Source organism: Podarcis tiliguerta (genome assembly GCF_965153285.1).
Source record: "Podarcis tiliguerta genome assembly, chromosome: 9".
NCBI classification, from domain to species: domain Eukaryota; kingdom Metazoa; phylum Chordata; class Lepidosauria; order Squamata; family Lacertidae; genus Podarcis; species Podarcis tiliguerta.
This window is the reverse complement of record NC_139542.1, coordinates 68350108-68638465: the sequence shown is the minus strand read 5'-3', so window position 1 is coordinate 68638465 and position 288358 is coordinate 68350108. Positions and strand designations below refer to the sequence as shown.

General features: G+C 44.8%; 5 protein-coding genes across 9 annotated transcripts; 3 read left to right on the top strand and 2 right to left on the bottom strand.

The window, feature by feature from the left end:
• Positions 1-140277: 140277 nt before the first annotated feature.
• QDPR (quinoid dihydropteridine reductase) lies at positions 140278-155180 on the bottom strand. Its single transcript, XM_083458492.1, has 8 exons — positions 154928-155180; positions 153944-154036; positions 152823-152919; positions 149139-149279; positions 145919-146027; positions 143888-143971; positions 141403-141960; positions 140278-140920 (listed from the first exon to the last, which is right to left on the bottom strand). The coding sequence occupies exons 1-7, from the start codon at positions 155021-155023 to the stop codon at positions 141855-141857; spliced, it is 726 nt and encodes a 241-aa protein (XP_083314618.1). The 5' UTR covers positions 155024-155180; the 3' UTR covers positions 140278-140920; positions 141403-141854.
• A 1668-nt stretch (positions 155181-156848) lies between these two features.
• CLRN2 (clarin 2) lies at positions 156849-163865 on the top strand. The gene is made up of 3 exons (XM_083458493.1): positions 156849-157796; positions 162099-162278; positions 163008-163865. Exons 1-3 carry the CDS (start codon positions 157544-157546, stop codon positions 163271-163273), a joined length of 699 nt encoding a protein of 232 aa, XP_083314619.1. The 5' UTR covers positions 156849-157543; the 3' UTR covers positions 163274-163865.
• A 3945-nt stretch (positions 163866-167810) lies between these two features.
• On the top strand, positions 167811-194401 carry LAP3 (leucine aminopeptidase 3). 3 transcript variants are annotated; one of them, XM_083458330.1, is made up of 13 exons: positions 167811-168152; positions 175657-175772; positions 176308-176362; positions 181042-181147; positions 183160-183319; positions 184726-184890; positions 185723-185881; positions 187173-187297; positions 187966-188054; positions 189179-189281; positions 190520-190599; positions 192068-192177; positions 193860-194401. In XM_083458330.1, exons 1-13 carry the CDS (start codon positions 168039-168041, stop codon positions 194059-194061), a joined length of 1584 nt encoding a protein of 527 aa, XP_083314456.1. In that variant the 5' UTR covers positions 167811-168038; the 3' UTR covers positions 194062-194401. The 3 variants fall into 3 exon arrangements, with proteins under 3 accessions (XP_083314456.1, XP_083314457.1, XP_083314458.1); XM_083458331.1 differs by lacking the exon at positions 167811-168152 and adding an exon at positions 168210-168306; XM_083458332.1 differs by lacking the exon at positions 167811-168152 and adding an exon at positions 170907-171033.
• Positions 194402-196132: 1731 nt separating this feature from the next.
• MED28 (mediator complex subunit 28) lies at positions 196133-202652 on the top strand. Its single transcript, XM_083458511.1, has 4 exons — positions 196133-196355; positions 199167-199233; positions 200197-200309; positions 201468-202652. Exons 1-4 carry the CDS (start codon positions 196173-196175, stop codon positions 201663-201665), a joined length of 561 nt encoding a protein of 186 aa, XP_083314637.1. The 5' UTR covers positions 196133-196172; the 3' UTR covers positions 201666-202652.
• FAM184B (family with sequence similarity 184 member B) lies at positions 201975-275323 on the bottom strand. 3 transcript variants are annotated; one of them, XM_083458091.1, is made up of 18 exons: positions 274614-275323; positions 247734-248489; positions 241899-242034; positions 241108-241244; positions 238008-238208; positions 230591-230701; positions 229255-229356; positions 221387-221499; positions 221137-221266; positions 219652-219864; positions 218155-218308; positions 216154-216254; positions 214446-214630; positions 211508-211654; positions 211248-211365; positions 209000-209107; positions 207032-207234; positions 201975-204934 (listed from the first exon to the last, which is right to left on the bottom strand). In XM_083458091.1, exons 1-18 carry the CDS (start codon positions 274752-274754, stop codon positions 204844-204846), a joined length of 3147 nt encoding a protein of 1048 aa, XP_083314217.1. In that variant the 5' UTR covers positions 274755-275323; the 3' UTR covers positions 201975-204843. The 3 variants fall into 3 exon arrangements, with proteins under 3 accessions (XP_083314217.1, XP_083314216.1, XP_083314218.1); XM_083458090.1 differs by having other exon boundaries at positions 207032-207237; positions 274614-275321; XM_083458092.1 differs by lacking the exons at positions 229255-229356; positions 230591-230701 and having other exon boundaries at positions 207032-207237.
• Positions 275324-288358: the final 13035 nt, after the last annotated feature.

Here is a 288358-nt window from a genome sequence, read left to right as displayed (position 1 = left end):
ATAGCATTGAAGCATTGGTTATGGAGAAAGAAACTGCACTGTGGCTCTCTCAAGAACTGGCATTTTGGCAAACGTACTAGTATTTTTTCCCCCGAAACAAGTCTAAAAGCTGGAGACACAAAGGATCTAAGTCACATAAACACTGTAAAGGAAAATAAAAGATGCTGTTCAGCTGTACTGGTGGTGGGGATATAAATTCCTGGGAGTTTACCTTAGTGAGGACCTCACTTGGAAAATCAACATAACTCAGGTGGTCAGAAAGGCCCAACAGAGACTCCATTTCCTCAGGGTTTTGCAAAAGAACAATGTTAAACAACAACTGATGAACTCCTTTTACCGGTCCACAATAGAAAGTGTCCTTTCATATTGTATCACAGTGTGGTATGCTGGCCTGACAGCCACGGACAAAAAGTCTCTGCAGAGGGTGGTGAATGCAGCACATGATATCATGGGCTGTCCCTTGAGACCGCTAGATGACATCGCAGGGAATCGTTGCCTTAGGAGAGCGAGAAAAATTCTCAGGGATGACTCACACCCTGGCCATCACCTCTTTAATCTTCTACCCTTGGGCAGGAGATATAGAAGTATAACCAGCAGTACCAACAGGCTAAAAAATAGCTTCTGTCCGTGGGCTGTTCAGCCTAACAGAACAGAAAATAACATAGCGAAATTGACTGTGAGGTGGTGTGTTGTTCGATAAGAGATTGAATGTTGGGGGGGGGGGGGAGGCTCATTGTACAGTGACAATAAAGGTATTATTATTATTATTATTTACATCTAAAGAGTGTTTAAATCCTACATTAGTTACAGCCTGGTTCTATATATGTCTATTCAGAATTAAATCTGAATTGGAGCCTCATCAGCATTTGCAAGAAATGCCACTAGAATTGTTTTTGCAAGATATTAGAGGCAAATATTCCAGTTATAAAAGAATGGCTAAATGAAGTATGGGAATATGCCACAAATATCAAAATTAATTAACAACATACATATCCAAAAACTCCCAGACAATAATTAGATACTTTATTTAAGGCACAAATGCCATTTATTAATATTTTGTTATATAAACCAGTGAAATCCAATGCTCCAGAATGTTTCAAGATGCCCTAAAGATTAATGCTCAGTGCTATAAATTACTATAAACGTCTAAAAAAATAATAATTGAAAAACTAAATAGGTGTGGAGGCAACTACGTGAAAACGTTCAAATATAGGCCTTTACCACTTTCCCCTGATGATTATTTTTTTTAATATGATAAATACGGTAAAAACTATAGAAGAATCCCTCACTGCTATGATGCAACATGTGGGATGAGGGAGACTGTGTGTTCTAGTGGTAGCACCTTGAAAGGCCACTACTGTGGTACCTCGGGTTACAGACGCTTCAGGTTACAGACTCCGCTGACCCAGAAATAGTACCTCGGGTTAAGAACTTTGCTTCAGGTTGAGAGCAGAAATCGCGTGGTGGCGGTGTGGGAGGCCCCATTAGCTAAAGTGGAGGACCCATTAGCTAAAGGGAGGCCCCATTAGCTAAAGTGGTACCTCAGGCTAAGAACAATTTCAGGTTAAGAACGGACCTCCAGAACGAATTAAGTTCTTAACCTGAAGAACCACTGTATTTAGTTAAGCAGAGCCAGCCCACTGATGAGGTGAGGCAGAGCACCCGCCTCAGGCAGCGGAACCACATGAGGGGGCACCTTCCCCACCCCGCCGGTTTTGCCACCAGAGAAATGCCCCCCTCTCACCACCAAGAAGGAGGCATTCTGGCACACAGGATAGAAAAGATTCACAGAAGCACCTTTCTGAGTTCAGTGAGTGGGGGGTCATTCTGCCAGCATCGGAAGTGGTAGGGCCAGTGCCGGATTTACGTATAAGCTAAACAATCCATAGTTTAGGGCTCCACTCTCTTGGGGGTCCCCAAAAAAATTAAAGGAAAAAAACAACACTGGATGTACATTACCAAAATACAGTGGTGCCCCGCAAGACGAATGCCTCGCAAGACGGAAAACCCGCTAGACGAAAGGGTTTTCCGTTTTGGAGGTGCTTCGCAAAACGAATTTGCTATGGGCTTGCTTCGCAAGATGAAAATGTCTTGCGATTCCTGGGGTTTTTTTTCGCTCCTCACCCCCTTTTTCTAAGGCACTAAGCTGCTAATAGCCTTTTAGCAGCTAATTCCGCTAATCCCTTAAACCTTTAATAGCCGCTAAGCCACTAATAGCGCTAATCCGCTAATCCGCTAATGGGCTTGCTTTGCAAGACGAAAAAACCGCTAGACGAAGAGACTCACAGAACGGATTCTTTTCGTCTTGCGAGGCACCACTGTATAAGATAAAAAACAAATAAAATAAAACCTACATACAGCAACAGTGTTTTGTGTTGTGTAGGCTCCTACAAAGTTATGGACTGCTTAAAGACTCCAAAGAAGGAGACTCCACCACACTCCTTGGCAGCAAATTCCACTGTCGAACAGCTCTTACTGTCAGGAAGTTCTTCCTAATGTTTAGGTGGAAACTTCTTTCTTGTAGTTTGGATCCATTGCTCCGTGTCCGCTTCTCTGGAGCAGCAGAAAACAACCTTTCTCCCTCCTCTATGTGACATCCTATTATATTATATTATATTATATTATATTATATTATATTATATTATATTATATTATATATCTACACACACACACAAGCACTGAGTCTCACACTGGTTGGTGTTTCCCACTTATTCTGAAACACTGCTATTTTTCTAGAAAAAGATGTGCCAGAACTCACCACGAACACCTCCCTTGTTCTCTTCTAATGGCTATGGCGCCTACCTGAGCAGTGCCGGAATTGAGTTCCAGCAAGCTCCAGTTGCAAAAAAAGCTCTGGTCTTAACTCTAGGCATGGCACACTCCTATCACCACTTGGGCAAAGCAGGAATCTCTTGCCGTGGCCCGCGCCCTACCCAGGGCTGGATTTAGGTTTGATGAAGCCTTAAGCTACTGAAAGTAATAGGGCCCTTTATATGTCTAGCTGTCCTTTGTCAACAATAAATTGTCGCTGTTTTTATATGTTGAATATATGCTATATGGTCATTTATGGACCCAATAGGTATCTAAATCCATTTGCACTTGTTGCCATGCTACCAGTCCATGGAGAATGTAGGCACCCTATATATAGAAATGAGCAAACCAGTGATATTTTAGGGAGCAGGCTAGCAGACCTACATCATAGGAGCCTTGTTGTTGTTGTTGTTTAGTCGTTTAGTCGTGTCCGGCTCTTCATGACCCCATGGACCAGAGCATACCAAGCACTCCTGTCTTCCACTGCCTCTTGCAGTTTGGTCAGACTCATGCTGGTAGCTTCGAGAACACTGTCCAACCATCTCGTCCTCTGTCGTCCCCTTCTCCTTGTGCCCTCCATCTTTCCCAACATCAGGGTCTTTTCCAGGGAGTCTTCTCTTCTCATGAGGTGGCCAAGATATTGGAGCCTCAGCTTCAGGATCTGTCAATCCAGTGAGCACTCAGGGCTGATTTCCTTCAGAATGGAGAGGTTTGATCTTCTTGCAGTCCATGGGACTCTCAAGAGTCTCCTCCAGCACCATAATTCAAAAGCATCAATTCTTTGGCGATCAGCCTTCTTTATGGTCCAGCTCTCACTTCCATACACAGGGAGAAAATGTCTTTAAACAGCAGAGCACAGCGAGGGAATGCAGAGGTGGCATGCCTTTTGGTATAAAGAGAGAAGCCCTCTTGTAGTGGGTACATGAGGGGAATACGTTTCTAAGCTGTTTCATAAATGCTGCAATACCCAGTAGTCCTGGACCATGTTCCAGGTCTCCTTACTAAGTATGCTGAGATGTTGGGTTGGCTGATTCTGCGGTTTAACCATCAATGTTAAATAGATTTCTTTTTCTTGCTGGCGTGAGAATGTCTATACTGGTGGACAGGACAGCTTGGCAAGAAAACTGCTTGGCTTTCATCCAAAGCAATAAAAATGAGATAAGTGAAGCAAGAGGTGTCTTCTGCATTTTTCTCCCAGAAAGTAAGAGGATGAAAGGGCCTCTCTCTCCTTCCCCCCCCCTCTCTCTCTCTCTCTCTCTCTCTCTCTCACACACACACACACACACACACAGAGAGAGAGAGAGAGAGAGAGAGTATACACACTACCAGCTAAAACAGCAGCTATGTTGTTCTTTTTTCCATTTTGGATTGAAGCTGGTTTAGGGGGGAAAACACATCAAAATGCAATATTTCACAAGGCACAGCCAGATAGATCTGGATTGTGACTAACATTGTATGTGCACTGCTTCCTAAACAAGTTGTGGGAATGAACTAGATGCAGAATAAGCAGGAGTCCGTACACAGCCAGTGAGAGAGAGAGAGAGAAAGAGATCCCAGTTCTAAATTATTAGTGCAAGGAAGGTTTCTTGCACTAGCCTCTGTACAATAAATATGAGTTTGCACAGCTGCTTTCAAAAGGGTCTTGTGCAGCACAACATCCCAGAAGATGGTTTCCTAAGTTCTTCTGAACAGACAAAAAAAAAAAAAAAAGGCACTCATTAAATGTCTTCCTAATCCTCCTGACTCTAATTGATATATTTTAAGCATGTGGATATCCCTTACTCTTCTGGTGACATTATTTTTCCCTCCCCAATTTTCCTTGCTGTCAAACTCTATTTGCTGAAAATGTGAGGCTGTGACAGGGTTTGTGTGGGTGGGTGAGCCATGTGGCATTAAGGTTGTGCAGGAACAAAGATTGCTTGAGACATCTGCAGGAGATTCTCAGCATCTCTCTCTCTCTCTTCCCCCTCTACCAACCTCAACATAAACACACATTACCTACAAGCCAGCAGATTCAGAGACAGCAGTCACTCCTGCTACTCAAATAAACAATGCGATGTCAAAAAAGACCAACATTAATAATGCATCTTTCCAGTATATCTGTATGTGTGACAATGAAACTTAAGCTGCTGATTTTCAATTACACACTTAAGAGGGATGATGAAGCATAACCTTGTTACGTAATAAATATATAGAATATATAGAATATATAGAATAACGTTAAGAATGTAAAAGGACTGTTGTGCTGGATCAAACCAAATACCGACCTGGCACAGAATTCTTTTTTCAAGCGTAGTTAGTCTGGTGCCTCTGAAAGCTTAAAAACAAGACACGGAGTGGGTACAATCCCCTGGTAGTTAGTGGTGCATTGCTCCAGACCATGGAAGTTCCACTTAGCTATCCTAGTTTTGCTGTAAATTTTTAACTGGTAGTGGAGCCTCATCACCTCATTGCAGAATATATTAAGCTGAATGTTTAATATTCTTGTTCCAGTTCGCAGTGTGGCAGGGGCGGGGAAGGCCATAGCACAGTGACATGCTTTGCACATCCTTTGCACTCAGATGGTGCTAGCTTTGGTCCCTGGCATTTCTAGTTAAAAGGATCGGGTCATAGGTGATAGGGAAAACTTCTGTTCAAGTCCTTGGGAAGCCACTGATACACTCGAGTAGAAGGTTTATATCAGGCTTCCCCATCCTCGGCCCTCCAGATGTTTTTGACCTACAACTCCCATGATCCCTAGCTAGCAGGACCAGTGGTCAGGGCTGATGGGAATTGTAGTCTCAACGCATCTGGAGGGCCGAGGTTGAGGAAACCTGCCATAGGGTATGTCCTTGAGGATCTTGCCATCTTCCATTTTATGGGCATGACCAAGCCAGTGTAGCCATTGCTGAGGCAGGAATGGAAACATGCTGGGAGCACATCTTTGTCTGAGACTCTGTCCTGCCATGTGATGCCCAAATTCTTCATGATGCAGCACATGTGTATGGCATGGAGGCATTGCTCCTGGAGGTTATAAGTTGCCAACGACTCACATCCACATAGCAGCATGCTCAACCGGCACGTTGGCCTGGTAGACCTTCATCTCGGTGTTGAACGTTGGCATCACATTCCCTCGTACCCTTTTGTAGAGGTGCGCCATTGCCATAGCTGACTTTGCCAATACATTTTCCAGCTCAGCATCAATGGACAGGTTGCTGGTTATGGTGCAACCCAGGTCGACAAAATTGTCTGCCGCTTCAAGCGTGTGATGATCACCAATGCTGATGCGTGGATTGCTGCCAATGTCCTGACCCATGATGTTGGTCTTCGTCAAGCTGAACTCCCTGAAGGCTTGGGCAAAACAGCTGTTGAGTCTCTGCAAAGCTGCCCTGTCAAGGCTGCATCAACAAGTGATATGGTCATAGCCCCCATTACTTTTTATACTTTGTATCCAAACTGTTGTTCTAATATCCTTGAATTGAATGTACATGTTATATATATATTTATATATCTCTGAATCATTGTCAGGCATTGCTGTGCACCCCCTCACTCCTATCAACTGGTAGCTTCCCCTCACTTTGGATTCAGCTCCATCCTTGACACATTGCTCTATACTTGAGCAGATGGGAAATAATGAGAAATGATTTCTCATGATAATGCCTGCCCACTTAAATAGGCAGATATGCAAGGGAGGAGAGTCACTGTAGGGCTCACTGATCTACACAGCTCGCTTTCGAGCTACAATTCCTGTTGCTGCTGACTTCAATCCTACATAAACACCAGAAAGAAAAGAAGAACAGAACTGCTATGGTGTTAATAACATCTGTCATGCTAATGTTGAAATTAAACTGGAAAGCTGCAGCCAAGGCATTACCGGTTAGTTCAAATCAATACATGAAATCCAGTCTCCGTCAACTGCTTGCTCCATGCCCCAGGTTGTCTTCTTAGGGTCACCAGTGACAATGTTGTTTTGTTTGCTTGTTTCTCAGATGTATAAACCTCCTCTTGGCACAAGTTCCCTAGGCATTTAGCAACCCATACGCTTCAGCTGATTCTACTCCCAGGCTCAGTGTCCCATGGCCACAGCTTGGTAGGTTGGGCACATGCTTCTCGAAGCAGAAAGGCCCACATTCAAGTCTTGACCTCTCTGCTTAAAAAGGCTCTCACCTGGGGAAACGTTCATCCTAGAAGAATGCTGCTTTCGGTCTGTGCAGACAACTGAGCGAGATGGACCAGTGGTTTGATTTAGTTGAAGGCAGGTCCACATGTTCAGATCAGACGCCTGTCACTCTTCTGTTTATCTGAATTGTTCTGAGAGCCTCTTCTCTAAAATGCTTTTAGCGACAGTTGCTAGTATGGACACTTTCCATGTTTTCATAGAATCTCCGGAAGTTCTCTTAGCAGCGATGCAGTAGAGCCCAGGCTCATTTCCCAGAAGTAGAAAGGATCCTCAGAGTGGGCATCTGTGATTCATTATATGGGGCACTCAGTGATAAAGGGGCCCACAGGGATCCATGTTCAGGATTGCAAGTTTTGTTCTCTCAGTGATCCCTGGCTTTTAATTTCAGGGAGAAGGAGAATCATCAACTAACACAGAAATCTTGGAGGGAAAATACTTCAGTATTCAACAACAACAACAACAACGGGCTCCACAAGCTTAGATCAGGCCCCAGGAATTCTATCTGTCCAGTGCCTGGTTTGGGTCAGGCAACCAAAGATGCAAGAGGTCCTGTCTACAGTCTGGGATTCTGGAGAGAAGAAAGTGATTGAGGAGGTGTTCATGACTCAAGAGGCGAAAGGCTGCAGAGCCTTCGGACATGCAAATGCAGAAGAGTGAGGTACAGAGAAGATGCTTTGCAGGTTCATTGACAGATCCCTCAGTGTGATCAGTTAGCACCAACAGAATTTTATTTCTAAGGTAAAGGTATGGGCCAGTCATGTCCGACTCTAGGGTTGCGTGCTCATCTCGCTCTAGAGGCCGTGAGCCGGCGCTGTCCAAAGACACTTCCGGGTCACGTGGCCAGCGTGACGAAGCTGCTCTGGCGAGCCAGCACCAGTGCCGCACACGGAAATGCAGTTTAACTTCCCGCTATAAAGCGGTACCTATTTATCTACTTGCACTTAAGAGTGCTTTCGAACTGCTAGGTGGGCAGGAGCTGGGACCGAACGACGGGAGCTCACCCCGCCGCGGGGATTCGAACCGCCGACCATACAATCGGCAAGTCCTAGGCACTGAGGTTTTACCCACCCGCCACCCGCGTCCCCTATTTGTAGCTCACACTTTAAACCCTTCTAGGCCCTGACCACAACTCCCAGGCCCCATTCTGCCCTGATGGAGGAGAAGAAGAGATCATACAAAGGGACAACCCTCCGGTATGCCTAGACTCAAGCACTCCATCACTTCATCTCCAAACTGGTATGCTCCCTTTCCTGGTTAAGAGGGAGAAAGAGGGACCTGGCATGTTCGGATATGGTGTCTTAGGGAAACTGAACTCTGGATGAACTGTCTGTCTGAATATTGCTTCAGGTATGGGGTTCCATCCCCATAGAATCAAACACTGGCTCTCCCTCTTCTTCCTTCTTCTTCTTTCATTTATTGGGTTTTATAAACAAGAATAATGTTATGCAAACAAGTATACCAAGTTTTCTCATGTCATTTGAATATCACAAAAATAGCATGATAAATGTGGAAAAATATCTACAACATATGTTTCATTATTAGCGGTCATTGTATATGTTCTTGGTTCATGAATTGGTTTAAACAAGTAGGAAGAAGAGGAATAAAAAAGGGGGGAAGAGGGGAGGTGAATGGGGTGGAGTCGGGTGTCTATGCTTTTATTATTCTACTTCTATTATTCTACTTTGTTGGGGGGTTCTCTTACTATTCACTTGTTGTATTTCCTTGGTGGTGAGAGAGGTTGGGGGGTGGCTTAGGGTGTGGTTGGTTGTCTTTGGTTGGCTGTAGTGAGAATTGTTTTTGTGAGAGAGCAGGGTATGAGTGCATTTTGGAATCAGGTTAGCCAGATTCGTATGATGTTGGGGGATTCTCATTGTTGTTGTGTTGGGCTTTGTATGTGATAAAGGGGAACCAAATCAGGGTGAAGGCATCTTCTTCTATTTGTCCTTGTGTCAGTTTCAGTTTATTGGTTAGCTTTTCTAATAAAGCCCTTCCCCATACTATTTGATACCCATCATCCCTGACCACTGGTTCTGCTAGCAAGGGATCATGAGAGTTGTAGGCCAAAAATATCTTGAGGGCTGAGGTTGAGGAAGGCTGGCCTATACCCATGTTTCTCAAACATGGGTCCCCAGCTGTTGCTGGACCACAACATCCATCACCTTGCTAACTAGGGATGATGGGAGTTGTAGTCCAACAACAGCAGGAGACCCAAGGTTGTAACAACAACAACAATAATTTATTATATTACATATTGCAATATTATTTTGCAGGACTCCAGCTCTATTAACTAGATTTTCTAGTTAGATGTATTTCTAATGCCTTTTCTTTTTTTTAGGGGGGAGCAAATTTAAAAATTGAAATAAGTTTGTGTTAAACACATATATAATAGCTTATACATTGACATGCAGGTCTTGGTTAACAGGAGGAAATGCTGATATATTGTGCTAAATAATCAAGACAAGATGTTTGAATGATTCTTTCTTAGGGAAAATAACCAAGTCAGAAAATCAAAGGCATGATTAATACACAGGGTTATGAATTGCTGATTTAAGTAATGATTAAGATTTATTGTTTAAATTCCAGTGATTTAAATCAGGCTTAATTGGCATCATGATTAGCTTACGGACGACCTGCTTCCTCAGGCTGTTTTTACAAAGATTATAAAATATTAAATACCTGCTGCGGCAGAATTCAACAACAGAAAAAGAGGCATGTAACTTACGTTTTGCTTGTTTGGGGGGACTGTGTTTTGTACATTGCTCTTCTTTATCTTAATTGTCTACAAAGGGATACAAGGTGGTTTAGAGCTCCAAAAATGTTTTTACAAGAAGACTGTAAGAGAAGTAAGTTAGCATTTTTTTATCTGCAAAGCTGAAGCTAAACAAGAGGTTACTATCATGGCTGTTGCCAAAAATAGCAGTTGCACTATCAGCCTCCAGTCTCTGCAAGTTGTATCTTAGCATTCAGCGTTTCTGTGCTCCACTCCCCACTCAATTCCACTCGACTCCACTCTTCTTTATCTTGAACATTTCACGGGGATTTTGTTGATTTTGTATTCTGTTTTTGTATGCTAAGGGATGCATAGCTTTTATTGTGAGGTCTGTGGACTGGATCAATACATTGGTTGAGTTAGATATTGCTGCATTGCACTGGAATCTCAGAGCAGGACAAGGTTCTAGGGCTTCTAGGTGCTTTCCCAGGGTCCGTGTTGAAATGAAGCACAACAGAGACAGTGGTGTCTTTGTGATAGATGGTTCATTTACACATACAACCTGGTGGTAACAGAATAAATGATGTAAGGAAGGAGCTGCAGCCCAAGATAGGAAGAGAGGTAGTTAGGGAACACCTAGTTACTTTAAATGAATTCAGATTTCCAAGGCCTAATGAGCTACATCCAGGGATATACTAAAGGATCTTGCGAATCTAATTTCAGAGCCTTTGAAAATTCTTGGAGAACGGGTGAGGTCCCTACAGACTGGAGGTGGGCAAATGTTGTCCCCATCTTCAAAAAGGAGGAAATGGAAGACCCAGGTAACTACCAACCAGTGAGCTTGACATTGATACCAGGGAAGGTCCTAGAACAGGGGTCTGCAACCTTTAAGACAAAAAGAGCCACTTGGACCCGTTTCCGAAGGAAAAAAAACTGGGAGCCGCAAAACTCGTCATTATAAAAATAATTTTTTTGTCACTTTTTTATTATTTCTTTGTTTGACCCCTCAGAATTACTCCTCCTCATAGAAATAAACGTTAAATTAACAAGTTACCTTTTTTGTGTGTGTGTTCTTCACTCCCCTTCAAAACAGTGACCAGGGTACATGCCCACTTTCAAAGCAGTGACCAGTGTACATGCCCCTTACAATGTAGCGGGCGGGCGGGAAGGTGACGTCGGGATGGTGCGTGACTAACGCACGCACCGCCCCCATGCGACATCACAGCCAGTACAGTGCCTGCCACAGTGGGGAGTGTCGGGGCACACAATGCGCCTCCTCCCCTTGCTAGTATCCGCCCCAGAGCCACGGCAAAGGTGTAAAAGAGCCACATGTGGCTCCGGAGCCGCGGGTTGCAGACCCCTGTCCTAGAACAAATAATTCAACAGTCGGTCTGTGAGCATTTAGAAAAGGATGCTGTGATTACAAAGACCCAGCATGGGTTACTCAGAAATAAGTCATGCCACACCAATCTGATTTCTTTTTTTGATGGAATTACAAACTTGGTGGATCAGGGAAATGCTGTAGACATAGTGTATCTTGATTTCATTAAGGCTTTTGACAAAGCCCCCCCATGATATTCTTGCAAGGAAGCTGGTAAAATGTGGGTTGAACGAGATCCCGGGCCACAGGGAGGTTAGGCTGGCCTCAACCAGAGCCAGGGCTTTTTCGGCTGTGGCCCCAATCTGGTGGAACGCTCTGTCACAAGAGACTAGGGCCCTGCGGGACTTGACATCTTTCCGCAGGGCCTGCAAGACAGAGCTGTTCCACCAGGCCTTTGGCCAAGGCACAGTCTGACCCCCTCCTTCAGTAATCCTCTAACCCAATGGTTGCCATTAATTTGACTCTGAATTGATTTTAGAATGAATTGATTTTAGAATGTATTTCAATTAATTGATTGTGATTTTATGTAAACTAATTTTTACTGTTGTTATACGCTCTGAGCCTGGCTTCGGCTGGGGAGGGCGGGATATAAATAAATTATTATTATTATTATTATTATTATTATTATTATTATTATTATTATTACTGTTGGGGGATTTGTAGCTGGTTGACTGACTGAACCCGAAGAGTACTCATTAATGGTTTCTCATAATCCTGGAAAAAAAGTGTCAAGTGGGGTGCCGCAGGGTTCTGTCCTGGGCCTGTTGTTTAACGTCTTTATAAATGACTTGGATGAAGGAATTGAGGGGGATGCTCATCAAATTTGCAGGTGACAGCAAACTGGGAGGGGTAGCTAATGCTGCAGAAGACAGACTCAGAATTCAAAATGACCTTAACAGATTGGAGAACTGGGCCTAAACTAACAAAACGGATTTCAATAGGGACAAATGTAAGGTTCTGCGTTGAGGCAGGAAGAACCAGTAAGAGTTGTTTGGCAGTGGAACAGACTTCCATGAGAGATGGTGGACTCTCCTTCGTTGGAGGTTATTAAACAGAGATTAGACAGCCATCTGTCATGGTTGCTTTAGCTGAGATTCCTGCATTGAAGGGTTGGACTAGCTGGCCCTTGGGGTCCCTTCCAACTTTGTGATTCTTTTATTCTTTGATATCCAACCTGAGCCTACAATGGAGGGATGCACAGCATCAACAACCCAAAAGGGTCTTGTTTCTCCCATAGCCACAGCTTCGGATTCAAAGATAAATCAAACATCATGCTCTGTTGAGAGAGGCCCTTCCCATTTGCCATCTTGCCCTGAGCTCCTTAATCCTCATTAATGGCTCATCACCCAGGCTATCGTCTCATGAGAAGCTAGCTGGGCTTGATCAACGTGTCCAGAGGAGGGTAACCAAAATGGTCAAAGGCCTGGAAACGATGCCTTATGAGGAACGGCTAAGGGAGCTGGGCATGTTTAGCCTGGAGAAGAGGAGGTTAAGGGGTGATATGATAGCCATGTTCAAATATATAAAAGGAGGGAGAATGGTTGTTTTCTGCTGCTCCAGAGAAGCGGACACGGAGCAATGGATCCAAACTACAAGAAAGAAGATTCCACCTAAACATTAGGAAGAACTTCCTGACAGTAAGAGCTGTTCGGCAGTGGAATTTGCTGCCAAGGAGTGTGGTGGAGTCTCCTTCTTTGGAGGTCTTTAAGCAGAGGCTTGACAACCATATGTCAGGAGTGCTCTGATGGTGTTTCCTGCTTGGCAGGGGGTTGGACTCGATGGCCCTTGTGGTCTCTTCCAACTCTATGATTCTATGATTCTATGAAATTCTAACACCTGCTGGACCCAGGGATTAATTAGAGAGTTCTGGCACCCACAAACTGTAGCGTTATCAACTATTATGGGGGCATCTATGAAGCACAACAGTGTCACCACATGCAACTCCTATATATAACATGCGGGTTGTAAAGAGAGAGAAACCAGACAAAAATGTTTGTGTGTGTACGAGAAGGAAACCCAGGAGGATAGACCTCACTGGCTTAAGGATTTTTGCTAATAGTGTCTCTGTATATCTGCATCCATAATGGCCATGCGGGAGCACAATGTTGTTTTCTTTCTATCAATAACTTACTGCAGAAGAACTGCAGCTTCAGGAGTGATTCAAGCATGGGCTGCTAGCTAGCATCTAATCAGTTACCAAACACCGCAGGCAACCCCAGGTTAGCTCAAGAGGAGCAACTTCTATTTCAGTAATCATCTTTAAAATATATTGGTGCTTGAGGTAAAATCGGATGGAGGCTCCCGTGCTTCTTTACTGCTGTTTTTCTAATTAGCTCCCGTCTCTTCATTTATTTAGAACCATTTCCAAATAATTTTTTATTTTTTTAACCTGAACCATCCCTCAAGCCATGCGGGCAAGGAGAAGCAACACTGAAAAATCAATGAGACTATTAAAAAGTCTAATTATTTTTTAAAAAATTGAAATTAGCCACATGAAAGAGCTCCTTGTAGGCACCAGCGGCTTGCTAAAATAACAGCAATAAAAGCTGGATCTAGACACATTAAAAAAAACGTTTCAGGAAAAGACATTGTAAAGCTCATAAGGGTCGTACTGTACACCGCCATCTGGTGTTATAAGGCATTTAAAATGATTTTTTAAAAAAACTAATGTAGCTGAGTCCAAAATCTATAATTTCTTCGCCAGACTTTACGTTTGGGGCTTTGTAGAAAAGAGGTCTAAAGATTAGGAATAGCTACCAGTAAAGTCTCAAGAAGGAATACTGGTTGCCTAAAGGTAAACGTAAAGGGACCCCTGAGCATTAGGTCCAGTCGTAGCCGACTCTGGGGTTGCAGCACTCATCTCACTTTACTGGCCGAGGGAGCCAGCGTACAGCTTCCAGGTCATGTGGCCAGCAGGACTAAGCCACTTCTGGCGAACCAGAGCAGCACATGGAAACGCCATTTACCTTCCCGCCGGAGTGGTACCTATTTATCTACTTGCACTTGGAAGTGCTTTTGAACTGCTAGGTTGGCAGGAGCAGGGACCGAGCAATGGGAGCTCACCCCGTCACGGGGATTCGAACCGCCGACCTTCTGATCAGCAAGCCCTAGGCTCTGTGGTTTAACCCACAGTGCCACCTGCGTCCCACAACTGGTTGCCTACCGACAGGCAAACCTGAGAGCAAAGCAATATACAGTGGTACCTCGGGTTAAGAACTTAATTCGTTCTGGAGGTCCGTTCTTAACCTGAAACTGTTCTTAACCTGAAGCACCACTTTAGCTAATGGGGCCTCCTGCTGCTGCCGCACGATTTCTGTTCTCATCCTGAAGCAAAGTTCTTAACCCGAGGTACTATTTCTGGGTTAGGGGAGTCTGTAACCTGAAGCGTATGTAACCTGAAGCATCTGTAACCCAAGGTACCACTGTACAATGAGTGTGAAGGAACTTGTGTACAGCTTGCTACACAGCCATGAAAGAGAGAATGCAAAAAAGGAAAAAAAGATTCAGAGGCACACGTAATCCTGAGCCCACACAGCTAAAACCTCAACAATCAGCTGTATGGGAAGACAGAATACACCCCAAACCCTCTCTATCTTTTGAGCGCTTGGTGAGTCTGTTTGTAACCTTTTCAAAAGGGACTTCTTGCATGCAACTGCTGCTACTAGATCAAAGGAGGAACTACTACACACAGAAGTCCTATTTGCAACACAGATCCACAGCCAGCTGGAAGTCTACCTCTGCATGAATCGTGCCCTTAGCTGGAGTGAGGTGAATCTTAAACCATTACTTGATAGAATTTCCAGTACAATACCCACAGTTAATGCCCTGCGCCTTCGAATGCTGTTCAAATGTCACCAGTCTTCGGCACTAAATTCTAACCTTTCCACGTTTTACCTCTCGCTTCCAGGGCATTCGTTTGAGACATCTCTAACCCACCTTTCAATTAAAGCAAAAAGTCCAAGGTTTCCTTCATCATCATTTCCCTCAGTTGAGTTTTGATGGTCGCAAGTTCGAATCTCCTCACATACATACCTAGATAGATGCTGCTATCTGAATTCCTGTCAAGCATTCTCTTTACAGTGATGCTATTCACCACGCCCACCGTAAAGTTGTTAGGTGTTGGGTTGAAATAAACGACAGACGAGTAGTGGGTGTCATCTGGGAGGCATCTCCTCGAGCATGTCTCGGAGAGTCCCTTTTATTGAATATTACAGCATTGCCTCGTATGTGCTTGCTGCTGATTGGTTACACGTGGTGCGTTACATTGGTTACAAGGGTTGCGTATAAGACATACATCATCATTAGATAGAGGGAACACAGAGTTAGACAGGCATGGAGACTTCCTTAGTAAACAATCTATAGTGATTGATATGGTGAGACTCAGAGAACGTACAGAGTGCACTTAACATTCCAGGGTGATAAGGAGAGGATGTATACAGATAGATAAGAAGGTCAGGACATGATGACGCACTTAACATTCCGGGCTAGCTGGTGCCAGGGTGGTTGAGAAAGGAATGTACAGAAAGACAAAATACTCAGCATCTCCCCCTTTCTTTTCTTATGTGTGAGGTTTAATTATGCAATTGCAGGTAGGGTAAATAAGACAAAAATATTTCGGGATACGTGGTATGCCAACGCATGCCCGAAATAAGTTCGCCCGCATTACCCCTACCATTTACTGCTGGTGCTGCCACTTCGCAAAGTGGGCGGAAATAATAGTAATAAGTGGGCGGAGAAAGGAATGTACAGAAAGACAAAGTACTCAGCAGTTAGGGGAATGATACAAACAAAGCAAAAACCTACCTGTTTTGCACATGGACAGCACTGGCTGGCATTGGGCACTTTATGATGTTTTCTGCTGCATTTGGGACCACTTCATATATATAATAATAATAATAATAATAATAATAATAATAATGTGGTATGTCCCACAGAAGAACTTACGGTCTGCAAATAAAAATATCCTGAAGATCCCAGGCCACAGAAAGGTTAGGCTGGCCTCAACTAGAGTCAGGGCCTTCTCGGCCGCAGCTCCAATCTGGTGGAACGCTCTGTCACAAGAGACTAGGGCCCTGTGGGACCTGACATCTTTCCGCAGGGCCTGTAAGACAGAGCTGTTCCACCAGGCCTTTGGTCAGGGTGCAGCCTGACCCCCTCCTCTGGCAATCTGCACAGAATCTTGCTTAATGGTTGCCATCAATTTGATTTTGATTAATTTTTATAATGAAAGGTTTTTAGAATGTTGGATTATTTTGATTGTTGTTAGCCGCCCTGAGCCCAGCTTTGGCTGGGGAGGGCGGGGTATAAATAAAATTTATTATTATTAATAATAATAATAATAATAATAATAATGCACATAATAAAGCTTTGCCAAAGGAAGTGCACTGGATCTTACTTTTTTCCTGAACCCACCACAGTAGTCAGTTTGCTGTTAGGGTGTCCCACTGGAGCCTTCCCATGCCTCAGAAATGGTTGCAGAAGTCATCTTCTCAGCTTGGAACTCACATTTGGTGGGAATGAGGGAGCAGAGTGGTCATATGTCCTATTTTACAGAGATCCTCTGATGGAGGGGTCCTGTGATGGCCTGGGATTCGGACACAGATGCTGAACCTGAGGGATCCCAGCCTGCACAGGATTCCCCACCTCCAGAACCAGCTGAGCCAGGGCTGGGGCTTGAGCCTGAAGGGTCCTCACCTGTGCTGGATCCTCAGGTGCAGGCACCAGCTGAGTCTGCTCTGGCTCCTGAAGGGGTGGAGGACCCATTGCTTGCAGGTGCTCCACTCTCAGCCCCGTCAGGGGAAGCTGAGGTTGCCTCTGGGTCCAGTAACCCTCCAGCCTCTCCTGAGCTGCAGAGGCTCAGGGCAGAGAGGCGGAAGGAACTAAGTTCCCGCAGGAGGAATGCTCGCCTCCAGGCCAGGAGAGGCGAGTCACCTGAGGATCGGGGCCGCCCTATGCCTCGGGGCAGATAAAAGCCAGCCAGCCCCAGTCCCAAGTTGTGGGCGCAACATTGTTGGTTGCTAGTTCCTGCCTGAACCCTGTCCTGCTTTTCTGCCAGAGTTCCTGACCCACCCTGGCTCCCTGCTTGCATGCCTGTTCCTGACTTCACCCAACTCCCTGCCCTGCACCCAGCTTCAGCCACTACGGACTGCCTCCATGTTGCACCTTGACCATGGACCGGACTTGGACCTCGCCTCTCGGGTAACTCCCAGGACCCGCACAGGTCCTCCAGTTGAAGCCCAGTTTGAAGATAAAGAACCATAAGATCAGGGGATTCGAAGTTGCCCAAACATCAAGTTTAACAACAAAACAACAAAATATAATACAGGGATAGTAATAGGCACACCTGGGAGAAGAGATATGTCTCAGCCGGGCACTTCTGCCTTCTGGAAGAAGGTATAGGGTTATAAAGGCCAGGACTAGCCGCCTGAGAAACAGTTTCTATGCAAATGCAGTTCTGGTTCTAAACGCAGCATAAGGGGTCTCTATAGTATAGTATAGTGTATAGTATAGTACAGTGGTACCTCGCAAGACGAATGCCTTGGAAGACGAAAAACTTGCAAGACGAAAGAGTTTTCCATTTTCTGAGTTGCTTCACAAGACGGATTTCCCTATGGGCTTGCTTCACAAGACGAAACGTCTTGCGCCTTTTTTTTTTACACCGCCAATGCATTCCTATGGGAAACCGTCAATACACATTGGTGCTTTGCAAGACGAAAAAACTCGTAGAACGAAAAAACTTGCAGAACGAATTAATTTCGTCTTGCGAGGCACCACTGTATAGTGTATTTTAAAATGGGGTTTTAGAGGTTTTTAGGGTTTTTTGAATGTTTTATGTAGTTTTATGTAGTTTTGTGGTAGTTTTATGTAGTTTTTATGTAGTTTTTCAATTTCATTGTTCTGCATGGGACAATGACAATAAAGATATCTTAATCATCATAATCGTAATCAAAAGGACACCGGTGTTGGAGCCAGGCAGGCCTCCCTGGGGAGCACACTCCATAGACTGGGGAGAGGGCAGTGGCAGAGAGCAGGCGGGGGCGTGGCTGGTACGCATCCCGGGGGCGTGGCAGGGGGCAGCCGCGATGGCACCCCACTGGGATCGTGGTGCCGGGGTGGCGCGCTCCCCCCACCCCCCTCTTCCTCCGCCAGTGGGAGAGGGGAGGAATAAGCAAAAAAGCTTACAGTCATACCTCATGTTAGGAACGCTTCAGGTTACGTGTTTTTGGGTTGTGGACCACGGGAAACCCTGAAGAACTGGAACGGGTTACTTCCAGGTTTCGCCGCTCGTGCAGGCGCAGAAGCGCCAAATCGCGCCTGTGCAGACGCGGCGCTTCAGGATGCGAATGCTGCGGGTTGCAGACGTGCCTCTGTCACAGATTACGTCACCAAAGACTCTCCTCCCTGGAAGAGAGGGGAGTGGTTGTGGGCGGGAGCCCGAGCGTTAGCCCCCTGCCTCCCTCCTCACCTGGCTGGCGCCCACGCCCATCGGCGGGCACCCAACCAGGTGCTGCCGAGGGGGGCGTGTACAGCAGCCTATATGCTGCAGCGCCAGCCCCTTCTCGGCCTCACTCTAGGTCGTCCCGTCGCGAGTCACCCACCCTCCACTCCCTTTTAGCTCAGGGTCTAAGTTTTTTCCTTGGCCTTGCTCAGGGTCTAAGTTTTTTCCTTGACCTTAGGTTGGTCGCCCTGGTTGTCCGGGGGGCCTGGTAGGAATTTTTCCATTTGGCATTAGGCCTTTTGGTTTTTTCGCCTACCTCGTAGCAATCGTCACAACTTTCGTGGTATTGGTGGGTAGGTTAGGCATTGGAATAATGTGTTTGTGGTGTGTCGAAGGGCTAGGTGTGGCCATCGCCTATGCCTTCAATTTTTGGGTATTCCGTTAAAGGCCGTCGTGTATTCTGTCCAGTGCCTGCTTGGCGGGAGGCCATGGCACGACCCTCGGTGACATCAGGGGAGAGCCTATAGTTGGATTAGCATCAACAGGCTCCACCTACTGGTGAATAAACCCCCCTTGATTTGGACATCCAATGCCTAAGCCAATACCTTTTCAGGTAATCAAGAATCTGTAATCAATAAAGTTGTGGCCTTTTTCTTGCCCATTAACCTTATATCACGTGTCCTTGTGTATTCATTCCACATTGCGGGGGTCGGGTCCTCGAACCACAACCCGAGGTTCCACTGTATATCGCATTGTTTTATTGCCATGGCCAATGGCTGAAGCAAATAAAGATTCATTCATTCAACTGAAAAAGCTTGCTCCTGTGTCGCCACCCTCTGAAAGTCAGGAACGGGCCTCAGGTTCCTGGTGTGTTAAGTCAAGAGATGTGTTAAAACCAGCACTTTGAATAGCCTCAGAAATGTATGAGCAGCCAAAGCAGCAATGCCAGAACTGGGGTTATATGCTCAGAATCACATTTAGTGGCAGGACATACAACATACCAGTAAGAGGAGACACTGGGTAATTGAATTGCATTCCTATTTTTCCTGCTTCTTAATATTTCCCCCTCAATACCTTAAGATATTAAATCTGTGTTGCTTCAGATGTTCAATAACATATCTAAGTTGAACATCAAACCATTGTATTACAAACTTTGGTCGGACTGTTGATTTATCTGGACTGTGGATGAAGCTTTTATAATGGAGATAATTATGCCTGATATAATCAATCTGTAGTATTCCCCTACCAATTGTTACTGGACTAAAACCCAACAAGCTAACCATGACCATGATCCTGAAATGTCATTGTTCGTAAGATCTGTCTTTATGAAGGGAAAGCTGCAGCACTTTAATTTAGTAAGTTCAAGTATTATTCTGCACATGCAAGCACACCTATTAATACCAAGGACTGCAATTCAAATGGCAGCCCCACGGTAACAGCATATGCTTACAATTAAAACTACCATCAGGGAATTCAACCTTATCGAGGACAGAGAGGAGGCCTTAGCAGGGAAACCTCAAGAATCCTTTAAAGAAATAAAAAGGAGTTGGGGGCGGGATTGGAGATGGATGAGAAAGCTGAAATAGGGAAACCATTCCAGGGTAATGGAAAAAACATGGCTTTATAAAAAATACACTCTGGCGCCAGTCCAAGCTGCTGCAAAAACCTGCAGAACATTTGCTAAACAAAAAATACACTGAGAAACAAGTCCCTCTTTCTCTGCTAAGAACAATTATGTGTACTGCTTTTGATTTTAATGTGAGCTTCCTTCTCAGCCCAATTATAATAGGATCTGCCGCCTCAGCAAATTACAACGAAGGAGACTGACCAATCATGTCAGCTTCGTGACCCACAGACACTTGTTTCATGCTCTTGGTGAAGAATATTCTGACAGCTGCCCTAAACTGGCATGCAGGTGCAAATGTTTAGGTTCAGGAGGCTGTACATAGAATCACAGAACTGTAGAGTTGGAAGGGACCCCGATGGTCATCTAGTCCAACCCCCTGCAATGCAGGAATCTCAGATAAGCATCCATGACAGATTGCACTATTGCAGCTGACCCATTTCAGATTTGCATTGTCTAGACCTGGCCCTACCATTAGCAGCAGCCTCAGGCAGCTGCCTCTGGGGTTATAACGAAAGCACAGACAGCAAATGGTTAATTACCGTATTTTTCGCTCTATAAGACGCACCAGACCACAAGATGCACCTAGTTTTTGGAGGAGGAAAACAAGAAAAAAAATATTCTGAGTCCCAGAAGCCAGAACAGCAAGAGGGATCGCTGCGCAGTGAAAGCAGCAATCCCTCTTGCTGTTCTGGCTTCTGGGATAGCTGCACAGCCTGCATTCGCTCCATAAGAGGCACACACATTTCCCCTTACGTTTTAGGAGGGGAAAAGTGAGTCTTATAGAGCAAAAAATACAGTATTTCATTTATCTTTGTTTTATTTTTAAACCCAGGTATTTGTATTCCTCTATCACAAAACAACTTGGCTAGCCTTTGGTGCTGTGCACCTTGACTAGAGAAAAGGAGACCGGGCGAGTGCTATTTGTGTCATCCAGCCTTCCCTTTTCTTAAAAGATAAATAAAATTACTCCCTATGGCCCACCTACATATTTTAAATTCTCAAAACAAGACATAGCTTAAGAATGATTCTAAGGAGTATCCCAGACCCTCCAACTGTTCCTATTTTCCAGGGACAGTCCCAGAGTTACAGAAACCATCCTATTTTATGATTTGATCCTGAAATGTCCCTCTTTTCCTTAAAGGTAAAGTTAAAGGGACCCCTGACCGTTATGTCCAGTCGCGGACAACTCTGGGGTTATGCACTCATCTCACACTATAGGCCAAAGGAGCCAGCGTTTGTCTGCAGACAGTTTTTCCAGGTCATGTGGCCAGCATGACTAAGCCGCTTCTGGCGAACCAGAGCAGCACAGGAAAACACCGTTTACCTTCCCACTGGAGCGGTACCTATTTATCTACTTGCACTTTTTGATGTGCTTTCAAACTGCTAGGTTGGCAGGAGCTGGGACTGAACAACAAGAGCTCACCCCATCGGGGGATTCGAACCACCGACCTTCTGATCGGCAAGCTCTAGGCCAGAGGTCAGCAAATCTTTCAGCAGAGGGCCAGTCCACTGTTCCTCAGACCTTGTGGGGGGCCGGAGTATATTTGGGGGGGGGGGGGAGGAATTGAATGAATTCCACCGCCCCACAAGTAACCTTTTAAATAAAAGCACACAATTCTACTCATGTAAAAACACTAGGAAGGCCCCACAAATAACCCAGAGATGCATTTTAAATAAAAGGACACATTCTACTCATGTAAGAACATGCTGATTCCTGGACCGTCTGCTGGCCGGATTTAGAAGGCGATTGGGCCGGATCCAGCCCCCGGGCCTTAGTTTACCTACCCATGCCCTAGGCTCTGTGGTTTAGACCACAGTGCCACCCACATCTTTTCCTTAGGACGCCCCTATTTGCATCACAGAAATGTCAGAGGGTATGAAGTCATGTGAACCCTGAGCCAAGGAGATAAGTAGCTATACATCCTTCAGAAGACATCTGAAAGCAGCCCAGTATAGGGAAGTTTTAAAAATGTTTAATTGTGTTTTTATATATGATAGAAGCTGGAGCAACCCAGTCAGATGGGTGGGGTGTCAATAATAAAATTATTATTATTATTTTATTATTATTATTATTAATTATTATTATTATTATTATTATTATTATTATTATTATTATTATAATATAAAGGTAAAGGTAAAGGTACCCCTGCCCGTACGGGCCAGTCTTGACAGACTCTAGGGTTGTGCGCCCATCTCACTCAAAGAGGCCAAGGGCCAGCGCTGTCCGAAGACACTTCCGGGTCACGTGGCCAGCGTGACATCGCTGCTCTGGCGAGCCAGAGCCGCACACAGAAACGCCGTTTACCTTCCCGCTAGTAAGCGGTCCCTATTTATCTACTTGCACCCAGGGGTGCTTTCGAACTGCTAGGTTGGCAGGCGCTGGGACCGAACAGCGGGAGCGCACCCCGCTGCGGGGATTCGAACCGCTGACCTTTCGATCGGCAAGCCCTAGGCACTGAGGCTTTAACCCACAGCGCCACCCACGTCCCTTTATTATTAGATAAGATAAGATATTAGATATTATTAGATAAGACATCCCTATTTTCTTTGGATAAATGTTGGAGGGTACGGTACCTGCTGTACCAGACTTTCCTTGCAATAGTCTCAACAAACAGCAAGCATTTGGTAGCTTACCTCATGACCCGGTAATGGGCTAGCCTGTGCCATCTGCTCACCCCTCTTGGCAGTTGCCACAACTAGATGCTTTATGCTGTTGAAAGGGGAGAGCTACACTACTAAAAACTGCCTTGACATTTCCATTCTCAACTTCACAGCAGAAAACTGAAATCAGCAACACAGCCAACAAGATTATAAACCGCATAAACAAATATCTCATTTTTGCACAATAGTTTGAAAATCCAAAAGGCCTCCGGCAACACAAATCTACAGAAAAGTGACTTTATTATTCTCCTGTTTTGCAAGTATTTGGATACAATTAAACAGAAAAGAGTGGGACTTTTTTCCAAGTAAACATATTTGTGATCAGGCCACACATGTGAACGATAGACTTACAGTAAGCTTTGTCTTAAACGTGGCATCCTTTGTTAAACTGGGTTTCTATTACAGAAGAGCACATTTAGATTAACATTATTAATAAGATCAGTTCAGCAAAGGTACAAGCTGTCTAAAGTCAGTTGTAGACTCACTTTCCTTGGACATTTTGAAGAAAATATTTCCTTGTGTCATACTATATTTTCCATCTCTTTCATCTGAATGTTATTGTTGCTAGTATGCTAGAATTCTAAGCATACTAGGCATACCTTATGTGAAAGTAGACTGTACTGAACACAGAATTCAGATTAGGTCAGAAGTAGGGTTGCATCACTGATACACCGGTTATATCAGGTGTCAATCTGCATTCCACATCCCTAACAGGCAGGGGTAAATGTAAAACCGTGTAAATGTAAAACTACAATGGTATGAACCTACTCAATTCTAGCAAAAGAAAGTATACCATCCAAAAGTCCTGTGGTCGAAAATGTAAGCTTTTTATATTCTGCCATATCCTGTACTAGGAAAGGGTTCTAAGTGACATAACTAGCAGGATGCTGGAATGCTGAACTGGAATGCAAAAAGCTTGAACAAAAATAAGAAATAAACCTGGTTGCAAAAACAGTTTGATGTAGGAATGATTAAATGTGTCAGTTAAATTTTCTACCCCACAGTCAATATGGTGCAAAAGTAAATCTGTTGTCTGATGTTTTGCTTTTTAAGTTCAAGAATCTCTGAAACCAATCCTTCTGTGGGCACAGCAGGGGCCAAGACTGGTAAACGAGCCTTGTGTTGTTGTTTAGTCGTTTAGTCGTGTCCGACTCTTCATGCCCCCATGGACCAGAGCACGCCAGGCACTCCTGTCTTCCACTGCCTCCCGCAGTTGGGTCAAACTCATGCTGGTAGCTTCGAGAACACTATCCAACCATCTCATCCTCTGTCATCCCCTTCTCCTTGTGCCGTCAATCTTTTCCAACATCAGGGTCTTTTCCAGGGAGTCTTCCCTTCTCATGAGGTGGCCAAAGTATTGGAGTCTCAGCTTCAGGATCTGTCAATCCAGTGAGCACTCAGGGCTGATTTCCTTTAGAATGGATAGGTTTGATCTTCTTGCAGTCCATGGGACTCTCAAGAGTCTCCTCCAGCACCATAATTCAAATGCATCAATTCTTTGGCGACCAGCCTTCTTTATGGTCCAGCTCTCACTTCCATACGTCACTACTGGGAAAACCATAGCTTTAACTATACGGACCTTTAACTATACGGACCAATCCTTCTGTGGGCACAGCAGGGACCAAGACTGGTAGACGAGCCTATCCTAACCTTATTCAGCAGCAAGGGGTTAGGATTGTTCTCTAAGCTATAAATTAACAAGTCCAATCAACAAGTCCCATAAATTGCAATATGGAGACAGTAAAAATACTGTCCTTCTGAGTTTGTTGCAAGGATTATACAGCAAGATAATGTGTGTGAGGTCAGTTTTAGTTCCATCCTCAAATGTACATTGCTGTGTATTCTCTCCACAACATGATGCATTTTCTACTTTCTCTGCTGATAATTCTGCCTTTTGCTACCGAGCACATTTCTTAGTCCTTCTGGAGAATTCAGCTTCCAACCTGAAGCCTTTCCCTCTTGCCGAATAATCTCCCCACTTAAAGTTCAAGGACTCTTTGTTAACAAATATTGCCAAACCATGCATTAGAGTTTTCAAAATAGAAAAATTACAAAGAGGGGCTCCTTCACATTCAGCAAGAAAAGAAAGCAATTCAACAAGCAATACCAAACAATGTAGATAACCTAAGAATGAGAACATCCCATAAAAAAGCAGCACCATGAAAGTGAAAGGTGGAGGGAAGACTATATGTAAACACTATGACTTAAAACCTGATCCGTTGCCTGTTTACTCAGAAGTAAGTCCCTGTAAGTTCAGTGAAACATACACCCAGGAAGTACTGTATATTGAGGACTGCAACATTGTGAACTGGGCTCTTAGACTTAACTCATTTCTTTCAGGGGAGAAATGGGCAGATATATGTCAGGATTTGTGTGTGTGTGTTTATACTCTTATTGACAGCGACTGCCTCATTGTTCCCACAACTAGAGACCATTTTGCCAGCAAACTGGCTCAAACGCTGCTTTCTAGCTAACGCAGCATTTTTCACCATCTGTTCTTGGAAAAACCATTTCCTAACATAGTTCGCACACCTTTCTGCTCTGAATTTTGGCTGCTGGTGCAGATTCCTGTTCCAGTTTCTGTCACAAAATGCTCAGTGTTCATTTGTGTCTTAACTTCGCCATGTGGTTTGTGTTAGTGAAAATGGGATTTTCAGGTTTTACCTAGCCAGCAGAGCAGCCTACATTCCTGGTGGAGATGGAGTCGTCAAGTCTACATATGGGAGATGCTTTTCCGGAATACACACTATAGCTATTATTTACACATTGCACTACACAACAGCGATCTTTCAAGTGCTTGTTTGTTTTTAAAAGGTTATCTTTTCCACTCAAAGATATTGGGCCCAGTCCATATTAATTCTAATTATGTGCTAAGATAATTGTGAATAGTCTATAAAAATGTCAATATTGCCAAGGATTCACTTGTAGGCAGCTTTGTTTATATTTATATTTTGAAAGGTAAGTTACAGTACACCTTCTGCAACATTAGAAAGGCAAGGTTCAATTCCATAGTGCTATACATATGATTACATATCACACACAAATCATTTTGCTTTCTTGGGAAAAAATGAATGTAATTATTTTTCACAGAGCAATCCTAGAGATGTCTACTCAGAAACAAGTTCCACTGAGTTTAGTTGTGCTTACTCCCAGGAAAGTGTATATAGGATTGCGGCCCAGAAGGGCTGTCATATATCTGACAGTTTCATTCTTTTCAATAGAGATGGAAAGAAATCTGGATGAACTATGAATTCCAACAATTATTGGTAAAAATTCCGAGTAAACAGAAGCTCCAGATCTGGGTAGGATTCTATCAGAGGAAGATTACATAAGAATCCCTGTTTAATTGTATATGATATAATGGGGAAAATTTGAATTATTTTCATCATATTTTGAGCTCATGATTGAATTAGAAGATGAGTATTATATTCAATACAGCTATTTCATGTAGCCATTTTACTACAAACATGGAAAATAATTATAAATTCTTGTATGATTATTTAAGTCCAGGTTAAACTATAGTGGGTGCTGTTTTTTCAAAACTCCTCACTATAATTTAACCTGGACTTGAACTCTCTCCCTACTTGTGTTTCTGAGCAATTGATATTTAAAGGCATCCTGGTTCTGCTGCTGGCAGTAGTAAATAGCCATCATAGTCACAGATAGCATTATCCTATCCCCCCAAAAATTCCTAACCCCCCTTTAAAGCCATCCACTATATCGTGTGTTAGCAAATTCTGTTGTTTAATTATGGCACTGTGTGACAAACTGTTATGTACTGAGTTGAATAGGATCCAAAATGCAGCAGTCTGATTGGTCCTAGAGCAATAGAACCCTGAATGCAGCATTCTGATTGGTCCACAGGAGCCACCCAGTCCAGCTCCAGGTGGAAGTGAATCCGCAACCTGATTGGCCTACAGGAGAATCCCGAAATTAGCCAATCACGTGGGGCCCATTGTGTAAATAATGTATATAAAGCAGACATTCATGGGGAACTTCCATTCCTCCTCACCACTATGAGCTGAATAAAGAGCATGAAATCCACTCTCGACTCTGAGTATATTTCACAAGCTATCTCCTTTTGTCTGTCCTGAATGTTCCAGCATTCAGTATTGGATATTCTAGTCTTATGAGAGAAGCTCCCCTCTGTCTGCCTTCTACAGACCATGCATAATCTTATACCTAATCTTATCTGGGCAGTTGCTAAGCAAGTAGCCCATTTTGGGGCCCAATCCTGCTATTTTGCATGGAAAGCTTGAATGCAAAGCCTCTGTTCATAAAAGCAAGGTGACAACTTATTTATGCTCAGCAGAATGAAGCTGCAAGCCTTGTTTAAGAATGTACCACACCAGGCTGTCGAATCCTCACCTAATATTTGCATTTGTTTTGGGGGGAAATAAAAAAAAATGAACCAAGTGTGCCTTATTTAGTTCAATTTTCATTTGTTACAGAATAAACGCAGAGAGCAATGAATGGATGCGTAATCTCTATCAAATTACTGAATGGAAGAGAAGATATTACTGGTTATGCTATTCCAGAAACACAAAGAATGCACCATTTTGGTTATTTAAAAGAAATAGATCTCAGTCTTTTGATGTCTTTGATAGCAACAGCTAGGCAAAAAGGCCTTGCTAGCAACTGGAAATCTTCAATGCCTATTGAGACGATGCAAGGATATGTGTCTGGGATACAGCACTTCTCAGCTTACATTTAAAAGAAATAGGGAAGGAAAGTCGCTAAAAAGAATCTTTTAAACATTGGGAGTTTATCAATCATTCAATACTAAATTATGAGACAATGTTCATCTTTATACTTTGTAGTATATATCTTTATACGTTGCAGAGGACCTTCTCAGTAGTGACACCCGCCCTGCAGAACGCCCTCCCATCAGATGTCAACTTTTAGAAGACATCTAAAGGCAGCCCTGTTTAGGGAAGTTTTTAATGTTTGATGTTTTATTGTATTTTTAATATTCTGTTGGGAGCTGCCCAGAGTGGCTGGGGGAACCCAGCCAGATGGGTGGGGTATTATTATTATTATTATTATTATTATTATTATTATTATTATTATTATTATTTCTAGCCCCAGGAGAAGACATGGTGCCCCAAAGCTCCAAGACTCACTCAGAATGGTGGGTACCTATTTTGGCCAGGCCATTTACACATATAAATAACACGGCTCAAATTCTTGCCAGCTGGAAGGTGAACATCATTGTTCCAATCTTAAAGAAAGAGACAGATCTTTGCCACAAAATTACCACCTCATCAACCTGTTAGGTATCCCTTCAAAGTTATATACTCAGCATTTACAAATAAAGTTAACTGACTGCCAACATGCAAATAACAATATGCACAAGTAGGGTTTAGAGAAGGATTCAGCACCACTGACCAATACTTTACGCTAAATCATATCATCAGAAAGTATACAGTTGTACCTTGGTTCTCAAACGCCTTGGTACTCAAGTGCCTTGGTCTCTCTCCCCCTTTTTTTTGGAGGAAAAAATATTTTATTTATGATTTTCAATTTTATACATTTCAGTAATTTCACAGTGATTTCAACATTTCAAACCTTGACTTCCTCCCCCCCCTTTCTGCGGTTCCTTAAATTTATTTTTAATATTTTCTGCATATCCAAATTAACTTAATTTACTCATTTATTCATCTACTTTAAATATATATTCTTACAAAACTGCTGGTTATTGCAATAATCTTGCCAATGTTCTTATCTGTTTACAGTTTATTTGTAAATATTCCATAAACCATTTCCATTCTTTTATATAGAAAAAGTTTCTTATCCTGATTTCTTATCTTTCTGGTAAGTTTCACCATTTCTGCACATTCCACAAGTTTTTGTGGTGTGTCTGATATTTCTGCAGTTCCCTTCTTTGGCCACAGCAGGGCGGCTTTGCAGGTACAGGGTTGATTTTGTGGAGACATTATGGAATCCTTTGATATGTGTGAGGATTTTAAATAAAGACTGCAATCTCAAAAGATGGTTCAGATGCCTGAAATGTGTGATTCTTTTGTCAACAGAACAATTTCCTGACATGTGTTGAAGTTACCTCCTCTTGGCTGTTTCTCTTCTTCATTGGATCTGACATCAGCCCATGCCCTTCTACTGACAGACTCATAAAGTGGTGTCTCAAATTTCAGTATATGTAGTTAACTCCACAAGAAAACAATTTTTTTCCTACTCATTGGATTCATGTGCGTGAAGAACACAGTCATCTATGCAACATCTTTGCTGTCCACTCCATGTGCCTGATTTGCCCACCAAAGCTTATGCCATGGGTAGGCAAACTAAGGCCCAGGGGCCGGATCCGGCCCAATCGCCTTCTCAATCCGGCCTGTGGACGGTCCAGGAATCAGCGTGTTTTTACATGAGTAGAATGTGTCCTTTTATTTAAAATGCATCTCTGGGTTATTTGTGGGGCATAGGAATTCGTTCATTCCCCCCCCCCCAAAAAAATATAGTCCGGCCCCCCACAAGGTCTGAGGGACAGTGGACCGGCCACCTGCTGAAAAAGTTTGCTGATCCCTGGCTTATGCCAAAACAAACTGACTAGTCTTTGTTGTGCTTGTTGCAACAGATTAACATGGCTACCCTTCTAAAAATGTACACCTGCCTGTACGGGCCAGTCTTGACAGAGTCTAGGGTTGTGCGCCCATCTCACTTAAGAGGCCGGGGGCCAGCGCTGTCCGAAGACACTTCCGGGTCACGTGGCCAGCGTGACATCGCTGCTCTGGCGAGCCAGAGCCGCACACGGAAACGCCATTTACCTTCCCGCTAGTAAGCGGTCCCTATTTATCTACTTGCACCCGAGAGTGCTTTCAAACTGCTAGGTTGGCAGGCGCTGGGACCGAACAACGGGAGCACACCCCACCGCGGGGATTCGAACCGCCGACCTTTCGATCGGCAAGCCCTAGGTTTCCCTTCTAGGAACTGGTTATCAACTCTGAAACTTGGGTTTGCAGCTGAGTCATGTCTGAAAAGGTCCTTTGTATAAGAGAAGGCCAAGGGACGAAAGCAACTGAGGGGAGGCCATTTTGAATGGAGGAATGTTTGTTTAAATACCCTCTTCCCTCCCTGCAAAGCCTAGTCTCTCGCACTTGTGAGGGGAATTTTTTTTTTTTGGGGGGGGGGGAAATAACCCAATAGTATATTTAATGTCATTTGGTCAAGCATGCAGGAAACTACTTTAAAGTTTGTATAAGAGAGGATTATTCTATTTAAATCAGGAGAGTGCATCATTTGCCAAAGTTAAAATTAGAATACTGTTTGTATATCAATTTTTCATTAGAAATGACTGTAAAGATCTATTACCTGCAGTATTATAAATTTACACTGTAAATCAATATGCTGGCCATACGGATGTCAGGAAGAAACGTATGCATATTATCTCCGCCGAGAAGAACTTCATCAAATGTGAACTAAGGATCAAAATATTCAAATCGCCTTCTTTGTGGATAGTTCATAAATAATCTAGTAATATGTAATCTGCTCAGCATTGCTCAACTCTACGCAATGCTCTCTTGTTGGGTCTTCAGCTGATTTTCCAACTTTGCTTTCATCTCTCTGTTCTTTATGTTACACACACAAAAATGAGACAAACTATCCTTACTGTCTCTCATATCAACAAATGTTACCAAATGTGGTTGATTATCTTCTCCCCTTTGCGCATCGAGGTCCCCAAGACACCCCCCCCAAAAAAAACACAATTGACACTTAATTTTTGTTTAAGGTTTTTGGCATAGTTTTGGCCACAACTTTATTCAAATTACAGCAATGTGAGTGGTTGCTTAGGCATTGGTAGCACTAACTGACCCCGCACGGGGACAGCTTTGACATTTGCACTCCCCGTGAAGTCAGCAAAGGTAAGTCACCTGGGGAGAGAGACGGGACTGGGAACCATGCCTCACCTCTCCCCAGAATGCTCCCAGGGGCTTGCGTGGTCCTAGCCCCTTGCCAGGGGGTTTCGGACAAAAGCATGGGGAGCCCCTGGGTCCCTTTAACGGAAAACCCTTGAAGCAGCAGCAGCAGCATTTTGGAGGGGCAGGCACAGCCGAATCCATACCCCTCCACCAACCAATTCCAAGACCAATGCCTCACCGCAAACCTTACAAGTTGTGACGATTTGCTACGCAGTAGGCAAAAACCAAGTGGCACACACTAATCAGCCAAATGGACAAAATTCCTACCAGGCCCCTGCCCCAAAGCAGACGACCCCATGACAGGCATAGCAAGGTCAAGCAAACAGCCTAAAATTAGGGAAGGGAGGGCGGGTGATCGAAAGTAAGCAGCGAAAAGTGGAAGTTCCTCGCTGCGAGCATTGTATTCAACAAATAGGGCTGTCAATCAACAAATGGCAACATCTAGATTTCCCCAGTAACAGCCCGCCCCTGCTTAAAGGATGGCCAAACCATTTGCCTAGTAACAGTGAGGTGTCTTGTCAGCCCCGCCCGCAACCTGTGCTCTCCATGAGGGAGAACACACTTTATCACACATTACTAATAAATTGAGCTGAAAGCCAACTTACTATGAATTACTCATGGTGCTGGCGGTCGTGAAATAAACCCATTTTGCCACACACATTAAAAATGTGCCATTTACTTTAATTAGTAGCTACATTGTTGAGTGTGCAAAACTTGGACCACGGTGTCCTTTGCAGATTTCAAAAGACGACGAGGTAGTCAGCCTGTTTACTAACTGGAAATCCTCAACCTTTGAAGAATCAACCTTGTGTTGCCCTTATATGATAGAACAGCAGTTTATAATCCTGAACATTAAACCTACACATAGCACCTTACTGGAACGCAGTCTTTCTAAATGGTAAATTGAACCTTGTCCTCCTTCGAAATTGCTTGTTATCTGGGGCAAGGTTTCTCCGTCTGCTCTGTTCAGAAGGCACCCACCATAGTGGCAAACCCTTAACACAGCTTTTAACAGGTTCACAGAACGGGACAGTGTCACATCAAGGTTCAGTAAGGAAGAGCAAAGAGTTTTTTGGGGGTGGGGAGTGAAAGTGTCACGTGCATTTTGCATTAAATTGGGGAAATAGCTGTGCATTTTAACAGCTTTTGCTCTGGTTACTTTTCTTCTCTCTGCACCAAGGTAATAATAATAATACTTAATGTTTTTGTATAGTGCTTTCAACAGTTCAAAGTGTGTCACAGGTATTATTTAGCTGTCATTCATACAAAGAAAAAACCCCTTTAAGTCAGTATCATTAATTCCCACATTAGAGATGTGATAGGCAGGAGAAAAGTGAGAGAGAGAGTTGACTTGCCAGAAGTCGTTTAGTAAGTTCATGCCAGGGCCTTCCTGGTGCATAGCTTGGTCTCTTTGCCACAACAGTATACAATTATCCTGAAGGATAAATCACATGTTGCCTGAAACACAGTGAGGGGGGCATCCCTGCTACTTTCATACCTGTGGAATAGGATGACACAACTTCAGGCTTGTGTGGCGTGCTTTCTTGATTTTTATTATTATTATTATTATAAAAGACACACACACCTAAAATCTCTCTCTCTCTCTCTCTCTCTCTCTCTCTCTCTCTCTCTCTCTCACACACACACACACACACACACACACACACAACATTCAGAAAGCAAAGAGGACTTATCGGTGCAAGGCATAACCAAGTGCTTTTTTTCTTAAAAAAAATGTTTAGGGGTACTCCCATTTTGACTTAAGAAAACCACCATTTTCTAGTTCAAATTGGTAAAAATCAATACAGTGCAGCGGTACCTCGGGTTAAGAACTTAATTCGTTCTGGAGGTCTGTTCTTAACCTGAAACTGTTCTTAATCTGAGACACCACTTTAGCTAATGGGGCCTCCTGTTGCTGCCGCACCGCCGCCACACGATTTCTGTTCTCATCCTGAAGCAAAGTTCTTAACTCGAGGTACTATTTCTAGGTTAGTGGAGTCTGTAACCTGAAGGCACCACTGTACTCTGAGTAAAAGTTAGTTAGTCCTTTGGCAATCCTCACAGAACTTCTAGCCCAATGGTTGCCATTAATTTGATTGGAATTAATTTTATAATGAAATGTTTTTAGAATGTTTTATCATTTTACTGTTGTTAGCCGCTCTGAGCCTGGCTTCGGCTGGGGAGGGCGGGATATAAATAAAATTTATTATTATTATTATTATTATTATTACTACTACTACTACTACTACTATTATTATTACCACCCATCTGCCCTCATCTGGCTCTTTCCTAAATTCCAACGGTAGATTTTGGACCAGCTGAAATTTTTGAACAATCTTCAAGACCAGCCCAATGTAGCACACTTAACAAATGTTAGTAGTTGACAACTCCTGTTAGCCCCACCAGCATGCCTAGTGGTCAGGATTGACAGGTACTTTTATTCATGTATTAAAATATGTCTTTAAAAACCTTTCCTCAAAACAGATACCAGGATAGAGTATAAAAACAAAACATTCAACTAAATCCTAAAATAAAGAACATGTATTATCGCTAGATAAGGTGCATCTGGTACCTTTATTATACAGCTTCTGGTGAATGCTGAAATACACCTCCTTACCCTGCTTTTGGCACTTGAGATGCATGTTTTTAGGGCACACCTTGATAACTATGCCATGAATGACTGAGGCTAGGTCTGATTTCTCCAGGTAAGTTGGCTTAGCAGGCAAAATTGGTAGAAAGCATTGCCAGCCATCAGCCCTAACTAAGCATCATTAGGATATCCAATACCCAGAAGCTTCCACAAACTGTGACCCCAGGGTCGTTAGCTCCTCCAACCTCTCAAGACCCCTGCCCAAAGGACAATAGGGCCCCACCGCCATGGTCAACCCTGGGCCGCATTAGATCAGGGACTCCTGAGTCCAGGACTTCTGGGTCAGGACACTGGTCCATGCCAACATCTTCAATCCATGGATCAGCATCTCCCGGTCAACCCATCAGTACAGGTAATGCACCCAGAGGGACTAATGGGAACAGGAGTACTAGGTGCCGAGCCAAACTATTCTTAAGCAAGGAGGTGGAGCTTAGGGGGGTGGAGATGGGGACTCCTAATGGCTTAGTTTACTTATAGCCTTTGTTATCATTGCTGCCTTATGAACTCTGTGCCAAGGCCAGAGCAGAACCAACAGTATACAATGGTACCTCAGGTTACACACACTTCAGGTTACATACTCTTCAGGTTACAGACTCCGCTAACCCAGAAATATTACCTCAGGTTAAGAACTTTGCTTCAGGATGAGAACAGAAATTGTGCTCTGGCGGCACGGCAGAAAGTGGTGCTTCAGTAAGAACAGTTTCAGGTTAAGTACGGACCTCCGGAATTAATTAAATACTTAACCTGAGGTACCACTGTATATAGCTTGTCTGGAGCAAGCTTCGATTTGCTCCCCTGCCTCTAATCCAGAGCTACCCCCAGTTTGATAGTTTTGTGTTAGATATGTTTCTTGATGTGTCGTTACATGTTGTTTTTAGGGGGGGAATGGGGAGGGTTCACTATTTAAAGAACACATGAAGGGCTTGTAGGATGTCATTTTTTGCCTTCCCCAGCTGTGAGCCACTGCCCCCCACAACAGGCTGTGTGTTTGACAACTGTGTGGAGGGGCTATACATACATATATATGCTTGTATAGTTAAAGCTGTGGTTTTCCCAGTAGTGATGTATGGAAGTGAGAGCTGGACCATAAAGAAGGCTGATCGCCAAAGAATTGATGCTTTTGAATTATGGTGCTGGAGGAGACCCTTGAGAGTCCCATGGACTGCAAGAAGATGAAAATTATCCATTCTGATGGAAATCATCCCTGACTGCTCACTGGAAGGACAGGTCGTGAAGCTGAGGCTCCAATACTTTGGCCAACTCATGAGAAGAGAAAACCCTGGAAAAGACCCTGATGTTGGGAAAGATGGAGGGCACAAGGAGAAGGGGACGACAGAGGACGAGATGGTTGGTGAAGACTCTCAGATGCGTGTCAACCCATACGTAGGACCCTTTCATATGGCTGCCAGACATATGGCCTGTGAGTGGCACTTGGCCAAGATATACATTTGCAAGACGTAGGGCTCTTTCAATAATTAAGGGAGTGGGGAGGATTTGAGTGAATATTGAAATATTGAAAAAAATCAGGTTTTAATGTGATGTCGTTAGAACATCCATTTCCCAGTCAAATGTGAATGAAGAGCAGCTTAATTGTCTCAGTTGCACTCTCTCCTGAGTGTCAAGCACGAACATTAGCAACTCTACATTCCTTCTGTTTCACCTCCCTAAGAGCTAAAGGCATTCGGTTTGTTCTCTGGATTGCACAATACCAAAGAGTGGCCTTGCACAAAGTAGGATTATATTCTATTATATCACTTCCATATTTGAGGAAGTGGTTGATAATTGCATTTCAGAGTCTTCGCCACAACCTCTCCAAGCTTCTTCTAAAGAGAAAAGAGATGCTTTTAAATAATTTAGACATCCAGCCACCCGAAAGCAATTCAAGGTCTTCATAGTGTGGTTATTCTGCTGCTTCCCCAAGCAGGATCAAACTTACCTTGCTTACAACTTGCGGTGGCAACAATACTGTTCTTGCTGTATATTAAATCTAGGGCAACTTTTAAAAAAGTAATAGTAACAATTTGCATTTGCATCAAAGAAGAAAGCTTTCAATAAGCACAGGATACATTAGGCATTTAAGGTCAAAACTTCCCCCTACCACATTGCCTGACTCCTACATCTTTGACCCTATTAGATTACCAAAACTTCAAATTTTGCCCATCAGTGACTTTCATGGCTAATGTTCATATAATTTTCTTGCTCTCCATTTTCCCATGTGCTTAAACATGTTCACATTCTCTCAATGACCTAGTGATCTGCCTAGCACTGGGGATCCAGCTGTCTCTCATCTGTCACCACCTGTCCACTCGGGACAGAGGTACTGGATCCCTACTGCTTACAGTGCCCCCCCCCCCTTGAGATTAGGGGAACAGCCGTCTGATTCCAAGTTCCCTCGACAAAAAATTCCCACTCCTCTTTAAATACCTGCTCTTCTTGCTCTATTATTCTATTTGTTAGACTTGCTAACTCTGCATATTCTATCATCTTAAGTTGCCAGTCTTCCTTACTAGGGACCTCACTCATCCTCCATTTTGGGGCAAACAAAATCAAAGCCGCTGTTGTAGCATACATAAATAAGTTTTTCTGACACCTGGGTACCTCCTTCTGAACCATTCCTAACATGAATGCCTCTGGTTTTTCTGGGAATGTTATCTTAAACAATTTTTTCATCTCATTATATATCATTTCCCAATATTCTTTAACTTTTTTTGCATGCCCAACTGTTTCCTAATATTTCCAGCTGGAAAAGTTTCTGACGATTTTTCTTCTGGTATTGCCTTAAGTTCTGCTTCTTTGCAATTGGGATTTGCTTTCTAGTGCTTTTATTTGTTTGGTGGAAAAGAAGCAAAATGACATAAGGAAAAAAGGAAAAGGGGAAAAAAGGAGATATACCAGAAACCCGAAAAGCTTCATATTGGCAATGTGTTCTTGGACTTAGCGTTTTTGGTGGTACGGCTTCATTTTTTATTTGTTTGAGTGGCTTTTCTGTTTCTCGTGTATTTTCTTCATTTCAGGTTGGTTCACTTCTCTATCTGATCCCAGTGATTTTCCTCATCATATTGCTTCATTTTCTGCTTCTTTGCAACTGATTTTCTTTTTCTTTCCCCCCCTTTTTTTGCGTTCTGGCGCTTTTCTTTGTTTTGATGGAAAAGAAGCTAAACTACACAATGCAAAAAAAAAACAATCAGATAGAAGCAGATCCACCAGAAACAGAAAATGAAGCAAAACCACCACAAACACAAAATCAAAAATAAAAACCACCAGAAACCTATTAAGCAAGCAACTCGTAGAAAAGAATAATCAGGAGAAACCCCCCAAAAAACACGCAACATGTAGCATGTTAGTTTTCTCTGTTTATTTGTTGTCAATGGAACAGAACAGATGTGATGGATTAACTACTAGAGCACAAACAACTGTCTGCCATCAGTGTCTAGTTAGCTGCATTCAAGTTCAGATTTTCAGCAGAGTTCCTTCTGTTTTCTTATCTCATCCATAGATGTGCCAGAATACTTTACTGAAAATGTAGAATCCACCTGGAAAGCCTTCTTCACAAGTTTTAGTTATTCACTGAATATTGTACTTCCATTTATTTCATTTTACATTTTAAAGGGAATGTCCAGTTTTGGGGGTATTTATTTATTGGGGGGTTGGCTTGGGCATGGCGATTCAGAGCTGGTGAAAGAGGGGTGAGGGAACACCAGGTGCCCATCTCTCCCCAGCCTGGGCTGGCTGCAGCTCAGGCCTCTTAATGAGGGTGAAAGAGGAGAGCTCAAAATATGGTCTGAAGCTCAACATCAAAAAAACTAAGATCATGGCCACTGGTCCCATCACCTCCTGGCAAATAGAAGGGGAAGAAACGGAGGCAGTGAGAGATTTTACTTTTTGGGGCTCCATGATAACTGCAGATGGTGACAGCAGCCACGAAATTAAAAGACGTCTGCTTCTTGGGAGAAAAGCAATGACAAACCTAGACAGCATCTTAAAAAGCAGAGACATCACCTTGCTGACAAAGGTCTGTATAGTTAAAGCTTTGGTGATGTATGGAAGTGAGAGCTGGACCATAAAGAAGGCTGATCGCCGAATTGTTGCTTTTGAATTATGGTGCTGGAGGAGACTCTTGAGAGTCCCATGGACTGCAAGAAGATCAAACCTATCCATTCTGAAGGAAATCAGCCCTGAGTGCTCACTGGAAGGACAGATCCTGAAGCTGAGGCTCCAATACTTTGGCCACCTCATGAGAAGAGAAGACTCCCTGGAAAAGACCCTGATGTTGGGAAAGATTGAGGGCACAAGGAGAAGGGGACGACAGAGGACGAGTTGGTTGGATAGTGTTCTCGAAGCTACCAGCATGAGTTTGACCAAACTGCAAGAGGCAGTGGAAGACAGAAGTGCCTGGTGTGCTCTGGTCCATGGGGTCATGAAGACACAACTAAACGACTAAACAAAAACAACTGGGACTTTTAGTTTTGTTGAAGTCAACAGGGCTAACTGCTGGCAAAGCCACTCACATAGTAAAGATGTAGTCTAGAGAGAAAAGAAATCATGGCATTACTTTACTGAGTAAACTGAGCAATAACAGTGTTTAATCTGAGGGGAAGTAAGCAGAGAACTTTTGGCTTTAAGTTAGGTCAGGCCTTGTCCATAACAGTGATAGGTATTCAAGAATTAAGAAAATGTTCTCAGCACCAACCAGCCAATCAGAATTCAACTTAGCAAGGATAATGCTGACCTGACTGGTTGCTAGGCAACGCCTCCAACCTCCTCTCTTTCTTGGTTGACTATTCAAAGAATTAATCTTTATGTTACTAGCTGAATGATTCATCCACTATAGTATTCCAACACCTCTTCTCAACGGCAGATGGAGCATTCCTCTGATGAGCAGTACCGGAGCTCTATACTGCCTTGGTCCCCGTGATTGCAGAGTTTCCAGGAGAGTGAAATTTCCTTTGGTCCATACAGCATCCTTCTAAGCAAATGATACTTAATTTACACACATGCGCACAGGGCATAGTGTAAGCACTTAGAGAGCTCACCCACTAATCTTGCATTCAGGCCTCAAAGAAAAAGCCGCAGCACCCCCAAGAGTCTTCAAGACCAACCAACTGGCAGTTCTCTTTGTGTATCTTTGCTTCTCCAAAATTCAAATTGTTTCTATGCCTCCTCCCATTCACCTTCCAAACTCTCATGGGTATTACCTTTCTAGACATCCCCAGCTATCTTCTGTCAGCTTCTATCGATGAAACATTAACTGACCATCCTGGACAATTAGCAAACCATCAGCCTAAACAATAATGACTTCCCATAATATATTTAAAATAGTCCAGGATGTGTCCTTCAGTATTATCTTGAGCTCGAAGCTCATGCAGTTGTATGTTGAAGTGAGAGATGACAAGCTTTATATTATGGATTCTGAATGTCACTCTCAAGATGCGATTTCCCCCTCAGACACAAATCTCACAAATTTATTGCAGAAATGGGGGGAAAGTACTTTCAGTTGCTATGTTAATTTCAATATATGATGCACAGAAAGCATAAATGGAAAATGGTTTCTAGGCTGGCTTCCTTGCAGCGCAAGATTGATTCCCATCTTACAGCCCAGTAATAGAAGGAACATTCCTTACGTCTGAGTCTTGCACACAACAGCGGGGGATCAATCTATTTGTTTCATGGGAAGAGCTATGTTGTCTCTAAGATTACACCACTTTTTCTCTAAATATAGAATCGTGCGTTAATCTGTTCAAAATCAGCACACAATTGGACTCAGATCTTTAGAAATTGCCAAATCTAACAACGTGAGGGCCCCTCGTGACCCTGAACCTCCATAGGGAGGTTATCTCCTTGTGGGTGGATTTCAGGACTTCCACTCCAACCATGGCAACTGCTGACCAAACAAACATGAGCCCTTTGCCTTGCAGGATCACAGCCTGGCCACTCTGAGAAGTACAAACACACCCACATGAAAATCTCTGCTCAAAGAATAATGCAACTCCTTAGAGGGGAAGGTGTGAGCAGCGGTGAAACACACAAGAATCCAGTTCATTTAAAAGGTTGGTTTAATTCCAAGTAAAGCACAGATAAGGGATGCAGGTGGCGCTGTGGGTTAAACCACAGAGCCTAGGACTTGCCGATCAGAAGGTTGGTGGTTCGAATCCCCATGACAGGGTGAGCTCCTGTTTCTTGGTCCCTACTCCTGCCAACCTAGCAGTTCGAAAGCGCGTCAAAGTGCAAGTAGATAAATAGATACTGCTCCAGCGGGAAGGTAAACGGTGTTTTCATGTGCTGCTCTGGCTCGCCAGAAGCGGCTTAGTCATGCTGGCCACATGACCCGGAAGCTGTACACCGGCTCCCTCGGCCAGTAAAGAGAGATGAGCGCCACAACCCCAGAGTCGGTCAAGACTGGACCTAATGGTCAGGGGTCCCTTTACCTTAAGCACAGATAACAGGGGAGCTCTCCCCATCAGTCTCCATCTCAAGATGACATGACTGAACGTCCAGTGTCGCGCTTCCATCTACAGAAGTAGCGGAGGAGGTACCTCCTCCGTCGACGCTGTGACATTTCTCTCCCTCTTTCCTGTACCCCTCCTTTCCCATGCTCTTGTCAACTAGGTGACCCTGTAGAACCTTCTGGTGTGTTTTCTCCTGCTGTCTCTTGCCCTGCTCTGGAAAGTGACTCCTCACGCCCTCTTCCCGAAAGCAGATAGATAATTTATTACGGTCAAAGACCAGCTCACATAACATAACACAATAAAAACAGTGTTCATAAAGATAAAATATACAATCGGAGCAGATTGGAGCAATAGCTCATGAGTTAAAAATGAGATATATACATACACCCAACTGAGATTTGGGCTACCATAAAAAAAATTACCCTGAGGTACCACAAAGGGCAACTTCAGCATTTCCCTAGTGAGATATTTTATTCTAGAGGATGATCTGTGCCTACAGATCTGGGCGCAGAATCTAGCTACCAGCCAGGTCGTCTTGTGATCTTTGCCTAAGAGGAGAGAATTAAGTTTAGACTTGTCTGAAAGTTCGACAAGCCTCTTCAGCAAAGGATCAATGGTGTCTCTACGGATCTCAACATAAAAAGGACATCTAAAAAATACATGTTTGGGGCTTCCTATTTCCCCTAATGGGCAGGCGCAAAGTCTCTGTGTGTATGGGACTCTTCTACAGGAACCTTCCAGAACTGGTGATGGCAAGGCTGAACTTCTGGCAAGAGTAAAAGCCCTTCTTGCGTTTCCGGATGTGAATAAATAGAGATATGTTGCTGGAGCGGCTACATATCTCCCGTTTTCTATGATTTTATAATCAGGGACCCTTGTACAGTCCTGTTGTCTCTCTATGTCCATGATTCTTTGCCTAACCATGGATCTAGCTTGGCTTCCCGAGAGCATTTCCATGGCAGTTTCACTTCTTATCTCACTCTTCCCTCCTCCTCTTCCTGGGCTGCCTTCCAACTCTTGTGGCTCGCTTGGGGGAGAGATTTCCTTGCTCCTGACAGAAGGGTAGGTATTGGTGAGATGTAACACTATACTATGGCTCAGACCATTCAATCAAAGAAACTTACCTCTTCAAAGGTTCCCAGTTGCACACAGACTCCTATGCACTTTCTAGTGGAGCGGGCACACATGTGGGATGGATGGGGAGCAGGCCCAACATAAATGAAGAGGTACGAGCCTGCTTCCTTGCATAGAAAGGATTGGGTTGCCACTGTTGACCATTGCTATCCTTGCATATCACTTGGCTCTTCACAGGCAGATTTCCTGCAGGAAGCAAAAGCCTGCTCCTCACTCCCAGTGATATGTAGCAAGCCAAGCAGCAGTGACCAGGTGTGCCTCTGTGAGGCTGCCACGAAGAGGGTTAGGAAACTGCTGGTCCACTTCATCAGATTTGAGAAGCACTGGTTTATACTATTCATGCTTCTCAAGCGCAGTGGACCAGCAGTTTCCCCTGTCTCTATGTGCTGACTGATACCATTGTATTCTAAATTGGTATTGTTATAATGGGGCTATTATTGGATTGCAATTGAAAACTAATAAAAAATATTATTATTTTTAAAAGAGTGAGGTATTCTCTGAAATATGTGGTTCCAATTTATGTCATCAACTGCCAGAGACTAGAAGAGTTTCCCACCCACATACTGTGGGGAAGTTTACGATAAAAGGCAAAGAAATATTTGTATTTTCCTTCCTTCACTCACTCTAATGAGTGATGTAGCAGAGCAAATCCCCTCTGTACTCAGGGAAGCTAGTTGATTTAGATTCGTTTGAATCTTTACAAGATGACCAGTCCAATCAGGCTTGCCCAGATGGATTACTCCTGGTCTCCCCTTTTCACCCTCTTAAAATATAATAAAGACTCACGAGTCTGTCTTTAAAACTATAACAATATGTTTATTCACAAGTTTTTCACAATACACATCCCAGAAGGCAGGCTTTAAGTTGTTTAGTCGTGTCCGACTCTTCGTGACTCCATAACCAGAGCATGCAAGGCATTCCTGTCTTCCACTGCCTCCCGCAGTTGGGTCAAACTCATGCTGGTAGCTTTGAGAACACTGTCCAACCATTTCGTCCTCTGTCGTCCCCTTCTCCTTGCGCTCTCCTCTAGCATCATAATTCAAAAGCATCAATTCTTGGGTGACCAGTCTTCTTTATGGTCCAGCTCTCACTTCCATACATCACTACTGGGAAAACCATAGCTTTAACTATATGGACCTTTGTTGGCAAGGTGATGTCTCTGCTTTTTAAGATGCTATCTAGGTTTGTCATTGCTTCAGGTTACAAACATATAATGTGGCTCACATCCTTTGTGAGGATGGGCCTAAGTGCTGCTGGCTGAGAGCCAGAGACTAAACTGAACTGAATCGAACAAAGCTGAAATCAAAAAGAAGAAGAAAATGGCTGTGTGACTCTGCTTTTTATAGAGTCACACTCATCTGCTGAGTCGTTTACAAGAGCAATAGGAAGTTACATATCCCCCTGTCTCTGTCTACTCTAGGAAGTAAAGCCTGATATAATTGACTGTACTGATGTAACACATCCCACACATACCACAGTTCTTATATTGTATGTTTGTGATGGATATAATGATCAGCCACTTTGAGAGTCAAACAAATGAAATATGGGGTATAAACATAACCAAGAAACAAACTTGTAATATAATATGATGTTGTGGTTCGAGGACCCGATCCCCGCTTAGTGAAATGAAGACACACGGACACGTAATATAAGGTTAATGGGCAAGAAAAGGCCACAACTTTATTGATTACAGCAAGTGAAAAGGTATTGGCTTAGGCATTGGATCATGACAATTGACTCCACCCACTCGAAGAGGGGTGAGCCTAAAAAGGGGGTTTATTCACCAGTAGGTGGAGCCTGTTGATGCTAATCCAACTATAAGCTCTCCCCTGATGTCACCGAGGGTCGTGCCATGGCCCCCCGCCACACAGGCATCGGAAAGGATCCACAACCGCCAGATTCCTTTAACAGAATACCCAAATTTGAAGGGGTAGGCGATGGCCGCACCTAGCCCTTCCACACACCACAAACTCATTCCAATGCCTAACCTACCCACCAATACCAAGAAAGTTGTGACGAATGCTATGAGGTAGGCGAAAAAAACCACAAGGCCTAATGCCAAATGGAAAAATTCCTACCAGGCCCCCTGGACAACCTGGGCGACCAACCTAAGGTCCATAGCAAGGCCAAGAGAAAAAACCAAAACCCTGAGCTCTAAGGGAGTGGAGGGTGGGTGACTCACGATGGGAAGGCGGAAAATGAGGCCGCATGGCTGGCGCAGCAGCAAGTTGAGCTGCAAACCCCGCCCCCTCCAAGCCACCCGATTGGGGGCTTACCTGTGGGCAAGGTGTGCCAACCAGGTGAGTGGGGGGAGCAGGGGGCAACATTGGGTCCCGCCCACAAGCCCTCCCATCTTTGCAAGAGGAGAGGCTTTCCATGGTGTGACAGTGTGCAGAGGCTATCCTTAACAAGAGGCCAAAAGCTTCACCTGATTGAGAACTGACTATGGAGGAATCTGGGTTGCTAGAACCACAACGGATGTACATGCACATCATTTGATGTCTGATCTCTTAAGCGCTCCACTGAACAACATTGGGCTTGCACTGACTTTGGATAGTAGCACCACTAAGTGGTGAGCATGAATGTATAAGGAAGGCTTGCAACTAAATGTTGCTGTGCAGAGTGCTCCTTTTCAAGATTTCAGCCAGCCTGCCAGCCACATACTTTTCCAGGAGACTTCCTCAAATGCTACAATTCTATGATTCCATGATTCTATGCATCTGGAACGTGTGGCACTTCTATCTGAGTGCATAGTTGTGTTGTCTTGAGTTCTACTTAGGGGAAAATGCACAGTACCTCACTTAACTCATAAGGCTGCCCGAAAGCTGAACTAGGAAGGAAAATGAAAACTGGGTGCAGCTTAACCTCCTGTTTGAAACCAGAGTAGGTGTCTCCTGGGCCAAGGATTCTGCATTTCCTACTGATAATAATAATAATTTATTATTTATACCCTGCCCATCTGGCTGGGTTCCCCCATCCACTCTGGGCAGCTTCCAACATAATATTAAACAGAATAAAACATCAAACATTAAAAAACTTCCCTAACCAGGGCTGCCTTCAGATGTCTTCTAAAAGTCAGATAGTTGCTTATTTCCTTGACATCTGATGGGAGGGTGTTCCACAAGACAGGTGCCACTACTGTGAAGGCCTTCTGCCTGGTTCCCTGTAACCTTACATCTCACAGTGAGGGAACCGCTAGAAGTCCCTCAGCACTGGACCTCAGTTAGAGACGCTCCTTCAGGTATACTGGGCCAAGGCTCTTTAGGGCTTTCAAGGTCGGCATCAACACTTTGATTTGTGCTCAGAAACGTACTGGGAGCCAATGTAGGTCTTTCAGGACCGGTGTTATGTGGTTTCGGTGGCCTCTCCCAGTGACCAGTCTAGCTGCCACACCTGTCTATCTGAGTCTACTGAGTCTTGCTGTAACCCTCTAACCTGCCTACTCTCATCTGGGGATTGACAGATATCTGAATTTGGTGTTCTCTCATTTTCACAATTTCAATTTCTGCATCAATTTGCATTGGGTGGGGAACACCTCATAAAATCCATCAGCATATTAGTGCACATTTTCTCCTATTATATACTTTTTGTATGCATTTTTGCCTAACATACATATTTTTGCAAGCAATTTTCCCTAATATAATGCATTTCTGTATGCTAGTTTAACAAATATATGCACATTTCCCCTGAATGTATACGTTTTTACTCACCCCCCCCCCCATTTTAAAGAAAGACTGCGGAAAAATAGCTCCTGAACTTAGAAGAATGCAGCAGAAATGTTGTGTTTAGTTAACAAAAATCTATGTATAAAATGCTTTTAAGTATCAACAAGAAAGGAAACCGTTCCAAATCAGGTAAGCAGCCAAAAAGCAACAGCTTTCTCATTTTTCAGTTCTATTACAGTCATACCTCGGGTTACATACGCTTCAGGTTGTGTTTTTTCAGGTTACAGACTGCTGAAACCCAGAAGTACCGGAAAGGGTTACTTCCAGGTTTCGGTGGTCGCGCATGCGCAGAAGTGCTAAATCGTGCTTTGCCCATGCGCAGAAGTGCCGAATCGCAACCCACGCGTGCGCAGAAGCGGCACTGCGGATTGCGGACGCTGTGGGTTGCGAACATGCATCCCGCACAGATCACGTTCACAACCTGAGCATCCACTGTCTTCTAATATTGTCGTATATTTTGTCAGGAAAATCCAAATCTAATACTTCACTCCTCCCTTGCTACACCCTCAGGGAAAAAAAATAGTGGAAAAATATCAAGAAATCTCAGTAAGTATTCTGATCAGGTTTTCTCTGGAGCCTTGCTGCTAGCAAAATGTCTTGGATAAATTTCCACTCAGCGGGGCAGTGTTTTGCATGAAGTAACTCCTAAGCAAAAAAATGTTGCGTTCTCAGTTCCATACAACAACATTTAAACAGCATAATCATGTATTAAGATAATCAGTTAAAATATAGCTTTAACTATACTTACCTTTGTTGACAAGGTGATGTCTCTGCTTTTTAAGATGCTATCCAGGTTTGTCATTGCTTTTCTCCCAAGAAACAGGCGTCTTTTAATCATACTTTTAATATCTTTATATAGATATTGGGCCACATTTTCATATTTAAGGCTTCTAAAATAGTATCTTACTATATGCATATGTGTTTTCTTAGCAAACAAATGCTCTTCTTAGGAAATCATTCTGCAGCAAGTAATTTCCCCCTCATCACCCTGGGAATATTTGCAGCCGAAGTTATGCAGAGGAACTGAGCCTAATTGTTTTGGAAGCTTAAAAACGTGGGATTAAGGTTTTGATATATATATTTTTTCAAATTAAAATTGTACAAGTCAGGTGTACTTGTGTTGGTAATCAATTTATTTTGGCAAGTTTCTCCATTCTCAAAGAAAATGTCTTGATGATAATTTGATTCCCCATAAAATGTATTGATATGTTGGCTTCCTACATAAACCACTGAACCTTAGGACGAAAATGGCTCTTTTTAATAGTCCCTGAAAATTGGCTTATTTTGTATTGTTTTTCAAATCAGAGTGGCGATATAGCTACTCATACCGAAGGAGCTTCTTGTTAAAAAGCTTTCTTGGCACAGCTCTGTGATTCAAGACTTTTAATTACCTTTTCATTACAATATATACTGTCTCTTAACATACAGAGGATTTGTGCCGATAAGCCCCCATCTCCCTTGTATGGCATCCTTTTACAGTCATTTTTATAATGACTCATAAAATGTTCTCTTATCCGTTCACTTTGTGTGCAATAAATCAACATTCTGCTCGTTCTCTTATTCCTGCGCAGATATGGGTTGTAAGTATGTATGACTGCCTGTGTATGCTAAACCAGAAGATGTTGCTTGCATACAAATGGAAATTAGTTTTTCGGAGCTTTTCATTAAGGAAACTATAACAGGTTTGCTTCCAACCCAAGGAAAATTAATAACCCACATAAAAATTGCTGGAGCATGCTTGAACCTCCTGCAAGTCTTCTTAGGTGTTTTGGAAAGATAAAAAACAGAACCTTAGTTGCTCCTCCCCACCCGCAACATATTTGAGCAATGAAGGACAGCAATGCACATGGTATCTGTAGTTCCATTTCTAATTGTTTTGCCTGCTGCATTATGCTGCACAGAATGATAGATCATGCAGGACTGGTAAGTCAACCAAAATGGTCAAAGGTCTGGAAACGATGCCTTATGAGGAATGGCTAAGGGAGCTGGGCATGTTTAGCCTGGAGAAGAGGAGGTTAAGGGGTGATATGATAGCCATGTTCAAATATATAAAAGGATGTCACATAGAGGAGGGAGAAAGGTTGTTTTCTGCTGCTCCAGAGAAGCGGACACGGAGCAATGGATCCAAACTAGAAGAAAGAAGATTCCACCTAAACATTAGGAAGAACTTCCTGACAGTAAGAGGAGGAGAAGGAAAAGAAAAAAGAAAGAGAGGGAGGGAGGGAATCAAATAGGCTCCAAGCCAAAGGCCAGACGGAACAACTCTGTCTTACAGGCCCTGCGGAAAGAAATCAGATCCTGCAGGGCCCTGGTCTCATGAGGCAGAGCGTTCCACCAGCCCGGAGCCAGAGTTGAAAAGGCCCTGGCTCTGGTTGAAGCCAATCTAACTTCCTTAGGGCCTGGGACCACTAGGGTGTTGTTATTTATGGACCTTGAGGCTCTCTGTGGGGCATACCAGGAGAGGCGGTCCCATAGGTACGAGGGTCCAAGGCCGTGAAGGGCTTTAAAGGTCAAAAGCAGCACCTTAAATCTGACCCTGTACTCCACTGGGAGCCAGTGCAGCTGGAAAAGCACTGGGTGAATATGCTCCCGTGGCAGGGAACCCGTGAGGAGCCTCACTGCTGCATTCTGCACCCGCTGGAGTTTCTGGGACAGCTTCAAGGGCAGCCCTGCATAGAGCGAATTACAGTAGTCAAGCCTGGAGATGACCGTCACATGGATCACTGTGGCCAGATCAGGGTGAGAAAGGTAAGGGACCAACTGCTTGATGCGGCGAAGGTGGAAAAATGTCACCTTAAGAGTGAAACTTGAATGTGGTGCACATCTGGAAGCCTAAAGAAACTTTCATTCAGAAACATCCAACTTCTAGTCCTTCAAGCTTACAAAAGAAATTTGGAAACATTGTACATTTGGGGGATGGGCTTCATATCAAAACAAGGAACCACATCAGACAATGGTTTGCATGACTCCCATCAGATGCATGCCCAATAGTCAAGGATTATGGGAGCTGTAGTTCAAAATATCTGGAAGGTACCAGGTTAAACTGTGTACCATCCAGTGTGTTAAAGGCCTTTTCATATTGCTGATTTGTGAGATAAAATCTGATTATTAACAATGCAGTCTAAGTCTACACATGATCTGGCCCAAACGTATCATGTACCACATGTGTAAAGATGGCAGAAGTGCAGCCAAATTGGAAAGGAGTGAATAAATAGTAATATTTATTGTTATAAAAGTAAAGCTAAAAGGGACCCCTGACCATTAGGTCCAGTTGCAGACGACTCTGGGGTTGTGGCGCTCATCTCACTTTATTTGCCAAGGGAGCAAATAGTTTCTGGATCATGTGGCCAGCATGACTAAGCCGCTTCTGGCGAACCAGAGCAGCGCACGGAAATGCTGTTTACCTACCCACCGGAGCGGTACCTATTTATCTACTTGCACTTTGACGTGCTTTCGAACTGCTAGATTGGCATGAGCAGGGACCAAGCAACAGGAGCTCACCCCGTCACTGGGATTCAAACCGCCGACCTTCTGATCGGCAAGTCTAGGCTCTGTGGTTTAACCCACAGCGCCACCTGCGTCCCTATTTATTGTTATAGATGTGCATAAAATTAATAAAGGATAGGATTTTGGCTCCTTGTGGCGTGAAGGGAGAATGCAAGCTGCAAAGGAATTCCTGGACTGGCTTATGCAAACCAGGCTGGTTTTGATGTTAGCGTAAAAAAAAGGTGTTGATCCTTTGGCCTGGAGAGTCAGCTGTCACAATGACCACTCCCCACATCAAATGGGGGTGCCTTTTGCGTGGTCGCACGCAGCCCCCCAAATCCCAGTGCGGCTTCCGGTAGTATGGGCTGGCTTCGCCCTCCCCAGGCTGGATACCTGGAGGTCTCCGCCTACTTCAGCCAATCGCCCAATCCTGCCTGGGGAGGCGTTGCCAGGGGATTGGCCAGGTAGAGGGAGGGACCGACCTGCCCACACAACAGAAGGTGAATCTTACCTGTGAAGCATCAGTTGGCTCCAGAGCTTCTCCCTCCCTCCCCTCCCTCAGTTAAGCTTTCTTTTGCAGGTTAACTTCTTCTCCACAGGTACATGAGCGCTGGTACATCATGGTCGCTTTGAAGGGCTGGAAAGGGATTTTCCTGCATTAGCAGGTTTTAGCTATCCCATAGCAAAACATCACAACTTTGGCGGTTTCAGGCCTTGGGCGGAATCCTTTAGTCTATCTTCCTAAATGGGGTGTGTGTGAAGTGGTGACCCATGCCCCCCTTGCGGCAGTGATCTCAGGGTTCCCCATTAAAGGGGTCTTGAGGGGAGGCATTGGCCATACGCTGAGAGGTTGTCATTGCTCTCCCCTGCAATGGTGGTGAAACGGGGGGTGGGCTCTCTGTCTGAACATATGTTCTCCAGAGCCAGCCCAATCCCCACATATTCTGAATAACCCTGATGTCTTCCAGATCCCAGCCTGGGGACTGGGAAGGATAAATGCCCAATGCCTGAGCCAAGGTCTCCCTACATCTGAAAATTAATAAAGTTGTGGCCAATTTATTCCCATAGCACATTGTCTTGAGTCATTATTCTGCTTGGGGTCGCCTGGGGTTCATAGAATCATAGAGTTGGAAGAGACCACAAGGGCCATCGAGTCCAAACCCCTGCCAAACAGGAAACACCATCAGAGCACTCCTGACATATGGTGGTCAAGCCTCTGCTTAAAGACCTCCAAAGAAGGAGACTCCACCACACTCCTTGGCAGCAAATTCCACTGTCAAACAGCTCTTACTGTCAGGAAGTTCTTCCTAATGTTTAGGTGGAATCTTCTTTCTTGTAGTTTGGATCCATTGCTCCGTGTCCGCTTCTCTGGAGCAGCAGAAAACAACCTTTCTCCCTCCTCTATATGACATCCTTTTATATATTTGAACATGGCTATCATATCAGCCCTTAACTTCCTCTTCTCCAGGCTAAACATGCCCAGCTCCCTTAGCCGTTCCTCATAAGGCATCGTTTCCAGGCCTTTGACCATTTTGGTTGCCCTCCTCTGGACACGTTCCAGTTTGTCAGTGTCCTTCTTGAACTGTTGAGGGTTGAGGGGACTCCACCTATCCACTGGGGTAACTGTGTGTTAGAGGAGCCAGGAAAAGGGACGTTTGAACCAAGGGTTTCTGGGCAGAAGAAAGAGGGAAGAGGTTGGGATCTATCTTGGCGAGAAGAGGGAAGTTTGCCTGCAACGCTTTGGGCCATGCTGCAAGATCTGGACAACCCTCCATGCAGACTGGAGGTGTAAATAGGTGAAGAAACCATATTTCTTAAAGTATGACAGTCTCCACTGTGTCTTCTATAATCCAAAGGGACACAGACCCTGTGTGTGTGCCTGGGACCCCATGGACTCTTGCCACTACCTGGCAGAAAGAGGGGCAGGTGCCAGGGTTTTTGTAATGTTCTCTATTAAGGAAAAGATAATCTAGCGTTATGGTAGGACATCTCAAGAGCAAGCATCCGTATTTTGGAGATAAAGAATAATAATGGATTCTCTCCACTTAAAGCACGTAGATGTGTCAATCATTTGAAGTCGAAAGAAATTCTCTTTGAAAAAGTATCTTAGCAATTCAAACCATCTTAAAAAGTACAAAAATTAGAGTGGAAAAGCTTTTCTTCCAACTATCGCCTGCCTCATTTTGCTCTTAAATGGCTCTAGTACGTTGCAGGTGGAGCTGTAGTCATTACTTCTAACTGCAAAAGTAGTACCAATAACACCCATAGATTTCTTTTTTTTAAAGAAAACCAACTACTTCAAGAGAATTTGAGAACAGGGGAGCTGCTTCTACAGTGGGGATCATATCTACAGAAAACAGCCGTGTCTCCTGTTTATTAACAGCCACGTGTAAGAAAGTTTTCACTCAGCTTTTCAGACGTTTTCTTTGGAGAGTTTAATAGTCCATTCATAGAAAGTCAATTGATGGAGCGGTGTACTATTGACATGATGACTTATTATTATAATAGCAATGGCGGCCATAAAGCCTGGGCTGGCGCAGTTAAGAGATAAAGCTAATTTTATAAGAACACTGGTTTGGAAAACTGTTAAAATGATATATATTGAAATCCAACCAGGGGGATACGAGAAAGTCACTAAACAATGTTAATTAGATTAAAGTTTAAAAAGACTATGATCTATGTTTGTTTGTTTATTTGTTTGTGCGTTTACATTTTTGTGAAAAACTAATTTAAAAAGAAAAGAAGAAGAAGAAGAAGAAGAAGAAGAAGAAGAAGAAGAAGAAGAAGCAGCAGCAGCAAAGAGTCAAGAAGCCGAGGTCCAAGGATCAAGCCCAAGGCAGGATACGAGCTGCTGTGGCAAAGAGCCAAAGGAAAATGCTGACCTTATATCCCTTCCCAGCTCTTGTCAGCAGGTGCAGTGAGTTACCAAGCAGCCTCACCTGTGTGGCCTCACCTTGCCTCTCCTTGCCTCTCCAGAACAAACTCAGGAAGCCCCCAGTCCTGCGAAGCCCTACTGGTCACAGGGCCTGGCTCCTGCACGCACTCCTGACACTAGAACTGAGCTGTGGAGAGTTCTGGCTGAACAAAGCCCAGAGTCTAAGCTTCCAAGTTCCTGGCTTTGTGGTGCTTGAGTCAGTATGAGATAGTTTTAACTTTGGTCTTAAAACAGTGGGTGGGTTTTGTTTTTTTAATTGACTACAGTACTCATTTACTACAAATTGCTGTGGGTTTTTTTAAAACAGTTTTATGTATTATTATTTCCAATCCAAATAGCTTGTAAAAAGAAGTTAACTACAGGCAAATCAGTTCACGGAAGAGACAATTTGTCTGATTATCTTGCAAGTTATCTAGGCCCAAGCAAAACATGCTCCCTCCTGCGCCCCCCACCGCCCCATCAACAGTTTGCAAAATGTTCATCACTCTGTATGGTACTGAAAGTCAGTGCATAAATAAGGCCGTTATTCAAAACAAGAGCCTTCTTCCTCACAGCTTCACTGTTTGTTAGAGCATGAAACAAAACAAATGACTCCCAAGTGTGACTAAATGCAAAAATAAAAAGTAACCACTCAACTTTAATAGTTTTAAAAAATGCTATTAAACATAATGGCTCCTTGAAATTCAAACAGCACTACATTTTAAGTGATCTTCATTTTTAGAGGACTATTTTATTTACATTTTAAATATTGATGGTGTGTAACGTTGATGCGTGTAGCAAATGATATCCAGAAGTAGTTAAAATAATTGCCGCAAATGCAAGTCAGAAGTTTGTTCTGCTTCTGGAACCTGCTGCAAGATAAATGATCAAAGTTTGCAAATCTTCCTACACGTGATGTAAAAAAAGGATAAAGGACCCTTGACACTTAAGTCCAGTCGCGAACAACTTTGGGGTTGAAGGACTCATCTCGCTTTACTGGTCGAGGGAGCCGACGTTTGTCCACAAACAGTTTTTCCGGGTCATGTGGCCAGCATGACTAAATTTCTGGCAAAATCAGAGCAGCGCAACCACACACCCATGACTCCTGAGCCTCCCCCAATCGCCTGCCCCCTTCCCTCTTTGTTTTGACAGATTGGGGGGGGGGGCTCGGGAGCCACAGGCAGGCAGTTTTTTTAAAACTCTGCGCATTTATGTTTCACAGGGTGCGAAAGAAGGGCTTTGCCCCTTTATACAATATGCATGTGTGCTTGGGCCCAGGGTCTTTTGCCTCACCATCCTCACTACTGACTCCCTGTTGCTACTCAGCTTCAAAGGGAAAAAAATGTCCCCAGATTCATTGATAAAAATCTGGTATCCATAGACTAGATGCTCCTGAGGGTCCCTTCCAACTCTACAATTCTATGAAATATGAACCAATGCAATTGTTTTCTATTGCATAATAGGTAACCGTGCCTTATTTCTATGCTCCATGTTGCTGTTGTTTCAAAAAACTCCATTTTCAGTGGTTTTTATTCACACCAAAAATAATAATGCAGATTTTATTCACGCAAAAAATACTAATGCAGAAAATTGAAGCAAATTGCCTGTCATCAGCAGGCAAATGGTGTCCGCTGTATTGTATTTCCTGAAAAACGTCCGACGCCCTTTCACAATCCTCTAAAGAAAGGGAAGAAAAGTAACTGATAATTAGATGGCAATTAGACTGCACCTCGGTATATTGGACTTTTTCGTAATGGTCAGAGAGGCATTGAACCCTTATGCACTTGGAAGTCAGCCCTTTAGGAGCTGCCTCTGGGATCAAGATGCACTAAAGTGGGGAAGCTATTTCTACAAAGCACAAACGGTATAGAAAAATAATAATGAGAGTTTTAATTACATTTCCAAAAACCCTTCAGAAACATAATGCTTTTTAGTCCGGTTGTCCATATATTGGTTGAAGACCACTTTTGGGACTGCTGGATGCTTGCTGAACATCACTTTTGGGACTTCCAGGCATTATTCTCACCCTCAGCTGCACGCAGACATAATGTTCCTGGGCGGGTCCTGAGTCCCTCGATGTTCCATGCAGTTCCTGAGAACCAAATTGACACTGATAGATCTCATAGGGCCAGCGAGCCTCGTGTTAGGTCATGTGACCAGCACCTTACCGCTGGCATACATGAAGCAGCAACCGTGAGTTGCTTCCAACATCTTGTAAAGACTTCTCTTTTGGCCTAGTCTTTCCCTGACCTTATAAGATTGGTTTGCAGGTATGAATGCTCTGGATCTCTGTTTTGCGTCTCGAGGTCCCCAAGCCACCCCTAATAAGTTCACACTTCACACTGTAATTTTGTTTAAGGTTTTTGGCATAGTTTTGGCCACAACTTTATTAAAATACAAAATGTGAGTGGTTGCGACTATCTGTCCCCGCCCAGGGACAGAACTGACATCTGCAAGCCTGCAAAGTCAGTAGGAGAAAACATTTTATGGGGAGTAAATGGAGCTGGGTACCAGACCCTCACTGTTATGTACTGAAGTTCTCACCCTGGGCCAGCAGGGGGATACTGTAGATAGTTTTCACTCAGGTCCACATATGCAAATAAGGGATCGAAAGTGACGTTCAGGGATTGGATAGTTACAGAAAATGGTTACTGTTGCGTTCTAGTGGAGCTCTATATAAGCAGGCTGGCTGAACCCTTCAGTTCAGTTCTGTTCTGGCCTGTGAATAAACAAGAGCTGTTTGAAGAATCACTGTGTTGTCTGATATGTTCACCCACAACCTAACACTGGCGACGAGGATGGGATCGATGGACAACAGAGCACAGCCAGGTGCGGCCAACCTCTGAGCGGAGCTGAATCACTGAGCTGAAACACCGAGCGAAATCACCGAACGTCACTTTCAATCCCTTATTTGCATATGTGGACCTGAGTGAAAACTATCTACAGTATCCCCCTGCTGGCCCAGGGTGAGAACTTAAGTACATAACACCTCTCCCCACCAACACTCACCTCTTCCCAAATGCTCCCAGGGGCTCTTGCGTGGCCCTGGCCCCCTTGACAGGGGTGTGGACAAAATCATGGTGAGCCCCTGGATTCCTTTAACGAAATTCCCATGCAGCAGCAGCATTGGAGGGGCAGGCACAGCCAATCCATACCCCTCCACCAACCAATTTTCTAAAACAATGCCTAACTGCAACCTTACAAGTTGTGACGATTTGCTACGCAGTAGGCAAAAGCCAAATGGCACCAGCCAATCAGCCAAATGGACAAAATTCCTACCAGGCCCCTGCCCCAAGAGCAGATGACCCCATGACAGGCATAGCAAGGTCAATGCGAACAACCCTAAATATAGGGAGGGTGGGCGGGTGCTCCGATGTACGCAGTGAAAAGAGGAAGCTCAACGCTGCATGCAGGGAATATATAAACTAAGGCTGTCAATCAAAATTGGCAACATCAAACTCTCCCCAGCAACCAGAGGAGCCCAATCGCAACGGTGGTCATCCAAACTAACTCGCCCAGCAACAAAGGGGTGTCTGGTTAACCCCACCACAACCCGTGCTCTCCATTAAGGAGAACAAGCTTTATTGGCTTTTATATGTTTTCGGGGGTTTTAGGTGGAATTTTTGCTTTTTCTCCATTGCTAAAAGGGGTTGACATCAATGAATTAAGAGCATTGCACACCTAGTCAAAGAAGCTTTTAACTGAATAGATCATTAACTAAGCATGAGGGTGTGTGATCTGCCTTTCCACCCTAAAATAATAAAGCAGCTTGCGGTGAAAGGGGCCAAGACTGATTGTGAAAATGATCCTCAGAGAAAAAGTTAAGCACCTTCTCCTCCAGAACTGCGGTGGGTGCTATACCCAAATTGACCACCCCCTTGGCCTGTATTTCCTCCCAGAGGGGAAGAAAAAAAATCAACCGTGGTGTAGGGGTAAATGGGTCTTCGCACAAACTCCGCTACCTTTCAGCTTTCACACTTTTCATGTGACTTGCGTGGGAGTGCGGCTGGGAAGACGCATGTCCCAGTTTTTGGCCTCAACATTTTGCCAGGGATATCCTCCTGCAATATGCTAAGAATAATACCCAAGGGCTTTGTTTGTGTGATGGAACTCCCACAAGTAAACGCTAAGAGTTGTGGGTAACGAAACCATCCCCTGAGCACAAAGACTTCCCCATGAACAATGGTCTTGGGAGAAAAGCAATGACAAACCAAGACAGCTTCTTAAAAAGCAGAGACATCACCTTGCCAACAACGGTCCGTATAGTTAAAGCTATGGTTTTCCCAGTAGTGATGTATGGAAGTGAAAGCTGGACCATAAAGAAGGCTGATCGCCGAAGAATTGATGCTTTTGAATTATGGTGCTGGAGGAGACTCTTGAGAGCCCCATGGACTGCAAGAAGATCAAACCTATCCATTCTGAAGGAAATCAGCCCTGAGTGCTCACTGGATTGACAGATCCTGAAGCTGAGGCTCCAATACTTTGGCCACCTCATGAGAAGAGAAGACTCCCTGGAAAAGACCCTGATGTTGGGAAAGATTGAGGGCAGAAGGAGAAGGGGACAACAGAGGACGAGATGGTTGGACAGTGTTCTCGAAGCTACCAGCATGAGTTAGACCAAACTGCAGGAGGCAGTGGAAGACAGGAGTGCCTGGCGTGCTCTGGTCCATGGGGTCACCAAGAGTCAGACACGACTAAACGACTAAACAACAAAATGCACAATGGTACTCCCCCTTCCTCTCCCTGCAATCCATCCCCAAATCTGCTTCAGAGGGTTGGCGGAAAGCCCAGAACGGATTGGAGGGACCAGATGGTGGGGAGTGTGCTAATGGGACGGCTTCATTGGATGTAGCCCTAAGCCAGGGGTCTGCAACCTTTAAGACAAAAAGAGCCACTTGGACCGAAGAAAAGAAACTGGGAGCCACAAAACCATTGCGACATTTTAAACAGTGGGGAGTGTCGGGGCACACAATGCGCCTCCTCCCCTCACTAGTATCTGCCCCGGAGCCGCAGCAAAGGTGTAAAAGAGCCACATGTGGCTCCGGAGCTGCGGGTTGCTGACCCCTGCCCCAAGCCATCCGCTTCAGATGGTTGTGAACCGCACTGCTGGCTACTGCAACATGCACAGCCTTTAAAAGACACATCAGAAGCTGCAAATGATCCAAACTGTGACTGCTTGATGCTGGTAGGTGGAAGACAATGGTTGTAGCAAGATGGTTCACATATGTTGCACCAACCCCACACGGATTACAAATTGGTTTCTGAGCTCAGTTTGAAAGGTTGAGATTGGCCTTTAAAGCCTTAAGTAGTCTAGGAGTGAACTATCCGATGGACAGGTAGATCTGTGTGAATCGAGGCTGCTTCAAACCCATCAGTTTTGGCCCATTCTTCAGTTTAAATCAGATTGGCTTCGTATCAGAATGAACAGTTTGCGCTGCAGTTGTTGAATTCTCCCTGTGGGAATTGGCTATTCCCCTCTCGTCTTTTTTTTCTAGATGGCCTTTGAAAACCTTTTCATTCCACCAGGCTTTTAATGATTTATTTATTTTCCTTGCTTGCTTTTAAGATTAGATTTTTGCTTATGCTTTTAAAATCTCTTGGATACAATGCATATCATTTTATATCACATAATTTTTAATTGTTGCTTTCTTTTTTCCTTTTTGTGTGAGATGCATTGGATCTTTTTTATTTTTTAAAGGTGGCATAGAAACGTATGCCCGTGTGGATACATAGATAGATAACCCAATGGAAAAGAGAGTAGAACATGGCAAAAGCTTCCACATGAAGGAAGACGTCTGCCAATCTGACTGCGGAGACAATTGTCCCTAAATGACAGTTGGTCACAGAATGGTCTGGATCCAGAAATCAGAGCTGCAAAGCTACAATGAGGGAGCAGGAAGCAGGTAATGGGAGAGCCTAGTTCTTGAAGGCAAAAGTTGCCAGCACCTTCAGTGGAAAGAAACCTTTTAGTTTTGTGGAATAACAAATCTCGAGGAGGATCCTAGTTCCTTTGGGGTGCAGATATGGTGGGAAAGGAAGAGGCAATAAGAGGAAGAGGAAACTTCTGGTCTTTGACCAGTGTGTGGACGGTAAAACAGTGAAGAGGAGAGCAGGCTAGTTTCTTACAAAAACTTGAGAAGAGTGAACATATGTACAGTGCTATCTTGGGTTACAGACGCTTCAGGTTACAGATTCCGCTAACCCAGAAATAGTACCTCGGGTTAAGAACTTTGCTACAGGATGAGAACACAAATTGTGCTCCGGTGGCATGGTGGCAGCGGGATGCCCCATTAGCTAAAGTGGTACCTCAGCTTAAGTTTCAGTTTCAGTTTCAAGTTAAGAACAGACCTCCAGAACGAATTAAGTTCTTAACTCAAGGTACCACTGTATATGTATGTATATATATGTATGTACACACACACACTGCTTTTTTTCTGGGGAGATGCAGAGTTTGGCCTCATTGAGGGGCAGTATTTCAATATGAGTAGGAAAAGGAGAGTACTTCTAAATATTTTTTAAGAAAAAAAGGACTCTGTGTGTATACACCCACCCACCCACCCACCCACCCACTCACTCTGTGTGTGTGTGTGTGTGTGTGTGTGTGTGTTTATTCTTGCAACTCGGTCCTACAAATGCTAGAAACATTTTCTAAAAATGAAAGCTGGGCATCTGAAGATTATGCTTCAAATAAATACTTGCTTTGCAAAGGCTGACTTGTGTGTCGCTATCTCTTGTTGTGGGAAACTTTTTCCCGCCTCATAGGAATCCCAGCATTCTGTGGTGCCAACTTCCCAGACACTCTCTCCCATGCAAAAAATACATGAAATAAATACTGAAACTAAAAGAACATGCTAAAAGTAGAGAGGGATTGTTTGGGGAGAGGTCCTGTGGGGGAGAGGTCCTGTGGGGGACGCGGGTGGCGCTATGGGTTAAACCACAGAGCCTAGGACTTGCCAATCAGAAGGTTGGCGGTTCGAATCCCCGCGACGGGGTGAGCTCCCGTTGTTCGGTCCCTGCTCCTGCCAACCTGGCAGTTCAAAAGCACATCCTAGTGCAAATAGATAAATAGGTACCACTCCAGCGGGAAGGTAAACGGCGTTTCCGTGAGCTGCTCTGGTTCGCCAGAAGCGGCTTAGTCATGCTGGCCACATGACCCAGAAGCTGTACGCCGGCTCCTTTGGCCAATAAAGCGAGATGAGCGCTGCAACCCCAGAGTTGGTCACGTCTGGACCTAATGGTCAGGGGTCCCTTTACCTGTGGGGGAAAGTTTCTCTCCCCTGAGCCCTTTCAATGGGGTGATTACTGCAGGGTTCTACACACACACTGAAGATCCTGAGAAAGTGGCTAAAATCCTGAAATTAAAACCTTGAAATTTCCAGTTAAACCCTGAGAATTGACAATCCTACTCTACCGTTAAATCACAATCCCGTTAAACATTAGCACTTTTAACGTTCTAGCAATCAATGGGAGCATGAAGCACATGGTTAAATCTTCCCCACTGAGACTTTAAGCAGCCTAACTTTGGCAGGATCGTGCCCTAATTTTTTCAGACTCTCAGTGAGAAAGGTCATGAAAATGGCAAGAAGGAAAAGATGGTAATATTAATCCTGTTGTGCAAATAGATAGAAGAAGGAAGGTTTCCAGAAACTGTCTTTTTATGGAAATGTTTCATTTTCTCTAAATTAAACACCCAGGCTTATATTGTTATGAATTTCCTCAGAAAGACCACCTAAGAAATATTTGGTTTATATGCAGTGTCTTATGCAAAGCTCCTATTTTCATGACCAAACATAGATGCACATTAGCTGTCAAAACAATGAGACTGTTAACAGATTCTTTTCCACCACCATCCCTCCAAAAAATCAAGGGTCCTCACCTTCTCAGGAAATGCCTTATTGCTGCTGAAATGTTAGAGAGAAGGCACTGGAAGGAAAAGCTGCAAAGAAAATCCTGTTTAATCTGGTGTTATTTATATGAATGATTTAATGGCTACTAAAGAAAGAAGCTCAAATTCTCCCTACAGGGGAAAAACCCTTGCATAATGCTGAATATTGTTGACGTTAAAGACCCATAGACTTTTTGTTTGATTTCTTTTTTTAGGAAAAAGGAATTTACAAACATTTATTTTACAAGGTCAGAAGCTCGCTCCGTGTCCTTTGGCTAAACATTTGTTAAGTTTGTTATGCACTACTCTCTGTGTCAGTAGAAAAATAATAATTTTAGACTGCACACCCTTGTATGGCTTAAGATATTTAGCGTGTGTTGGATTTCACACAGCCATTTTCACACGCTTCTCCTGGGAGAATGGGGACGGAGATGTGGGAGTCAGACTTGCACATTCCTCTGAACCTGTGTGCAGGTGCATTCAAACTGTTTTTGTGCATGTTATGATCTGCACCCTGAATTTTGTAAGCATACACAGGGATCCAGGTTGCGTGTGGTCTGTGTGTATAGTTTCGCAGGGTTGCGGAAGTCAGTTCTGTCCCTGGGTAGGGACAGATAGTCGTAACCAATGCCTAAGCAACCACTCACATTATGTCTTTTAATAAAGGTGTGGCCAAAATTATGCCAAAGCGTGTTCTCCCTAACAGAGAGCACGTGTTGCGGTTGGGGGAACAAGCCACCCTGCCATGACTGGGCAGATTTTGGAGAACCCAAGCCTTTAAGTGGTTAAATTGGGTTGCTGGGGAGTTTTGATTGTTGCCAATTTGGAGGAGGGGTCAAAGTCTTTAAATACAGGATGCCCAACGTTGGGCGTCCTCTTGGCCATTTTGCATCGGATCACCCGCCCGCCCTCCGTTTAATGGGGGGGGGGGGTTCTTGATCGCTTGACCTTGCTATGCCTGTCATGGGGTCGTCTGCCTTAGAGCGGGGGCCTGGTAGGAATTTTGCCATCTGGCTGATTGGCTGGTGCCATTTGGTTTTTGCCTACTGCGTAGCAAATCGTCACAACTTGTAAGGTTGGCGGTTAGGCATTGGTTAAATTGGTTCTTGGAGGGGTAAGTGCCTACCCCTCCAAATGGTGCGGAAAGGGAATTCCGTTAAAGGAATCCAGGGGCTTCCTATTCTTTTTGTCCTTGTCCCTGGCATCGGACTTGGGCCGTGCAAGCCCCACAGGAACATGAGGGTGAGAAGTGAGGGACTGATGCCCAGCTTCATTTTCTCACCCAATACTTGTTTCCCACGCTGGCTTCCGTTGGTGTCCGGAAGGCCAGCTCTGTCCCTGAGGGCAAGGACAGATAGTCATAACCAATGCCTAAGCAACCACTCACATTTTTGTATTTGAATAAAGTTGTGGCCAAAATTATGCCAAAAACCTTAAACAAAAAATTGATGTGTGAAGTGTGAATTTTTTTGGGGGGGTGGCATTGTGGGACTCAACACGCAAAAACCTTAAACAAAAATTTATGTGTGAATTGTGATTTATTTAGAGGGTGGCTTGGGAACCTCAGCACGCAAAATCAGGAGCTCACACCTCACCTCCTAAGGCTGCCCTTGCGAACCAACTCTCAGCTTGATTCATTTCTCCCCGTTACACCCCAAACTGTGTAACTCTTTCCTGTGGCCCCCCCATACTGTTAGGTATGGAACACCTGAATTATTTGCTTTATGTCTATCAACAGGCCATCAGAGCTCATAAAGCAAGTACCTATAAGCTATACAAAAGCCTAGGGATACGATCATCTTTTCACTTGGCATTACATGATAGCATTCCCATAACAATATTTTGGCCCCGTGCCATAGCTAAGCACATTAATGTCTATGTGAGCTTTCAGCACACCCAATAATGATGATAGCATTCATGCATTTTAAAGGCCAGGAGGGAATAACATAGTAATCTTGTGGAAACTCACGCATATGAGCAAGCAGTAGTAATTATCTGCATTTATATATTCGGCTTTTTTTAAAAAAAAAAAATCCCTGTCCCCAAAGTCACAACAGATTAAAAACTGCATTTAAAATTAATAATGCTCAAATCACATACAAAATAATGAAACAAGCCCCTTACATTTCCAAAGTGCATCCCACAGTGAACCTTCCTGCTACTGGTATCTGTTTAATCTCAGCCATAGAAAACAATCCAAACTGGACATTGACCAGGTGTGAGCTTTTCCTTTTGGCTGGTTGGGTGTGTGTGTGAGATCCAACAATATCTGTATATTGATTTATAATATATATGGTATCCCTCTCAGTATGAATTCTCTCTTTTATTTTCAATTATATTTTATTAAATTTCAACATTTTTAACATACACAGTTAAAACACAATTTGTCTTTTCTCTTATTTTTGTTGACTTCCCACCCTGGTTTCCATGGAATTGTTTTTTCTCCACTTCTGCCTTCTATCTATCATATAATATAATGACTTCTGTTGCTCCTAGCTCAAATCCTGCTCATGAGTTCAACATACTATAACATTTCTTTAAGTAGTCCAAAAAGGCATCTATTATGCCACAAAACACTCACCATTAGATTCTCTTAATTTTGCTGTTAGTTTTGCCAGTTCTGCACAGTCCATTATCTTACTTATCCATTCTTCTTTGGTTGGAACTTCTTCTTCCAACAAAAGAAGACTAACAGCAAAATTAAGAGGATCTAATCTTTTTCCTGTTGTCCTTGTCCATGGAGTTTTCTTGGCAGGGATACTGGAGTGGCTTGCTGGTTCCTGCTCCAGGTGGATCACGTTTGGTCAAAACTCTCCACTATGACCTGTCCGTCTTGGGTGGCCCTGCATGGCATAGCTCATAGTTTCTCTGAGTTATTCAAGCCTCTTCGCCATGACAAGGCAGTGATCCATGAATGGGATGTCACGAAATTAAAAGACAACTGCTCCTTGGGAGAAAGCAAACCTAGACAGCATCTTAAAAAGCAGAGACATCACCTTGCCAACAAAGGTCCGTATAGTTAAAGCCATGGTTTTCCCAGTAGTGATGTATGGAAGTGAGAGCTGGACCATAAAGAAGGCTGATCGCCGAAGAATTGATGCTTTTGAATTATGGTGCTGGAGGAGACTCTTGAGAGCCCCATGGACTGCAAGAAGATCAAACCTCTCCATTCTGAAGGAGATCAGCCCTGAGTGCTCACTGGAAGAACAGGTCCTGAAGCTGAGGCTCCAATACTTTGGCCACCTCATGAGAAGAGAAGACTCACTGGAAAAGACCCTGATGTTGGGAAAGATTGAGGGCACAAGGAGAAGGGGACGACAGAGGACGAGATGGTTGGACAGTGTTGTCGAAGCTACCAGCATGAGTTTGACCAAACTGCAGGAGGCAGTGGAAGACAGGAGTGCCTGGCGTGCTCTGGTCCATGGGGTCACAAAGAATCGGACACGACTAAATGACTAAACAACAACAACAACAACAATCTTTTCCCTCCCATTTCTGCGCATATGGAATCCTAGCTGCTGTTGTTACATACATAAACAAATTTAACTTTTTGGATTTCTACCCCGATTATCCCTAACAGAAACACTTTGGACTTTTTTGGTATACTCATTTTGAACATTTCTTTGTTTGTTTGTTATACAGTAATCTTTTTTATTCAGTTTTACACTACACATTTAAATTCAAACATTAGACATAATCATCAACGTTTAGGATTCCCTGAAACCTCGGGCTTCCATGGTTTCCATTTTCAATCTTTTTCAACTGCATCATATATTTTCTCTATTTTTCTTAAAATAATCCATTTTTACCTTAGTTTTTAGTACAGTACAAGCGTGACTCAAATCCTGCCAAAGTTTTTAATTGTTTACAGTGTTCTCATAGGTAAATTGTAATTTCCCCCCATTCCTTATTAAAGTTTCTCTCTTCCTGGTTTCTGATTTCCCCAGTCATTTTCACCATTTTGGTGTAGTCCATCATCTTCATCAGCCATTCATCTCTGGTCGGGACTTCATATCTTCTTTCCATCTCTGGGCCAGTAGTATCCGCGCTGCTGCCGTCGCATATATAAATAATCGTTTCTGCTCCTTTGGTACCTCTGCACCTAAAATTCCTAGTAAAGAAGCTTCCGGTTTTTTCACAAACGTTATTTCAAACATTTATTTCAACTCATTATATATCATTTCCCCAGAATGCTTTTGTTCTCTTGCACGTCCACCACATGTGGTAGAATGTGCCTTACTTCTCCTTACACTTCCAACATACATTTGAAGCCGTTCTGTACATCTTTGCTAATTTTGCAGGTGTTAAATACCAACGATATGTCATTTTCTCATTTTGAACATTTTTTAAAGTACTGTATAATTTCCCCAAATGCCCTCGCTTTCTTGCAAGTCCACCACATATGAAAATAAAAAGATCCACCCACCTCTTTACACTTCCAGCAATTGTTAGGAAGCTTCTTGTACATTTTAGCTTTCCAGTATGAATGATCAAAACAGTTTACATTTTTTTAATTAAAAACATAATTTTTAATATTAATATAATACCTGAAATAAAACTAAAAACTACCACTTTAAAGGACACGGCCTTTTTCTTTCTGATGCAGTTGCCATTTCACTCATTACACACTTCCCTAGCATTCATGCCCCAGTGCTTACATTTACTTTCAAACCTGCCCCTGGTTCAGACATGCATTCATGAGCAGTGGTGGAGCAAGTCGATCGGGCGTCTTGGGCGGCATGTGTGCCCTGCACCCAGGGGTGGGGCCAGCTGCCCGCGAGCCAGGGCGAGCCAGGGCAGGACACTCCATGGGGCCTCCAAGGTGTCTGTCTGCCTCCTCCCACTCAGCCGCCCTACGACTGAGGGGGAGGTGGCGGGCGGACTATTTGGGGCAGGGCGGGTACCCAAGCCACTGTGTCACTCCCAGGAGAGACGCATGGCTCGGGCACGCTGCAGGTCCTGCAGTGAGTGCCGCCCGGCATTTTGTCACCCCCCTCAGTGGTGGCACCCGGGGCAACCCGCCCCCACCACACTCCCTTCCTCCACCCCTGTTCATGAGGAAGAACAGCTCCAGATGTGGCCAGGTGGACCCGTCTTCACCCCTTGCGTCACTTGACCCCTGCTGAGCTGGCAGTTGTGATGCCAGCTTTGGGCCATCTGCTGAAGAGAGCAGTCCAGTATCTCACTCCTGGTCTAGAAAAAATGTCACTGTGGTGAGGACTAGAGTGAAGTACCCAAATCCAGCTGCAAAGTGCCCGAATTTGAAGTTTCTGGTGCCTTGCACTCATCTACTTTCTCAACAAGAAGAAGAGTTTGGATTTGATATCCCGCTTTATCACTACCCAAAGGAGTCTCCAAGCGGCTAACATTCTCCTTTCCCTTCCTCCCCCACAACAAACACTCTGTGAGGTGAGTGGGGCTGAGAGACTTCAGAGAAGTGTGACTATGCCAAGGTCACCCAGCAGCTGCATGTGGAGGAGCGGGGAAGCGAACCCGGTTCACCAGATTCCGAGTCTTCCATTCTTAACCACTACCACCACACTGGCTGGTGTGCACCTTGTCTCTAATACTCTTCTGAATCCTGAATACCCCATTGAAAACACAACGCTATGCTTCTAACAATGCAGATTAGACAAAAGAGCGACGAATTTTTGGTTCCCATGAAGTGGCATTCTGTCTTTCCCTCCGGCTGCTCCAAGAACAATCTCTTGGCTTTGGTATTAGTCCGCTGAGGACTCACCATATCATCTAATTGAACTATTAATTCCAGAGCTGAATCTTCAATTTAACATTCCAGAAAGGAGGGAGAGGAAACACTTTCGTGTCGTGAAAACGCTACTTGTTATACATCTCCATAGTATATTTTTGCCATAAAAATTGTTACCTGCAGTTGAGTGTGTGCAAATTTTTTTAAAAAATGTGTTTGTCTGGCCTTGATTATACTTTATAATCAGTTTCCAAGCTTATCATTAACTTATAGAGCAAATCAAACCAGTACTGCAAGTTTTGATTAATTGAAGAGGTAAATTAATCCATTAACTGGTCAAATGATTAACTGGGAGAAGCCAGGTGAGGAGTAAGAACATACATTGTCAGTCTGGAAACTATTAATTAGAGAGACCATATGGGGGGGGCAAGGGGACGGTTGGTGCCACACCCAATCTATGTAGCCGTTGGACAGCATAAATGCTGGCAAAATTCAGTTCAGATACGGGAGGGGAAATGGAGCTGTCATCACATACAGGAAATTCAGTGGATGCTGACATTTTCTGGTAATTCTTACACTTTATGTGAAATGTGGGGGGGGGGGGGGGATATTCATGAGATAATTACCTGCCTTGGCATTCCAAGCAATCAGGTGGTGGTTCACTCTCTACAGAGAAGCAATTTTACTCATGAGGAGTGTGCTCCAGCCTGCCACTTGTCCCTTGTTGTGTCTCATGATTCTTCCTGTCTTGTGCTTTGCATGTGGCCTACTGTTGGAATCAATACATTAATTAGTCCATTTGTAATTACTTTAGAAAAGTCATAATGTCTGGAAGGCAATTAATTTTTTTCACAACTCTGGGCATCTCCCAACCTGTCCTGGCAAACAGGGAAACGGGTCATTTTTTCGAAGGCACTTACTGCATCTTTAGAGTCGTACTGGTAAATGTCAACAATGATTGAGTCATGAGGCTTTTATCAACATTTACATGAAGGTCATAGCACATGTTGTCCTTTATTAGAAAATTATTAAAATGAAATTTGCTAATTTACTGGACTGTCACTGTTGGCCTTGAGATTTATCACTTCATGTTTCAAAGCCAGCCTAAAGATTTGCAGTAGCCTTCTGCAATACTAAAAAGAGTTATGTCTTTATTGTTTCATATCTATTTCCTTACCTGCAACTTAGGAAAAAGCAAAACAAACAAATGAAAATAACTTTGGAACTAAAATTTACATAGGGCAAGTTTTTATGCATCCCGTGATTTTTTCCTATTATTTCTTTATTAGCATACGGCTGATGACTGGCAGCTGAACATGTAATTTTCCTCCTTGGAAAAACATTGTAGTGGATATCATGGTGCATGAATGAATTATGTGACAATCCATTCAAACACGCAAGTTTTCACATTATGTCACAGTCACAAAGTTAGTCAGCCCATTATTGCAGTGGAACAGAGACCCTTGTTTTATGGCTAGCGCTGGTCTCCATGGCATGTTAATTTAACCCAGCCTTGATCGGAATTTTACAAAATTGCAAAACTAACGTTGAAGCTGCTAGTAGGGGATTTGCCCTGAGAGCATTGCTGTATGGAGAGAGGGAAGATTTGTCAATCATATGTTGCACTAAGGGAAGCAGTGGGTTTGTTCCCGGGCGTGTAAAAATGTACACTTCCTGGCTGCCATCCCAGCAGGAGCAGCTGAAAAGCTGCGCTTGTGACAGATTTCAGGTGAGGTTCTGGCAGGCAGTGCTTCCTGCCTAATTACGTGTATATATGACACCTCTCAGGGGCCAGGCTGGAAGTAACAACAAACAACATGTTGAGATGCGGGCAAGACGTGGGAGCTCATCCTCATTCAGTCCATGGTCCCCTGTGTGCTTTAATACAGAACAAATTTGGTAAAGCGTGTTCTCCTTCAGGGAGAGCACGTGTTGCGGTGGGGTCTACTGAGCCACCCCTCTGTTACCAGGCAGGGTCTCTAAAGATGGCCTGGGGCAGTGATTGGTTCACTGGGTTGCTGGGGTAAAAGTTATGTTGCAATTTTGGTGGGAGGGGTAAAAGGTTTAAATACTCTGCACGCAGCCTTGTACTTTCTCTTTTGCTGCGTGCAGTAAAACTATGAGTACCATCCAATAGGAAAGAAGAATGCTTATGACTGCAAAGCTTATCAGCCCCAGTCTATGGTAAAGGTAAAGGACCCCTGGACAGTTAAGTCTAGTCAAAGGTGACTATGGGGTTGCGGCGCTCATCTCGCTTTCAGGCCGAGGGAGCTGGCATTTGTCCACAGACAGCTTTCTGGGTTGTGTGGCCAGCAGGACTAAACCACTTCTGGGCAACAGGACACCGTGATGAGTGTCAGAGTCCATGGAAATGCCATTTACCTTCCTGCCGCAGCGGTACCTATTTACCTACTTGCATTGGTGTGCTTTCGAACTGCTAGGTTGGCAAGAGCTGGGACTGAACAAAGGGAGCTCACCCCATCACGGGGATTCGAACCGCCAACCTTCTGATCGGCAAGCCCAAGTGGCTCAGTGGTTTAGACCACAGCACCACCCATGTCCCTATGACTTATGACCTATGGAACTTAGTCTGACCCAGCATGTAGAAGCATTTGTTAAGCATTTGTTAAGGATGCATGAGCCAGACATACCAACTGAAGCAAAAATGCACACATATATGTATTCAAATGGATTATGGCTCACTTATTATGATTTCCCACTATGCTTTTCCGATGTCTTCTGTCTGAAGCACTTTAAACGCGTTCCGGAGGCAGTTGCTAGAGCTATTTAGCAACCCACCTGCATAGTGTTTAAGTGATGCACACTTCCAATGCTGACTATATTATTGCATTAATAGTTTGTCCCCAATTCCACTGAAGTACTGAAAGAAGCTGGAAAGCACAATCAACTATCTAAAAGCCAAAAGGAACAAGTAATGGGATGTATTTATTTGTCAACTGATTTATCAAGCCTACATTCCAGATTTTCCCCTTCTGGGCTACATACGAATTTTCTGGTTTGGATTCATTACCGATATGCTCAGCAATAAAATTTAAAGACAAAAAAAGGAAAATCAGCCTGGCACTGCAAATAATAATAATAATAATAATAATAATTATTATTATTATTATTATTATTATTATTATTATTATTTCTCTCTCTCTCTCTCTATATATATATATATATATATATATGATTTATTAATTTACAAAAATATGTGCATTTTCTCTTTTTTCAAGTTGTGCTTTCTGCAGATCAGTTTCATTTGTTGTGAGAGACATTAGTGTTGCATGTTTCAGTTTATTGGTTAGTTGTTCTGGTAAGGCTGTTTCCCATACTATTTGGTACCATTGGTCTATGCTTACTCCTGAAAGGTCTCTCCAGTGTCTGGCTATGATGTTTGTGGCTGCTGAGAGTAGATGGGTTATGAGCTCTTTATGGTGTGAGTGGGCATTACTATATTGGAAGATGTTTAGTAGGGCAGTTCTGGGCTGACGTACAATACAGTAGAACCTCCGGTTACAAACCGTCCTCCTTACACACGCTTTGGGTAATGAGCTCCGCTAACCCAGAAGTTGCTGCTCCCAGTAGCAAACTTTGCCCCGGGATGTAAGCAAATGTTTTGCGCTGGCAGGGGTTAAGAACAGTTTCAGGTTAAGAACAGACCTCCGGAATGAATTAAGTTCGTAACTGGAGGTACCACTGTACTTGCTTAGTGATTTTGCATGTTTCTTATATGATTGCTGTCCAGAATAGTTGGATTTGGGGACATTCCCACCACATGTGGAGGTATGTGCCTGTGGAGGTGCCGCCTCTCCAGCATTTTGGTGATGTTCCTGAGTGCCAGTTTCCATGGTGTTAGGTAGCATCTGTAAGTGAGTTTCAGGGCACCGCACTTGATAAAAGATAGCTTCTCAGCATTATCCTCAGTGTTTTCTTCCGGCATAGTAAATATGAAACTACCTAGATGATGATGATGATGATGATGATGATGATGATTAATTTATACCCCGCCCATCTGGCTGGGTTTCCCCAGCCACTCTGGGCAGCTTCCAACAAAACACTAAAATACAATAACCTATTAACATTAAAAGCTTCCCTAAACAGGGATCAGATCAGACCATTGGTCCACCTTGCCCAATACTGTCTACCCAAATTGGCAACAACCCAAACTGAGATTGTGTTTGTGTTTGTGTATGGCTGCTCCTACTACTTAAGAGATAGCAAATGTGGTCCCCTCGAGAGGTTTTGGACTACAGTTCTTGTTAGCTCCAGCGAACATGGTCAGTGGTCAGGAATGATGGGAGTTGTCATCCAGCATATCTGAACTGAGCCTAGAGCTTGCCGATCAGAAGGTCAGTGGTTTGAATCCCCACGATGGGGTGAGCTCCCGTTGCTCGGTCCTTGCTCCTGCCAACATTTGAAAGCACGTCAAAGTGCAAGTAGATAAATAGGTACTGCTCCGGCGGGAAGGTAAACGGCATTTCCGTGCACTGCTCTGGTTTTGCCAGAAGCAGCTTAGTCATGCTGGCCACATGACCCAGAAAAACTGTCTGCGGACAAACGCCAGCTCCCTCGGCCAGTAAAGCGAGATGAGCACCGTAACCCGAGAGTCGTCTACGACTGGACTTAACAGTAAGGGGTCCCTTTACCTTTAACCTCTGCACTACCTGGTATCCTGGCAACTAAGCCTGAGGTGTTCTCTGTGCACTGAATCATGTGCTTTTCCACCGAGTTGTGCCATAATAATTGTGCCTGGCTGAACTAGATGGTATGGTTTTATTGTTTTCTGCTTGTTATTATTATACTGTTGATTGTTTTGAGCCAGTTTTATCAGACCTTGTATGCTTTTTGGGAAAATATTGCTTTGAAAGGTGTCTGACAAATTTATTACTATAAATAAATCTGAGCAAGTTAAGTTTGTTAATCCAATACATAAATATTGCAGCAGCAACAACAACAAAGATTTGCAGGAATTTTCAGCTCAGCTGGGTTGCAACGTGACCAGGGCTGGATCTACACTGACCTTTTAAACGTTATTAGAACAATATTAGAAATATTGTTCTAAAACATCAAAAGAAGAAACATTCTCCTTTGCTTTCTCTCCACTGTCTCCCTGGTTTCTGGTTGGTCTGCAGCGTCCTCTGGTGTCGCATTTTAATAATATTAAGAGCAGAACATCATGTGGCTATGTGGTTATCAGAACCATTCCTTAACTGTTTCTTAGCGTTAAAAACCATGAGTGTAGATCCACCCATGGTGTACTCAGAATGGGAGCATTACAAAGATGGGAGCTCTGCATTTGTAAGTTCTTTGGTTGACCCTGAAACTCCAGTGATGTTGCCTCTGGCTGACCTTAAATAACTGAGTTGAAACAGATCCTGTTTAGATTATAAGCTCCTAGGAGCCAGGTTCATTTACCACCTCTCCTTGAGTTACTTTGCATGTTCTGGTGGTCTTATCAATCCAAAGAATTGCAATATTTCTGTTAAAGTGCCCTACTGTGGAAGCTGTGCATTAGTTATTAATTTATTCCCCCCACCCCCACTTTATGTTGGCATGTTCAAGCCAGCTAACAAAATCAGCAATGCAAAAAGCAATTGCCCCAAATCAATATAAAACTGATGAGGATAAAGATAAGGGGTGACATCCAATTTTGCACAAGCAGACTTCTGCTGACACAACAGGGCTTCTTTCTTCCCTTCTGCCTGTAGATGCCCCTCCCACATCTGCTCTAGAGGACTGGAATAAGTCCCATTGCATGAGCGGAAGGAAGTCCGTGTGCCAAAGGCTAGAATGGTTCAGTAGCACTCTGAACCCTCATTTCGTTTCTTAAAAAATAATAATAATGTTGTGTTGGTCAAAATCTATGAGAAGCACGTGAATGCGATTGCTCAGAATCACAAAGTCAGTTGTGTTTGTCAGCCTCCATGCCTTTAACAAACTTAGCTGACCCTTCGCTCTGCTGCAGTCTTCAGACAGAAGCAGTCGTGCTAAACACAGATCACAGAGAGCATCCTCCTCCTGTGTTGCCTAGGCAACAAGACTAAGCAAGCTGCTAGCATTCGCATCATCCCTCTCCTTATTAGCCACTACCCTCCGGCAATAACTTTTTTTATTTTGGTCTAATGGAACCAGCTGTACTTCAAGGAAATACCTAAATCAAATAGAATGAGGTTTGAGAAATTCACCGAAACGCCATTGGCATGATACATTTAAACAGTTGTGGTTCTCCCCACAGAATCCTGGGAAGTGTAATTTGTTATGGAGGCCGAGAGTTGTTAGGTGACTCCTTGTTCCCCAGATAGGTATATAATCCTCAGAGTAGTCAATCCCTATTCTGTAAGGGCAATAGGGATGTCCAAACATCTCTCAGCACTCTTGATAAAGGACACTTCCCAAGATGCTTTGGGGGAAGCTGTGACTGTTTAAAGTGCCTGGTGCAGATGGGTCTGTTTCCTCAATTTCACAACATTTTGGTAGAACGCATTGCTTCTCCTCAGTTGTAAAGCGAAGCAAGGAATTGCAGTGAGGGGAGGAGAAGGCCCATGTCCATAGTGTGCTCCACAGCTGAAGTAAAACCCATGTCTATCTGAAGGAAGCCCTTTCCCCACACAGGTCCAGGTTCTAAAATTAGGCTCCAAGGAGTGGAATCTCACATCTGAATGCCTGCAGGAAGCATGGTTGTCACCCTCTTTTGAGTCCCCTCCCAAATAATTATGTGAAGAGGTGCTACTCTGGTGTTTGTTGTCACCATAACTGGCAGAAAACTGAGGATTAGCCCTTTGGGCAACCGAAATTGGGAAGTGGTCGCTGCAGGGATGGCTATTTATTCACTGCGCCACAACCCCACAAAAGTGTTTTACGCTGAGGTTGGCTTGATCTGGGTCACAACAGGTGTAGGTGTGTAAAATAACTGCTTTCGTTTTAAAAATGTGTTGCACAGAAAGCATGTGACCTGTATGTTGATCTCTATATGTGAGGATTGCATATATGTGGACTACTGCAATGCGCTCTACGTGGGGCTACCTTTGAAGGTGACCCGGAAACTACAACTAATCCAGAATGCGGAAGCTAGACGGGTGACTGGGAGTGGCCGCCGAGACCATATAACACCGGTCTTGAAAGACCTACATTGGCTCCCAGCACGTTTCCGAGCACAATTCAAAGTGTTGGTGCTGACCTTTAAAGCCCTAAACGGCCTCGGTCCAGTATATCTGAAGGAGCGTCTCCACCCTCATCGTTCTGCCCGGACACTGAGGTCCAGCGCCGAGGGCCTTCTGGCGGTTCCCTCACTGCGAGAAGCCAAGTTACAGGGAACCAGGCAGAGGGCCTTCTCAGTAGTGGCGCCCTTCCTGTGGAATGCCCTCCCACCAGATATCAAAGAGAAGAACAACAAGTACCAGACTTTTAGAAGACATCTGAAGGCAGCCCTGTTTAGGGAAGCTTTTAAGGTTTGATGTATTACAGTATTTTAATATATATTTTTTGGAAGCCGCCCAGAGTGGCTGGGGAAGCCCAGCCAGATGGGCGGGGTATAAATTATTATTATTATTATTATTATTATTATTATTATTATTATTATTAAAGATATTCCACACGGTGCACCTCTCAGCAAATCTACTGTTGCTATATCAAAACCCCAATCAAGCAGGCATTCCCCTTGATATTCCTTCATCCGCTTGACATTCCTGTGCAGTCCTGCATTGATGCATAGAATTATCTAGATGTGTTTAGTTTAAACGACAGAGTGATGCCGATGCATTTAATGCCAGTAAGTTATTGATAACATTCAGTGAGGAGACTAGCAGCGAAGGGGCAACTTAGCAGAGCTCTTAAACTTCATGCTTACTGCATGGTCTACTAATGCCGTCTTAAAAACGCAACTGTTCATCACATCTGGCGCTGTGCAGAGCAAGAGATGTGGATTATTCGTTATAATTACAAAATGCTTGCTTACTCTCAGGAATAATGGAAAGAGCTGGAGATTATGTACTTGAAAGCCACCCTGAGGAGAGGATGTACCACTGAGAAACTGTTGTTGCGTTGGGAAAAAATATTTAAAGAACAATAGACACCCAGAGGAGATACAGCAGCAGATACAAGATTGCCATTGACTCCGGCAAAGAGGGGAAGATAAGCAACACAAAAGAAGGGAAACGAGTCGTTCTAAATTGAAAAAAACCTGCTTGTAGATTATACGCTGTACACAAAGGGGAGGGCAAATTGCAGCCTTGCAGATTATTTGATACAAAAATGAAATGAAATGAAAGAAATTGCCAGCTCCTGGTGTGGACAGGGGCCGTTTGTCCACAGTGCAACAAATGGAAGGTCTTGTGATGGCAATCTGGTTAAGCACATTGCTGAAGATGCTTCTTCAATTCTGTACTAATCACTAGAGCAGGAAGAGAGCAGTCAACCCTCCTCATCAGAGGCATAGGGAGGTCAGGTGGTATCCGGTGTGAAAAAATTCTTGTCAACCCCCCCCCCCCATTGATTATTATTTTTAGCTTGCAAAAATGGTCTTGCATTACAGTGGTGCCCCGCAAGACGAATGCCTCGCAAGACGGAAAACCCGCTAGACGAAAGGGTTTTCCGTTTTGGAGGTGCTTCGCAGGACGAATTTCTCTATGGGCTTCTTTCGCAAGACGAAAATGTCTTGCGATTCCTGGGGGTTTTTTTCGCTCCCCACCCCCTTTTTCTAAGGCACTAAGCTGCTAATAACCTTTTAGCAGCTAATCCGCTAATCCCTTAAGCCTTTAATAGCCGCTAAACCGCTAATAGCGCTAATCCGCTAATCCGCTAATGGGCTTGCTTCGCAAGACGAAAAAACCGCTAGACGAAGAGACTCACGGAACGGATTCTTTTCGTCTTGCGAGGCACCACTGTATTTCATATTTTCTTAAAAGGCACCATGTCTTCTCCTGGGGCTAATAATAATAATAATAATAATAAAAACAACTTTTATTTATATCCCGCCCTCCCTGACCGAAGACGGGCTAAGGGCAGCAAACATCAAATACATAACATTGGTATAAAATTAAAAAATAATAATTATTATTTTTAAAATGCTTTTTATTGGTGTTTCATTTAATAAACAAAATACAGTAAAATTCAACAATCATTTACCTACATTCTTTCCCCACACTCTCTGAGCATTGACTTCCTTCCCTCCCTTCAACAGGTTTTCTTACGTCAGTTACTTTTCAACAGTTTCTTATTGTATCCGATCCTATCTACACCGTAAGATTTATTTCAGTCCTGACAGAGTCTTCAGATTTCTACAGTTATTATTTATGTACTCCATAAATTTACTCCAATCTTTTTGGAATTTTTTGGGAATAAAAAAATAATTAAATTACCTCCTAAAAACATGTCAAAATCATATTAAAGTCTAATTAGATGGCTTTGCACAGGGTTAGGGCTGGGAACAGTAAGTGCTCCACTGAATTGAAATTTCAGCCCTCACGACATAGGGAAATGGCCACGTAAACAGCTATTTTTGTGGAGGAGGGTCAAGATATTAACTGATACGCATGAAATTTCATGTATAGCTATATAATCCCTTGTGTGGTAAGCTAAGACCTTTGGAGCAGGCATTTTCCAAAAAAAAGATTTTTTGTGAACTGCCCTCGTAGGGCAGTAATTGTTGCTTGATAATTTGTCACACACCCCTCCATGATGGCACCCGGGGCTGACTGCCCCCCCATCCCCCTTCCTACGCCCCTGCTCCTCATGAGCCCCAGATGGCATGGCAAAGGATCAGGGATGATGGGCATTGGAGTCCTGTGCGCAAGGATGCTTCCTTCATTGTTTAAGGTGGCTGATGGCTGCAACCTAATCAGTAAAGTCGTACCTCAGTTGACGAACGCCTTGTGTTATGTACTGAGTTGAATAGGATCCAAACTGCAGCAGTCTGATTGGTCCTAGAACAATAGGATCCAAAAGGCAGCAGTCTGATTGGACCTAGAACAATAGGATTCAGAATGCAGCAGTCTGATTGGTCCTAGAACAATGCAGCAGTATGATTGGTTGGCAGTAACCACCCAATCATGCTCCAGATAGAAGTGAATCCACAACCTGATTGGCTTACAGTAGAATTCCAGAATTAGCCAATCACGTGCAGCCCATTGTGTAAATAATGTATATAAGGCAGATACTTTGAGGGGACTTCCATTCATTCCTCCTCACCACTATGAGCTGAATAAAGAGCATGAAATCACTTTGCGACTCTGAGTATATTTCACCTTGTGACTCAAACGTTTTGGCTCCTAAATGCCACAAACCCAGAAGTGAGTATTCCAGTTTGCGAACGTTTTTTGGAACCCAAACGTCCAACGTGGCTTCCGATTGGCTGCAGGAGCTTCCTGCAGCCAATTGGAAGCCACGCCTCAGTTTCCGGATGTTTTGGAAGTCGAACGGCTTCTGGAACGGATTCCGTTCAACTTCTGAAGCACAACTGTAGAGTGTGTGTGTGTGTGTGATTACTTAAACATCCTTGATTCAAAGATAATATTGATATTTGACCAAGCCTTGAGAAACCGGTGAATTAAAGTTTATTTTAAAAACGAAAAGATCTGAGGCACATGGTGGGGTTTTTGGCGGAGGTGTGGACTCAGTTTCTCAGTTGTTCTTTAAGTATACCCCACTTTCCTCCTGCTCAGAAATATCACACTCACAACAGTCTGTCTTCTTCACACTTCTTTGCCAACTCTGCCAAAGTGGAAGGATGGACCCCAAAGCAATAAGAACAATCAGAGCAATGCGATTTGGATTCCCAGGTCTTCCGAACCGCAGTCTGTGATGCACAGGTGATGCACACCTAACAAAGGGTATCTGTCAGAAGGGGGGGAGCCTGTAGATACTTGGTAATTTTTCTAAATTTCTAAAGAGATTTGAAGGCTCTCCTCTTAGCTGACCTAAAGTGCAGGATCACTGCCTTTTCCTCTATCTTCAACCAAAGATTTATTATGCCTGGATCCCTAACCATGAATAGTTACTCTCTCCCACAGAAACGTTGCAATACGAAGGAACATGTTGGAAAAGGATTGTCTTCCTGACAACCTGCTTCCTTAACTGCATTTCAATTTCTCTCGGTTTCTCTTTTCTTTCTATCTTAAATTTCCACATGTTTGCAGTTTAAAAAAAAAACCACTCGTTTGCAAAAATAAAAATAAAAATCCCCTAACAGAATGTGGAAAAAAATAATGCAAAAAGAATATAAAGGATGCATTTTTAAAAAATGTGCTTTCACAAATATATGCATTTTTGCATGCACTCTCTGGGGAACTGCGCTGCCAAATTGAGAGACGTGCAAATGTTAAAGGAGCGCTGTGTTTTGGTTCCTGCACTCGTTCAGGAAGTGTGAACCCGTTTGCATTAAATGTTTGCATTCAAATGGGAACCACTTCTTCTCCATCCCTTTTAATGGCAACCATCTCTCCGGGGGCTAAGTGTACAGAGAATTATTAACATTTCTTTTCCCAGGAGGACCAGAGAATCTCATATGCAGTGAATTGTATCTTCATGCAACATAGGAGACTCTGCAACAGATCAGGACAAAGAGCTGTAAGATTGTATTAGCAGTACTGTTTCTGGCTTTCCCTCACTCAGTCACCACTGCCGCTTGGCCTGGTAATGAGGCTCCCCTTCATATTCTAGCAATTGACCAGATGGGACACCAAAATTATTCATGTCCTGGGCCCCACTCTGCAACGCCTATGAGCTGAATGAGGACATCTGGGCCAGGGAACTGCAGGCATCTATAGACCTCTGCATTGTTAGGCTTCTGTGGGAGCTGTGCAGGATTCTCTCAAGATAGGCTTCCCCAACACAGACATAGAGACTTGAAGTTGGGAGGGACATTGTCCTTTTCAGCTTCCGTTACGTGATTCAGGTGTGAAAAGGGCCAGAAGAAGGGAGCCGAAGCTCTCAGGCCAAGTGGGCCACAAGAGGGCTTCAGCATGTACTGGGCTACACACCGTATTAAATTTCCACATCTTAAAGTGTCCACAATATAGTTAATATTATCTAATACACACAATTGCGTGTGTTGTTGTTGTTGTTTAGTTGTTTAGTCGTGTCCAACTCTTCGTGACCCCATGGACCAGAACACGCCAGGTACTCCTGTCTTCCACTGCCTCCCGCAGTTTGGTCAAACTCATGCTGGTAGCTTCGAGAACACTGTCCAACCATCTCGTCATTTAATACTAAAAAAAAATACCAGTGATTCCCTGCCTCCACCTCAGTTCTGACTGCCACTTGCAAGGAGCAGGTAAATTCTGAGCATAAAGGGACCCCTGACCATTAGGTCCAGTCGCGGACATCTCTGGGGTTGCAGTGCTCATCTCACTTTATTGGCCAAGGAAGCCAGCGTACAGCTTCCCGGTCATGTGGCCAGCATGACTAAGCTGCTTCTGGCGAACCAGTGCAGCGCATGGAAACGCCGTTTACCTTCCTGCCAGAGCGGTACCTATTTATCTACTTGCACTTTGACGTGCTTTTGAAATGCTGGGTTGGCAGGAGCAGGGACCGAGCAATGGGAGCTCACTCTGTTGCAGGGATTTGAACTGCCAACCTTCTGATCATCAAGTCCTAGGCTCTGTGGTTTAACCCACAGCGCCACCCACGTCTGAGCATCACAAATGCAGGAGGAGAAGTCAGGGAGCAGTGGACAAGCCGGCACAGAAACGTCCCATTTCAGCAAAGCTTGTTGTTTTTGAAATGTGCGCATGATAGACATGCTTCAGCAATATAGCACCCCACAGACATCAAGTTGGAGGTGCACAGTATATGAACCATTTCCTTTGGCTCGGCTCCAGTTTTTGAAACTTGGGTACATTCCTGGCTTTTGAGAATTAGAGCCATTCATCATTGTTCATGCACTAGCTTGGAATGCAGAAAGTGAAACAAAGCATTCAGCATTCACAATGGCATCCAGCTTCAAGCAGAGGTTGTGCAGCTCAGCAGATTGCTGAACCTTTTCAGTGGCGAGTTCCAGAACCCACAAAATATACACTAGAAACAGTGAGCTGGATGTTGGGCGGCCGGGGGGGGGCTAGTCCTACATATATTTGCATCATATTAGCCACGAACTAATCGTTTCATAAATCCCATTACCCAGGTGCTAATATTTAGATTAGTTTTCGTATAATTTCCACATCCAAAACCCCACCATAGGTTATCAGAAATATGTACCATACTGTAGCTAATAGATAAATAAATAAATGGGAGGACGAGCCATCAATATTCTGGTGTAGTAAGAGAGATTGCCTTCTCCAATGACAATCAGCTCTGCATAATTAAAATAGCTTAGAGTGCTGAACTAATTTTCAGATTGGAGGTTTCTTCCGGTAGTGGTTCTTTACATACAAAGTTTCTACTGCGACTGAATTTAATTGTGAGTCTAATTACAATTTTAATGAATATCTCCAGCACTGCATGTAAAAATCGCACTCCACAGCGAAGCTATATTAGCACCAGTAAATGCTCTTTCTGATCGCAAATACAGATGATGCAAAAAAAGAAAAAAAAAGTGGCTCTGAAATCTAAATATATTTATATATTTAGATGCAGTATTTTTTCTATGTTTCTGAAACTGGCTGAAGCTCTGGGACATATTCCTTATGACATATTTATATTCTGCAAGGAAGATACCTGTGCAATTTGTTTGCTTATACTGCCCATCAGAGCAGATTTTAGGGCGGTTTACAAAAACAACCTAATTTTCAGTACAATGTAAAAAAAACCAAATTATTTGCATGGGTGCATATATTGCGAGTGCAATCTACATTTATTTATTATGACGTTGATATTCTGTCCTGCTTTTCTGACAAAACTGGCTCCCAGTGCGTCTTTCGACAAATTAAAATCCACCACAAGGATAGCAACATGCAATGTCAAGCATTCATGGGGGCAATAAAGTGAGGGAGAAGACATGGGAGGGAGAGATGACTGCAGCTCAAAATATCTTACTTCAAATTATTTGCTTCTTCCATTTTACCTGGCTGGCTGGTTCATTCCGCTTTCAGAAAGAAGGAGGGGAAAAAGGCTTTGCTTTTTGAACACAGTCAGCCCTGGGCAAATATTGAAGGTTTTTTCTTCCCAAATAAAAATAAAAATTTACCCCCTCTTTTTCCTTCGTCATCTCACTTTCAATTAGTGTTTCGCTGTTATTGGTTATTGCATGTTGCCGATCTTTTGGGTTCTGGCAGATCAGAGCTGGGAATAAACCTTGTTTGTAAACACCACACTTTCAACACACACACACACACATGCTGAAGGAGAGGCGGGAGGAAGTGACACAGAGAGATAAAATATTTATTTGCGTCAGCCACAAGCCATAGCAAAGGAATCAAATACAATAAAATACAGATATAGCTGGATGGTTGGCTATACAAAATACATTCTGAGAATTTACAACTATACAAATGAAAAGCTAATAACTGTCCTTGACCACAAATAAAACCTATGAATGAGTGGGTTTATTCACTAGACATTAAAGAGGTTAGTCAGATGGTAGATCTAATTTGAATTGTTCCAGCTAAAAATTTTGCCGCGTTTGGTGTCACCTGGTAATCTTGGTCTGCAAGGAAGGACACTGTAGCAGTGGATGAAGAACCTGGTTTGGATGACAGAAGAGAGGTAATAACCTCGTGATGCAGATCTTTACAAAGAGCAAGCTAGGAGTACATGAGCTACAGATTCGATACTGCCATCTCCACAAGGGCGAAATTTGATGGAAGCAACCCTCCAGAACCGCTGATGGTAGTATGTTCAATTTTGCATAGGTGAAGTCTGTAGTTTAAAACTTAGGTTTTGCAGACAGGATGCGGATGTGTGGAGGAGACTAGGTGGGAATAATAATAATAATAATAATAATAATAATAATAATAATAATAATTTATTTATACCCCACCCATCTGGCTGGGCCTCCCCAGCCACTCTGGGCGGCTTCCAACAGAACATTAAAATACAATAACCTATTAAACATTAAAAGCTTCCCTAAAGAGGTCTGCCTTCAGATGTCTTCTAAAAGTCTGGTAGTTGTTCTTTTCTTTGACATCTGGTGGGAGGGCGTTCCACAGGGCAGGTGCCACTACCGAGAAGGCCCTCTGCCTGGTTCCCTGTAACCTGGCTTCTCGCAGTGAGGGAACCGCCAGAAGGCCCTCGGCGCTAGACCTCAGTGTCTGGGCAGAACAATGAGGATGGAGACTCTCCTTCAGGTATACTGGATCGAGACCGTTTAGGGCTTTAAAGGTCAGCACCAAAACTTTGAATTGTGCTCAGAAACGTACTGGGAGCCAATGGATAAAAATTTCTTGCAGTGGCTAAATTATTCTGTTGCTCAATGTCATATAGGCACTGCCTATTTAAATTCTTTGCTTTATCAAAGCCCAACATTGGGGTGATGAACCAGAGGAGTAGAGCTTTTGAGTAACAGTTTTGGTCCAAGCACTCTCGTGACAGCCTTGCAATATTAAGGGGAATCGACCAGTGGGGATTAAGTTCAGATGAAGTCAATAAGTAGATTTACTGTACTAAATTTGTGATTCAACTGAGGAAAGGTTAGCCTCCAAGCGCAATGAAGCGTTTGGAACACAAGATGGCACTGAGAAAATTTGCCTTAAGAACTTGGACTGAACGGTTTCTATAGAGTCAAGCATTAGGCCAGATCTGTGCCCCATATAGCAGTGGGGCAAGTGGTTTAGCTTTGAACACCAATAGTGCTACCGCCTTTTGTGTGCAAAAGACGTGATAAAATTCTGGCACTTTGAGACTCTTTTTCCTTCACGTAATTCAGATGTGCTACCCAGGACCCTGTTGACTGAAAGACAAGTCCAATATATTTAATGACTTTGACTTGTGCAATCTGATTATCCATTTGCCATCTATGGGCCCTGTGGTTTATTGAGAACACTATGACTTTGGTTTTATTGTAATTCATAGCCGGTTGTTCTTTTTGGCAGTATCCTGTGAATGTCCTCATCAATATTTTTAGGCCCACTTTTGTTCCTTCCTTAAAGGTAAAGGTAAAGGTACCCCTGCCCGTACGGGCCAGTCTTGACAGACTCTAGGGTTGTGCGCCCATCTCACTCAAAGAGGCCGGGGGCCAGCGCTGTCCAAAGACACTTCCGGGTCACGTGGCGAGTGTGACATCGCCAGAGCCAGAGCCACACATGGAAACGCCGTTTACCTTCCCGCTAGTAAGCGGTCCCTATTTATCTACTTGCACCCGAGAGTGCTTTCGAACTGCTAGGTTGGCAGGCGCTGGGACCAAACAACAGGAGCGCACCCCGCCGCGGGGATTCAAACCGCCGACCTTTCGATCGGCAAGCCCTAGGCGCTGAGGCTTTAACCCACAGCGCCACCCACGTTCCTTCCTTAAGCCAGCCTTAACTCCTTTAGTAGCTTGTTCTGATCCTGAGAGGTGCCCATTCGTCAAGCATTGCACCTTCAGCACAGGGGTTTTGTTTTGTTTTTGTTTTATAAATTTTATTAGAAATTTAAACAAAACATATTATCTAAAAACATAACATCCTTAATTTTTCCCCATTTTCCTCCCTCCCCCCCATACCCCCCCCCCGACTTCCCTCAGTTCCAATCTTTGGTTTCTCTATGAATGCTATTCTCTGCATGTTGCAAAATTGTATAAATCCTTAAATTGTCTAACTGATTATTGTCAATAAAGAGTTTGTGAGTGTTTATTCAAAACCTGCCAAGGAGTCCAATTCACTTTGCTGCGTCTTCAAGTACTTTGTAAAGGGTCCCCTTCCATCTTTGAAATCACAGTTCTCCTTGTCCCGTAGCTTATGTGAGCACAGGGATTTTATATAGACATTTGATCAGAAAGAACAATTTATGGCTGAAGAATTCAACTTGTCCCACAGTCGGAAGTGAGGTGTTAAGTTTGGCGGGGAGAAGTGTCCATTAAACTTTAATTAGTTTAATGTTAAGTAAACGTCCAGTGCGCTTCCAATGCCATAAATCTTATCTCAGCAGAGAATTTCGTGCAGCGGTTGAACAAGGCAGGAGAGTCAGTACCTTTCAATGAAGAATCTTTATTTACAAAAAAAACTTTATTTACAAAAGAAAAAACCCTGGCGATAAAGCACACATGCTTTTATCTCCGGCATAAAGAAAACTTTACTCTAAACTTAACTCATATCAGCAAACACGCCCATGGCCACAAACTGAGTCTGCGAGTCAGGTCAAAAAAGGGGTGGGGGGGGGGACACACGGGTGAACTGACTATTTATACAAACTAACTCACATTCCTGGATGCTTAATGACTTCCAGCTGCTCAGTGATTAGAGCAACTTGTTACCTCTTAACCCTTTAGTACCAACAAGAAGTGCAGGGGTCTTGTGTGTCCCCTCCACCTGTACCTCATAGGCACTTCAGGCTTTCCAATTGCTCCTCTAAAAGAGATTTTTTTGTTAAAGGAAGTAGGGGCTGCAGTTCTGATTCAAGCAGCCACTTCCTGCCAGGGGCAGAGGAAGGGGGTGTGGCGGCTGCGGTCTGCCCCAGGAGACACCACTGAGGGGGGTGACAAAATGCGGGGCGGCACTCACCGTGGGGCCTGCAGCACTGTCAGGGACAATTTGGAGGAGCAATGGACAGAAGAGGCGGAACAGGGGCTCAGGGATGCTCAAGAGCCCTTCAACCGCCCAGAGACAGAGGAAGCGGAAGAGTAGCCAGGGAGAGCAGGGGTTTAGGGATACTGAAGAGCCCCTCAAGCACCCAGAGGCTCAGGAAGGAAGCTCAGACTCAGGAAAAGAGGGGAGTTTCAAATCAGCGCAGACAAGGAGGGAAATGAAACGTAAGGATCAAAGATGTCTCGCGCGATTCCCACGCCTACTTTGTTGGCACGGGAATCGTCGGAAGCCACTCCCCAAATCTGACCCAACGGGTTCGGACGCGTAATTCTGAACTGTCGCTGTTTCTTGCATATGTGTAATAATACCTACGGGACCGCCTCTCCTGGTATGCCCTGCGAAGGACCCTAAGGTCCACAAATGACAACACTTGGGAGATCCCAAGTCGCAAGGTGGTTAGATTGGCCTCACCTAGGGCCAGGGCCTTTTCAGTACTGGCCTCGACTTGGTGGAACGCTCTGTCACAAGAGACTAGGGCCCTGAGGGACTTGACATCTTTTTGCAGTGCCTGCAAGACTGAGCCTTTGGCCTTTGGTTTAGACTCAATCTAACCCTTATGTTAGATTGAGGCTGCCCAGGAGGACTCTCCTGAGTGAGTGCTTGTGGGCCCTGCTCTTGCCACCTACCATCTGGCCTGGGGCGGGGCCTGAAGCCTCACAAGGACTGCTTGCTGCTTGCTGCCTGCTGCCCAGGAGGACTCTCCTGAGTGAGTGCTTGTGGGCCCTGCTTTTGCCACCTACCATCTGGCCTGGGGCGGGGCCTGAAGCCTCACAAGGACTGCTTGCTGCTTGCTGCCTGCTGCCCAGGAGGACTCTCCTGAGTGAGTGCTTGTGGGCCCTGCTTTTGCCACCTACCATCTGGCCTGGGGCGGGGCCTGAAGCCTCACAAGGACTGCTTGCTGCTTGCTGCCTGCTGCCCAGGAGGACTCTCCTGAGTGAGTGCTTGTGGGCCCTGCTTTTGCCACCTACCATCTGGCCTGGGGCGGGGCCTGAAGCCTCACAAGGACTGCTTGCTGCTTGCTGCCTGCTGCCCAGGAGGACTCTCCTGAGTGAGTGCTTGTGGGCCCTGCTTTTGCCACCTACCATCTGGCCTGGGGCGGGGCCTGAAGCCTCACAAGGACTGCTTGCTGCTTGCTGCCTGCTGCCCAGGAGGACTCTCCTGAGTGAGTGCTTGTGGGCCCTGCTTTTGCCACCTACCATCTGGCCTGGGGCGGGGCCTGAAGCCTCACAAGGACTGCTTGCTGCTTGCTGCCTGCTGCCCAGGAGGACTCTCCTGAGTGAGTGCTTGTGGGCCCTGCTTTTGCCACCTACCATCTGGCCTGGGGCAGGGCCTGAAGCCTCATAAGGACTGCTTGCTGCTTGCTGCCTGCTGCCCAGGAGGACTCTCCTGAGTGAGTGCTTGTGGGCCCTGCTTTTGCCACCCACCATCTGGCCTGGGGCGGGGCCTGAAGCCTCACAAGGACTGCTTGCTGCTTGCTGCCTGCTGCCCAGGAGGACTCTCCTGAGTGAGTGCTTGTGGGCCCTGCTTTTGCCACCTACCATCTGGCCTGGGGCGGGGCCTGAAGCCTCACAAGGACTGCTTGCTGCTTGCTGCCTGCTGCCCAGGAGGACTCTCCTGAGTGAGTGCTTGTGGGCCCTGCTTTTGCCACCTACCATCTGGCCTGGGGCGGGGCCTGAAGCCTCACAAGGACTGCTTGCTGCTTGCTGCCGCTGCCCAGGAGGACTCTCCTGAGTGAGTGCTTGTGGGCCCTGCTCTTGCCACCTACCATCTGGCCTGGGGCGGGGCCTGAAGCCTCACAAGGACTGCTTGCTGCTTGCTGCCTGCTGCCCAGGAGGACGTCCCTGAGTGAGTGCCTGAGGGCCTGCTCCTTTCTGCCACTTACCACCTGGCCCAGGGCGGGGCCTGACGGGCCTCACAAGGACTGCTCCTGCCACCTACTATCTGGCCCAGGGTGGGGCCTCACAAGGACAGTTGTTGCCTCTGATGCTGTTACTGCCCAGGAGGACCCGGAGGGGTCCAGAGTTTTTTTTTTTAACATGTTTTTAAATCTCCTTTTCCCTTTAGATTTTTTATATATGGGGGTGGGATGGATGTTTGGGTGGGCTTGGGAATTTGTTAGTTTTTGACGAATCTGTAATTTTGGCAGTTTTTATTTGTATTGTTTTATTGTTTCTGGGCTGTTTTTGTTTTTTGTACTTATTGTTTTAAGGTTTTATTGTGTTAGGCTGCGGAAGAATAACATTAATTGCCATCAATGGAGGCCACTATGAGGCTTGGGATTCCTACCGTGGAGGGGCGAGGGAGGTATGGCGGTGGGGGCAGATATTATAGGCGAAGGGGATCGAGATATGGATATGCTCGTACCCCTTCCAATCTGCGCCTCATCCCGAGGGACGAGGGTAGGGTGAGCAAGGATTACTCACCTCCGTCACTGGTGTTGTGCAATGCCAGGTCTATAGGCAACAAAACCGCCACCCTGCGAGATTTCTTTATCTCGCAGGGGGTCGACCTGGCTTGTGTGACGGAGACCTGGGTGCGCGAAGGGGCAACAGTTACCTTGCGAGAGATGGCGCCCCCGGGTTTCTCTGTCCTCCACCAGTCGCGGACTGTGGGCCGGGGGGGAGGGGTGGCATTATTAATCCGGGAAGATTGTCCTTTCAGGGCTCTACCATCACCATCGATCCCCGGCATTGAATGTGTTGGCCTAGTGTGGGGCTCCGAGGAGAGCTTGGCTGTCTGGCTGGTGTACCGGCCACCTAGCGCACCAGCAGCCACCCTGTCAGGCCTATTGGAGGCGGTGGCCGGCTGGGCCTTGGAGTTCCCTAACCTATTGGTATTGGGGGACTTCAACACCCATGCTGATGCCACTCCCTCCTCACAGGCTCTGGACCTGGTGTCTTCCATGGCGACACTAGGGCTCTCCCAGTTTGTTTCGGGCCCCACACATCAAGCAGGCCACACGCTGGATTTGATCTTTGGCGTAGGTATAGATGTGATCATGTCTCCTTCGGTGAAGGTACCATGGTCTGATCACTACGCTCTGAAAGCCAGGATTGACTTTCCACCCCCACCCTGCTTAGGTGGCGAGCCAATTTGGGCTCGCCCGCAGAGGCTGATGGACCCTGATAGATTCCGCCAAGCCTTGCGGGACCTTGCTCCCCCTGGCGACTCATTGACTGAGCTTGTTGAGGGCTGGAATATCCAGCTCCTGGCAGCCATCAATGAGATCGCACCTAAGCGCCCTCTGCGACCCCGCAGAAACCGGGCTCCCTGGTTTACCGAGGAGCTCCGGAAAATGAAGCGGGACCTCAGACGGCTAGAGCGAGTATGGCGGGGTGCCCGTGACGGAGCCTCAAGAACATCTTATAGGGCTTTTATGAAAACCTACGAGATGGCGGTGAAGGCTGCTAAGAAGTCTTACTTCTCGGCCTCCATTGCATCCGCTAGCTCTCGCCCGGCGCAATTATTTAGGATAATCAGGTCTTTAACGTCCCTTGAGGGACAGCCAAATTTAAATAACAATTTGACACACAGCTGTGAGGCATTTGTGAGCTTTTTTGCGGAGAAGGTCTTGTTGCTCCGCCATGACCTCCCTGCCAATTTGGATACAATAAAGGAACTGGAGGCCCCTCGACTGTCCTCAGGTCCAGTATTGGACCACTTCAACCGGATATCCCCAGCCGATGTGGACAGACTCCTCCGAGCTGGAAAGCCCACCACCTGTCCTCTCGACCCGTGCCCGTCTTGGCTGATTAGAGCGTGTCCAGACGAGGTGCGGGCCCTCCTGGGGGATATCATCAATTTGTCCCTTGGCACGGGGACATTCCCAGGAGAATTGAAGGAGGCAGTGGTGCGCCCGCTCTTAAAGAAAACATCAGTAGATCCTTTAGATCTATCCAATTACCGCCCAGTTTCGAATCTTCCGTTCCTGGGTAAGGTGATTGAGAGAGCGGTTGCTGAACAGCTTGGTGGGTTTCTGGATGAAACATCGGCTCTCGACCCATTCCAGTCCGGCTTCCGCGCTGGTCATGGGACCGAGACGGCTCTGGTTGCCCTAACAGATGATCTTCGTAGACAGCTGGATCGAGGTGGGTCGGGGCTGCTGATTCTTCTAGATCTGTCAGCAGCTTTTGACATGGTCGATCACGAGCTTCTGGACCACCGCCTTGCCGACGTGGGGATTCAGGGCACAGCCCTTCAATGGCTGCGCTCGTTTCTCTCTGGTCGGGGACAGAGGGTGGCGCTTAGGGGGGAATTGTCATCGCGCCACTCCTTCGTGTGTGGAGTACCTCAGGGTGCGATACTCTCCCCGATGCTTTTCAACATCTTTATGCGCCCCCTCGCCCAGCTTGTCCGGAGTTTTGGGCTGGGCTGCCATCAGTATGCTGATGACACCCAACTCTATCTGTTGATGGATGGCCATCCTGACTCGGCCCCAGACACACTGACCAGATGTCTGGAAGCTGTGGCTGGATGGCTACGTGGGAGCCGGTTGAAGTTAAATCCTTCGAAGACAGAGGTCCTGTGGCTGGGACGGGACGATATGGGATTGAGGGGGCAACTCCCATCTCTTGCGGGGGTGCAATTAGTGCCAGCACCGTCCGTTAAGAGTTTGGGTGTAATCTTCGACACCTCCCTTTCAATGGAGGCGCAGATTGCAGCTACAGCAAAGGCGGCATTTTTCCATCTCCGCCAAGCTAAGCAGTTGGCTCCTTACCTCTCTCGCCCTGACCTAGCCACTGTGATCCACGCGACGGTCACCTCCAGACTGGATTATTGTAACTCGCTCTACGTGGGGCTGCCCTTGAGACTGACCCAGAAACTCCAGCGGGTGCAGAATGCTGCAGCGAGACTCCTTACGGGGTCTTCGCTGCGAGATCACATTCACCCGGTGCTATACCAGCTGCACTGGCTCCCGGTGGAGTACAGGATCAGGTTTAAGGTGCTGGTTTTAACCTTTAAAGCCCTATACGGCCTAGGACCCTCGTACCTACGGGACCGCCTCTCCTGGTATGCCCCACAGAGAAACTTACGGTCTTCAAATAAAAACATCTTGAAGGTCCCAGGCCACAGAGAAGTTAGGCTGGCCTCAACTAGAGCCAGGGCTTTTTCGGCCGTGGCTCCGATCTGGTGGAACACTCTGTCACAAGAGACCAGGGCCCTGCGGGACTTAACATCTTTCCGCAGGGCCTGCAAGACAGAACTGTTCCACCAGGCCTTTGGCCAGGGCACAGCCTGACTCCCTCCATTGGCAATCTTCGCAGAGCTCTGGCCCAATGGTTGCCAGTGGCTTGAATTAATTAATTTTATAATGAATGATTTTAAAGTGTTGTTTGTGCTGTTTTACTGTTGTTAGCCGCCCTGAGCCCGGCTTCGGCTGGGGAGGGCGGGATATAAATAAAATTTATTATTATTATTATTATTATTATTATTATGTTTTCCCTCCCCTTACAGTTTTGATTCATGGGCTACTTTTAAAATGAGGCTGCATTTTAAGTTGCATTTTAAATTGGTTCCCCCCCCCCCAGGTAAAGGTAAAGGTAAAGGGACCCCTGACCATTAGGTCCAGTCGTGACTGACTCTGGGGTTGCGGCGCTCATCTCGCTTTACTGGAGGGTGTTTGTCTGCAAACAGCTTCCGGGTCATGTGTTCAGCATGACTAAGCCGCTTCTGGCGAACCAGAGCAGCGTACGGAAACGCCGTTTACCTTCCCACTGGAGCAGTACCTATTTATCTACTTGCACTTTGACGTGCTTTCGAACTGCTAGGTAGGTAGGAGCAGTGACTGAGCAATGGAAGCTCACCCTGTTGCATGTGTGGAAAGAGTCCATTGAAAAGCTTGCTTTTTTTAGTTCCTCAGAAATGCTTTAAATTGTTGTTGTTACTGTTCACCTGTCGGAGAAATTCAAGGATTCGGTCTCTAAGTGAAAAGATAGGCCTTTATTGAAATACAAATGCATTTAGGGATAACCTCAAAATAAGGAGGCTGAGAAAAACCACATCCAAAGCCATGTATAAGAAGCCATGCTTCTTATACACTTCCAGATTATGCACTTGATTACATTTCACCAGTCAAATTATCACAACAATCTTAGCCATTGCAACTCAGTGTCACCACCCTGAACTTATCAAAATCATTTAGCTCTCCAGATCAGCCCTCAACATCTTTCTTTATTAAGACTTTGACTAATTTTCCTATTCATTAAATGTCTACCAGTGGCCTCTTACATTATTATTATTATTATTATTATTATTATTATTTTCAGTTTTAGACATTTCAATCATTTTACAATCATTTTAACATTTGAAAACTCAACATCCTTCCCCCTCTTTCTGTGGTTCTTTAATTTTGTTTTTAATATTTTCTGCATATTCCAAATTAACTTAATTTACTCATTTATTCCTCTTCTTTAAATATACTCTTATAGAACTGCAGGTTGTTACAATAATCCTGCCAATGTTCTTATCTGTTTGCAGTTTATTTGTAAATATTCACTAAACCATTTCCATTCTTTTATAAAAAGTTTGTTATCTTGATTTCTTATTTTTCTGGTAAGTTTCACCATTTCTGTGCAGTCCATAAGTTTCTTCTTTCGCTTCAACTTCTTCTTTCCATTTTTGGGCAAGTAACATTCTTGCCACTGTAATCGCATACATGAATAAATTTCTATACAGTTTGGGTAGTTCTGTCCCTATAATTTCCAAAAGGAAGGCTTCTGAGGTTGTTGTTTTCTACAAATGTTATTTTAAACACCTTTTTCAATTCATTATATATCATTTCCCAGTAAGCTTTAACCTTACTGCAAGACCAATTCTTACATCTACCTACAAACCGAATCAAGATTAATCAGAATTGCCAGGCCTAGCTGATTCTTTTCTGATGCATATAGTTGCAGATCCTCCGAGTGTCCCTATTTTCCAGGGACATGCCTGATTTAGAGAAGCCATCCCGGTTTCTCATTTGATTCCGGAATGTCCCACTTTTCCTTTAGATGTCCCTATTTTCATTGGAGAAATGTTGGAGGGTATGGAGTTATCAGAACGGGTTACTTCTGGGTTTCAGGGGTTGCACATGTGCAGAAGCACTGAATTGTGCTTTGCACATGCGCAGAACCGCCGAATCGCAACCCGCGCATGCACAGATGCGCCACTGCAGGTTGCAAGCACTTCGGGTTGCGAACATGCATCCCGCAGAGATCACGTTTGCAACCTCAGCATCCACTGTATGCTGGAAACTGCCCAGAGTAGTTGGGGCAACCCAGTAAGATAGGTGGGGGTATACACAGTAACATTACAGTGGTACCTCAGGTTACAGACGCTTCAGGTTACGGATGCTTCAGGTTACAGACTTCGCTAACCCAGAAATAGTTAAGAACTTTGCTTCAGGATGAGAACAGAAATCGTGTGGCGGCGGTGCAGTGGCTACGGGAGGCCCCATTAGCTAAATTGGTGCTTCAGGTTAAGAACAGTTTCAGGTTAAGAACAGACCTCCAGAACAAATTAAGTTCTTAACCTAAGGTAAGGTAAAAGTAAAGAGAGCCCTGACCATTAGGTCCACTCATGACCGACTCTGGGGTTGTGGCACTCATCTCACTTTATAGTCCGAGGGAGCCGGCGTACAGCTTCCGGGTCATGTGGCCAGCATGACTAAGCCGCTTCTGGCGAACCAGAGCAGCGCATGGAAACGCTGTTTACCTTCCCGCCGGAGCAGTACCTATTTATCTACAGTGGTGCCTCGCAAGACGAAAAGAATCCGTTCCGCGAGTCTTTTCGTCTTGCGGTTTTTTCGTCTTGCGAAGCAAGCCCATTAGCGGATTAGCGCTATTAGCGCTATTGGCAGTTTAAGGGCTAAAAACGGCTTTTTAAGGCTTAAGGGATTAGCGGTTTAGCTGCTAAAAGGCTATTAGCAGCTTAGCGCTTCAGAAAAAGGGGTTGGGGAGCGAAAAAAACCTCAAATATTTTTGTCATTTTCATCTTGCGAAGCAAGCCCATAGGGAAATTCGTCTTGCGAAGCACCTCCAAAACGGAAAACCCTTTCGTCTTGCGGGTTTTCCGTCTTGCGAGGCATTCGTCTTGCAGGGCACCACTGTACTTGCACTTTGATGTGCTTTTGAACTGCTAGGTTGGCAGGAACAGAGACTGAGCAACGGGAGCTCACCCCGTCACGGGGATTCGAACCGCCGACCTTCTGATCAGCAAGTCCTAGACTCTGTGGTTTAACCCACAGCGCCACCCAAGGTACCACTGTGTTATTATGGAAATTTTGGAGGGTGTATATGCAATGGCCACCATAGAGACTAACAGTTTTGGTTTTTTTCAGCCTATCTACAACAAAAGCAGATTCTCCTGTCATTGCAGCACTCCATGGGGGAAAATGCGCATCTTCCAAAATTCTCCCTTCTTCAGCCTCAGTTTCCATCTCCCGAGAGTGCCAAAAAAATAAGCACAGCAAAATTATCTTAATAAATAATAAATACGTTCAGCTCATATTCCCTCATGTATGTGTTAAAGAAAAAAGGGGGGAAATCAAGGCAGTTCAGAATTTTCCATATTTGAAAGTTTAAAAAGTAGATAGGACTGACATTATTTTTATTGTGATCTCTACATTGAAATAGTTTGCAATGCGTATCTTGCTTGTGCTAATTAATGCATGTTAATTAACCTGCTGAGGAACGGGGCTTTGATCTACCAGTTGAGGCCTTGCAAATCATATCTTACTTAACCTAAATGTCAACAACATTGTTTAGAAAAGCCTCCGTTTAAAAATAATTACCTTTAAAGCACTAATCAGTATAAATTCAGACTACAAAGTAGTAAATGCGAGATTCAAATAAAGAAGGGGATAGAAAGAAGTTTTTGTCAAGATGGTTTGCAACATTTGGAGGTGGCGGCAGAAATTCAACAGGTGCACCTTTTGCCGGTGCATAAATGAGATCTAATGCTCAGCAAATCTGGAGACTAAAAAGAAAAGATTTTAGTTTTGAAAGAGTTTGACATTTGATATTTCAACAAAGCATCAAAGTAGTCATAATGGATAAAATCAGTACTTTGGTAGATTTCCTTACATTGCACTACACACATACACACCCTTTTTTCTGTTCTTGTTTTATTACTTTTCCCCATCTAAACCTGGGAGCATTCTACAAAGATAGATTGAAATAACATAGGGAAATCAGACCCTGCTGTGTGCCCTGATAAACCTGAGTTCTTGAGTCATTTTTCATTTCATATACACAAAAGAATAATGTAGTCGTGTTGTTCTTTAAACCACATATTGGGGCACTATAATCTTTTCAGACACCCAGAAAGAGGATGATGATGATGATGATGATGATGATTTTTAAACTTACAGTACTATTCTTTTTTAATTTTTAAACTTACATCCATCAGGCTTACAACATATCTAAAAATATAATAAAAACACCAGTCCTTAAAAACTTTCCGATACAGGGCTGCCTTTAGATGTCTTCTAAAAGTTGTGTAGTTCTTTATCTTTTTGACATCTGATGGGAGGGTGTTCCACAGGGATGGAGCCACTACCAAAAAGGCCCTCTGCCTGGTTCCCTGTAACGTCGTTTCTCACAATGAGGGGGCCAGAAGAAGAACCTGGGAGGAGGACCTCAGTGTCCAGGCTGAACAATGGGGGTGGAGACACCCCTTCAGGTACACTGGGCCAAGGCCATTTAGGGCTTTAAAGGTCAGCACCAACACTTTGAATTGTGCTCAGAAACTTCACAACTTTGCCGTTAAAAATGCAAACATGCAAAAAGAATGAAGAGCAAAAGGATTTGCCTTAAAATTGTCCAAATATATTCTGGCAGAAAACATTTATAAACCCACACTATAAAACTTGTGTGTGTGTGTGTGTGTACACACACACACACACACACACACTTCCTAAGTTTCCGTTTCAATATATATCCAGACACAGAAGGACAAAGTCTTTGATAGATTCCTATTTCACCAAGAGAGTGAGGACTTACTTTCTAAAGCTTAAAAGCATGTTCTGAAGTAAAGCCAGCCATACCCGTATTTTATTATTTTTTTTTGCTGCTATGCAGCTAGGCCTCCGTCAGCTCAGAATCCCAGAAAAAAACAGCTTGACCTTTGATTTCCTGCCATAAAGGAGAGAATGAAATGAAAGGCCCCTTCCGTGCTGTCTCACCTGGTTGTGTCTTTAATTATCAACTCTCTGCACCTGCGGTGAGCAAGAGAAGAGAACTTCTAACAGAGCCTTCTGTAGTGTTTCAGCAACCCCATATCAAACGACTGAGTACTTTTCTCTGTTGGTTTGAAACACAAAGGATGATCTGTAGGTGCACAGATTTGGGTTGGCACCGTTTCCCCCATGTTTATAGCTTTATGTCTGTCTTGTTCCAGGGTATGACCCATCATAAAATCATAGAATCAAAGAAATGTTGAGTTGGAAGGGATCCCCAGGGGTCATCTAGTCCAACCCTCTGCAATGCAGGAATCATTTGTCCCATGTGGGACTCGAACCCACAACAGAAGCCTTAAAACCAGTACTCTATACTGGTGCAGCATAGCCTCCAACATTTCTCCGATGCAAATAGGGGTGTCCCAAGAATAATAATAAAAATTTTGTATGCCACAACGGCCGCCCGAATATTACTTGCTAAAAACTGGAAAACACAAGAACTACCAACAGTGAAAGATTGGCAGATGAAGATGATGGACTTTTCGGAGCTAGCTGACCTGACCGGGAGAATCCGCGACCAGAAAGAAGAGGAGTTTCAAGAGGACTGGAGGAAATTTAAGGACTATTTGAATAAATATTGTAATATTAAAAATTAGAAATTACTTGAAAGAAACAAATAGGCCTAGGATTAAACTAGGTTATAATTAAATAAATGGGATTTGGAATATTAAGAAATGTGAATAAGATGGACTATAATTGGAAATTGTTTTAGTTTAATAATGATATTGGAAAGCTGTTACTTTCAACTACAAGAAAACTCAGAAGGGAGGGACTAGAGAAAGTCAACCAAGATGTTTAAAAGGTTGGATTTGTAAAGAATTAAGTTTGTTGTTATTGTTTATCTGTTTATTGTTCCTTTTTTCTTCTTTTGTTCATTGATGTATTTTTCTTTTTTTCTGTTTTTGTGTGTCATTCTGCTTTGTGGTTTTTGTTATTATTGTGGAAAATCTAATAAATTTTTATATATATATAAAAGAATAATAATAAAAAGGGACGCTTTGGCTCTGTGGTCTAAACCACAGAGCCTAGGTCTTGCCGATCAGAAGGGGGTTCCATTCCCTGCGACGGGGTGAGCTCCTGTTGCTCTGTCACAGCTCCTGCCAACCTAACAGTTCGAAAGCACATCAAAGTGCAAGTAGATAAATAGGTACCGCTCCGACGGGAAGGTAAACAGCATTTCCGTGTGCTGCTCTGGTTCGCCAGAAGCGGCTTAGTCATGCTGGCCACATGACCCGGAAAAACTGTCTGCGGACAAACGGCAGCTCCCTCGGCCAGTAAAGCAAGATGAGCGCCACAACCGCAGAGTCTTCTGCGACTGAACCTAATGGTCAGGGGTCCGAAGAAGAAGAAGAAGAAGAAGAAGAAGAAGAAGAAGAAGAAGACGACTTTTAATAATAATAATTTTATTATTTATAACCCGCTCATCTGACTGGGTTGCCTAGCCACCCTGGGCAGCTTTTCAACATATATAAAAATATAGTAAACATTAAAAAAACTTCGTCATACAGGGCTGCCTTCAGCTGTCTTCTAAAAGTTGTATAGTTAGTTATTTCCTTGGTTTGGTGGTTGCCTAACTCCACACCCCGCAACAGTTCTCCAATGAAAATAGGGACAAGCTAAGGAAATAGAGATGTCCTATTTTAGGATAAAATAGGGGCGTCCTAAGGAAAAGTGGGACATTCCGAGATTAAATCAGAAACCGGGATGGCTTCTGTAAATCCAGGACTGTCCCTGGAAAATAGGGACACTTGGAGGGTCTGGTGTAGCCCCAGTCTGGTCTCTGCTGATAATTCCAACTGCCTAATTAACAGACGGCAGGGGCATTAGATAACTAAACCCAGCTTCTGCACTTTGTCTTCTTGAACAGATTGTTGAAGCTATTGCCACCGGTTTCATCAGGTCAATTGCAATTCCAGTTTGTTTTTTTCATTGAGCTGAGAAAACATGCCTACTTCTATGATGTACATCCTAGCTGAGGTTAGGGTCGGGTATCTGTAGGGTTCCAGTCGTTGCTGGACTCCAGTTCCCATCAGCTGGACTCCAGTTCCCATCAGCCCCAGCTAGGATGGCCAGTAAATAGTATGGCATGATGGGAGGTTCCAGTTCCATAACACATGGAGGATAAAAGATTCATCACTCAGGGGTAACCAACATGGTGTCCCCAAGATGGGAACCTTTGGCCCTCCAAATGTTGCTGGACTGCTGGGATAGCTAAGCTAGAAGAGCTCAGTCGGTCATGGGTTCGAACCCCACATTGAGCAAAAGATTCCTGCATTGCAGGAATGACCTCTGAGGTCCCTTCTAACTCTACAGTTCTATGATTCCCTTCTATGCTACTCCCATCATCTTGCCAACCCAAATCTGTACACAACTCAGGACCTCATCTCCCCATATGATGACCCTGCGCTTGTCATCTGAAGCCCTTCTCTGTGTCGTCTTTCCCTGAGAGGTTTGGAGAATGACAACATGAGAATGGGCCTTTTCTGTGGTGGCTCCCCATTTGTGGAATGCTCTCCCCAGAGAGCCTCACCTGACACCATCATTGCATGCCTTTAGGCACCAGGCGTAAAACAATCTATGGCCTTTTAAAAGTGTGTGTGGGGGGGACTTATTATGATTTTTCTTTTGATTGTTTTATTTTTATTTTGCTATGTACAGTGGACACATGGGTTGCGAACATGATCCATGCGGGAAGCACATTCGCAACCCGCAGCACCGCATGTGCACATGTGTGGGTCGCAATTTGGCGCTTCTGCGCATGTGCGAGGTGCAATTTAGTGCTTCTGCGCATGCGTAAGCGTTGAAACCTGGACGTAACCTGTTCCGGTACTTCCAGGTTCGGCACGGTGCGCAACCCAAAATCATGCAACCTGAAGCGTCTGTAACCCATGGTATGACTTTTTATATTACCGTATTTTTCGCTCTATAAGACGCACCTAGTTTTTGGACGAGGAAAACAAGAAAAAAAATATTCTGAATCTCAGAAGTAAGAACAGCAAGAGGAATCGCTGTGCAGTGAAAGCAGCAATCCCTCTTGCTGTTCTGGCTTCTGGGATAGCTGCGCAGCCTGCATTCGCTCCATAAGACGCACACACATTTCCCCTTACTTTTTAGGAGGGAAAAAGTGAGTCTTATAGAGCAAAAAATACGGTATATTATTATTTTTAATGTTGCACACCACCCTGAGATTTTTGGTTAAAGAGTGATATATAAAATAATAACAACAATAAAATAATAATAATAGCAATAATACTGTAATAATAAATGCTTTACTATTGATCTCCCTGTTTGGGTCCGAAGGGGGCACACCCTTGACCTCTCTGCTGTACTCCTGTTTGGACATGACCTTCGTTCGGAAACATGGAACATTCCTGCATTGCAGGGGGTTGGACTAGATGACCCTCGCGGTTCCTTCCAACTCTCCAATTCTATGATTCTGTGCCTCAGCTGCCATTGCATATAGTGCTGCAACATAGCAAGAGGCAGGCAAAACCTGCCCAGGAGGGGTTCCTGTACCAAACAATGGCTTACCTTTGTGTTTCCAGGTGCACAGGGATATTGGGGTGTGAATGGGTGTTTCATTCCTCTCCTGCCTCCAGCAACAATTTCTGGAAAGACTCTCCTCCCTGGAAGAGAGGGGAGTGGTTGTGGGCGGGAGCCCGAGCACCGCCCCTAGCAGGGGGCATTAGCCCCCCGCCTCCCCCCTCAGCTGGCTGGCGCCCACGCCCATCGGCGGGCACCCAACCAGGTGCTGCCGAGAGGGGCGTGTACAGCAGCCTATATGCTGCAGCGCCAGCCCCTCCTCAGCCTCACTCTCCGTAGTCCCATCGCGAGTCACCCACCCTCCACTCCCTTTGAGCTCAGGGTCTAAGTTTCTCCTTGGCCTTGCTATAGACCTTAGGTTGGTCACCATGGTTGTCCGGGGGGGCTGGTAGGAATTTTTCCATTTGGCATTAGGCTTTGTGGTTTTTTCGCCTACCTCGTAGCAATCGTCACAACTTTCGTGGTATTGGTGGGTAGGTTAGGCAATGGAATAATGTGTTGTGGTGTGTCAAAGGGCTAGGTGTGGCCATCACCTGCGCCTTCAATTTTTGGGTATTCCGTTAAAGGAATCTGGCGGTCGTGTATTCTGTCCGATGCCTGCTTGGCGGGAGGCCATGGCACGACCCTCGGTGACATCAGGGGAGAGCCTATAGTTGGATTAGCATCAACAGGCTCCACCTACTGGTGAATAAACCCCCCTTGTTTTGGACATTCAATACCTAAGCCAATACCTTTTCACTGCTGTAATCAATAAAGTTGTGGCCTTTTCTTGCCCATAAACCTTATATCACGTGTCCTTGTGTATTCATTCCACATTGCGGGGGTCGGGTCCTCGAACCACAAGTTCTATACTAGCAAAAGTGAGCTGCTGGATTGTGCATTCATGTGGGTGTGTTAACACAGCAGCTCAGCTCTCTGAAGCAGGCAACAGTGAAATAATTTAGGACTGAAGCATAAGCTTGCCATGGCTATTCCATTCCAAATAGCTGACCTCTGGTGACTGATCCTTCTTCCCACGGTAACATTTGAAATTTACCCAGTAGATCCGGGTGACTATCCTACGACTTGGCTACCTCATCCATGCAATCAGTTCTTCCGAACTGAACAGCAGGAAGGAGTGATTAGTCACCGCAGAGAAGCTAGAAATTTAAACCAGTTTCAACCTGTTTTGACTCATGAACCCTGGGAATTTTAGTTCCATGAAAGGGCTGGGGATCTCAAAGAAGGAAGTGCCTGAATTTCCTCAAATAAGGTTCTTTGGGGAAAGCTGTGACATATCAGACAAATTTGAAATTGGTATCAGGGCTGGATACAAACATATTGGTCCCTGAAACCTAACTCAAACGACACCACCACCATAGGTCAACACTTTAGCATCTCTTAACGTTGCTGTTCAGATAACGCTTTCTGCCTTCATTGGCAAACACCCCCCCCCCCTTTTTTATGGTGTTGTCTGAAGCAAGTCACCTCACTCTGCCCTGTGGCAGGGCCTGTCCGTTATGGTTTAGATTTGTTGTCGGGATCTCATAAAAAGGAACATGTACTAATTGATTATAAATGTGATTATACGTTTTATTGCTGTAAGCCACCTTACAAAAAAGGCTTTGGTCTTTCAGTCTTGAAGGATGGCGAAGAAATGTTCGAAACAAAAATATTAATTATATGGCATTGCGAATCCCGACGATCTCTTTAGCGGGTTGTTTTCCTTTGTTCCTCTATCTTTGGGCTTTGATCAATTTCTGCCAAGATTACTTCATTCATTTTCAGGCTTGAGATAGCCCAGTTTATTGTCTCATTCATCATGCTGCCAGCACTTTAGGGTTTCCCTTTGAAATTTTGCTAAAGCAGATTCATTCAATCTACCCTGAGTAATGGGGCCATTGGCAGCTCTTACAGTGATTGGCTTGTGCCGTATATTGGTTTGGACTTCAGTCGTTTTGTTCCCTCCGTTCCATTTGTTGAATTGTGGGCGCCTTTCTTTGCTTAAAGGACTTTGCTGCACAGGGGAATGGACCAGAAGAGCAATTCAGATTTGTTTTGCAACAGTTTTGGTTTCCCTTTGATCTTTAGCTTCAACAATCTAACTGCCCAGTTTATATACTATACAGGGGGATGCGGGTGGTGCTGTGGTCTAAACCACTGAGCCTCTTGGGCTTGCCGATCACAAAGTCAGTGGTTCAAATCCCCGTGACGGGGTGAACTCCCGTTGCTCTGTCCCAGCTCCTGCCAACCTAGCAATTCAAAAGCACGCCAGTGCAAGTAGATGATGATGATGATGATGATGATGATAATAATAATAATAGTAAATTTATTTATATCCCACCCTCCCCAGCCGAAGAGCAGCTAACAACAATAAAAGTAACACAGCATTCTAAAATCAATTCATTCTAAAATTAATTCAGAAACAAATTAATGGCAACCATTGGGCTGGAGTTCTATGAGGATTACCGAAGGAGGGGGTCAGACTGTGCCTTGGCCAAAGGCCTGGTGGAACAGCTCTGTCTTGCAGGCCCTGCGGAAAGATGTCAAGTCCCGCAGGGCCCTAGTCTCTTGTGACAGAGCGTTCCACCAGATCGGGGCCACAGCAGAAAAAGCCCTGGCTCTGGTTGAAGCCAGCCTAACCTCCCTGTGGCCCAGGACCTCCAAGATGTTTTTGTTTGAATACTGTAAGGTCCTCCATGGAACTTACCAGGAGAGGCGGTCCCATAGGTAAATAGGTACCTCCTCAAATTGTGGGATGTTCCTCAAACAATAACAAAAACCAACCTCTTTGCGTGTAATAAAAAATTCTGCATGTAAGAAAGAATTGGACTACACAGAAACATTCTTCCTGATGTGCTAGTTTACTACATACAAAGAGTTTTTTAGGGGGGCAAATAAGCAGGGACACTGTCCACAATTCTACCCCAGCCCCCAGTCTTCCAGTTAATTCTCCTTGACTAGGGATAATTATGAAGGCAGACAGAGACACCTGAAGGGGATTGTTATCACTGCAAATATTATTTCTTCTTAGTAGCTAATCACGCCTTCCCTCCTCCTAATTCCTTCAAAATAAAATATCCACTAAAGGAAAGAGAAGCAGCAATAAACAAGAGATGGTCTAGGAATTCTCTCCAGCTAGAATTCTCTGCTTGTCTTCTGCGGACTTCAGAATTCAAAGCATGGCTTGGACAGGGCAACAGAATGAGTGTAGTACAGAGCCTAGCATCTAGGTGCTATGCCTCTTTGTCCAGCAACTTGCACTGTCCAGTTACTCAATCTCATCCTCCCATGACTTAATTACTCAATCCTCTCTTTCATCGTTTACAGCACAATATATTCTCAAACTAATGTTGGGTAAATAAATCGCAAAGCAATGAAGGAGCTTTGCATGACAGGCACCCAACGCAATGTCACTTCATGCCTAACTGAAAAGTCATAGTGACCAGACGGATTTGTTTTTAAATGAAATTATTCTACTGCATTTCAACGCAAATTGGCCGCAATCTGAAAACTAAATACGTAAAATTGGCCATTAATCTTGCCATTAATTTTAGACAGGTCTTCTTGTTCTCCTGTAATCAGTTGCCAGGCACAGTAAATGTAGGTACTACACATTAAGCAGCAGAAATATAATTCCCTCTTTTTATAACGAAAAACAGAATTGGCTTCCTGAGTCGAATTTCCAAAAAAAATTAATGGCTCCACAATATAGAACATTTCTTCTACTGCCTTGAAAACACATCCATTTGTTTAACAACATGTCCTTCATTTCTTAAAAAAACAGAAAACCTCAAGGAATCTTACAATAGGTTAAAACAAAAATAAATTACTAAAAGTATCAGAATGCCCACATCCACCTTTAAAGCAGCTATTTTAAATATGGGCATTTTCTAGTGGTCAGAAACAAGTACAGGGGCTTAAAAACCATTTGTAGCACAAAAGCCGCCCGTCCCCCCAGAAGAGTCCAGCCATTTAGCAGAAATTTGGAAGGGTTAAGATGTGTCTCCTCTGTGAGTTCCAGAGCCTGACCACAACCTTTGAACAGGCTTTCTCCCTGGTCCAAACCCAATGTACAGTGGTACCTCGCAAGACGAATGCCTCGCAAGACGAATGCCTCGCAAGACGAAAGAGTTTTTTGTTTTTTGAGTTGCTTCGCAAGACGAATTTGCCTATGGGCTTGCTTCGCAAGATGAAAACGTCTTGCGCCTTTTTCTTAAAACCGTCAATGCATTCCTATGGGAAACTAGCAATGCATTTCCTATGGGAAACCGTGCTTCGCAAGACGAAAAATTCACAAGACGAAAAAACTCGCAGAACGAATTAATTTCGTCTTGCGAGGCACCGCTGTACTTCTGGGGAATCTGGGGCACCCAATAGGGTCTTTCATGAGGATCTTAGCAAACAGAAACAAAAGTATTCGATAATTTTTAACCCTACAATCCTGTGCCCATTTACCTGGGTGGAAGCCAAATGAGACCTGTGTGGGCTTGCAACCTTACTTTTTTTATTATTACTTTTTTATTACTATTACTTGGTTGTGGTTATGGTAGACCAGGGTAATGTAAGTGGGTTTCTTCCCGTTTTATCCTCACACAACTGTGCAGTAACTTAGTCTCAAAGATGCCTGTGGCGTTTGCCCTCCTATGTGTGTGACATCATATTGGGTCCTAAGGAAAGGGTTAACTAAGTGTAAAATGACTAACCAATAGGAACCCAAGGGGAGGAGTTAGAGTTAGAGTTGTTAAGAAGTCTGTCTGGAGTTAGAGAAGGGAAGGAGAGAGGATAAGTCTGTGGGTTGGGCTGGTCTGATGTGAGAGAGTGAGAGACAGTGGTGTAGCGTGGGGGGTGCAGGGGGGCTGCCCGCACCGGGCGCACCATCTGGGAGTTAGGGTTAGGGGGCGCAAATCCACAGGTTAGGGGGTGCAAATTACTTGCCTTGCCCCGGGTGCTGACAACCCATGCTACGCCACTGGTGAGAGAATCTGTTAAGAGGAGCCAGTCAAACAGTTGAGATAATCAGTCAGAAGGTATTAGGAAGGTATAGGTCGGTAAAGAAACTAAAGTTAAGAAAGTGACCATAATATAAACTTGTTAATACTTATAAAATAAACTTGTTTATTTGGTTCACTTTTAACAACTGACTGGACTCAGTGTTTTACCTGAGAGTAACTGGTTGGTGGCAGCGGGGAAGTGAGCACAGTGGTGGCACAGGGATCAATAGACCGTTAAACGTCCGGAGACCCTGTGTGATGGCCACAACGCCCAATAAGTTTCAAGGCTGTGTGGGGAGCGAAGCTCGAGTTAGCTCAGCCCAGATCCGGTGTGTTGGACTCCATTGTCATTCAATGCATTACATGATGCCTGTTTTGCACCTGAGAAGATGCAACAATCATCCCACTCTAATTGCACCTCTTTATTTAGTTCAGCGATACCTTGGTTTACAACCTTAATCCATTCCAGAGGTCCATTTGTAAACCAAAACAGGTTGTAACCCAAGGCACACTTTCTCGAGTGGGGCCTCCCAAAAAAATTTGTTCGTAATCCCAAAAAAATGGGTTGTAAGCCAAAAAAAGGTTGCAAACCGGGATACGCACTTCCGGGTTTGACGTGTTTGTAATCCAAAGCGTATGCAAACCAAGACGTATGCAAACCAAGGTACCACTGTATGAGTCTTACTTCCTTTTGTCACCAGCCTTCTCCCAAAGCTCACAACATAATATAATAATAATAATAATAATAATAATTTATTATTTATACCCCGCCCATCTGGCTGGGTCTCCCCAGCCACTCTGGGCGGCTTCCAAAAGAATATTAAAATACTGTGATACATCAAACATTAAAAGCTTCCCTAAACAGGGCTGCCTTCAGATGTCTTCTAAAAGTCTGGTAGTTGTTGTTCTCTTTGACATCTGGTGGGAGGGTGTTCCACAGGGAGGGCGCCACTACCGAGAAGGCCCTCTGCCTGGTTCCCTGTAACTTGGCTTCTCGCAGTGAGGGAACCGCCAGAAGGCTCTCGGTGCTGGACCTCAGTGTCCGGGTAGAGCGATGGGGGTGGAGACGCTCCTTCAGGTATACTGGACCGAGGCCGTTTAGGGCTTTAAAGGTCAGCACCAACACTTTGAATTGTGCTCGGAAACGTACTGGGAGCCAATGTAGGTCTTTCAAGACCGGTGTTATATGGTCTCGGCGGCTGCTCCCAGTCACCAGTCTGGCCGCTGCATTCTGGATTAGTTGTAGTTTCCGGGTCACCTTCAAAGGTAGCCCCACGTAGAGCGCATTGCAGTAGTCCAAGCGGGAGATAACCAGAGCATGCACCACTCTGGCAAGGCAGTCCGTGGGCAGATAGGGTCTCAGCCTACGTACCAGATGGAGCTGGTACACAGCTGCCCTGGACACGGATTTAACCTGTGCCTCCATGGACAGCTGTGAGTCCAAAATGACTCCCAGGCTGCGCACCTGGTCCTTCAGGGGCACAGTTACCCCATTCAGGACCAGGGAATCCTCCACACCTGCCCGCCTCCTGTCCCCCAGAAACAGTACTTCTGTCTTGTCAGGATTCAATCTCAATCTGTTTGCCGCCATCCATCCTCCAACCGCCTCCAGACACTCACACAGGACCGTCACTGCCTTCACTGGTTCTGATTTGAAAGAGAGGTAGAGCTGGGTATCATCTGCATACTGATGAACACCCAGCCCAAACCTCCTGATGATCTCTCCCAGCGGCTGCATATAGATGTTAAAAAGCATGGGGGAGAGGACAGAACCCTGAGGCACCCCACAAGTGAGAGCCCAGGGGTCTGAACACTCATCCCCCACCACAACTTTCTGAACACGGCCCAGGAGGAAGGAGCGGAACCACTGTATGACAGTACCCCCAGCTCCCAGCCCCTCAAGACGGTCCAGAAGGATGTTACGGTCGATGGTATCAAACGCCGCTGAGAGATCCAGCAGAACTAGGAAACAGCTCTCACCTTTGTCCCTAGCCCGCCGGAGATCATCAACCAGTGCGACCAAGGCAGTTTCAGTCCCGTGATGAGGCCTGAATCCCGACTGGAAGGGATCCAAATGGTCACAACATAAAGCAGGTGTGGGAACCTCTGGCCTTCCAGATGTTCCTGAACTACAATTCCCATAATCAACGGCTATTGGCTATGTTTGCTGAGGCTGATGGGAGTTGTAGTTCTGCAACATCTGGAGAGTCCGTGGTTCCCCACCCCTGCTACACCTTTGTGATAAAGATGTCTTGATCTCTTGATAAAAGCAGATATTTTTAAGCTTAAGTTTGGATTCTAAGAACTATGCCCAAAGGCATATTCCATGTCCCCATTCCATGCCATACCTAGGACATAACTGTAGCATAGCTGTCAAGCGTCCTTATTTGAAGGGACAGTCCCTTATTCCAGCACTCTGTCCCGCTGCTGTCCCTTATTGATGGATGTCCCTTAAATGTCCCTTAAATGATGTCCCTTAAATTTCAAAGGAAGCAGCTCCTCTCCATCCCTCGCTGCCGGCCAGGGAGGAGGGAGGCTCCAACTGCATTGCTTGGCTGTGTTGCTCACCCAATAAGAAGTCTAAGAACGACTGGGGGGTGGAGCTTGCATGCCTTGTGCTGATCAAATTGGCTGCGTTGCTCGGGGACTCGCCTTTGCTCCGCGCTTCCCAGCGGAGAGGTGACGGTGGTTTTCCTTGAGGCTTCGTTTGGCTGCTGGCTGGGCTTTCTGCCTTTGGCTCAGAGGGGCTCAGAACTTGAACATACCTGTGCTGAGTGCTCGGATCAGAATCGGATGGATACGTCATTGACGGCCCACTCACCCTTGCCGGCGAAAAGGTCTGTCTGGAGCGGGGGCACATGGTGGAGGAAAATGAAACGAGAGCTTGTGGAAGGGGGGGCTTTTGAATTTGTTTTGGAGGCACCTTCAATTGACTTATGGGGGGAAAGAAAGGAGCTGGTTGACTAAAATGGTGGGTGACTGGCGATCTCGTGGCGAGGGGGGGAGGCTGTGTGTGTGTGGCTAGTTAATGCAAGCTGAGGGGTTTTTTGAATGCCAGACGCCATTTTGTTGCACATGCTGCTGCAAACTTTGCAGTGCAAAGCCAGGCCGGGGAGCCATCTTAAGCTGAGGCTGCATAGGCCTTGTGGTGCATGTGATTCAGATTCTATTCAGTTGAACCTCTGGTTACAAAGTTGGTTGGACAGTGTTCTCAAAGCTACCAGCATGAGTTTGACCAGACTGCAGGAGGACAGGAAGACTGGAATGCCTGGAACTGGTGAGGCTGCAGGTCCCTTATTTTGGCTGCTGATCCCTTATTTTCAAATCTGTAAGTTGACAGCTATGAACTGTAGGGTGCAGTCTGTGGTGGTCCAGCTGCATCAGACATACTTCTGGTTCCTTTACTGAATTTTCAGTTCTCAATAAAACACAAGAAAGTGGAACAGAATAACGTGGTATAATTGTGAGGGAGTTTCAGTTGCAGGGTACCCCCTTGTCAGTCTTCTTGTATGTTTTTTTTTTTAAAAAAAATGCTATGGATCATTACAGCTGTAGGACTTGAGGAGGATTTCATTTTGCACTGTGACTGGAATGGCTCTGCTTCTGGGGAAGAGGCAGGTGTGGAAGGGGCAAGGTTATTTTTGTTCAGGCTATAAGGGTGTGTTTGGAGGAACTTCCATATTTTACTTCATGATTGAAAAGCTGCTTGCTCGTCAAGCTTCCTTTTCAAGGCAACAATTTTGCCTAATCTTGCTTTTGCATCGTTTCTGACCACTAACTTAATAGTTTTCGTTAGTTTTAGGTTCCCTAAAAAGCAGCTCCCTGCCACAATAAAGGTAAAGGTAAAGGGACCCCTGACCGTTAGGTCCAGTTGTGGCCGACTCTGGGGTTGCGGTGCTCATCTTGCTTTATTGGCCGAGGGAGCTGGCGTACAGCTTCCAGGTCATGTGGCCAGCATGATTAAGCCACTTCTGGCGAACCAGAGCAGCGCACGGAAACGCTGTTTACCTTCCTGCCAGAGCAGTACCTATTTATCTACTTGCACTTTGACGTGCTTTCGAACTGCTAGGTTGGCAGGAGCAGGGACCGAGCAACGGGAGCTCACCCCATGGCGGGGATTCGAACCACCGGCCTTCTGATCAGCAAGTCCTAGGCTCTGTGGTTTAACCCACAGCGCCAACCATGTCCCTCCCTGCCACGATAGCTGGTGTTTAATTTGTTCCAGGTGGTGGCTGGTTACATGTGCAATGGTGGAAAATGCAAATGTGGAAGTGTCCAAAAAAATTGGCAATGTATGCAATAAGGCATCATTTTGTAATTTCATATCCTCTTTCATTTCCAGACTGTCTTCAAATGTATTCCCACAAAGAGCACATTCATTTTTTTCATTAAGGTAGAGCTGAAAAGGTGCTGAGACAAAATCTGAAAACTCATGTGTAAGGCTGGGTGAAGAAGCACAATACACCTCCAACTTCCACAAATAATCCTTTAAGGCAGGGAAGACAGCTATGTTTCTGTACTAAAAATCACATAACAAGGGCACAGTTCTACATAACAACCACAAAAACATGCCAAAAGGCACACTGCTGGAAAAACCGTGTGTTGACAATACAAAGAAGTAGACCAAACAGTGATACAATAGCAAAGTTAAAAATTCCAGCAAGAACCACCATTCTGTGATTCTGTATAGCACAAAGAATATATTATTGTATTGAAGAATGCTCTCAGCAACCGAGAACAGACCGGCTTTCGAATAAAGTCCTGTTTCAAAGATCTTCCTCAGATGGTTCTTCCTCAAAATCCTTCAAGTGTTTGCAAATGATTGCAGCGTTCACAACTGGGAGGACGTCTCTTAAGAGGCTACTTAGATTCCAAAAGGTTCTGCAAGTTTCCAGAATTATAGGCAGGTGGGCAGAGGAGTGCCAAGAGTCCCTTTCGCCCTTGGCAGGAGTATCGGCACCTGCAAAAAAAACAAATCACTTTACCACAATAGCCGCATTGGAAATTACTACCTTTTATGTGACCCAAGTACTTGAAGCTTCTGAAAATGATGTATAGATGGTATATCACACCAGTGAAAATGGCAAAGATGTTTAGGAAAGAAAATAACAGATGTTGGAGATGTAAGGAAAAGGAAGGAACATTTTATCATATGTGGTGGGAATGCAAATGCATTAAAAAATATTGGGAAATGATATACAATGAATTGAAAAAAAATGTTTAAAATGAATTTTGTTAAACACCCTGAAGCCTTTTTGTTAGGTATCTCAACTCAAGACCTACCAAAAGAAAAATGGACATTATTTATATATGCTACAACAGCAGCAAGAATCTTGATTGCACAATATTGGAAGACGGAAGAAATACCATCAAAGGAACAATGGCAAGAAAAGCTGATGATCTATGCAGAATTGGCTAAGCTAACAGATAAACTACGAGAGAAGGACAAAAAGAATTCCAAAAGAGTCTGGGAACCATTTACAGTTTATTTGCAGAAACAGCAGAATGGACTGGATTCACTGGCAGGGTTTGAACTTTCACAATTTCATTTGAGTAACAGATATTTCGGAGAAATGATAAGGGGTTTTACTTTTGTGTAGGAAAAACAGGATACGATAAATAAAACTCAATAACTCAGCAGAGGGGGAGTTGAGGGAAGCCCAGAGGAGGGGAAGGAGAATAATTGTAAATAACATGATGAAAGAGATTTGTATCGTTATTTGTTATAAAATTCAAGAAATATTCAAAAACACCAAAACCAAACAAGTACTTGAAGCATATGGAGAGAGGGTGAGGTGAGGAGGAAGGGGAGAAAAAATGCACACTTTTGTGCCACCGTGCAAGAAGACTGATCTCGCAGCAACAGTGGTTGCGTATCACCACACACATACTTGGTTAGAGAAGTGCATTGCAAAATTCAGAGAAGGGCAAATTCCGAAAGATGGTCATTTTCCCAATTCACATAATTTTGGGAAGTGTGACTGAAGTAGGTTCATCTCTAAATGCAAAGCAAATCAGATTTATCCCACACGAGGAAGGAATTCTCCGCCTATTCTCCACCGCATCCTAAGTTGTGGCATATTCACTTTGTCCCACAAGATTCAGTGAGAGTCACTGTGAACCAAGCTAGTTCTGCATATTCTGCAGTTCTGTTTACATATAAACAGGATGCCAGTGTTTCAACCATTCCTATATGAATGAACAAATATAAATATATACTTAAAATCTCTGTGAGCCCTTGCCCCTTCAGTATATCATCAGAATAAAATCTGCAAAGCGTTTAAACTATTTCTGCTTTACAACTAACGATGGAACTATAGCCCAGATTTTCTCTGGTTATTGCATTAGGCAGAAAGAGTTATGAAACTTCACGCCTTTCTACATTCTGCCGAGCTTGCAATCTTGGTTGAAGGGGAGAGCAAATTCTCAGGTGCTAAACGTCAAATTGCTGATTGGAACAGATGCTGGAGCAAGCTGAGTAAGCAAGACTTCTGAGGGTGGCGTTCCCACCCACCCACCCAGCTCCATCAGAGCTGGTCAAGAGCTAGATGCTTTTAAAAAGTATTATTGTTGAATGGACTTCTCAGGAGTCATGGTATGGTTGCTTCAACATATGTAGACGGACAGAAACCAGCAGCATGGTCTAACTAGCTCTGACTAGCATAGATGGGTAATTTCTTATCACATTCCAGGGTACCACAGGGTTCTTAGAGAAAGTGACCATAAACTCAGAAAGAACAATCAAAACTTCTATACAGACTGGGAATGTATAGGTGAATACATGAAGAAATATGGTGTTAAAGCAGAGCTCTTAATAGGCAATTGTTAAGCATGTAAGGACAAAAGGAGTACAGTGGTGCCTCGCAAGACGAAATTAATTCATTCTGCGAGGTTTTTCGTCTTGTGAATTTTTCGTCTTGTGAAGCACGGTTTCCCATAGGAAATGCATTGACGGTTTCCCATAGGAATGCACTGACGGTTTTAAGAAAAAGGCGCAAGACGTTTTCGTCTTGTGAAGCAAGCCCATAGGGAAATTCGTCTTGCGAAGCAACTCAAAAAACAAAAAACTCTTTCGTCTTGCAAGTTTTTCGTCTTGTGAGGCATTCGTCTTGCGAGGTACCACTGTAATTATAATTTATCAGTTTTCATGTTATTTTATTTTGTTACAGCAACTAGAAAAAAAATTATGTTGTGGAGATCTCACACAGGTGAAGGGAAGCAGTGTGGAGGAGGGGAGGGTTAGATTGAATTTGGGAAATAAAATAATATATGGGACAGCAAAGGATATAATAGATTCTTACAGAATAGTAATATATTGTAACTAGAATATTTGTTCAAAAGGGGAAGTAAATGTATTTTTAGTATTTTAATTATTGTAATAGTTATTATTATTTTCCTATCGGCAGAAGGCAATGTTAACTTAGGCTTCTTTGTTTTGCTGTCTGTATAATTTTCTTAAGTCAATAAAAAATAAACTCAGAAAGAACAGCATCTCTCTCTGTGCATGGATATTTGTGAAAAAGTCTTATTAGTTTGAGAGAGGCAAAATGGATGATGATGGCCCTACTGCATTGGCACTCCACTGCCAGCTATGTACTACATGTTGTTTAATGTTTATTGATTTATTTCTTTTTTTAAAGGAAAGAAATGGTTGAACAACCTTCAGGGGAAAACAGTTTGCCCAGCATTTTGGACCTTCTGGTTCCAATGCAATGAAAAGCTATAGTTAATGTACGGGTGTGTTCTAGATCTCATTCTTCGTTCTAATGGCACAACACTGTGGTCCAACTAGCTAGGCCGTTGCTCCACATGAATTGAATGTGTGCTGTTAACTGTCCTAGAATCCTCTGCAATGATCTGGGATTCTGGGGCAGAAGGTACAGGTGTATCTCTTCAGATGAGTCCCTGTGGAAAAGGCTCCATGAAAAGGTAGGCATTCTGAAAACCACTGGCATAGTTAGTTCTTCCAGGATGGAATTCAATCAATGTCACCTTCTGTCAGGGACTGGGAAGAGGAGGAATGGTGGAGACCGCCTCCCCATCCTGACCCTTCCAGGGAGGAGGAAGAGGAAGAGGAAGACAGTATAGATTTACAACAGGGGTTTGAGGGAGGTAGCAGCTCAGAGGCAGATGAGGGGGAAAGTTGGAAGATCATGGGAGAGCCAGAGCAACACCTAGCTGACACGTTGTCATTAGAAAGCATCCCACACCCTTCATCTCCCAGAACCCGGCGAGCCTTAAAAATAGGAGAGCAAAGAGCTCAAAGACAGAGGGCACGTAGCAGCACCCATAGAGGAGATGCTAAGAATGACGAATGAAGAAGTGAGAGAGACTGGGGGATGGAGATTCACTCAGGACAACGCCATTATCCAAGAGGCTGTGTTCTATAGCCTCTCTCTGTAAAGATTGAAACAAAAAAGCACGGTAAGAAACGTTTCCTTGTCTTTATACTTTTCTGGGCAACCAGCTGGGAGCTGCTGACAGCAGCCTGACCCCTTAGCTCCAGACAGTAGTATACAATTGTCACTGTATAATATTCAGAATGATGGCTTGACAACATTCAACACTGGTATGCCATTACAACAAAGCAAGCTTAGAGTGCCTGAATAGGTGTCTCTGTGGGAGCTGCATGTAAGCCAATTCAGCCTTCCCTAAGGAAGAGTTTATATATAATGCTTAGAATAAGCAAATCAAAAACAGGCCATCTTAGTATGCTTTGAGTATGCATTCTATGCAATCTAATGAATTCACAGTTTCCGAAACCATTTGCTAACCATAGCTAACCTTTGAAAGTCACACTCATTTGATTTTGCAATGCAGTTCTCCAAACAATGTTTCAAAAAATGCATATATGGGTGAGAATAATACACAAAAATGCATTACATTAGAGGGAAATCCCTTACAAAATGTGTACATTAGCCCAAACTGTGTTTATTGGGGAAAATTGCATTGAAATCCAGAAGAATTTTCATGGTTTTTGTTTTGTTTTTTATTACAAATTTCTGCAAAATGTGGAGAGCTAAATTTAAGACTGGAAAAATGAGAAACCGAGAAAACCAAAACTGGCAGATCCTTCCATCCCTAGTTTTGACAAAGGAAAGTGAATGTGTATCTCCCTTTTCAGCACAGGTTCTCGTTGCATTCATGTCCATAAATCCCAAACGGAAGGTAAAATATTTATTTGCCTTCTCAGGGTAATGGACCACATGATCCTATTTTCTTCCTTTGTATGTGAACCTCAATATAAAAGAAACTGAAGTAGCATGAAATCAAAACTTTATTACAGAAAATCTGTATAAAAGGTTGATTTATATAAAACCACCCTATACATAAGGGACGCGGGTGGCACTGTGGGTTAAACCACAGAGCCTAGGGCTTGCCAATCAGAAGGTCGGCGGTTCGAATCCCTGCGACGGGGTGAGCTCCAGTTGCTCAGTCCCAGCTCCTGCCAACCTAGCATAGAATCATAGAATCATAGAGTTGGAAGAGACCACAAGGGCCATCGAGTCCAACCCCCTGCCAAGCAGGAAACACCATCAGAGCACTCCTGACATATGGTTGTCAAGCCTCTGCTTAAAGACCTCCAAAGAAGGAGACTCCACCACACTCCTTGGCAGCAAATTCCACTGTCGAACAGCTCTTACTGTCAGGAAGTTCTTCCTAATGTTTAGGTGGAATCTTCTTTCTTGTAGTTTGGATCCATTGCTCCGTGTCCGCTTCTCTGGAGCAGCAGAAAACAACCTTTCTCCCTCCTCCATGTGACATCCCTTCATATATTTGAACATGGCTATCATATCACCCCTTAACCTCCTCTTCTCCAGGCTAAACATGCCCAGCTCCCTTAGCCGTTCCTCATAAGGCATCGTTTCCAGGCCTTTGACCATTTTGGTTGCCCTCCTCTGGACATGTTCCAGTTTGTCAGTGTCCTTCTTGAACTGTGGTGCCCAGAACTGGACACAGTACTCCAGGTGAGGTCTGACCAGAGCAGAATACAGTGGCACTATTACTTCCCTTGATCTAGATGCTATACTCCTATTGATGCAGCCCAGAATTGCATTGGCTTTTTTAGCAGTTCGAAAGCATGTCAAAGTGCAAGTAGATAAGTAGGTACCGCTCCGGTGAGAAGGTAAACAGTGTTTCCGTGCGCTGCTCTGGTTCGCCAGAAGCGGCTTAGTCATGATGGCCACATGACCCAGAAGCTGTATACCGGCTCCCTCGGCCAATGAAGTGAGAAGAACGCTGCAACCCCAGAGTTGGCCACGACTGGACCTAACGGTCAGGGGTCCCTTTACCTTTACCCTATGCATATGAGGTTTACATGTTGAATGTCCTTGATCTAACCAGTACTCCAGCTAAGGGGGAAAGTGGGCTTTGAACCCATGGCCCTTATGACACAATCTGAGGACATAATTGTGATTACACTACCAGAATTGGCACTTTTAAATTCCTGTGCCATTTTGTTTGTTGTCGTCAGTGCCAAAGGCAAACATTTCCAGAAGGTCTGCCACAGTCCCTGTTGAATTTGTTTGCGGCAGTGATGAGTTGGCCCATTAGCGCTTTTCTTCACCTTTAACGTAATCTGTCAAAGAACGTGGCAAAATGCACCGTTGATCAGCCTCTCTGGTTTAATTTAGCAAGACAGGTCGTGAAGACTGTGTTCCTCGGCCAGCAAAGTCAAAATGCTGTTTCCCCATATTTAATGTGACACAACTTGGACGGCTGTAATTTCTATGACAAGATAAAGAGAATTAGTTAAGACTTAATTAAAACCACATGACTTGCAACTCTGACACCGTACATATTTAGTAACTTCAATACTTTGTTTCTGGTTTACTGAGAGGGGAAAGGGTCCGTGTGATTTTTTCTTGGCATTAGTAGTGCATCAATTAAGGGAGAAAATTAAAACACTGATTCTGAATAACCAGATAAGAAGCAAAATTAAAATTAGGTATATGCTTTGGCTGATGGAGCAGTAATGAGCTTCCACAGGGATACTTGTTGGCTAAAGTAATAGTAAAGGTGGTCAAATATTTCATGTTATTTATTGCTTATCGCCCATTTTTTTCTTCCTGAGGGAAGCCCACCGCGACAAAACTATGGTGTGCTACAACCCCTTTTTGTGGGATTTTTGGTGTCAAGTGAAGCCTTTTTTGAGTCAGCTCAGACCTTTTATACTTATCTTTTGAAACAAGCTCCAGAGCCCTCACATTTTTAATGTGTCTTCAGATAAATCTTATGCTTTCAGTCTTGAATATTCTTTTGCTGTTAATCCACTCTCCCACCAAGGGCCATCTTAAGCATATCTGGCGCCATGGTGCAAAGATCCCTCTGGGGCCCCCTCCCCCTTTTCCAGAGTTGTCGACCTTTTCTTAGGGCTGGAGAAAGTGGGCAGCGGCTGGAGGGTGGCTCCTCCAGTGGGGAAGAGGCAGAGGCTGGCATGGCGCCTCCCAGCTCAGCTGGCCGCTTCATGCCACGTGGCCACGGCAGGCAGCACACCAAGCTAGCGGGCCTACGCCGAGCTCGGCTCGGTTTTTCCCCTTTTAGCCTTCTGGCACCCCCACAGAATTCGGTGCCTGCAGGCTAAAAGGGAAAAAACTGAGCCGGTGCTCAGCAGGAGCGGCGCATGCACCCTCGCTCACTCAGTGCGCTCGTTCGGTGTTCCCCGGACTCTCGCCTGGTGCCCTTCAGAACTTGGCGCCCTGGCGTCCCGCGCCACTAGCCTCTATGGGTAAGACGGGCCTGCTCCCACCATACAAATCACAATGGTACTTCGGGTTACAGATGCTTCAGGTTACAGACGCTTCAGGTTATAGACTCCGCTAACCCAGAAATGCAAGGGACGCGGGTGGCGCTGTGGGTTAAAGCCTCAGCACCTAGGACTTGCCGATCGAAAGGTCGGCGGTTCGAATCCCCGCGGCGGGGTGCGCTCCCGTCGTTCGGTCCCAGCGCCTGCCAACCTAGCAGTTCAAAAGCACCCTCAGGTGCAAGTAGATAAATAGGGACCGCTTACCAGTGGGAAGGTAAACGGCGTTCCGTGTGCTGCGCTGGCTCGCCAGATGCAGCTTGTCACACTGGCCACGTGACCCGGAAGTGTCTGAGGACAGCGCTGGCTCCCGGCCTTTAGAGTGAGATGAGCGCACAACCCTAGAGTCTGGCAAGACTGGCCCGTATGGGCAGGGGTACCTTTACCTTTACCTAACCCAGAAATAGTACCTCTGGTTAAGAACTTTGCTTCAGGATGAGAACAGAAATTGTGCGGCGGCAGCGCGGCGGCAGCGGGAGGCCCCATTAGCTAAAGTGGTACCTCAGGTTAAGAACAGTTTCAGGTTAAAAACGGACCTCCGGAACGAATTAAGTTCTTAACCCAAGGTACCACTGTACACCAGAGTAGTCTATGAGGAGGAGCAACTTGGATCTTTCCCTTTCATACCCATAGGTGGGAGACCTATAACAGACTGGAAAACTGGGCCCAAACTAACAAAATGAATTTCAGTCAGGGCAAATGTAAGGTTCTGCACTTAGGCAGGAAATACTAGCTGGGGGACACCCGGCTTGCAAGCAGTACATGTGAAAAGGTGCTAGGGATCTTAGTGGACCAGAAGCTTATCATGAGTCAATACCAGCAAGTGGGGGGGGGGGTAGCTAATGCTGTTCTAAGCTGCTTCAACAGAAGTCTAGTGTCCAGGGCAATGGAAATAAAAGTACCTTGGTCTATTCTGCCTTGGTCAGACCACACCTGGAGTACTGTGTTCAGCTCTGGGTGCCAGAATTTAAGAAGGATATTGATAAACTGGTACGTGTACAGAGGAGGGCATCCAAGATGATCAAGGGTCTGGAAACCAAACCTTATGAGGAATGCTTAAAGCATCTGGGTAAGTTTAGCCTGGTAAAGGGGAGACTGAGAAGAGATATGATTGCCACCTTCAAATATCTCAAGGGCTGTCACATGGAAGATGGAGCAAGCTTGTTTTCTCCTGCTCTGGAGGGTGGGATTCAAACCAATGGCTTCAAGTTACAAGAAAGGAGATTCTGACATGGCAGATGAAGGTCATTGACTATATGGAACTAGCAGAAATGACTGGCAGAATCAGAGACCAGGGAGAAGAGACGGTGAAGGAAGACTGGAGGAAGTTTAAAGACTATTTACAGAAGCATTATAAGATAAAGAATGTTTGAGGACATCAGATTGAATTTAAAAGAATATTAGCATAAAAATTTAACGATTAAGAAAGACTAATGTTTTAAGACATATGGAAATGCAATTATGTTAAGATATTAAGATTAAGTTGAACCTAAGATATGTCAGAAGGAAAGAATTTACTGTCAGAATATAAGATCTAGAATACAGAGTGGGAAGGTCTGGGGAAGTCGCAGACCTAGGTTAATGATAAAAAATGCAAAGACACAATAATTGTTTTTAATTTTTTCTTTTATTTTTTCTTGTATACTGTATTTTATATTGTTTGTATGTGTTGTTTTGTATTTGTTTGTATTGTCTGTTTATTGATTGTTAAAATAAAAAATATTATATAAAAAGAAAGAAAGAAAGAAAGGAGATTCTGACTAAACATCAGGAAGAACTTCTAACAGTAAGAGCTGTTCAGCTGTGGAACCAACTCTCTCGGGAGGTTGTGAACTCTCCATCCTTAGAGGTTTTTAAGCAGAGGTTGGGTGGCCATCTATCATAGATCAGGCATAGGCAAGCTTGGCCCTCCAGATGTTTTGGGACTACAACTCCCATCATCCCTGACCACTGGTCCTGTTAGCTATGGATGATGGGAGTTGTAGTCCCAAATCATCTGAAGGGCCAAGTTTGTCTATGCCTGGTCATAGATGCTTTAGCTGAGCTTCCTGCATGGCAGGGAGTTGGGTCAGATGACCCTCAGGGTCTTTTCCAACTCTACAATTCTGTGATTCTGTGTTTTTGTTGTTGTTTTCCCCGTCCTTCTAATCGGTCGATTCTATTGTGCAGGTTAAGTACTGACGGAGCCTTCTCAGCAGAAGTTAAAATGCTTTAAATAAAAAAATTGAATGACTGAGTTCCCTATGGTTCACATATGTTTTAAGAACGTGTATTGTGTGTGTGTGTGTGTGTGTGTGTGTGTGTGTATTCAGTGCCGTACTGTAATTCAAGAGATCTTGAAGCTCTTCTTGGTTCCTTCAAGTGCAAACAGCTCAGAGTTGCTATTGATTTTGTTTTTTTCCAGAATGAATATGTGAATCACATTCCACTCCATTAGTGCCCTGAAATAAAGCTTGCTTTGCTTGTGGGTCACCCCTCCTGAAGGGGAACCAGGGAGTCAGACTGCAGCATCTGCTGTGCAAAGGCTCTTCTGAATGCATTGGCTGAGCTGGCATACATAGATACCTTCCCTTTCCCCTGCCCGGCTTTCTGAGCCTTCTGATGCCCCTTGAGATTTCCCTTCAACAGAAAGATCCTTCAGCAAATCCGCAACCTCTTCCTCTGCCAAACATCCCACCCCTGGGACATGGGCTGGGATTTATGCCAGAGAAAACTGGCAGCGATCCACAGAGAAGGCAGCCCAGTGTTTTCAAGTGTCTCTGTTCCAGCTGAGAGAATGTGTTTTCCAGAAGCCTCTGTTTAACACATTGAGGCTGCCATCCTAAGCACCCTCCCCTGGGGGGAAAAGTCCCGCCCGTTGAATTCAGTGGGTAGATATGCATGAGATTGCATTGCGTGGACAGGCGGAGTCCACCAGACCCTGGGTGGCCCCCCTGTCATGTGGAATAACGACTCAAAACAACGTGCTATGGGATTAAATTGGCCACAACTTTATTATATTTCAGATGTGGGTAGACCTTGGCTCAGGCATTGGGCTTTATCCCTCCCCAGCCGGGGACCTAGGGAACATCAGGGTTATCCAGTGGGGGGGGGGATGGGTCGGCTCTGGAGAACATATGTTCAAGCAGCGGTGACCCACGCCTCCTTCCTCTTTGCAGCGGCGATACCAGGGTTCCCCGTTAAAGGGGTTTCTGAGGGGAGGCTTTGACCGTACGCCGAGAGGTTGTCATTGCTCTCCCCTCAACTTGTTCTCGCCGTCGCAGGGGAGAGCAATGGCGACCTCTCAGCGTCCCCTCAGAAACCCCTTTAACGGGGAACCCTGGTATCGCTGCTGCACAGAGGAAGGAGGCGTGGGTCACCACTGCACGCCCCCCCCCAATTCAGGAAGATAGACTAAAGGATTCCGCCCAAGGCCTGATACCGCCAAAGTTGTGACGTTTTGCTACAGGAAAGGCAAAACCTGCCAATGCAGCGGAATTCCTTTCTGGCCCTTCAACAGCGACCTTGATGTAGCAGCGCCTGCATACCTGTGAAGAAAAGTTTAACCTGCAAAATAAGACTTAACTGAGGGTGGGTAGGGTGGGAGAAGCTCTGGAGCCAACTGAGATTTCCCAGGTAAGATCCTTCCTCTATTGTGTGGGCAGGTAGTCCCTCCCCTACCTGGCCTGGTCTCCTTGGCAACGCTTCCCCCAGGCAGGATTGGACAACTGACTGAGGTAGGCGGAGAGCTCCAGGTATCCCACCTGGGGGAAGGCAAAGCCAAGCCTGTGCTGATGGAGCCGCTCCAGATCCAGATTAAGGGATTGGTGTCAGACCTGCCAAAGAAATTTAAAAATATTTTTATGTATGCGACAACGGCGGCAAGAGTCTTAATAGCACAAGGATGGAAGAATGAGGAAATCCCGACGAAAGAACTGTGGCAAGAAAACCTGATGGACTATGCGGAATTGGCAAAATTGGCACACAAACTACGTGACAAGGATAACTGTGATTTCAAAGATGAATGGGAACCTTTTACGAAATATTTGAAGAAGCAACAAAATAAACTGGACTCTTTGGCAAGTTTTGAATAAACATTCAAGCGATCTGCAAGCGATCAAATCCTCTAAATGCTCTCCCTGGTTCTCCCTTCTAAAAACGGTCCATTTTAGAGCAAGTTACCTGTCGAATATCCGGCCAGCCTCACTTAGATTCGCCTTTACTGAGCTGCTTTTTCAAGCTATGCCCTCCACCTTCCTAGATGGACCATATAACAGGATACCATACAAAGACACATTCTGTATATGTGGGCAACCGCAAATGGAAGACATTTTGTATTATTTGCTATATTGCCCACTATACATTGGACCAATGAGGCGGTTTCTCACATTGCCATCCGTATAGGAAAGATGTCTCTCCCTGGCAAAGAAGGTCCTATGGCTTCTTAGCGATGTAAACACTTCAGTGACTCATAAAGTTGCTGTTTTTTGCTTTGGTGGCCAAAAAGATCAGAAAGACGGCCGTGGACAATATAGCAGTGAACTTTAAGGAAGATGCCGAGATCTCAATAGAGACTATTATTTGTGGCTCGGCATCCCTTTCGCTTGTATTTATTTATTTTATTCAGATTTGTCCTGGCTAATGGCTAGCACAATAAAATTATTTGGATTGGATATTTTTTTCAATGCCTATCGCACTTTTCTCCAGCTTGAGAGGGACCCAAGGCAGGTTATAACGAGAACAAAGAGAATTTCTATGGAAGGAGCAGAAATGCCTACAGAGCCATATAAAGACCAGCATCTTAAAATATTTTCTCATACGATTTAAAAAAAATGTATTCTGGCCTCAAATCATTTATTTACTATTATCTCACCTTTCATCTTAAAATCTCAGGGCGCGATACAAATTGATTAAATTAAAAGCAAGCTAAGAAACAGAGCAGATAAAACATACCTAAAATTAACTGAAGAGACTAACTAAACCTTACAACGAGAGAAAAAACCAAAGCCAGCGATCAGAGAGTGAGGAGACCCCTGGACAAACAGGTGTAACCTAGCACCAGAGTGTCAGGAAAGTGCACATATTGAACACAAATAGACAGTCAAGTGAATACAAATAGGCCAAAGGGAAGATTTTCTGCTGCTGCTGCAGTGCAAACAAGAGAGGACCACAAGCAACCTCGGTGAAATATACTCAGAGTCGAGAGTGGATTTCATGCTCTTTATTCAGCTCATAGTGGTGAGGAGGAATGAATGTCCCCTCAAAGTATTTGCTTATATACATTATTTACACAATGGGCTGCACGTGATTGGCTAATTCTGGAATTCTCCTGTAGGCCAATCAGGTTGTGGATTCACTTCCATCTAGAGCTGGATTGGGTGGCTCCTGCAGACCAATCATACTGCTGCATTGTTCTAGGACCAATCAGACTGCTGCATTCTGAATCCTATTGTTCTAGGACCAATCAGACTGCTGCATTCTGAATCCTCTTGTTCTAGGACCAATCATACTGCTGCATTCTAAATCCTATTGTTCTAGGACCAATCAGACTGCTGCATTTTGGATCCTATTCAACTCAGTACATAACACTCAGAAAAAGAGCCAGATGCAAGAAAGGACCACAGCCCAAGGTTCCTGACACATTTCTTTATCAAGGGAATCTATAAAATATATATTTAAAAACTGTATACTTGAAAAATGTTCAACCTCTAAGAATTTTCTGCAGCAGAGCTTTCTGAACAGCTCTTGCAGCAACCAGAGGTGCCTTTCTGAGGACCAAACCATAAGCCAAGAATGGAGCTTAATACGATTGGACCAACTGAAATGCTACTCTTGGGGCATAATGTTGATTTACAGTGATCTGGCCTCACAGTAATGTAGAGGCAGCTGCATAAAATTCTCTCCATCCCAGTGTGGTTCCACCATTTAAATGCAGTGTTTTTTTCAATCCTAGAAAAGTCTGGAGCAACCAGGATTTCTTTTATTTTATTTTTTATTAAAAAAACAACTTTTAAAGAGGGAAAGATCTGGGAAAATACTGGGATGGGAAATTTTTGTTCTGGTGGGGACAAGCCCTGGCTGAGAAGCAAATGGGGTAGGGACAGATATAAGACATATGTTCAAAAATACAGTAAAGGTTTGCCATCTATGCTAGCATTTGATTGACGTTGAGTTGAGAAATAAGACTAAGACCACATATTGATATAGGAATGTATTAGATAAAATGTAAAGAAATATACAATAATAAGAGTGCATTCATTTGTAAAAAAAGGAATATACAACGGGATAGACAGGAAGTCTAGTGTGTTGGTATGTATATGATTTGGGGGGGGGTTGTTTTTGTTTTTTCTCTTTGTTCTTTTTTTGGTTTCATTTTCTTTCTAGGTATATAAAATTTGTATATAATTTTTGTATACATGTTGGGAATTATATTATAGTAAGTCCTGTTGAGGCATCTGATCAAAGATCTGTATTTTAAATAAGCTTAAAAATATATCTGTAGATGCTTGCTTCAGATGTTTAGCCTTGGCAGATGTTTATTTTTCTGAACAGGGCCCCTCATTGATTTGTTGCAGTACTTCAAAGTTGTAAAAAGGAGCAAAAGCTGGGAACAAAGGTCATACAAATTACAGAATACAATCCAAGCTGCAAAAACATTAATTAGAGTTGGTAATTACTCAGACTCAGCCATATCTTCTCAAGGTTTAAGATATCCTGAGAAGGTTAAAGGGCAAAGAGCTAAAAACAACAGCTACAGCAGCTGGTTGAGAAAAAAGAGACTGCTCTGAGGTTGCTTTAGAAACTGTTTTTTTATTAAGTTCTTTTTCTTCTAAAAATCTATGTGTTATATATATGAAATGTATTGATTTTAGTGTAATTATGCAAAATCTAGAAAGTAAGAAATGTTAGATTCTTATGTTAGATTCTTATTTCATTGATGGTGTGTGAGAAGGTGAACCCAAGACCTCTGTTTATATGACAAGATTTAAAACCATGAGCCATCTGTTTTAGCCATTTGTCCCTGTTGTCAAGGGCAGAAGAGCCAAGAGCAGAAGAGCAAAGGGCATAGGGTGATCTGATAATTAAGATGCCTTGTCAAGGCAAATGTAAGATATATGATAGAAGGAAAGATAGCTCTTTGTCTCCCATAAAAGGTAATAGGAAATGGGTGTATCTTTTATGATTGGTTCTAGCAAACAGCCAACAGGAATTTCAACCAGGCTGATTGGACAGAGGCAGCCAAAGGAAGAGTAAGGAGGCTGGGCTGAGGGAATATAAGTGCTGGCCACCAGGGCTGGGGTGTGCAGAGCTTTTGGTAAATATACCACTGTGCCAATCATTTATTTGTCTGACAAATAAATTATTATTTTAATTTCTCTATTGCTGCGTTGAATATTTCATTCCAGCTAAGCGTTAACCACAAGCAGGGTGCTACACTGTAATGTAATTTGACAACGTTTACTGATGTAATGTAAGAATGTTAACAAATAAATAAAATGCAAAATCGAAAGAGAGAGAGAGAGAGAGAGAGAGAGAGAAGCAAACGAGGTCAAGATGGAGAAAGCTGTAATGGTAAATTCCTGGAAAGAAACAGTATTTCCTTATTACAGCCCTGTTCTCCTAATCAATTCCATCTCAGACACCTATATGGTTCTGTGGGTGTGTACATCAAGACAGCTTGTCTACATAGCTGTCAAGCGTCCCTTATTTGGTGGGACAGTCCCTTATCACAGTGCCATGTCTCGCTGCTGTCCCTTATTGTTGAGGTTTCGTTTGGCTGCTGGCTGGGCTTTCTGCCTTTGGTTCGGAGGGGCTCAGAAGTTGAATATACCTGTGCCCGGAAAATCCCTTATTTTGGCTGCTGGTCCCTTATTTTCGAGGCTGCTGGTCCCTTATTTTCAAATCTGTAAGTTGACAGCTATGCTTCTCTATGTCACAATGTTATCTACCCATTTATGTTTCATGATGTTTAAAAAATCTCCCTCATCATTTCATCGCATTGACTGACGATTCATCACTTAAAAGGAAAGGGAATACAGAGGTTGACCCCAGGTTTCCAGAGCCAGTTCAGATGTCCCGGCTGCACAATATGAAACATGCCTTGCTAAGAGATGCTGAGGTGAATACATGACACATAATGTTACATGGGCATAAACTAAATCAAGGCTAAATCATTTGCAAGGAGAAAGATTTCATAGGAAATCTGCAGTGTTATAAAACAGTCCTTTTCCCAATAAAGCCTTACAGGACTCCAGAGATTCATAATAGCTTTCCCATAAATTTCTCCTTTAAAAAGTGGGGGGGGGGAGGAGAGAAGTAAGTATTCTTCTCAGCCTTAGAAATCAATATTATTGGCCTGTGTTTCTGTAAAAAAAAAAGTTAAAGAATAAGCGCACTGCTTATTTTGAAATGAACTTGATTCCTCACTGGCCTTGCAGACAACTTCATTGTCCAGAAAGTGGGAGAAGCAACAAGAGGAACAGCCATTTTAGATCTGGTCCTAACCAATGTCGATGACCTGGTTAATGGGGTAGAAGTGGAAGGATCATTAGGCGCAAGTGATCATGCTCTTCTGAAGTTTACTATACAACGGAAAGGAGCAGCCAAGCATACTAGGACTCAATTTCTTGACTTTAAGAAAGCCGACTTCATAAAACTTAGGGAAGTGCTAGGTGAGATCCCATGGACAGTAATACTAAAAGGAAAGGGAGTTCATGATGGCTGGGAGTTTGTTAAGAGGGAGATAGTAAAAGCACAACTTCAGGCAATACCAATGAGACGGAAACATGGAAGGTGCCTAAAGAAGCCAGGGTGGCTATCTAAAGAACTTTTAACTGAGTTAAGATTAAAAAAGGATGTGTACAAAAAATGGAAAAGGGGGGAAACCACCAAAGAGGAATTCAAACAAATAGCCAGCACGTGTAGACACAAAGTCAGAAAAGCTAAAGCACAGAATGAACTCAGGCTTGCTAGAGAGGTTAAAAGCAACAAAAAAGGCTTCTATGGGTATGTTCGTAGCAAAAGGAAGAACAAAGAAACAGTGGGGTCACTCAGAGGAGAAGATGGTGAAATGCAAACAGGGGACACAGAAAGGGCTGAACTCCTCAATGCCTTCTTTGCCTCAGTCTTCTCCGATAAAGAAAACAATGCCCGACCTGAAGAATTTGGAGGAAATGATTCAGCAGAGGAAACACAGCCCAGAATAACTAAGGAGATAGTACAAGAATACTTGGCTAGTTTAGATGTATTCAAGTCTCCAGGGCCAGATGAACTGCATCCAAGAGTATTAAAAGAACTGGCAGATGTGATCTCAGAACCACTGGCAGTCATCTTTGAGAATTCCTGGAGAACAGGCGAAGTCCCGGCAGACTGGAGGAGGGCAAATGTTGTCCCTATTTTCAAAAAGGGGAAAAGAGAGGACCCAAATAATTACCGCCCAGTCAGTCTAACATCAATACCAGGGAAGATTCTGGAGCAGATCATTAAGCAAACAATCTGTGAGCACCTAGAAAGGAATGCTGTGATCACCAATAGTCAGCATGGATTTCTGAAAAATAAGTCATGTCAGACTAACCTGATCTCATTTTTTGACAGAATTACAAGCCTGGTAGATGAAGGGAACGCAGTGGATGTAGTCTACCTTGATTTCAGCAAGGCATTTGACAAGGTGCCCCATGATATTCTTGTAAAGAAGCTGGTAAAATGCGGTCTTGACTATGCTACCACTCAGTGGATTTGTAACTAGCTGACTGACCGGACCCAAAGGGTGCTCATCAATGGTTCCTCTTCATCCTGGAGAAGAGTGACTAGTGGGGTACCACAGGGTTCTGTCTTGGGCCCGGTCTTATTCAACATCTTTATCAACGACTTGGATGATGGACTCAAGGGCATCCTGATCAAATTTGCAGATGACACCAAACTGGGAGGGGTGGCTAACACCCCAGAAGACAGGATCACACTTCAAAACGACCTTGACAGATTAGAGAACTGGGCCAAAACAAACAAGATGAATTTTAACAGGGAGAAATGTAAAGTATTGCACTTGGGCAAAAAAAATGAGAGGCACAAATACAAGATGGGTGACACCTGGCTTGAGAGCAGTACATGTGAAAAGGATCTAGGAGTCTTGGTTGACCACAAACTTAACATGAGCCAACAGTGTGACGCGGCAGCTAAAAAAGCCAATGCAATTCTGGGCTGCATCAATAGGAGTATAGCATCTAGATCAAGGGAAGTTATAGTGCCACTGTATTCTGCTCTGGTCAGACCTCACCTGGAGTACTGTGTCCAGTTCTGGGCACCACAGTTCAAGAAGGACACTGACAAACTAGAACGTGTACAGAGGAGGGCAACCAAAATGGTCAAAGGCCTGGAAACAATGCCTTATGAGGAACGGCTAAGGGAGCTGGGCATGTTTAGCCTGGAGAAGAGGAGGTTAAGGGGTGATATGATAGCCATGTTCAAATATATAAAAGGATGTCACATAGAGGAGGGAGAAAGGTTGTTTTCTGCTGCTCCAGAGAAGTGGACACGGAGCAATGGATCCAAACTACAAGAAAGAAGATTCCACCTAAACATTAGGAAGAACTTCCTGACAGTAAGAGCTGTTCGACAGTGGAATTTGCTGCCAAGGAGTGTGGTGGAGTCTCCTTCTTTGGAGGTCTTTAAGCAGAGGCTTGACAACCATATGTCAGGAGTGCTCTGATGGTGTTTCCTGCTTGGCAGGGGGTTGGACTCGATGACCCTTGTGGTCTCTTCCAACTCTATGATTCTATGATTCTATGATTCTATGATTCTAACTTGACAAAAATTCAGATGTTCTTTTCAAGAGTGGCGTGGAAGACTTGCTGAGTTAGTTATGACAATGGCCAATTCCTTTCCCAAATAGGTATTTTAGGGAAACAACAAATGTGTTTGTTGGATGAGCAGATCAGATCAAAGAGATCACCTGTTAAGAAAAGTTTATTGAACAAGCTGCTGAAGTCCAGCAACTGCCAGATGTGATGCCGTATCTCAGAGACAGTCAATGTGTTATGCAAAACACAGTGGAAGAACTTTAGACTGGACAAATCCAACTCAATGGTGTAACGCTGGAAAATGTTGATCACTTCTCCTACCTGGGCAGGTATAATTCCCCAAGGGCAGACATTGATGCCGAAATTCAGCATCACCTAAGCTCTGTGAGTGCAGCTTTCTCCCAGTTGAAGTGCAGAGTGTTTGAGGGCCGGGACATTCGCAGGGAAACCCAAATGCTTGTTTACAAAGCTGTTGTACTACCAACCTTACTGTATGCTTGTGAAACATGGACCACTTATAAACGCCATCACCAACCCCTCGAAAGATTCCATCAACGATGTCTCTGAAAAATTTTACACATCACTTGGGAAGACAGCTGAACTAATACCAGTGTACTGGAAGAAGCAAAGATCACCAGTGTCGAAGTGATGATTCTTCAATATCAACTTTGTTGGAGTGGTCATGTTGTGTGGATGCCTGATGATCATCTTCCAAAGCAACTACTCTATTTTGGTTTAAAGAGGTTTAAAGACTGCCTCAAGGCAAATCTTTAAAAATGTAGTATAAACATCAACAATTGGGAAACACTTGCCTGTAAGCACTCCAATTGGAGAACAGCCTTTACCAAAGGTGTCATGGGCTTTGAAGACACGCAAACTCAGGATGCAAGGGAGAAACATGCTAGGAGGAAGGCACGCTTGGCAAATCCATACCATGATCAACTCCCACCCAGAAACCAATGTCCCCACTGAGGAAGGAGGTGTGGATCCAAAATTTGCCTCCACAGTCACTTACAGACTTATTGTTAAAACTGTGTTTATGGAAGACAACCTTACTCGGCTACAAGGGATTGCAGAAGAGGAGGAAGAAGAAGAAGAAGAAGAAGAAGAAGAAGAAGAAGAGGTATGAAGATAGTTCTTTTTTTGTTATTTTAAATGTTAGTTCATATTTTATTGTTTTGGATGTTTGTATGTGATGCCAATAAAAGGTTTGATAATGATGATATTTTAAATGCTTTCCTTATAAGCAATAAACCAGCAGAGAGTAAGGTTAAGCCTGGATTGCTAAATTCCTCCCTTGGTTGCTAGTTTTCTACACACAAGTGACTTTTCTACGCAATGAAAGCATTCAAAAGTATGACACGTCAACTGCAAAATCTTATTGCAGTGTAGAAAATGAGAGGCTCTTACAAAAACTGTTCTGCTAACTGACTTGATTTTGAGGTTAAGCTTCTGAAAGAACGCCCCAGCTATGAGAAACAGGTACATCTCATTTGTAAACGGTGTGTGTCATGGGGGCAGGGCAGAAAGTGGGGTGGAGAAGGCTGTCAACTGAGAGATATTGAAAGTTCTCTGCAGGCAACCACTGAGACAGGCCTGCCTGACTTAAGACCACACTAAGCCCAGCTCACCAGCCATGTAGGAATGGCCGCTAGGGATTTAAGACAGAGTTCCTTGGCAAAGGCTCCTGGGTAGATGTAGCTGGGTAGATGTAGCAGGATAAGCGGACAAGGTTTTTTTTCCCCATGGATCAATAACTGCTTAAAGAACGGGAAACAGAGAGCAGAATTAAATAAATGGACAATTCTCATGATGGAAGGCTATATTAAGTGGTGTTTCCTCCCTTCCCCGGAACCTGATTTCAGACTATTGCATAGGGGTGTTCATCAGCCACAAGATTTGACTTATATCGGTATCTGTAGCTTGACATCCCATCCCATCAGGTCGGGGGGGGGGCACCTGCCTGCACTTGCTCCACAATGCACTTTGGTCCTTTTGAGAAATTAAAGCAAAAGAAAGAAGCCGAAATAAAAGTAGTAGGCGGTTAAGAGCGAATGAGAAACTTGCATCTCAGTGGTTTTTTGAAAAGTCAAGGCACAACAAGGATTGATTGTAAGTCAAGGCTAAAATGAATGATTCTGTGCACTAGGCAGAATAACTCTCAACAATCCTTGTAAGTACAGTATATACATCTATTTTTTTATTTAGTTTTTTCATATTTTGAAATTTACAAACAATTATCAAGCAACCCACATAGAATGAGAATTCCAAAGAATCTCCTGGATTTCCCTCCTCACCTTTGTGGGTCCTTAGATTAAACTATAGTTAAAGCCATGGTTTTCCCAGTATTGATGTATGGAAGTGAGAGCTGGACCATAAAGAAGGCTGATTGCCAAAGAATTGATGCTTTAAATTATTGTGCTGGAGGAGAGTCCCATGGACTGCAAGAAGATCAAATCTATCTATTCTGAAGGAAATCAGCCCAGAGTGCTCACTGGAAGGACAGATCCTGAAGCTGAGGCTCCAATACTTTGGCCACCTCATGAGAAGATAAGACTCCCCGGAAACGACCCTAATGTTGGGAAAGATTGAGGGCACAAGGAGAAGGAGACGACAGAGGACAAGATGGTTGGACAGTGTTCTCAAAGCTACCAGCATGAGTTTGACCAAACTGCGGGAGGCAGTGGAAGACAGGAGTGCCTGGCGTGCTCTGGTCCATGGGGTCATAAAGAGTCGGACACGACTAAACAACTAAACAACAACAACAACAAGATTAACCTTTTCCTTCTGCATCTTGTCTATTAGTCCAAATCTATTAAATCTCCATTATAACCAAAATTCAACCTTAGACTACAAGTGTTATTCCAACCCCACTAATACTTTTAATTGTTTGCAATATGTATATACATCTATTCAGATGGTAAAGGTAAAAGTAAAGGACCCCTGGACAAATTCAACTATGGGGTGTGGCCGAAGGAACCAGCATTTTGTCCACATGCAGCTTTTCCACGTCATGTGGCCAGCAGGACTAAACCACTTCTGGTGCAATGGGACACCGTGACGAGTGCCAGAGCTCACAGAAACACCGTTAACCTTCCCGCCGCAGCAGTGCCTATTTATCTACTTGCGCTGGTGTGCTTTCAAACTGCCAGGTTGGCAGGAGCTGGGTCAGAGCAACAGGAGCTCACCCTGTCGCAGGGATTTGAACCTTGCGATCAGCAAGCCCAAGAGGCTCGGTGTTTTAGATGGAGGACAGCCTAACAGGGCCTTCATATGGCTGCATCAGGAAAATAACACATTATCAGTGTAGGATATGCCGCTTAATTTGTACTTTTTATATTATTATTTTTATTATTTGTTGAGCCAGATAGGACTGTAAAAAACAGAATGTATTTAAAAGCAACGAAGCATTTTTAATCGAAGAAAGATGGGGATTTCTTTTGTGAGGCTCCAGTCTTGCATCCTCTCCTAGAAGCATCCCATATTCTTAGATGTGACGTTGCCTTGGCAACCACACTTGGTGACCTCGTTATTTCAACCTAATCCTGCTTTGAAATTATAGTTGCTCCACCCTTTTGCCTGGCTAGGCTGATAACATAATCATTGTAAATGAGGATGGGGGGGCGGGTTCGCCAGCAAGATACCATTTCCCTTGTGACATAGGACTAGTCTCACGTTATCAAGAAAATATACCAACAATTAAAGTGCATAAATCTCAATGCCCCAGAAAAGGTAGCATTTGGAGATTATTATATTTTTGTGTGTGAAGTTTTGCCATTCTGCTTTGCAAAATGCTACTGCAGTGTTGTGTTGCTTTAATTGGAAACTAAGATTCTTTTTCGTTTTGTTTTTTGTTTCCATTCCTAGAACCACAAATCTTACAGAATTAAAGTGTGGGCGTCCATTATGCATCTGATTTGACTACAGATAAATACACAACGCATGATTAAAAATATACTTTCGTGGTGAGGGTTGCTCTCCTTTATTTAAAAAATGTTTTTTAAGAAACTCAATGGCTACTTAGCTCTTTGGCCATGGTGGGGAAGAAATATATGTGCTCATCTTATGTCCATGTTACATGATGTTGCAGTAGACTGATTTGACTGAAGAACATATTTCATTGTTGTCTCTTTTTCATTTCTCTAATTTTTAGCTTGATTCCCAACAAGTTAAAGACTTTTTTTTTTTTGGTAATTGTAAGTTTTTACAAACTGTTTTTAATGTTGTATTTTAAATTCTGTTAACACACCCTGGGAGCTTAGGATGAAGGGCAGGTAGCAAACTGAAGTGAAATCATCATCACCATTCCAGGCAAAAACTAAATATTTACTATCTGATCCTATGATGAATTCAGTGGAACCAAGGGCCCTCATGTTAATATGAATTGTGAAACTCTTGTGGCACATGAAGCACAGTGAACCAACACCAGCTGAAGACATGGCTCCCCAAATCAACACAGACTGTGGAAACTTCACACTGGACTTCAATCATCTGGCATTGTGTGCCTCCCCATTCTTCCTCCAGACTCTGGGACCTTGGTTTCCAAATGAGATGCAAAAGCTGCTCTCATCAGAAAAGAGATTTGGGGAGCCATGTCATCAGCTGGTGTTGGTCCACTGTGCTTCATGAAGTCCAGGGTCAACGCAGCCATCTACCAGGAGATTTTGAAGCACTTCATGCTTCCTTCCGCAGATGAGCTTTATGGGGATGCTGACTTCATTTTCCAGCAGGACTTTGGCACCTGCCCACACTGCCAAAAGTACCAAAACCTGGTTCAGTGCCCATGGGATTACTGAGTTTGATTGGCCAGCAAACTTACCTGACCTGAACCCCATAGAGAATCTATGGGGCATTGCCAAGAGAAAGATGAGATACATGAGACTGAGCAATGCAGAAGAGCTGAAGGCTGCTATTGAAGCTTCCTGGTCTTCCATAACACCTCAGCAGTGCCACAGGCTGATAGCATCCATGCCATGCCGCATTGAGGCAGTAATTGCTGCAAAAGGGGCCCAAACCAAGTACTGAGTACATATGCATGCTTCTCTTTCTCAGAGGTCCAGTATTGCTCTATTTGCAGTCCTTGTTTTGCTGGTTTCATTTAATATTCTAATTTTCTGAGATTGTTAATTTGGGGTTTTCATCAGCTGTACGCCATGATCATCACAATTATAACAAATAAAGGCTTGACATATCTCGTTTTGCATGTCATGAGTCTATCTCATATATCAGTTTCACCCTTTAAGTTGAATTACTGAAATAAATTAACTTTCCCACGATATTCTAATTTTCCGAGTTTCACCTGTAGGATTGCATTGCCAACCTGTTGTATCCATCTGCTCTGCCATTTTGTTTCTTTACTTGTTTTGCTTTATTAATAGTGTTGTTACCATCATCATTGTTGGGCAGGCCATTGGCATGGACTGCGAGGGTTATAAAGCAATTCACCCAAATCAAGTTCAGTTTCACTTGCGTGTTAGAACATGGGTCCTAATCCTGCAAAGTTTTATGTCCTGTTTTGTCTTACAGTAGACCAGCAGAAATTATTATTATCTCCATTCAGTAAGGCTGTGGTGGAAGACCTTCTTAGGCGGCTTCTTACTCGAGCAAAAATCATGTTGGTAATTCATGGTCAAACTGGATAATTTTGCTGGAGTATCTGCAGTTTTGAAGGAAAGTGGTGGCTGCCTAGTAAGATAGAGTTATTAAACTTGGAGGAACATCATCAAGCATGTTGTTGTTGTTGTTTAGTCGTTTAGTTGTGTCCAACTCTTCGTGACCCCATGGACCAGAGCACGCCAGGCACTCCTGTCTTCCACCGCCTCCTGCAGTTTGGTCAAACTCATGCTGGTAGCTTCGAGAACACTATCCAGCCATCTCGTCCTCTGTCGTCCTCTTCTCCTTGTGCCCTCTATCTTTCCCAACATCAGGGTCTTTTCCAGGGGGTCTTCTCTTCTCATGAGGTGGCCAAAGTATTGGAGCCTCAGCTTCACGATCTGTCCTTCCAGTGAGCACTCAGGGCTGATTTCCTTAAGAATGGATATCATAGAGCATACACCCAAGTAATTCATATTCTACTGGAACTACCACGGTTTTTTAAAATTCCCACTTTTGCAAGTCTCCTGCTGCATGGATTGCCTAGCTGTGGAAGACTATGATTCTGGTATCACAGAGAGGCTGACAAGATGTTGCAGAAGATGCTGCCATCTTAATAAAACATCTCTGTCCTTTGTAGGATTCTGATGTCACTGGACCTATCCCAAGAAAAGTGAAGTCTAGAAAGAAAAGGTCATGGGGTAAAAAGCTTTGATTGCAAATATATTGACTTTAAAAAAAAGTTAAAATGTTTTAAAATGTGCCTGCAAAAAGCATGTCACCTAACTTAGGGAGTGCCTCTTCTAAGATGGCTATCTCATACCCTGATTTGTCCCAGTCTCTGTTGTTGCATGTTTGCTTGAGAGCTGGCACAATTGTTCAACTGCTGTTGCTAACACGCTGCAAAGTAATGGATCTGCAGAGCAGATTTAAGGAACTGCTTAGAATTTTTGAGTCACAAATTGTGGAGAGGAGTCAAAGATGGGGAGGAAAATGGAGGAGGTAAGAACATCTTCTTTAAAAAAAAGTCCCAGTGTCTGTGGCAAGAGTGTACAGCACAAATGGGAAATGTGTGTGAGGTTGCAGACAATTTTGTCTACCTGGGTTCCACCATAACCAGATACTGCTCCACAAAGCTAAGCTGGACAAGCGTATTGGCAAGGCTTGCCTCTCCAAAAGGGTATGGGAGAATGTAATTCAATTAAGCAGACAATTTGGTTGATTTTTATTTATTTGTTCATCTGCTTTCCCTTGGAACAAATTGGACCGCTACATCACCCCCCATGACATTTGGTTTCTTCTCTCGTTTTGTCTGGGCTCCCACTCCTCCATTATTTGTTTTTGTTTTTGTTTTATCATACCCTGCCTTTTTTCCCTGACAGAGACTCAAAGCGGCTTAGGGATAAGATAACAACAGCTAAAACACATAGGGAGAAAATTGTTTAAAAACATATTTAAAATGTAATTGACATAAAAACAGCACAGCACCAGCCCTTTCCAAAAGCCTGTTCAAACGAGAAAGTCACCTGCTGACAGAAGGACATAGACATGTACAGTGGTACCTCTGGTTGCGAACGGGATCCGTTCTGGAGGCCCGTTCGCAACATGAAAATAGTGCAACCCGCAGCGGCGCGTCTGTGCACACGCTAGTTGCGATTTGCCGCTTCTGCGCATGCGCGTGATGTCATTTTGCACTTCTGCGCATGCACGAGCAGCGAAACCCGGAAGTAACCCTTTCCGGTACTTCCGGGTCACTGTTGGACATAACCTAAAAGAGCGTAACATGAAGCGGACGTAACATGAGATATGACTGTACTTAAATGAGTAGCAGGTAAAAACATATCTTCATTTATCCTTAACAAATTTCATGCCATGGGGTAAAGGAGCCAACTCCTATGGGCCAAGGTCCCTTCAACTCTCCTAATAAAATATTTGAGGGGGCCGGGCTCCCCCAAAATTGATGGGCATTCCCATTCAATTTTGTGTTTGCCTTGTGATCTATTATGTGAAGTGGAGCTTACCTGCCCCCCATTTTTAATTCAAGTTGGCACCCTTGCCTGGGCCTCCCGATTCGCCCTGTGAAGGCATTCCCTCAACAAAACTGGAGGACCTCCGCTCTGATCTCAGTGCAGGAGTGAACAGATGATCTTCCGCTTTGCAGTGAAAAATGAAACTCCCTTGTGCTTGGAACCAGTTAAGACACTCCAAAATTGCCTCACTACGTAAATCATGTTCAGAATACCACAACACAAACGTAACTGGCTGTAAAGTAACATAACATTATATATAATAAAACTGTAATCGTCATATCAAAAAATTGCAAAGCACAGTTCCTGCAGGCAATAACATATCATATTACTATTAACCTTCTATATGTTGTTATTGTCGTGAAGTCCAAGGATAGTCAAGTCCAAAGATTGTCAGATCCAAAGATTACAACGTAAAGTTCCTGTTGGCAATGCCATTTCATACTGATATCTTCCTTCTGCATCGTCATAGAATCATAGAATCATAGAGTTGGAAGAGACCACAAGGGCCATCGAGTTCAACCCCCTGCCAAGCAGGAAACACCATCAGAGCACTCCTGACATATGGTTGTCAAGCCTCTGCTTAAAGACCTCCAAAGAAGGAGACTCCACCACACTCCTTGGCAGCAAATTCCACTGTCGAACAGGAAGTTACTGTCAGGAAGTTCTTCCTAATGTTTAGGTGGAATCTTCTTTCTTGTAGTTTGGATCCATTGCTCCGTGTCCGCTTCTCTGGAGCAGCAGAAAACAACCTTTCTCCCTCCTCTATGTGACATCCTTTTATATATTTGAACATGGCTATCATATCACCCCTTAACCTCCTCTTCTCCAGGCTAAACATGCCCAGCTCCCTTAGCCGTTCCTCATAAGGCATCGTTTCCGGGCCTTTGACCATTTTGGTTGCCCTCCTCTGGACACGTTCCAGTTTGTCAGTGTCCTTCTTGAACTGTGGTGCCCAGAACTGGACACAGTTCTATGTCTTAAAAGTCTAACAAACGAACTTGCCTTCTGCATGGTCCTATGTCTTGAGAGTTTAACAAACAGAACTACTTAGTAACAATAAGGCAGCTGATGATAGATCACTTCTCAGGATACACCCTTGTTTCGCCCAGTGGGCTTCTTCATCAACAAGGTTTCCAGAAGATTTTCCAGTCATTTTTTTCAGCCTAAATAGCCCACAGGAATGCAGAAGTTGCCAGTCAGAGACACTCCGTATCAATGATCATTGAAACTAAGCTATACAGTGGTACCTCGGGATGCGAACGGGATCCGTTCCAGAGCCCCGTTCGCATCCTGAACAGAACGTATGACGTGACAGCGTGTCTGCGCGTGCGCGGGTCACGTTTTGCCGCTTCCGCGCATGACATTTTGACCGCATGCGTGAGCGGCGAAACCCAGAAGTAACGCGCTCTGTTACTTCCGGGTCGCCGCGGATCACAACCCAAAAATACTTATCCTGAAGCGTATTTATCCCGAGGTATGACTGTATAGGAGCAATCCCTGCAATGGGGCAGGTGCAGACAATTAGAATTAAATATTCTTAAAGAGACCTAACCGCAATGATACCCAACCAATGGAAATCTAATATGTTAAGTTTTCCACATCTTCAATTCTATACGCTATTACAACTTTATCAAACTTATTCAGTGAGGTTTAATCATCAATGGATCCCATCTGGCAAATGGTCGTTGCGGTCTCTACAATGGCAAACAGGATACATAGCCCACCACGTCTGGCCCACCAATTCATGCTGTGGTTGCATATGCTATGGAAGGGTATCTGCCCACTTTGCATGTCTAAGGATTATTTTTTTTAAGGTGTGTAGGCAGGGTTTGGATTCATAAACATTAAATACCAGATCGGGTTAGCTTTTGTGAACACATTGCTAACATTTTAAAGTACATTTCTGCTTTAATAAATAATCAGATTTGCAAAAATCATCCAGCGAGTCATTTTCCTTATTGACATTCTGGGGCTGTAGGACTAGAATAGCAAATAATTAAAAGAAATAATGATATTAATTTTTTTTTTTAAAAAAAAAACCACCTTGCTTAGTACAGGACATTTTTACAACGGTGAGGATCGTAAGGCGGTTGGAAAAATTGTTATCTATTTGCTAATCATACAATGGGTACTTGAAGGGGGGAAGGGGGAAGAGGAGAGATTTAGAACAACAGAAGGTCTCTGCTGTATTTTGGTAAGATGGAAACTATATATATATATATTTTAAAAATCCTTCTTTTAGATCACTAGTGACTCCCAGTGGTGAAATTTAACAGCTGCACAGAAACCTATGGAAAAGAAATAGCTGTTATCACAACTGGACATTTGATCAGTGGGGAACCCAGCCTCTCCGTAAACTTTTGGTGAAATAAGTGCCAAAGATATGTTTCAGATAAAATAATTTATCATCTACTCGGAGTTGAGAGTGGATTTCATGCTCTCTATTCAGCTCATAGCGGTGAGAAGGAATTGAAGTTCCCCCAGAATGTCTGCTTTATGTACATTATTTACACAATGGGCCCCGCGTGATTGGCTAATTCCGGGATTCACCTGTAGGCCAATCAGGTTGCGGATTCACTTCCACCTGGAGCTGGATTGGGTGGCTCCTGTGGACCAATCAGACTGCTGCATTCTGAATCCGATTGTTCTAGGAACAATCAGACTGCTGCATTCTGAATCCTCTTGTTCTAGGACCAATCAGACTGCTGCATTCTGAATCCTATTGTTCTAGGACCAATCAAACTGCTGCATTCTGGACCCTATTGTTCTAGGACCAATCAGACTGCTGCCTTTTGGATCCTATTCAACTCAGTACATAACATCTATGTTTCTCTTGTTGTGGTGGTGGTGGTGGTTAGCAACAGCATTTTATTTAGTAGTATGCAAATTGCAATTTTCCTAGCATTGCCTGAAGACCGCAAGACATTGGGTCAATACCTGCCAACTTCCAGGGCGGAGGGGCAGAGTCCCGGGGACAGGGCTGTGCTGACATCAGCAGGAAGGCCAGCAGGTATATATAGTCCATCTCATCCTTTCAACTTGGATTTGGCGTACGTGTCATGACAAAGATCTGTAATGGCCTTTTAAATGAGGCAATATCTCTTTTTAAAAAATATTTTTTAATACTTTTCCATTTAAACATATATAATCACATCATTATTATCCACTTCTTTGGCTCTTTAGAAGCTGTTCGAGAGTGGAATTTGCTGCCAAGGAGTGTGGTGGAGTCACCTTCTTTGGAGGTCTTTAAGCAGAGGCTTGACAACCATATGTCAGGAGTGCTCTGATGGTGTTTCCTGCTTGGCAGGGGGTTGGACTCAATGGCCCTTGTGGTCTCTTCCAACTCTATGATTCTATGATTCTATGACCCTGTCGACTTCCTTCCCTCCCACCTCTTGGCTTTCAAAACTAACCTTTATATCACAGCATTTTATATATTTTCCAATTCTAATATAACTGCAAAAACAAAAACGCAAAACAAATAGCAAAAACCAACAGACTTCAGCGTGACACTCAAAGCGGAGCACGTTCTGCTTCCGAAAAAGGTTTGTAAACCGGACACTTGCTTCCGGGTTTGCAGTGTTGGGTTCCAAGTTGTTTGAGTACCAAGTTGTTTGAGTACCAAGGCATTTGAGAACCAAGGTACCGCTGTACCCCCCCCCCCCCCGTATGAATGGGGTAGCAGATTTTGTTAAAGACTTGAGCTTCTTTCAAACATTTCAATAATTAACATATTAATCGTGTAATAGTCTGCAATCTGTTTTTAAAATCTAAAGTGGCTTTTGTTGTGCATCTATAATTGCTGCAAACCGAACTGCAAAAAATGCTAAAGATTTCTTTCAATAAAAAAACAGAGGCCTACCTCCTGGGAATAACAGATTCAGATATTCCGCAAAAGAGGAAGGGTATCTTTTTATATGTGACGGCGGCAGCAAGAGTTTTGATCGCGACAAAATGGAAGAGTAATGAAATCCCCTCTATACAAGATTGGATCCAAAAGCTGACAGAATATGCCGAATTAGATGGTCTATCAGAAAAAATAAAGAATAAATCAAAACAGGAATTTGTTTCAAAATGGGAGGTTTTCAAAGAATATCTGAAAAATAAATATAGTAGTTTAAATTCTGTTGCAGCATTCGAGGAACTTCAGTAATAGTTGCAAGGTAGATATACGAAATTAGATATATTAAGAATAAGTTTAATTATGATAAAAGTGCGTATTGGCAATAAGTAATATGAAACTGAAATATGGAATAGAGTGAGGTCGGGTCTTTAGCGTTAAGACCAATATATGTTTTATTGTTTGCTAAGAAAATTATGTGTCTATGGTTATTCCTGTGTGTAATTTGGTATTTGTGTTTTTTTTTTTCTTTTTTCTTGCTATATCAATAAAAATATTTTTTAAAAAATAATACAATTGCTGCAAACCACTTTGTGTGTGCGCACGTGTGTATTTGTGGTATACAAGTATTTTTAAAGTAAATAAATAAATGTTTCTAAACCACCCTTCATCAGAACATAAGGAGATCCTTTGCAGTTTGTTCTTTCGGTGGCTAACCAGAAGAGTATGGAAGCCCACAAACAAGGCCCGAGTACCACTGAGTCTTCCTAGCCAGTGTTTCCCAACCTTGGGCCTCCAGCTGTTTTCGAACTACAATTCCCATCATCCCTGACCACTGGTCTTGCTAGCTGAGGATTATGGGAGTTGTAGTCCAAAAACAGCTGGAGGCCCAAGGCTGGGAAATGCTGTTCCTAGCAACTAATATTCAGAGGCATACTGTCTCCAATAGTGGAGTCAGAACATAACCACCATATCTAGTAGACATTGATAGCCTTAGCTCTTCCAAGTCTTTTAAGTTGAAGTCTTCAGTTTGCATCTGTATTGGAATTGTTTAAGAAGTTTTTTTTTATTGTTTTATCACTTGTTGCGTGTCATCCTGGGCTCCTATAGATGGGCAGAATATAGGTAAAGGTAAAGGTTCCCCTGCCCGTACGGGCCAGTCTTGACAGACTCTAGGGTTGTGCGCTCATCTCACTCTAGAGGCCGGGAGCCAGCGCTGTCCGCAGACACTTCCGGGTCACGTGGCCAGCGTGACATCGCTGCTATGGCGAGCCAGAGCCGCACACGGAAACGCCGTTTACCTTCCCGCTAGTAAGCGGTCCCTATTTATCTACTTGCACCCGGGGGTGCTTTCGAACTGCTAGGTTGGCAGGCGCTGGGACCGAGTGACGGGAGCGCACCCTGCCGCGGGGATTCGAACCGCCGACCTTTCGATCGGCAAGTCCTAGGCGCTGAGGCTTTTACCCACAGCGCCACCCGGGTCCCTGGGCAGAATATAGATGTAATAAATTAAATTCACCAGACTTAAGAGCAATTAATTAAATGCTGTCGTTTTCCTTAATGAATGTAAGGGCAGGAAAGGGGGTATTTGACAAGGAAGGGAAAACAGAGGGGAGAACGAATGTTTCCTATCTGTTCTGTTGCACAGAAGTTGTACTGTCAGTTTTCTGTTAGGGCGAATATCGAGTTTGTTTACCTCTGCGCAGTTCTGACATCACTAGTGTCAGCTAGTGCTTGTGCCATCACTAAAAAGCACGAACGTTTCGCCATTTGGGGCTCCTGGATTGTACATACATGCAGCACAATCTTAGGAATGTCTCCTCAAAAAGCCAGTCAAATCCCACTTGTTCAATGCGACTTAGTCCTGGGTGTGTTCAGAGCTGCAGCCTTAGGCTACTCAAATCCCATTGACTTCAGCCCATGTTTGCACATACTAATCCACATCCCATTAGAACTGCTTTTGTTTTTACTTAAAATGCATTTTTGACCACAAGGTGTCACTGCGCGGTTTAACAGAATTCCTTAAAATGACATGGAAGGATCTGTAGACAGAGAGAAACAGAGAATTGTAGAGCTGGAATGCATCTTCAGAGTCATCTACTCCAATCCACTGCAGTGCAGAAATCTCAACTAGATCCTACACGATCCTATGACCATTGGCTCAGCCCACCAAAAGTCTGCACAGACAGTCATTCGAATACTATGGCAGGGGGTTGGACTCGATGACCCTTGTGGTCTCTTCCAACTCTATGATTCTATGATACTATGCATGCTTGCTTGGAAGGCTAGATTTAATGTACCAAATACCTACAATGTACCGTATTTTTTGCTCTGTAAGATGCACTTTTCCCCTCCTAAAAAGGGGAAATGTGTGTGCGTCTTATGGAGCAAATGCAGGCTCCATGGCTTCTCTCTCTCTCTCTCTCTCTCTCTATATATATATATATATATAAATAATTTTTATTCAGTTTTCCAATAAAAAATTAATACAATTCATACATCTTTTTTTACATCCATTCTTTTTTTGACTTCCCTCAACTTGACTGATACTCCTTCCCTTCTTAATTTCTTACACATTTCTAAAACCTTCCATCTATTATTTTATAAATTAAGTCTTGTTTTACTCATATTCTAACAGTTCTTTTTACAGAGTTTCATTAAAGCTTACAAGCGTTATTTGTTTTTCACTTAAATTATGCATATACTCTGTAAACTTTCCGCAATCTTCTGTAAATCTCTGATCTCGTCGATTTCGAATTCTTCCTGTCAGTCTATCAAGTTCTGCAAAGTCCATCATCTTCATTCTCCATTCTTCTAGTGTAGGTAGCTCCTCTTGCTTCCATTTCTGAGCCATTAATATTCTCGCTGCTGTCACTGCGCTCCATGGCTTCAGCGAAAGCAACACGAAGCCTCTGGAGCGCAGCTGATCCCTCTTGCTCTCCTGGCTTCAGGGATAGCCGCCTGAAGCCTCCGGAGTGGCTATCCCTCTAAAACTCCCCCTCTAAAACTAGGTGCGTCTTATAGAGCGAAAAATACGGCAATTATGGAACTTCCACTGCTGTGTGTGTGTGTGTGTGTGTGAATGCACATTCCCCTTTTCCTCTTCTATTTTAAAATTTGTTCAGCCCATTTCCCTTCCCTTACTTCAGTGGTATTCAGAGGGCCAGATTTGATGAAGTGAAGGGCCATGAGGGCCGACCAAAGTTGTTGACCTTTAAGGATTGAAGTTGTTGAGCTTTTTCTAGGATTGAAGTTGTTGAGGTTTTTTTAGGATCTTACCCCAGGAAATAAACACACAGGGGCTGCATTAAACCAACCAGTGGGCTGGATTAGGCTCCCAAAATGGACTCTTGGACATTCCTGCCTTACTTGGATGACAGGAGTGAAATAGAGGCTTTCTTTCATGCCTGGGCAATTTCTGGCAGTGATGCCCAAAATCCAGAGGCAATCTCTATGCAAGAGGCTGGTCTCCAGTTCTCTATTACTATTGCCACCACTTAGAATCATAGAATCATAGAGTTGGAAGAGACCACAAGGGCCATCGAGTCCAACCCCCTGCCAAGCAGGGAGTTGGACTCGATGGACTTGATTTGATGGACTTGATTTGATGGACTTGATTTGCTAGATGCGGTTTTTTAAACTGGGGTGGGGTGTGGAGATTATCTCAGTAAACTCTACAACAGTCCTGTATGGCAGGCAGTTATTAAACCCATATTACATGGGAGGGTGATGTGAAGAGTTGTTTAGTACCCAAAATTATCTGTTGATTTCCCAGTTTACAGCCTTCACTGCTCTACACCACAGCTATAGTGACAGAGGTTGAATGCCCAGTAAAAACTAAATGTTGCCATTGGCTGTTATTCTCTATGAGGACCACTCCGCCCGCCCCCCACCCCCCGCCCCCCATCGCTTGGTAATGGCTTCCTATACTTTGCAATGGAATTATAGAAAACCAACTGTTCAATTTTAAGACCTCAATTGCCATAAAATCTGCCGTGGCATGTAACTCTAATCCCTCTTTCAGATCTCATCTGGATATAAAGGATTCACTAAAATGCCACCATGTGTGGTATTTGCTCTTACAGAAAAGGTCCATCATAAAATACAAAGGGTGTAACCGTCAGAAGGGAAGTTTTTAGTAGATGACATGTGAATGTGTTGTCAGAGACTGAATGAACACAGGGACAAACCCATGAAAACCCATGTTGGAGTCTGTGTAAGACAACATGGCAGTCCATTTTCAAAGGCCCAAAAAAATCTCAGGAAAATGGTATGAGGTGGACTCTAACCAAGGCATGTAGAGATTGAATATGGGCTTCAGGAAGCCATTCCCTTTGTTCTGGGGGTGGAGGAATCCTAATGCCCTGATTTGCACACACAAATCTACTTTATTATAACAACATAGTTGTAGACATTCACCTCAAATACCATGCTTTTCAGCAGAATTGGTTGATACCTTAAGCCGCAAGTAATCAAGGGATGTGGGATGCGGGTGCCGCTGTGGGTTAAACCACAGAGCCTAGGACTTGCCGATCAGAAGGTCGGCTGTTCTAATCCCCGCGACGGGGTGAGCTCCCGTTTCTTGGTCCCTGCTCCTGCCAACCTAGCAGTTTGAAAAGCACTTCAAAGTGCAAGTAGATAAATAGGTACCGCTCCAGCGGGAAGGTAAACGGTGTTTCCTTGCACTGCTCTGGTTTCGCCAGAAGCGGCTTAGTCATGCTGACCACATGACTCGGAAGCTGTGCGCTGGCTCCCTTGGCCAATAAAGCAAGATGAGCGCCGCAACCACGTCAGTCACGACTGGACCTAATGGTCAGGGGTCCCTTTACATTTAAATTAAGGGATGTACAAGCCAACAGGCAGCCTTGGCAAAAAACAACACCCTGGAAAATTGGAGTAAACAAATTCAGATATCAAGGAAAACAGCAGAAGAGGCTGAGCAAATCTAGTGTTCAGAAGCAGACGCAGTTCCTTAAGAGAAAATGAAGTTTTGCTGGCGCAAATGCCCTTTGCTCCAGTTATCTAAATCTTGAGGTCTAGCACCTTTGTTGCAGATTCCTGTACTAGGCTGTCCATCTATTCAAAGGAGGGGTCAGTGAAGGCCCACGACTTGCTTTGGAGAGAAAAACTGACAGCATTTGATGTAAGAGTACATAAGAGACCACATAAAAAGTACAAATTGCGGGCTTCTAAACAACAAGTTTATTGAGGACAAAATTCAATATATGGCAATATCCGCAACTGGGGCTATTTTAGAGCACTTTTAAAAATCACCGTATGAAATTACAAGAGGCATAATGTGCATGACAAGCAATGAAGCGGTTTGCTGGTTGGTGCTCACAGCTGATTGAAGGTGATGTTGCTGTATATACCATAAGCAAACATCCAGCTACATCTATTTGTACAATAAGGCTTTGGACGACAACCTATTCCCCACCTCATCCCACAAAATCTTCCCCATAGCTTTGGTGATCTGGCTCCCTTTTGGGAAAGGTCTGAACTGTATTGACTGTGCTGAATAGCTTTTAAGGCAAAATAATGTTTCCTCATTCAACCTCGTCGCTTACAAACAGCTCCCTGCGTAGTTGAGAGTAGGGGATAAATGGCTGGATATTTTCTCGAGGGAAAAGCTCTGCGCACACGTGTGTTGTATGTGTATTGTTTAGCGAGAGGTCTGTTCAGGTAGAGGAGCAATTCAACACAGCCACCTCCCGCAACACAGACAACAGCTTGCTGTGGTACAATTTACAACCAATACGGTCAATTGTATGTTTTGTCCCACAGATTTCAATGGCTCTTCTTGATTTACCGTATTCTTCACCCTAGAGGACGCACTTTTGCCCCTCCAAAAATGAAGGGGAAATGTGTGTGCGTCCTATGGGGCGAATGCAGGCTTTCGCTGAAGCCTGGAGAGCGAGAGGCGTCGGTGCGCACCGACCCCTCTCGCTCTCCAGGCTTCAGGAAGCTATCCGCAAGCCTTGCACGCCCGGCGGGAGTTCCTGCGGGCTCGCAAGGCTTGCGGGCAGCAGCCTGCAGCCCGAAGCATGGGGCGCCCTCCGGAGGACGCCCTGTGCTTCGCGCAGGTGTCCGCAAGCCTTGCACGCCCGGGGGGAGTTTCCGCGGGCTCGCAAGGCTTGTGGATAGCAGCCTGTTCTGGGGGCTGGGATCGGGGGAAGCTCGGGCTTCCCCCGCCCCAGCCCCGTGGCTGGGGGGGGGGGTTTATTCATTTCCCCCCCCCTCCCCCCAAAAATGAGGTTTGTCCTATGGGCCAGTGCGCCCTGTAGGGCGAAAAATACGGTATCACACAACATCCAAGAGGAAAGACAGTATGTTTGGTCTGTGTTGATGTGACGGTTCATAATTACACCTGACGAAATTGACTACCTAGGCAGCATTCAAGTGTGTGGTGGATACCCCAAGGCAGCAGAACTTCTGCAACAGTGAAATATATGCATTTCATATAATTAAAACACAATTTTACTGCTCACTGTTTGCTTTTCTTAAGACTCGGCATAATTCTGTAGAAAATGCTGCAGCGAGGCCATCAGTGAATCTTCAAATTCACAGCCCTGATTCACAAGGCGCTTTGTACCTTTGGATAATTAAGTGCGTCTGGCTAACATCAAGCAACACAAATATGACCTCAGGTCTTGCTCGACAAATAAGACCACTTTACTGGCAGAAGGAGAAGACTGCACAAACACACACACACACACTTTGCATCTCCACTTCACTGCTGTTTGCACGTATGACCGCTCAGAGATGAGAAGCAGACAGCTCCGTCTTTCCTCCTGTGGTTACTACTTGGATCAGACTCCCAGAACATGGACGGTTTTTTCCAGTGATCCAGTCATAAAAGGTTCTGTCAAAAACAGAGATCAACATTTTGTGAATTAATTCAATTCCTAAAGCAGGCTGCCTCAACCTCGGCCTTCCCGATGTTTTGAGACTACAATTCCCATCATCCCTGACCACTGGTCCTGCTAGCTAGGGATCATGGGAGTTGTAGGCCAAAAACATCTGGAGGGCCCAGGTTGAGGAAGCTTGTCCTAAAGCTTCTCGTTATAAACCAGCCTTTCTCAACCTGTGGGTCCCCAGATGTTGTTGAACTACAACTCCCATCACCCCTAGCTAGCAAGGCCAAAGCTCAGGGATGATGGGAGTTGTAGTCCAACAACATCTGGGGACCCATAGGTTGAGAACCGCTGTATTTGAACTGCTTAAAAAAAAAATAGTGTAGAAGCTTCTCAGGTCAGAGATTTTGTGTCCAACAAAAATACATTTTCATACTGCAGTTCTATGCATGTTACCCAGAAGTAAATCCAATGTTCAAAGGAGCTGGCTCCCTAGCAAGTGCTTAGGACTGCAGTCCCAACCTTGTCATTTTAGAATATTCAACATCTATCCATTCTTTATTCTCTCTTATACATTTATATCCCACCTTTCTTCTGCCACGGAACCCACCTGAGGCCCTGACCAAGCCCAGACCTGCTTTGCCTCAGCTTGACTGGCCTGGTAAACTGAGTAACTTATATTTATTTTAATTTATTATTATTATTTCTGCCGCAAGAAAGCAAGCCGTTATTATTCCCCTTTGCCGGGAAATGAGTTTGAGAGACTGCAGCTTGCTTCGGGATGTTTCAGTTGGGGGCTGAGTCCACTCTAAGTACAAATGGCCTTGAAGGCTCAGAGTGCCTTCCACCAACTTCAGCTGGGACGTAGCTGGACAGGGACAGCCTAGCTGCTGTTGTCTACAGTCTGGTAACCTCTAGGTTAGATTACTGCAATGCGTTCTACATGGGGCCACCTCTGAAGGCACCAAACAGGACTAGGCAGCGTTCTTGATTCGTACTGCCCAGGGTGGATTTTATTTAAATCAAATCGATTTAAATCACGATTTAAAATCATGATTTAAATCACCAGTCAGTAAGACTTGATTTAAAGCTTTTTTCTTTTCTCCCCCCTCCTTTTTTTTTTTTATTTACAGGAAGACTCATTCTTGCTGGTATAATCTTAATATTTACAACCAGATGAAGGTTTCATTTTTGGAATAATACATTTTCAGAGTAGTTTTTACAGTTATATCAAAAATTACTGATTTGGTTATACTATTATAAATACGTAAGATAGATAATTATGAAATTATTGTGAGGTTTAATAAGTTAACTGTTTATGTTTGGACAACTTTTCTGCTGTACTTTATTGGAAGGAGAAAAATAACCATTTCCTTAATAACAATTTAAACAATTTATTTAACTAAAGCAATAACATTATAGCATATGTATCCATGTTTGTTAACTGATGTGGTTAAACTTTTTTTTTAAAAAAACCAAAACCTTAGACTGAGTTTTAGCACCCATAAAAAACTTTAAACAAATCCTTATTTCCTGATGAATAGCCTTTGGACTATAATATAACCTAACTAGAAAACTATATTTAGAAAGATTTTTCATCCAAAAGTATTTTATTTTAAATATCCGATTTAAATTTTTTAAAAATCTGATTTTTGGGGATTTTTTTTCTTAAAATCAGTTATTTTTATCCCCCCTGATGCTGCTGCCTATGCACAGGCCATAAAGGCGATTTTGAGCTGAATCAATTCCCACAACCCATCCTTTCAGAATCACTCTCCCAAGCCATGTTCAGCCGCTTCCACTTCACAGAAGGGCATTTAACTTCCAGTGACTGGGGATCTGCACTCCAGAATTTGAAGGCACAGGCGACCTGGACGCCCTAAAGCAGTGCCCTAAAGCAGCAGCTGTTGAGCAAGGAAGCCTCTGTTTACTCACTCGGCAATGAAATCTAACGGTGTCCAGGAGCTGACATCCGCATCAGGCATAGATTTCCTGTTCATTGGTGTATCCAAGGTAACCCTGGGGCAAAGAAAGATAAGCTCCTCAGTTGTAGACTGCTGCATCTGATAAATGCTGCCTGCATTTCTTCTCCGTCACAACGCACGCAGAACGTTGAGGACAGTGGAAGGTGGAGATTGCTCTTTTTATTAAGATCTCGCCTTCTCGGTGACTGTGCTGAAACTGACTGCGCACTTTTGAGCAATACGTATTTCTCACTTGCGTGCAAGCATCTATTATCCACAGGCAAAATGACGTCTCACACAAATAGTGGCTGGGAAAAGATTAGGCACCTCTTCCAACTGCTCCTGTGAATAACATCATCTACAGTGGTACCTCGGGTTACGTTACCTTCGGGTAACGTAATTTCGAGTTATGAACGCGGCAAACCCAGACGTCTGTACTTCTGGGTTTCGCCACGCGTGCATGCACATAAGCGCTCTATTGCACCGCGCATGTGCACAGAAGCGGCGCCTCCGGATACAGTCTTTTTGGGGTAAGTACGGACCCCTGGGATGAATTAAGTTTGTATCCAGAGGGTCCACTGTTTTCCAAAGCTGCTTTGCAGCATCCCACCTAGGACAGTCTCTCACATGCATGATTGTTACATGCCGTTTGAACATCAGATGGTCAGCATCATGTCACTGCTATATAAATACACTATGGCTGCGGTCCTCAAACAGGTGCCCAGGAATAGGTGCCACTGATTTCAGGTGCTAATTAAATACCGTTTTCAAAGGAAAGCATCAGACTGAAACTTCAACCTTATTCTGGATTATTGTAACTCGCTCTACGTGGGGCTGCCCTTGAGACTGACCCAGAAACTCCAGCGGGTGCAGAATGCCGCGGCGAGACTCCTTACGGGGTCCTCGCTGCAAGATGACATTAACCCGGTGCTATACCAGCTGCACTGGCTCCCGGTGGAGTACAGGATCAGGTTTAAGGTGCTGGTTTTAACCTTCATAGCCCTATACGGCCTAGGACCCTCGTACCTACGGGGCCGCCTCTCCTGGTATGTCCCACAGAGGAACTTACAGTCTTCAAACAAAAACATCTTGGAGGCCCCAGGCCACAGAGAGGTTAGGCTGGCCTCAACCAGAGCCAGGGTTTTTCAGCTGTGGCTCCGATCTGGTGGAACGCTCTGTCACAAGAGACTAGGGCCCTGCGGGACTTGACATCTTTCCGCAGGGCTGTTCCACCAGGCCTTTGGTCAGGGCACAGCCTGACTCCTTTGGCAATCCTCTCAGAACTCTAGCCCAATGGTTGCCATTAATTTGATTTGAACTGATTTTATAATGAACTGATTTTAGAATGTTTTATCATTTTACTGTTGTTAGCCGCTCTGAGCCCGGCTTCTGCTGGGGAGGGCAGGATATAAATTTTAAAAATTATTATTATTATTATTATTATTATTATTATTATTATTCTGATAGCAGCAACATACATACTCTAAAAAGTGCATTTTGAATAATGACCACCCAGGTATGAACACAATTAACACATGCATTCATGGCCCCATAAACAGGACATAAGAATTAGGGCTGCAATCTGACCCATGCTTACATGGTTGCCTAAAGTCCTGTTAAGAGTTCAAGATCAGAAGCAGGACTTCCCAATCTGTAGTTTGGTCCCTTAGCAACTATACCACTCAAATTATAAATTATTTCAAAACAAGAAAAGAGAAAGAGAGGGAGAGATACAGAGAGAGAAATCCAACACATTCAAATTAAAAGTATTTGCTTTCATCAGAGGGAAATTTAACGTTAATGAAATGTAAAAGTTAAACGGCATGAATCTATCCCTTGTCCACGATTCTCAAGCAATTGCAATTTTGAGTTGACAGGCCAAGAGTTCACGTAGACTGCAAACCACTGATTTCAGAGGTTGCTTCTTCAACATGGCACAAACGGGGCATATGAAAAAACCTAAAGCAGAGGGTGCTGTGTGGATGAAAATGCCACCACTTACGGGAGAATGGCAACCGCGGCAGACCCCGGTGGCAGCCCACTGTTTGTACCCGAGAGGCTCTGGCAAAGCTGATGGACTGCTCCTTTGGCCATGCCATAACCTATCATTCCTAAAACAAAAGGAAGAAAACATCAGCTTTGTGCGATAAAAGAGTTAGGAAGCAGAACTGTTTGAACAAGACACCAAAATGTTGTCACCGTTTCACAGTACATCAGGAGAATAAACCCAAACTTTTCTGGCTTCTGGAAGGGAGCCGTCTAATGTGGTACAATTTTGAGGATTCATCAAAAAGCAGTTGGCTCCTTATCTCTCTCGCCCTGACCTAGCCACTGTGATCCACGCGACGGTCACCTCCAGACTGGATTATTGTAACTCGCTCTACGTGGGGCTGCCCTTGAGACTGACCCAGAAACTCCAGCGGGTGCAGAATGCCGCAGCGAGACTCCTTATGGGGTCGTCGCTGCGAGATCACATTCATCCGGTACTATACCAGCTGCACTGGCTCCCGGTGGAGTACAGGATCAGGTTTAAGGTGCTGGTTTTAAACTTTAAAGCCCTATACGGCCTAGGACCCTCGTACCTACAGGACCGCCTCTCCTGGTATGTCCCACAGAGGAACTTACGGTCTTCAAATAAAAATATCCTGAAGATCCCAGGCCTCAGAGATGTTAGGCTGGCCTCAACTAGAGCCAGGGCCTTCTCGGCCGCAGCTCCGATCTGGTGGAACGCTCTATCACAAGAGACTAAGGCCCTGCGGGACCTGACATCTTTCTGCAGGGCCTGCAAGACAGAGCTGTTCCACCAGGCCTTTGGTCAGGGCGCAGCCTGACCCCCTCCTCTGGCAATCTGCACAGAATCTTGCTTAATGGTTGCCATGAATTTTATTTTAATTAATTTTTTATAATGAAAGGTTTTTAGAATGTTGGGTTATTTTGATTGTTGTTAGCCGCCCTGAGCCCAGCTTTGGCTGGGGAGGGCGGGGTATAAATAAAATTTATTATTTATTATTATTATCCCAGCAGTCCACTGTTTTCGGAAGCTGCTGCGTGGCACCTCTATGAGCAGTGGGTCACTAGTGGCTGGCGCAGCTGTAATTTTGCAACAAGAAAGTCAGCCAAGAAACAGTGGGAGCAAAACCTAGTTGCTGCTGAAGCCCCAAAAGTCTCTGTCCCAGGACTGTACCACTTCAGACTGCTACGGGGGGGGGGGGGGGACTGTCAGGGATTGTTGGTAGGGGAAAGAGGCTCCTGACACAAACTTTCCAGGGTTCAAGCTTCAGGAAAACAGTGACACAAATAAGCAGCAAGACTACAATCAGAACTATGTGACTGAAAATGACCACCCAGTTTATTAGAGCCAATACCCTCTGATAAGGGACGCGGGTGGCGCTGTGGGTTAAACCACAGAGCCTGGGACTTGCCGATCAGAAGGTTGGCGATTCGAATCCCTGCAACGGGGTGAGCTCCTGTTGCTCAGTCCCTGCTCCTGCCAACTTAGCAGTTCGAAAGCACATCAACTGCAAGTAGATAAATAGGTACCGCTCCGGTGGGAAGGTAAACGGCGTTTCCATGCACTGCTCTGGTTCACCAGAAGTGGCTTAGTCATGCTGGCCGCAGGACCCGGAAGCTGTACGCCGGCTCCCTCGGCCAATAAAGCGAGATGAGCACCGCAACCCCAGAGTCGGCCATGACTGGACCTAATGATCAGGGGTCCCTTTACCTTTACCCTCTGATAAAGGAACTGAAGGGAACAAATTACATCGGACTCTTCACAACTTTCATCAAAGCATTTATCATGACGATCTACTGAAAAGGTTTGTCGCTGGAAACTCTCAGCAGTTTTGGTCTCCAATAGCCACTTGCCTTCAGATATGCCAACTATGGTACACAGTGCCAACATGAGTTGTGCCTGTAGATTATAGGGTTGCCTTAATTTTTTCAATTCCCTGCCCATAAACATCCAGCATGCCAGGGAAAGACTCCTTCTTTGCAGGATAGATTTTTTTATCTGAAAGGTTTTCTTGGAGGTGTGGGCTTGGTATGAAGGAACATCCCATAATGCTGGCCCTCACATGTACCCAAACACAAGTTACTACCTCAGAGAGGGGTTCCCATTGAAGCCCACCTGTTTATCTTCTTTCCCCATTTTCATTATATGTACAACAAAGTGTCAATCCCAGCTGTACCATTTCCAGGGGCAGGTGGTCAGGTCCCCAAACTAAGGACCACGGGCCGGATAAGGCCCGAGGCACTCGTTTATCCGGCCCACAGCGACCCCCGTCGCCTGCTCTTACCGGCGCTGCACTGCGCAGCTGTCCACTTCCGGGTCAGAGGGAGCACTGGAAATAGGTTCTGCGTATGCAAGCGTTAATTGCGCATGCGCAAGCGTTGTTTCCAGTGCTCCTCTGACCCGGAAGTGCGCCGGAAAAAGCATGTGCACATGCGTATTGGCACACGCTCCCCTGCCCTCTGCGCAATCAGCGCTGGAGACACCGGCCCAAGGCGCAGTAAGTTTGCTGACCCCTGCCCTACACTCTGCCACTTGTGATGATTGCCGAAAGCAGAATAAATTAAGCAAACCTGTTCAGCTTACATAATTTATTCAGGTCACAGAATTCATCGTTTCTGATGCAAGATTTGGATTCCATGGTTAGAAGTTTGATTTTTTAATGCAGAGTACACAGATGTCCTGTGACTGACATCCAATGTTAAGTCATACTCAGAACAGACTGATTTATACCAATAGACTAAAGTTCACTGATTTCAGTGGGTCTGCTCAGATTATAGCTAGCAGTGAATATTGTCCAATTTCCACACACTTTTCTGTGTCAATAGTTACGAAATGGACCAGGAACATTTGTAACTATTGACAGAGGGTTGAAGGCCATTGGTCTTTGAAGAAGGCAGGTTAAAGGTAGGATCCATTGTAAACAAGCAGAGCTGCCACTCATTTTGAAGAAATAAAACAGCAGCCTAGTTTTATTGTGTCTCACAACTTAGAAATAACAGTGTGCTTTTTCACCCCCCAAATTTCTCTAGATTGTGGCTCTCAAGTGTGGATTCCCTTACAGGTGTCAAAATGTCCTCTGAAAAGACCTCAACAGCTAGTCAACAGACACATTGCAGGACAAGAGAATTTGAAAGACCCTGGGCTGGTTTTTCCTCAAATGGGAATAATTGACACCACAAAGAATACTGGCAAAACACACCACGATATTTACCTGGAGTTCCACCTAATGCTGCTTTGGCCCCTGTTAGGGTCAACAACCCCCCTTCCTTCAGGTGCTTGGTGGCCAAATGGCTAGAGATTGTTGACGTCCAAACACTTTGTTTCCACATCAGGTCAGTATTTTTGTATAAAGCTGGTGAGCAGAGAAAACCCAGGACACATTAGGCATCAAGACAGAACCAGCATGTGCTATTCCTTGCTCAAAACTGAAAATCTCCCTTAGTTTGTCAGATTTCAGGTCCTTGTTTTGCAGCAGAAACTATAAAAACAAACAACCCACCATACCCACTTCAAAGTTAACTTCTGAAGGCAAGATCTTCACTGGTCATCTTTTGTATTCTTTTCACTATATGCTTAAAACTTGGTGACTTGAGAGACCTATTCCTGAGGAATCTTGGTAGTAGTAGTAACAACAACAACAACAACAACAACAACAAATAATAAATAATACCCTGCCCATCTGGCTGGGTTTCCCCAGTCACTCTGGGCGGCTCCCAACAGAATATTAAAGCATGATAAAACATCAAACATTAAAAACTTCCCTAAACAGGGCTGCCTTCAGACGTCTTCTAAAAGTGAGATAGTTGTTTATTTCCTAGACATCTGACAGGAGGGCGTTCCACAGGGCAGGCGCCACTACTGAGAAGGCCCTCTGCCTGGTTCCCTGTAACCTCACTTCTCACAGTGAGGGAACCACCAGAAGGCCCTCAGAGCTGGACCTTAGTGTCTGAACAATGGTGGTGGAGAGACTCCTTCAGATATACCAGTTGGTTTCTTGTTCTCTTTAATGTTTTACTGTATGTTTGTTTCATTATATTCTTGCATTGGTTTATATTTTAGCAATATGGTGAAAGGATGATGTTTTAAGGTGAGCTTCCCAGATAAAAGATTCCAAATTATCCAGAAGACTCTGATTTGAGCTGCCCTGCATCTAAAAAACAGGGGGGCCAACACTAGCTCCCGCTTCCCAAAGAGAAAGGGAAGGAATATGTAGCAATGTTCTGTTCTATACTTGCCTGGCTTAAACTACATGTTTCTGGTCCAGCAAACCATGGTTTGCTGAAGCAGAAGTGAGCAATGAGCTTAAGTGCTTCCGGCTCTCTTAATCTACTCCTCTTGCGCACCTGGCTTCAGAGATTTCCTGGTTTGCTAGATGAATGGCATCCGAACTGTGGTTTAAGAATTCCCTACAAACAAGATCGGAGGGACACAGGTGGCGCTGTGGGTTAACCACAGAGCCTAGGACTTGCCGATCAGAAGGTCGGCGGTTCGAATCCCCGCAACAGGGTGAGCTCCCGTTGCTCGGTCCCTGCTCCTGCCAACCTAGCAGTTCAAAAGCACGTCAAAGTGCAAGTAGATAAATAGGTACCGCTCCGGCGGGAAGGTAAACGGCGTTTCCGTGTGCTGCTCTGGTCCGCCAGAAGCGGCTTAGTCATGCTGGCCACATGACCCGGAAGCTGTACGCTGGCTCGCTCGGCCAATAAAGCGAGATGAGCACCGCAACCCCAGAGTCGGCCACGACTGAACCTAATGGTCAGGGGTCCCTTTACCTTTACAAACAAGATCAGAATGTATTTGGCAAATCCTATCTGGAATGGAGCACACAGACCACAATTGCCTGGTTGAGACGTCACAGGGAACCTGTGGCTTACCAAACTGGGAGGTCTTCTCTGAAGCCAAGCATGGAAGAAAAGGGATGGGGGAGGTGCTCAAACTTACATGTGCTCCAAAAACCAATACTTTGTTGGAGCAAGAAAATCATGCTTTGAACTGGCCAAGTGCTTTTAGACACAAACCATCTCGGAAATATTACACTCATAATTGAGACTTATGGAGCTGTTTAGGATCAGTTAGCTCTTTGAAGAATAGTCTCCTATTCTAATATGTTTCTAATATGTAAGTGCAAAAGCCTGTCCTGAAGTCTTTTATAATCACTGGAAAGTGCTTTGTAGTACCATGCAAAAACCTGGGTTTGATTTTAGAAACCCATTAACTCTTTTCCTGGAATCGACCACCAAACCACTAAAAAACAGAGAATATTTTCCAATGGTCTCCTTAAATGCCAGACATAACTGGATTGTAGAATGTGCAGAACTTATGTTGTGAGACTCTGTGAAGCGGTATTTTCAACCGGAGTTCCTTTTATTTTGCAAATATAGTACAGGCAACCCCCGTTTTGCATGGGTTCAAAGCATGAGCGGCTGTGCATGTGTGGGTTGTTTCTGGACCCGGAACAGGGCAGAACGGGACAGAACGGAGCTGGGTGGGCTTATGCATGCTCCGCCAACATGTGCAATGAATGCAACCCACACACAAATAATTCTTAAAGACACAGCAAACAGGATCTTATCAACTTTAGGATCACTGGCAGGGTTAAGGCCTGGTTCAACAGAAGCCTAGCTCTCCATCTGAAGCAGCTCCAGGCCACAGCTGGTCTATTTGCTTCAAAGTCCACAATGCAAACCAACCTCTGACCTAGTGCAACAATAACGGACAAGGTAGAATCCAGTCAATTACTTCCTCCAGGTGGAAGATTTTAAAGGCTTTTAACTGGGCTTTAACAGCACAATCCTACCACTCCCCTAAAAAAGGTGATGACTGGGTGGTGGTTAGGACTCTGCCTGGATTTCTCTCTGCCAGGCTCTAGCTGCAGCATGAGAACCAGGGGGGTGGCAGGGCCCCTCCATGCCAGAGGTCCCAAGCTACGGCCAAGTGGGTGGTAAGCTCCCCCTGGCAGTAATGTGCGAAATAGGGCCCTTTGGCCTGGATTCTCAAACGTGGGTCTGCAGCAGTTGTTGGGACTACAACTCCCATCATCCCTAGCCAGCAGGACCAGTGGTGAGGGATGATGGGAGTTGTAGTCCAACAACTTCTGGAGACCCAAATTTGAGAAACACTGGTAGGGTGTTGTGGTTTTGGGATCACTGGATACAAAGCCTGGAGATGACGTGCTGGGGGAAAACCTCCTTCCACCACCTTCTGAAAAATCAAGAGGCTTGCCAAGGGTCAGTTCTGCATCTGGATACAGCAACTTGGGCACCCCCGGCTTAAAACATCATAAAATGAATGCAGGAAAGTGACGCGGGTGGCGCTGTGGGTTAAAGCCTCAGCACCTAGGACTTGCCGATCGAAAGGTCGGCGGTTCGAATCCCCGCGGCGGGGTGCGCTCCCGTCGTTCGGTGCCAGCGCCTGCCAACCTAGCAGTTCGAAAGCACTCCCGGGTGCAAGTAGATAAATAGGGACAGCTTACCAGCGGGAAGGTAAACGGCGTTCCGTGTGCGGCTCTGGCTCGCCAGATGCAGCTTGTCACGCTGGCCACGTGACCCGGAAGTGTCTTCGGACAGCGCTGGCCCCCGGCCTCTTGAGTGAGATGGGCGCACAACCCTAGAGTCTGGCAAGACTGGCCTGTACGGGCAGGGGTACCTTTACCTTTACAGCAACTTGGACACCCCCGTTTAAAACATCATAAAATGAATGCAGGAAAATGACCCTTAGCAAGATACTAACTGCTTAACAATTTAACAAACTTCCATCAGGTTTCAATATTGGTTGGACACAGCTACTCTACTCGACTTTCCGATCACACACGAAAAGGAAAGAAGCCGTTCTGAAAACTCTGGTCGTAATACAAAGAAGAAGTGATTTCTTCCATGGCATTCACGGGTTTGTCGCTTACATTTTGCTTTCGCGCTGCCTCCAGCCCATCCACCGGCGACACAAAGTATAGCATCGACTTTTTCTTCGCCCAGGAGTTTTCCAACATCTTCTGTCACCTTTAAATATGTGAAGACAAAAAAGTGGGGGGGGGGGTGTCAGTTCCAAGATATCCTAATAGGATCCACCCGCATTAGGATTTGAGCAAGGCAGGCAATTCAACAAACAGACACACAACCACCTCTTGTCATGTCAAGTTCAACCTTCAGAACCAGGCTTTAGAAATCAGGGAAAGTATATATAATGGAATATAATGGAAATAGCCTTAATATAAGCCAGTGCTTGCCAGGACTAAATCCCAAATCCTGAAATCTCTTTCCAATGCACAACCCTGGATTGGGGTGGGTGGGTTTGACCGCAATACCTGAAGATGGTTTTGGGTTGATAAAACCTTCCACACCTCAAATTAGAAGGCAGGGCTTCTAGAACAGCGGATGCTGGTTCGAAGCAAATCAGAGGTAATATAGACTCCTCTTTTTAGAACAGAACCAATAAATATGGAGGAAGAAAGAACAAGCGACAGAAAAACAATCATGGGAGTTGACGTAGGTGTGCCAAGATCACCAGTCTATTTTCTCTTAACATGCATTTAAAATGATATACCGCAAAATATTTCAACGATATATATCTCTCTCTCACTCACACACATATTCATGCTACCCAAGCTTTTGACTTGAGTTTGTTATCACACAACTCAGGCAGACATTTGAAAGGGTTAGCCAGCATCTTGAGCCAAGATGTTCCCACCTAAATGTTCCCCAGAGTTATTACATCCCTGCCCTAATGTTGGCAGCTGAACCTTTAACAGCTGCACGGCAGGCAGAAATTAAGTCAGTATGGCTCCTCCTAGTGATGGGGCAAATGGAAGAAAATGCACCGACTGAATTTGCTGCCTTTCATAAAGCTGATGAGGGTGAAGAAGCTGTCGGAAAGTCTTTCCCAAGAGGAAAGAACTTTTCACACACAAATAGGATCTCATTTTAGGCAACTGCTATTATTTTGCAACCCAGAAGCTGCCCCGACATCTTTCTGCTTTCATTTTAATTGCTTCCAAAATGGCACAAACAATACCATGCACCTTACCTGATCTGCTTGTTCAACGAAGGAATCGCTCATTTTCACAACAACATTGGCACTCGCTTCATCGTTTTCTCCCAAGTCAATGCTGGCCACCCACTGATTTAAAAAGAAAAAAGTTTTCTGTTTAAAAAGCGATTTACTGTACTTATTTCGTGTTTTTGTTTTTTTGCACCAGAAAACAAAAGTATTTCCTAAAACCGTTTCAAAGGGAAACAGGGAGGAGTGTCAATTCTTTCATCGCAGATTTATTTCAGGTATGTTGCCCATACAGTGGTACCTCGGGTTAAGTACTTAATTCGTTCCGGAGGTCCGTTCTTAACCTGAAACTGTTCTTAACCTGAAGCACCGGTTTAGCTAATGGGGCCTCCCGCTGCCGGCGCACCCCCGGAACACGGTTTCTGTTCTCACCCTGAAGCAAAGTTCTTAACATGAAGCACTATTTCTGGGTTAGTGGAGTCTGTAACCTGAAGCGTATGTAACCCGAGGTACCACTGTACTTTGCACACTTCCTCAGGCTCAAGCCCAAAAGCAGGACAGCTTTCCCCCCTATTTCGAAAGAGCCCTTTGTTCCTTCCCATCACCCCAGCAAGTATTGCAAGTGTCCCCTTGCGATTCCTTAACGCGCTGCGTAAAACTGCTGTTTCGGGGATGCGCGGGGATAAGGAGCGCTGGCTGCGCCCGACAACCTGCAGCTTCGTCTACTGAGAGCATAAAAAAACCTTTAAGGAAAGGAACAGGACCAAGGGCCGCCGGGCAAATCCGTGGCAGAGCGAGCAGCCGCGCGTCTCCTTCTGCAGCGAGGCAGATGGAGCTCTTTGCGCACCCGCGCGCGCGTTGCGCGTTGCGCCGGGAAGGCCCGGGGAATGCAAAGCCAGGGGTTAGGCTTGGGAACGGCGCTCCGTGCAGACGCAGCCGATCTGCAGAAACGCCAAGAGCACCTTGTTCCCTAGCACCCCCGATTCGTCCCCACGGGGCTGCTGCCCTTACCCAGTTCTTCCCTCGGAAGTAGCGCACGCATTGGGAGCCCAGGGCGCCCCGGCCGCCATACACGAGGACCCGGCGCGCTTCCGCCGCCGCCGCCATGGCTCAGCCTCGCCTGCAGCCGCCTTTCGCCTCCGGCCCGGGATCGGCGAGCGGCCGCAAACGCTCCGCCTTCCCAAGAAGGAAAGGATCTTGCGCGGAGGAGAGAGAGAGCGAAGCGCCTCCCTCGCTGCTGCGCCGATGGCGCAAGCGCCCCCTGCCCTGGCAGCTGGGAGCAGGGTTTTCCCGAGGGAAAGAGCTGCGTTTGTTTGGAAAGGGGAAACAAACAAAAAAGTATAACCGCATCAATGAGTTCAGAAGCGTAACAATGCACCAATATTTCCTTAAACTGATGCGACCCGTTTTTGTGTGTGTGACTGTGGAACCCAGTTCAGCTACTGATTGATTGATTGACTGATTGATTGATTGAGTGAGTGAGTGACTGCAGTACATTGTTTATTGTCAGGGCCGGATTTAGGTTTGATGAGTCCCTACTGATGAGGCCCTTTATATGTCCAGCTGTCTGTTGTCAACAACAAATTGTCACTGTTTGTTTTTTTTTGTGTTGAATATACTGTATGTTATATGGTAATTTATGTACCTAATAATGCAGATATATAGAAATGAGCAAACCAGTGATATTCTAGGGAGCAGGCTAGCAGGTGGAGCCCATTACTTACATCATAGGAGCCTACGCAACACAAAACACTGTTGCTGTATGCAGGTTTTATTTTATTTGTTTTTTTATCTTATATTTTGGAAATGTACATCCAGTTTTTTTCTCCTTTAAATTTTTTTGGGGGCCCCAAGAAACTGGGACCATAGCTTGTTTAGCTATGGTCATGAAGAGTCAGACACGACTAAACGACTAAACAACAACAACAACATCCAGCACTGTTTATTGCTTTCATTTTATGGATCAGTGGTCTCGTTAGATAGTAAAATTCATGCTGAGGGGTTATTTTAGGGGTTATTTTTAAAAGTTTGGAACGGATTAATCCATTTTGCATTACTTTCTATGGGAAAGCATGCCTTGGTTCTGGAACGCTTTGGTTTTGGAATGGCCTTCCGGAATGGATTAAGTTTGAGAACCAAGGTACCACTGTACAGAAGTTGTGTATGGTGAAGCAGACAATCACTCCGGCTGATGCTGTGCTAGCTAGTACAGCAGCACTGTTTTTCCAACAGCAACACTGCACGCTTGCACTCCCCCAAACAGCTCTTTCTCACCAGTCACCTCTGCAAACTGAGGCATATTCGTGCTACACCTATCAATTGCCAAACTATTCGTGCTACACCTATCAATTGCCAAACTGTTGCCTTCATTCCCATTCCAAACAAGCGAGGTGTCTTCAAAAGCCAACCAGCAGCCATAAAAGAAACACTGATGCTCATTAAGCAAGCTTCTTCAGCTTTATGAGGTTATTTTATAATAATAATAATAATAATAATAATAATAATAATAATAATAATAATAATAATTTATTATTTATACCCAGTCCATCCGGCTGGGCTTCCCCAGCCCCTCTGGGCGGCTTCCAAAAGAATATTAAAATACTATAATACATCAAACATTAAAAGCTTCCCAAAACAGGGCTGCCTTCAGATGTCTTCTAAAAGCCTGGTAGTTGTTGTTCTCTTTGACATCTGGTGGGAGGGTGTTCCACAGGGAAGGCGCCACTACTGAGAAGGCCCTCTGCCTGGTTCCCTGTAACTTGGCTTCTCGCAGTGAGGGAACCGCCAGAAGGCCCTCGGTGCTAGACCTCAGTGTCCAGGCAGAACGATGGGGGTGGAGACGCTCCTTCAGATATAATGGACCGAGGCAGTTTAGGGCTTTAAAGGTCAGCACCAACACTTTGAGTTGTGCATTTCCCAGCAATATGCTTGAGCTTGCAACTGTGCAATGCAGGAAAAGCACGTGCTTCTCCAAGCTGCAACCAATTTGCGTTTCCCTTTACGCCCAGAAGATTGTTCTAATTGCAAGCCCAGGCATCCAGAAATATTGTGTGTCTATTTCATTTAATAGTATCGGAAAGCAGAGTATCATTAATTTGGGAGAGATGACAGTAATGACATTTAGGAAACGCAAACAAACTCAAGGAGATGGCGTCTTGGTGCCATACAGCCAGTGGAATTCTGATGTCAAATTCTAACATATCCATCCTAGTTTGCTTCCTAGCAATAATTAGAGACTTGGCAACAAATTGAACAAGCATGTGCAGTTGAACAAGCAGCTAAACATCTCCCAGGTCAGAAATGGAAGTCATTTGACTATTTAAAACAGGTAAAGAATTTGAGCCTTTGAATGAAACACTAGTCATGTAACGGATATGGTGTTTCTGTCTCAACAACAAGCACCGTTGCCGTGCAGAGAAATGACGCTCTTCTTTGTCATCCTTGTGGATTATTGTACAAATTTGATCTTTTGGAGCTGGTTTTTGATCTGCACATCTCAGTTTGTGAATTAGAAAAGATGCTGTGGGAAAAGGATGTTTTTGAAACGACAAGCACTGCCTGAAAAAGATCCAACATCTATAATTACTGCTGGGAGATCCTGAAAGATGATTTATTTGAGACATTAGAATGCCCAGCTACTTCAAATGGGCTGTCTTTGCTTCCATCGCTGCTTTGAGCTTTGCGTCTTTTATCTTGATCCTCGTTGCAATGAGCACCCAGAAATGGATGACTGGAAAAATCCTTTGCAAAACAGGAGCTGAGCTGGTCAATGCCACAGACCCAGAGCTAGTCAAATTCATGGGGGAAATTTACTACGGACTCTTCGGAGGTGGCAAAATACGCCAATGTGGTTTAGGCGGGCGGCGATCCAAATTCACAAGTAAGTAACACTTTTGGTTCATTTCTCAAACGTGCGCATCTTGACCATACAATTTCTTTATGTTTTCTTTATGCTAAACATTGGAATTTTACCTCTGTGGCTTGTTTTACAAGAGTTGTTTTATTTGTTTCTTCTCAAATTGGAGTAAAAAATGTGGGTATATTTTAAAAACTGCTCTCCTTGACTGAAATGTGGGGACTTGAAGAGGACCCCCACCTTACCCATGACCCTTAGATGTTGAAGTACGATCTTGATGGGGAGAGGAGTAAGAAGATGGGGGACCATGTTGAGACAGGGGTCATGGGGGAAGAAGCAACTCTGGCGCTGAGGGCAGGCTGGTTCCCCGCTTTGGCAAGGAAAGGGGAGAATGAGTGGCCTAAAATGAGTCCTTTGAGATGGACAAAGGACTAGGTAAAGGGACCCCTGACCATTAGGTCCAGTCGTGGCCGACTCTGGGGTTGTGGCGCTCATCTCGCTTTATTGGCTGAGGGAGCCGCCGTACAGCTTCCGGGTCATGTGGCCAGCATGACTAAGTTGCTTCTGGCGAATCAGAGCAGTGCACGGAAACGCCGTTTACCTTCCCGCCAGAGCGGTACCTATTTATCTACTTGCACGGGCGTGCTTTCGAACTGCTAGTTTGGCAGGAGCTGGGACAGAACAACGGGAGCTCACTCTGTCACGGGGATTTGAACTGCTAACCTTCCAATCAGCAAGCCCAAGAGGCTCAGTAGTTTAGACCACAGCACCACCCGCTCCCTTATATTGTCCTGAACACCACCAATTGGTAAAGGTAAAGGGACCCCTGACCATTAGGTCCAGTCGTGGCCGACTCTGGGGTTATGGCGCTCATCTCGCTTTATTGGCTGAGGGAGCCGGCGTACAGCTTCCGGGTCATGTGGCCAGCAGGACTAAGGCGCTTCTGGCGAAGCAGAGCAGCACACAGAAACGCCGTTTACCTTCCCGCTGGAGTGGTACCTATTTATCTACTTGCACTTGGACGTGCTTTCGAACTGCTAGGTTGGCAGGAGCTGGAACCGAGTAACGGGAGCTCACCCCGTCGCGGGGATTCGAACCGCCAACCTTCTGGTCGGCAAGTCCTAGGCTCTGTGGTTTAACCCACAGCGCCACCCGCGTCCCTAGGACAAAGGTCTACTTATAAGTAAAATCAGGACTGGAAGTGAGGGCAAGGGAGCCAGGAAACAGATGTGGTCAGTGGAGGTGAAAGGGTGCTTCCAGGCCACTCCTATTCTGAGAATCATATACTGGCCAATTGAAGCTGTGCAATTTGGAATTCTGGTGAGATGCGGTAAATGTCTGGCTTAGGCCAAAGAGAATCCTTCTTCTCCCACTACTTTCCTAACACACTTTGCTAACAGCCCTTTGATAAATTAAGACTCTGTGTTCCCTTTATATCTTCTGTAGGGGAAAACCTTTCAACTGTTTCTCTTTTTAATAAATGTGTTAGCAGCTGCAGCTGTAAAGAGGCACGTCAGTGGAATTGCAAACCGAGATAAAAAGGCAATGATGTTGTGGTTTAGTCGTGTCCGACTCTTTGTGACCCCATGGACCAGAGCACGCCAGGCGCTTCTGTCTTCTACTGCCTCCCGCAGTTTAGTCAAACTCATGCTGGTGGCTTCGAGAACACTGTCCAACCATCTCGTCCTCTGTCGTCCCCTTCTCCTTGTGCCCTCCATCTTTCCCAACATCAGGATCTTTTCCAGGGAGTCTTCTCTTCTCATGAGGTGGCCAAAGTATTGGAGCCTCAGCTTCACGATCTGTCCTTCCAGTGAGCACTCAGGGCTGATTTCCTTAAGAATGGAGAGGTTTGATCTTCTTGCAGTCCATGGGACTCTCAAGAGTCTCCTCCAGCACCATAATTCAAAAGCATCGATTCTTCGGCGATCAGCCTTCTTTATGGTCCAGCTTTCACTTCCATACATCACTACTGGGAAAACCATAGCTTTTACTATACGAACCTTTGTTTGCAAGGTGATGTGTCTACTTTTTAAGATGCTTTAAAAAAGGCAATGATATAAAAATGGTTAAGAAAGAAATGGAATTTGGGAACAGGGGACAAGTGTTGCTTCAGGGTAGCTTGAGAATTAAACTGTTGCACATGGGCTCTGCTTTTTGACATGTCCACAGAAGAGAAACTGAGTGAGTACCCTGGTACCTTGGTTCTCAAATGCCAAAAACCCAGAAGTAAGTGTTCCGGTTTCTGAACATTTTTCAGAAACTGGACGTCTGATGTGGTTGTCGGCTATTGTTTCTGGGACACCTGCACCAATCAGAAGCTGCTCCTTGGTTTTTGAACATTTCAAAAGTCAAATGGACTTCCGGAACGGATTAAGTTTGGTGCTTTTGTTTTTGCCATTTATTTGGCGTTTTCGAAGCTTTTCTGGTTACCTTGTTTTTGTGACTGTGTGGAACCCAGTTCAGCTACTGATTGATTGTGTGACTGCGGAAATGGATAAAAGTCCCCCATCCAAACTATGACTACCATCAGTGCAGGTAAGTAAATAAAAAATAAAAAAATAATTTTTTTCATCTACAACACTGTCTTATTATTTTATAGTACAGTACATTGACTATTGCTTTCATTTTATGGATCAGTAGTCTCGTTAGATAATAAAATTCATGTCAAATTGCTGTTTTGGGGGTTGTTTTTAAAAGCCTGGAACGGATTAATCCGTTTTGCATTACTTTCTATGGGAAAGAGCTCCTTGGTTTTGGAACGCTTTGGTTTTGGAACAGACTTCTGGAACAGATGAAGTTTGAGAACCAAGGTACCACTGTAATCCCACTCCAGTGGCATCAGCACTGGAGGGAAAACCAGGCGAGATGTGATCCAGCAATAAAACTGCTACCACCATTGCAAAGCTAAGCAGGGTCCAACATGGTTTCAAATTGGATGGGGGGACCTTGTGTTGAGATTCTTGAATTGCAGGAAGTCTCACAGGGTCCATTCCGGCTCTACAATTCTATGATTCTGTTGTTCAGTGGTTCTACGTGGGATCTCCCTGACAATTAGGTTCATAGTCTGCAGGTTCTCCTAGATCCAGCTTGGTCACTGGAAGCCAAAATAGCCTTTGGAGCTTGGAGGGCTAAGGCTGGTGCAGCTGTGGCCCCACAGGCAGTATGGACACGGTTCTCTGTGTGCTGGTAGCATCCTGGATTGATTTTGGCAATACCTTTGAAGATACCTTGGATACTCCAGTCAAAATACATCCACTGGCTTACTCTGGGAATAGGTGTACGTTTCTGTTGGGGATAATTCAGACTAAAATTCCCAGGTGTCAAAAAAGGTTATTTACGCTGCCACTACTGCGGCCTGTGTTTTGTTAGCCCCAAAATGGAAAATGAGTGAGGTCCCAACCAAAGATTGGCAACTTGAGTTAACCTGAAGCACTATTTCTGGGTTAGCGGAGTCTGTAACCTGAAGCGTATGTAACCTGAAGCGTATGTAACCCGAGGTACCACTGAATATTGTTTTTATCTTTTTTTGTATACCACCCTGGGAACAATTTGACAGAAGGGGAGCATGAGAAAGAGAAGGAAAGAAAGTTTAGGCATCTTTAGAAAGCTAAGATAGTCAAGGCATCTAACGCACTTTGGAAACCACACCCCAAAATGGGGGGGCGTGGAGCTGTCAGTAGTAGGGTCCAAAATTGTGTATTCCCCCCTCCACAGGGGTGACACCCTCAGATTTGATCCTGGCTCCTGAAATATTTGATTGCAATGAATATGAATTCTAATATTTTTCGATACTTATTGCTGCAATCCTATACACACGTAGCTGCAATCCTAACCCCACCGAGGACTGCATTCAATAGGACTGAATTCTGAGTAGACATGGTTAGGATTGCACTGTTAGTGGATTAATAAAACACTAAACAAGGCCCATTATCATTTTAATTAGTACCTGAAACTAGAACCTAAAAAGTTCACCTGACTTTTGTTGCTGCTTTTCAGGTCACTGAAGATGGGTCCCATTGTCACCGCAGAAGCAATTGATCCATTACTCCACATCACTGGAGCTTGGTTAAATTACCTTGACCTGTCATAAACAGAGCTTAACTGTTTAACATTAAACATGCAGTCAGAGCACAAGAGCATTATCATTCTCATGGTGAATAGCAAGTACTGTACTCTCTTCAAAATCTAACGCTTTTATATCATCTGAACAGATGGAACATCTTCCAAGGAAGTAATTTCCCCTTAATCTTGAATGGAAAATCTTCATAGCCTTTGTGGGCTATTTACACAACCCAAAACTCAATGTTGCTTTCTTTTCCTTGTCAGTTTTTCCACACCTGGTGAAGAAGTTGAACACAGCTCTCCACGTGGCAATTATCCTTTTCCTCTGCGTGGCGTTTTCTTTTGCTCTGGTCAGTTTGGCATTCTGCATATTCAACATAATTAAAGTTCCCTATCGGGCTATTAAAGGTCCAGCAGGAATCGCCTTGTGGAACGTCCTTGCAGGTAAAATGTCGGATGGCACCCACCTTTTTCTTTTGCTAGATTAAGGGTTTGCTTTCCATTATCTCTGCATGTCACTAAATGCTCTTAGGGAAATTTCCATTGGCGTCTTTGGGTATGTGTAGTCTGGACAAGAGGAGACTGAGAAGAGATAGGATAGCCATCTGCAAACATCTAAAGGGCTGTTACGGGGAAGATGGAGAAAGCTTGTTTTCTCCCATTCCAGAGGGTAAGACCTGAACCAATGGCTTCAAGTTACAAAAAAGAAGATTCAGACTAAACGTCAGAAATAACTTCATGTTGGCAAGAGATGTTTGACAGTGGACCAGACTCCCTCGGAAGGTGCTAGACCATGGGTAAGCCAACTAAGGCCTGGGGGCCAGATCCGGCCCAATCGCCTTCTAAATCCAGCCCATGGACGGTCCGGGAATCAGCGTGTTTTTACATGAGTAGAATGTGTCCTTTTATTTAAAATGCATCTCTGGGTTATTTGTGGGGCATAGGACTTCGTTCTTTTTTTTTTTTTCAAAATATAGTCCGCCCCCCCCCCCCCACAAGGTCTGAGGGACAGTGGACTGGCCCCCTGCTGAAAAAGTTTTCTGACCCATGTGCTAGAGTCTCCTTCCTTGGAGGATTTTAAGCATGGAGCAAAGTGACTCTGCAATTCTCCGTTTCTAAACTATTTTTGCGTTTCAGTGTATTAATGCCCTTGTGTTTTGAATTCTCTTGCAGGTGGCTTCGCAGTGCTGGGTGTGACTAGCTTCATGGCTGCCGTCAAACTGCACAACCTGACAGAAAGGATTGCCAATTTCCAGGAAAACGTCTTCCAGTTTGTAATCCTGGAAGAACAGTATGAACACTCTTTTTGGCTTTGCGTGGCAAGCGCGACCATTCACGGTGTGAACTTGCTGCTAGTTGCCATCAGCACAATTCATTTCCCTAAGCGGAAGACAAAGACAGAAGAAGCAAATGTTGCAGCCGAAGACATCATGTACTGAATAGCTAACTTGGCTGGCCCCAAGCTTAAGACTTGCACCATCTGTTTATCTGCACTATGCAAAAGAAGGGTAACACCACTGTGGGAAGGAGTGCCTGAGTGTGGAGGAAGTGCAGCGAGAGCCACAAGTTGGTTGGTTCATGCAAATGCTGAGACCAAAACGCCCCTGGAGGGTCCACCAAGCCAAGAAGAAGACCATTCCCATATTCCATTAAACTCCTGGGAAACTTGAGTCTTTCCCACACTGGGTCAAAATTTCCCAGGAGGCCAGCACAAAGCAAGAACACCCCTTCCCATTCTCTCACTTGGACCTTGCCCATAGAACTCCAAAACCGTACAGCCCACCTGAGGAGGACGTTTGCTGTGCAATGGGTAATTTATGCCTGGACTCACTTAAAGGTAATTTAAAACACAGAGGGAAAAGCACATACCACCTCAGGATGTGGGTGTGTCATTTTTCTGAATGCTCCCAGCCTAAAAATCCTTATGTGCAAAGTTAACATGGCGGGAGAAGGGCTGTGCAGAGATCTTTCCTCCTTGACCACCTGCCTTCCCACATAATTTTTGATGTGGGACAGTATTTAGAGTGAATGGGGTACTGCCCCACCAAGCCTAGTTGGCCCTCAGTTTACCACCAACTGCCTGTCTTCCTTCCTTCTGACAAGTCCAGGGGGTGGGACTGTGGCAATTAAAAATAATAATAAAAGGGGGCAGGGTTCCAAGAAAATGACTTTGGTAATCCCACCAATATGCAATTTTGGCTTTCGGCACAATCACCGGAATGCAAATGGCGGGCTTACTGGGAGCCCATTCTCATGTGATACCATCCTGTGGTTTGTGCCAGAAGCTTCTTCTGATGATTCAGACGGAGATTTGAGCAGACTCTCGCTGATGGTGGTTGTTTCTCTGCAGGCTGGCTCAAGCTGTTTTGCTGTCCTATACAAAAATCATGACAGGCCTGGCACACAGATACTAGTCACATCGTATAACGTGTGGAGAGGGCAATTGCGATTTGTCTGAGAGTTTTCCCACCCGCTTTTTCTGCTGCCCAGAAGAGATGGAGTCAAGAAAAAGCACCGTAATTGATGCATGTATGTGATACATTTCACAAGTCCCAGGCTCTGCTATTACAAGGGGTTTTTTTGCTCCATAGAAGTGAATGGAGCAAAAGTCTCAATTTACTTGAATGAAGCCAGGTTTTAAAAAGACCGCAATGGAGGGGAAATGTACATACAGTGTGACAAAGCACACCAGATATATTGTTCCAAAGGTGGGCAGGGGTGAATTGTGTGTTTCCAGTTATCTTGGTGCTCCTGGTTTCTACTGCTCCAAGCAGTGGATTTTTGGCTGATATGGTATGTGCTTGAGAAAACATATTACCAGAATACTTGCACATTACCAGAATATTCAGCCAACAAAGCTTTGGCCATGGTGATTTTAAGGTGGGTGTGGTCTGTTGGTGTTACTTGATCTCTCAGCAGAACCAGCAATTAACATAAAATTCATTGTAAAATCTGTTTCAGAGAGGATTATTTCAAAATGGACTAGTATGGCATGCTTTTTAAGATTGTTTGCAATTCTAAATATGCAACACAAATTGGAAGGAAAAGACCTTTACTGCTTTTTTAAAAAAATGGAAACACTGTATTTGGGCATCTGAGTAACTTAACTTCCACTGTTAAAAATTAGTATGAAAATATAGTGGATACAACATTTCTATAAAGACTATGAGACTGTTTTTAATTAGCTGCAAAAATAGGGTTGCCGTACTACTGCTCAACAACTTTGCCAAAAAAGGCACAACGACTTTCCTGTCCGGATTTTCACTTTTTGAAATATGGCAACTCTTTGCAAAAATGGAATGCTTCCAGGATTCAAGAGGAAAAACTTCCAAGGAAAACACGTCTGAAAATAATTTGGAAAGCCTTTGAACCTTTGTCCATTCTGAGAACAAAGGTATTAACTGAAGAGAAAAAGTTTTAGGAGCAAAATTTGTTACCAAAAGGGGGATTAGCTTACCCATTTTTCCAAGAAGTTGGAATTTCCAGGGTAGTCATTTTCAGAAGCTGATTCCTTGTGATGAGAGAGAGCACTTCCAGTATTATTGTATTAGCTTTTTATTTACAAAAAGACATACAGTACTTAGTAGAAGAAAACAGACTTGTACAACAGACAGCACAACTGCTAATCTTGTCTCACATTCCTAATGAATACTTGCATTCCAACTCAGTTTAAATTATCCATTCCAAATTGAAATTACCTTTTGATTGTCTCTCTGTCCTTTCTTCTCCCCCTGCCCCACAGCGTGACATTCTCAGGCCTGTAGATTCCAGACCATTAAGAACCACCAAAAGCTCCTGTTGGCTCTACAAGCAGAACCATCATGCTTGATAGTCCTCCTTATTGACCTAACTCATAACAACATAAAGAGATGATAGCCATTTTGAGAACTAGTATACCATTGTGGCAGGGACGCGGGTGGCGCTGTGGGTTAAACCACAGAGCCTAGGACTTGCCGATCAGAAGGTCGGCGGTTTGAATCCACACAACGGGGTGAGCTCCCATTGCTCGGTCCCTGCTCCTGCCAACCTCGCAGTTCAAAAGCACATCAAAAGTGCAAGTAGATAAATAGGTAAACGGCATTTCCGTGCGCTGCTCTGGTTCGCCAGAAGCGGCTTAGTCATGCTGGCCACATGACCCGGAAGCTGTACGCCGGCTCCCTCGGCCAGTAAAGTGAGATGAGCGCCGCAACCCCAGAGTCGGCCACGACTAGAACTAATGGTCAGGGGTCCTTTACCTTTATACCATTGTGGCAGAGACAGATCTGTGTACCAGGAAGTCCCCAGGTGACAATTTGCTTTTGCCAAAGACTCAGTGGGTAAATGTTTGAACCCCCCCCCCACGGCCCCACCCCAGAACCTGCAATGTGAGAATAATGATACGGACATACCTTATGGAACGTTATGGCAGAATGCCTTGAGGAGACTGACAAATATTACTGGCTGAGCTAGTTCCCACACCATTCCAGTATGATGGGTGACGCTCCTGCTGGAAGGAACTATAGAACTGGCTCTACCTAGCAGTTCTCTAAACTTTGCAAGACAGCAGTATGGGAAGTTGCCTTGGAGACCTGACCCTGAACCCATAGTAGTATTGTGGTATTCGTGTCAGTGGCAAAACCTTCAGAAAGCAGCTTCAGTAATGGATACCTTCAATTAAATGTGCCACATTGCGCCATCAAGACAGTGGAATATTTGTAACCACTTATACTGGCGCACTACAAATTCACCTGCATTTGAACAAGCAGAAAATGGTGGGTTTGCAGTACGGTGTGTAATAAACAAAAATCTGCCCTTATTCCCTTATGGGGAACACAAGAGCCTTTATAGAGTCCTTTGTAGGTTCTCCATCGGTCGGAGAAAATAACAGAGGCCAACCAGAGAATATTGAGATGCAAATCAGCTAGTAAGCCTGATCTTTATTGAAACTGTTGCAACAGGGTGCTCCCCTTCACACGCAGGAAAGGAGGAGGACCCCGAACAAAGGTGTGCCCGCCCTTATATAGATATTTTAAATTGCCTGCCCTGGAGTCCAAGACCACACCCAGAAACATCATACATATATCACAGAAAGGACGGTCTACAGCAGAAATCTGAGTGCGTTGTTTATCTCCTGTCTGGCAGGTTACCTATTAATGCTTACTTGACTGGATATCCTGGGGAGCCTGGCCAGTCTTTTGTAATGACAAATACTTAGTTCCTGAGGCAGGTCACAAGCTCACCCTGTTCATACACAGACATACCCTTAAGACAGGACTTGTGAAGGAAAATACAATGGGGAGGCTTTTCCATTTTCCTTCGGCCTTGCAGAGAAATGAGGTCAATTTGGGAGGGACAAAATGGTTTCAGGACTTTTTCTGTGGGGTTTCAGACATGTGGTTTATATATGCAGTTATTAACATTTATCACACACACATATATATATATATGAGACATTAATTTTTTTATTTCAGGTGCCACACCATTTCTAGTGTGGCTGATCAGGTGTGCAATGGGCAGGAAAGGTTTGGGATTGGAGATACCTTCCTTGTGCAGATTTCGACAAATATTCACATGTCCATTTAAACTACTTGGTCATTAATCACTTGGGTACTCAACACTTGATAGTTCCTAGCTGACTGTGTGAACTGCCTTTAAGTGACGCCCAAACAAGATGCTGCAGTTTCATAAGATATATTTAAAGATGAATAAATGAGCAAAATAATTTGGATATGCAGAAGATATTAAAAATAAATTTAAGGAACAGCAAAAAGAGGGGGAAGGAAATCAAGTTCTTAAATGTCAAAATAATTGTAAAATTAGTGAAATGTATGAACTTGAAAAGTATAATTTAAAAATAATAATGCAAAAAAGGTTGATGAGAGTTAGATCAACCAACGCGCCACGAAATGGACTGGCTACTAATTGGTGCTTACTTTATTTCCCCTCTTTACGCGGAGGGAAAGTTGCCTCTTTTTATTTTTATCATCATCACGATTTATTAAATGCGTATACCGCCCTCCAGACCAAGATCTCCGGGCGGGTCACAGCAATACAGTACATAGGAATACAGAGACAAAGAGGCGCATCGGTGGAAGAGCCAGCAGCGCGCCCGGCCCAGGGGAGGCGCACGCGGAGGAATGCGCAGCCCGCGGAGCCGCTCTCTTCGAGGCGGGCCTTCCTCCTCGCTGCGGCCCCGTGATCGCTGCTGGACGGCGGGGGGTGACCATGCTGCTGGCGCCGCTGCTGGCGAGCGGGCGGCTCCTCCTGGTCCGCGGCAAGGAGCTCCGCGTCCCGGTGGCCACCTTGTCCTCGGGCGCCCGGCGCGCCAGGAAACAGCAGGTAGCGAGCCTCGGGCGCCCCGGGGAGACGCGGGGGGAGCTGGTGGGTGCCGGGGAAGGAGGGGAAAGCGGGCATGCCGGGAGCAGTAAGGGAGGGACTAAGCGAAGGGCGGAGAAGCATGGCGGAGCAACGGCTGGCTGGCGACAGGAGAAAGGTGTCGGCGCGCAACGCGGGGGTAGCGTGCGTCTTTGCGCGCGTCTTTGCGCGCTTGGGGTGGGGAAGGTCGGCTGGGGCGCGCGGTTGGTGGCGCAGCAAATGCTGGGTTTGCCCCGGTGGGGCGCCTTTGGCCTGCCCGGCATGAGAAGGAAGCGGCTTTATGGGCCAGAAACTGCGCTTCCGTGGAATCCTAGCATGGTCTAGTTGGAGGGTCATGTAGTCCAGCCCTTTGAGCTGCAAGAATTTTGCATGCCAGAAAACCGCCCTGCTTCCTATTAGTTGAATTAAATAGCTGCTCCTTCTCGCGGAAAAAAGATACTCTGCACATGCCCAAAGACACTAGGGAGGAGGTCCCATGCAATGCCTGTCCTTGGCTTGTCTTTGCATCCTCACCAGGAACCGTGGTTTGTAAGAAACTGCAGTAGTCTGTTAAGCAAGGGAGCTTCAGAGCTCACGGTTTGCAACTGGTAGGTTTTGAAATGGGCTAGAGCAGGGCTGGGGAACCTGTCACCTGCCAGGTGTTGTTAGACTAAGGATACCAGATTTTTTTCAAAAATCCGGGGACACTTTTTTTATAAAAAAGAGGGGGGGAGAGAGATATTTTTAAAAAGAAGAAGTAATATCTTCTCTTCTGTGGTCTCCTCTGTCACACGGCCTTCCTCTGGGCCCCAGCCTGCTCTCTTGGAGCGCTAGCCGCCATGGAGTAGGCACGGTCGGGCCTGGGCTTGGCCACGTGTCCTTGCCCTCCCAGTGTGCTCCTACCTCTCCTCAGTGGTGGTGGTGTGGCAAGGTTGGGGCTCCCCTCTTTTTTCTCCTTCCTCTTTCTCTCTCTTCCTTCTCCTTCTCCTCCTCCTTCTCCCTGCATCAGCTCCAGGGTTTTTACTGGCCTAGGAGCGCACTGGGCAGTCAGCCGGGTGGCTGGGCGCTCTCACTCCCGGCTCGCTTTGGGTTGTGGGGTGTGTGTGTCTGTGAGCAGTTCCCCCAGTTGACGTGCCAGGTCTTCCTGGTTCCCCCTCGGCAGCGGCAGTCTCAGCAGCCCGGAGCCAGCCTGGTAGCGCAGTTGGGTCTGGATGGCTTCAGGAGCTGCTCGCTGCCATGGTGCCCGCCATTTTGCCTTGCCAGAGGTCCCCATATGATGTGTCTTGTGCCGTTGAACCAATCACGCAACATTCATTCCCTACTAATAAATCGACAACACTTAAAATATAAATCCGGGGACATTAAATGAAATCTGGGGACATTCCGGGGACGGATTTTGTCCGGGGACAGATTTGTAAATCTGGGGACTGTCCCCAGGAAATGGGGATGATATGTTAGACTGCACCTCCCATCCCGTGATGGACGGCCACAGACAGGTTCCCCACCCCTTGAGGTGCAGTTTATTTTGAAATTTAAATCATAATTCCAGGTTCACACATAAAGACAACTTGGGATTCGGGGCAAGTAACATTGAACCCCACACCTAACTGCGTGGGAGGAAGTTAGGGTGAACTGTGCAAGTCTGCGGTCTCCATTTTGTTTCTGCGGATGGTGCCAACCTTGGTTTTAGCATTTTGTGTGAATGTGGCAACCCAAACAGAGGGTTGTATCCATTGCATATGTGGAACAATTTCTGTGAGTCCAGCAGAACTCCCCTTTATGCCCTAAGTCCCTCTGAAATGAATGGGGAAATAAGGCTCTCAATGGCTCCATGTCACAGTGGATATATATTGCTTCCATTGTGCCTCTGAATGTCAGTTACTGGGGATCATGCATGCTATTCTGCTCATTCCCGCTTTGTGGGCTTCACATAGACTGGTGTGATCCAGCTGGGCGCTTGTGTTTTTATGTTATAAAGGCCATTCAGTAGCTACGGAGGGGCTTTTGTGTCTTGGGTCTCTGTAACATGAGCAGTATCCTGTGGGTCTACTGTGTCCTTGCAGGAGCCAGAAACCTCTTGGAAATACCGTATTTTTCGCTCTGTAAGACGCACCAGACCACAAGACGCACCTAGCTTTTGGATGAGGAAATCAGGAAAAAAAATATTCTGAATCTCAGAAGCCAGAACAGCAAAAGGGATCGCTGCGCAGTGAAAGCAGCAATCCCTCTTGCTGTTCTGGGTTCTGGGATAGCTGCGCAGCCTGCATTCGCTCCATAAGGCGCACACACATTCCCCCTTACTTTTTAGGAGGGAAAAAGTGAGTCTTACAGAGCAAAAAATACGGTAATTCTGCTTGGTTTATTTCGGCCAACCTAAATTGAGATGAGCAACAAGGTACAGTCATACCTTGGGTTGAAGTAGCTTCGGGATAAGTATTTTTGGGTTGCGCAATGCAGCGACCCGGAAGTAACGGAGCACGTTACTTCCGGGTTTCGCCGCATGCGCAGATGGTCGAAATGACGGCAGACGCGGGTTGTGTTCGCTTCTGGATGCGAACGGGGTTCCGGAACGGATCCTGTTTGCATCCAGAGCTACCACAGTATATCAGAAACACAACACAAGGCTTTCGCTTGCCTGTTTTTGGAAAGGACCCAAATCTTCCCACAAACTTCCACCTCTTGGCCACGCCCAGCCTTAAAGAGCTGCGTTTATGGTTAATGAAGTGGGAAGGACCTGTTAGGAGACGTTGCAGAGGCGGGACTAAGGTTCCCTCTTCTGCTATAAAGGCTGCAGACTCTGCCGAGTGCGTAGCTTCAAATACAGCTGGCAACGGATCAACGCGGCAGTGTCATGGGTGTAAAAAAGGTGCGTGGTAAGGGGGGAATTGTGGAAAGTGTTCAGTTAGCTGGTTGATGGCATGTTTGCAGAGGGCTGGAGAGTGTGCAAACCATGTGCATTATGTCCGTGCTATTTTCCATGAATAAGAATAATAATTTATTATTTGTACCCCACCCATCTGGGTGGGTTTCCCCAGGCACTCTGGGCGGCTTCCAACAAAGATTAAAAATGTGCCTGCTTGTTTTAGATATTTTCCTGAAGCATTGCTCTTGTCAGAAAGCTGGCATTTTGTGAGCTGGCTTAGGCAGAGGTGCACTTTGATGGGCAAGGCCACCTAAAATTGTGTTTTTAAAAGTCCTCCTGGTCTCAGTGGAAGAACTACCGTATTTTTCGCTCCATAGGACGCACTTTTTCCCCTCCAAAAATGAAGGGGAAATGTGTGTGCGTCCTATGGAGCGAATGCAGGCTTTCGCTGAAGCCTGGAGAGCGAGAGGGGTCGGTGCGCATCGACCCCTCTCGCTCTCCAGGCTTCAGGAGAGCCCCAGCGCCAGCCCCACAAGGTCGGGGGACAGCGGGGAGGCGGAACGCCGCCATCCCGCTGTCTCCCGATGTGGTTTGGAGGCTGGCGGCGGGGAGAAGAGCGCTTCTCCCCGCTGCCAGCCCCTTAAGCTCCAGGGACAGCGGGGAGGCGCAGCGCGTCTTCCCACTGTCCCCGGACCTGATCCGAAGGCTGGCGGCGGGGAGAAGAGCGCTTCTCCCCGCTGCCTGCCCCGCAAGCTCCGGGGACAGCGGGGAGGCGCAGCGCGTCTTCCCGCTGTTCCCGGACCTGGTCTGAAGGCAGGCGGTGGGGAGAAGAGTGCTTCTCCCCGCTGCCTGCCTCGTAAGCTCCGGGGACAGCGGGGAGGCGCAGCGCGTCTCTCCCACCTTGCCGGCACCCAGAAGCTTGGGACGCGCCCGCACGCCCCAAGCTTCGGGATTGGCGCAGCGCTCCGCTAGCCGTGGGGGAGCCGCACGCAGCCGCGCGGTTCTCCCACGGCTAGCGGAGACCTTGCCGGCACCCAGAAGCTTGGGGCGCGCTGAGCTCCGCACGCCCCAAGCTTCGGGATTAGCGCAGCGCTCCGCTAGCCGTGGAAAAGCCGCACGACTCTCCCACGGCTAGCGGAGACCTTGCCGGCACCCAGAAGCGTGGGGCGCGCTGAGCTCCGCACGCCCCAAGCTTCGGGATTGGCGCAGCACTCCGCTAGCTGTGGGAAAGCCGCACGGCTCTCCCACAGCTAGCGGAGACCTTGCCGGCACCCAGAAGCTTGGGGCGCGCTGAGCTCTGCACGCCCCAAGCTTCGGGATTGGTGCAGCGCACCTGGGGGGGAAATAAAATTTTTTTCCTTTATTTCCCCCCCAAAAAACTAGGTGCGTCCTAAGGTCCGGTGCGCCCTATGGTGCGAAAAATACGGTAAGTTGGCACCCGAAAGTCAACTCGGGTTGAAATTGATCTAGTATTAAAAAGTGCTTAGTTGGAACAGGGTCGCGCCTTTTTATTTTTATTTAGCTTGAAAAACATTGACTCAGAGACTCTGGAGATGCAGGATACAGAATGAAGTGAAGGATGTGGAATGAGTACTGGGTAAACAGTGAAACAAGGATAAATTCTGCGTTCTGTTCTGCAAGTGCTTTCATAATTTGTGGGCGCCTTGAGTTGGTTAAACTGGATATTACATTTCACCTGTTGTTATAATTGCTCTCTATGTTTTACATACATTATAAAATGAAATAATTAAAAAAAGACAAAAAAAGAATATTGGATATTACAGGGCAGTCTCTCTTCCCTTTCCCAGTATAATGATTTATTTTATTTTTTAAGCAAAAGCAATCTGGGCAGGGGGCAAGTCTGAGCCGACGGAGAGTCTGCTTGCTTAAGCCATTTGTCTCTGTAAATTTTTCAGTCCAAGGACATGAAAAGCAGCTCAGGAAGTATGATTTTGGGGTTGTGGCTCTCCAAGCTGCTTGTCATATCTCCCCCATCCGGGACAGGGGAGAAGAGCAAGTTGAATTCAGATTTTGAGCTGAAAAATTGAGGTCTGTATCCTGCCAAGGCCATTTTGATTTCAGGAAACAAAATCGAGAGGGAGGAAAGAATAATGAAAGGACCCCTTGTAACATCTAGTTTGGACTTAGGAATGCTGCTGAGGCAAGTTGAACAGCTGAAGAGAAAAACTGGGTCAGATCAGATTATCCTTTCCCCTGTGAAGGGGGCTGGGTGGGCAAGATCCTGTCTTCTTTCCCAATGAGTGTGCCTGTCCTGAAAGGATGTCTGTGTCTATTGCTCAGTGTACATCTTCCTGAACAGCGTGAAGAGAGTGGTACAGTGGTGCCTCGCAAGACGGAAAGAATCCGTTCCGCGGGTCTTTTCGTCTTGCGGTTTTTTTGTCTTGCGAAGCAAGCCCATTGATGGAGTAGCGCTATTAGCGCTATTGGCGATTTAAGGGCTAAAAACGGCTTTTTAAGGGGTGGGGGATTAGCGGTTTTGCTGCTAAAATGCTTTTAGCAGCTTAGCGATTCAAAATAAGGGGTTTTGGAGCAAAAAAAAAAAATCAATTTTTTTCGTCATTTTTCGTCTTGCGAAGCAAGCCCATAGGGAAATTCGTCCTGCGAAGCGCCTCTGCAGACGGAAAACCCTTTCGTCTTGCGAGGCATTCGTCTTGTGGGGCACCACTGTACTTCAATTAGTTTGGATGTGTAGGTCAGTTTAGATTTGCAGATATACAGTGGTACCTGTATATACAGACGCTTCAGGTTACATACGCTTCAGGTTACAGACTCCGCTAACCCAGAAATATTACCTCAGGTTGAAAACTTTGCTTCAGGATAAGAACAGAAATCGTGCGGCGGCGGTGCGGCAGCAGCAGCGGGAGGGCCCATTAGCTAAAGTGCTGCTTCAGGTTAAGAACAGTTTCAGGTTAAGAACAGACCTCCGGAACGAATTAAGTACTTAACCCAAGGTACCACTGTATATGCCTTACCATTTCCCATCCTAAAGACTTCCATATTGCTTTACACGTTATATGCAGACTACTTGACTACTTGCAGATTAGCATGTTCATTCCAGAATAAGTTTCGCACAAAGGTAGCTTTTCAGTGGTTCATTCAGTGAAGTCGAGGTGTGTGCACAGACTGGTTTTCCAAAGCCCTTTAAGGCAAAGTGCACCATTTAAAAGTTGACAAGTGGGTTTTCCTTGCTCAATAAATAACCAAGCGGACTTTGGTATCATTCTTGTCATCATCTTCCTTGGTTTTCCCAACTGGTTCTTCCACTCATTATTTCCCCCCTCCTATACTTATCCATGAATTGCTAACTAGTTTAAACTTGTGCAGTTGCAGGCTGTGATATAGATCGCCCTTCCAGTATTTGCCATGACACAGAATATTGCTACATAAGGAACAGTCTTTAGACCCACAAGGGGAACTTGCTATAGAAACTACAGTCTGCAGTCTCTGTTTTCTGATGAATCGGGGGCATGCAGTAATAAATTAGTCAAATGGACCAATTAAAATCCATCTCCCTGATGTTACAATATCCCATTTTACATTTCCGTTGAGTTTCGTTTTGCCTGCAGGTCTTGGGTTCAACAGGAGGCAGAATGTTCTATGTCCCAATTTGTGCAATGCTCTTCTTACCTGATTTTCTCATGCTTGGCTCAATCTCAGTGCCAACCGCCTTAATTCAGCCACATGGCTACGACTTTTTCCTAATCACATCCTTCTGCTATCTGTGCTCGAATCCAAATCACACCTCCAAAGGGACAACTTCAAAGAGTTTGCCGTCAGCAAACCCCACTTGCCAAGGAACAATCCGGGGAGTGTGCTTGAAACCTTTGCAGCTCTGTTACTCCCTGCCCCACACCTGGCTGTAATTATGGCGGCCGGATGGAGCAGATGGCATTATTAGGGCAAAACTGGCTCTTGGTCCTGCATGATGGAAGTTGCCCGCCACTGTTTTGCAGTCTAGCCCTGCCTTTCTCAACCTTAGGTCTCTAGATGCCATTGTACTACAACTCCCATCATTCTTATCTACCATGGCCAATGGTCAGGGATGATGGGAGTTGTAGTTTAGGAACATCCAGGAGCCGAAGGTTGAGAAAGGCTGGTCTTAGACTGTTTTCCGAATTGCTTTGTTCTGTCTCTGGGATGGGGAGCTTGTGACTCTCTGAAAGTTGTTGGGATGCATCTCCCCTAATCACTGACCATCGCATAGCTGTCAACGTTTCCCTTTTTTAAGGGGAAGTCCCTTATTCCGAATAGGATTCCTCGCAAGTAAAGGGAAAGGTTGACAGCTATGGACCATCAGTCAGGCTGGCTAGGTCTGGGGCTGTTGATACAGCATTATAGTCCATAGGGAAGTTTTTAATGTTTGATATTTTATCGCTTTTTTTTTGTTCTGTTGGGAGCTGCCCAGAGTGGCTGGAGAAACCCAGCCAGATGGGCAGGGTATAATAATAATAATAATAATAATAATAATAATAATAATAATAATAATAATAACCAACAACAACTAAAAGCTCCTCCTTCACTCCCTGCAAACCCCTGGAAGTAATTTGCACTTGCTTTGTAGGACAGCATCTAAAAAGTAACCCTCTTTTTGTTTTCTTTTTAAAGGGCCTTGTCCTAGGACTCTTTGTCGGCAAGACAGAAGAGGGACCCGCCCAGTTTACTGAAGCAGGAGACGCTTTTGACAAAGTCGTGTCTGGGAAGCTCAGAGAGTTGCTGGCAATGTAGGTACCAAAACAGGTTCCCTTCTGTTTATTTGGCAGTCATGAAATAGCATGAGACCATCCAGGGAGAAGCAAGCCTTGTACATAGCTGAGGAGCAGGTACAGTGGTGCCTCGCAAGACGAAATTAATTTGTTCTGCGAGTCTCTTCGTCTAGCGGTTTTTTCGTCTTGCGAAGCAACCCACTTAGCGGATTAGCGCTATTAGCGGTTTAGTGGCTATTAGCGGCTATTAAAGGCTTAAGGGATTAGCGGATTAGCTGCTAAAAGGCTATTAGCGGTTTAGCGGCTTAGAAAAAGGGGGTGGGGAGCGGAAAAAAATCTCAAGACTCGCAAGACATTTTCGTCTTGCGAAGCAAGCCCATAGGGAAATTCGTCCTGCAAAGCGCATCGAAAAACGGAAAACCCTTTCGTCTAGCGGGTTTTCCGTCTTGCGAGGCATTCGTCTTGCGGGGCACCACTGTACCTGCTTACAACGTGGGATAGCTCAGTCGGAAGACCATGAGACTCTTAATCTCGTGTTTGTTTTGTGTTCTAGTTCAGGACCTCCACTGAAGAAAGGAAAAACCCGCATCTTTCATGGCTTGCATCAGGTATGGATTTACAGTTTTCTTAAGTATGTTAATCAAATTTATGCCTCCAAAGTTGTTGTTTTTAATGCATCAAATATTTCAAAGTATTTCATTGCATTCAATGAGACTTCTCAGTATCAGATTGCAGTATCAGATTGCAGATTCAGACAGCACTCCCTGACACTTTCCTATCTGAAAATTTTCGTGTTTTATATGATCTTTCGCGTGGTGTAAAAGTCACTTTTGGAATTCTAGTGGAAGCTAATGGAAGTTTAGCACTAATTTCCATGACAATTGCTTCCAGGAAAAAATCCACTTGAAACCAAGTGAACTCATATTAAGAAAGAAAAAATAAAAATCCCTTTTACTGATGAGTTTCCATTTACCTTGGTTTTGCTGTGCTCTCCGTAAGTATGAAAGGAATGGCAGTGGCTTTGGTTAAACTGCCTGTCTGCTACATGAAGAATTTGCTATGTGCACTATTTCGCTAGTTACGTGAGGCAAAAAGGTGCAGAAGTAGACACTCGGATGATTGGAGTTCAATACTTGGGTAATGCTTGCTTAAGCAAAGTATGGTGAAATAAGGAGTCGCAATGGGTGGTTGTCTACAAGCTGATCATGCAGAGAGCATGCTGAAGGCTGCCTAATCAAAATGCACATGCGCCTGGAGTTGGAGTGATGTATGCAATGTGTCCTAAAATATCATGTATCCTTAGAATGCTATGATTGGATGCTTTGAATTCTTCCTGTCTTTGAGATGGCTATAACTGCAGTTCCTGTGTGGTGTGGTGTTATTTCCAGCAGTGCTCTCACCTTTTGTAACCACAAAATAAAGTCTTTCTTGACTTAATCCTCTCTCTCTCTCTCTCTTTGGTGACTGACTTTAACCCGGAGAATTGTGGGAGTTTTGTTGTATTATTTTCCCCTGGTTTTCATGGCTAGTATCTGGGAGTTTTGTTCTATTATTCTCCTCTGGTTTTCATGGCTAGTATATTCCATATCTTTCTAACTGACTTAATTGCTTCAAGAGTTGTTGGAACTTTCAGATATTTTGATGCTAATACTGCTCACCCAACCAAAGGCTATATTATATGTACGGTTGTCCAACTCGGGAGATTAAGAACATCAGCAGGTCTCCAGTGTTTGATACTTGTCAGTAAATAAGCATGATGGTATCATTGCAGCTTTGCAATTCCAAATTCACCTTTCTTAATTTGTAATTGCATTTTTCTGCAATGATCTTCTCAGTACATTTGAAGCCCAAAGACATTTCTTAAAGATGGGGTTTCATGGCCCGCATTTGCATGTCAAAATTAGGGGGCAGTATTGAGGCACACAGTTCTTTCCTCCCATTCTCATGGTTGAACAGGGGAACAGAAGCACACCTGCCCAGGTAAGGTGGTGACTTGTGTGAAGACATGCACTGCTGTGTCATGGGTGTGAATGGAAATAAGCATGACATGGCAGTATAGCAGTCAAAAAGCCATAGCTCCACAATTCATCAGGTAAAAGGTAAAGGACTCCTGAGAGTTAAGTCCAGTTGCAAATGACTCTGGGGTTGCAGCGCTCATCTCGCTTTACTGGCCAAGGGAGCTGATATTTTGTCCACAGACAGTTTTTCCAGGTCTGTGGCCAGCATGACTAAGCTGCTTCTAGTGAAACCAGAGCAGCACATGGAAATGCTGTTTACCTTCCCACTGGAGCGGTACCTATTTATCTACTTGCACTTTTTGGCGTGCTTTTGAACTGCTAGGTTGGCAGGAGCTGGGACCGAACAACGGGAGCTCACCCCGTTGTGGGGATTCGAACCGCCGACCTTCTGATCGGCAAGCCCTAGGCTTTGTGGTTTAGACCACAGCGCCACCCGCCAATGTTTGATACTTGTCAATAAATAAGCATGATGGTATCATTCCAGATTTGGACTTCCAAATCCACCTTTCTTAATTTGTAAGTGCATTTTTCTGCAGTGATCTTCTCAGTACATTTGAAACCCAAAGACATTTCCTAAAGAGGGGGTTTCATGACCCACACTCGCAGGAGAAAATTGGGGGCAGTTTTCAGGCACACATTTCTTTCCTCCCATTCTCACGGTTGTGGTGTAAAAGGAACATTAGAAATCGAGATGGAAGCACGAGCATTGTAACCAGGGAAACTGACACAATAATCCCTGTGCTCAAAGGCACCCAAAGGTCACTATACCATATTAACACTGAGAAAGTGAAATCTCACCATTGCCTTTCCAGCAGCTATCTGTTTTTGATTCTCTGGAACCAACAGGATGCGGCCAAACTAGATAGGATTGTGGCAGGTCTGTGTGCAGAGTGGGGTTTCCTGCTGAATCCTTAAAAGGTGGCACTGAACCCAGGATGGGAAAAAGAGAATTAAAATCCCACCTTCACCCCAAACCATTTCAGGTTCAAACGGATGTGGGCAGTGGAAGAAAATAGTTCCTCCAGGCAGCCCATGCTGTGTTTTAAAATCTCCCCATCCCCACTTCATGGGGAATTAGCAGAACCTACTGATGTTCATAGGGACGCGGGTGGCGCTGTGGGTTAAACCACAGAGCCTAGGACTTGCCGATCAGAAGGTCGGCTGTTCGAATCCCCGCGACGGGGTGAGCTCCTGTTGCTCGGTCCCTGCTCCTGCCAACCTAGCAGTTCGAAAGCACAACAAAGTGCAAGTAGATAAATAGGTACCGCTGTGGCAGGAAGGTAAACGGCATTTCCGTGCGCTGCTCTGATTCGCCAGAAGTGGCTTAGTCATGCTGGCCACATGACCCGGAAGCTGTACACCGGCTCCCTCGGCCAATAAAGCGAGATGAGCGCCGCAACCCCAGAGTCGGGCATGACTGGACCTAATGGTCAGGGGTCCATTTACCTTTACCTTACTGATGTTCATAGCTAGGTGCTCTCTGAGACTACCTCAAAAGTAAGGCTTCAGACATAGTAAAGGGCTCTTGGGTGCATGTGGTGGTTCAGAGATAAGAGCAGTTGAACAGTTTATGCTGAATTGGCAAGATAGGACAATTAATGCTGAGTGAGAAAACTGGAATACTGAGATAATGAGGGTTTAAAAAAATAATGAAGAGGAACTTGGCCTGAATGTCACTGAAACCAGCGTTTATCTCTTTATTCTGAGGTGTTCTACTGCAGCTAATCAGCATTTATGAGTAACATTATTATGATGCAATCTCCTTTAGAGTGGACCTGAGGTGCTTAGAGGAGCATTGGGGAATCTGTGGCCCTCCAGAGGTTGATTCCAGCTCCTCTCAGCTACAGCTGGCATGACTAATAGTGAGGAATGATGGGAGTTGTAGTTCAGTAACAGCCGGGGGGGGGGGCACAGTCTTAAAAGTCCTGCACACATTGAAGACTAGATCTTTGGTGTGAACATAGAGCACTGCATTAAAGCTTTGGAGCGAGCGTTTTCTTGGCAGGGAATGTGTAACAGACCAGCAGGATCTGCACCGAGTTCTCCTGAAGTCATTTTTAGGAATCCTGTGCTTGGTGCTAATCTGTGCTTGGAGCCAGTGTGGTGTAGTGGTTAAGAGCGGTAGACTCGTAATCTGGTGAACCGGGTTCGATTCCCCGCTCCTCCACATGCAGCTGCTGGGTGACCTTGGGCCAGTCACACTTCTTTGAAGTCTCTCAGCCCCACTCACCTCACAGAGTGTTTGTTGTGGGGGAGGAAGGGAAAGGAGAATGTTAACCGCTTTGAGACTCCTGAAGGGGAGTGAAAGGCGGGATATCAAATCCAAACTCTTCTTCTTCTTCTTCTTTTATATATGACCCTTTGTGGTACATTTCATCGTTGGGCTTACTGTCGTACTTCTTAATCATCAAATTGGGTGGATGTGTGTGTATATAAAAACAGTTTTTATGTCCTTCCCACTATTCCTCTTCGTCATTTTTGAAAGGGGAGAATCTTGCAAAGGGTTTCATTTACTCTCATCTGTGCTGTGTCACTTCAAGAGCGCAGTGGCGCAAGTTTAAGTAAATATCTAAAGAAAGGAAGTATGCATGGGTGATTGAAAAGTTTGGAAATCATGGCTGGTGTAAGATCATGTGATGTTTGTGTGTTGGAAAAAGTTTGGATGTGAAGAGTAGATTTGAGGTTGCTTGTGATCATGTGGTATGTTATACTTTGCAGTGTCCTGAATGTCTCTTGTTTCTTACCTCTTGTGATTTCCAGTTAAATGGCTGTGTCAGATTCTTATTTTATAAAATGTGTATCTCCTTTATTCAAGGTAGTTCACCATTCAAACAACACCTAAATGATACAGATGAAAAGGAAACTTGAATTTTAAAAAGCGGTTTCTTAAATATGCTGAGTTACATTTTCTTAAAAATTAAAAAGGGAGGTGCTTTGTTGCGCTGCCTCAAAGTGGCCACCCAAAATCCAGGCCATTGACCAAATAGGCTGGCGGTGATGGAAGTTGAAGTCTAACATCTGGAAGCCTACAATTTCCTCCATCTCATCTCCAGGGACGGACTCTTAAGACGTTTAGGTCCCCGTGGAGCCTTAAATATAAGCTTCCCTTGATTTCAGTTGAGCTTCTGCAAGGGAACATTAGTGTATTCTGGCACGCTAATAATGAAGAAGCAACACAAACATATTTCAAAGTATTCTTCATAATTACAGGGTGTTGTTGGTTTTCCTGAAAGGATTAAATAAGTTTCTTTGCTGTTGGATTCCTGCAGGACTTTTCAAGCGTAGTTGTTGTTGGCCTGGGCAAGAAGGCGGTCGGAGTGAATGACCAAGAAAACTGGAACGAAGACAAAGAAAACATACGGGCAGCTGTTGCAGGTTAACTTTTTTCTTTTCTGTAATCTATTAAATGGGACATACTGCATTCTGAGGATACTTGCTGGTTTCAGAGCTAGTGGCTCTTAGAGCTAGTCACCCAGGCTGCACTCCTGTACCTACTTGTTGTTGTTGTTTAGTCGCTTAGTCGTGTCCGACTCTTTGTGACCCCATGGACCAGAGCACGCCAGGCACTCCTGTCTTCCACTGCCTCCCGCAGTTTGGTCAAACTCATGCTGGTAGCTTCGAGAACACTGTCCAACCATCTCGTCCTCTGTCGTCCCCTTCTCCTTGCGCCCTCCATCTTTCCCAACATCAGGGTCTTTTCCAGGGAGTCTCCTCTTCTCACGAGGTGGCCAAAGTATTGGAGCCTCAGCTTCAGGATCTGTCCTTCCAGTGAGCACTCAGGGCTGATTTCCTTAAGAATGGATAGGTTTGATCTTCTTGCAGTCCATGGGACTCTCAAGAGTCTCCTCCAGCACCATAATTCAGAAGCATCCATTCTTCAACAATCAGCCTTCTTTATGGCCCAGCTCTCACTTCCATACATCACTACTGGGAAAACCATAGCTTTAACTATACGGACCTTTGTTGGCAAGGTGATGTCTCTGCTTTTTACCTACTTACCCAAGGGTAAGTCCAAAAGATTTCAGTAGGAATTACTTCTGGGTAGATGTGGTTAGGCCTGTGCTGCAAATCAAACTGCTCTCAGGCATTGCATGCAGATGCGGCTTTTTAAAATGCCAAATAAGCATTTTAAATAAGGTACTAATAATGCCATAAGCTCAAAATAATGGCTGCAGACTTTGGCCTGTTGTAACTGCTCAGTCATCACTGCGCCGCAGGCCAATTGTGGGTGAGGCACTCTCTCGCTCTTGCTGAATTGCCTGCAGGTAGAAGTTGCTTGATAAATATATCCGAAGTGCACTAATGGGCCATATATTAATAAACCAGCTTCTCCTTTGAGTTGTCTTAACTGGTGACATGAACTTTACCAAGTTGATTTGTAATACCGGATAGACGGAGCCTGATTAAATTTAAAAAATCTGCCCGTTCCCTTCCTTTCTCTTTCCCCCACCCCCCTCCAGTTCTTAATGTTGCAAACATGTATATTATTATTCAGTTTGGAATAAAAAATGTAAGCAATAACAAAACAAATGAAGAAAGAAAGAAAAATAAGAATTTAACAAAAATAATTTATTATAGAATGGAAGCGGGGAAAGGTAGAAAGAAATACAGTGGTACCTCGGGTTACATATGCTTCAGGTTACACACTCCACTAAGCCAAAAATAGTGCTTCAGGTTAAGAACTTTGCTTCAGGATAAGAACAGAAATCGGGCTCCGGCGGCACGGTGGCAGCAGGAGGCCCCATTAGCTAAAGTGGTGCTTCAGGTTAAGAAGAGTTTCAGGTTAAGTACGGACCTCCGGAACAAATTAAGTTCTTAACCCAAGGTACCACTGTATACAGAAGTTGAATTGCTGTGGAGGGAGGTAGAGGGTGGGTGATGGGTTTTATAATTAAGTGTATAATTATGCAGCTGTTGTAATTTAGATACTATATTTTATGTGAGGGACACATTGGGAATTTTGGTTATTATGTATATACAGTGGTGCCCCGCAAGACGAATGCCTCGCAAGACGGAAAACCCGCTAGACGAAAGGGTTTTCCGTTTTGGAGGTGCAGGACAAATTTCTCTATGGGCTTGCTTCGCAAGACGAAAATGTCTTGCGATTCCTGGGGGGTTTTTTTCGCTCCCCAACCCCTTTTTCTAAGGCACTAAGCTGCTAATAGCCTTTTAGCAGCTATTCCGCTAATCCCTTAAGCCTTTAATAGCCGCTAATAGCTGCTAAACCGCTAATAGTGCTAATCCGCTAATGGGCTTGCTTCGCAAGACGAAGAAACCGCTAGACGAAGAGACTCACAGAACGGATTCTTTTCGTCTTGCGAGGCACCACTGTATGTTAAGCTTCAATAAAGATCTTTGAAAATTAAAAAATATATATTATTTTTCAGCTGGATGCAGGCAGGTTCAGGACTTGGAGGTCCCTTGTGTGGAAGTCGACCCTTGTGGCGACGCTCAGGCTGCGGCGGAAGGAGCTGCCCTAGGACTCTATGAATACGATGAACTGAAGCAAAAAAAGAAGCCTGTGGTGGACGTTCAGCTCTACGGGAGGTGATTGGCTGAGAAATAACATTTGTATGGTTCTGGGATCAACGTGCTTGCTCCTCTTTCCCTTAAAAAGGGGTCACCACATGCTGAAAGAATAAGTAAAGGGGGCTTGGGGGGGGGGGAGAGACATGGATTAGCCGCATCCACTGTTGGTGATGTCCACAGCGGCCATGCCGCCTCCCCCAGTATGTGGGTTCTGTGTGTGTTGACAAAGAGGCAACCATTCCCAGTCAGGCTGGCTTCTACATAAAGGAGTTGTATGTGCCTATATTGGCATACTTATGGGCCCTCATCACATGCCAGCTTAAATCAGGGGGCACTGTGGGTGTTGCTGGTTGACACATTCTTTCATTGCATGGAGGGTGTAATCTGAACACCCTTTTTGAGTTCAAAAACATAATGCACGGGTCTTATTTGCAAAGACTTCCTTTTTATAGGAAGGTGAGGCGTAGATAGGGGACACGGGTGGCGCTGTGGTCTAAACCACAGAGCCTAGGACTTGCCGATCAGAAGGTTGGCGGTTTGAATACCCGCAATGGGGTGAGCTCCCGTTGCTCGGTCCCAGCTCCTGCCCACCTAGCAGTTCGAAAGCACGTCAAAGTGCAAGTAGATAAATAGGCACCGCTCCGGCGGGAAGGTAAACGGCGTTTCCTTGCACTCTTCTGGTTCGCAAGAAGCGGCTTAGTCATACTGGCCACATGACCCAGAAGCTGTCTGCGGACAAATGCCAATAGAGTGAGATGAGCGCCGCAACCCCAGAGTCGTTTGCAACTGGATTTAACTGTCAGAGGTCCTTTACCTTTATCTTTTAAGGCCTAGATAAAGTAAGGTACTCTTTAATGAGATCTGTATGAGAAGTGAGAATCAAACCTTCCAAATGAAAATGAACTAAGTCCTCTTCAAGTGCCAGCATTGTCTATATTGGGGTAGTGGCTGACATACAACTGGTACTAAATAACCGTTAGATTTAGACTCGGGAAGCGTGGCTTACTGATTTTGGTCAGGCATTTGCTACATTTGAATATGGTGCTTAGTTTTAATGGCCTACATAGCTTGGTGTCTGGGTATTGGAAGAAATGCCTGTTCCCACTTAAACTCTGATCATCTTTGAAGGCTGTTCTCTAGGTCCCTCTGCCATCTGATGAGGGTGGGTGGTTGTCTCTGCCTAGTGAAGCCCTCATGTCTCTTTGGCACCAGACAATTTATTTCTACCTTTCCCAAGCCTTTCAAATTTCGAGAGTAAGGTTTTGATGTTGATGTTTGCGGTTTTGTTGCCCATGTTCATCTGGTCAGCCAGCTTAAAATCCTACAGTTCTGCAATGTTTGCCAGTAGAAGGAGAGTCACTGATTTATGGCATTTCAATTCTGTGATGATATTTTATTGATTATCCTCCTGTATTCCTGTTTAGCGATGGAGCTGAGGCCTGGCGGAAAGGCCTTATCTATGCCAAGGGACAGAACTTGGCCAGATCCCTTATGGAAGGTCCAGCCAACCACATCACGCCTACCCGATTTGCTGAAATTATTGAAAAGAAACTTAAAAGTGTCAGTAGCGATGCAACTGTCCATATAAGGTGAGTTCAGTTGAAATAATTCTCTCACAATGGCATTGAGTGAGAACTCTTAGATTTGTGCCTGCTTTCAGTTGCCTGCTGTGAGCAAGTGATGGGTCAGCGCTGCTTCACAGACCTCGCCTTGGGTTATCTTTGCTGGTAGCACTAGGGAATTGGCGTGTATTGGTCCTCCATTGGAAAAGGATAAATTTCCTCACTTCAGCTACAGTAGTCCAAAAAAGTTTGATGCAATGTGTCAAACCACTGGGACCTGATAACTGTTGTCAGGTTATCATTTTAAGCTAAAAAAACCCACAAATACTGCAGCAATTAAAATCCACCAACCTTCCAACTGCTATGAAGTCTTATGTAAATACATCTTCCTCTGCTTTTTGCTGTCTGGAAAGTCCTGGCTTTCAGTTCAGTTTTGGTGGTTCACCCAATCAAACCAGAATTTATGGGACTGGTCCTTACTAAATTGGCTCTGGCTGGTTTGCCAGAAACTTCAAAAGGCAACTGCCCATGTTACTTTTCCATCTATGTTTCTTCCCCTGCCTCTTGCTTGCTTATACAGAGAAGCTGCCTTTTTTCATATACAGAACAGAACTGTATCCATCACCAGCTTCATTTAAAGAGAAGGCTGTTTTGGTTTAACGTTTGTGGTCAAAAACCGCAGGAAAATCACTTTTAAAATGCCTTATAAACAGAATAGAGCAAAAGGTTAAGTTAGGTGTTTTGCTTTGTAATTGCTCTATAATTTGGGGGGGGGGGATACTGCTTTGCAGATAGATTGAGACTCTGCAGTTAAGTGTCTGCCCTTTTGCAAACTGGGGATGGTTTTCCATTGTTCCAGGGATAAGTCCTGGATAGAAAAACATGAGATGGGGTCCTTCTTGAGTGTTGCCAAAGGCTCTGATGAACCACCCGTCTTTTTGGAGCTCCACTATAAGGGAAGCTGTGATGCCAATGAACCTCCACTGGTGTTTGTTGGGAAAGGAATTACTTTTGATAGGTAAGTATTGTGCATACCTTGGAAGCAAAATCTGAAAATCCAGTCAGGTGTTATCTTCAGTCAACAAGTAAAAGAAGCAAACAGAGAACTGCCTTTTCTCCAAAGTACACATATTTCAGTTAGAGCTGTTGATTTATTCGCAGGGTTACTGGGTGATTAACCATCTTTAATGATTAATCAGTTAGGTGATTCAACATTACTTTGACCCAGTATTGGAAAAACTAATCATCCAATAGTTAGCATAGATGTTGGTTTTATTTATTAAAATTATATCCCCATTCACACATGTTAATCGCTCAACCTGAAGCGATGACCTGCATGTGTGAAGACAGAATTGTTTGTATCGCCTGGAAATCAGTTCTTTGTGTACTGCTCTGTGAACATCTGGCTTTTGTTGTATAGTTGAACGCAGGCAGTTATCTAGTATCTGCTTCCAGATTTTTCCTGCCAAGTTTGTGGGCTCCATAGCACAGTGGGTAGCAGTAATCTGTGCCCTCGTGTAAGGCTCTTGGATACAGTAGAGGCATCTGCCAATAGAAGGTGGGAGTTGGAGTTTATTATCGTATTTTTCGCTCTATGGGACGCACCCGACCATAGGACGCACCTTGTTTTAGAGGGGGAGAACAAGAAAAAAAATTCTCCCCCTCTCTGCGCAGCGCCCCTTCAGCGAAGCGGCAGGAGAAACGGAGCCCCTTCCATTTCTCCTCCCGCTTGGCTGAAGGGGTGCTGCGCTTTAGCTGAAGGGGCACCTACCCTTCAGCGAAGGCAACCCGAAACCTCCGGAGCGCGGCGGGAGCTCCCACTGCACTCTGGAGGCTTCAGGCGGTTATCTGGAGAGCGAGAGCAAAAGGAACCTGAAGCCTCTGGAGTGCAGCAGGAGCGCTCCCACTGCACTTCGGACACTTCGCGTTGCTATCGCTGAAGCCAAGGAGTCTGCATTTGCTCCATAAGACACACACACATTTCCCCTTAATTTTTGGAGGGGGGAATGTGCGTCTTATAGAGCGAAAAATACGCTAATTCCTGTCCTCTTTGTGACACCCCCCCCCTCCTTCCCTTCACAGATGCCTCTGCTGGATTTGTAAATGGAGGGACACAGCTGCACACAACACAATTCCATGTTTTCCCTGGGTGCGCCTTTTTAGAAAGGGGAAAACGGTCATTTTCTAGCAAAGGTATATTTTGGGAAGATGTGGGAAGGGAGGTGTTGGTAGTTGCAGCCGTTTGCATTCAGAAACCGGAGCCTTCTGTTCACACCTGGTTGTGGTAATCTGTGACCGCTTTTCTCCAGTGGCGGCATTTCCATTAAGCCGTCTGCCAACATGGATGCCATGAGAGCCGATATGGGAGGAGCAGCCACCATCTGCTCTGCCATTGTGACAGCTGCGGAACTGAAGTTGCCCATTAATTTAATCGGTAAGTGGAATAGGAGGGGGGGACGGGATGCGTAAAAGGAGCCAGGCACAGAAAGACCCGTGGGGGTATTTGTGGCAATTGCCGCCCGCGCCTGTGCACAATGGCGCCTCTCCCAACAACCCGTTTTGACCTCTGGAACATGTTATGGTCGCAAATAGAGGTTCCACTGTAGTAGAAAAGGTTTCATCAAAGCTTTGAGGTAAACCTTCAAAACAGGATTAAAGGTAAAGGGATCCCTGACCATTAGGTCTAGTCGTGACCGACTCCGGGGTTGCGGCGTTCATCCCGCTTTATTGGCCGAGGGAGCCGGTGTACAGCTTCCGGGTCATGTGGCCAGCATGACTAAGCCACTTCTGGCAAACCAGAGCAGCGCACGGAAACGCTGTTTACCTTCCCGCCGGAGCGGTACCTATTTATCTACTTGCACTTGATGTGCTTTCAAACTGCTAGGTTGGCAGGAGCAGGGACCGAGCAACGGGAGCTCACCCCGTCGCAGGGATTCGAACCGCCACCCTTCTGATCGGCAAGTCCTAGGCTCTGTGGTTTAACCCACAGTGCCACCCGCGTCCCTTCAAAACAGCATTACTAAGCTTTTAAAAACAAACACCAAATAATGTCGGAGTGTGATGTCAAATTGCAACAGCAGTTCATTTCCCCCCCAATCTCAGGCTTGACACCCCTTTGTGAAAACATGCCCAGTGGGAAGGCAAACAAGCCTGGAGATGTCGTGAAGGCCATGAATGGGAAAACAATTCAGGTATGTTTTTAAGATGCTTGTGTAAGCAAAGGAGGTTTGAGCTGCGTTTTGGACCGGTGGTATCACATTAAGCTGAGCGAGACAATTAGTTTTTAATGCTCTCTTGTGCATTAAAAATTCAGCCCTTCGTGCAGCTGGAACTAGAGCAACAAGGAATGGGCTGGTTCCGACCCTTTCTCTCTGATGTTTTGGATTTCGTTTTAAAATTAGCAGTGAGTTTTTAGCTCAAGGGGATGCTGTAGAAGCAGCTGCACCCAATCACATGCAGTCTAAATTGCCTCGGTCCCCATTGTGCCACCTCATTTTGCTTCCTAGGGCCCATGCTAGGAGCCCTTAGGCTCTCCATTCACAGTGTGAGTGGAAAACAATACTGGCGCTGGCCAACTTTATAGGGCCGCTGTCAGATTGCTAAGAGAGTATGTGTAAGGAGTCTTGAACGCTATAAAGGGCTATTGAAATGCTAAGCTATTGGCTGGTTAATTAATTTTTTATGGCATATATTACTTTTAATTAAATCATCAAAACCAGAGGCCTTCTTATTGGGAATCACAGGATCAGATATTCCTCTGAAGGCGAAATATATTTTTCTATATGCTACCGTTGCCGCGAGAATTTTAATTGCGAGTAATTGGAAAAGGGACAAAACCCCTTCGAGGTCAGAATGGCTAGAGGAACTAGTAGAGTATGCAGAATTAGCCAAGTTTACTGAAAGAATGAAAGATAAAAGTCCAAACAAGTATTTATTACAAAATGGGAACCTCTTAAAAACATAAAACAACTGTTGGAAGTGTAAACTCGGTCGCTTCTTTTGAATAACCTCTGTAGTTGTACTAAGTAAGAAATATACAGGAGAAATGATATTTTACTGTAAAATGAATAGATAGGTTTATGCAAAAAGTTAGTAAACTATAAATGAAGTATGGAGAAGACTATGTATGAGAAGTCTATGAATTACACGAAGATTTATTGTCAATTATATAAATTTATCTTTTTTGGTTAATGGTGTAATTTGTAACAAAGGACGGAAATACTCTCTTTTTTGTATTTTGTTGTTTTGTAAGCACAAATAAAGCAAAAAAAATAAATCATTCTCTTATTTTGGGGGGCGTTCCTCATCTTGAAAGGTTGACAACACAGATGCAGAAGGAAGGTTGGTTCTGGCGGATGCCCTTTGCTACGCACACAGTTTTAATCCACGAGCCATTGTAGATGCTGCTACATTAACAGGTACCTATTTTTTTTTATTTCTTTGAAGTTTCTGGCTTCCACATTCAACTCCAGATGCGGAATAGCATTGGGATGGTCCTCAGGCTGTGCTAAACTATACATGTATGGTTTCAGCAAGCATGAAGTGTCCGTCACCCGAGCCTCTTCTGGGGAGGATAAAGCTTAAACACAATGCAGAATTCCTCCAAAATAGACCAGAGGTAATTGTACTTCATCCAGCAGAGCTTTTACTGCTGCTGAAGGCAAATGAACATAGTGGTCACAAATACAGTACATTCAGGATTGGCACGGTCCATAAAAAAATCCAGTTGCAGCACTTAGAATGAAACTTAACAATACTTATAACAAGACTAAACCTTAGGACTACAGCACACCAGAACAAAGAGATAGAAAGAGAAAGTGAGTGAAACCCATGCTCCTTCTGGCCTGATTATTATACAGTAGTACCTCGGGTTGCATATGCTTCAGGTTACAGACGCTTCAGGTTACACACTCCGCTAACCCAGAAATAGTACCTTGGGTTAAGAACTTTGCTTCAGGATGAGAACAGAAATCGGGCTCCAGCGGCAGCAGGAGGCCCCATTAGCTAAAGTGGTGCTTCAGGTTAAGAACAGTTTCAGGTTAAGAATGGACCTCCAGAACGAATTAAGTACTTGACCCGAGGTACCACTGTAGTCAGCATGATCTTGTCAGAAAGATAACAGAACCAGTTTAAAGCAGCTGTACTCAGCTTCCCAGAAGAAATAACCCAAACAAAAAGCTTCTGCCTGTTTCTTTCACACTTTCTGTAGCCCTCTTGAATCAAGTACAATGAGAAGCACATCAGATCAGTACGAAGAAATGCAAACTGACAGTATCAGGCTCACATGCTCTGCTCTTCTCCCATGTAGACAAGAGGATTTATGCCAAGTTGACTTTCTTCAACAAATCTTGACTTAGCATTACTCGCAGACCAAGAATCCTGATTTAAAACAAAGGTTACTTAAACAAGCCAAGATTACAACCCATAATTTAGCGTGTTTGCAACTAAGCATTATTTGCTTTGAACTAGACTGTAGATAGGAATGCATTGCATCTTCAGGAACAAACCAAAGTCTGACACAATCCCGCGTATAAATATGTAAGATTATGCCTTCTGTAGGTCATAGAAATGTGTTTGGAAGCAGAGAGCAAAAGAGATTGTTGTAACTCCCTATGAAATGATGGGTTAATAACTTGATCTGTATAATATTGTATAGGTGCCATGGATATCGCACTAGGATCTGCAGCTACTGGGGTTTTCACCAATTCACACCAGCTGTGGAACTATCTGTATGAGGTATGTTTGCAGCACAGATAAACAGATGCGAAGATGGCTACTAACTTAAAGGGCTTTAAAGAAAGGACCGGTGTTAAAACTTGGGTCTGCAGCTGTTGTTGGACTACAACTCCCATCATCTCTAGCTATCAGGACCAGCGGTCAGGGATGATGGGAGTTGTGGTCCAACAGCAGCTGAAGGCCCAAGTTTGAGAAGAAACACTGGATTAGACCAATATTATTGGGAGCCTGTCAACAACTGTTAGCCACAAAAGCTGAAAAAATGGAACCTCCTGTTTGGAAGGTTACAAACCTCTTGTGAACTAGGTGTTGAGAGCAAGCTCCCAGCTTGTTTTAGCCATTCCCAGAGTGTTGTGCTAGATTAATCTTTTCCCCCCGTTACGTTTTACTAAGTTTCAACATTTTAAACATAAACAATCAAAACACAATTTTGTCTTTTCTGTTACGTTTATTGACTTCCCACCCCATTTTCCATGGAGTTTTGTTTCTTTCCTTCGGCTACACACTATCTTCTTTCAACTAATTCATAACCACAATTTTATAATCTAATTACTTCTGTTGCGTATATCTCAAACATGCGTATATCTCAATCATACTATATTTCTTTAAATAGTCCAAAAAAAGGCATCCATTCTTCCACAAGGCACTCAATATTAGATTCTCTTAATTTTGCTGTTAATTTTGCCAGTTCTGCTTAGTCTATTATCTTACTTATCCATTCTTCTTTGCTTGGAACTTCTTCCTTCCATTTTGTGCTAGATTAATCTTTTGCCTGATGCACAAGGCCATTCTAAAATGCCATGCAAGAACTTTTAATTTTGAAACATAGTTATATCGCACTATAATATTAATTACAGTTTTTAAGGATGTTTTGATACCATGCTCAGGTCTCTTTGATCCTGTCTCATTCATTGATGTCGGGGAGAAAATGGCAGTTAAAATCACTTTTAAATGTTGCTAAAAGTGTTTCTGTTTTTGCTGATGATTTTAATATTTCATTGTAAACTGCTTAGGTTTCATTACAACCAAGTACAGTGTTGCCTCGCAAGACGAAATTAATTCGTTCCGTGAGTCTCTTCGTCTAGCGGTTTTTTCGTCTTGCGAAGCAACCCTATTAGCGGATTAGCGCTATTAGCGGTTTAGCGGCTATTAGCGGCTATTAAAGGCTTAAGGGATTAGCGGATTAGCTGCTAAAAGGCTATTAGCAGTTTAGCGGCTTAGAAAAAGGGGGTGAGGAGCGAAAAAAAATCTCAAGACTCGCAAGACATTTTCGTCTTGCGAAGCAAGCCCATAGGGAAATTCGTCCTGCGAAGCGCATCGAAAAACGGAAAACCCTTTCGTCTAGCGGGTTTTCCGTCTTGCGAGGCATTCATCTTGCGGGGCACCACTGTAAGTGGTTTATGAACTTAAAGTGAAACAATTTTCATGCTACTGACTTCCTTTACTCACAATGCATTTACATTTGTAGGCTAGCATCTTGACAGGAGACCGTGTTTGGAGGATGCCTCTCTTTGAACATTATACAAAACAGATGACGGATTGTCAGCTTGCGGACATCAACAACCTTGGAAAATACAGGTAAAGGTAAAGGGACCCCTGACCATTAGGTCCAGTCGTGGATGACTCTGGGGTTGCTGCGCTCACCTTGCTTTATTGGCTGAGGGAGCTGGTGTACAGCTGGTCATGTGGCCAGCATGACTAAGCCGCTTCTGGCAAACCAGAGCAGGGCACGGAAATGCCGTTTACCTTCCCGCTGGAGCGGTACCTATTTATCTACTTGCACTTTGACGTGCTTTCGAACTGCTAGGTTGGCAGGAGTTGGGACTGAGCAACGGGAGCTCACTCTGTCGCGGGGATTTGAACCGCCGACCTTCTGATCAGCAAGCCCTAGGCTCTGTGGTTTAGACCACAGTGCCACCCGCGTATGAAATATAGTCATCCAGTGTTGTTGCTGCTCCTACATTTAAACCACTCTTGCCAGTGCATACAAGAAAAAGAGGAAGTGCATAAGGAGATGACTCTCTGGCTGACCTTCTATTCCACAGGTGAGGAACCTGTGGCTCTTCGAATGTTGGACTCCCAAATTCCAACATCGCCAGCCAAACATGACCCATGATCAGGATTGATGGGAGTTGTGCTCCAACAACATGTGAAGGGCCACCAGATCCCCATGCTTGTTTTATTCCTGCCTAGCCTGGGGGGAGAGTAAAAACTCCGACTGGGTCACAGTTCATGTAGGAATGAATTGGTGAGCAGAGGCAATGCAGCTGACCCCTTTGGAATTTGCTCAGTATGAGAAGAAATGTCACTACAGTGGTACCTCTGGTTGTGGACACGATCCGTTCCGGGGTGCCATTCGCACCCAAAAAAGTCCGTAACCAGAGCGGCGCTTCTGCGCATGTGCGAAGCAAGATAGAGCGCTTCTGCGCATGCGCGAACAGCACAGAATGCTTCTGCGCATGCGCACTTGGCAAAACCCGGAAGTAAACACTTCTGGGTTTGCTGCGTTCTTAACCCAAAAATATGTAACACGAAGCGTTCGCAAGAAGAAGTATGACTTTACACACCAGACCAGAGTTAAGGAAGCTAACAATGGTTTGAAGTGATACCTGAATTGAAAAAGGCTATACAGTCGTATCTTGGTTGCCGAACGCCTTGGAACTCGTACGTTTCGGCTCCCAAACGATCGAAAACCGGAAGTGAGTGTTCTGGATTAAAACAATTTTTGGAAGCCGAAAGTCTGATGAGGTTTCCGATTGGCTGCAGGAGCTTCCTGCAGCCAATCAGAAGCCGTGCTTTGGTCTCCGAACATTTTGGAAGTTGAATGGACTTCCGGAACGGATTCCATTTGACTTCCAAGGTACAACTGTAACTTGCAATCAGCTAAGATTTATTTAAAAAAGATGTTTGAGGTGGGTTTGTAAATCATGGCTTGTGGTAACTATGACCTGGCATCGTGATAAACCATAGTTACGGCTATTAACTCTGCTTTCGGAGGCTACTGTACCATGAAGATGAGAGTGTACTTACAAATTTGAGTGCTGAGAGGAGAAAATGAAAGCAGGCAAACCAGTTTTTCTTTTGCACTTTTGGAAGCACAAGTTATGGTTTGAATTTGAAACTATTGCTGGTGCAAACCATGGTTTGATATGTCTTAATTGAGCCTCCTTGGTGCTGTACAGTTTGGTTTATAATTCTTTACTCCTGTAAGTAAACAGATAAAAGTAATCCACTCATATTTTATGTTTCTTTCCCATTAGGTCTGGTGGCGCATGTACAGCTGCGGCATTCCTGAAAGAATTTGTGACTGCCCCTCATTGGGCTCACCTCGATATTGCAGGTGTGATGGGAAATAAAGATGAGATTCCTTACCTCCGTAAGGGCATGGCAGGACGGCCCACAAGGACTCTAGTAGAGTTTGTTGCTCGACTGAGTCAAGACAAGCAGGCATTCAGAAAATAGTTAGATGTGCAATTATAGAACCTCCCAGCCTTAAAAATCAGTTTGAGTTAATTTCAAAACTGCTGAAGAAGTGTGTATTAATTAAACAGAAAGGAAAAGGAAAATATCCATGACATGGATTTTTCAGCGTATTTCTAAATGCAGTGATGAACTGTAAATTTATTTTGTTAAAAAAAAACCTTACTGAGCAAGGATCTCTTATACTTCCCTTTTTTATGATGAACAGACATATGAATATTCTGTTCAGACATTTAATATTGAAGGAGAGATCACTTTGAACTATCATGTCTTGCAACTTGAATGGAAACTAAAATTGTCACAATAAATATCTATTTGAAAACGTCTTGTTCATACATTGGGAAGTGGGTTTTGGGGACGATGCATTTATAGGTGTTATATAATACGTGGGGGGTGGGGAGGAAAGATCTGTAGTGAGAATTTGTATCGGCATCCCTCACAAATCAGAACCAATTCCAAAAGGCACTGCCTTTTCCAATAATAGGTAAAGGTAAAGGGACCCCTGACCATTAGGTCCAGTCGTGGCCGACTCTGGGGTTGCGGTTCTCATCTCGCTTTATTGGCCGAGGGAGCCAGCATACAGCTTCTGGGTCATGTGGCCAGCATGACTAAGCCGCTTCTGGCGAACCAGAGCAGCGCACGGAAACGCCGTTTACCTTCCCGCCGGAGTGGTACCTATTTATCTACTTGCACTTTGACATGCTTTTGAACTGCTAGGTTGGCAGGAGCAGGGACCGAGCAACGGGAGCTCACTCCGCTGCGGGGATTCGTAAAGCCAACCTTCTGATCGGCAAGTCCTAGGCTCTGTGGTTTAACCCACAGCGCCACCCGCGTCCCTTTTCCAATAATAGGCCCAAGTAAAATTGGATTCCAGGATTCACAAGACATCTTTAATAGATTTCCGTAAGATACAGAGGGGAAACTGGTAGAGGACATGCTTTGTGTGCTGGTGGTTCCAGCATCAATCCATGGCACTTCGGCAAAAAACCCTCTGTTAATAGAGCTAAAAAATGCCTCTCTACCCAAGACTCTGGAGAGTAGCTTGCTAGTCTGAACAAACAGCACCTGTCTAGAAGGGCCAAGGATCTGAGCTTGAATAAGGCACTTTTATACACCAGTTCAACACTGGCTGAGTGGGCACTTCTATTTTCTCAACCCAAGATTCTTCTTTCCTCTGATCTCTAAATGGTTTGCATGTATCTACCTCATGAGTAAATCCTGTAATCCGTTGCCAGAAGCACCTACTTTTATCTTGCTTGGGTAAGCTATTGCAGCAGTCCAAGATAAAATACACCTAGTAGCTACAATTTTTGCCATTGAGCTCACAGTCGAATACTTCCATATCCGCATCATAACATGAATTGGCAGTCTGGCTCAGATCAGATATTATTTAATCTAAGGGCAAAGCGATGCACAATGTTGCATAAACCCCCAAACTACCAACTAGCTTCTGCTCTCTGAGAAAGTGATTTTGGAACTGTGATGGTGGCTTTCACTGAAAATAAACTATAGAGACAAAAGCAAACTCTGTACTGGAAACATACTCTTATCGTTACTCAGCGCTTTTAAGGAAGCGAACATATGCATGGAATTAAAAATGACGCATTCAACACTGAAAAAAATATGGATGGGATTTAAAATATGGATACTTGAAAGTTACTTGTAAGCCTGCCTTAGGACCAATTAAAATTATAATTATACTCTGCCATTTCCCCTCGCAGTGACTTATGGATAAAATAAGAACATAGCTAGAACATGGGTAAAAACCACACCAATCACAAAAAAAAAAAATAAGTATAAATAGAAATAAATATATATGGATTTAATTCTATTAATTTTTTTAAATGATTTGAGTTTTTTTAATGAATGTGTGTGTAAAACATTATAGACAATATATACTGTATTACAGTAATATCTGAATGATTTATATAGGCGTAAATAATTATGGATACTAAGTAACAGTCAAAATGCCAAGGATTCAAAGTCCCGCCCTCCGGTCCCGCCCCCTCCGCTTGCGTCACCCCGCCCCGAGCGTCACCGCGTTCCCCAGTCGCGCCTGCGCACTGGCTGCTTCCGGCCTGTGCTCCGTTGCCATGGCGGCCGGCCTGAGCGGAATGTTCGGGAACCAGGGCCCGGTCCCCCCTCCTCCTCCGCCGCCGCCTCCTCCGCCCGTGGCGCCCGGTGTGTCGGGGCCAGCCGGCCTCCTCCCGCCGAACCCCGCGGGCCCGCGGAACCCCAACAGCACCCTCGTGGACGAGCTGGAGGCGTCTTTCGAGGTAGGCCGCGGCGGGAGGTACCATGATTGTAAGGGGAGGAGGGGGGGGATGAACGAAAGTGAGCGGGAGAGGGCCGTTGCCGTGTCCCTCCCTCGGATGGGGAGCTCTTCGAACAAGAGGCCTTCCTAACCATAGAGATGAGGACAATGGTAAACAGAGCTTGTCTTTACTTCCGGTTCCTGTTTCAACAATTCCCCCCCCCCTTTTAATACGGACATATTGTTGTTTAGTCGTTTAGTCGTGTCCGACTCTTCGTGACCCCATGGACCAGAGCACGCCAGGCACTCCTGTCTTCCACTGCCTCCCGCAGTTTGGTCAAACTCATGCTGGTAGCTTCGAGAACACTGTCCCACCATCTCGTCCTCTGTCGTCCCCTTCTCCTTGAGCCCTCCATCTTTCCCAACATCAGGGTCTTTTCCAGGGAGTCTTCTCTTCTCATGAGGTGGCCAAAGTCTTGGAGCCTCAGCTTCAGGACCTGTCCTTCCAGTGAGCACTCAGGGCTGATTTCCTTAAGAATGGAGAGGTTTGATCTTCTTGCAGTCCATGGGACTCTCAAGAGTCTCCTCCAGCACCATAATTCAAAAGCATCAATTCTTCAGCCATCAGCCTTCTTTATGGCCCAGCTCTCACTTCCATACATCACTACTGGGAAAACCATAGCTTTAAGTATACGGATCTTTGTTGGCAAGGTGATGTCTCTGCTTTTTAAGATGCTGTCTAGGTTTGTCACTGCTTTTCTCCCAAGGAGCAGGCGTCTTTTATTTTCGTGGCTGCTGTCACCATCTGCAGTGTTCATGGAGCCCAAGAAAGTAAAATCCCTCACTGCCTCCATTTCTTCCCCTTCTATTTGCCAGGAGGTGATGGGACATAGACTTTCAAAAACTATAGACTCGGACATGTCCTGTGTGCAGAGCAGCTTTCGGGCTCACATTGGAGGATTTTCCCCCCCTTGTCAAATCCTAAGAGCACAAGGGAGTCTTGCCCGTGCAAATCCTAAAAATGCTTTTTCTAGCTCAGGTCTTGCATGCTTTTTCTAATTCAGGCCTCATTAACGGCTGACATTATACGTTTTAAGGATGATACTTTGCTATTGTTGCACATTTTGATTTTTGATTTGGGTTTTATAAACAAGAATAATGCTATGCAAATAAGTATACCAAGTTTTCTCCTGTCATTTGTATATCACAAAAATAGCATCATAAATGTGGGGAAAGATCCACAACATATGTTTCATTATTAGTGGTCAATGTATAAGTTATTGGTTCATGAATTGGCTTAAACAATTAGGAAGAAGAAGAAAAAGGGGAAAGTGCTCTGCCAAAGCAAACACATGATCACTTTGCAGTGTGCATCACTTGATGGAGGCTGCAGTGTTAACCACTTTCCGGGGGGACAGCTGTTCTGGCCTGTTGCTGCCAAAACAACGAGCTATCTTAGCAGCACCTTAAAAGATCAATATGCTTGTGATGGCCTATGCGTTTGGGAACAAGCGTCCACTAAAGAAGAGACTAATGTTTGTTAGCCTTGAAGCAGCGTTTCTGAAAGTTGGGCCCCCAGCTGTTGTTGGACTACAACTCCTAGCATCCTGGACCGCTGAGTTGTAGTCCAACAACAGCTGGGGGCCCAATTTTGAGAAACCCTGCAAGGCGCCACAAGACCCTTATATGCAATCACTCCCTGTTAACATTTCAGGTTTGGCGGCTTCGGCTCCTTTGGACTCCTAGCCAAAAATCCTCCATGCATGCACATTTGTAAAGCTAAGCAGGGGGTGTTGGGGTTCCTTATTGGATTGAGGACCGCTTGTTGAGATTTCTGCACTGCAGGGGGTTGGACTAGATGACCCTTGGGGTGCCTTTCAGCGTAGTCAAAAACGAGAAACTATTCCTATTGGCACAGAGTGGCGTTGCTCTGAGACTGGAAGTGGCCAGAAGGGTCATAGTAGTGGAGTGTGTTTCTAGACTCTAGCATTTTGTTTCTCCAGTGGAGCAGCCATGGCCAAACTTGGCCCTCCAGCTGTTTGGGGACTACAATTTTCATCATCCCTGACCACTGGTCCTGTTAGCTAGGGATGATGGGAGTTGTAGTCCCAAAACAGTTGGAGGGCCAAGTTTGGCCATGCCTGCTCTAGAGCCTTTAACAAAAAGTCTGCTCTTGCCTATCAGGTATTTATTGTATCCAGTCCTGCTTGGCTGTTGAAACCAAAAGTGTTTATATGGCTATAAAGTGGTACCTCGGTTTATGAACTTAATCCGTTCCGGAAGTCCGTTCTTAAACCGAAACTGTTCTTAAACCAAGGCATGCTTTCCCTAATGAGGTCTCCCGCGGCCGGTGCCCTTCCACCATTCGGCTTCCGTTCTTACACCAAGGTAAAGTTCGCAAACTGGGACACTTTCCGGTTTTGCAGAGTTTGTAAACTGAATAGTTCATAAACAGGGCTGTTCTTAAACCGAGGTACCACTGTAGTATCTATTAGCCCTGAAGATTCAGTTGGATCTCACAATACTACATTTCATGGCTCCTTCCCCCACCCCGTTCACCATTCCCCCCTTTCTGTATACTTGTGTTTATAAAGTCTCAGTTGATGTCATTAAGGCAGATATAAATCTCTGTCAGTCGAGGAGAAAGATGTTTCATTTACTGGCGTGTGAAATAAAAGCCCACAAGTTTTTTTCCTAGAAAGCCAAAATGCATTTGATGGTTCAGCATTGCTCATGGGAAACAAGAGGAAGCTATATACCTATAACGGCATGTAAACTGTGAACGTCCTTCTGTTTCTAGTAATTGCTTTTATATATTTCTCTAATTACCCAGGCTTGCTTTGCTTCTCTGGTGAGTCAAGATTATGTCAATGGTACAGACCAGGAAGAAATTAGAACTGGTAAGCCTGTACCTCCATCTTCATTTTAACTTAGATTTTGTTTTATTTTGCTGCTTTAGTTTTTATCTCTTGTTGCTTTTTTTATGATGTTGCTTGGTTAAATGGTTTTTAAATTGTAAGCTTTTTTGAGAGTCCTCTGGAATAATCCAACCAACTATTAATTGCTTAAGGTAAAATAAATTAGATTATGCGAAATCAATAGGACTGGAAAGTTGTTCACTCAGTGTTCCCAAACCATTGGTAGCTAGACCACATCTGGTGCTCCCAATTAGAAGCATATTTTACTTGTGCACATTTTACTGATTATCTTACAGGAGAGCGCCATCAGGGAATCCTGTTGGATATTTATTATTGCCCTTGGGATGATGCTCGTACTTACATATTGACATTCTGAGGAACATAGATTGGCAGATGCATCTGATATGCATTGGCTTAAGTTTTCAAGATGTTGTTTAGTCCTCTTTGTGATATAGTTTAAGAATCATGGTGCTACTCTGCACTTAAACTCCATCACTTGAATTCTATAGAGGTAAAACTTCTTATGCATGTGGTAAAATCACACCTGTGATTTCTATTCAAAAACTGAAGGATTCTTTTTTCTCAGAAATTTCATCAGAAATTTTGTTTTAATTAGCTTTTTCACATAACTCTTTTGTTATAATGGTTATATTTTAGCAGACTATGTATACAACATGCAAAATCGAGATTCCTATGTATTCTTTATCAGCCCACTGCCTGACTTTGAACATTCTGTTTTTTCCCTTTTTTAAAAAAGATTGTTATAACTATGAACTACTTTATACAAACCTCATTTTTGCAAGTTTTTAAGAATGCAGTAATTTTAGCCAAAAAATTTCACTTTGCTCGTATCACAGCCTGGTCCGTAACTGGTTTGTAAAGCTATGAATGTTCAATTTTCCTGTGGAATAACTTTAAAATCTTGTTGCCCTCTCTGTGTATTAGGCGTTGACCAGTGTATCCAGAAATTTTTAGATGTTGCACGGCAAACAGAATGCTTTTTCTTACAAAAAAGGCTGCAGCTATGTGTCCAGAAACCAGAGCAAGTAATTAAAGAGGTACGTGTTGGGTTTTCCTCTAGGCTTGAACATGACATCTAAATCTATACACAGAGTTATGACAAAGTAAGCAGATATATGCTGACTGATACTTTGGTCTTTGATTCATTCATTTAGTTCAGTCTTAAATGGATAAAAATAATTTAATAAATACAATGGAGTTAAATCTACATACAGTTTACTTGGCCAGTAACAGACAGATGAAGGGTTTCCCCCCCCGTCCAAATAATCCCATAACTGTATGTGTTCAGATTAGTGCAGCACAATCCTGACCATGGTTTCCACAGCAGTAAGTCCTGTTGAATTCAGTGGGCTTACTCTCAGGTATGTGGGGTTAGCAGTGCCGTTTTAGGGAACATTTCCCTTGTGAAGTAGTTTTAGAACTGCTGGGGAAAATTAATCAACTGCAAAATTTGCAGAAAACCTTGGTTAGAGCGTGTTGAAAATTTGTCGTTGGGCCTCCGTCCTAAGGAGTGTAATTTTAACACTAAAGCAATTTATGTGTTAATCAAGTCTTAGCAGGCAGGCGCTGCTTTAAAGTTGCAATGTATGCATTCCAATATACATCCTAGTTCTTGATGGTAACTAAGAAAAGGACAAGTGTTCATTTTGTGTGGAGAGTTAAGTGTAATTGCTGAGCTGAGCTCCAGGAATGCCCATGGTCATCATTTTGTCTCTGCCATGGTCTCAATGTTGTAAGGATAACTGCAGGAATATGGGCAAAGTGCACTAAATACTCAAAATATTATATATGTGCTTGGGGGGAGGAAACATAACTGGATGTTGGAAAACACTGCCTTGCTCCAAGCACCCGTCCTGTATGTGTCTTGTCATCCTTCCCTTTTTCAGAGCTTTGTCCAAAGGTTGAAAGTCTGTTTCAGAGTCATTAAAAGCACACTTAAATAGTAACTCTACAGAGGAAGAGATTGACTCTTATCAAAATCCCTGTAAGAAATGCATTGTCCAGAGAGGGAAATAGATGTTACTTTTTCTTTTGAAACTTGCATCGGATGAATATTTAAAAAGAATATAAGCTCTTGTGACAACAGAAAGGATAGTTTGCTGTGAGAATTATTTCTTCAGTTGCCTAGGAACAGATCTTACATAAAAGTGATTCCTTGTTGCTTGTAATTTCCTGTGTACCTGTCTCTCCTGTAGGATGTTTCAGAACTGAGAAATGAACTGCAGAGGAAGGAAGCGCTAATTCAGAAGCACTTGGGTAAACTGCGACACTGGCAGCAGGTTCTGGAAGACATCAATGTCCAGCACAAAAAGCCTGCTGAAATGCCTCAAGGATCCTTAGCGTATCTAGAGCAGGCGTCGGCTAACATTCCTGCACCGCTCAAGCAAACGTGAACAACGCAATTGACTTCCTATTGTCTGTACGGTGCAATTTCATATGGATATTTTTTAGGTGACGACAAGAAGCATAACGAAATGATGATAGAGCCATTTGCCCTTGCAGGGTTCAGAATGGGGCCTTGGTTTAGGTTTTGTACTTTTATTAATCACCTGGCCCAACAAATTACTTATGGGGCAGACCGAAAGCAAGCATATCTCTGAGCTGTTAAAATGCTTTCTGCTGAAGAAACGACAAATAGATGTTTTTGACATATCACATGGGTAGTTTTGTCGGAGTAATGAATAAGTGTGTTTTTATTATAAAAACCCCAAAACTTCACAGGTAGTGTGCCATGTGCCCAAAATATAGTGGCTGATCTGTGGAACAAAATATTGGCTGAAATTCAGAGGGTTACTTCAGGCATGCAGTTTGGGGCTTGTCTGCTTTTGAAATTTGCATTGGTGGTCAGTGGGGAAGGGGAAGGGGCTCGGCTGAAAACGGTAGCTGAGCCCTTGGATGTGCTCAAAATAGCCTTTTGGGTCACTGCTCTTGGTCCTAGGGTTTTTCTTTCTGCTACTGCCTTTTTTCATGGTATAAGAAATTCAACAAAGGGCTCTACAGCACGTAATCTTATTTTTTATGTCCCTTCTGCCTAAGGGAGGAGAATCAGAGTGGCCACTTTATTATTATTATTTTATTTTACAACCTCAATTGCTTTCTTAATGCCTGCCATCACAGCTGCCTTCGTATTTTTCTTTTGTGTCTCAAGCCATGTCTTTTCCTTTTGTCCCCGGAAGCATGTTGCTCTAAATTATCTCTTCAAAACAGCATCAGCGTTGCTGTTCAAGGTTCCTGTTTTATAATGGAAGAACAGAAAATACTCATGACATGTATGTAGCTAGGCACAATTTCTTTAATTTCATGGATCTGACTGTAAATCAAAAACTACTTTCTCTAGTTTGAATAAAAAAAAATGATAATAAACCACACATGGGGGGAAAGTAGTGTACTTAGTTTTATTTTGATAGCATCACCAAATGAGCTTCAGGTAATGTTCATTTTTTATTTTGATCACGTAATAATAAGTTTGTTTTATATATACAAAGCACCCTCGGCTTATTTTATTCAGAAAATTGTTTGGCTTTCTTTCAAGCACACTGTTTTGCCTCAGACATTTCCCAAAGATTCTGGTTCCAAATGGGTTTGGTAATCTGGTATAGTATATTGGCATTGCTGGCTGAAATTATAGGTGTTCTTGAATTTGCTTCTTGAAAACTGAACAGTTTGAACACTAAAACTTGGCTTTGATGCTGTATGTATTTAAATGCGACAATCCAAACAATGCAGACATTCTGAAGTTAGCTTGATTGGATGTTAAGGTAAAGACAATAGAAGAACACTATTTCCTAACCGAGGAAAAACATGTTTTGTCATCTGTCACTACAGGGCACAGATGCAGCATGAAATATTGGTATCCAAAGAACCATAAAGCTGTTGGTGGATGGGTCTTTGCCCTGATCCAACTGGACCCTTCATATATTCTTATGATACAGAGATACAGTCATACCTCGTGTTGCGTCCGCTTCATGTTGAGTCTTTCCGTGTTACGTCCTGCAGCAACCCGGAAGTACCAGAACAGGTTACTTCCGGGTTTCGCCGCATGCGCAGAAGTGCTAAATCATGCTTCGCACCTGCGCAGAAGTGCCAAATCATGCCGCTCACCTGCGCAGACACAGCGCTTCGAGTTGCAGGCATTTCACGTTATGGCCGGGCCTCCGGAACGGATCCTGTCCGTAACACGAGGTACCACTGTCCTTGTGTTTCTCAGCTTTCTGGCAAACTGCTTTTGGCACAAAGATGTTTTCAGAAGCAGTTCAGTACATGGTATTGGGGTAGGTAGAAGACAATCGTTTTTTTTAAATTTAAAGCAAGCGTATAAAATGAGGAGCAGAAGCTTTCCCCGTATGCGGCCTTACTGACCTCGACTCACTAGACCAGGCATCCCCAAACTCTGCCCTCCAGCTGTTTTGGGACTACAGTTCCCATCATCCCTGACTACTGGTCCTGTTAGCTATGGAAGATGGGAGTTGTAGTCCCAAAACAGCCGGAGGGCCGAGTTTGGGGAAGCCTGCACTAGACACAGCAATATTTATGCGCCGTTTGTGCGAATTCAAGGTATTTCTTTTCAAATGGATTTAATATTTAGGCCTCTGACAGATTGGTGCGCGCAGGCAGTAATGCCTGAAAGAAGTGCCTCATTCCCAAGAGTCTGGTGGTGGTTTTAAATAAGTAACTGCCATAGCCAGTTGACTATATTGTAAAAGGGATAATGCAGAGGTGTAGCAGGGGACAGGACACTTACCACGGGGCCGGGCTTGCAGCGCGCCTGAGCCACGCAACTCCCCTGGGAATGAAGCCGTGGGCTTGGGCGCCTGCAGGCTCCGCACTGCCCGAAATGGCAGTGTGGGGCTTGTGTCTCCCGGGCCCCCGAGAGGCTAGCTACACGCTGGGATAAGGCTTTTGTCTCTGAGGTATGAAGTAGGGTAACATTAAGTTTCCAGCATCATGACTCTGGTAGGCTGTGCTGCATTTGTGGCATTGTCCTCAATTCTTAATAGAGCAGAAGAACATTCTTTGGAGTTAGATATTCCTGCTATTTCAGACTGGAATGAATGTGGAGCTAAAAAACCCCCATCAGAATAAAAACTGAAGTGTGCCGTCACCAAAAGCACAATTTTCAGTGTCACCGTGCATTTGGTATAAATGCAAATACATATAATTTAACTTCTCGTCCTATGTTGCTTTCTTTGTTTACTGTGCTACCTAAATGTGTTTTAGTGTTTCGGGTTGTAATTCTTTTATAAGCTACCCTGGGAATCCTATGGAACTGAAGCTGATTAGAAATAAAACATTAAGAGAGGTCTTAAATTAACATAAATAAAATAGTATATACATGAAGATTGGTCATCCATGTAAAAAGCACTTATTTATTTATGGTAATATTTCAACCATATGTTTGTTTTTAAAATCATGTTAATTTCCTGCTGTGTCAAATCAAATTTAATGGTTCTCTCACAAACCTCAGAGTTTATGGTCCTTGTGTTATCTATCTTAACTTATTCTGCAAAGCGCTATATAAATAATTAACACCAACAGTACTATCCATGTAGGATATTCTATAAATAGTTTCTCTCAGAAAGAGAAGTATTTCGTAAACCATTCCTGATGGCGAGGGTCCGGTTTCTGAGCATCTTTGGGTTCTGATGTTTCATTACTTTGCAGCCTGAAAAGAAAAAAAATACAAATAAAGATATGAGTAAAAAATGAGTTGGAAGATACGAGTAATCAGCGGTAGCAGTAACTGGCACTCTGTGTAACTAACATTAAAAGGTAAAGGTAAAGGTACCCCTGCCCGTACGGGCCAGTCTTGACAGACTCTAGGGTTGTGCGCCCATCTCACTCAAGAGGCCGGGGGCCAGCGCTGTCCGAAGACACTTCCGGGTCACGTGGCCAGCGTGACATCGCTGTTCTGGCGAGCCAGAGCCGCACTCGGAAACGCCATTTACCTTCCCGCTAGTAAGCGGTCCCTATTTATCTACTTGCCCCCGGGGGTGCTTTCGAACTGCTAGGTTGGCAGGCGCTGGGACCGTACAGCGGGAGCGCACCCTGCCGCGGGGATTCGAACTGCCGACCTTTCGATCGGCAAGCCCTAGGCGCTGAGGCTTTAACCCACAGCGCCACCCGCGTCCCCTGTAACTAACATTACTGTGTAATATTGCCCATGAACTGGAAATCACTTGGAAGAGAGAAGTTTGCATTTTGAGTTCTGGCCACAGTCATGAGTGGAAGAAGAAATGGCTGCAGAAGGCAAGATTCCTCCCTCTATTCCAAAACAATGCTATTCCTAATTGCCAATTGCCCTGGGACTGCAGAATTGGAAAGGAGGTGTATGCTGGGCACATCTCTTGACAAAGAGGGCTGTTTTTTAACACCGACACAATATTGTTGCAATCTTGTAAGCCACTTTAGGGACCGTACAATCGAAAGGCAAGGCAACTCATCAAAATACATGCATAAACAAGGACTGGAAGAAGGGTTTGGCGACTCAAGATATTCCACAAAGCAGTCCAGCTCCACCAGGTTCGCTTTGGCTTGATGCTCAAGCTACTGTACGTTGAAATATTCCAGGGAGCAAATCCCGTGAAATGAAGAATATTCAGCTTGTCTTCAAAAATGACGCAGGAAAGACAGACGTGAGATTTTACTAAAGCAGCTTTAATATAATCTGTTTTCTGTCAGCAGCTTCTTACTCACTGGCGTCTTTATTTGAATTTTGTATTCTCAAAATATGTAATATGTCTGTGCATACAGCAGGAGCTAAGAAATTCTGCCACATCAAACCGCTATCCCTGTCAGAAGGATCTTATACCGGGAATTATCTACCGGTAAATGATCTTGATCTAAAACGCCACCATCAATGGTTTCCAAATGAAATAGTGCATAGGTTGTAATCTTGCTACCTCCTGTTTCTTAAAAGATACTGCTGTTTGCATAGGCCTTAAGTTACACTTAAGAGTTACACTCTTGTCTATATTGACTTCCACTGATTGCAGGAAGTCTACTCTGAGCATGACATAATTGCTTGTGCCCATTACTCTATATAGGTCACATAATATAAAACACCCATAAAGGTCAGTCCTAGCACTTCAGAGCTTGCTTGAGTCTCTAGGAAGTTGCTATGGGGAGAAAGACCCAAACTCCCAACACTCAAGCAAACCTTATGTGGTTTGGGGACTATAGCCATTAAACAGGTGCTAAACAAGCCTATTTTGCTGGGAAACGTCTTTCTAAATAAGCTGACAAACTTAGTGACTATTTCGTTGTGACTTTATTCCTGTTTACTCTCTCATCGTCGTTTCTATTCTTCCCCAAAATTCTGGAGCTCCACTTGGTATTCAGCAACAGATTCTAGGCACTGCTGAACTCATTTTACAGGAAGTAACATTTTTGATCTTGTCCACACGACTCATTTTAGAGAGCATAGAATCTTAAGAGTTGGAAGGGACCCAAGGGCCATCTAGTCCAACCCCCTGCGATGCAGGAATCTCGGCTAAAGCATCTATGACAGATAGCCACCCAACCTCTGCTTAAATATCTCCCAAGGAAGGGGAGTCCACAATCTCCCAAGGGAGCTCAGATCAGAATGATGTTTTGTTATTGATGAAGTCTAAGAATACTTTGGTTAAATGAACACTAGTGACTCAGAAGTAAAAACCAATGGGTTCAATAGGGCTTTAGTTCCAGGAGGAATGGTATAGGATTGTAGCTTCGTTATATGGGATCACAGCTTTCTCCCCGTAAGTACACACTGATGACTTACCTTGGGGCTGGCTTGGTCTCCAAGGCTTGGACTGATGGATAGCACACTCTGACACAGCCAGGATTCTGATCCAAACTTGTAGATTTTGTAATCTGAGGTGGATTTCTCTTAGGCCTCAAGTCACCACTCAGAAAGCTTTTTGCATAGGAAGCTAAATTCGGAACACTGACAATGCGGCTGGGAGCTTCATTCATTTTCTTCTTCTGCTAAATGAGAACAGAATTGCGTATCTCATTATTATTAATATTTAATACCATGAATTAATATACCGCCCTATATCCAGAGGTCTCAGGGCAGTTCGCAGAATAAAATAAAAATATAAAACCACAAGCAAAATAAAAACAACAACAACCCAATGACAACCCCCCCCCCAAAAAAACCCCACATTTTAAAAGGGCATAGGATGTTAATCAAGTCAACCAAAGGCCTGGTTAAATAATAATGTTTTTGCCTGCACCTAAAGTGTATAATGAAGGCGCCAGGCAAAATTCCCTGGGGAGAGCATTCCACATGTGGGGAGCCACTGCAGAAAAGGCCCTGTTCTCGTGTTGCCACCCTCCGGACCTCTTGAGGAGGAGGCACACGAAGAAGGGCCTCAGAAGATGATATCAGCGTCTGGATAGGTTCATATGGAAAACGGTGGTCCTTGAGGTATTGTGGTCCTGAGCTGTTTAAGGCTTTATAGGTCAAAACCAGCACTTTGAATTGGGCCCAGAAACTAATTGGTAGACAGTGCAGTTGGACCAGAACTGGTGTAATATGCCCAAACCGTCTTGCTCTGGTGAGCAACCTGGCTGCTGAATAGCTAGTGTTTCTGAACTGTCTTCAGAGGCAGCCCTTGTTTCCTTGTGCCTTATGCTTTCTTGTCATCAAATATTATTAAAATAGGTTGTGCCCTCTCCCCAAACCCAGCTTCACGGCTCAGAAGGTAATAACGTTCAAGGCACAAACGTTCTTCAGCAGTCCATAGAAAGTAGGTCAGTTTTATCATTCCCCATACAGCAGATGTGAGATTAAGGCTGGGAAGCTTGCCAAAGACTACCTCATGAGTTCATGGCTGAGGAAAGATTGGACTTGGGGACTTCCCAGCTGACAGTATTTATTGGTTTCATCAATATGAAGACAAGAAGCCTGATATTGTAAAATAAACTTAATGAGTTGCATGCAAAGTTAACTTAGGTCCATTAATGTCAGTGGCTCTACTCAGAGTAAAACTTCATTTACTAACAACCCACAATGTGTATCTTTCATTATTGTCTGGCATTAGGCATATACCATAGCTTCAAGAACACTGTCCCACCATCTCGTCCTCTGTCGTCCCCTTCTCCTTGTGCCCTCAGTCTTTCCCAACATCAGGGTCTTTTCCGGGGAGTCTTCTCTTCTCATGAGGTGACCAAAGTCTTGGAGCCTCAACTTCAGGATCTGTCCTTCCAGTGAGCACTCAGGGCTGATTTCCTTCAGAATTGATAGGTTTGATCTTCTTGCAGTCCATGGGACTCTCAAGAGTCTCCTCCAACACCATAATTCAAAAGCATCCATTCTTCGGCGATCAGCCTTCTTTATGGTCCATCTCTCACTTCCATACATCACTACTGGGGAAACCATAGCTTTAACTGTACGGACCTTTGTCGGCAAGGTGATGTCTCTGTTTTTTTAAGGTGCTGTCTAGGTTTGTCATTGCTTTTCTCCCAAGAAGCAGACATCTTTTAATTTTGTGACTGCTGTCACCATTAGGCATATACCTTAGCAAAATATGGCTATGAATCCATAACTATTGGTTGCACCCAATCTAATCACTCCGTGAAAGGAAAGAGATCTGTGCTCAGAAAACAGGCAATTGGCTGTCTATGCAATTAATATCCAATGCTACTCAAACTCATTGTCTGTTGATTTCAAGGGAAAGTATCACCCATGGCCTTTAATATTATCTAGGTATTTAATCATTTAATAGACTTTTGTTTGTATTACCTTTGCAATAGGAGTCAAACACGTAGTGGGGTTTGTGTTAAAAGAAAATGACCGGTTGCGACATGGTTCTGTACTGGGCAAAAGTGAATGTTGAAGTTTGCTTCCGTCCTGTCAAGGAAAAAACATGTGCTGGTTATATAGACCATCAGCTTGAATATTATTTTAGAGCGCTTAAATCAAAATATAACAACAACAACAACAACAACAATTTATTATTTATACCCCGCCCATCTGGCTGAGTTTCCCTAGCCACTCTGGGCGGCTCCCAATCAAATGTTAAAAACAGTACAGTATTAAATATTAAAAACTTCCCTGAACAGGGCTGCCTTCAGATGTTTTTTAAAGATAGGATAGCTGCTTATTTCCTTCACATCTGAAGGGAGGGTGTTTGTTTCTTCAAAACCCCTGAAGAAGTCTGAACCGAAAAATAAACACAGTCTGAAATGATTAATCGGGTCCTCCCTTAAAGAGGGCACGTGTTGCGGTGAGACCTGGCAACCAAACCCTGTGTTGTGGGTGGGTACGTTTGGATAGCCACAACATCCGGTTGGTAGGTCCCTTGATGCAGGGTTCAATCAAGCCAATGGGAGGCAAGCTAAACGGATCAAGGGACCTATATATACCTATGCATGTGACCCAGAGCTTCCTCTTTTGGTGCGTGCATCGGAACACCCGCCCACCTCTGCCTACTCTTAGGGCTTGTGCATTCGACCTTGCTATGCCGTCATGTGTCATCTGGGGCACGGCAGGAATTTTCCCACTTGGCTGATTGGCTGGTGCCATTTGGGTTTCGCCTGCCGCATAGCAAATCGCCACAACTTGTAAGGTTGTGGATAGGCTCTTGTTCAGGTGATAGGGATGGGAGAATGCTCTCGCCATCCCTATGTGAAGGGTATTCCGTTAAAGGAATCCGGGGACTCGATGGTTTGGTCAACCCCTGTGAGGGGGTTGTGCCCGTGCCTGAGTCCAGAGGAGCATTTGGGTGGCGAAGATAGCCTGTTCCCGGCTTTCCGCCTATCCAGGTGTTCACCCTAGGCTGACCTATGCTGGTGCCCTGGGTCAGCGCTACCTGTAACGGTGCAGGGAGCTGGTCGAACCAGAGCCTATGCAACCGCTCACTTGCTGTAATCAAAGTTGTGGTCTAAATTCTGCCAAAAACCAAACTAAAATTTGAGTCTTGTGTGAATTTATTTAAGGGGGAGGTTTAAAGGTCTGAACACGCAATCCTGAATTAGAGTGGGGCCTGTTGCACAGGGGTTAACAGAGGAGATCTATTCCTTCTCTCCTTCCCCCACTTTCCCATCATTCCTTTGGGCAAGAGTAACTTCTGGAGTGAAGAAGGAGGCAACTGGGTGGATGGGTATACAGGAAGTGTACACTTTATGAGTGGGATGGTGCAAAATGGGACCAGCTGAGCCCTTTGTCAATTCTTCCTATAGGAAGAATGCCTGAAATTAATATAATTAAGTTGGGGGTGGAAGGCGGAAATAGTGTTATTCTGAAACTGGAAAATCTTTCCCAAATCTTTCAACTTGATCGCTATGGAATAGCATTGTGCTGAAGTTTGAAGTTGTTTGGGGTTGTGGCCCAGCCAAAGGTCAATGTTCAAATGCCCTTGATTTCAATGTGAAAGATTTAAGCAACTGCTTCAATGCTTCCACTGAAATCAAGGGGTCTTGATAAATGCTTCCTATTGTCCTTCCAATGGCCAGGATCCACGTGAAATTCTGAAGACGTAAAAAAACCGGGAGAATATGAAATAAGTAACTCATTTGAGTTTTAACACCTGTGGGGATTCCTCTCTCTCACTTCTCCTAATAATTCTAAAAAATTAAGATTGTTGTGTTGTTTGCAAGCAGGGCATTCAAAGTAATGTAAAGTTGTTATGTAAAGGAAGTGAATAAAACATATCCAAAGTGTTAAGTTGTGGGTGAACATATCAGACGACACAGCGATTCTTCAAACAGCTCTTGTTTATTCACAGGCCAGAATAGAACTGAACTGAAGGGTTCAGTCAGCCTGCTTATATAGAGCTCCAGTACAACGTAACTGTAACAATTTTCTAAAACTATCCAATCACTGAACGTCACTTTTGATCCCTTATTTGTATAAATATCTACAGTATCCCCCTGCTGCCCCAGGGTGAGAAATTCAGTACATAACACAAAGCAATACCTTTCATCACAACCTTTTGGAAAATAGCTGCTTTATAGCATGTACTGTGAGTATTTTCTGGATAAAATCTTACCATTAATTCCTTGATCATCTCTTCTTTTTCATGTAATTTATCCCGCAGGCAGCCTATAAGATGTAGGTCTTCCAGCCTAGGCTCCCTCTTTCGCTCCCTCTCTTCTAATTCTTTAAGTCTGTGTCAATTACAGGATGAAAAGCACTTGAGGAAGATCGCAGAACGCAAACACAAAGTTACATATTATCAAAAATCACCATACATTAACATCTTCACTACTCCAACACATATTGCACACTTATGCACGTAGAGCCACATACTGGTTTTCCAAGGAGACAATCTTCGCATGAAGTAGGCCTTGTGAACTACTGAAATCAGACATCATGCTTTGAATCTCCTTGCGGTGTTCTTGTTCCAAGACGTCAATTTCCCTTTTATGTTTGATTTTAAGGTCCTCTTCCAATAACCTTAAATGGTGATATCAAAATGTGTAATAAAAATAAATATCGAGGACACAATTGTTCAACATGCTGTAGTGGATTGAAAATGAAATATGAAACATTCCATAGATCAATTGAGATTTCATGAAGTATGATTGTCATTTCATTTCACAGCTAAACTATGCAATGAAATGTTCAGGCAGCAGCACATTGTGTGTGGGGGGGAAAAGGCTCTTCATTTGGAGAAGGGGAACTGAGCATTAGCTCAGCAATGCTTCTCTACTGCTGCAGTCACACTGGCTGTGGGTGATCTACACAAAGAGAACTGCCAGGACGGAGCGAATCTTTGAAAACTAGAGTGTTGTGAAGGAAAGCAGAAACACATTTGCTTCGTTCTTCCTGTTCTTCCACATCTCACTTCACATCACGTTTGAATATAGGTTTGGGGTGGCTCATGGGAAGTAATTCATAAAATAAACAATAGGTCTCATTTCAAATGCATAATAATAATAATAATAATAATAATAATAATAATAATAATAATTTATTACTTATACCCCACCCATCTGGCTGGGTTTCCCCAGCCACCCTGGGCGGCTTCCAACAGGAGATTAAAAATACATTAAAACATCAGTCATTAAAAACTTTCCTAAACAGGGCTGCCTTCAGATGTCAGATAGTTGTTTATTTCTTTTTTCTTTTAAAAATATTTTTATTAACAATTTCAACATACAAACTATCTAAACATATCATATTCATTATTTTTTCCCCTTACCCCCCCTCAAACCCTCCCCCCGATTCTTCCCTCAGCTCCTCTCTCTGAATTCTCAGCACATATTATTCTCTGCATGTTATAAAATTAGACATATTATTATATTATCTATCTATCATGTTATTAACCAATAAATTTGTGTATGTTTATTCAAACCCTGCCAGGGAGTCCAGTTCATTTTGTTGTCTTTTTAGGTAATTTGTAAAAAGCTCCCATTCTTCCTGAAAGTCACAGTTGTCCTTGTCCCACAGTTTGAATGTCAATTGAGCCAGTTCTGCATAACTCATCAGTTTTCCTTGCCACTGTTCTTTCGTTGGGATTTCCTCATTCTTCCATTGATAGCTGTTTATTTCTTTGACATCTGATGGGAGGGCGTTCCACAATATTCTCTCCCTCACACAGGACAAGTCTCTGCACCGGGGCTTGTCAATCTCCCTGGTGTGGGAGAAGTGAATTTTCTTATTGGACAAAATATGGCAAACTGGAGATACTGCTAAGTAGGAAAGAGGAGGCAGGTGCCTCCGTCTGCACCACTATCACATCTGCATTGCATCAAGAGTGAATATAAACATTGGCCTCTATTGATCCCATCAACATTTCCAGATGTTTGATACAAAGGGAGATCCAAAAAACCTGTTTGATATACACCAGCAATGAGTGTCCGGATGGCTGACTGGGAGCAGGTGCCAGGACCACATACCACCAGGACCATATAACACTAAAAGATCTACATTAGCTCCCAGTACGTTTCCAAGCACAATGTGTTGGTGCCAACCTTGAAAGCCTTCAATGGCTTTGGGCCTGTATATCTGAAGGAGCGTCTCTGCCCCCATCGTTCAGCCCAGACACAGAGGTCCGTCTCCAAGTGACTTCTGGTGGTTCCCTCCCTGTGAGAAGCGAGGTTAGAGGGAACCAGGCAGAGGGCCTTCTCGGTAGTGGCACCCGCCCTGTGGAACGCCCTCCCACCAGATGTCAAGGAGATGATCAGTAGAATGTTGGGTACCTGGTGGGCGGGGCTTGTGTGTTCTGCTCTGGAATAAGCCCATCCCCTTCTGTGTGTTCAGTTAAGAAGGACCAATTGCTATTTCTTGCCTCACGTTGTTGTATTTCGTTTCTCCTATTATGTTATTTCGTTACAGTCTTCTTTATTATTAAAGCATAGTTTACATGTATGTGAGCCACTTATTTTTCTCAAAGGAAAAAAAGAAACTCTGTCGAGGAAAGGTGTGGAATATCCTAAACTTGTGTGAGTGAGGGGATATTCCCAGTTTGCCAGGAGGACTGATCTTGTTAACTTAGCGGAAAAGTAAGAAATCAAGGTAACAATCTTTTTATAAAAGAATGGAAATGGTTTATGGAATATTTACAAATAAATTGTAAATGGATAAGAACATTGGCAGGATTACTGTAATAACCTGCAGTTTTATAAGAGCATATATTTGAATTGGATGAATAAATGAGCAAATTAAGTTAATTTGGATATGCAGAAAATATTAAAAATAAATGTAAGGAACCGCAGAAAGAGGGAGAAGGAAGGCAATGTTTGGAATGTTTAAATGATTGTAATATTATTGAAACGTATAAAATTGAAAATCATTAAGAAAAAGATTTGTTAATCATTCCCCCCCCCCACTTCCACAACAGGGCCTTCTCAGTAATGGCACCTGCCCTGTGGAACACCCTCCCATCGGATGTCAAAGTGATAAACAAGTATACAACTTTCCATAGACATCTGAAGGCAACCTTGTATTGGCAAGCATTTAGTGTTTGCTTATTAAATTTAATTTAATTTAATTTAATTTAATTTAATTTAATGTGGGGTACAAGAAATAAATTACTACTGCTGCTACTACTATTGGTGTGATAGGCCAAAGTCTTACCTCATTCCACACAAAGGACTTTCAGCTAGGCCTAAGGCCACATAGCCCTATTCCCACTCTCTAATGTCCTACCTCAACAACGGCAGTTGGGGACTAGATAGTATTCCTGAAATTCAGGGGGTGGATTGGGCCCTAGGGTGAAAGCGGCAAAATATCAGTGGCAAACCTTCTTTGTTGGCTCTCCTTGTCTTGAAGCTGCGCAGATGTTTGTTTCTGTCGTTCCACATCTACGGTCAGCAGATCCATTGTCTCCTTAAGAAGGACATTCTCCTTTTTGAGCCCAGAATTTTCATGCTGACATTTTTCCAGTTCATCTTTAAGAGACCTCATCTGATTCTGGCAATTTTCTTCCTAAGGAAAATAGCAAAAACTGAGGTTTGCACATTATGGATGTGGACGATACCATTCCATTTAGAAAATGCAGAAAGGGATAAGAGTCTGTTTTGGGGGTCTTTTGCTGAGTAACAGAAAATAGCTGCACATGCCTATTCAATATGCAGCTGTATGAAATGCCCCTATGCCAGAGATTGTGTCTTTAAATCAGGGGTAGTCATGGTGTCCTCTACATATGTTGCTGGTCTACATCCGCTATCATCCCTGACCACTGGGTACCACGTTGGCTACCCTGCTTTAAATTATCAGGTATATTTGATGATTCCACAGCAGTGCAGAAAAGGGTGTGGTAATGGACACAGGAGTCTGCTTCCTGAGAATTTGAGCTTTCATTTAGCAAAAAAAAAAGCGCATGGAAGCGATGGTCAGGCTTGAAAATGTGGCTGGCAACATGCAATTTCTAGTGTTTAGCATTCTCTATGGCTTGTTGACTCTCTCACGCAGTGGCAGCACCAGAAAAATATATCCAGGGGAGCACATAAGAGGCAAAGTATACTTCTAAGGGGTTAGATGTGTGCCACATGTTAAGATATTTGAGAGAAATATGACAGTATATGTCATATGACAGGAGCCCAGCAATGGAGGTGAAAGGAAGGCAGGCATGTTGGGGGGAGATTTGCCCCCTGCTCTCTATAGTGCTGGCTATGCCTGAATACCCAAATACCCCAAAAAGGTAAAGGTAAAGGGACCCCTGACCATTAGTTCCAGTCATGGTTGACTCTGGGGTTGCGGTGATCATCTCGCTTTATTGGCCGAGGGAGCCGGTGTACAGCTTCTGGGTCATGTGGCCAGCATTCTGGCAAACCGGAGCAGCGCACGGAAACGCCATTTACCTTCCCACCGGAGCGGTACCTATTTATCTACTTGCACTTTGACATGCTTTCGAATTGCTAGGTGGGCAGGAGCTGGGACCGAGCAATGGGTGCTCACCCCATCGTGGGGATTCGAACCGCTGACCTTCTGATCGGCAAGTCCTAGGCTCTGTGGTTTAACCCGCAGCGCCACCCGCGTCCCACCCCTGACCAAATACCCCCCAAAAGCACTAAGTAAAATAGCAAAAGAGATCCCACAAATTTGTTTCAATTGCATAATGTATACAGGCTATAATATATCTGGATTAGCAATGGTTTTTATGGATGCTTTTTATGATTTTATTGTCTCAAACTATGCCAATAAAGGCTGAATGAATGAATGAGTATACAGGCTAGAGAGTTCTGCTCTTGATGCAGAATTTGGGTGAGTGGTGTAAAATTTAACACAAGTGCACGTGGAAACAATCCCAAAGTACTGTCAACAGTGGCAAGCTTATTAATAATATACAGTAAATATAAAGTACACTGATGGGCTTTTGAACTGAGAACACTGTTCCTAAAAAACACACCAGTAGAAGCCATTTAAAATCTTAAACAGGATTTGTTGCAACTGATCAAGAGTAGTTTGTTTGTGGCATCTAGTCAATAATAGAGAAATAAGAAGTTTGCCTGCTGCCTCTTCGCAGTCATCATAGCCTTCAGTTCCTCTTGGAGTTCCTCCTTTTCTTTATTCTTTATCTGTTGCTCAGACAGCTCCCTTCTCAGAGATTCTAGAAACAAACGCAAACATGTGAAGAAATGCAGGAAAGCTCTTCTAAAACAGGGAGAAGCTTTTAGGTACTAGTATCCCAGTACAGTGGTGCCTCGCAAGACGAAATTAATTCGTTCTGCGAGTTTTTTCGTTCTACGAGTTTTTTCGTCTTGCGAAGCACCACTGCGTATTGACGGTTTCCCGTAGGAATGCATTGGCGGTTTTAAAAAAAAAGGCGCAAGACGTTTCATCTTGCGAAGCAAGCCCATAGGGAAATCCGTCTTGTGAAGCAGCTCAGAAAACGAAAAACTCTTTCGTCTTGCGAGTTTTTCGTCTTCCAAGGCATTCGTCTTGCGGGGCACCACTGTAAGTGCTAAATGGACATCAAAGGAGCAGAGAACAATGTGATGTACACATGGGCATGTGTACATAGAATCATAGAATTGGAGAGTTGGAAGGAACACCAAGAATCATCTAGTCCAACGCCCTGCAATGCAGCAACACGTGGCTCAGTTTAGTGAACCCAGATGGATATGTGCATCCAAACACACCTCTGTATTGATGCTGGCTGAGTGAAGCTTGTTTCTGCACATAGATCTCTCTTTCTGCATCAGGACAATTAAACGGTATATTAAGGCTGCACCCATTATTATTATTACAGGTCACTTGTTTGCTGTATACAGTGCTACCTCGGGTTGCATACACTTCAGGTTACATACGCTTCAGGTTACAAACTCTGCTAACCCAGAAATATTACCTCAGGTTAAGAACTTTGCTTCAGGATGAGAACAGAAATCGTGCTCCGGCGGCGCGGCAGCAGCAGGATGCCCCATTAGCTAAAGTGGTGCTTCAGGTTAAGAACAGTTTCAGGTTAAGAACAGAGCTCCAGAACGAATTAAGTACTTAACCTGAGGTACCACTGTAATTGTCATCCCTCCCTCTCTTGCCAACAGGGAGATAATCCGCCTGCCGTACATCACACTGCAGACCCGCTCCTGAAAACTGGTGGTTGCCACTTGCAAAAGGAGGCAACGCATTTGCATTCTTGTTCACGTGGCCCCAAAAGGTGGCTGAAATGGAGAAGAGGGCTTTTCTGCATGGACAGAAGATTTTGTAACAGGAAAAAAAAGGACCCCACTCCTAATTCTGACGATTTATTGACTTGCATAGTTGTAGTTATTATTCACAGACAATTGGCATTTAAAACAACAACAGCAGCTTCATCAGAGAATCGTTCTGGGGCCTATTCTCACAAGCACTTGAACATACAGTGGTGCTTCGCAAGACGAAATTAATCCATTCCGCGAGTCTCTTCGTCTTGCGGTTTTTTCGTCTTGTGAAGCACGGCTATTAGCAGCTTAGCGGCTATTAACGGCTTAGCGGCTATTAACGGCTTAGCGGCTATTAACGGCTTAGCAGCTTTAAGAAAAAGGAAACGAACTCGCAAGACGTTTCGTCTTGCGAAGCAAGCCCATAGGGAAATTCGTCTTGCGGAACGACTCAAAAAACGGAAAACTCTTTCGTCTAGCGAGTTTTTCGTCTTGCGAGGCATTCGTCTTGCGGGGCACCATTGTATTGTGTGAAAAACTTGCCCAAGGTGCTACTTGATCCATAGTAAGCAGCCACTTCCAACAATTTCCACATGGAAACTTTGGCAACTGTTATGTGTTAAGAAGTAGAAGAAGTGGGGAAATGGATGCTTCCTAGCATGGCAGAGAGCCAAACCTTCCATGTGGCAATAGGTGGGAGTGGCAGCTTTCCATGGATCAGGTACCATCATGGGCAGGTTTCATTAGTCCATTAATTTCAGTGGGTCTACTCTGAGTAAAACTTCGTTGAATACAACCCAAGGGAAACAATTGAGTGAATAATTGTCAAGTCCCCTAGTCATTACTAAAGTGACTTGTTTAATGTTGTACCTATCAGCAGTGACTGTGGCTTCTGTATCCTCTCAAGTTTGCTCTCCAACTCTTCTCTCGCCTTCTCTTCCAATGCCTGCATTTCCAGGCTGTGTGACTGCTGTTGGATATTGAAGCCATCGTTATATTTCTGCTTCCAGGACTCCTCTGCTTCCTGCAAACAAGGAAAAATTCAAGCCTTTAAACTCCTGTTGAAAGTGGAAGTGTTGACTGATCATGGATTTTTAGCGATGGAATGTTTAAATTCGAACTTTGTTGGCTCAATCCTTTTGGTTCTCAAGTTTACCCAAATAACCCAAGTCTATTCTAGTTTACTCTTCTGTAACGGTTGTGGATTTCTGTTTTCAGATTAATGGTCTTACAGCCCTTGATGGGGAGAGAGTCAGATGGATTTGATTTGACACCATTGATTCAATCCCGAGTTGCTGAGAGAGGATTTGCTCCACAGACCTCTCAGCCTTTTAATCTTGGTTAAGATCAGACCCAACCATGTCTGCACTAGCCTTCTCTTGCACTGGTTAGGAGGAGATTGGTCTGGAGAAACCAGGAAAGATCAATAAGGCAGCAATCCTCCATCCATTTACTTAAGAGCAAGCCCCAGTGATTTCCACAGCATTGAGAGTAGATATGTAAAGGAATATACTGTAAACCATCCAAATCTCTCAGAGCCAATTTCTTTTATGTTTGTCCATCTCTATTCAAGAACACAACTTTCATGTCCATCTCTATTCAAGAACACAACTGCCATGCCCAGAAGCTGGGGGAACATTTATCTGCTGTGACTTTGGTCCTCAAATGGTTAAGGCTCAGAATAAAGGAAAATCCCGTATTTTTTGCTCTATAATACGCACTTTTTCCCTCCTAAAAAGTAAGGGGAAATGTGTGTGCATCTTATGGAGCGAATGAAGGCTGCGCGGCTATCCCAGAAGCCAGAACAGCGAGAGGGATCTCTGCGCAGCGCTCCCTCTTGCTGTTCTAGCCAGTGGCGTAGCGTGGGGGGTGCAGGGGGGGCGGCCGCACCGGGCGCAACATCTGGGGGTTAGGGTTAGAGGGCGCAAATCCACGGGTTAGGGGGCGCAAATTACTTGCCTTGCCCCGGGTGCTGACAACCCACGCTACGCCACTGGTTCTAGCTTCTGACTTAGCCCCTCTGTCCCTTGCCCCACCTGCTGGAAAAGCCCCCAAGAGCCGCGCTTCCTTTAAAGAGCCGTGCAGAGCGTGTGTGCGGCTCTTGGGGGCTTTTCCCGAGGAGGGAGAAGGGTAGCCCATCAGTGACAGGCTGCCCTTCTCCCTCCTGGGGGAAAAGTCCCCAAGAGCCACACACACGCTCCATGCGGCTCATGAAAGGGAGCGATGAGCAGAGCCTGGGATGCATACAGGCTCTGCTCAGTGCTCCCTTTAAAGAATATTTTCTTTCTTGCATTTCCCTTCTAAAAACTAGGTGCCTCTTATGGAGGAAAAAATACGGTAAATCAGCACTGCCGGTACAAATCTAACCTCAAGCTCTTGATTTTTGCTTTTCTCCAGGAGATTTATGGCTCTTTGGTGAGACACCTCCAGCTGCACTTTAATATCTTGGCTTTGCTTAATGGTGTCCTGCAGATCTTGCAGAAGCTTTTCTCTCTCCTTGCTGGACAGTTGCTCCTGTTCTTCGAGGGCTTCCCTGAAAGCATTTGCTTGCTGTTCTAAAGCTTCCTTCAGCTGCGCAACCTTCAAATATTAGAATCCAACAAGACACAGTCATTAACCACAGCAGTTACCTCCCATCACAAGCCCGTTCAGAGAACAACTTTTTCAAAAGAAAATATCCTTTATTATTCTTTGAAAATGTATTCTCAGGTAAGCTAGGCTTACTTGCTTCTACCAGCCTTAAAAGGTAAAGGGACCCCCTGACCATTAGGTCCAGTCGCGGATGACTCTGGGGTTGCGGCGCTCATCTCGTTTTATTGGTCAAGGGAACCGGCGTACAGCTTCCGGGTCATGTGGCCAGCACGACTAAGCCGCTTCTGGCGAAACAGATCAGCGCACGGAAATGCCGTTGACCTTCCCACCGGAGTGGTACCTATTTATCTACTTGCACTTTGACGCGCTTTCGAACTGCTAGGTTGGCAGGAGCTGGGAACGAGCAACGGGAGCTCACCCGGTCACAGGGATTTGAACCGCCGACCTTCTGATCAGCAAGCCCTAGGCTCTGTGGTTTAGACCACAGCGCCACCCGCATTACATGACACATCCGCTTTTCCATCTGTGTTCAACTCTCCACATAGCAATGAAGCCAAGTTAACCTGAAAGTTTCTCTCCATGAGCAAAAGAGATCACTGCTTGGAGCATCCTCTCGTAGCCAAAATGGAGAGGTGCCTGCCACGTTCTTATGCTCCATGGATCCTGCCTATTCTACAAGGAGCTTGGGGCAATGTATTAGATCTTATTCTATTTTTTCCCCTGCAAAAGCTCTAGTTGAAAGTTCAGCTGAAAGCTGATGAGTCATCATTTGCAGCTGATCTCAGATCTGATAAGGGTCTTTCTTTAACTTGTAGAGGCAGACTTCTATGTGTGACACAATTATAGCGCGGCTGAAGGCACAGGGCTTTCAGTCCCATGGCTGAGGTTTGCTGTCATTTCTATATGCACTGGGCTGAGTTTTACATACAGTGGTGCCTCGCAAGACGAAATTAATTCATTCTGCGAGTTTTTTCGTTCTGCGAGTTTTTTTGTCTTGCGAAGCACCACTGTGTATTGACGGTTTCCCATCGGAATGCATTGGCGGTTTTTAAAAAAAGGCGCAAGACGTTTCATCTTGCGAAGCAAGCCCATAGGGAAATCTGTCTTGCGAAGCAACTCAGAAAACAAAAAACTCTTTGGTCTTGCGAGTTTTTCGTCTTCCAAGGCATTCGTCTTGCGAGGTACCACTGTATGTAGCTGGCCTGCTGTTCAAAGGAATGCATTTGTCATGAAATAGCAATACAGAATTCGCCACTGTACTTGAGCTTGCAATTCTGTCTTTTGGTAGTACCATTCCTCTTGCAAAGCTTGTATTTCTTTGGCCTTCTCCTTCTGGAAACTGGCAACGGTATGCCTGACTTCTCTTTTTGGTGCACCTCCAGAGTCCAACCTTGAAGAAAGAGTATTTGTTGCATTACGAAAAGAATACCAGTATCTTCCGACACAATAATTACCAGACTTGAAGTTTGCAGTCTTTAGGGTGGATTAGGACTCCCACCCCACTAAATACCTTGACTTCTCTTCATTTTTGGCACCAGAAGGAGCTGCTGGCTGTTCTCTGCCTTTTGCTCTCTCTTTATGTTGTTTGGCGATGTCTTTCTGTTTTACAAATGCGTCTTGGGACTAAACAATAAATGCCAAGATAAAGCTTCAGTTAGGATGTTATTGTACATACTAAGCCTTCTCTCCCAAGTTTTTCAAATGGAGTGTAATTGTTCCCCTTCCCATTACTACACACCCTCCCCCCAGTACCATTTCCCCTCAGAATGTATGTGGGGAGGGGGAATATTCTCAAAGTACTAGGTTGACGTTTCAAAGGCAGTGTGGCCAGTTAATAATAAAATAATAATAATAAAATAATAATAATAATAATAATATTTTATTTATATCCCGCCCTCCCCAGCCAAAGCCGGGCTCAGAGCGGCTAACAACAATAAAAGTAGCACAGCATTCTAAAATCAATTCATTTTAAAATCAATTCAAAATCAAATTAATGGCAACCATTGGGCTAGAGTTCTGTGAGGATTACCGAAGGAGGGGGTCAGACTGTGCCTTGGCCAAAGGCCTGGTGGAACAGCTCCGTCTTGCAGGCCCTGCGGAAAGGTGTCAAGTCCCGCAGGGCCCTAGTCTCTTGTGACAGAACGTTCCTCCAGATTGGGGCCACGGCCGAAAAAGCCCTGGCTCTGGTTGAGGCCAGCCTAAGCTCCCTGTGGCCCGGGATCTCCAAGATGTTTTCGTTTGAAGACCGTAAGGTCCTCCGTGGGACACACCAGGGCAGGTGGTCCCATAGGTAAACAGGTACTTCCTCAAATTGTGGGATGCTCCTCAAACGACAACAAAAACCAACCGTAGGTACGAGGGTCCTAGGCCGTATATGGAAATGGAAGTGCCACTTTTTCCCAGCCTACTGCTGCTGCTGACTGTCAATCCCTTTCCACCCACTTGCCTCAACTTTGTGACATGCGGAAGCTTTTTGCCACATCCCTTTGATCAGTTTTAGGGGTGGTGGGGAAGAAATCAGTGCAGCCCTTTGAGCATAAATACCTCAGGGTTCTGCTGTATGAGTCTCCATGGCTCAGTTCTCCAAAACTTTATTTGGTCTGCATTCCCCTCTCCCTGACACCCCACAGACCAGAATAAAAATGACCGCAACCATCTGACTTGTCAGACACACATGGGTTGACAGAATCAAATGCGGTTTCCTTAATTTAGTCAGGCACATAGCCAAATATTTAGCTTAAAATTACACTGGAAAGAGGTAGGGGAATCATGAACACAAACTAAACACGTAAGTCATCTGAGCCAACATTATCCATCCAATTTCAACCGTCTCGTTGAAAACAATTTCCATTTTTGTTGGGCTGGAGAGACTCACGGATACTTTCACTCAGCGCTATTTTTCTAGAAAAAGAGGTGCCAGAACTCACCACAAATGCTTCCTTTGTTCTCTTATAATGGCAATGATGCCCACCTGAGAAGTGCCAGAACTGAGTTCCAGCTTTGAAAAGCCCTGCTTTTACTATGGTATCCATGCCCAGGATACCAAATCACTTATCACAGGAAACAGAATGGGAAGCCCCAGAGGCGTGCTTCTTAAGGCTTCAGGCGAATGTCCCGTCAAGTTAATCTGTAAGCTCAGGGAAGCTATCCAACCCAACTGAGCAAATTTCAGGCAGCCATCTGTTGACATACCCTTTTCAGACCACGGACCCATCTTTATCCAGTACAGACATCACAGGACCACACTCAATTTTGATGCCCTTAAGTAAGTTGATGTCAGGATCAGGGCAGAGGAGGAGGAGTGGTGAAGACTGCCTCCCCAACCTGACCCTTTAGGCGGGGGCAGGGAGAGAGAGAGGAAGACAGTATAGTGTTATGTACTGAGTTGAATAGGATTCAAAACGCAGCAGTCTGATTGGTCCTAGAACAATAGGATCCAGAATGCAGCAGTCTGATTGGTCCACAGGAGCCACCCAGTCCAGCTCCAGGTGGAAGTGAATCTGCAACCTGACTGGCCTACAGGAGAATCCAGGAATTAGCCAATCACATGGGGCCCATTGTGTAAATAATGTATATAAAGCAGGCATTCTAGGGGAACTTCCATTCCTCCTCACCACTATGAGCTGAATAAAGAGCATGAAATCCACCCTCAACTCCGAGTACAGTGGTACCTCGGGTTGCATACGCTTCAGGTTACAGACTCCGCTAACCCAGAAATAGTACCTCGGGTTAAGAACTTTGCTTCAGGATGAGAACAGAAATCACGCAGCGGCAGCGGGAGGCCCCATTAGCTAAAGCGGTGCTTCAGGTTAAGAACAGTTTCAGGTTAAGAACAGGCTCCGGAACGAATTAAGTACTTAACCCGAGGTACCACTGTATATTTCATATAGATTTACAACAGTGGTTTGTGGGAGGTTACAGCTCAGAGGCAGATAAGGGGGAAAGTTGGGAAATAATGGGAGAGGAGGAGCAGGCAGAGCCAGAACTGCAGCTGGCTGACACGTTGTCACTAGAAAGCACCCCAGACCCACCATCACCCAGAACCCGGCGAGCCTTAAAAGTAAAGAGCTTGATGACAAAGGGCACTTAGTGGCACCCGTAGAGCATATGACGATGACAAATGAGGAAGTGGGAGAGAAGAGGGATGGAGATTCACTCAGGACAACGCCATTATCCCAGAGGCTGGGTTCTATAGCCTCTCCCTGTAAAGTTCGAAATAAAAAAGTACTGCGATAAAGTTTTCCTTGTCTTTAGACTTCCCTGGGCAACCAGCCGGGACCCGCTGACAGCACCATGACATTCTATATTGGTATGCTATTACCATAAAACTTTTATTCACTTGTTCATAAATATTATAATTGCAACAGCAGTGAGATTGTTGCCAGCTATTGGTCTTGGCTAAATTTCCCAGACTAAGCAAGGTTATCCAAGCCACTGTGATTTATTTATTTATTTATTTGAAAACCTATAACCTGCTGTTTCATAAAATACAAGAAGGAGGCTTACAGCAATAAAACCAGTCTGTAAATATCCATAAAATATAATTTAATACACCAATAAAACATGCTCATTTGGACATCTCCAGTAGTCTGAGGGTACTCCTGGATCTATCACTGTTGACTGAGGCTCAGGTGGGCTTGAAGTGCCTCCGACCAACTTTCAGTTGCTAAGACAGTGATGGCCATTCTTGGGCTGTGAGAGCTTGCCTACTGCGGTTCTGAAACTGGTAATCTCAAAACTGGATTTATGCAACGTGGATCTTCTCTTGGGCTTAATCTGGCAGCTGCAGCCAAATGCAGCAACCAGGATCTTGACCCGGGCACCCCACCGACACCAGAGAACACCTCAGCTGTGGGAACTGCATTGGCTGACAATATGCTACCATAAACAGTTCAAGTTTCTGGGTTCAGCATTTAAAGCCCTAATCAACTTGGGATCAACTAAAGGTAAAGGGACCCCTGACCATTAGGTCCAGTCGTGGCCGACTCTGGGGTTGCGGCACTCATCTCGCTTTACTGGCTAAGGGAGCTGGGGTACAGCTTCCGGGTCATGTGGCCAGCATGACTAAGCCTCTTCTGGCGAACCAGAGCAGCGCACGGAAACGCAGTTTACCTTCCCACCGGAGTGGTACCTATTTATCTACTTGCACTTTGACATGCTTTCGAACTGCTAGGTGGGCAGGAGCAGGGACTGAGCAACGGGAGCTCACCCCGTTGTGGGGATTCAAACCGCCGACCTTCTGATCGGCAAGTCCTAGGGCTCTGTGGCTTAACCCACAGCGCCATCCCTGCCCGGCATTTTCTTCTTCTTCCGCTGTTTGGAGCCACTGTGCAAAAGGCGATATAGAAACAAGCTGCATGTATAAATAAAGCAATGAAACAAATCAAGAAAAGGAAAGATGGTATTTCCTTTTCACCGGCAGTCCCAATTCTGATCACGCAAGAGAAAAACAAACAAATCCAGAGAGGCAGGGGTGCTTATTTCCTTTCAAAATTAGCCTAGAAAGCTGCTGATAGCTGTTACCCTCCTCTGTGTGTGTAGGTGTGAAGCACATAAATGTTAATGCACCCCCTGGGTGTCTCTCCTCCTCCTGAGCTCTGATAATGAAGTGAGCGGAAGTTGCACAGAAGAACTTTAAAGCAAAATGTTAGGGATTAACAGTTCACATTTCCCTCGTTTAAAGGGAAAAAGGCTTTCATCTCAGATCCTGCAAATAAAACATTTATGGAGAATACTGAGCATCTGAACTCCAGTTGTGCTTTTGTAGGTTCAGAAGGTACCAGGGGAGGAATCAATGATTGAAAATACTCTGAATGCCAACAGAAAGATCAAATTAGCTGGGTACAAATTAATTGAGCAAGCTCAGCTCAGCCTGGAGGCAGGCAGTGTTAGAGAAATAGCTGCTTGTGGTGCGTTTACTCATTTCACTTTTGTCTCTGGTAAACTGGCTTTGCGGGTTTTTATATGGTTTCAAAAACTTGCAAAGCCTTGTTGACCAGAGTTGAGAGACATCACCTTGCCAACAAAGGTCCATATAGTTAAAGCTCTGGTTTTCCCAGTAGTGATGTATGGAAGTGAGAGCTAGACCATAAAGAAGGGTGATTGTCAAAGATGGATGCTTTTGAATTATGGTGCTGGAGGAGACTCTTGAGAGTCCCATGGACTGCAAGAAGATCAAACCTATCCATTCTGAAGGAAATCAGCCCTGAGTGCTCACTGGAAGGACAGATCCTGAAGCTGAGGCTCCAAAACTTTGGCCACCTCATGAGAAGAGAAGACTCCCTGGAAAAGACCCTGATGTTGGGAAAGATGGAGGGCACAAGGAGAAGGGGACGACAGAGGACGAGATGGTTGGACAGTGTTCTCGAAGCTACCAGCATGAGTTTGACCAAATTGTGGGAGGCAATGGAAGACAGGAGTGCCTGGCGTGCTCTGGTCCATGGGGTCACAAAGAGTCGGACATGACTAAACGACTAAACAACAACAACAATAGAGAGCCAACACAAACGTGTGTGTCTGTGTCTCTGTGTGTGTGAGCTGGGCAGGAAATATCTGTCTGGTGGACCACTCTCTACCTGTGCCTCTTCCCCGGAAAAGGGAAACCACTTTGTTAAGAGCCCCCTCTTACATTGAACTGCGTGTGAAAATTATGAGTGACAGTTCATTATGACAACACAATGTTAGCTGGAAACTTGGATCTGTGAAAACAGGCAGTGGGAGGTGCTGTTCCTTAACAGCCATTTTTGCTTGTCCATCGGCACCCAGTTTGCAGTAGCTCTTAGCTTTCAGCTTTGCTGACTTTGTTATGCCATTAAAGAGGCACAAGACATTTTGATACCTGAGGTGGAACAGCAAATGTCCCTCGCACAAGTCATGGAGCACAATACCCAAGGCCAACAATGTTATCCTAGCATCTGCAGCCTAGTATTTCTGAAGCACCACTCTCTCCTCCTGGCCATAAAAATACAATACTAAATTAAGTAACAGACAACTTTCTGCTCTTTCATGATGCACAAGATCAGCTGCCAGAGGAGGCATGTGAAGAATGGCTTCTGTTGATGACCTTAGGGTGATCCATTAGGTCCTAAGTGTGTAGGGTCTTTATAGGTCAGAACCAGCACCCAGAACTGGATTTGGAAATAATCTGGAAGTCAGTGCAGATGAGAAAGGCCCTTTCTTGTTCCTCTGCCTTGCAATAGTTAAGTGAATTATCCTGAAATGTTGCTATGCCTGATGTTGTTGTGAGCTACTTTAAGCATGGTTTGCCAAAGAGGCATTACAGTGGTACCTCTAGATATGAACAGGATCCATTCTGGAGCCCCGTTCGCATCTAGAGGTAAACGTAACTAGCGACGGCATGTCTGTGCACGCACACATCGCTTTTCGCTGCTTCTGCACATGCGCGTGATGTCATTTTGAGCGTCTGCGCATGCGCAAGCGGTGAAACCCGGAAGTAATGCGCTCCGTTACTTCCAGGTTGCCGAAGAGCGCAACTCGAATGCGCTCAACTCGAAGCATATTTAACCCGAGGTATGACTGTACAACTTAGCTGGAACTGTAAACTCTTATTCCACCTTTTCTCCTCCCCACAGGGAGTTTCTCCAACACTTATTAGAATAATGGACCTTCTTTTGGAAAGTTGTATTGGATTAAGTAAGTATCTGCAAAGTATCAGCAAGAGTGACTGGGTATAAAAAAAAATGACCTGAATTATGACAACTTTAGCTGTAACATGTTTGTCTATTCCACATAGGCTGAATTTGGTGTTGGGATAAAACGTGCCTTACGCAGGCAAAGAAGTTATTTTTAGTTTACAGTTGTGTCCAAGTTAGAACTGCATTGCTGAGAGCAACTCGGACGAAGAAACTAAAGCCTGTTCCATTTCACTGTTCTCAGCTGGGAGTCGCACTGTCAGCGTAGATTAGCCAAAATGCTGAATTGCTGAGGTCTTTTATGCAAGTTGTGCAAACTCTGCAGATCCCTAAGTGTGCCGGTGTCAGTTGGTCACTGTGATGTTCGGGCTGAAGAAAGCTTTTGAAGCTCCCGAACGAAAGACCAGGAGGGAGGGAACATGCCAGTCATTATCAGCTCCATCTGGTACGCAGGCTGAGACCCTACCTGCCTGCGGACTGTCTCGCCAGAGTGGTGCATGCTCTAGTTATCTCTTGCTTGGACTACTGCAATGCGCTCTATGTGGAGCTACCTTTGAAGGTGACCCAGAAACTACAACTAGTAGACTGCTGACTGGGAGTGGGAGCGGCCGCTGAGACCATATAACATCAGTTTTGAAAGACCTACATTGGCTCCCAGTAAGTTTCCGAGCACAATTCAAAGTGTTGGTGCTGACCTTTAAAGCCCTAAATGGCCTCGGTCCAGTATACCTGAAGGAGCGTCTCCACCCCCATTGTCCAGCCCAGACACTGAGGTCCAGCGCTGAGGGCCTTCTGGCGGTTCCCTCACTGCGAGAAGCCAAGTTACAGGGAACCAGGCAGAGGGCCTTCTTGGTAGTTGCACCTGCCCTGTGGAATGCCCTCCCACCAGATGTCAAAGAGAAAAACAACTTCCTGACTTTTAGAAGACATCAGAAGGCAGCCATGTTTATGGAAGTTTTTAATGGCTGATTTTTTATTGTATTTTTAATATTTTGTTGGAAGCCGCCCAGAGTGGCTGGGGAAACCTAGCCAGATGGGCAGGGTATAAATAATACATTATTATTATTATTATTATTATTATTATTATTAGTCTCTGCCAAGGCCCTACTCAAGTGTAGGCTGAACTCCTGACAATAGGTGCAGAGCCTTATTTTGCAGTTTGTTATTGATAAAGCAAGACTCCTAAGTTCCTACCTGGCAATGAAATGGTGCTGATAAATGAAATGGTGCTGATAAGTATGATCCAACCAGAGTGAAACTACCTATCTTCCTTTGTTTTCTGAATAGCAGTGTTATTTCACACACACAACAAGAGAAGTCATTAATCACAGCTTCTCCCTCCCTTGCAAAAGGAAACAGAAGCTGACATTTAATTACCCCAAGAGGGTACTCAGGTGACAATAATCCCCTTGTTGGAATCAACAGGAATGCGGGGAAAAACAGGTTGAACTTGCAAACAATAAACTTGTAATTGAAGTTGCCATAGACCTTATAGAATTAATGTGTGAGTGACGATTATGCGAGAATCTTTGCCAGTGAGAGCACTGCAGGATAGTGTACTGCCAAATTCGTGCTGTGTGGAACCGCCATTTTGATTCCTATTAATTACAGAACGCAATACTGTGGAAATGCTAACAGGCTCTAGTATGGAAGCAATTTAGGTTACAATATGAAGTCAGAAAAAGCTGGCTTGGCCCGTTAATGACCAACAATGTCCACACCTTACCTCCTGTTGCCGCTCATGAGTTTTTCTGGCATGAGATTTAAGAAATTCTGCATATTTGGGGATGTCTCGGTTTTGCCTGATGAAATTCTCTAGCCTTAAAACCTAAATTAGCAAGATAAAAAAAAGGACATAACATGGGGAACATACGCTGATGAAACATCTGCTTATCTGATATAATCCTAATTGTTCCAGATGAGGCCGAGTTCACCTCTCATTATGAGCAGGGCAAGCCTGCAGAGGATGCTTCTTATAGTGGAATCCTAACCATATCTACTCAGAAGTAATGCCTACTGATTTTAATGGGGCTTAAAAAGTAAAGGTAAAGGGGCCCCTGACCATGAGGTCCTGTGTGGCCGACTCTTGGGTTGCAGCGCTAATGTCGCTTTATTGGCTGAGGGAGCCGGCATACAGCTTCCGGGTCATGTGGCCAGCATAACTAAGCCGCTTCTGGCGAACCAGAGCAGTGCACGGAAATGCCATTTACCTTCCCGCCAGAGCGGTACCTATTTATCTACTTGCACTTTGACGTGCTTTCGAACTGCTAGGTTGACAGGAGCAGGGACCGAGCAACGGGAGCTCACCCCGTCATGGGGATTCGAACTGCCGACCTTCTGATCGGCAAGTCCTAGGCTCTGTGGTTTAACCCACAGTGCCACCCGCGTCCCTTTTAATGGGGCTTACTGCCAGCTAAATAGGACTACAGCCTGAAATAATGAACATGCACATTAAGTGTGGGGCCAAAATTTGGGCTGGTAAAAGCATACCTTCCTGTCCCCTTGTTGCCCAGTCAATAAACCATGGGAGACTCTCCCCTTATCTCTCCTCCCCATCTTCTCCCTGATGCACGCTCTGTTTGTGTCAAGGCTTGGCTGCCACAAGCAAAAGACAATATAAAATTTGACTTTTGCATGGAATTCACGTATGATTGGCTGAGAATTGGTGACAAATGCAGTGGATTGTTCTCCAACCTTCATGGGAGATAAACGGTCAGAGTTTTGTACCTCTGATCATTTTAATAGCAAGAAATAAAACCTCCCAGCCATAAAGTTTTAAAATATACTGGGCAGATGATGCCTTAGAGAGAGCCAACCATTATTCTTAGATCATATACTGCACAGAGTTGCTGGTACAGAACCAACTCATTCTATCAATGAGGACCCTATTTAAATGATGATCAGCATGGTCATTTTTTTCAGGCTATAATTTCAGGCTATAGTCTTGTGAAGTCCTTCTTGAAGAATAAGTTGAAGCTTATGAATCCCATCAAGAGGTTTTCAGGTAGGAAGAAAAACTAAAATGGCTTGCATGATCACAGATGGATTTATGCTTTACACACCTCCAGAGAACAGTCTTCCAGCTTTCCATTTATTGCTTCTTTTTCCTTTTGTAGCTGTCTTATATCATTCTCGTATTTCTTTTTTAATTCCTCTATCTGTATCTGAACCTCCTAAAATTGAAAAATAAAGCAATTGTCATATTTGAACACTATGCAGCAAAACAATGCGTAGAGGCACAGGGAGAAATATTTAACATGTAAAACACACACTCAAAACAGATACACCGAACCCAAAGGAACGAATAACACTTTTCTCATTTCTCACATCTGTCATGTGGAAGAACATTAAAAGTATCTGAAATATCCCCATCTTCGCAAGAACACTCAGTCTTCTCAAAGGTGTGTGAGCATTAAGGGACTTTGGTGGGGTGGCTATATTTTTAGATTTTTTGTGTGTGGCTGCCACCTACCACTCCAAGAAAGGCCGCTGGGAATGATGCTATACCATGACTTCCCAATGCTAAGAAATAAAGGTAAAGGTACCCCTGCCCGTACGGGCCAGTCGTGTCCAACTCTAGGGTTGTGCGCCCATCTCACTTAAGAGGCTGGGAGCCAGTGCTGTCCGGAGACACTTCCGGGTCACATGGCCAGCGTGACGAAGCTGCTCTGGCGAGCCAGCACCAGCGCAGCACACGGAAACGCCGTTTACCTTCCCGCTATAAAGCGGTACCTATTTATCTACTTGCACTTAGGGGTGCTTTCGAACTTCTAGGTGGGCAGGAGCTGGGACCAAAAGACGGGAGCTCACCCCATCGCGGGGATTCGAACCGCCGACCATATGATCGGCAAGCCCTAGGCGCTGAGGTTTTACCCACAGCGCCACCCGCGTCCCTATGCTAAGAAATAACCTTGAATAAATTAAATAAAATCAGCTGCTGCTGCAGTAAAAACTGACAGGTTTGGGAGAAGGCTAGGCCAGGTAGTTTAGGAGCAGCTGCATTCTTGGGAACAAATTTCTCAACCTAATGATATTAGTACACTCCCACTTTCACATTCTACAGCATTTTATAGTGTTGCATTTAATAATATTGCAATCCCTCTTATTAGGGAGCAAACCCCACTGAAATTGCTGGGACTTACATCTGAGTAAACATGCATAAGATTTAGATTTGTCTAGTAAAAGGTAAAGGGACCCCAACCATTAGATCCAGTCGTGGCCGACTCTGGGGTTGTGGCACTCATCTCGCTTTACTGGCCAAGGGATCCGGCGTACAGTTTCCGGGTCATGTGGCCAGCATGACTAAGCCGCTTCTGGCAAACCAGAGCAGTGCACAGAAACGCCGTTTACCTTCCTGCCGGAGTGGTACCTATTTATCTACTTGCACTTTGACGTGCTTTCGAACTGCTAGGTTGGCAGGAGCAGGGACCGATCAACAGGAGCTCACCTCTTGGTGGGGATTCGAACTGTCGACCTTCTGATCGGCAAATCCTAGGCTCTGTGGTTTAACCAACAGTGCCACAGCATTTCATAGTGTTGCATTTAATAAGACTGCAATCCCTCTTATTAGGGAGCAAACCACACTGAACTTGTGGGACTTACATCTGAGTAAACATGCATAAGATTTAGATTTCTCTAGACAAGCCATCAAAAAAAGAAAATGAGAAATGCACCAGAACCATTTTCTCTGAATCATTGAGCTCCCCACCCCCACCCCGAGTAAAACCATTCATACATAGATGAGTGTAATTAGGCTTGCGGAGTTGCAACTTCAAATAGAAGTCTGTACTTTTAACAGGGTAGACTAGTATGTTCTGTAGAAGTGCCCATGCCATAGCATTTGATCTGTAGAAAAAGAAAACTCAAGGTTCAAGTCTGGCTAAAAGCCAGGCCACCTTATGGTTTGGAAGTCAATTCCTTTATTCTTCTGTCTGTGAGAGTTCTTCGCACTTTCCCAGTGTGACACAAAAAACTGCACTTCTCACTTGCCCAGTATACCTGAAGGAGCGTCTCCAGCCCCATCGTTCAGCCTGGACACTGAGGTCCAGCTCCGAGGGCCTTCTGGCGGTTACCTCCCCAAGAGAAGTAAAGTTACAAGGCCTTCTCGGTGGTGGTGCCTGCCCTGTGGAATGCCCTCCCACCAGGCGTCAAGGAAATAAACAACTATCCGACTTTTAGAAGACATCTGAAGGCAGCCCTGTTTAGGGACGTTTTTAATGTTTGATGGTTTATTGTGTTTTTAATATTCTGTTGAGAGCCGCCCAGAGTAGCTGGGGAAACTATTATTATTATTATTATTATTATTAATCATCATCATCATCATCCAGTCATTCAAGAGTTGATGGGAAGTTCTCCTGCATAAGGTTCCACTGAACTGAGCTGAGCAGAGCTGAGCACGAGATGTGTGAAAGTGCTAGAGAGGCAAGCACACCTGTCCCCTTCCTTCCCATGTGATGATTGATGCTTGTCCTACCACTCCGATTTTCTGGGCATACTGCTAAGATGTGTATAATACCCAAAGCCAACAAGTATCATAAAGGTAAAGGTAAAGGGACCCCTGACCATTAGGTCCAGTCATGGCCCACTCTGGGGTTACGGCTCTCATCTCGCTTTATTGGCCGAGGGAGCCAGCGTACAGCTTCCGGGTCATGTGGCCAGCATGACTAAGCCGCTTCTGGTGAATCAGAGCAGCGCACGGAAACACCATTTACCTTCCCCACCGAAGTGGTACCTATTTATCTACTTGCACTTTGATGTGCTTTCGAACTGTTAGGTTGGCAGGAGCAGGGACCGAGCAACGGGAGCTCACCCCGTCGCGGGGATACAAACCGCCAACCTTCTGATCAGCAAGTCCTAGGCTCTGTGGTTTAACCCACAGCACCACCCACATCCCAAACAAGTATCATGCTACTACAGAAATCAGTTATTTAAACTTCTGAGCCCTGAGCTGAATGCCTAGCTCACAGAGTCCACTGGGAAGCTGCAAAACCTGAGAGCTCATTTACAGTGGAAAGAGCTGAATGTTCATCTTGTATGAATTGCCTTAGGATATCCCTATTTAGCATACTAGTGAACTTACTTTTCCTGCTTGCTGACGGAATACAATATTTCAGCCCGATCTTGAAAGACTATGAATTGGGGAGGGAAGTGGGGGGTGCTGATGACAAGGGCTTCGTCCCTCGTGGAGACCGATAAATTTCAAAGCAGAGCAGCTTAAGATGATTCAGAACAACCAAGCAAGGCTCTAAGACGTACTGAGTAGAAGCAATAAAAAGGAGAGCCATAACACCCGCAAAGGGAATAAGTGATGAGAAAAATTAGATTTAATCTGAGGATAGCTGCAGTAAGCAACATTTCAAAGAAATAGGTTTATCCCCTAAAAAAACAAAGGTTCCTATTCAGCTAGAAATAATTTGCTCTTGACATTCCTGGATAAAACACAAAGATTCTTATACATAAAACTACCAGGGCTAGAAAACACACAAAAACAACTATCAATGTCTCCAATATCAGAAGCCGAGATTAGGGAAACAATCTCAAATATGGCAAATGGTAAAACACCTGGGCTAGACTGCTTTCCAGTGGAATGGTATAAAACATATTATCTAAGTGACAGGAGATCAATGTATCAGTTACATGATGAGATCTTTAGAGAAGGAATCAGCTCAACACTATTTAACCAGGCCTACATTACTCTTATTCGAAAGCCCGGCAAGGACCTAACACAATGTGCCAACTATCGCCCAATTTCTTTGATAAACATTGATACAAAAATCTTAACAATATTGGCAAATAGACTGCAAGGAGCAAGATCAACTAGTATTAAAAATGACCAAACAGGGTTTATAAAGATGAGACAAGCTGCAGATAACATCAGATTTGATACATTTAAACAGGAAAGGTGAAGATTTAGCTATACAGTGGTACCTCTGGTTGCGAATGGGATCGATTCCGGAGGCCCGTTCGCAACATGAGAAGAGTGCAACCTGAAGTGCCGTATCTGCGCAATTTGGCGCTTGTGCGCATGCGCGAAGCATGATTTAGCGCTTCTGCGCATGCGTGAGTGGCGAAACCCGGAAGTAACCCTTTCCGGTACTTCCGGGTCACCAAGGGACGTAACATGAAGCAAACGTAACATGAGGTATGACTGTACCAGGGGTAGGCCAGATGTGGCCAAATCGCCTTCTCAAACCGGCCCGTGGACGGTCCGGGAATCAGCATGTTTTTACATTAGGAGAATGTCTCCTTTTATTTAAAATGCATCTCTGGGTTATTTGTTGGGCATAGGAATTTGTTCTCCCCCCCCCCCAAATATAGTCCAGCCCCCCATAAGGTCTGAGGGATGGTGGACCGGCCCACGGCTGAAAAAGGTTGCTGACCCCCCAAGTTATAGTACCTCTAGATGCAAACGGAGCAGGCAGGAGCAGGCAGCAAACCAGCCCAGAGGTCATTTGCTCCATCGCCTGAAAAACTGAGACACAGCCTACCTCCGTTTCCAAGTTCATTTGCCTAATAATCCCATCAGTTGACAAGATAGCTCAGTTGTGGAGTGTGGTGCAGATAATGCCAAGGCTGCAAGTTTGATCCCTGTAAGGGACATATTTCTGCATTGCAGGGAGTTGGACTAGATCAGGCATAGGCAAACTCAGGCCTCCAGATGTTTTGGGACTACAATTCCCATCATCATCCCTGACCACTGGTCCTGTTAGCTAGGGATGATGGGAGTTGTAGTCCCAAAACATCTGGAGGGCCGAGTTTGCCTGTGCCTGGACCCTCAGGGTTCGTTCCAACTCTACAATTCTATTATTCTAGTTAGCAAACCATAAACACCCAACGGAAGCCAGAAAGACCCAGCCAAGGGAAAAAAACCCAAAGCCAAATATCAGTAGAAGTTTGTAAAAAAACAACAAAAATCCTATGGCGTGTAAGGCGCAGAAACCTGTTATGGACTCTTGAGACAAATCCACAGCTGGACTTGTGGTAGTGCAGGCTTTGATTAATGGCTAGTCCCTGTTCCAATGTGCGTAAAAGCAGAATAGTGCCCAGACTGACGCTTCCCTCTGTGTGATTAATTTCTGTAGCCACTGGGTGCTGGAGCAAGCCAATGGCTTCAGTTAAAGCACACTGCAAACTCCTACCTACAGCATTTCTGCATGAACGTTGGAGTTACCAGGGCAACCAGTTTGGAATAAGTGGAAAGAAAGTCGACCTGGCTGGCTGGGAGTGAACTATGGATATAGGCATGAGCTCACTTTGATCACAGTTTGCAGCTGGTTGGCCAGAGATTTCTGCACAGTTGGACACCAATCTTGCAGTGGCATATGTAGAGAGAGACCAGGGCTACAGTACAACGTTCCACTATTACTTATGTATTGTACATGTATTGAACTCACAAAAGAAAAGAAAAATGCCATTCCAATACAGAAAGCTCTACATCAGGTAAGACCAAGATTTCTAAATCCCCTCTGACAAAACCACCACCAGAATCAGTATTACTAGGTGGGAAAAGCTTCTGGATATAAACTGGGTTTGCCTGTTGGTGAAGCAAGAAGAGGGAGATGACAAGGCACATCTCTGTGAGGAGCACTAAAACAGCCCATCCAACACTCTGATTAATTTCATTTTCAATAATGATGATGATTTGTTAACCCCAGGCACTCGGGCGGCTTCCAACATATATAAAAACGTAATAAAACATTAAACATTTAAAATCTTCCCTATACAATTGCTGCCTTCAGATGTCTTCTAAAGGTTGAATAGTTACCTATCTCTTTCCCAAGGACTAGGGGACACTTTTGGTGGGGAATATATTCAATTCTTCATTAGTTTCTACTCCTTCTTTTGGCTTGGTCCCCACAGCAGATGGCAATAACAGATTTAAAGATTTAGGATATGGGCCCCACAGACAGAAATTTGCATAACATTTGTGTATGCTAAAATATAGACATAGGCAAGGTAAAGGGACCGCTGACTGTTAGGTCCAGTTGTGGCCGACTCTGGGGTTGCGGCGCTCATCTTGCTTTATTGGCTGAGGGAGCCAGTGTACAGCTTCTGGGTCATGTGGCCAGCATGACTAAGCCTCTTCTGGCGAACCAGAGCAGCACACGGAAATGCCATTTACCTTCCCGCTGGAGCGGTACCTATTTATCTACTTGCACTTTGACGTGCTTTTGAACTGCTAGGTTGGCAGGAGCAGGGACCAAGCAATGAGAGCTCACCCCGTCACGGGGATTCGAACCGCCGACCTTCTGATCAGCAAGTCCTAGCCTCTGTGGTTTAACCCACAGTGCCGCCCACGTCCCTTTTAATGGGGCTTACTGCCAGCTAAATAGGACAGCAGCCTGAAATAATGAACATACACATTAGGTGTGAAGCCAAAATTTGGACTGGTAAAAGCATACCCACAGCACCACCCACGTCCCAAAAGATAAACATATATAGATGCAAATTTAAAACTTAAATGTCACCAGTCATTTCCCATTCAAATCTCTCCAGACCAATTTTTCAATTACTTTGCATCCCACTTCAGATCATCTCCAATTACTTTCCCAGCAGATCTTTCTCCCAATCAATTACATTCCCCGTCGATTTCCCATATTAATTACCCCCCAATAACCTCCATGTGTCTTAAATTCACTTATTTCCCCAAATAAACAGCATAACCCAGATCTTCTTTCAATTCAGGTCCTCACCCCCCACCCACCAATTTATTACCTATCTGGAACCACTTAGGACACTCGAGGCAGGAAGAAGGCCTGTGAATTAGGGCAAGCCAGGGCTGGCCCAAGACATTTTGCCACCTGAGGCAAACCACAAAATGGTGTCTCCTCCTCTCCACAGAAGAAGTGAGTGGAGATCTACATCAGGAACAAGAGGGGAATAAATATCTACATTGGGATTTTCTGCTCCTGGGGATCCTGCTGCCTGAGGCAGTCGCCTCACCTTGCCCCATGCATGGGCCGGCCTTGGGGCAAGCCTCTTTTGCTGCTTATGCTAAAGAGGAAGGAGCTAAAGAACCCTTTGCCCCATCCAAGGGCACGTCAGTGCCGCCACTTCCTCGCTTCAAGATAGGATTCTTGTTTTGAAAAACGAGCCAGGAGGATCATACCAGGCTTGAAAAAGCAAGGACCCTAAAACCTGTAGTTTGGAGCACACATTTGCAATCTGAATTGTTTGTTGCGGCAGCGATTACATTAATCACTGCACTGTCACGACGAGAAGCACAGGCGAGCAATGCCGGGAAGACAAGAATCCTGCCAAGGGTAAGCTAACCTTCCTTTCTCTCTTGCAAAAGCTTTCATTTCATCAGAAAACATCAGCTCAGCTCCTTTTTTAAAAAAAAGAAAAACACAGCAATAAAATCCTCGTTGTGATTTAAAGCTCCCTGTCTAGGAAGAACAATTTAAATGATGTCACCATGACTAAAGAGATTTAAAGGAGCAGATGAATCACAGCCCACTATTAATAGAACAATCCCACCTTGTGCAGTTTTTTCCTCTCGGCGTCCATGGAGGCTTGGGCTGATTTGATTTCAAGGCTGTGCTTCCTCACAAGATCTTCCAGACCTTTCACCAGCTGCGCTTTCAAACGAATCTTCTCCTCGCCTGGCTCGTGTTTGGCTTTGCGGAACTCTTCCCTGAGCTGTGGCTTAACGGCGTCTTTTTCCAAACCTGCTGTTACCTGGAGTGACAAGGCGCAGCCACATCAATTAAAGTGACCACAGAGAAAAGGGTTAACTCAAGTAATAAAGAAAATGCACTACATATAAATGCAAGCTATGCAGGTAAACATTTATCAACATAGGGGAGGCTATTGAAGACAGGCAATTAAATAAGAGACACCACAACTAAATCAAGAGGTCTTTCATTCTCTTTTAAAGCATGCATTGGGGTGAGATTGGAATACAGTGGTACCTCGGGTTACATACGCTTCAGGTTACAGTCTCCGCTAACCCAGAAATAGTACCTCGGCTTAAGAACTTTGCTTCAGGATGAGAACAGAAATCGTGCTCCGGCAGCCCGGCGGCAGCGGGAGGCCCCATTAGCTAAAGTGGTGCTTCAGGTTAAGAACAGTTTCAGGTTAAGAACAGACCTCCGGAACGGACCTCCGGAACTGTACAGTGGTACCTTGGGTTAAGAACTTAATTCATTCTGGAGGTCCGTTCTTAACCTGAGGTACCACTTTAGCTAATGGGGCCTTCCGCTGCCGCACGATTTCTGTTCTCATCCTGAAGCAAAGTTCTTAACCCGAGGTACTATTTCTGGGTTAGCAGAGTCTGTAACCTGAAGCATCTGTAACAGGTAGATCTCAGGGTGATTTGCAGGAGATTGCCAAGTGTTTCTGATTCCCAATCATTTAACAATAGCAGCAAGAAAATTATTTCCACCACCTAAGTGAGGCTGCTGGAATGAAGGGAGCCAACCAAGGACGGCCCTGTGTTTGAAAGGACTGCGAGCTCAGCTTAGTTCTGGTACTGGCAACCAATTCCCAGCTCTTTAACTCTAACTTTCACCCCAAAAACAGAAAAGCAGATCCAACAAGCCGGAAGTCTGCACACCCCTAAACATCAACAGGGAGAAACGTCTGCAGAAAGCTGGACTGTCACAAACTAGACCAGAACTCTTGTCCCTGATGTGCTAGCACCCCACATGTAGGTGGAAGGCACCGGGACTCTCGAGATGGAGATAATAATTTATAATAATAATAGTTTATTATTTATACGCCGCCCATCTGGCTGGGTTTCCCCAGCCACTCTGGGCAGTTCCCGACAGAATATTAGAACCACAATAAAACATCAAACATTAAAAATTTCCCTAAACAGGGTTGTCTTCAGATGTCTTCTAAAAGTCAGATAGTTGTTTATTTCCTTGACATCTGATGGGAGGGCGTTCCACAGGGTGGGTGCCACTACCGAGAAGGCCCTGTAACTTCACTTCTCTCAGGGAGGGAACCGCCAGAAGGCCCTCGGAGCTGGACTTCAGTGTCCAGGCTGAACGATGGGGGTGGAGATGCTCCTTCAGGTATACAGATCTGGACCTCAGATAATTCCAGCTAGAGCATCAATACTTTACTCCTTAAACCATCATATTTAAACCATAGTGGCTTGCCAGAAGAGGGAGCCACTAGACCAGGGGAAGCCAACATCAATAACAAAATGGAGCCCAAGGGCATCAGAACATTCCAGAAGCACAGAAAGAACTTGGGCCCTTCCAGGTGGTTGCTAATTTTGGATGGGATTCAGTCACATGCCAGCAAATTCATGTCTTGCAATTACGAGTTGGTTTGGAGATCTTGTGCCACAAACCCACTCCCACCACTTTTTACAATGAAGAAAGTGTTGGGAAATGTATTTAAAAGGTAAAGAAGAAGAAGAGGAGTTTGAATTTGATATACCGCTTTATCACTATCCAAAGGAGTCTCAAAGCGGCTAACATTCTCCTTGCCCTTCCTCCCCCACAACAAACACTCTGTGAGGTGAGTGGGGCTGAGAGACTTCAGAGAAGTGTGACTGGCCCAAGGTCACCCAGCAGCTGCATGTGGAGGAGCGGGGAAGCGAACCCGGTTCACCAGATTACGAGTCCACCGCTCTTAACCACTACACCAAAGGGACCCCTGACCCTTAGGTCCAGTTGTGGCTAACTCTGGGGTTACGGCGCTCATCTCGCTTAATTCACCGAGGGAGCCGGCCTACAGCTTCCGGGTCATGTGGCCAGCATGACTAAGCCACTTCTGGCAAACCAGAGCAGCGCACGGAAACGCTGTTTACCTTCCCACCGGAGCGGTACCTATTTATCTACTTGCACCTTGACGTGCTTTCGAACTGCTAGGTTGGCAGGAGCTGGGACCGAGCAACGGGAGCTCACCCCGTTGCGGGGATTCGAACAGCTGACCTTCTGATCAGCAAGTCCTAGGCTCTGTGGTTTAACCCACAGCGCCAGCCGCGTCCCACGAAATGTATTTACTTTACTTTATTTATTAAATTTGTATACCGCTCTTCATCCAAAGGCCACAGGGTGGCTCACAACATTAAAATACAAAGGGAGAACACAAAACACGTAACAAATAAGCAAAAATGAACCAATAACCCCCATCCTACAAACACATTTGAAAGGCCATGGGTTGCTTAATCAGCCATCGGCCTAGATGTAGAGAAACACTTTTGCCTGGTGCCTGAAGATATGGAATGAGCAGGTGAGCCTCTTTAGGCAGAAAACCTCCCCAGGGAGAGCATTCTGAAGGCAGCCCTGTTTAGGGAAGCTTTTAGTGTTTAACAGACCACGGTATTTTAATATTTTGTTGGAAGCTGCCCAGAGTGGCTGGGGAAACCCAACCAGATGGGCGGGGTATAAATAATAAATTCTTATTATTATTATTCCACATACAGGGAGCCACTGCAGAAAAGGCCCGTTCTTGTCATGAAGTGAAAAAGGGTTGTCACGTCCTTTTGCAGACTAGCTGCAATAAACCATGAGCAATTTACATGGAAATGGACGGAATGGCTCCCGGTTAACTTAGTCTATCAAACTGCATCATCATATAGAACTTCATCTGCAAAAAGGGAAATGTGAAGGTTATGCACCTGAACGTCTGCACCGTCTTGCTTGCCTTGGCTCTGTTTGGTGGACGCTGCTTGCTGAAGGGGTAAGATCTGATTCTTTAGTTCCTCCGCTTCGCTCCTGGTCTTGCTTTGGGAGTTCTGCACCGTTTCCATTGCTTCTGCGAATGTGAAAAATGCCGTGTGATGTGCTTATATTTTCATGTGCACGATGGATGAATGCATTTAAAAGAGTGTTGCATTCACATAGTTCATTAAGGGCTGTTGCTGTGAGACCTGTAAGGCGAGGCCAGTATTATTATTCTCATGTTGCAGTTGGGGCAGAAGAAGGGAGGGCAGTAGCATACATAACAAACCTACATATAAAATTCATAGCTGGGGTCATATTTGAACTGGTAATTTCCCAGATCACGTTCATAAATGTTCCGCTTCTGCATCTCCCTGCACAGAAGCAAGTCCTACCCAGTGGCGTAGCATGGGGGGTGCAGGGGGGGCCGGCCGCACCGGGCACAACATCTGGGGGGGGGGCGCGCTCGTACTCGCAGCTCTCTCCCCCTACCTGGCTCACTCACTCTCTCTCACTGCAGTGCTGGCTGTGCGAATCCCATCCGAGCTGCCGGGTCGCCGCTCACTGTGGAGGGGAGGGTGCCAGGCGTGCGGTGCGGTGCGGAGAGAGAGCGAGGGACTATCTGGGGGAGGGACAGTGCAGCGGGGGGGGGGAGGGCGCAAATTACTTGCCTTGCCCCGGGTTAGGGGGCGCAAATTACTTGCCTTGCCCCGGGTGCTGACAACCCACGCTACGCCACTGGTCCTACCTGTTTTATGCAGCAGTTCATTTTCTTGCAACAGAAGCCTCTCTTTGGCAATAATCAGCTCCTCCTCCAGTGCTTTTGTGAGACTTTTTGCCTCCTTAGTCGTCTGATGAGCCTCCTTGAGCCGAATTTCCAGGTCCTGTAAATGCACCACACAATTGCAAACTTAAGACTGCTGTTTTTGCCTTTAAAAAAATAATTTCCATTATCTGGGAGCACCCCAGTTGTCAATGAATTTCTTTCCCTCTTGATAAGTACTGTCTGACCATGTGGAGATAAGAATGATTTGCAGTTTCTGTTCAGGGCAGCAGCCCACAAATTTTCTCGTCTTGGAATATGGCGGTGGATTTGGCAGGAACTATTACCCTAATCAGGGATGCGGGTTAAACCACAGAGCCTAGGGCTTGCCAATCAGAAGGTCGGTGGTTCGAATCCCTGCGACAGGGTGAGCTCCCATTGCTTGGTCCCTGCTCCTGCCAACCTAGCAGTTCAAAAGCATGAAGTGCAACTAGATAAATAGGTACCGCTTCAGCGGGAAGGTAAACGGCATTTCCGTGCGCTGCTCTGGTTCGCCAGAAGCGGCTTAGTCATGCTGGCCACATGAGCCGGACGCTGTACACTGGCTCCCTCGGCCAATAAAGCAAGATGAGCGCCGCAACCCCAGAGTTGTCCGCAACTGGACCTAATGGTCAGGGGTTCCTTTACCTTTATTACCCTAATCAATTGTAAAAGGGCTTATGTGATGAGAGCAGGGATTTGCTCACAAGCTCCACCCTTTCAGTGCTTCAGTCCCACCACTCTCCACCTGCTGAAGAGTAATGGTCTGCAGGGGTGTGTGTGTGCAAAACCAGCTAAATTTTCACCAGCTAAATGGTGCGTTTCCCTGTGGGCGCTTGCTTGATCTGCACAAGTACTGTAGGATTTTGCCTTTACAGGTGTGATGCATCCAACCTCTCTCACACACATTACAAGGCAGTAATGCAGATAGACAGGCAGATGTGAAGGCTAATACGTTTAACATTCAGGTGCTCTTCTTCTTTTTTAAGTGGCTTATAATTATTGGGATTACAGGAAGAGTAATGTGGGAACTTAACACTTTCCTCCATAGCTGCAGTCCAGGTAAAAGGTAAAGGTAAAGGACCCCTGGATGGTTAAGTCCAGTCAAAGACGACTATGGGCTTGCGGTGCTCATCGCACTTTCAGGCCACAGACAGCTTTCCAGATTATGTGGCCAGCATCACTAAACTGCTTCTGGCACAACGGAACACCGTGACAGAAACCAGAGCACACGGAAATGCCATTTACCTTCCTGCCATAGTGGTACCTATTTATCTACTTGCACTGGTGTGATTTCGAACTGCTAGGTTGGCAGGAGCTGGGACAGAGCAATGGGAGCTCACTCCGTCGCGGGGATTCGAACTGCTGACCTTCTGATTGGCAAGCCCAAGAGGCTCAGTGGTATAGACCACAGCACCACCCGCATCCTTTACCTTTTGCCAGGCAAAAACCCTCTACTGCAGTTGGTACAGACAGATTCCGTCCCAATGCTTTCTGGTGGTCCCCACTTCACAGCTGGTCACTTGGGAGCTATCAAAAACCAACATCATCTGTCTCTGTGTTTTAGCATCATGATAAGAAGTACGATAAGTAGAACACTTAGCATCTGTAGAGCACTTTAGAGTGCTCCAAGGTGGTTTCCTGAAATTTTCTCAGCAAGCCTTAACATCTTTACAAGGTAGGCTGGTATCGTTATGCCTATTTTGCAGGGAAAGGTGCTAGGGTAATATGGCTTGCCAAAGCCACTGAGTGAATTTTAAGCAGATATGAGTTTTGAATCAGGGGTTTTCTAGCTGACACTCTTAGCCACTCAATAGATCAGCTTAGCAATTAATAATAATTATTCATTTGCAACAAGAATGTGCCTTTCAGTTGCTTTTCTCTAACAACTTCATATTCACACGAAGGAAAACACATCCGGAAAATCGTGGAAATGTGTCAGTCCTCTCTATATAACTTTGCCTTAAGAATTAATTAATGATCAGACTGATGTTTCCCAAGAAACACCCCTTTCATTTCATCCTTTCATCCTACGTAAATTTCTGGGGGAACAAAATCTCATGGTACTGAAAGAAGTTTCTGCCAACCGAGAATTCTGCCCTAAGCAAAATAAGCTTTCATAAGAAATCAAAAGAAGCTTGCATGATAAATGTGTAAAGTATGTTCCTTTTGTTCGCATTGCCCACATTTTTTTCTGGAGAATGGCTGCTTTCTTTTGACACCCCGTGTTAGCTTGTGAGTTGGAATAAAATCGGAAGTTTTAAGTTATTTCAGTTGTGTAGTGTTGTTTCCCACTACTGCAAAGGTAGCTGCTGGGACAGATCTTTCTAGCACAGTCAATTCTCTGCAAGATTTATTCAATCAGTAACAAGTACATAAGGCACACTTTTCAAGGGGGGCAGTGTGTGTTGTGTCCCCCCTGCCCCTGATCGTATAAAGCCTTCACTTGGCTAAATCGCAAATGCCTAAAGCAACGTGCTCATGTATAGACACAATTAACATGTGCGCAATTTATGTTTTTGTATTGTAGATTTTCAATTCCCAAGAATACCGCCTTGAAATCCATTTGTTGATGAAGATATGGTTGATTAATTAGTAATAAACGAGAAAAATGTCAATCGTAATGGCAACTGGGTTGCACGCCTGCGAGGAAGAAAGTAAAAGGATGAGTGCTACTTAGATGGCTTTTAAAGCAGATGACACAAATCCATTAAACTGTTCCCATTCAATCAGCCCCAGCCAGCATGTGTCATGCCTTGAGGCTGATGGCAGCTGGAAGGCTGCATTAAAATATGATGCAAGTGGGCTAGAAGAATGTAACCCTGTGGTTGTGCACAGGCCCAGCATCTCATTTAAAACCAGACCCTGAGCCACCAGGCATGTCATATCATCACTCAAGAGATCTGGAATCCAGCTGAGTGCTGCTTGTGGTGTGCTAACCCCATGCATAGCGAATGAGGGCCTGATGCAACAAAAACAGGTAGCGCCCAGCACCACATCATTTAAATCGAGCCCATAAAGCTTTGCAGGTGGAAAAGAATGTAGATTTCCATCCATTTTTCAAACCCCACTTACTACAAGTTCATGCGCCCAGGCAGTGCCAAACTACACATTACTCTTAATGTGCAGCTTGTAGTTACCGTATTTTTCGCTCTGTAAGATGCACCTTTTCCCTCTTAAAAAGTAAGGGGAAATGTGTGTGTGTCTTATGGAGTGAATGCAGACTTCACACAGCTATCCCAGAAGTGATCCTTCTTGCTGTTCTGGCTTCTGGGATTCAGAATATTTTTTTTCTTGTTTTCCTCCTCCAAAAACTAGGTGCGTCTTGTGGTCTGGTGTGTCTTGTAGAGCGAAAAATACGGTAACTCTTCTTTAAAAACAAATGAACTTTTATCAATTATAGGTGTGACAGAAATGCAACATGTAAGTTTACCTCTTCCCTCCACAGCATGATCAGAAGGAAATTCCAGTCCCCATCCTAATTTGGCTACAATCCTTAGGAAAAAAGCCTTCCCATGGACACCAATAGGAATTTCCCCCCCCCCATGTCATTCTAGCTGCATAGGGGATTACTGATTCCAATAACTCCAGAGAGGGTTGAGATAAACCTGCCTTCCCCTTGTGCCGCGTTTCCTGTAAAGGTTGTCCAATTTGGCATGCCGGTAATTGCTAAGAGTAAAAAAGGGAGAGGCAATTACAAGCTACACACATTAAAACGTAGCTTGGCTGCACTTTCTAATCTAGAGAGAAGCTGCCCTGATTCTGCTCCCAACTCCTCATGCTACAACAGCTATAGCTGAAGATGAAGGCCTGGAAACGATGCCTTATGAGGAACGGCTAAGGGAGCTGGGCATGTTTAGCCTGGAGAAGAGGAGGTTAAGGGGTGATTTGATAGCCATGTTCAAATGTATAAAAGGATGTCACATAGAGGAGGGAGAAAGGTTGTTTTCTGCGGCTCCAGAGAAGCGGACACAGAGCAATGGATCCAAACTACAAGAAAGAAGATTCCACCTAAACATTAGGAAGAACTTCCTGACAGTAAGAGCTGTTCGACAGTGGAATTTGCTGCCAAGGAGTGTGGTGGAGTCTCCTTCTTTGGAGGTCTTTAAGCAGAGGCTTGACAACCATATGTCAGGAGTGCTCTGATGGTGTTTCCTGCTTGGCAGGGGGTTGGACTCGATGGCCCTTGTGGTCTCTTCCAACTCTATGATTCTATGATTCTATGAATGGGACAGCAAAGAGTAGGGGCTTACAGCTTCTCCTTCCATACATCTCCTGCCCCCTTCCTGCCCATTGCCTCTGCTGGAGAAACTGAGGTCCCGCCTCCTGTTACCTCACACTGACCGCAGGAGAGAAAATGCCCCTCACAATCCAGAAGATGCGTTTAGGATGGAGGCAGCCGTGGACAGCAATGGGTTCCAGGAGGACCCCATTCTGCTGCTCCCCTGACTGCGTGCTTACCCAACAGCAGCAAACTGTTGCTACAAGCTGCTGTTTTTAATTTCCCACAATGGCTTGGGATGCCCAGTGGGGCACTTGTGAGGCATTAAAATGGCGGCTCTGAGTCATCCACTGCAAAGGGCCCTGGATGGGTGCCAGTTCTGATGGGTCCTGATGGTATGACGAAAGCCAAAGGTCTCAGGTGCTGCCACTGGACTTAGCTCTGCGTTGTCATCCTTAGCTCAGCTCCATCAGTTTTCTTTTGGTGGGGGAGAGAACTTTAAAAAAACTGCCCCCTTCAGAAAGGGAAATCAAAACTCAGGTTAAGCCAACCAGTGTTATGGACGGTGCGCAAGCTTTGCCTTTGCTATACAGTGGTACCACGGGTTACATACGCTTCAGGTTACAGATTCCACTAACCCAGAAATATTACCTCGGGTTAAGGACTTTGCTTTAGGATAAGAACAGAAATCGTGCTCCGGTGGCGCGACGGCAGCAGGAGGCCCCATTAGCTAAAGTGGTGCTTCAGGTTAAGAAAAGTTTCAGGTTAAGAACAGACCTCCAGAACGAATTAAGGTCTTAACCCAAGGTACCACTGTACTGGTCTCTTCAAATGTAGTATTTTATATATATTTTTCCTAAACGGCAGCCATTTGCTTTGAATGGCTCTGGTGAGAGCTGCACACAGCCCCCTCATGAATTTTCACTCTTGGCCATCCTTGGCCAAGTAAGTTTAGTATGTTGTACTATTTTATTGTTGTTAGCTGCCCTGAGCCTGGCTTCGGCTGCGGAAGGCAGGATATACCGTATTTTTCGCCCTACAGGACGCACTTTTTCCCCTCCAAAAATGAAGGGGAAATGTGTGTGCGTCCTACGGGGCGAATGCAGGCTTTCGCTGAAGCCTGGAGAGCGAGAGGGGTCGGTACGCAGGCTTCAGGAAGCTCTCTCTTGCGGAGAGCTGCCTGGACGCAGAAGCCTGGGGGGCGCTGAGCTCAGCGCCCCCCAGGCTTCTGGGCTGTGCGCAGGTCTCTGCAAGCAGTGGGAGAGCCGTGCAACTTTGCGCAGCTCTCCCACTGCTTGCGGAGAGCTGCCGGTTCTGGGGACTTCCCCCGCCCCAGCCCCGCACCTGGGGGGGGTAATTTCCCCCCCTTATTCCCCCCCCAAAAAATCTAGGTGCGTCCTACGGGACAAAAAATACGGTAAATAAAATTTTTTATTATTATTATATTATTGGCTGCCAGGAACTCATTTCATAGATTTAGAAGCATGCTGATGACTTGATGACTCAAGGTGCAAAGCAATAAAAAGCTTTTGTCACTTGCTCTAGCGTTATGGTCCTACCTGCATCTTCTCCTTCTGCTTCTGGCAACATTTATTCATTTCACAGATTCGCTGGCCTTTTGCCACCAGGTCAGCCTCCAGTTTCTTCACCTGCTGCTGGGAGGCAGCTTCTCGGGCCTCGTAATTTTTCCTCTGCTCCAGTTCCTTTTGCTGCCATTCTTTGTATGAATCAGCCAGGGACTGCTGCATGGTCTTTCTCCAAGTTTCTTTCTCCCTCTCGTGGGAGGCTTGGAGCTGCCTGACTTTCTCGGCAAATTCACTGGCCAGTTTCTGGTTCTCCCACTTGAGGTGGGCTGCCTGTGTTTCCACACTGTCCTTTTCGTTTAACTCCTCCTTGCAATCCAGCATTTCTCCTGTAAATGCCCACTGTTTGCTGACAAGCTCATTGGACTCCTCACTTGAAGACTGGATTCCATTCTCGAAGCTGAGCTTCGTGTGTGTCATCTGCTTGGGGAGGACAACCTTCTCGTCTACTCGATTGTCCTCTCTTTGTGGTTCCCTCTCTCCTATCTGCCTCTTGCACATGGTGAATTCTGAAGGTACCATCTCTTTCAGCCTCCTGTGTTTTTCCAAGGTTTCTTCAAGGGTCTGGATGTGCTTCTGAAGCGCCTCTGCTTCCTCCACTTTGCTTTTGTACTGGAGGAGAGTTTCCCTTGTCTCGTCGAGGATGTGCTGAATCTCTTCTTGGTGGGCTTCTTTGAGAGCTTGGATGCTGGCCTCATGCTCATCATTTTTAGTGTTCAAGGCATAGATCACCTGCACCCAAAAGGAAAGAACAACGTAATGTCATACGTGTGGAGGAAAAACATAGAAGAGTTCCCAAAAATAGACCAGAGGCAAGAGTAGCAACACCCTAGTGGTCCCGGGCCCTAAGGAAGTTAGATTAGCTTCAACCAGAGCCAGGGCCTTCTCAACACTGGCCCCGGCCTGGTGGAATGCTCTGTCTCATGAGAACAGGGCCCTGCAGGATCTGATTTCTTTCCGCAGGGCCTGTGAGGCAGAGTTGTTCCGCCTGGCCTTTGGCTTGGAGCCAATTTGATTCCGTCCCTCTCTTTTTCTTTTCCTTTCTCCTCCTGTGATGAGGCTACATTTTAATATTTTAACGTTTCAATATTTTAATGTTGTATTTTAATTTTGTTTTTTTAAGTTGTATTCATTCAAATTGTTTTTATTATTGCTTGTTAGCTGCTCTGAGCCCGGCCTTGGCTGGGGAGGGTGGGGTATAAATAAAAATTGTTGTTGTTGTTATCCAGCAGAGCTTTACTTGTGCTGAAGGCAAATGTGTGTAGTGATCACAAAGCCAAATACATTCAGGATTGGCATAGTCCATAAAAATCCAGTTGTAGCACTTACAAAATCTTACAAACTTATAACAAGACTAAACCTTAACACTATGTACAGAACACCACACCAGAAGGAAGAGAGAGAGAGAGAGAGAGAGAGAGAGAGAGAGACAGACAGACAGACAGACAGACAGACCGACCCAGGCTCCTTCTGGCCTATATTTATAGTCAGCATGACCTTAATTGGAAGAGATCAGAGAACCAGTTCAAACCAGCTTCCCAGAAGGTATAACCCAAACAGTCATGAAGCTTCTGCCTGCTTCTCTCACACAGAGAAACTTCTAGTAGCTGCTAGAATCCCATTGTATTAATCAGAATAGGAAAGATCTCCACACATCAGATCAATACTTTCTGCACCAAGAAATGCAAACTGACACATAATGGGGAGGGGGATGACCTGTTAATATATTATAGTGAAGGTTCCATGGTTTTACTTCTAAGTAGTCCTGAGCACACTTGACTGGGAGTAACCTCTACTCAACCAAATTTATCTTTATTTATTTAAAAAAGTGTTTAGATACTGCCCTCTCATAAAGTATCAAGATAGTATACAGCTGTGATGTTAACATAGAGTGCTGGAGGTGAAATAGTTAAACAGGCTACCCAATCAGAACCCAGGGGGTGGAGTCAGAGGGACTATAAAATCAGCTCTAGGAGGGGCGAAGGGGGAGAGTTCATTGGGAGTTGGGTGGTTGGTTGGTTGGAGTGGAAGTGAATTGGGATAGAGTCTGGGGATAGGTTGAGTTAGTGTCGTGAAATAGGCTGAGTCTAGGCTAGGCAGACAAGTAAATATCTGAGAGGTGGTTTAGTGAGTGAGAGCAGGTAGCAAAAGTTATAGGTCTGGATAGGCATCCCATGAATGTGATTGACTGATACCGTTTATGAAACCACACGCTTGTTAAACTACAATAAATAAACAGAAGTTTATGTTCCAATTTAACCCTGACAGGACTCAGTATTGTACCAGGTAGGGCAGCGAGAAATCAAGTGGTGGCACAGGGATCAATAGACAGTGAAACGTCCGGGGACCCTATGTGATCGCCACAACAGCAATATAGAAGCATTTTGTTGTTCAAATGATGGAATGCACAAGGAAATGTTAAACAGTTGTGTAGGCCTGTTTGCATTTAAAAAATCTTCAAGAGATGCCTGAAAGTCTAAAGGATGTCTAAAGGAAAGTCTAAAGGAAGAGTTGTCTGTAGCATGGGGCTGGTGCCACTAAATCTCTGGTCCAAGCCAGTTGGGCCTCTCTACTGTGTGGGGATTGGATTTACTTCCAACAAAACATGGTTTGCATTGCAGTTTATGCATTTTTTAAAAGTTCAGGGACACTTGTGTGCCCCAAGCGGTGACAACTGAAGGGATTAATAGGCAATAAGGGCAAGGAGCAATAGTAAGGATTGGGGAGGCGGATGAAGCAAAGGAGATGTTTCTAATGAATGCTCAGAGGCAAAACCATTTAAGCTTTTTCTTCAAATGTATGTGGCAGGTTACTTCCTTCTGGTTATGTGTAAGGCATGGAAGTAGGGACCAGAATAATAGCCAGCCATAACCCCACAAAGATTAACCACAGTGTGGGGACACTGAAAATTTAGCAAGCTTAAGCTGTGGGTTCTGCCAAGCCATGAGAATGATGTCATTTCTCTGTTTTCACAGATTTCTCATCAGTGACACAGACGCTACAGATGGCTATAGGGCAGGTGTCCTACCCAGTGCTTTTTTTCTTTAAAAATGTTTAGGGGGTACTCTCATCTTCCGCCTCCTATTGAAATGCTGCCCTTCAATGAGGCCAAACCTAAATGTAAGGAAGTTGTGTGGTCGTGGCCCAAAGGACCACAATAAATATAATAAAGTGAACCCCTATAAATCCTTGAGTGTGCTTCTAATGGAGAATTTATGGTAACCTGTTGCTTTATGAAACTGATGATTTTGCAAGTTGCCACCCCCCCACCGGGGCAGAAGTACAGCTCATATGTGAATCACAAAGATACAGCTCATAAACTAGAACATAAATTGCTACATGGTGCAAACGGCTACATGTAACATAGGTTCCCAACATGCATACAAACACAATGTTACAAGCGGTGGGAATCAGAGCTGAATCAACAGAAATTGCTAGTGCTTATTGTGCATGTGTATTAAACATGAAATGAGGTAATGATGTACATGATTGCTGAAAATGGAAATCCTTTGTTTGAAATGTTATAAATACCACCGCCTGGACCCTTGGGCGGTGTTGCAGTTTTGCGAAAAGATTTGACTGGTACCTGTTGCTTTGCAATAAACAACAATGGCCACCTAACTCCTCTTGCCTCCGAGTTTTATTGGCTTAAACTCAGAAGATAAGCCGTTTTTGGCTTACAACATTAGCTTTCCCCTGGGAAGCTGTCAAGTCTCAACCCTTTGTTCACCAGTACAATGGTACCTCAGGTTAAGTACTTAATTCGTTCCGGAGGTCTGTTCTTAACCTGAAACTGTTCTTAAAATGAAGCACCACTTTAGCTAATGGGGCCCCCTGCTGCCGCCACACAATTTCTGTTCTCATCCTGAAGCAAAGTTCTTAACCCGAGGAACTATTTCTGGGTTAGTGGAGTCTGTAATCTGAAGCGTATGTAACCTGAAGGGTCTGTAACCTGAGGTACCACTGTATACTGCCTTGTTGAAACACTTATCACAATGCTATTTCAATACCAGTATTCAACAAAATGGCGATTTATCGCATAGCCCTACAGAGGAGCAGGCCCTGCTTGTGCATTCTCTTCTCTGCAGGAGAAACAAATGGGATGAATTAAGTTTCTTGCATTGCAGGAGGTTGGTCTAGATGACCCTCGGGATACCTTCCACCTCTACAAGTCTATGAATTAAATAGGCTGGCTTAATGTATATAGCCATGTGTGTAGGTCCCATTACTTATTTATTTGTTAAAGTAGTTATATACTGTACTACCCTCTCATAAGGGACGCAGATGGTGCTGTGGGCTAAACCACAGAGCCTAGGACTTGCCAATCAGAAGGTCGGCGGTTCAAATCCCCGCAACGGGGTGAGCTCCCGTTGCTCAGTCCCTGCTCCTGCCAACCTAGCAGTTCAAAAGCATGTCAAAGTGCAAGTTGATAAATAGGTACCGCTCCGGTGGGAAGGTAAACAGCGTTTCCATGCGCTGCTCTGGTTCGCCGGAAGTGGCTTTGTCATGCTGGCCACATGACCCGGAAGCTGTACGTCGGCTCCCTCGGCCAGTAAAGCGAGATGAGCACCGCAACCCCACAGTCATCCACGACTGGACCTAATGGTCAGGGGTCCCTTTACCTTTACCCTCTCATAAAACAATATGGGAGCAATGTGAAAAATAAATAAATGAAACACTATTAAAAGCAGGACAGATAAATTATAAAAATGACTGGCTATTAAATAAAATGACATTAGAGAGTCTGCAAGCAGCTGAGGAAGATGCATGAACTTGAAGAATGATCCAAAATCCTGCTGTCTACAACCTGCAACAGCTAAGTCTATCAGTGCAAACAGCTTAATATTACTTGACTTGAATACACAGGCTAAACGACAGCCTCCAGGAGTATTGAGGCCAAGCCGGTTATGTGCACACGCACACACCAAGACCGCACATCAAGAGATAGTGGTGAAAATTATCTGTCTCCTCTCCTTGAAGCCATTTCTCCCTCTCCTTTCCCTTCCAGGCATAAACGATGGTTTTCATATTGCCTATGCTCCGATGCGGGTGGCGCTGTGGGTTAAGCCATAGAGCCTAGGACTTGCCAATCAGAAGGTCAGCGGTTCGAATCCCTGCGACGGGGTGAGCTCCCGTTGCTTGGTCCCTGCTCCTGCCAACATAGCAGTTCGAAAGCACGTCAAAATGCAAGTAGATAAATAGGTACCACTCCGGCGGGAAGCTAAATGGCATTTCCGTGTGCTGCTCTGGTCCACCAGAAGCGGCTTAGTCATGCTGGCCACATGACCCGGAAGCTGTACGCCGGCTCCCTCAGCCAATAAAGCGAGATGAGCGCCGCAACCCCAGAGTCGGCCACGACTGGACCTAATGGTTAGGGGTCCCTTTACCTTTTTATGCACTGATGCAAAGCACGGCCGAGTGCTTGTCCACACTTCCACTCGGGCTGTGTCTAAAAAGCACAGGTCTGTGCTCTTTACTGACACGCTTTCTAGGCAGGGGTCCAAGAGGTTTTCCCCTTTCCGAGGGAAAACCTGCTCTTTAGCAGTAGATTTGGAACAAATGGTATTCTCTGAATTGCCATTTGCTCCGACTGAGCGCTCAAGAGCAGTTTTCCCCGGAAATGGGGGAAGCAACAGAACAAGAGGAAAGGTGGATAAGCCCTGAGCTGAGGGAGGAAGACAAAAACACACCTGAAAAGTCTCTGCATACAGAGCAAGGGATGTCCACACTAGGGCTGGGCAATATATCAATATATCGCCCAAAACCAGTTTGAAGTCTATATCGCAATATCGGTTTCATAATTTTTGACCTGGAATATATTGCAAATCATGATGTATGTATGTGTATGCTATGCAAAATCACAATGAGGGCGAAACTGTGAAGCCAGCCAATGCCTCTACATAGCTCCATCCTTTCAGACATTGTGATATACTGGTATATCACAATGTTTAGATGGTGATATATTGCAATGCAGGAAACCAGGTATCACCTGGTCCTAGTCCACAAATGCCTTCCCAAAGGGGGTACATGCCATAGAAGGCTTTTGACACACCAGTCAGGAAACCAAATAAAAACTTTATTTATCTTTCTCAAATGAGAACAGAAGAAAAACAGGAAACTGATACAACAAAAAAGTCCAGCGACATAATGATACACAATGTGCACATGGGCAGAAGTGAGATAATGGAAGGGATTCATGGGAGGTGAGCAGAATTTCTGTTGTCCCCCCAAAAAAAATATTTTTATTGGTTTTTTTCACAAACATAAATAAAACTTAATCTTTTACAATCATATTATATCATCGTATTTACACTGCGTAAATTCACGCCCAGATTTCCATCCTTCCCTGCTTCAGTGTTCTTAGTTTATAACTTCTCTTGTAGATTCTTATTTACCTTCTATACTCATCAGAGGATTTATGTTAACCCTACTACAGTTTTTAGACTTCTACAGTTAATTCTTATATATGCAACAAATTTACCCCACTCTTCTTCAAACTTTGTCCCTTTTTGGTCTCGAATTTTATAAGTCATTTCAGCTAATTCTGCACACTCAAAAAATTTAGTCTGCCACTCCAATACTGTTGGGGTCTCCTGTAATTTCCACTTTTGAGCCACGAGGATCCTAGCTGCAGCCGTAACATATTGAAATAGTTCACAATCCTCCTTTATCAGGGAGGTGAGCAGAATTTCTGGAATTACCCCTAAGACAGCTCAAGAGCCATGGGGCAGCTGCTGAAACAGAGCACCCTCTGGGGTTGGGTGGTTGATGCTAAGTGGTGTTGCTGTAGATAAGATTCCACATGGCTGCTGTCCATTAAGCAAACGACATTAAAATAAAAGCCATGCACATGCTCATTGCTAGGTGATATTTGAAGACTGCAGTCTTAAAAATAACAGGAGTATCCGTGCTGAGTCTGGGAACATTCCAGATAAATATGCAACAGCAAAACATATTCTGGGAACTGAGCAAACAAACACCCCAAAGCTATATTGGTTGTTAAGACACTCCTATAAGGGAGTTTCATATTACTTCTTGTGATTTCCATGTACAGTGGTACCTCTGGTTATGTACTTAATTCGTTCCGGAGGTCTGTTCTTAACCTGAAGCACCACTTTAGCTAATGGGGCCTCCTGCTGCCACTGCACCGCCGGAGCCCAATTTCTGTTCTCATCCTGAAGCAAAGTTCTTAACCCGAGGTACTATTTCTGGGTTAGCGGAGTCTGTAACCTGAAGCGTATGTAACCTGAAGCTTATGTAGCCCGAGGTACCACTGTAATATCAACTCTTCCCTTTTCTTTTTAGCCAGAGAAAAGCACTAATGAACCCAGATGTTGCTCAATTATTCAATGACTGCTGTCAAGTTGGCGGAAACGGAATTAAATAATTCTGCATTGCCAATTAGAAGCAATGGCTCGGATCCTGGGCAGGGGTGCTCTTCTTTAGAAAGGGACAGGAAGACATTTTATCTGAAGGATGAGATTACTTGGGAAGAAAGCTCATGGGGTCACACTCCAGCAGTGGCCGGGCAAGATCCCTAGGGGATGGGGCCAAGTAGGTGCCCCTCCCCAACCTGTTCAGCTCAGCTGAGAAGCAGGATATTTTCATCCCTGGGCAGGGCAGCGAGATTTAAAGACGGATGAAAACCTATCTCTCACTCAGATGATCTGTACCAGTATGGTGAATAGTAGTGAGAGCCTAACTTTCCTTCCATTTGTCTCATGCCGGGTTTAAAGCTCCTTGCCCCACACAGCATGCAGAAAGCCACACCACCATCAGACCAGCCGAGAAGCAGTCTCCTCCATGTATTCCATTCTTCAAAGGGAGACAGACCCTGTGTGGGTGCCTGGGACCCCATGGCTCTTGCTACCACTCAGCAGAGAGAGGGGCAGGCACCTGACTTTTGTAACATGATACATTATCAAATGGCTAAGTCACACTTCAGATGCTATGGCTGGCTCTTTTGAGCATCAACATATACCTGGAAATACAGTGGTACCTCTGGATGTGAACGGGATCCGTTCCGGAGCCCCGTTCACATCCTGAATAGAATGTAAAACGCGCCTGCGTGTCTCGCATTTTGCCGCTTCCGCACATGCGCATGACGTCATTTTGAGCATCTGCGCATGCGCGAGCGGGGAAACCCGGAAGTAATGTGCTCCATTACTTCTGGGTCACCACGGGGAGTAACTAGAAAACGCTCAACCTGAAGCACATTTAACCTGAAGTATGACTATTAACCTGAAGTATGACAGCGGGTGGCACTGTGGGTAAAACCTCAGCACCTAGGACTTGCCAATCGCATGGTCGGCGGTTCGAATCCCCGCGGCGGGGTGCGCTCCCGTCGTTCGGTCCCAGTGCCTGCCAACCTAGCAGTTCGAAAGCACCTCCGGGTGCAAGTAGATAAATAGGGACCGCTTACCAGCGGGAAGGTAAACGGCGTTCCGTGTGCTGCGCTGGCTCACCAGATGCAGCTTGTCACGCTGGCCACATGACCCGGAAGTGTCTGCGGACAGCGCTGGCTCCTGGCCTATAGAGTGAGATGAGCGCACAACCCTAGAGTCTGGCAAGGCTGGCCCGTACGGGCAGGGGTACCTTTACCTTTACCTATGACTGTATAAAGAAAATGAGGATAACATGAGAAAAGGGCTGGTCAGATACTGGACCTTATCTAGGGAAAATCCAGCAAGTAAAAAACAACAACAATCCCCAAAACTAATGGCCCATGTACAGATTAAAATCCTGCCTAGAAGCACCCAGCACTGATAGATCTGAATCTTCCTGAACTCTCACATGCCAAGGCCTTTAAAGTCTTTGGTGAGGCTCTTCATTCCCTGCTGCTAAATCTTGTACTAAAAGTTATGTGTTCGTCTTGGCAGCATAAAACATGCAGTGGATGGGGCTGGGCAGAGAGATGTTAAGTGATTCTTGGAGAAATGTCCTGATTTATGTTTGTTGTTCCTGTCCCATTAGTCTTGCAGGAATCTGCCGTCAGCACTAAAAGAGCTGTTCCAGCAGCCAGACTCATTAACTGTGTAAAAGGTGTCATGAGAAGGTGTGAGGAAGGATAGAAAATAGAGGAGAAAACCCAAAGAATGAGAAAGCTTTCTGAAAGGCGGCAGGCAGAGATTTATCTTATTTATACCCTACCTTTCTCTCCCGTAGCTAACAGGAACTAACAGCAGGATAGATGCATGAATAGTAATCAACATATGAGGAAGAGATTAATAGCAATTTAAGGGAAACATCTAGATTACAGATGACATTTTTGTATGTGTTGCAATTTTTGTATGTGTATGTGTGTTTCTGTGTGTAAACATTTATACTATCCTTTTCTGACTTTTTAAAAACAGAAACAACATTTGTTTGCTTGGAAATAATCCCCACTGAGTAACTGGATTGCAGTCATTTATTTACCATTTACCCAGAAGTCATACAGTGGTACCTCGGGTTAAGTACTAAATTCGTTCCGGAGGTCTGTTCTTAACCTGAAGTACCACTTTAGCTAATGGGGCCTCCCGCTGCCGCCACCGCACAATTTCTGTTCTCATCCTAAAGCAAAGTTCTTAACCTGAAGCACTATTTCTGGGTTAGCGGAGTCTGTAACCTGAAGCGTATGTAACCTGAAGGGTATGTAACCCGAGGTACCACTGTATTGAACTTAATGGGGCTTGCCTCTAAGTATACAGTGGTACCTCCTATTGCAGACGGGATCCGTTCCAGAGCTCCGGTCGGATCCCAAGGTTTCTGCAACCAGAGGGACCGCTTCTGCACATGCGGACGGCGTGAAACCTGGAAAAATACTTCCAGGTTTGCCGCGTACGTATCCCGAAGGATACGTAACCGGAGGTGAACGCAAGTAGAGTTACCGCTGTATATTTCATGGACTCATAGAATTGTAGAGTTGGAAGGGACTATGAATATCATCTAATCCAACCACCTGCAAGGCAGGAATCTTTTGCCCAACGTGGGAATGTGCTGTTAGTTTTTATGGTATTTTATTGTTTTAAAATCCATCTTCAAAGCTGAATGTAGAAAGGTAAGATGGAAATACTCATATTTGTAATGCATAAATACAGTGGTACCTTGGGTTAAGAGCTTAATTCATTCTGGAGGTCTGTTCTTAACCTGAAACTGTTCTTAACCTGAGGTACCACTTTAGCTAATGGGGCCTTCCGCCGCCGCCTGAGCATGATTTCTGTTCTCATCCTGAAGCAAAGTTCTTAACCAGAGGTACTATTTCTGGGTTAGCGGAGTCTGTAACCTGAAGCGTCTGTAACCTGAGGTACAACTGTACCTGGTAGGAAACGGGATCGTTTTTGTTCTGACCTGAACCACTTCTGATTATGCACCATGTCAAATGCAGCCCACTGGCCATGTCAAGTAAGTAACTCACCTCCTGGAAGTCACAAACCTTCTGGTCTTGTACTTTCTTGACCTTGAGATGAATCAATGGAGAAAGCTTCATCTACTGAATATCTGCCTACATGTTCAGGCTGCTCTTAAAGGCGCAGTCCATAACCATAGTCCACAGTGGTTGATGTTCCTTTACTAGCTTGACAGCAATTGCACAAATTCACATTAAAGCTTTATAAATAATCTTTAAACTCCTGCAGATTCTGAGGCATTTGATCAAGGCCTGTATCTTAAAATAAGCTTAAAAATATATTTGCAAAATGCTTGTATGTTTCATGCCAGGCAGAAACCAGCTGGCTGAGTACTTTGGCAGTTGTTTATCCTCTTGAACAGGGCCCCCTATTGATTTATAGCAGTACCTCAAAATTGTAAAAGGAGCAAAAGCTGGGAGCAAAGGTCATACAATCAAGAATACAATCAAGCTGCAAAAACACTAATTAAGAGTTGGTAAATAGTTTACCATGTGCCTCCCATCAGCCACATTTTCCTAAGGTTAAAGGGCAAGAGCTAATAGGAACAGCAGCTGGCTGGGAAAGGGGGGTGTACAATGAAGAGGTTTTTCTCTTTACTGAGTTTCTCAGGCAAAGGCCTTTCTGCTAAAAATCTATCTATGTTATGTATGAAATATATTGGCTTTAATGTAATTATGCAAAGGATTTAGAAAGTAAGAAATGTTAGATTCTTATTTCATTGATGGTGTGTGAGAAGGTGAACCCAAGATCTCTGTTACCATGAGCCATCTGTTTTAGCCATCTGTTTTGGAGTGAAGGGGCAATAGAGCAATAGGGCAAAAAGGGCAAAAGGTGATCTGGTAATTAAGGTGCCTTGTCGAGGCAAATGTAAGATATATGACTACTTGTCTGCCATTTATGGATAGAAGGAAATATAGCTCTTTGTCTCCCATAAAAGGTAATAGGAAATGGGTGTATCTTTTATGATTGGTTCTAGCAGACAGCCAATAGGAATTTCAACCAGGCTGATTGGACAGAGGCAGCCAAAGGAGGAGCAAGGGGGCTGGGCTGAGGAAATATAAGTGCTGGCCACCAGGGCTGGGGTGTGCAGAGCTTTGGTAACCATATACCACTGTGCCTATCATTTATTTGTCTGACAAATAAATTATTATTTTAATTTCTCTATTGCTGCGTTGAATATTTCATTCCAGCTAAGCGTTAACCACAAGCAGGGTGCTACAATTCCATATGTTTCCCCTGCCTGTTCTGGATCTATATACACAGCACGAAGAGATGCTGTAAAACATTTTCAGCCTTCCAAAATGTAACCGTTGTCTTGAGTTTTCTGTTGCCCGGTGCCTGGATTGTTCTTTAAATATAGTTGGAGAGACTGGAGCTCAGATGCCAGCTTTGTGATTTTTTTTTGGTGGCCTTTTATAAAAATGAGATCCTCTACTGTAGTTAAAACAACAACAACCTAATTTCACTTTTTCTCTTCTTTCAGCTATTACTGGATTTTTCCTTCTTTCTTTTTTTTCACCCCACTTATCTAAGATTACATGGCCTGGCATTCCTGAGATGCACAAAGCTCAGGTTTTACTTCCAACATTGTTCTACTGGTCACACAAGGGGATAATCACAAAAGGAATAAAAAGCAGGGCAACAGAATGTCTGGCCTGTAAAATAGATAGATGCACTAAACCAGGGGTCAGCAAACTTTTTCAGCAGGGAGCCGGTCCACTGTCTCTCAGACCTTGTGGGGGGCTGGACTATTTTTTTTGGGGGGGGGGATAAACTAATAACCCAGAGATGCATTTTAAATGAAAGCACACATTCCACTCATGTAAAAATAACAGGCAGGCCCGACAAATAACCCAGAAATGCATTTTAAATAAAAGGAATAGAAGGTGATTGGGCCGGATCTGGCCCCCAGGCCTTAGTTTGCCTAACCATGCACTAAACCTCAGTGGACTGCCCATTTAAGGGATAAAAGTAAAGGTAAAGGACCCCTGACCATTAGGTCCAGTCGTGACCGACTCTGGGGTTGCAGCTCTCATCTCGCTTTATTGGCCGAGGGAGCTGGCGTACAGCTTCCGGGTCATGCGGCCAGCATAACTAAGCCGCTTCTGGCGAACCAGAGCAGTGCATGGAAACCTTCCCGCCGGAGCGGTACCTATTTATCTACTTGCACTTTGATGTGCTTTCCAACTGCTAGGTGGGCAGGAGCTGGGACCGAACAATGGGAGCTTGCCCTGTCACGGGGATTCAAACCGTCAACCTTCTGATCGGCAAGCTGTAAGCTCTGTGGTTTAAGTCACAGCGCCATCCGCGTCCCCCCATTTAAGGGATAGTGAAGTCAATATGGCTGGAAGAGGAAGCAGATTTTACTGGTGATATCAGGAAGGTTTGCTTAGCTAGCCCAGAGATGGAAAGAATAGAAGAGTCCCTTCCATAGAGGAATGACAAGTTAAACTGATGGGACTATGCCAAAATGGCAAGGCTGACTGGAAAGCTCAGGAACGAAGAGGACAAAAAAGGGATTTAAAAAAAAAAAATTATTTAAGAGACCACTGCAAGCAGATGTAAACATGAGCAGAATTTTAATCTCACTTGTAATGTAACAAATACTATAGATAATATGGATGGATGCAAAATATAGATCAGGCATCCTCAAACTCGACCCTCCAGATGTTTTGGGACTACAATTCCCATCATCCCTGACCACTGGTCCTGTTAGCTAGGGGTGATGGGAGTTGTAGTCCCAAAACTTCTGGAGGGCCGAGTTTGGGGATGCCTGAAATAGATTATGGAACAATATGCAGTTGTAAATGATGACAAGAAGACCCATGGAAGGGTTGGGGCGAAGTCGTGAGATTCCGAGCAGCAATCTCTATACAGTGGTGCCTCGCAAGACAAAATTAATTCGTTCCGCGAGTCTCTTTGTCTAGCGGTTTTTTTGTCTTGCGAAGCAACCCTATTAGCGGCTTAGCGGATTAGCGCTATTAGTGGTTTAGCGGCTATTAGCGGCTATTAGCGGCTATTAAAGGCTTAAGGGATTAGCGGATTAGCTGCTAAAAGGCTATTAGCGGTTTAGCGGCTTAGAAAAAGGGGGTGGGGAGCGGAAAAAAAAATCTCAAGACTCGCAAGACATTTTTGTCTTGCGAAGCAAGCCCATAGGGAAATTCGTCCTGTGAAGCGCATCGAAAAACGGAAAACCCTTTCGTCTAGCGGGTTTTCAGTCTTGCGAGGCATTCGTCTTGCGGGGTACCACTGTATATGGATATGCATTTGGATTGTTAGAAACTTTTGTTTTTTAAAAAAGGAAGGTTTTGCTTAGGTTAATTTATAAATTGTATTTACCCACCTTTCTGGTGGCATACGGTACATCAGAGCTTTCCAAACTTTCCGTTGTTGGCGACACACTTTTTAGATGTGCATCATTTCGCGACACAGTAATTCAGTTTTACTACCAAACTGGAGGTTAAACTAACCCCTTCCCAGCCCCGGAAGGAGTGCAGGCAGCATTCACACAACACACCTAAACACTGCAGCCAGCACACTAACATGTCACTACACACAGTTTGGAAAGCTGTGCTGTTCATTATCCTTTTCGCTGAGCCTCTCATCAACCTTTGTGACGTAGGTATGCCATAGACACCCATGGGGAGGTCAGATGAAAAAAGAGGGTTGTGTCCTACACCTGAAATAGGTTGCGTAGAAGAAGGAATTCTATGCATCTTTTCTATACAAGTAAAGGGGCAGGCGCTCTTGTCATCCTTCACACAGAGTGCATCATAGTTGAGTGGGGATTTGAACATGAGCCAATCTAGTCCAGCACTCCCTTTCCTTTCTGCCTCTTTTTGTATGAAGAAACCATTAATGAGGATACTCACAGGAAGCTGATGAATGGCTGATGTTAAAGGTAAAGTTAGGTCCAGTTGTGACCAACTCTGGGGTTGCAGTGCTCATCTTGCTTTATTGGCCGAGGGAGCCGGCGTTTGTCCGCAGACAGCTTCCAGGTATTGTGGCCAGCATGACTAAGCTGCTTCTAGCGAACCAGAGCCGCACACGGAAACGCCGTTTACCTACCTGCCGCAGCAGTACCTATTTATCTACTGGCACTTTGATGTGCTTTCGAGCTGCTAGGTTGGCAGGAGCAGGGACCGAGCAACGGGCGCTCACCCCGTCGCGGGGATTCGAACCGCCGACCTTCTGATCAGCAAGTCCTAGGCTCTGTGGTTTAACCCACAGCGCCACCCGTGTCCCTTATGGCTGATGTTAGAGGCAGGGAAAAGAAGATCTCCCAGGTAGAGACAGCAGTATTCCAGATATGTCCGAGATATTCCAGGCATATGGCAACCCTAGTCTTAGAGTACAAAAAATGGAAGTCTCTCTGCTGAACTTTCTAAAAGAAGATTCTGCCTCACATATCTTGGTGACACTTCAGCTTTTAGTGTTCTTGTGCTCGAAACTGAAACTGAAATGACAAAATACCTGCAGAAAGGGTTGCAAACTTTACTAATTTAATTCTCTATTTCCTGTATGATTAACTGAACAAAAGTGGTCCACGAAGCAAAGCAGAAATGTATCGGATACCATAAACCTGATTTATAAGGGTAACTGAAGGCTCTAAGTGTAATTGCAGGAACCTTTCGAAAGATCAATATACCACAATATAGTAAATGATGCGAAAGCACTTTTGGAGGATCCTAGAAGAGAACAAATAACAGATGATTTCCTATTTATTTTTACTCATCCCTTTAGTCAGAACAAAAGAATTCTTAGGGAAGCTCTCAAGCCTTTTTGTATGATGAACTAAAGATGTATTGATAATCATTTGTTGTCCTACACACCAGCAAAATAAATATGTGGAAATTTAAGGTTTTGGAGATGGACATGTTAACTTCACTGTAAGTTCAGTTTGAGGAGGAAATGGCTGATTAGAATTACCTCCATAAAAGAGGCAACTGAAATATTTTGCATTATTTTTTGTTCTAAAGAATAAGTAATCCCATTCCAAGGAACCAGGTTGGTTAACAATACAGAGAATTCATTGATTAGAGAAATTGTAACTAATTTCAAGCACTGGAAATGAAGTTTTTACAGTGCTCTTTCAACAGTGTTAATTGATTATTGCTTTTGTTGTTCTGTTGTATATCTTACTGTTTTAATTTACACTGTAAACTGCTCTCAGCTAAACATTATGAAGTGGCGTTTAAATTTCTTAAGTAAATAAAACTTGGCGTACTTCTGGACTGTCTTTTTTTGGGTGAGATTCAATCACATATTGGCAAATTTAGATTGCTGCTTTCAGGCACACATTATTAAATACTGCATCTTAATGAGTTTTCTCCCAAACAAGCTTTGATCTGAATTGGAAAAAATAATGACCTAGTTGCATTTTAAGCCAGCGTTGTGTACGCAGCCCATGTGTGGAAAGAATTGTGGCCTTGGAAGGCAATCCTGCATTGTACTGACCATACCTGTCAACTTTTCCCTTTTCTTGCGAGGAATCCTATTCGGAATAAGGGAATTTCCCTTAAAAAAGGGGAAACGTTGACAGCTATGATACTGACAGACCTGGAAATAACATTCAGTGAGATAAACAAATAGTGTTTTCAAATAAATGGGCTTAGGATGTAAGGATACTTAAAAGATGGATTTCCACAACAAATGGAAGAACTTGTCATTTTCGCGATTATTCTAGACCAAAGGGAAATCAAAAATGCAAATTATGCGCGGCTTGGTTTTCTATGTTTATGACCTAAACTCACCAAGTGTTATGCAAAGGAGATTAGTCGTGATCTGTGGTCCTTGGTGCACTTTGCCGAATTGGGGTGCCAAGCTTTCGGTTAGCTTTTCAAGCGCAGCATGCGAAGTTTGACACGCAACTTCCTCTAACCACAATAAAAACCGATAATCTCATTATCCATGTACTGGTTTCTCTAATGGGTCCATAAATTATGTATTCCAAAGAATCAAGGAAATTCAGAGCTCAGGAGAAAGGCAAAGATAATTTGCTTTTGAGATTCAGTTCATCTAGGATCTGGATCTGGTGCTTCAAGCTTCATTAGATCCCTTATTTGTCCGCTCCTCCTTCCAAACAGCTGCATGCACAGAGACTTCTGCTGCTAGGCCCTGTCTGTGCGTGGATATTGCCAGCGCACTTGTCTTTTCTCTAATCTCTGCTTGCTCTGTGTCTCTTGTCTCCGCTTTCCGCCACTTTCCTCTGCTACCGTATTTTTCGCTCTATAGGACGCACTTTTCCCCCTCCAAAAATCAAGGGGAAATGTGTGTGCGTCCTATGGGGCGAATGCAGGCTCCTTGGCTTCAGCAATAGCAACGCGAAGCCTCCAAAGCGCAGAGGGAGCGCTCCCTCCGCGCTCCGGAGGCTTCCCGTGGCTATCGCTGAAGCCTGGAGAGCGAGAGGGGTCGGTGCGCACCAACCTCTCTCACTCTCCAGGCTTCAGGGGTAGCCACCTGAAGGATTCCTTTTGCTGAAGCCGGGAGAGCAAGACTCTCCTGGCTTCGGCAGAGAGGGAGAGCTGTGCAGCGCCCCTTCAGCCAAGCGGGAGGAGAAATGGAAGGGGCTCCGTTTCTCCTGCCGCTTCGCTGAAGGAAGGGACGCTGAGCAAAGAGGGGGAGGATTTTTTTCTTCTTGTTTTCCCCCTCTAAAACAAGGTGCGTTCTATGGTTGGGTGCGTCCTATAGAGCGAAAAATACAGTATTTACTCAGGGTCAAAACAGGTGTGGCATGAAACATGTGAATGCATGGTAGGTGTCTTGTAGTGTCGGATTTAACCCTCTGCGCCACCCACCATGTTCTGCATTGGGTCAACCTCCCCTCCTTTCTCCCTCCCCAGAAGCAACTTGCACTTTGACGTGCTTCACCGCTCACGGATGCGCACAAGCGCCAAATCACACCACGCACCTGCGCAGATACGACGCTTCAGGTTGCGCTCTTTTCATGTTGCGAACGGGCCTCCGGAATGGATCCCATTCGCAACCAGAGGTACCACTGTAATTTCTTGGAGCTGCCCTGGTCCTGAAATCTGCCCTGGAGTAGGTTAAAAATCCCACAGATTGAAGAACATCCAGGAATATCCTGCTCCTGTGGGACCTTCTGCTGCCACAGGGAGGCCCAGCAAGGCCCTCCACCATCATAGATATATATCATGATATATCAAGATATTTAGCTAGTGATATATCGTGAGGTTGAAAACCGGCTATTGCCCAGCCCCAATTTCCACTACTGATTACCGGTATATTGTGCTACTGCACTGATAGTTTTACATGTTAACCAGCTTATTCCTGAAAATTGCAGGGTGTGGGTGTGTGTGTTTCCTTTAGCTTAGGGTGTGATTGTTTGCTTGTGATTGGCTGTGGTGATCTTTGTTTTTGTGTGTGAGTGAGGTGGGTGGGTGTTTTGGATCAGGTTAGCCATATTGATTTGTATGCTGTTGGTGGATTATTGTCATTGTCCTGTTGGGCTGTGTATGTGATAAAGGGGAGCCATACCGGGGTGAAGGCGTCTTCTTCTGTTTGTTCCCGTGCCAGTTTCAGTTTATTAGTTAATTTTTCTAGTAGGGCTGTTTCCCATACTATTTGGTACCATTGGTCCAACCTCTCTCACCACCAAAGGAACACAAGTGAACAACACAAGCAACGCTGACACCAAACTCTACATACATTAAACATAATAGAAACACCGCCACCTGACCCCACCCCCTTTCTTTTTTCTTTTTTTTTTTCTTCTCCCCCTAATGCCTCAACAAATGAAATGGATTTGTAAAAATGTTACATGGGGGGGGGGGAAACGAGGCATTACACTTACTTCTGTAAAACAAGAAAATCCTTAATAAAATATCAAGATGGAAATATAGAAATTTTAGCTTTCCTTGCTTGCTGACAACAGTTATGTGTTTTGGCAGTTGGACAGATGGTTGTTCACAGAAGGTGGCACAGTTCTACTGAATGAGTCTTGGGCAGATGGAGGTATAGGAAAAGCAGACAAGGGAAAAGAGATCTAAATTGGGGTGGGGATTGAGATACTGCAAATTAATTAATAAAGCTGCAAGCATGAGGACCACCTGTCTCCCAAAACACACCTGCCTGGAAGTGCCACTAGGTACAGTGGTACCTCGGTTTAAGAACTTAACTCGTTCCAGAGGTCCGTTCTTAACCTGAAACTGTTCTTAACCTGAAGCACCACTTTAGCTAATGGGGCCTTCCGCTGCCGCCGCACGATTTCTGTTCTCAGAAATAGTACCCGAGGTACTATTTCTGGGTTAGGGGAGTCTGTAACCTGAAGCATCTGTAACCCGAGGTACCACTGTATTATGGGCAGGGAGCTCTGGTTTAGAAGAAGAAGAAGAGTTTGGATTTGATATCCTGCTTTATCATTACCCAAAGGAGTCTCAAAGCGGCTAACAAGCTCCTTTCCCTTCCTCCCCCATAACAAACACTCTGTGAGGAGAGTGAGGCTGAGAGACTTCAGAGAAGTATGACTAGCCCAGTGGCATAGCGTGGGGGGTGCAGGGGGGGCCGGCCGCACCGGCCACAACATCGGGGGGGGGCGCTCGCACTCACAGCTCTCTGCCCCTACCTGGCTCACTCACTCTCTCTCACTGCAGTGCTGGCTGTGCGAATCCGATCCGAGCAGCCGGGTCGCCGCCCACTGTGGAGGGGAGGGTGCCAGGCGTGCGGTGTGGAGAGAGAGCGAGGGACTATCTGGGGGAGGGACAGTGCAGCGGGGGGGGGGGCGCAAATTACTTGCCTTGCCCCGGGTGCTGACAACCCACGCTACGCCACTGGACTAGCCCAAGGTTACCCAGCAGCTGCATGTGGAAGAGTGGGGAATCGAACCCAGTTCACCAGATTATGAGCCCCCCGCTCTTAACCACTACACCACAATGGCTTATTTTACACATTTCCAACTCTCTTCCCAGGTGCCCTGCTTAGTAGTTTGCTGGCTTTTGATATTTGCACTTGATAATGGGCCAAAGAGACAGAAGAGGGATTCTGTTAGTCTCACCCACCGTACAGTAGTCTCCTTGCCTGAGCCTGGGGCTTACTGTTTCAGGGCAGTTCAACATCCATGCTGTTCAACTAAGCTACATTTTACTGCCTGTGCAACCTTTCTGACTAATGTATGGAAAAGCACATGAACCTGACCTTTGGAGTGTTTGTAAGTAAACCATCTTTTAACTTATCAAATGTGTGGTCTTTTCCTTTGCTGGGGAAGAAAGGAAACTTTGGAAGGAGCTTGGAAGGGCATCTTCTAAAGGTCTAACAGCCTATATTTCCATGCTTTGCTTTGATGCATATTTTAAATTTCTGCTGGAGTTCTCTCATCAAAGAGTACTTGCCCAAAACTTGGATCTTGGCATCCAGGAATTATGCTTTCTATACTTTGTTTTGCACCAGCAGTATGTTGACAAAGAAATTTTATCACATGGGAAATCTCAGAAAGGTGAAGGCTAAAATAATGCTGCAATGAAGAGTTTTGATTACTCTGGAATAATTTGTGGTGGGCATGGAATTGCTGTTTCAGATGTGACTGCCTTTCTGTGTGTGGTTGCTGCGGTTGTTCCCTTTAAAGCAGCTGTGGTCGTGAAGAGGGCTCTAATTTGGATCAGGGCCATAGCTGTCAACATTTCCCTTTTTTTAAGGGAAATTCCCTTATTCCGAATAGAATTCCTTGCAAGAAAAGGGAAAAGTTGACAGCTATGGTCAGGGCAAGGATGCCCTACCTGTCTCAGCCTTCAGTGCCAAGATTTTCTCCCTCCATAACAACAACAAAATGTGACTTTAGCTAAACTTATACACACACTCATACTGATGGAAGCATTGAGTTAGGCTATTTGCTTCCAAACTCGCCTTATAGTCTGGTGAACGAGGCACCAGGATGCAGGTTTATAATGAAATTAATACTTCACCCGGCCAATTTGACATCCTTTAAAATATCCCATCAGTAGTTATTAATAGCTGTTACTGATCCTGTGTGACATTTTCGATTACAGCCTTCCTCCCATGGAATCTCAAAGGCCTTTACATATATCCTAGCAAAATGCCTAGCAGGTGCGGTTTTTACAGAGGGAAGGCTTGCATAGTGGAAGGATCCTACGAAGTACGGTACATCGCAGTTCTGCACAACCTACATAGAAGGACACATTGCCTTCTTTTGGGGGATCTCTCTCAGCAGGTATCCAGGCCACTGAATATCAGGGAAGCAGGAAGTTTCCCTCCCCAATGCATTGCTTAAAGTTTCATTGGGATGCGGGTGGCGCTGTGGGTTAAACCACAGAGCCTAGGACTTGCTGATCAGAAGGTCAGCGGTTCGAATCCCCGCGATGGGGTGAGCTCCCATTGCTCGGTCCCTGCTCCTGCCAACCTAGCAGTTCAAAAGCACATCAAAGTGCAAGTAGATAAATAGGTACCGCTCTGGCGGGAAGGTAAATGGCATTTCCGTGTGCTGCTCTGGTTCGCCAGAAGTGGCTTAGTCATGCTGGCCACATGACCCGGAAGCTGTACTCCGGCTCCCTCGGCCAATAAAGCAAGATGAGCGCCGCAACCCCAGAGTCGAACATGACTGGACCTAATGGTCAGGAGTCCCTTTTCCTTTACCTTTAAGGTTTCATTGAGAGCGTCTGCTTGGGCAAAATGTTTCCTTGAAATGTGACGATTCCTCTTGTTCTGTGTTCCTCCTGCCAGGTAGCTACTAGGGAAATGGACTTTTCAGTGGTAGCACCCTGGCTACCTAATGCCCAGGAGAGGCTTTGCAGGTGCCTAGCCAAATGCCAATTTGGCACCAGGTGAAAAGCTGCTTTAAAAAAAATGAACCAGGCATTTTAATCTCTGGTACCTTTAATCTATTTTATCTTTGCCAAATGTTTTTTAAATTGCATTTATGATCTATTGTGTTTGTTTTCTTGTATGGTTTACTTGTTTTAACTTTAAGAAGACAAGAAGAATCCTTCTGGATCAAACCAAGGCCTACTAGTCCACCATTTTATTTCCTACAGTAGCCAACCAGATGCCTCTCCCACACCACAACTGGCCTGTCCCACTAGTGATATTTTTCTAGAAAAAGAGGTGCCAAAACTCACAATGAACGCCTGCCATGTTCTCTTAGAATGGCGTTGGCGCCCACCTGAGAGGTGCCAGAACTGAGTTCTGGTGAGTTGGGGCTGAAAGAAGCCCTGATTTTAACCTGTTTTAATATTTTGTGCAGCTGTGAATTTTTCTTGAGTTTTTCTTCTTTATCTTCTTGTAAACAGTTGGTGGCTTGTTTGTTTTCATGCAATAAAAATATGAATTACTGCACTTACTCAATGGTGCTGGCAAGAAAAAGAACCCTGTAGTTATCCCTCTTATTCATTCTGACCTGGGTTGTGCCATGAGTGAGCACAGTGGGTTTAAGTACATGGCATGAGTATCACTTGTTGTGGGTGATGTTGACAAGGGGCTTAAAGGGGTTTGACTGACCTGTTTGCTTGAACCTTGCCAGCCATGTCTGCTTACATCTTGCTGCCTCTGATCATCCAAACCAGGGAACTATGGTCCCCAGTTTTAATCCAAAATAGGGTCTGAAGTTGTTTTCATAGTGTGCCTTGGTATCCTGGCTTGTTCTGAAGCTGATTGCCATACATTCCCAGTTCAGATGAAACATGAAACTGTGGTTAATTAGAGGCTTCCTAGTTTAACCTAGGGCTTGCTGATGGTTGGCAGTTCGAATCCCTGCGACGGGGTGAGCTCCCGTTGCTCGGTCCCTGCTCCTGCCAACCTAGCAGTTCGAAAGCACGTCAAAGTGCAAGTAGATAAATAGGTACCACTCTGGCGGGAAGGTAAACGGCGTTTCTGTGCGCTGCTCTGGTTCGCCAGAAGTGGCTTAGTCATGCTGGGCACATGATCCGGAAAAACTGTCTGTGGACAAACGTCAGCTCCCTCAGCCAGTAAAGCAAGATGAGCGCCGCAACCCCAGAGTCGTTTGCGACTGGATTTAACTGTCAGGGGTCCTTTTCCTTTCCCTTTCCCTTAACCACAGCATGTGGTGAAAGGACTGCATGGTGGGCAAAAGGCCATACATTCTAGGCACTTTCTAGCTCTGTGTTTTAAAGTGCCATGTCCAGCTGCTTCCCTTGGAACAGTGATGTGTTCTTTACAGACCTATAAACTTTAACTAACCATGTATTTGGTCATTTAGCTCATGTTTCCTGTAGAATCAAGGTTTATTCGTGTGTGAAGTTTGTGAATCCATGCATATAGATGGAACTATTATAAAACACATACTTGGTCTTCTGAAAACGTATAAAAACTCACTCGTGTATACATTTCTACGTACCGTGTATTATCTATGCACAAAACACATGGTTTGTCATTATTAAGGCATGAGTGGAAATCACAAGCAGCAGATCACAGAAGTATGCGATGTTCACATCCCTGAGCCGTAAACATCTAAATAGGTTTGTTGTTTTTGCTTTTGCACATTCATGACAAAATCTAAACTTAAGAATAGAGTTGCTTGTGTGGAAACTGGAACCTCCATTTTTGAGTGTGCGCACATAAAAGCCTTCTGAAAATTACAGGTCACATACTACCTACAGACCGTCAATAGTAAAAAGCTCCTTTTAAAACTGATCACAAGCAGCTAAATTATATGTTGTGTGTAATTAAATGTTGTGTAACATAACTGAAAACCTTCCTATGTTCCATCAATTGCAGAGTATGGGATATGGTTCTTAGAGTGTGGGGAAAAAGTAATTAAGCAGGTATGAATATCAAAATGCCTACAAAAGGGTAACAATTTTTTTAGTCCCATTTCTAGCACACCCAGACCAGAATGAGAACAGTCATACCTTGGTTTTCAAACAGCTTAGTTCTTGAACGTTTTGGCTCCTGAATGCCGCAAACCCAGAAGTGACTGTTCCGGTTTGCGAACTATTTTTGGAAGCGGAACGTGGCTTCCGTGGCTTCCGATTGGCTGCAGGAGCTTCCTGCAGCCAATCAGAAGCTGCTCTTTGGTTTCCGAATGTTTTGGAAGTCGAACGGACTTCCAGAACGGATTCCGTTCGACTTCCAAGGTACGACTGTATTCAGTAAGGAGGTCAGAGCTACGTGGTATATAAAAACACTTGCCTGCTACAATGTTGCTGTTAGCAAGATTGTGTATCCATGGCTGAATTAATTGACAGGTATGTTTTATTTTCTACTGAGATGAAGGGACAAGGTTTCAATGGCACCCATGTGGGATTTTTGGAGAGGAGATGGTATGGGATGAGAAGGTCAAACCACTCTTCCTTCATGCTGAAATCCTGATATTCATCCTCACAAATGCTATTTCTATTAAAATGCAAGAGGCCCAAGGGAATCTCAAATGGTAAATGTATCCTTTAGTCTGGTTCACTGAGCAGTTGAATTTCACTTACGGGAGTTAGAACCCACAAGTAAGCGTAGAATTAAAGGACAGGCTGACAAAATATTTAAAATATGCTGATATTGTTCAGTTCCATATTCAGGCAGAAACTACCACCCACAAACCAGATCTATTAAGTTAATTAGCATGGACTATAATCAAGCAATATTATCCTAAACAGAAAAAACAAGGCTAAGCAAGTTTTATTAAAAAAATAATACCGTAGATAAATTTGAGGGGCAGTGCAAAAAAAGATAGAAAACACAATATTTTTTTTACAACTGATATATTAATTATACTTTGCATTGAGCTAGGAGACAAATAAAGTGATGGGAGAGAGGAAGGCTATCCACTATCCACTATAATATACTATATTAACTATATGTCCAGTAAAAAACTGAATGACTATTTTCAGTTCACAAATGTCTTGCAGGTTCTTCAAGAAGTGCAACATATTAAAATGGTAGCATCTCCTTCAGGACACTCCCAAATCCCTGTGTTAAAATAGCATATTTTGTTCACATAAGGTGAGGCAATTTATTTATTTAGTGGTGTCTATGCCCAGGACCAGAAGGGATGCAGGTGGCGCTGTGGGTTAAACCACAGAGCCTAGGACTTGTTGATTAGAAGGTCGGTGGTTTGAATCCCCGCAACAGGGTGAGCTCCCATTGCTCAGTCCCTGCTCCTGCCAACTTAGCAGTTCAAGAGCACGTCAAAGTGCAAGTAGATAAATAGGTACTGCTCCAGTGGGAAGGTAAACGGCGTTTCTGTGCGTTGCTCTGGTTCGCCAGAAGCGGCTTAGTCAAGCTGTACGCCGGCTCCCTCAGCCAATAAAGCGAGATGAGCACCGCAACCCCAGAGTCGGCCACGACTGGACCTAACGGTCAGGGGTCCCTTTACCTTTACCTTATGCCCAGGACCAATTCTTCTCCACCAAGAACCAGAACTGTTGCTGTGGAGACTACAAGATCTCACCGCTATGATATACAGTGGTACCCTGCAAGACGAATGCCTCGGAAGACGAAAAACTCGCTAGACAAAAGGGTTTTTCGTTTTCTGAGGTGCTTCGCAAGACAGATTTTCCTAAGGGCTTGCTTTGCTAGACGAAACAGCCCTGCCTCTTCTGTCATTGCGACGGTCACTGCACGCACGCACGCTCGCTTCCCTGCTCCTCCGGCTCCCTCCAACCTTCCGGCTGCCGACTCCTCCGGCTCCCTCCGACCTTCCGGCTGATGGCCGACCTTCCGGCTGCCCCATGCCGCTGCCCACCGCCCTCTCACGCTCCTCTGAGAGAGCCGTTGCCGCCAGCAGCCAGCGTTGCAGCCGGAGTCACGTTCCTGAGGCCCGCCGCCCTCCAGCAGCCGCGTCGCGCGGTGTCCACAAGGCGCGGGTTAGTCCAAGGACCGGCTGCGGCAGCTGCCCTGCTTCTCCCCATCCCTCCCTGCCGTGGTGCTTCGCAAGATGAAAAAACTCGCTCTACGAAAAAACTCGCGGAACGAATTAATTTCGTCTTGCGAGGCACCACTGTATTGCAGATCCAAAACACCAAGAGAAAACCCTGTTATTTTTGATTCTCAAGTTTTCTTCTCCACCACCGCAAGATTCACTTCCTGATGTGCTTTACTGTGTTAGGCTGCAAGCACTGGGCCAATAAGAAGATACAGCTGCATCACTCTGCCTGTCCTGCTGCCCCCACCAAGCCTCTGAGAAAACTCACTGCTATCATCTGCCACCAGGGCCGGTCCAAGACATTTTGGCGCCTGAGGCCACAACCCCCAAAATGGTGCCCCCTCCCTGCCAGGGAGAAAGGGATGAGCAAATCTCTACATTAGGAACAAGTGGACAAGAAAGACTGATGTTGGGATGTGCTGCCCCAGGGGTCCTGCCGCCTGAAGCGGTCACCTCACTGGGCCCCTTGGGTGGGCCGGCCCTGTGGCCACCTTGAAAACCTACTCCGTTGCTGCACCCTGAAACAGAATACAGTGGTACCTCAGGTTAAGAACTTAATTCGTTCCAGAGGTCTGTTCTTAACCTGAAACTGTTCTTAACCTGAAGCACCACTTTAGCGAATGGTGCCTCCCGCTGCAGCTGCGCCGCCGCTGCACGATTTCTGTTCTCATCTTGAAGCAAAGTTCTTAACCTGAGGTACTATTTCTGGGTTAGCAGAGTCTGTAACCTAAAGCGTATGTAACCTAAAGCGTATGTAACCCGAGGTACCACTGTACAAGATGCAGCTGAGCAGCATTCCAGTACAGTGGTTCCTCAGGTTACATACGCTTCAGGTTACAGACTCCGCTAATCAAGAAATATTACCTCGGATTAAGTACTTTGCTTCAGGATGAGAACAGAAATCGGGCTCCGGCGGCGCGACAGCAGTGGGAGGCCCCATTAGCTGAAGTGGTGCTTCAGGTTAAGAATAGTTTCAGGTTAAGAACAGTTTTTAAGTACGGACCTCCGGAACGAATTAAGTACTTAACCCGAGGTACCACTGTATTTCTATTATTAAACATTCTATTTCCTCATTTGCGCCCTTATCCCCCACTGAAAGGACAAGTTCTGCGTTCTCTCCACGACAGCTACAGGTTTGCAGGCGACATCCAATATTAGCACTGCAAAAAATAGAGAGAGAGCAAAACTTCCCTGGCGGTTTGTTGAAGATCGACTCCACCACGTCGTTAAAAGCAGGGCTAATTTCATCATGCAACCTGCAAAACAGCTGCTGCTTTTTTCCATTGTTTTAAATCGCTAGACTAGAGAGGATGGAGGCGGTCAGGCGTGCAAGACGGCCGATTTTTTCCATCCTAAGAGGGAAATCACAAGACTCTGGGAGAGAGTTGGGGGTACCCCTTGGGTCATCTAGTCCAACCCTCTGCCATGCAAGGATCTCTCTCTGTCTCTCGAACCCACGACCCTGCGATGAAGAGTCTCGCGCTCTCCCGACGGAAACGAAAGTTTCTAGGCGTTTCCCTTCCTTGGGAGATGAGAAGCAGACGCGTAAACTTCTCCTTGCCTGCAGCTGCCAGCGACCCTCAACACACACACACCCCGTATTGTATTGTATTTATTTATGTTTACCTTTGTGAGCTGGGCGATCTTCTTGCACATTTTCACCTGCAGGTCCGGGTCGCTTTCCTCCGACGCGCTGCGCGCAGGACGCGCTCCCGGAGCCCCGTTGCAAGTCCGGGGCTGGGGGATTTGGCTGGCTCCGGAAGCCATCGGGGAAAAAATATCTCCGCGTGCTGCGATCGCCTTGTCGTGCCACACACACACACAGCCTTCCCTCGCTAGCTAGAAAATAAAAGAAACACGGGGAGCCCTCAATTTCCAATTGCGCCTCGCATGCCAGCTAAGCTTCCCTGCTGCGCCCGATCCACAACACAAGGCAGCCGCGCGCAAGGAGAAGGCGAGCACCCCACGCGCGCGCGCGCCCCCACTCCTCTGCCCGTTGATCATGGCCCTCCCCTCTCGGCGAAGGGATCGGCCTCCGCCCCCGAGAGATGAGACCACGCGGGCGGGATGCTGCGCATTCCCTGGCGGAGACGCCGAGCCGCTTGCCCGCCCCCGGAGAAGAAGGAGCGAAAAAAGGATGCAGCCGCGCCGGATTAAATCCGGAGAGAGTGAATGAGTTTGTCTGGCGCAGCGTCCCGCTTCGACGGCGACCGGGCGGAGACGTCCAGCGCGAGCCAGGATCCTGCCCACCCCGCTTGGGTTGCCAGCAGCACCCCTCCTTCAACGCCTCCGCGCGCCGAGGTTGCCTACGGCTCGGTGATGCGCTCCCTGGATCTCGGCCTTTTCTGCCTCCTCGGAAGCTCCTGCGCAACTTCTGGCAGCAAATGATCCCCTCACTTTAATAGCGCAGGGGAGAGACACTCTCAGCAGCAGGCAAGCCAAAATGCAGCCAAATGAGACTTTGGGTTTGGGGCTTGGCTACCAATTGGTGGGTGTGAGGCGGGTGACGCTGTGGGTCAAACCACAGAGCCGAGGACTTGCCGATCAGAAGGTCGGCGGTTCGAATCCCTGCGACGGGGTGAGCTCCCGTTGCTCAGTCCCAGCTCCTGCCAACCTAGCAGTTCGAAAGCACGTCAAGGTGCAAGTAGATAAATAGTTACCGCTCCGGCGGGAAGGTAAACGGCGTTTATGTGCGCTGCTCTGGTTCGCCAGAAGCGGCTTAGTCATGCTGGCCACATGACCCGGAAGCTGTACGCCGGCTCCCTCAGCCAATAAAGCGAGATGAGCACCGCAACCCCAGAGTCGGTCACGACTGGACCTAATGGTCAGGGGTCCCTTTACCAAAGGCACCTTTAACAAATGGTGGTGTTCAGGACAATCCAAAGGACAGCGATAAGTCATAGTGAATACAAATACCGGTAATCTGGGACTGCCAGGCAGAAGCTTGCTAGGATGCAGAAGCAGCAGTGGCAGAAACAGCTTGCCATAACCGCAGTACGTGTTGGCAGTAGCAGCAACAACCTGCAAGGCCTGGCGATGGTGGCCTGTGAGTCTTCGTGGCAGATGGCACCCTGCAAGGTGTTGTGGTGGCGACAGTAAAGGACCCCTGGGCCCATTCAAAGGCGACTATGGAATGTGGTGTTCCATCTTGCTGCAGACTGAGGGAGCCGGCATTTGCCCACAGACAGCTTTCCAGGTCATGTGCCCAGAAAGAATAGACCAGTTCTGGCACAACGGAACACCATGGCGGAAGCCAGAGCGCACACAAACGCCGTTTACCTTCCCGCTGCAGCGGTACCTATTTATCTACTTGCACGGGCGTGCTTTCGAACTGCTAGTTTGGCAGGAGCTGGGACAAAACAACGGGAGCTCACTCTGTCGCGAGGATTTGAACTGCCAACCTTCCAATCAGCAAGCCCAAGAGGCTCAATGGTTTAGATCACAGCACCACCCGCTCCCTTACATTGTCCTGAATACCACCAATTGATAAAGATAAAGGGACCCCTGACCATTAGGTCCAGTCGTGACCGACTCTGGGGTTGTGGCGCTTGTCTTGCTTTACTGGCCGAGGGACCTGGCGTATTGCTTCCGGGTCATGTGGCCAACATGACTAAGCCGCTTCTGGCGAACCAGAACAGCGCACGGAAACGCCGTTTACCTTCCCGCCGGAGCGGTACCTATTTATCTACTTGCACCTTGACGTGCTTTCGAACTGCTAGGTTGGCAGGAGCAGGGACCAAGCAACGGGAGCTCACCCCGTCGCAGGGATTCGAACCGCCGACCTTCTGATCGGCAAGTCCTCGGCTCTGTGGTTTGACCCACAGGCCACCCGCCTCACACCCACCAATTGGTAGCCAAGCCCCAAACCCAAAGTCTCATTTGGCTGCATTTTGGCTTGCCTGCTGCTGAGAGTGTCTCTCCCCTGCGCTATTAAAGTGAGGGGATCATTTGCTGGACGATATATTGGACGATATATTGGACGATATATTGCTATATTGCTATATTGCCCAGCCCTAGTTAGAAGCATAGCGTTGGAAGGGACCCTGAGGGTCATCTAGTCCAGCCCCCTGCAATGCAGGAGTCTTTTGCTCGAACCCACAACCAACTGAGCTACCCTGGAAATGAATGTTGTTTAGAAAAAGAGAGAAGGTTGCACGTGTTTGAGAATTTAACTCTTCTAAAAAATAGAAATGCTAACCGTCTTCTTAAGCAAAAAGCGCTTTATTTATTTTGGAGGCAGGCTGGATTTTCCACAATAAGGAACTCAGGTGTGCTGGAAAAACACCCCCCCCCACACACACACACCCCACCACCAAGACTGGAGGATGTGAAGGTTAATATCCATGCATCACTTTTGCTAGCAATTGTTCAGCAGTCAATGCATTCCAACAGAAGTCCCAATGAAAAATGGGCTGTCCAATCCACGGATGCCACATTGTCAAGTTCTTACCAGCATCGTGGACAGTTGCAGTCCCATGCGTATCTACGTGTGCAATGTACCGCAGTGACCTCAGTACAGTGGCACCTCGGGTTAAGAACTTAATTCGTTCTGGAGGTCTGTTCTTAACCTGAAACTGTTCTTAACCTGAAGCACCACTTTAGCTGCTGCTGTGCTGCCGGAGCACGATTTCTGTTCTCATCCTGAAGCAAAGTTCTTAACCCGAGTTAATGGGTTAGTGGAGTCTGTAACCTGAAGCGTATGTAACCTGAAGCGTATGTAACCTGAAGCGTATGTAACCCGAGGTACCACTGTACAACCTATTCCCACTATACACATGTAGGATTGGGTGGCATAGTAGCAGACCTGTACACCCACGCACCCACCTCATACAAATTTTCTCAGAAATAGTTTCCGAGTTCATTGAACACATGCTGTAGTAAATGTGCACAGAACTTCAAAGGAAGTTTTACCTGTCCCATGTTGCAGAAGGAACGGGAAAATTGGTCAGTGGGGTGGGTAAAGGTAAAGGGACTCCTGACCATTAGGTCCAGTTGTGGACGACTCTGGGATTGCGGCACTCATCTCGCTTTATTGGCCAAGGGAGCCGGCGTACAGCTTCCGGGTCATGTGGCCAGCATGACTAAGCCGCTCCTGGCGAACCAGAGCAGCGCACAGAAAAGCAGGGTGGGTGAGTGGATCTAGCTGGAAGCCTATATAATAGAGGAGCAGTTCAGCTTTTCAAACAATATAAATTTCAAGCGAGAAATGTTTGGGCATATGGCAAGCCCCTCCCCACTTGGGAGGAAGTGTTGCCCAATAGTACACAATTTCCAGGTATTGCTCAAATAATGCCATCTTGGATCACATGAGGATTTGGAAAAGTGGTCTTTCATGTTTAGCAAATCAGAGGTAGGACTGAGAAGTGGCGAACCGCTTTGCAATAGCACAGCCTTGCAAATGCCCATGATAATTGCAACAACACTTTTGTAAGCCTGCCTACATGCATGTATAATAGTCACTATGAATTTCCCCTATCCTATTCCCCGCTGGTGACCAAATGAATGCCAGTTTATAAGTGGGAAACAATATTTCAATTATTTTACGCAGTTATACCATAATAACAATTTACTGTATATTATTTTCTAAAACGAAGTCCAAAACTATTATTACAAGTTTTGAGGGGTGTCAATCTAGATGATGTCCTGAGTTCCTTCCAATCAAAATAGAAACTGAATAAAACAAGGAACCACCTTTTCAAACAGAATTAACTTTTAGCCAGTGAGCAGTGTAAGCGGCATCTCGGTCTCTAATGTCTGGCGCCCTTGTTGCTTCCACACTGTGTTGTATTCTTAATTTACTGTTATTAGATGCCCCTGAGAATGACTTTTTGCTGAAATCTGGAAGTCAGTGCATTTGAATCCATAAACTATCCCTCCGGCAGTTGGGGGCTTCCTTGCCTTTTGAATCTCTGGCCAAATTAGTTGCTGCCTCCCCACTTTATTCATGTTTGCTTTGGTTTACAGCTTCACACCTCAGCTCTTTTAACCATTACAACATTTTCCTCCAAATATTTACCAATCTCCAAATATTTACACCCCAGTGCTGAGTAACTGACCTCTGCATACTTTGAATGACCAGGCAGGGTTTTATTTCAGAGCACATAGCCCCATGCAGGTCTGCTTTTTGGCTTCGCCTGTATTTGACAGTGTTGTGTGAATGCAATCTAAAATATTACAGTGGTACCTCAGGTTACATATGCTTCAGGTTACAGACTCCGCTAACCCAGAAATAGTGCTTCAGGTTAAGAACTTTGCTTCAGGATGAGAATAGAAATCGTGCGGTGGTGGCGCAGTGTCAGCAGGAGGCCCCATTAGCTAAAGTGGTGCTTCAGGTTGAGAACAGTTTCAAGTTAAGTACGGACCTCTGGAACGAATTAAGTACTTAACCCGAGGTACCGCTGTATTTAAAACTTGAAAGGTTGTAGCATGTAGTGATACTCCTACACTACTCTGTACTTGGCTAGATTTACTCACTCACTGTGGGCGGTAAAAAGCATTAATTCTTGCAAAACTATGTGAAATCCAAACTGGATCCTAATCAGCTTTGTTACCGGAAAAATCCGAGGGCTCCCTTGGACAAAAAGTAAAGACACCCACCAGAGTAAATTGGAGCAAATCAGCAGCCTGTAGGCTTGGCCTTTATTGAACTGCTGCAACAGGGTGTTCCCCTCACTTGCAGGAGAGAGGAAAGACACAGAAAATGGTGTGCAAGACCTTATAAGAACTTTTGAAATTCCCATCCTCTACGTCAAGCCCACCCCCAGAAACATCATGCATACATTACAGAAAGGAGGGGTTGAGGGAGGAGTTGTGGTGGTAACCTGAGTGTCCTGTCACCTGGCTGGTTCCCTTCTACCCCTCCCCATGAGTCATTTTCTGAAGACAAAAGGTAGTCGCAGTTTCCTGCCCCCTGATCATTGTCCTTTGTTCCAGTCTGTGCTGAATCCACTCCCATATGCAAGTTCTTTGTGATCTTGATTGTCTTCTGTCTGGGATCATCAGGGTTGGCATAGCAACTGGGCAGGGCTCCTGTGGATGTGCTGGTATGGTGAAGGGATTATGGCGCCCTGTATCAAACCTTCCCCATTTTGTAGTTTTTCCTTCATGGAGTAAAATAAAAGTGGAACAGTGCAAATCCGATGTATGGTTGATTTTCTATGAATTTATAACAGAAGTGTAGGGTATGTAGTGTGTGAGTGTGAGTGTGTGTGAAGTTTGTACAAACTGAATGATGGGGGGGGGGGTTTTTTCCGGCTACAGCTTCAATGGGAAGCCAGGTGATTACAAGATCCAGAGTTTATTTTGAATACTAAGGAGACTTCTGCTGCTGCTGCATGCATCTGCAACAATGGAAAGAATAAATATAGCAGATACCCGGAGTCGAAGGAATGTTGGGAGCAGTTTGCCGTATCTTAGTATCAGAGGCACGTATACATTCCTGAAAATTATGGCTCAATAACTGTAATGGAAACCCAGTTTGATTAAAGAGTAGAAAATTACATTTCATAAAGCTTCCCATTAACTGATTAACATTAGGACAGGCATAAAGCTACTACTGTTCCATAAGTAATTTAAATAATGTTAAGACAGGAAGGATGGAGAAATAATGAAAGGGAGGCTGGCAAAGGAGGCGTAAGAAAGAGGTAAGCTGCAGGGAGGAAGTAAGAAAATTCTGGGAGTTTTTGACAGGTCACTCCTAAGAGATTAACAGAGCGTGTGGGGAGGGTTTGCATCTCAGCCCCTCAATGAGAGGGGGAGTGGAGGGGAAAATAGTTCACTGTGGTGGCAGTTTGGTTCAGCTGGTCTGAGATTACATGCTCCGATAACTGGACATTTGTGGTATAAGTGTAGGATGAGCGTGGTGTAGGGGTATTGGTATCACATTGCAAGTTATTTCTGGGAGGGGAAGTTGCAGCATGGGGAATGGCAGGGATCAGAAAAACCGGGGCGGGGTAGCTGCAGGCCATTCTCTCTACTGATCCAAATTTGTAAGTGACTGGTGGCTACAGAGGCTGCAAGCCTGCTGGTGCTGGTGCTCAATGCCAGGTCAGTACATAATAGGACCACCCAAACCCACGACTTAATTGCAGGTGAGGAAGCTGGCTTGCATAATTGAGACCTGGGTGGGTGAATTTGGTGGCACTTGACGCGGGTAGCGCTGTGGGTTAAAGCCTCAGTGCCTAGGACTTGCCGATCGCATGGTCGGCAGTTCGAATCCCCGTGGCGGGGTGCGCTCCCGTCGTTTGGTCCCAGCGCCTGCCAACCTAGCAGTTCGAAAGCACCTCCGGGTGCCAGCGGGAAGGTAAACGGCATTCCGTGTGCCACGGCATTCCGTGTTACCAGCGGGAAGGTAAACGGCATTCCGTGTGCTGCGCTGGCTCGCCAGATGCAGTTTGTCACACTGGCCACGTGACCCGGAAGTGTCTGCGGACAGCGCTGGCTCCCGGCCTATAGAGTGAGATGAGCGCACAACCCTAGAGTCTGGCAAGACTGGCCCGAACGGGCAGGGGTACCTTTACCTTTTAACTGACCTCCCTTTTATTGCCCAGTAAGGACTTTAAGACCATAAAAAAAAACTTAGTCTTGCTACAGGCTGTGGTCTAAACCACAGGACCTAGGGCTTGCCAATCAGAAGGTCAGTGGTTCGAATCCCTGCAATGGGGTGAGCTCCTGCTGCCCTGTCCCAGCTTCTGCCAACCTAGCAGTTCGAAAGCATGCCAATGCAAGTAGATAAATAGGTACCGCTCCAGCGGGAAGGTAAAAGGCGTTTCCGTGCGCTCTGCTTTCCATCATGGTGTCCCATTGTGCCGGAAGTGGTTTAGTCCTGCTGGCCACATTACCCAGAAAGCTGTCTGCGGACAAACGCTGGATCCCTCGACCTGAAAGCGAGATGAGCGCTGTAACCCCATAATCACCTTTGACTGGACTTAACCATCCAGGGGTCCTTTACGTTCCCCCCCCCCCTCCTTATCAGCTTGTAGTGACAGGAGCTTTTTTCACTGATGTTTGTCTGCTGAAATACAAGAGCCCCATCTGCACAGAACTGCAATAGTTTTGAAGGCGCACTCATTTACAGAAGCATTTGCTCAGTCTCCAGCCCACCTTTTCTGCTTTAATTGCTATGTTCTTTTTAATGGGAATGTTTTATTGCATATTTTAATCACAGAAGTTTACATTTTGCTTGTTTAATCATGTATTTTAATTATGGTGTATTTTGTTGTTATTCTGTATTTTAACAATGTTGTGCCATTGGTTTTATGTTTTTGTAAACTGCTTAGGAGGCATCTGGGCATTAGTGGTATATACATTAATCAGTTAGTTAAAGGTAAAGGTAAAGGGACCCCTGACCATTTGGTCCAGTAGCAGACGATTCTGGGGTTGTGGCGCTCATCTCGCTTTACTGGCCGAGGGAGCCGGCGTACAGCTTCCGGGTCATGTGGCCAGCATTACTAAGCCGCTTCTGGCGAAACCAGAACACCGCACGGAAACGCTGTTTACCTTCCCGCCGGAGTGGTTGGCAGGAGCTCACCCCGTCGCAGGGATTCGAACTGCCGACCTTCTGATCGGCAAGCCCTAGGTTCAGTGGTTTAGACCACAGCGCCACCCACGTCACAATTAGTTAGTTATTTAAAATAATATATGCATAGATTTGTACTTTTGATAGGAAGTTGGGACATGGGTGGCGCTGTGGGTAAAAGCCTCAGCGCCTAGGTCTTGCCGATCGAAAGGTCGGCGGTTCGAATCCCCGCGGCAGGGTGCGCTCCTGTTGCTCGGTCCCAGCGCCTGCCAACCTAGCAGTTCGAAAGCACCCCCCGGGTGCAAGTAGATAAATAGGGACCGCTTACTAGCGGGAAGGTAAACGGCGTTTCTGTGTGTGGCTCTGGCTCGCCAGAGCAGTGATGTCACGCTGGCCATGTGACCCGGAAGTGTCTCCGGACAGCGCTGGCCCCCGGCTTCTTGAGTGAGATGGGCGCACAACCCTAGAGTCTGTCAAGACTGGCCCGTACGGGCAGGGGTACCTTTACCTTTACCTTGCCACAAAGCAATGATACTTATTTCATGTGATCCAAACATGCCTGATTGAGAGCTCTTAACATAGCATAAATATTATTTGTGCATGTATGTAGTTTGCCTGGATTGCTTCCTAATGCATATATGAACAGTCCATTCGGAAATGCTGTATCTAAAAAAAGAAGGGGGAAAAGAGTGCACCAGGAGATATATTGCAGTATTTGGGAAGCCTGGCTTTGATCCACAGCTATTTTGTCTACCTGACTTGATTAAGAGGTCAGCAAACACTACTTTCTAGCAGGCAGGGCACTGGATGCAAATCTTCTGAAGACACTCTAATCAATGCTTCTTGAAAGCTGCAGCCAAGGAGTTGACTGATCAATTGAAACTAAGAGTATATACAGGGAACTTCCTGCATTCCCCCATCCAGGTCTGTGTGAGGAGAGCCCGGGGGCATGTTAACCAACATATTTTTGCAGTGGCAAACAGCATAAAATCAACAATAATATCACATTTGTTACACATCACAAATCAGTAGATTGGCTTAATATGTCAACATAGCAGGATTGTCCCCCAGTGAAATTGGGAACACTGGGGTCTAGTGGATATTCAAGAGTGGTTCGGTTTTTTCTCTGCAGACAGGCCAGCACCAGTGGGAGAAGCCGGTCCACCCATGAGACAAAGTGAGGCAACCACCTCAGGTGGCGGGATCCACAGAAGCACAGGAGCTCCTTCCCTGACTAAACTGCTTCTGGTGCAACAGAACACCGTGACAGAAACCAGAGCGCATGGAAACGCTGTTTACCTTCCCACCGTAGTGGTACCTATTGATCTACTTGCACTGGTGTGCTTTCGAACTGCTAGGTTGGCAGAAGCTGGCACAGACCAACGGGAGCTCACTCCGTCATGTGGATTCGAACCGCTGACCTTCCAATTGGCAAGCCCAAGAGGCTCAGTGGTTTAGACCACACCACAGCTCCACCCGCTACCCTTATGTATATATGTAAATTACCTGAATGGTGGGATTTTGTATAATTCTTCAGGATTTGTAGACACTTGGATTAATGGTGTGGAATTCAATGGAACTTCACATTTTGCATGTGTTTTAACAACAGCTGGTTACAAAAAAATAAGTATGTGCATGACATGCCAAATACTTCCTTCCCTTTTATGATATATAAAGAAAAGCAAGTTGAATTGCTTTAAGTGTTTTTCTTTACGCATTAAAGGCAGTTCTGCATATAGCCAAATCTTTCAGTGCTGCAACACACAAATAATAGTGGTGTTTTGACCACAGGAGCAATGCAAATCTGCAACTTGATTGTCCCCTAGTGGCTAGTTCTTAAAATATGTTTAAAATACATTCCCTCAAAGCTTAGAATCTTCTCCACATAAGAAAATGGACTGACACAGCATCTAATGCACGATCATCTTCTTCTCTTGCTTTGCTTTCATTCTGAATTTCAGAAGCATCTTCCCAGAGTGTTAATGCAGTTGGAGCAGGAGACACACACACAACACAGAATACCTGAAATTGGATTTGACATGCCTTGTTTGACATGCATAAGGTAAAGGTAAAGGTACCCCTGCCCGTACGGCCAGTCGTGTCCGATTCTAGGGTTGCGTGCTCATCTCGCTCTAGAGGCCGTGAGCCGGCACCATCCGAAGACACTTCTGGGTCACGTGGCCAGCGTGACAAAGCTGCAGCTGGTGAGCCAGCACCAGTGCCGCACACGGAAATGCCGTTTACCTTCCCTATTTATCTATATAAAGCGGTCCCTATTTATCTACTTGCACTTAGGGGTGCTTTCGAACTGCTAGGTGGGCAGGAGCTGGGACCGAACGACGGGAGCTCACCCCGCCACGGGGATTCGAACCGCCGACCATACAATCGGCAAGTCCTAGGCACTGAGGTTTTACCCACAGCACCACCCTTGACATGCATAGGATTGCACTATAAGCATGCCTATGATTTGTGCAGCACTTAAATGTTACTAAACTAGTAGCTGGGTATCTCTCCTGCGTTAGTCCGTTTGGAATGGGGGTGTCAACAACACTATCACATGTAATAAATAGTCACATATTCCAGGCACATGGCATGTTATTTTAGGAGGTGAAACTAATTACTTCACTGAGGAGTCTTAAAAATATTATTTTTGTGACTGGACAACTTTCAGCTTGGTAAGTCTACATCTGGTGAAGAAGCACATAAACTGCTTTCGGTAAATGAAACTATTTTAAATTTATCTTCTGAAAATGTCATGTAATGCTAAATAATAATAATGATAAATAAAAATATTCATTTATAATACAACTGCAAGTACTTGAGAGGTGGTTGTTGTTATAAGTGCAGCCTGTTTACTTAGAAGCAAATCCTCAACATTCAATGGGGCTTGTCTTTCAGACACATGTGGTCAAAATGTGATAAAGATCCCAACACCCTCACAATCCCACTTGGCAGAGACATGGAAAAGGGCCTTCTCGGTGGTGGCTGCTTCCAGACTCTTCAATTCCCTCTATGGAGAAGCTGGACTTGGCTCCTTCCTTGCTGTCCTTCCACTGGCAGGTGAAGGACCTTGTTCCAACAGACTTTTGGGAAGTGGCTGCTTTGAATGACAGGGCTGGTGCCGTGCTGTTTTTATTGTCATCATTTGTATGTTTTAAACAGATTTTATAGGTGTGTAACATTTTAATTCTCTTAATGCTCAACTGTTAACATTTTTTAACGTTTTTGTTTTTTCTTATCTGTAATTGCCTTGAGCCCTGTCAAGGGAAAAAGGCAGAGTATAAATAAATATATCATATTGATAAAAATCCTAGTTCGTGTGTGATTAAGGGCAGAGGAGGATTAAATAATAATAATAATATTTTAAAAAATTACACCCCACCCTTCCCAGTTTAAAAACCAGGCTCAGGGTGGCTAACAGCAAATATAAAACACTGATTAAAATGCAACTTAGAAACAGCATAAAACAGCATTAAACACAACATAAAATGCAGCATCAATATCAATAAAATTCAAAAATGCAGGGGTCATTTTGGAAAACAAAAACAAAAACAACCCAGTCTGTAGACATCAAATGATCACCAGGGCTAACTGGCCAAGTTGGTCCTACTAGGGCCAGCAAGGGAAGAATTTAAATGTGGGGTCCCAGAAAGGGTTTCTTCATAGAAGAGCAAAGGGAAAAGGGACTAGAGGATCAGGCTAATTCAAATTGAAGGCCAGGCAGAATAGCTCTGTCTTACAGGCCCTGCGGAAGGAGATCAAGTCCTGCAGGGCCCTAGTCTCATGCGACAGAGCATTCCACCAGGTCGGAGCCATCACTGAAAAAGCCCTGGCCCTGGTGGAGGATAGTCTGGCTTCCTTAGGGCCCGGGATCTTTAAGCTATTATTATTCATTATTATACAAAAATGAAGATCATGGCCACTGGTCCCATCACCTCCTGGCAAATAGAAGGGGAAGAAATGGAGGCAGTGAGAGATTTTACTTTCTTGGGCTCCATGATCACTGCAGATGGTGACAGCAGTGACATTAAAATTAAAAAGATTAAAATTAAAAGACGCCTGTTTTTGGGAGAAAAGCAATGACAAACCTAGACAGCATCTTAAAAAGTAGAGACATCACCTTGCCAACAAAGGTCCGTATAGTTAAAGCTATGGTTTTCCCAGTAGTGATGTATGGAAGTGAGAGCTGGACCATAAAGAAGGCTGATCGCCGAAGAATTGATGCTTTTGAATTATGGTGCTGGAGGAGACGCTTAGGAGTCCCATGGACTGCAAGAAGACCAAACCTATCCATTCTGAAGGAAATCAGCCCTGAGTGCTCACTGGAAGGACAGATCCTCATGAGAAGAGACGACTCCCTGGAAAAGACCCTGATGTTGGGAAAGATGGAGGGCACAAAGGGAAGGGGACGACAGAGGACGAGATGGTTGGACAGTGTTCTCGAAGCTACCAGCATGAGTTTGACCATGGAAGACAGGAGTGCCTGGCGTGCTCTGGTCCATGGGGTCACGAAGAGTCAGACACAACTAAACGACTAAAGAACAACAACAAAAATAAAATGCACATCGTTGAATCAGCAATCACTGCACTGTTCCTATATAAGAACATAAGAAGGGCCTTCTAGTCCAGCATTCTGTTCTCACAGTGGCTGAACAGTCGACAAGCATGATTCCATCAGCTGGCATTTGGAAACATCACTGCCTCAAAAACTGTGCAGGCAGAGCGAAGCCATTGTGGCTCATAGCCATTCATAGAATTGGAAGAGTTGGAAGGGACCCTGAAGATCATCCAGTCCAACTCCCTGCAGTGGAGGAATACGCAGCTGCCCCTTGGTGTTATCAGCACTACTTTCTACTGTATGCCTGAAATCACTTGTGGAATCCTTGACAAGTCTATTCTCCTCCATGAATTTGCCCAGCCCTCTTTTAAAGCCAAGTTGGCGGCCCAATATTGGCACTTCCTGTGGGAGGGAGTTCCATAGATTAACTATATGGTTCTCTCATTGTGAGAAGTGAGGTTACAGGCACCAGACAGAGGGCCTTCTCGGTAGTGGCGCCCGCCATGTGGAATGCCCTTCCTTCAGATGTGAAAGAAATAAGCAGCTATCTTATCTTTAAAAGACATCTGAAGGCAGCGCTGTTTAGGGAAGTTTTTAATATTTTACGCTGTATTGTTTTTAACACTCGATTGGGAGCCGCTCAGAATGGCTGAGGAAACTCAGCCAGATGGGCAGGGTATAAATAATAATAATAATAATAATAATAATTCTGTTGTGAAGAAGTGCTTTTTCTGTCCTAACTCTTCCAACGTTAAGCTTCATCTGGTGCCCACGAATTCTGGAATTGTGAAAAGGGAGAAAACCCCTCTGTCCCTGCTCTTTCTCCATGGCTGTGTACTTTTTAGAATCAATGACTTTGGAAGGACCCTAAGGGGCATCTAGTCCAACCCCCTGCACTGCAGGAAACTCAAGGAAAAGATCCATTTGATCAACTTCTGCTGAAAAGCATCCAAGATTTCTACAAACTCCTGCCCTGCAGCCTCTTCTACTTGCCTCTTTTCTAAACCAGGCCCTCGGCCCTGCAAATGTTTTGAGACTACAATTCCCATCATCCCTAACTTCTGGTCCTGCTAGCTAGGGATCATGGGAGTTGTAGGCCAAAAACATCTGGAGAACTGAGGTTGAGGAAGCCTGCGAGTCTAAACCAGTCCCTCTCAGATGGGAGGGAGCAGCTGCCAGGTATTTGGTGGACTACAACTCCCATCATCCTCGACAGCCGATGCTGCTAACAAGGCATGATGGGAGTCCAACAGAACCTGAGCATTCCGCCCCCTCCCACCAGAGTTGAAAAAAAGA

What these genes read in the sequence shown, in the direction of transcription:
- QDPR (XM_083458492.1), bottom strand. Translation starts at nt 155,023, where the DNA reads ATGGCGGCGGCGGCGGAAGCGCGCCGGGTCCTCGTGTATGGCGGCCGG. An exon ending in ACTTCCGAGGGAAGAACTGG is followed by an intron (nt 154,037 to 154,927) that starts GTAAGGGCAGCA and finishes TTTTTAAATCAG; the next exon opens with TGGGTGGCCAGCATTGACTT. An exon ending in AGGCAGCGCGAAAGCAAAAT is followed by an intron (nt 149,280 to 152,822) that starts GTAAGCGACAAA and finishes TCTGCTCACCAG; the next exon opens with CTTTATACAAAAATACTGAC.
- CLRN2 (XM_083458493.1), top strand. Translation starts at nt 157,544, where the DNA reads ATGCCCAGCTACTTCAAATGGGCTGTCTTTGCTTCCATCGCTGCTTTG. An exon ending in GCGGCGATCCAAATTCACAA is followed by an intron (nt 157,797 to 162,098) that starts GTAAGTAACACT and finishes TTTCCTTGTCAG; the next exon opens with TTTTTCCACACCTGGTGAAG. An exon ending in CTTGTGGAACGTCCTTGCAG is followed by an intron (nt 162,279 to 163,007) that starts GTAAAATGTCGG and finishes ATTCTCTTGCAG; the next exon opens with GTGGCTTCGCAGTGCTGGGT.
- LAP3 (XM_083458330.1), top strand. Translation starts at nt 168,039, where the DNA reads ATGCTGCTGGCGCCGCTGCTGGCGAGCGGGCGGCTCCTCCTGGTCCGC. An exon ending in AAAGGAATTACTTTTGATAG is followed by an intron (nt 185,882 to 187,172) that starts GTAAGTATTGTG and finishes GCTTTTCTCCAG; the next exon opens with TGGCGGCATTTCCATTAAGC. An exon ending in AACAACCTTGGAAAATACAG is followed by an intron (nt 192,178 to 193,859) that starts GTAAAGGTAAAG and finishes CTTTCCCATTAG; the next exon opens with GTCTGGTGGCGCATGTACAG.
- MED28 (XM_083458511.1), top strand. Translation starts at nt 196,173, where the DNA reads ATGGCGGCCGGCCTGAGCGGAATGTTCGGGAACCAGGGCCCGGTCCCC. An exon ending in CCAGGAAGAAATTAGAACTG is followed by an intron (nt 199,234 to 200,196) that starts GTAAGCCTGTAC and finishes TCTGTGTATTAG; the next exon opens with GCGTTGACCAGTGTATCCAG. An exon ending in CAGAGCAAGTAATTAAAGAG is followed by an intron (nt 200,310 to 201,467) that starts GTACGTGTTGGG and finishes TCTCTCCTGTAG; the next exon opens with GATGTTTCAGAACTGAGAAA.
- FAM184B (XM_083458090.1), bottom strand. Translation starts at nt 274,754, where the DNA reads ATGGCTTCCGGAGCCAGCCAAATCCCCCAGCCCCGGACTTGCAACGGG. An exon ending in AAAAATGAAGAGAAGTCAAG is followed by an intron (nt 221,267 to 221,386) that starts GTATTTAGTGGG and finishes TCTTTCTTCAAG; the next exon opens with GTTGGACTCTGGAGGTGCAC. An exon ending in GCAAAAATCAAGAGCTTGAG is followed by an intron (nt 218,309 to 219,651) that starts GTTAGATTTGTA and finishes CCTTGTTTGCAG; the next exon opens with GAAGCAGAGGAGTCCTGGAA.